This window comes from Brachyistius frenatus, unplaced genomic scaffold, assembly GCF_029030835.1.
Source record: "Brachyistius frenatus isolate BFR_SWC_R1_liver_20210118 unplaced genomic scaffold, ASM2903083v1 Contig_39, whole genome shotgun sequence".
In the NCBI taxonomy this organism is placed as follows: Eukaryota; Metazoa; Chordata; class Actinopteri; family Embiotocidae; genus Brachyistius; species Brachyistius frenatus.
In genome coordinates this window covers 882,788-1,171,145 of record NW_027210638.1, presented here as the reverse complement: position 1 = coordinate 1,171,145, position 288,358 = coordinate 882,788, and the positions used below count along the sequence as shown (strand labels likewise).

General features: G+C 40.6%; 7 protein-coding genes across 13 annotated transcripts; 5 read left to right on the top strand and 2 right to left on the bottom strand.

The window, feature by feature from the left end:
- The first annotated feature begins 67,677 nt into the window (after positions 1 to 67,677).
- ehf (ets homologous factor) lies at positions 67,678 to 79,096 on the top strand. Of its 3 annotated transcripts, none has more exons than XM_069701888.1 (9): positions 67,678 to 67,848; positions 73,992 to 74,126; positions 74,610 to 74,867; positions 75,898 to 75,942; positions 76,071 to 76,115; positions 76,263 to 76,325; positions 76,423 to 76,467; positions 76,555 to 76,750; positions 78,374 to 79,096. In XM_069701888.1, the coding sequence occupies exons 2-9, from the start codon at positions 74,054 to 74,056 to the stop codon at positions 78,471 to 78,473; spliced, it is 825 nt and encodes a 274-aa protein (XP_069557989.1). In that variant the 5' UTR covers positions 67,678 to 67,848; positions 73,992 to 74,053; the 3' UTR covers positions 78,474 to 79,096. The 3 variants fall into 3 exon arrangements, with proteins under 3 accessions (XP_069557989.1, XP_069557991.1, XP_069557990.1); XM_069701890.1 differs by lacking the exon at positions 67,678 to 67,848 and adding an exon at positions 71,882 to 72,452; XM_069701889.1 differs by lacking the exon at positions 67,678 to 67,848 and having other exon boundaries at positions 73,388 to 74,126.
- Positions 79,097 to 83,058: 3,962 nt separating this feature from the next.
- pdhx (pyruvate dehydrogenase complex component X) lies at positions 83,059 to 110,820 on the top strand. 2 transcript variants are annotated; one of them, XM_069701887.1, is made up of 11 exons: positions 83,059 to 83,225; positions 85,272 to 85,355; positions 87,791 to 87,891; positions 93,447 to 93,655; positions 93,925 to 94,023; positions 99,439 to 99,592; positions 99,767 to 99,914; positions 102,339 to 102,397; positions 104,668 to 104,826; positions 108,862 to 108,926; positions 109,823 to 110,820. In XM_069701887.1, the coding sequence occupies exons 1-11, from the start codon at positions 83,090 to 83,092 to the stop codon at positions 110,076 to 110,078; spliced, it is 1,470 nt and encodes a 489-aa protein (XP_069557988.1). In that variant the 5' UTR covers positions 83,059 to 83,089; the 3' UTR covers positions 110,079 to 110,820. The 2 variants fall into 2 exon arrangements, with proteins under 2 accessions (XP_069557988.1, XP_069557987.1); XM_069701886.1 differs by lacking the exon at positions 83,059 to 83,225 and adding an exon at positions 83,285 to 83,608.
- An 8,390-nt stretch (positions 110,821 to 119,210) lies between these two features.
- cd44b (CD44 molecule (IN blood group) b) lies at positions 119,211 to 132,779 on the top strand. The gene is made up of 8 exons (XM_069701916.1): positions 119,211 to 119,373; positions 127,049 to 127,214; positions 127,663 to 127,805; positions 127,945 to 128,010; positions 129,182 to 129,634; positions 130,395 to 130,478; positions 130,650 to 130,728; positions 130,843 to 132,779. The coding sequence occupies exons 1-8, from the start codon at positions 119,307 to 119,309 to the stop codon at positions 131,054 to 131,056; spliced, it is 1,272 nt and encodes a 423-aa protein (XP_069558017.1). The 5' UTR covers positions 119,211 to 119,306; the 3' UTR covers positions 131,057 to 132,779.
- Positions 132,780 to 134,233: 1,454 nt separating this feature from the next.
- LOC138622826 (excitatory amino acid transporter 2-like) lies at positions 134,234 to 164,079 on the bottom strand. Of its 3 annotated transcripts, none has more exons than XM_069701911.1 (11): positions 163,859 to 164,079; positions 145,916 to 146,055; positions 144,144 to 144,296; positions 143,484 to 143,734; positions 143,031 to 143,178; positions 142,615 to 142,741; positions 142,158 to 142,391; positions 141,853 to 142,047; positions 140,833 to 140,967; positions 140,434 to 140,698; positions 134,234 to 138,580 (listed from the first exon to the last, which is right to left on the bottom strand). In XM_069701911.1, the coding sequence occupies exons 2-11, from the start codon at positions 146,043 to 146,045 to the stop codon at positions 138,509 to 138,511; spliced, it is 1,710 nt and encodes a 569-aa protein (XP_069558012.1). In that variant the 5' UTR covers positions 146,046 to 146,055; positions 163,859 to 164,079; the 3' UTR covers positions 134,234 to 138,508. The 3 variants fall into 3 exon arrangements, with proteins under 3 accessions (XP_069558012.1, XP_069558011.1, XP_069558013.1); XM_069701910.1 differs by lacking the exon at positions 163,859 to 164,079 and adding an exon at positions 148,900 to 149,142; XM_069701912.1 differs by lacking the exon at positions 163,859 to 164,079 and adding an exon at positions 148,900 to 149,140 and having other exon boundaries at positions 140,510 to 140,698.
- Positions 164,080 to 172,145: 8,066 nt separating this feature from the next.
- On the bottom strand, positions 172,146 to 193,883 carry pamr1b (peptidase domain containing associated with muscle regeneration 1b). The gene is made up of 14 exons (XM_069701898.1): positions 193,659 to 193,883; positions 186,733 to 186,909; positions 185,519 to 185,644; positions 184,865 to 184,979; positions 181,328 to 181,545; positions 180,494 to 180,601; positions 177,767 to 177,937; positions 177,399 to 177,584; positions 176,284 to 177,177; positions 176,018 to 176,194; positions 175,132 to 175,198; positions 174,735 to 174,964; positions 173,226 to 173,584; positions 172,146 to 173,147 (listed from the first exon to the last, which is right to left on the bottom strand). Exons 1-14 carry the CDS (start codon positions 193,816 to 193,818, stop codon positions 172,560 to 172,562), a joined length of 3,576 nt encoding a protein of 1,191 aa, XP_069557999.1. The 5' UTR covers positions 193,819 to 193,883; the 3' UTR covers positions 172,146 to 172,559.
- Positions 193,884 to 209,792: 15,909 nt separating this feature from the next.
- fjx1 (four-jointed box kinase 1) lies at positions 209,793 to 212,556 on the top strand. Its single transcript, XM_069701884.1, has one exon. It carries the CDS (start codon positions 210,192 to 210,194, stop codon positions 211,473 to 211,475), a length of 1,284 nt encoding a protein of 427 aa, XP_069557985.1. The 5' UTR covers positions 209,793 to 210,191; the 3' UTR covers positions 211,476 to 212,556.
- Positions 212,557 to 233,246: 20,690 nt separating this feature from the next.
- On the top strand, positions 233,247 to 279,667 carry trim44 (tripartite motif containing 44). Of its 2 annotated transcripts, none has more exons than XM_069701918.1 (6): positions 233,247 to 233,509; positions 234,342 to 234,988; positions 237,209 to 237,286; positions 246,215 to 246,511; positions 251,562 to 251,584; positions 278,250 to 279,667. In XM_069701918.1, the coding sequence occupies exons 2-6, from the start codon at positions 234,347 to 234,349 to the stop codon at positions 278,332 to 278,334; spliced, it is 1,125 nt and encodes a 374-aa protein (XP_069558019.1). In that variant the 5' UTR covers positions 233,247 to 233,509; positions 234,342 to 234,346; the 3' UTR covers positions 278,335 to 279,667. The 2 variants fall into 2 exon arrangements, with proteins under 2 accessions (XP_069558019.1, XP_069558018.1); XM_069701917.1 differs by having other exon boundaries at positions 234,302 to 234,988.
- Positions 279,668 to 288,358: the final 8,691 nt, after the last annotated feature.

The window sequence follows — 288,358 nt, the reverse complement described above, 5'->3', positions numbered from 1 at the left end:
AAAGTTAAAGGGATCATTTAACTGTACATATGTAACAATGCCTCATGTTTCTATAGTGAGGCACCATATTTTTGTTCTAATGACTGTAATTATAAAATAGCACAACTTACTTTGTGTTTTCAGGTTTCAGTACTTCAGCTGTGACCCACTTCTTTCATTCAGTTCGAAGCAATTTAAAAAGAAATAATAATAAAACAAAAAGCAAAATACGGTTTTGCCAGATTGCTCCTTGTGCATTTCACTTTGCTCAGTTAGTGCATATTCTATAAATATTTCATAATTTCAAAAAGCACACAGACAAACAGAGCACGCTTCACCATGAGGAAGACCAGGTGTCTTGGCTTTTGCATTGTGTAGCTTGACACTGTTAATCACTTGGTATCTGACGACGTGAAATGTTTGGACATCAATTCAGTTGAAAGTCCACATTACTAACATTGCTTTCTGAAGTTGCTTTTTTGGAACCGTGGAGCTACTTTCAGCCATGCTTGTTGTTGCTGTGCATAAATTCAGTTTTTGTCATATGTCACAATGTAACGCAATGTTAAGGAATGGTGTCATTTTTGTCCAAATATTGGTATTTTCAATTTACAATTTAAAAACTTTTCCAACAATATTTTTGTTCAAATAGAATGTGCTACACCTCCATGGGACAGACCATGTTATAGCAAACCCAGAAAGATTTTAGTGGCTTTAGTATCTTGAGGTGCTCACACACAGCGCTCGCAAAAATAATAATTCAATTAAAATTAAAAAGATCTTTTATTTGACTGAGAAAGATTCTTACTTATAACATGAACTTTGTTGCAGGTTTTAAAAGACAGGCTACAGAAAATCCACCAGAAATAGGTGACAAAAGTCTGACATTTAATCTGCAGTGGATGAGTTTTGGCCCACAATATACAGTATATGGTGGACAATACAGATTGGGTAAATCAGGGGTCTTCACCTTCTTTTCTCTGAGAGCTACTTTGCCAAAATAAAAGTGTACAAGAGCTCTCTGACATTTTAACATTTATTCGCATAGCTGAGCTCCACCAAACCAACTAAATAAACTTCTTTAATGTGACCAATACCAAATTGATACTCAACACACACATACTCAACCTGTAGCTCACCCGGGACCTGGAACAGAGCCCCTATCAGAGCCAAAGCTTGAAATGTCTTGCAGAACCAGGAAGCATCTGCTGATGCCATGTGATACACAAACCATGAGACCAGGCAACCTGCTTTCAGCAGCATGACAGCATGATGTTGTGGCACCACAAAGCAGTTGGCACAGTGACAACATCCTTATAAACGAGCAAAGGGCTCCCTCTAGTTCCCCCTATTCCTCAGAAGAGTTATCTAACCTCCCTCCAGACACAGGAACCCTGCTTCGCTGTCTTCACTGTCGTCAACACAAACACACTCTTACATGACATCCAGCTGTTCAATGCCCATGTTTATCCATGTGGACATGATCCTCCACACCCTCTGATTCAAGTGAGAGTCATCACTCATCAATGTCCTCATGTAGGCGGAAACCCTCCCCAGTGTCCTCACTACAGTATCATCTACATGAGAGTTATTCAGTGAGCTGGAGTTCCTCATAAATGTCAGTATTTCAGCTTCATTAATTCTTTAAATTGGCCAGGGTCTAACAGTAAATCATATTCTATGGTGTTACACAGCTGTCCTCAGGATGAGATCCACGCAAACATCTGCAAAACATATATTTTTTTCTGTCATGTCTAAAGAATCATTAGATTGAGTTTTCCATTTTCTCACTTTTAGTCATGTTTGTAAATATTTTCACTGCACAGAAGTACATTGTACACAATATATATACAATACAAACAATAGGCTCATAGGTGCTGCTGGGGAGTGAAGATGATGGGTACAAGGATACTGCAATAAAAAAAAAAAGTGAAAACACATTCATAGTGTAGATTAAAGCTGTACTGATATTAGTGCATGAGACAGCTAAATGCTCTCAGCAGTGGCTTACTTTCTGATCTCAAACATTTGAGCACTGAAATAAGCGCATGGTAGTTCTTTTACTGCACTTTTCATGTCGAAAAAATATATTTCAGCTTCTGCTAAACTTAAATCTTTACATTTTTGAATTTGGGTGAATGGATACCTTATTTTCCCGAATATATTAGTATTATTATTAGTATTATTATCTATGTTTTAATTTGTTTCTGACAGTGTTTCTGAGCTGCCACATCTTTGGCTCAGTATTTTTCCCCCCCAAGAGAGAGTAACTTTTTGATTTTGTTGGTGATAACATGACCTTTCCCCTCCTGCCAACATCAGGCCAAACTCTTGCTCCCAGCTTTTTGTAGTTTTGCTTCATCTTAAAATCTCAGCATGGGTTTTCCAATCTGACAATGAAGTGATTTTAAAGTACTGTCACCCTAAAACCAAAACATCTTTGATCTTCTTCAACACTATCAACCCAACAGACCATGCAGACCAGCTGGCCCTGTTCCTCCTCTTATTGTTCCCAGAATGAAACCCAAACATGGTTGAGCTGCTGAGAGCTTCACACAGCTAGACCAAATTTGAGAAGATCTTATAAAATAACTACTGTTCATGAAAGGCTAAAAATGCCTTTTCTTGCTTTTGAAAAAAAACATTGCAGTGTTTTCCAATAGAGCTTCCATGGGTCGATCAAAAAGTTCTGAGACTGACGCAGTTGCATTTAAATGGTGCGCGGCACTCTGATGCATACAGAGAAGATAGAAGCTATAAACTCTGTGAGTAAGTATTCCAAGTTCCATTGTTTGATCAACACTGGCACCTGAGTTGCACACATTCTTGTGTGCACCGGTCCGGCACATCTGCGATTTCTTCCCGCACCTGACACTTGAGCAGAGAGCGCACATCAGAGTTTGTGACACATTTTTGGGAAACAGAAAGAAGTAACAGGGAGCCAAAATTCAGTGAGTATGGGTTTTGGGGACCAACAATGTTCAACTTCAGGTTAGGTTAGCGGGCTGACTGTCATGTTTGAGAACCGAATTGCCATTGTGCCATGGTCAAGGTTAAGGTCATTTGCACTAAATATTTTCCCTCAGACACCTCAGAATGTCCCAGCATAACTTGATTTTGACAATCTGACCCCGGGGGATGAATTCACAGCGCACCACCCCGCGAATGTCAAAGAAAACTGACCTGATTGTTCATCTGACCTGATTTGCATATTTTGGTTTTGGACAGGGACAATCCGCATCCCGGAAATGCCAATGTCGCTCAGCACACCTCTCCAAGCTCATTGCTTCCTTGCCAAAGGCTTCCTGAATCCTCTCAAGGGACTACATGGTTGATTTGCAGAGTTTTACACAAAATTTGATATTGAAATCACAGACGCAGCCGGACCACTGCTCCCAAAACCATGTGTAACTCAGGTAACTCTGCTCAGTGCACGTCACATTACTGTGCACTGTTCACGTGCAACAGGAACAGTCTCTGAGCTTTTTGATTCATCCTCATATTTTTGCTCCTTGCGTTCCTGGTCATTTATTTTCCTGCTTCCGTCTTCCATTTATTCTGGTATGATTTCAAAACTCATGATAGTTTGTATCTTGATAGGTAATTGTTTTCAGTGGTATGATAAGACTGTGATGATTATGTAATGCAACGAGAGTAAAAATTTACCCAGTTGCTTTATGGAGATAAAGTGGACAGTAGTTTGTGTGAACTGGCACAAATCAGTGTGTGTTTTCCTGCTGTTCAAAGCCTATGAACTTTTGATTTAAAAAAAGATAGTAGCACAGATTTGTGTGCCTGTTGAAATCTAGGATTGAATGGATTTGGCTGTATTGTCAACTAGAGTTTGAATTTGTTCTCCACGATCTCTTATTGAAAGAGAAAGGGATAAACAAGTGGAACGGCTGCCTGCAGGCACAATCTCTTCAGAAGTATCCATAGAATGACAAAGATAATACTAACAGGAGAGGGGAGAAAGAGGTTGAGTGACAATTCAAAGAAAGAACAAACAGTGCAAGGGGATGCAGGCAGGTGACTCTCAGTCCTTGAAAGTATGTCTCCTGTAAACATATTGAGCTGTGGCCATGCACCTAGGCATAGTAACAAGAGGCTTTTTTGCCTTTTAGATCTGGACAGCTGAGTTGAGAGCAAGGCTGAGGGCACAGAGGTGGCAGTTACCTTGTCTGGTTGTTTATACGTTTCCCATCAGCGCTTTCGAATAACAAGGGAAATACAAGAAAAGAGCCCAGTGTCAGAAGATATAGGGAAACACTGGCTGTTGAAGCAAACAACAATCAGTGATAAAGGCACTGTGCTTGTGCGCCAACTATTCAGGTTTATTCAGGCAATTATCTGCTTATTCCCACATGCTTGATGTGGAGGTAAAAGGCAGGCGGTTGAATGACAGCTGAGACTGTGCTTGACATCTTAGACAGTTACTTAACAGTTTATATCTCGTTAGATTTTCATTATTGCGTTTTTTGACCAAATACACATTTCATAGTTTCTATGTAAATGTGTGTACACATTATGACACTTCTTTAAAATGTGAATGTCAAAGAAAAGGTCCCCAAATGTAGGAAAAAGCAGTAAGAATATTGGAGGAGAAATGGCATGCAAATCATGATGAAAACAGTTTTGTTAGTCGTGCTAGATGCTGGCTAGTAATATATAAGGTAGTCTTGCATGAGTAGGCAGGTAGCGGAGATACAGCTAGTTATTCAGCCATTTAAGTCTCATGGAACCATGTGCAGTCATTGATAAAATTGTTTTGCATAAATGCCATTGCAATATTTATTTAAACAGGCACCTGGGACCTGTTCTGCATTTTCAAAATCTCTCCTGGGAAATGGCTATAAACAGCATACACATTTTGTGTATACCTACGGGCTTGTGTGTGTGTCTATAGACATTGTGATGGCGGCGGTTTGTATGGCAGTTGGTTTTGTATCTTTATAAGCACTGTTTTCATTTGCATCTGTAACTCAGAATCTGCATGTAATCCTGAGGTGTGCAAGCGCATGCTCAAGCTGCCCTTTTTATTTCCGGCCCTGCTGGTAATATGAGAATAAGGACAGCTCTGGGGCCTGATGAAACTGACCTTGGTGTTAATGAGCTTCTCGCGGAGAGGCAGCGGTCTTCTATGCACCTTAATTGACACAGCAACCCTGCTTGCACAGTACCACTTACCTGTGTCAATCTTAAGAAGACTTCTCAGCCCATATCTGCCATAGCCATTTGTTCCAGCTATCCTCTCAGGGGAAGCACCAGCATTCTCATCACCCTCTCTTAAGTGCCTTTCCATTTATTCCATCAATAGCTTCAGCCCTATTTTTAATTTCAACTTTTTTACACAGTTGTATGCCGTGGGTGAATAATGCACTTTGTGAATTGTGTTCAACAATAAGCACAACAATTGCAAGTAATTATTTGGAGCTGGTGAATTGCATAAAACTTTTGTATGCTTGATTAGCTCAGAAAGTATAGCTGTTTCGAATGATTAAGGCAACTATATACACAATGCTCATAGAAAAGAAACAACAACATTCTGTTCAGCCGAGTATATTCTTAAGTAAACTTTTTACTGACCTGGCCTGTCAGTGCCATCATGCTTCTTTAATTTTATACTTGACCTTTTATACATATTCTCCTTCATACAGGCAGTATACTGCATATTAGTGTGTTTCTCTGACTGCCATCGTAAAACATAATTTTGCAAGACCGCACAAACCTCACAATAAGACTATGTACTGTACATCTGTGGTCTGCATGCGTGTGAGCAGCCACATGTGCATGTAGATAAACAGGGTCTCGTGAAACCAGTGGGGAAATTCATATTTCATGGACAGAACAAGTCGTGTTTGTAAAGTTCAACAGAAACATCAAAGAAAATGAACAGAGGCAATGACATTTTAATCAAAACGACCATCCATGTAAAGCATTGTTGACGGAGGCATTTCATTTGTCCATAACATACTTTTTGTAACCTCAGCCACTCAATGTACCAGGGAAGACAAATGGATCTTTGTTTGTACAAGAAGGTCAACCATAAAAAGGAAAAAAGAGACCAAATGTGACACAAAAACAATTGAAAATCCTCCCTTTTATTTTTTTTATATTGAGCAAAGCATACGATGATAATTTATTTACTGTATATTAACATTTTCTGCTGATTACATGCTGCCATGTGAGTATTGATTGTACCTTGCTAGTTTATAGTTAAACAACATAGGACATCCTTGTCAATCATTCTGTGATATATCCCAAAACTCTTAATTAATTGCACTTCTAAATGTCTTCTTAAATGTCAAAATTATAATTCAAGATGAAATGCAATATATATGTGGGTTTTTTTCTCCATATTATTCAAATATAACCAGAGTATCATTGCACATCAGAGACGTATAATAAAATAATAATTATTTCATATCTCTGGAAATATCACTTTCATATGGGGAGGAGAGTCAGGTGCCCCTGGCTGCGAGACGAGTTGGTCATGGGTTTTTGGACTATTCTTTGAACATCAATCACTGCCTGACACTGGGGGGAGCATTGCAGCTCTCCACATCAGTCACCGACTCCCTTCTGCTCTTAACACTTTAGCACAGGACATGTTCATGCACTATCAAAGTCAGGAAGCTCCAGTGTGATGGCAGTCATGGCTGAAGATGGGAGGGTAAATGGTGGGAAAAAGACACATACTATTCCTACTCAAAACTTCCATGCACTGTATTTATTTTTAGTGAAGCAGGGCTGATGTGCAGTTAAACACATCACCGCAAACCAATTATCACACTGGAGTCCCAAGTTAGCTGTTCATTTTGACGGTCAGTAATCCAACCTCACAGAGTGGTTTGTTATCAGAGGAAACTGACATACATAAATGTAACTCTCGCAATGTTTTAAACAAAACAAACAATACTTTCTGAGGTTCTTGAGACTAATTGAAATGTTGCATTTGAAAATACCTTATACTTAATAATGAACCCGTGCTACAGTTTGTATGCTACTGTGCTACTAGAAGCCTTTCAGAGCCAAAATATAAAAATATCGTTAAGGTCCTCACGTGTTCAGGATCAGAGGTTACCCAGTCACTGAGACGTCAGCAGCCCTTTAATGCTCTGGGGTAGAGTACTAAATGTCGCATATGAGCTGTCACTGACAAAGGTGGATGGATGTCTGGATCATGCACCAGAGGTCTTCTGCTGTGAGACAAACGGTGTCAAAGTGTCATTGTGTGTGGCCAAATCAACTTTCCACCAACGCATGTTCACTGCAGAAAAACTCAATCATACTTGTTAAATAATGTCAGCATGTGTAGACATGCATGAAGGCTTTCAGTGGGTTGTGATGGCATAGTTTGATAATCCAGATAACCTTCAAAAGCTCATGCAATGTAACATTTTAGTTTTGTATGTTTTTACTTGAATGGCAAAGATAATTATTTTATTCACACAGCCACATGGTAATATTATTGTGATCTAATTTGGGCAGATGTTTTATTTCTTTACCTGAGGGTAAAGCCAGTTTTTAACCTCGGAAATTATACTGATATATGAATTTATCCATGGAATGACAAAAATAAATCACAAGTAATACATATAAGGTGCTATTCTTTCCTTGGTCGGTATATTGTAGAGCATTACTCTTGGAAAACATGAAATAACAAGGCTTTTAGAATCCTTTCAAGTAATTATTCTACGTGGGAAAAGACAGCCCACATTTCCTGCTCTATTTTGCGAGTTGTTTTTATTATTCACCGCTATGGCTGGCCTGGCTGTCAAAAGATATGAGATGAGAGATGAAACTTGCATGGAAATCAAATGAACAGGTCTTGCACACTTCTAATTTAAAGTATGTGCCAGTGCTCTAGATTGTACCTATTACATATAAACTTAAACAGCAAGTGCATGCGTCCTTGAAAATTTGACCTGCCATTTGGTGCTGATCTTTATGATTGCACCAATGAAATAGAACCCAAAGTCTTGACCCTCTACTGGATCAGCTGTCTGTCAAATACCCACACCAGCCCTTGCCCTAAAAGTGTCTCTATTGCTTTAATGAAGAATTTCTGGCCTCATCTTCCCAAAAAAAAACAAAAAAAAAAAAAAAACATTTTTCTCATAATGACACCAAGACTGGGCTAATGGACCTCACTGGAATCTGGAGCCTTGGCTAATTTTTGCAGATTTCATAAAAATTTCACCCTATTTTTTTTAATTTCACATCCATCCTCACCCACACCAATACTCTTTTTTTCAGGAAAAACTCAGCTTTAAGTCCAAATTATCATTCTGTCAATTTAAGTATAAAGTACCCAGAAACCCAATGTATTAAAAAATGCCGAGATAATATACAGATGACCATAAAAATGTACAAATCTGCTGAGACAATCACTTGAAATTGTATTATACGTACAACAGCTAAAGGATCAATGATACATTGTGTAATTATACACACAATAATAAAAGTACACACAAATACAGTAGAACAATATATTGGGACTTTGAACTGATTTTCTCAAGTTGCATCTATACAACAAATGAATGAAATTAAATATTGTTAGTTTATTCTGTGATTAATAGACATAGTCCAGACAATTTATTACATCTAAAATGTTGAATAAAGCTGGTGTGGACATCTCAAAATAACTGTTTTGCTGCATTAGAAAAATATTTGACTGAAGTGGGTCTTCTATGCAATTCCCACTGATTATGCACAGACCCAACACAATGGTAACAAGGCATTTGGCAGCAGCGTTAGTGATTTGTGGTTTTGTTGAACTGCTACAATTAAACACCATCTTATTATCTCACCCTTTGAAGGTGATTACTGTTCAAGTGTCACATTTGCAACAAAACAGTTTGAGGAGCCGCAACGGATCGATAATCTGCTCGTACCTGAGGAGAGTGCAATGGACTAAACACTCTCATTTGTAACCTTTCTATAATGCCCCTTAATATCGGCCTTGGAAGATCACCCTATTGATAAAAACAAAAACAAAAACAAAAAAAAAGTTCAGCAATTTCCGTCTAAATGGGAAAGGTCCTTGCTATCAAGGTACAACAGATTATATAAACACAAGGATAGAGAAAAAACTAAGGTAAAGTGACATATAGGCCATCCATTATGAGGCACAATGCGAGCCATTACAGGTGCAAATGAGCCATTGTTGTGCAAATAGTACCTGTAGACACTTGATATGCTCAAACAGTGCAAGTAGCAAATGTAACTCTCAGGTTCTGGCATATTTCCCCCTGTTTGTACAGCAACAGTAGTACTTCATAAAATTCTACATTTGTCCTTTCCTGTTTGTTTTTATCCCTCTATATTATTTTCACTTTTTCCCCCTCTTGCTCTGTGGCCCTCTCTCTGTAGGTATATTTATATAGGTGGAACAGCATTGGAGAAGTGATTGAAAAGCTGTCCTTTAGATCAGGGTGGTTTGTGGGGCCTGTCCATGCCCTAATCCATCCTGCCGCCCCACCACACAAGTAGAATATCAAACAGGCAATCCCTAAAGAAGGGAAGAAGGAAAGAGGAGAGAGAGGAGACACAGAGAAAAGAGATGAGAGGAACGTGAAAGTCTGGGAAAGGACTAACATCCGGATTAAAAAATGGGGAGCAAGAAAACAAATGAGTGGGGGGGACTAAAATAAAAGAGGTAGAAAAAGGGAGGGAGGTTGGAAAATCTTACTGTGGCCCTGTCAACAGTGCAAAGGAGGGGAAAAAGGCAATTCCTGTAGTCTCACTCCACTACTTTTCTTCATTTAGCTCTGATTATATATCTGTGCTATTATGCGGGTAATAATTTTTTTTATTTTTTTTAAAAAGGGGTGGGAAGCACAAAGTGAATGAGTCCTGATCCACCTTCTAAAATAAGGGTGTCATTAACTGGGTCAGAGGTCAGGACAGCCTACACCTTTGTATCTACTGGTTTTAATTGAATTGTTCTTAAAATAAAGATATTTCCAGAGTTTGGAATGAGACCATGTTCTAGACTCAGGCTCATGAGGTCACCTCAGTGAATAATATCTCTCCTTTCTGCACCTCATTGAAAATTGACCGCATGAAACTGGATATGAGTCGACCATTTTTGCTTGAAACCAAATGATGAAACAGTCAATGCGGTGATCCTTTGCACAGTTCCTCATCTTGTCCTGTCTCTGAGTTTAGAAACTTAAATAAGCACCAGTCCATTACTGTACCAGTTGCACACGTGGGTCAGGTCTCATCCAAACCTTCATCACACATCACTGCAGTGCAGCTAAGCTCTGCTCCGTTGCCCTGGGCTGCAGCAGGAAGTTTATAGAGGACCCTGCAAATACAGACTTGGGATGTTTCCACTATAAGTTCACACTTTTAACAGATGGGGTGATCCTGGGCTTATTTTGTGTAGCTGGCATAGTACAGCAAGAGGTCCCAGTAACAGTAGTAATGAAAGTCATGCTGAGGTTGGTCTGTGTACTGACAGGTTTATAAATGGTTTTCCAATGCAATGTATGTTCACTGAACTTTGGGGCAGCTTACAGCTTTGTGCTTTGCAGCAATATGTGATTTTTGTTTTCGGCTCTTTTGTTGTTCTCGAAGATATAGTGTCATTCCTGTGTGTAATTTAAAGACAGTGTACTTCACACTTCATCCAGTCCTCATTTTTCATAGGATGTGGCTCACAATGTGCACAAGTATCTGTAGGAATTGCAGTTTGCCTGCAGACCAGGATACTGAGTCAAAATCTTTATGTATAGAAGTAGCATTTTACTCATAATTATCACAGAACATCCATTTAATTTAGGTCACCACTGCATTCCTCTATCCTCTTTGTTTTGGAAAACATGCAAAAGTAAAATTTAGATGCAATATATAAGACTTTGATTCACTTATTTATAACCTGAATATTATAAACCCCCACCCCCAATATTCACTTTTTGACAGTCCTCTGTGAATGCTGGACAACAACACATCAGTATGAAGCCCCAAACTTCTTGTTTAAGGTGACCTGCAAACAGCAATGGTCAAGATAAGGAACCCTGTGTCTTCAGGATGGCCACTTAACCCTGACTCCACGGATCTTTCGCACTGCTTGGCCGTCAAGACACGGCAGCCTGGAATGAACATAAGCTCACCATCACAACTCACCTTGAGTTACCGGTCACTCACAGAGCCTAGCTGGCACCAACTTTTAATTTGGGTGAATTCAGATTTTTGGCACTGAAATATATATAAAAAAAAAAAAATATATATATATATATATATATATATATATAAAAAAACACATATAAACGTGGACATATTTTTATACCTTCCCACCTGGATCCAAACAAAGAACCACAACATTATGATTCAGCACTGCATCATAATTTTATGGAGTTGTTTTCTTATTTGGACCGAACTCTGCAACATTAAGAGGAAGACTCTCTTCCTTGAATAACTTGATGCTTTCATAATTAATAACTGTGATTGGAAAATTTTTAATTTAGCTTTTGTGCCATTGACTTGAGTGTCTACGGTCTTAACATCTGTCTACTAGGTCTTGCATTCCATCTCCAAAATAATCAGCCATCCACTCACCATAGTGTTCCTATTTCTCATCTTCCTTTTGTTTCTTCATTTTGTTCTAGTTGTCGTGTTTAGTACTTATTCGTCAATGTAGTGCTCGTAATAAATTGAAGCACGTCATAAACGTGAAGTTGTTTATGTCTTCTTGTGCTTGATATAAAATAAATGAGCTTTAAAAAAATAATCAAGTTTATTAGGAAGTCTTTAACATCGTAAAATAGCCGAATATTCATTTTTACAATACCTCTGACTGACCTCACAAGGAATATTGACATTATATTGATGAGTTATTTTGCTGGATTGATAATTCCATAGGTGAGTTATATACATTAACGTGTAATAAAAAACATAATATGGTCCATTCCTCCACTTGATAATAAAATTACCATCAAATATTATGATGTTGGATGTGTTTAGCCTTTAGCCTGCAGTCTGATGTGAGATTCCTCTCACCAGACCTTTGCTGGCATCACTAAGAACTGCTGGAGAAACAAGGCTATTTAAAGAGCTTTAGTAAAACACACACACACACTCTGTTCTGTGCTATTTTTACAAACTTCTGTAACAGACAAATGCATCTGCGACTGAAGTGTATTGATGTTACACTGCTCCCTGATGTGCCACCACGGTCAAAAAAGGCAACAGCAGCTTCTGAAGCTTTTGTATTTTATTTAACATTTACTGTACTTTTGGTTGTTGTTGTTTGATCACAAATTCCTCTGAACCTGCAGAAGGGTTCGTAGGAATTCATGCAGTTGCCGAGAATAAACGGTTGCTTGTGCCAAGGTCCAGTGCAATAGAAGAATTGTGTTCCTCGGCATCCATTTTCCTCTGTAAGTCATAAAGTACACAAACTTCCATCCTCGGGCCTCCAAAAAAAGCAAGCGTACTCCATGGGCTTGAATCAATACAACATATACTTCAGAACTCACAGAACAACCTTGTAGATGGCCGAGGGATTGGAAAAGCAAGTTAGTAAGGATATTTTATTTCAGGATGGTATCCACTTTGATTACTACCCTAAAGCCCATATGTCTAAAGGTTTTGTAAATGGAGATTCACTGGCATTTACAGTTGTATACAGGGTAGATTGTGACCACATTTTACATTTGGTTGGATACTGAATTGATGATACTAATCTTGGGTGTCCATCTTTGGAGTTTGCAGAAGTGTTAATCTATACTGCAAAGTTACTATCAGCCAGCAGATATGGTAACTCTTTTTACTCATATGTCTCTTTTTCGCTGGAGGTGCTATGCTCCCGACACCATTCATTTCCATAAACCACATTCAGAAACAGGACGAGCACCAACAGCTCCAACTGTCAATAATTCAAGCTGACGAGGACTTTCTTTCACTTACCAGTCAAATATGCAGTAATGCCACTTTAAGGCCTCCATCTCAAGTAGGTTTAGCATGCAAACAAAAAACCTGAACAGGCTGGAGCACAAAGAAGTTATTTCCTCCCACTTACACCTGGTGATGTGATGCCATACCAACAAGCCTTGCAATTTTTCCAAATCCACCAGAATGCAAAGGTGATTCTTTATTCTTCTGAAAGATGTTCTGCATGAATAGGCTTTTCAAAGGATGCGTCACCGACTGCGTGAGCTACACTTCAAGGCCAGTGATTCTGATGGTATTAAATAGAATAATGGCGTTAAATAGAGGAAAGACATGTAAATACATCATGTTACTCCAGCATCCAAGTGTTGAATACCTGTTGTGCAAGTTCACACTTCAGACAAGCTACAGAAGCTAAAAGTTCAGTTGACATGGATTAAGTTCAGAAAAATGAACGAGTTAATGCTTATTTCTGCTGTTTATTTTCGAGATAAGCTGCTCTGTGCTTTTCTTCTTCAGTACAATCATTGACACTTCCCAGTGGTGGCTGAATACTTGTACAATCTTAAGTTAAAAGTTATGTTTTATAAAAAAAAAAAAATGGGCATAGTCTGTGGGTCTAAAAAATTAAGCTAATTCAAAAGTACACCGACATACATATGCATGGTTACCAAAGAACAAATTCATTTACTTTGGGTCTTGAATTTTCTACTTTATTTGTTTTTTCACTTTCACTTGCAAATCAAGTGACAACCACAATGATACTACCCTTAAGTCTGCCATCACGGCCATCACCACCTTGGGTTTTTTTGGAGCCCAAACATATTTGGACGAGCTAGAGATGACTGAGGGGCAGATCTGAAGGAGAACCCGCGGACACTATGCCCACCTGTACCAGGAACGACTGCACCTTAGGCATGTCAATCAAACCAGGCAGGCACCAAAACATACCTCTCTTTGTGTCCTAATATGTAATTAACTATGGGATTATTTTCAGCAGAATACTGAGTAAACAACATACATATGTGTTACTACCAAAACTATTTCTACATGCTGGGGCAGTAACGAGAGACAGGAGATCAATAGATGTAAGTAGCCTTTTCCTGCTCTATGACAGCAGACAGACACATGTTCACACAAATAACTGATATGGTGACAAGTACAGAGGCTACCATAAAAAATAAAAAATAAATATTGTTGGCTATTGTAGATCAATAAATTCCTGTAGATATTCAGTGATGGGTGTAGCTAATATGTCATCATTCTGCATCTGATAGAAGCATCAGATGAGCGGCAGAAGAGGAGAGTAATGTATGTGCGAGTCATCAAGTGACAAGCAATAATGCTTCACTTACTTAATCCTGTCATACTATCACATCAATATCTCCATTGATCATAACATGAGTAAACAGTAATATAGTTCATTTCTTACCTTAACTATTTTGTCCAGGAACAATTTTGACCCAAATATACAAACTAAAAGGAGTTATTCTTTTATCTTGTCTCACATAAGTGTGATTAGCAACATAAAGGCATAAACCTTTAGTTTTAATGATGTTGTCATACTATTTAATATCCCTAACAGCCATCATACATTTCAGAGGATTGGGCCATTTCTGCTCAGTTGTGTTTCCATGTGAGAGTAACCTTCATCGTCACATTCAGTTTGACGTCTTTCCTTCTTGTGAGGCATGTTTTGCTGTGTCTTTGGGGTCAGACAGCCACTTGTCTGTCTTGTATTCATATTCCTTTCCACATGGCGATATAGTGTTTGAACTCAGATAAAGCACACTTCATATAATGTTTGAACATCAGGGCCATCTCACCTGTGTGCTTGGCTTATTTTTGTGAGAGATGTGGCAGTAAATGGTGAGCTAGTGTTTACTGGGACATTGTTGACTAAAGAGCCACCAGTAAGAGGTGAAGTGAATTGTTCTCAGTGGACTATGGATCAGTATTGGAGATTACTAGAGGAAAAGGTTGTTACCGTTTACATTAAAATAATCCACACAGCCCTGGTAATCAATCAAGAGCAGACACAACTTCTTCCACAATGGATTGGCAACTTTAACTCTCCAACTACATACTTTATATACAGCTATATTTGGTTACATGGTATCATAGGTGTTTTATGTTAATAAACAATCGGTATGTAAGTAACTTACCTGCGAAACCTTTTCTCATGGATTCAAACTCATGTGAGAATCTGTTTCTTTTTTCCATCGATCTAACCATTACTTCCTCCTTACATGGACTCTCTTACTTGCACTTTATCACATGACCTCCTTCGATCCTGTTCGTACATGCGTCCATTTCTCACACTGAGGCGAGGCAAAATGTGACATTGATACCAGTATCCCTTTATTGGACTGGCAAGTGTATTACACTTTTGGCACGATACTGTTTACAAGTAGATTTTTTCTTGAGGCTAGATAGATACTAGATACTGTACATCTACACCACAGTACATATTCATCCTGTTAGGGTTGAAGGGCTGAACAAGAGTCACCAGACTACATGTGGATTTAAATCAAGGATGACAATAGCATGTAGTCTGCTGGTCTTGCCATTGTCTGATAAAATGCAGCAAAACCCATTAGTGAAAACCAAACTGACCCTGTGTCACTTATTTTTTTCATCCAGGTACAGTGATAGAGTAGTTCAAGTCTGTATTTGAGTTTTCTTAGTGACCAAGCAACTACAGTTAATCCTTTGGGATTTCAATGTTATGAACCTCATTGATTTGTTCTTCGATTTTGTGTTGAGAGTTAGAAGCAAGATTGAATGGGGTGTTTTGACACTTGAAAAATGTGCATTATTTCAGAAGAGTGGCCTGTTGGCTGTAAATGCTTTGTCTGTGTGTGGTGTTGCATAGATAACAGGATTTCTTATCATCCCTTGGTATAGACTGTATTCAAGTGAAAAATATTGTGTAAACATTGCACACTTCAATCCAACAGATGGCTTCGATATACACCCTTAATTTAAAGGCATGAAACTAAAATATAAGGTCAGCTGTTGGAATTCGAAGCTAGAATAATTTACCAGGCTAAAGATATACACAGAGGATATTATGGATTATTTTATTTGTTAACATTTTATAATGTTGTCAGAGCACCTTGATCTGCTATAGTCAACCTGCTGAGAAAATAAAATAAATAGAGGCATCAGCTCAGGATGTCAAAGCTTTGGACAACCCGTAGCACTTCTAGCCGAGACAATAAGAGCAGTGCTCCTGAGGGACACAGAATGATGTAGCAAGTTTCACTTTACTGTTTTTGTTGGATTAATTTGCTTTTACCGATACAGCGGGAGGTGTGTGTGTGTGTGTGTGTGTGTGTGTGTGTGTGTGTGTGTGTGTGTGTGTGTGTGTGTGTGTGTGTGTGTGTGTGTGTGTGTGTGTGTGTGTGTGTGTGTGTGTGTGTGTGTCTGTCTGTCTGTGTGTGTGTGTGTGTGTGTGTGTCTGTGTCTGTGTTTGCCAAAGGGGAGCTAGAAACGGTCTCAAAAAGATCCACCAGAAGAAACAACCAATGCCAACAGGAACAAGAGGGCAGTTGCCCAATGAGTCAATATTTCTGCAGTGTAAATACTCTGACCTGCAATGAATATCACTGGCAGATGTTGTGGTTGCTCCAAGTGGAGCTGATGAAGAGAGGTTTCATTTTCTTTCTTCCTCAACTCTGCATAACTCCACATAAAAGGGTTTGGTCAGGAGAGTTTTACTTGCATTACCCAAAATCCCAGAGTCTCATTAGAGGTATTACAGGTCCACATTAGCGATGGCAGACTCCTAATTTTATTTGTACAGGCAAACAAAATTGTTATAGCTCACAGGTGGTACCAGTTTAAATGTTAATAGACACAAACACTTATTGCTTATAAGCAGTTTAAATGCTGAATCAGCAGCTGCTGTGACTTTCTTTGCAGTATGTGGCGACGTTGACACGTCCACATCTATTGCTGCTGGTACTTAACTGTTATACTTAACTTTCCTATAAAGGGAACAGGGTGTCAGATGTGCAACAATGCGTGGGTAGGTGAGCTGTACAGCAAGTCAAATATATGAATTGAATCCAAGCAATAAGAGCAGCCAACTGAATATAATGCAGAATATAATGTCATTAAATCTTTACAAAGCAATAATAAGTGTGCTCTGTCTTGCCTGCATGTCTGCAAATGTAGTTCCTGAATTCCCTCAACGTTGTTTTCAGACTTTCTTCCGGGGTGCTTTTTAATTAGATAACCCAGTGAAGCAGTGAAGGAAAATTAAGATATCATATAACATTAGTGTTAATGTGTAGAGCCTCATTCAAACCAATTATAATCAACTTGTGAGAATCTGTACCTTTCCTGTCAGTTATATGGGAGATGGTGAGAAGCGAGAGGAGGCAAAAGTTTAAACAACAAAGAAAAAACCTGTCGGAAATTTTGGTTGTCTTTTCAAGCTGGCAGGTTATTCCACCACCAGATATGTGATGGTAACAATTCAGAGTGGATCTACACATCACACTGTTTTTGGGATGAATGCATTAGAAGTGATCTGGTTGACCATGTAGCACTAATATCAAAGGTCCGTTTTAGTTGTGAATACAGACTCTTATATAAATCGCATTTCACGTTTCATCTTGAAGTCACAGTCAATAACCTGTAGAAAAAATACTTTTGTGGCTTTTTGGGACTTGCAAGAAAGTCCACCTTATGGCCCCATGTGGGTTATTTTATTTGAGTAGACTTAGTAGGAATCTAATTTATTCCTTAGATAATTGGTGGTTTGTTAAACAGACATTGCCCGGGCATAGCTTAGCAACCATAACTCAGCACAGCACTTATGTCTAGCTTTGGTCTTCCATACATGCCAAACTGTGTGTGTGTGGCTATGATGAAAGCAATATTGGCATTGAAAGTAAAAACTCCATCCAATGTTACCTAAAATATCAATTGTGTCAAATACATGGTCCTCTTAAAAGTATTTTCTCTTATAAAATATTAGTATACTAAAGGGACACAAAAAGGGTTAAAACTAAATAATTGTCTGTTTATATTCTTTATTATACTCTACACTGCAGTATAAGAAAAACAATTATATTACTTCATTTCCATATCTTCCATATCCAGAAGTGAGGATCCTGACTGTCTGGAACATATAGATCTAGCCACAGGTTGTATGCATCAAAAACAAAATACTTTGTTTTCATGATTTTAGGAGTTGAAACTCCAGAGATTCTGCCGTCTTCAGATGGTCTTGATGCAACTGCAACATTTCTCTGCAACAATCCATCCTGTTGAGTTGTCAAGAATCTTTCTTGCGAAATGCTCTTTTGGGGTAAATGAACAGCCTACTGATGAAAGAATTTTGCATAGGAAAAGGTGTTACGCATGAATGAACAAAACCATAAAAGACACACACCATCATCCAATATCTATCCAGCCACCATTAATAGTGGTAAATAATCTCTTTAAATCCTCAGTGCCATTGTGTGAGAGTGTTTTTTTGTGGGAATAAAATCAGCCTCAGAGAGAGGAATGCGGCAGCCAGGATCTTAAAGATGGAATCACTCAAAAGGAACAGTGGGCATAAGCACACAGCTCAGCGCGATGCAGGCTGACTGCAGCCGAAAATTGGCAAGTGACCCTTGAGACAGGTCAGTCCCAATTCACAGACAGCAAATTGTGTGGAAGGCATTGATTAATGGGGAAGACACAACTCGTTATGGCCTTGTGGTGTCATCCTTTCCCTCTTCCTCACTATGCTCAACACTCTCTTACTGCTGAAATCAGACTTGTGGCTAAAATAACATTTCAGCAATTGATCTCGGCCCATAATTAATAGCACCACTCTGGTCTAATTTGCGAACAAGCTTATAACGTAATAGAAGGAGGGCAGTTGAAGAGGAGATAAGAATAGGTCTGCCTCGTGGCGTCGTTGGGCCTGGGCGTCCAAGGACAGCCCCGAATGTTTAATGACTGTCACTCACATGAGAAACTAGATAGGTAGGAACTAAGCTGCTATTGTTCTCTTTCAAAAGGAAGCAGAAATACCAAGCTAGCAACAGGTCATTACGTGCTTATGTTTCCGTCAGCAGTCATTGTCACTTTTAATCATTTAGAAAAGAAAATCAACCAAAATTAAAAGTTATTTTAGTGTGTTCTGTTTTGTGTAATTCCCCCTACACATCCGTGTGCCATTCAAATATGTTTATACGTACTCAACGTCTAAACATGTAATGAGAAGGTTAAATGTTAAAGCAGCATTCATTATTGGGCTGCGGCTGGCATCCACACGTTGTTGTGTTGTGTGATTGTCGTGGAATAATTACTAACACTGTTTAGTCCCTATGTAATGGAATAGTTCATTATTGGTTTTCTTTTGCATATCTGTGGAGTTTGTTTGATCAAATTGTTTGTGTATAAAATAAATGACATGCGATGATGATCTCATGATCTAATGAAAAACTTTGAGACATTTGGTTTGATTTTTGGGTGGCAATATGCTGATTGCATTCTTTTTCTGACCAGGACGGGATAGAGAAGTAAAGGAGAGAAAAGGAGAAGTGAGCAGAGGAGATGACGAGTGTGGCAGACAGATGAAGACACCAAAAGAGCTGCTGAGGAGGTGAAGAGGAGAGCATCAGTTAGACAGGTAGGACACAAAGATGACAGTTTGTCACACTTGAAACTAAACTCTTTTCACACAATAGAAGCAGAAGCTATTCCACCAGGGTTGGTCAATTTTAAGAACTGAACAAAAGCACTGGCAACGTACAGTTTATGACTATGACTGCTTCATCAACGTAAGCACTGTAAGATGAGATTTAATATAATAAAAAAATGTTGTGCTTTGTAACTATGATATGTGGGTATGAGAATTGATGTAATTTAAGATTGATTACTTAAAATGAATATAATTCACAAGTGTCCACTTCACAATGCGTACATTAAATGACATCAAATGATTTATGAGAGCATTGTAATGAAAACAAAGAATTGCTTATCAGTTGCTGTCCTCTTATACGCACATTGTAGTGATAGATGACATATGATATTAGCTGTATCGTCTGTCTGGGACAGAGGAGGATGTGTTCACAAAGGAAATGTCAGTGGATGACAGAGTGTAGTGCCATCCATCATCATCCTTCTTCACTTAGTACTGATCCAAAAAAAGCAACCATAAGTCCACGAAAAGATGCTGGCTTCTTCTTTTTTTTTTACTCTGCTGGTGCTGTGAAGCACTTCATGCTTGTTTTTGCTGTTGTGCACTTCCCTCTGGTCTGGTATATGACATCTACAGTGTATGTTTTTGTCAAGTTGCAACTATAGGCAAAATGGCAAACATGACAATTAGCACAGACAATCCTTGTTGTCAGAGTAACTGATGTCGGTGTTTTCGTTTCTTTCTGCTTCTTCCTTCAGTGAATCCGGGATAGATAATAATAATAATAGCAAAGACTAACCTGGACAACATCATTTTTGCCTTATTACTGTTATTAGATTTTTATTTTTTTTTTTTTTTTAAGCATGGATTTCAGAGTGAACAAATTGAATTATCATGACAGAAACAGAAGATCATTCAAAATGAAATGTGTGATACATATCCTTTTTATTGTGGGAGACAAAAATGAATTCAGCTGCAAAAGACGTGCAACAAATATGAAATTGCAAGATAACACATTTTCTCTGGAAGGCCTCCAGCCTCAGATGTGATCTTATGGCTGTTTGCATTCCTACTGACATGATGATAGAGTCTTGTAATGTCCTGTAGTTTTAAGATTACTGGCACACTTCATGAAAGAAGCACATTTCACTCTTGAAACCAGAGCTGCAGATGTTTCTGAGCAAGGACAGTTACTTCTGAAATCCTAAGACTTAATTACTGAAATTACTTTCACATTTCTGTAAGCAACACATCAGTTTATTGGATGGCACTCACTTTCCTTTCATTTGAAATCAAGCTGTTATCTTTCAAAGGCTACAGTACCCGTTGCCATTGGGTTGGAACACTGGTATCAAAACACACCATTTTATTTCTGCCTTCTATAATTAGGTAACCATTGCCATGCTGCTTTCCAAATTGTTCACCACACACCACACTGATTTACTACTTCAAAGTGTTCAGCAAGTTTATTCGTTCACAATCTCATGTGCGAATGCCACTGTAAAAAGTTTCTGCCCTGCTGTCTACAAAGACATAAAGATAACTCTCTCTTGTTTATTAGGTTATTTTATTGGCCCTCTCAATAGCTGTGACAGCTCTGGCCGTTATTGAGTTTGGCTTGTTTTCACTACATCCTCTGCAAACCTTGACACCTGATTTCATTGAGGGAGATGGGATTTGAAAGGTGGGGGACACGGGTCGCCAAGCCCACTTCTCCACGATGTCTAATATACTGTACCTGAGCAGCTGGTGGTGAAAAATGCTGCTGTGTTTCCAGTCCTCTTCTCTGTAGCTGGTTTTCTCATTCTGTCTCTGGTTGACAAATATGAGCTTGTTTTATCTTCATCTCTTCACGTATCCCTTTGGTTGTATAGATTTATTATCACCTGCAGAATTCCACAAAAATATAAACACAACACCTATGCACTATAACTCTACTGTTATCATATAGTAAGCTCTTTTTTTTTTAGTTCTGGTTTTATCAGCTTCGGCTTTTGCATACTTCCCATTATTTTACATAAACGACCCCCTTTAAAAGTTGATAAATCTAAATAATTGGTGATGAGACTGCTGTGACACTAAATGAAGCCAACATCAACAGCATCCCCTTTCATTCTTTCCTTTTACTACCAGCTGTAATGCTTTTAAATTCTTCATCAGAATTAATCAGAACTGAATTTGAATGTGCTTTAATTTTCATTCCCTCTCGAGCTTATGTAAATAGATACAAAAGTGTTGATTATCAAGCATCAAACAAGCTATAGAATTGTAACCATTATTAATAGACATGTTCAGCGGTTCTGAGTGTTTGTTTATCAGTGAAATGATGTTGATTCTTAGGGGGCTAATCCAAGATGTATAAAACAAGATTAAGACCGAGAGCTACCGACCGAGGATACAAACAATGTGGATGCTATTGTTGGAAAGTACTGATGTGTATTATTGACGACCATCATAGTGAACATCAAAAGACAGGTTTGTAAGGAGATGACTGCCAAAAGTGCAGGCAGGCTGGAGACAGAGAGAATTTGTATACAGACAGCTCACTCTGGCATGCTGATTCATCCTGTTCTGTCGAGTTGAGTGCCAAACAACTTTCTTTTAATATCTACTGCTCGCTTCTCCTGCAGTATTTGAGCCGCTCAGTTAAGGGCACTGCATGTATCCACTGGGCTTACACTTTGTCTTCATTCACTGATCACAAAGAGACAAGGCTACACCCCAGACACTCTTTGCCCAGTGGGTTCCGGCTTCCAAGAGGTGTGGCTAACCTGCCATTCGCTTCTCTACAAGGAGGCAACAGAGTGCTGACAATGCCCTAAGGATCCATTCTCAGTGGGCACTTTCGTCACTCCACACTGAAGCCTGTTTGCCCCGTGCTATGTGGGGTCTGAAAGGGACAGTTTATCTGCTGCTCATTTGCGTCTTGGGGGTGAAAAGCTGACAAAGTGAGAAATTAGACTTTGAAGAGTAACCACATTCGGGCTGACAACCCTGCTGGCGCAGCCATATAATAGCCTCCTCCTTTTGCAATGCAGCACAATGTGCTATGAAGTCACAAGTTCAACAGATCACACCAGTCCTCACTTAGCTTTGATGTCAGACAGAATTTGGACAAGGCCTCAAAGGCAGATGCAGACTTTGAGGATGAAACATCTTTAATAATCCAGGTTATTATTTACAGTTGCCTACGGCTCCCTATTGTTTGTAGCGGAGTATATCATCAGTAACCTGATGGATGGTTTGTTACACAGAACCATCTGAGGAGTCATCCTTAGAAACGGTCTGGAAAAGGGCACTATCAAAAAGTCTTTGACAGATGATTGTATGAACCATCTTTTACAGGCTAACTTCAACCAATTTAATCATTTTTGCTTTCGAGTTTTAGTAAACAAAAGTTGTCCTGAACTAACCCTTCAAGGCTTCACAGGTTGTGGTTAATATGGTTTAATGGTGATGTGTTACTGACCTGCTCCTGGGGAGATACTAGCGGAAGCAGGAGTGGGTGTGACCAGGCATACAACTGCCATGGTTGTGAGCATATTGAAGCTTGTTGTGGATATGAAAAGAACTTCTTGAGATGCTGGGGTAGCAGTGCATCACAGAGATTGGTTTTAACAACAGATAAAAAAAAAAAAAGGAGACAGAGGACATCAAGAGCCTCTGGGGAATATTTAGTAAATTAAAGCAAAGATAAGAATCTATTCAATTCATCATAGAGCTGATAATCTACCAGATCAATAACTCGTGCTTTGCTGCTCCAATTTTCTACAACCCTGGTTTAGCTTTGCTGGCAGATCTCAGTTTGATATTACAACCCCATTTGACCCTACTCCAACCCTGCAGGCTTGCATTTTTCATATCTTACTTTTTTAACATAAGATCTCTATTTCTCTGTGACCCTCAAGAAATTATCAAATACAGATCAGTTTATCACAGATGAGGAATTAAAGAGGCAGTACCATCTGTACATAGGATTTTATGGTTCAGAACCAACAGTTGACAGTGAAAATGAATTCCATTTAGCCTGTCAAGAGAAAAATAATTACAAACAAGCTCATAGGCAATGATATATGTTATTATCATGTTGAGCTGTGTCTCTTTGTAGGCCAAGTCATTTGATGCAGCACAGCATTACTCTCCTTTCGGTCAAATAGCCCTTTTATGGCTCTGGCTCTATGTTTATGGATGTTGTCATGGTACCGATCAGATGTTTCCCTGTCGACATTGCATGATTAATAAGAATCCAAATGGTAAAGGACCTACGTCCTACAGTATTGTATATCTGCAGATACATGTATACAAATATCTTTATAATTTATGACAGATTTGGCTTCCACCCAATATAACATTATTTTGCTTTCTGTGGTACAAAACCTTCCAAATTCTGAATGCAAATGAACATTTTATTAATTTCTCTTCACCTCACTTATCCTTGGACTCAGCTTCACATAGAGTAAAACTGTGAAGTCAGCTCATCTTCAAAATGTATTGTTCTATCAAATCCATTTCACGACAAGTCTTATCTTGACTATTGCTATAAGTAAAAGAAAAATAATAAAGCCTTCTGTTGTTCAGTAATAAAATACAATTATGCTTTTAAAAGCATCACATTACCACTGGCGTACTACAGAAATCTGAGCATATCTCCTGATCTGTAAATTGGTACCTCCCTAGTCAATCTATCTATCCTCTGCTTTTTTTGTCTTTTGATTTATTTATCTTGAATATCGTTCAAAGTTTATTCTTGGAACAACAAGAATAGAACGAACAAAAACTGTGGCACGAGTTCCTGAGCCAGTGTCGTGTTCAATGTTACTGATTGACAAGTAAATCAGCAATAAGCAGATGGCATTCAGTGAATGATCCGTGTCCAGTATGATTCAGTAAGATATTAAAACTCAATATTAAGGGAAAAAAATATATTTTTTCTTTTTCCCTTTTTGGATGATTATATCTGATCACAGTAAGGATATTTCACACACTGGAGGGAATGATCCTCTTCTGTTCCTCTAAAAAAAATGCCTTGATGGAATATTTTGGCTGGCTGCTAACTAACTGACTGACAGATTATGTTGCAACATTGCACTCAAACAAATACTTATACTGTATTACTTTGTTTTGCATGACTTCCTGTTGAAGCACATACACAGTGCCCAATATGTTGATGCCTACGTTCGTAACAATGCTCTGTATTTCCTGAAATAGATGGTGGAAATATTTGCTTTTGCTTCCTCACACACAGAGAAAATGTGGGCCATTGTGCTGCTAGCCAATTACTCTCTCACAGCGCAATTATAAATATTCACAGAAAACATTAAATATTGATTGCTGTGTGTTAACTCAGAGCTTGATGGAAATTAAAACAAATATTAATCACATGCTGGCACATCAGCAAACTTTATTAGGCCTATAATAATTGCAAACAGAGAGCCCACCACTTTGGAAGACCCTCAACCCCATTTATCCACATCAATTTAAATTTTAAATGGTGTGCCATAAATGTCTTAATTTCATCAGTTCAGATTTTACATAAGCACATCACCTATTTGCTGTCTGAGGAAAGGGTATTTAGACTCACCACTAGCTGTGTAATTGTTGACCTTCCTTGCCCTTCAATGAAAATAGTTGGCTCTCTAACGTATAGCATTTAAAACTCATCTCAACTCTCTCTCTGGCCAGTGTTAATGGACCCCTTCACAGGCCATCTGTGAATCACAAGAGAGGAGAAAATACAAATGTGAGGAAATGTCATGGACTGTGAAACAGCAGTGCATTTTATGGAATCTGAGTAAAATGTAAATTCAATGGGCACAAACATGGTCAAAGTTCAAGATGTCCTTCAGGCCATGGGCTACTTTTCTTTAGAAATGGCCGACTCTGAGTTTTATCATTTAATTTTATTTTTTGGTCTTTTGATAGCCAGCCCATGAGTAGGCCAAGACTTCAATACAAAAGGGGCCTTTTCTTTACAATAATGGCCACCTCAATAGAAGGACATCGCAAAGCTAATTTTCTCATCAAGTTTATTGAGTCAGGCATTACATAGGGTGACCACGGATGACTCTTGTAAAGGCTGTCAGAGGTAATTTTGCCTTAATACTATGGAGTGTGTATTTAACCAATCCAGTTTATGTTCAATGAATTATTTCTATAACACATATTGTCCTGACTTTAGGAATAAAAGCACAGTTGAACATGCTTATTGCGCTGGCTAATTTCAGATCATGACCTACTGAGTTGTAGTAGTTTCTATGAAGGTACTTTTGTCTTTTTTTATGCAAGCATAAAACAACTATCTGGCTAACACCTTGTAAATGTTAAGAAAAAGTACAACATTTTGGGAAATATACTTTTTCTTTTTCAGTCCATTTTGCCAAAAAGGTCTGATATAAATCCCTTTTAGCACTATGGAGTGCCGAAGTTTTGTTCTTCAGCCAGAGTCTGTTCAGCCTTTTGGATAGTGTATCCTTCCAGTTAAAGAAGCGTGCCCACCTCTGCAGTTGGGCTTGAGGCTCAGGTTAGGTTAGCGAAATAACTGTTTAGGGTTAATTAGTAAGCCCTGGAGATGCTAGTAGCAGGATTGTGTTCGTGCTGGGCTTTCCATTTCCACCTCTTTTTTGTCTTTTAGACATAGCGGTGGTATCAGCTTATATCTTAGTAAATAACCTAATTTGTCAAAATGTTTTTTTTCTCCGAACATTATGTAAATCTGTTGCCCACAGAGTAACAAGCAGTTACTTCAAATGAATATGATCTTTCCACTGTGAGGACAAAAATGTAGAAATATTGTTTTGTTTTCTCCAGGACCCGAAGACCATGTTGCATTTCCGCAATTGTCTGAGCAAATCCTGGAGGGCAACTGTTTGTTTGGACTGTTAATCATCATCGAGCTGTAAATGTCCACTCTGTTGTGAGGGGAATCTCGGAGAGTAATCTCACCATGCAGGACATAATCAGACACAAGGTTAATGAGAGTTTGATGGAAGCATATGCCGCACACACGGCAGTGGTATTGCAGATAATAACAGGGACAATGAGTTAATGGTGCAGGTCCAAAGGCAAACATAAACAAAACACAATCAGGAAAAATGCTGGGACAATATCAATTTAGTTTAGCTTGCTCAGTTGTCAATAACATCAGCCTGAAATGCCTGACCAGCTGCCTGTTCCAGGCATACTACATCTGATGAGAGCAATACTTTAGGGCAAGCACATGCTACTGTGATGTCTCTGAGCAAGCCTTGATTAACATGTTTTGTCACCTGCTTTGATACGTGCATATTTGGCAGAATAAGTGGCACTACCTATTTCTACAACATGATGACAGACAATAGTAAATCAGGCTTGACAGGAAAGGGCCCGTCGGCTGAATGTGATGTGAGTCACTTCACTTCACTGGCTTCTAGTTATTCATCATTTGGTGGGCTGCAGCCTACCTGGAGCCCAGCTGCAAGGATGCTCTGCTCATCCAAGCATAAATTTAACAACATAAGGATCAAACACTCCAGATGGATTCCATACTACTGCATACGGATAGAAGCAACACACAGAGGCAAAAAAAAAACCAACATATATTTGTATTAGTTTTGACTGGAGCAGCAGTTCTGTTTGTTACATTGTTGCTACAACATTACAAATGGTTTTGAAAGTACGCCTCTCTTATCAGTGATGGAGGCCTTTAGGGAATAATACAGCAAGAAAGTCACCAAACCAGGCCACTAAGAAACTGAACCAAGTCTCAAAGCAAATAAGACAACTCCAGCTTGTTGTCCACCATACTTTGCTGTACTGCGAGTAGTACACTGGATTTAGTATTATCCAGCAGTGAGTTTGTAGATCGCAAGTTCCTGAATACTCCTCGTCTCACCCTCCTGTTTCAAGCGTGTGAGCAAACCTAGTCGTGAAACATGTGACGGGCCTTCTCCAGAACCAGTGTTCAGTTTGTCTGTTCAGGGCTACTGAAGATACATGTGTCTGGTGGTGGAGGGGATTGGGGAGGGAATCTCTGCCTTTGAGTGGTTGCCACGTTGCGGGAGGGTTATGGTAATGGTTAGAATTAAGGTTAGGTATGTTTTTGCTGACAGAAAAACAACCAATCACAACTTAGTAGACTTCAGTGTGTGCGTCCCCCCAGCAGACTCAATATAGCACCAATCAGAGCAGCATCTTTGGAAGAGCAGCCACTCCTTATGTACAGAAGCAGTAGTCTCAGGTGATTATACACTAATGAAAGCACAATTATGAATATTACAGTCAGTCTCTGCTAATAAATCCTCCTTCATCATACCACTGGTTCTTTACCATGATGACGTGTGCCGCTGGGAAACTGCAGCTCACACTGAACTCATGTTAAGAATTTAAAGTGACACTTTTTTAAATGCGGCAGAGTCAAAATCAACCATGCACACCTCAGAGCACGTATACTTAATTAAGGCATGTTTCAGGGTTCACTGAGAGTACATGCCTAACTAGAATTACTGCCTCAGGGTTGTAACCAGTCAAGATGCAGTTTACTATCCATTTCTGTTCAGACTTATATACGTAACATACTGTATGTAGGGACGGCTTTCAAGGAATCTTTGTGTGTTCATATGTTTGGCCAGTAAAGCAGGTTAACAGTAGACAATGCTTTAAATGTGGATGCTTCACACACATCTTTATTCACTACAGTTTCAAAGTGGATGCCGAAAGTTAGTGTCATCAAATCGGACATAATGTAAAACATGGTCACAATCTCTGATATTGTTCTAAGTTGTGGCATCATATTGATTAGAACGGGATGGACATGAGGTCACCTTCACTATTGTCGCCAAGAAGGGGATAGACTTGAGGTTACAGTGACCTTGACCTTTGACCACCAGTCTAATCAGTTCATGCTTGAGAGTGCAATTGCATGTTTGTGGGACAACATTTTCAAACATGACTTTATGAAAGTAGTGATGATTTAGAGCTTTGGTCATAATATGGTTTACTTTATATTTAGACTGTTACTATAGTGTACGAATTGTTAAATTTGGTAACCTTACACAGCAAATCCTCCGAGCAGCTCCGTCCACTGACACCTCTAATGCTGTTTCCACTGGGTTTGAACAATTTTCAAACCAGATGCTTCATTTGATCATTGAGTCTTTTTAGACTTAGACTTGGACTTTATTAATCCCACAGTTGGGAAATTTAGTCATCAGAGCAGCATAGAAACACAAAAAGGTGCACACAACAAGAAGAAAATTACAAATATGTATACATAAAATAAGATAGATACAAATAATTATTTTAGAAAAAAATACACACAATAAAGCTCTCAGGGTTCCATTTTTGTGAACCCAGTAGCATCGCACAGGTCAGAGTCAAATACACCTTGCTGTGTGCACCATCGCAGTGCAAGTGTACTTTGATATTTTTCATGTTCAGGTGCAACTGACCTGGTACACCTGTAGATCTGAGTAGGGATAAGAAAGAACTCTCCTTCCATATGTATGCTCTGTAGGACAAAATCTTTAGAAGTTCAGAACAAATGATTTATATATTAAATAGTCATTTTAGACACGTGTTTTCTGGAGAAATCTTATTTAATTTCATTTTAATTCCTGATGTACACATTTACCAACTGACAACTCTGTTAGGAATTTGTACTGACAACAGCATGACCAGAGTATAATGAAATATTTTCCGTAAATCTCTTTTAATGTGACTCTTGTTCTTGTTGCTTAACTGAAATTATCATATGTCTTTTGTTGTTTAATTGTTGGGGGAAAAAAGGAAGACCAATACCCTACAGGAACTCCTTCATGGATTACCATTAAAGCAATGTCAATAGTCATTACTGAGACGTCTTATCTTTAGCCACTGCTTCATTGTCCTTCACAGAAATCAGTGTCAGCTTCCCCTCTGCCAATTAATAGAAGCAAACACCAATATCAATTATTCAACAGGTACATCATGTGCAACAGTTCTGCTGCATTCATACTGCACCAAACTATAATCTTAATTCAGTTAAGAATATGTGTGCAACGTACATGCTCAGTGAATCACCACATATTCTTGAGATAATAAGTAACGTACGTCTGAGTTTGATTTTAGTAACTATTGTTAATTTCATGTTGAGAAATACAAATGTAAATAGCCCAGAAAGAAAAAAGATTGGATATAAAAAAAAAAAATGTAAGACTTAAAAAAGAAACACAGGAATTTGGCCAACTAAGGGCTCCAAGCATTTTTCAGCTTTTACCTAAAGAGGCAGCAAGTCACTGAGTGATGATGATGATGATGATGATGATGATGATGATGATTATGATTATGATTCTGTATTTTATGAGACAGCACTCTCCAAACCCCATGTCATGATCTGAAGCCACAGAGGGCCCCGTGCTCTGCACCGATTACAAACTCTTAGGAACTGATCTCTATATTCACACCGGAAAAATTCTGCATTATAATATTTGGCCTGCCAGAACCATCTCTTTGATCTGGCCACTTGCTGCTACAATGGGTAAGAAGTCATGTGCCTTAAATCCTTCAGGCTCTTGTTGGGAAATGATGGAGAGCATGACAAATGTATGTACTGATTCAGATAGGTCAAACTAAATAACACTCTGGAGAGTTTCAAAGTGAGCTTATCAATATATCAGCATCAATTTTGACAATAAAATAGTGATTGGGTGTTGCTGTCAGCGTAGTGCTGAGTTTTCACCTGGGATCATAAATTTGAAGTAGTTGCATACAACAAGATTACATAAATCTTTTGAAATATTTTATAGCACTGCATTTGTGAAGAATACAATGGTCATTTTCATTTGACAAATTAACATATTTGGGGACAAAAAACTGATTATTTTCCCACCTGAGTAGCTGTGCAACATGAAACTATCTGTGTCAGCACCTTTTTAGGTGCACCTTTTTAGCCCCATGTAAATGTATAATTACAAAACACTATTTGACTGCCATCAACTCCTCTGGGGGCAGCATTAATCCCAGAGATCAATGCTTCCAACCCCAGATATGCAGAGCACAGCAATCCATCTGTCAGCTCAGCCACCTTCTAAGTCTACAGGGACAGGAGCCATTGATAATTACCTCTAACCACTAACATAATACAGACATTTTCTGTGGAAATTCACTGTTATTGTGCCCATAGCTTGACAGCTGTTAGTGACTTGTCTGGGAAAGGAAATGCTGTTGTAATTAATTTCCTTATGTTAATGTCAAAGTGATCATTTTATTACTTCCGTAATAGTTCCGTCTTCTCCATTAGGACTCCAGTGAGGAGTCTTTGGTCTTACTTTTCACACCCTGACATCACCAGCAAAGCTTACTGGAAACATTGACTGGTCCACACGTGCTAACATGAGCTAATTTAGCTTGTGATAACAGGTCAGGTATGGTAATCAGGTGCAAACATGAAACATAGTTAATAAACAGTGCGTATTTCTTGCACCATAATACCTTAATATTGCATAATTATAGTCTAATCCTCAACCCCAAACACAGAAGAAGTGCATGTCTCGAGAAAATTCAGTTTATTGTCAACTGAAGCCCCAAAGGTGAGAAGGAGACGTGAGCATCTTCAATGAGAAATCTACAGGCTAACAGGCTAAGCAGTGAATCTATTGTCTGACTACTGTCTCTTCAGTATTCTGTGTGCATGCTGCAATTTGGCATGAATGGGAAGTGGCGAGAGCACCATGTGTGAGAGATTGTTTTTTGTTATGCCTTTTTTCTTTTTTTTCAGTGAATTTTCAGAGCCAAATGTTGCTGGGGCCTTGATAAGATAGGAAACAATGCTGGTTAACTAATAGGCAAGGGTGAACCAAAGCGTAAAGAAACACCATTCAGTGCTGATGGCTCTCTGACAAAATAACTCACTTTATATCCACTGCCATTGTGAAACCGATGAGCTGTGGTTGTAATCAGCTCTAGTGATTGGAGAAAACTGTATTGAATAAAAAAAAGTGCGGCCTTGATTTCAAAATGTAGCGACAGCTGGAATGAACTCAGCTTTTCTGCTGTTGTTAAGCGAGGAAAGGTGGTCTGCTCTTGGCAGCAATTCACTTTTTGTGTTGCGTTTACAGGGGTGGAACTGAGCCTCACACAGACATTAATGACCAAGCTGTAAGGACAGTAAAAAAGTGGGAAAATGTTCTTGTTCAGATGTCTCTTAGGGGAGAGATTACCATGGTTAAATCCAGACTCATTGCTCTGCAGAAACTGAGTACATGAAGACACAAATACAACTGGGGAAGGAGAAAATTATTTTCTCCCTTACAAGTAGCAGAAGCAAAGTGTGAAAATCTGTTAAATGAAACAGCTAATCATGTCAGCGACTCTGTGGATTCATGGTTAAATGGCAAAGAACAGCATTTAATGTGTAATACTCTAATCATGAGACCAAAACAGGACAGTAGATCGTATTTTATACTGAGGATAAAAAGACCCCTGTGTGTGCATGAAGAGTACCATCATAATGATGTTATCATACTCAGAGTTACCATGCTAAGCATTACTGACTAATTTAAAGATACACTAAAGAGATTTTGACCATTAGTGTCACTATTGAGCAATATTTTTAGGAGTCAATCGCCCTTGTCTCTGTTCAATGAGACTTGATACATTCATGCTGCTTGCAAATGACAGTAATGCAAATGTTAGAGCAAAATGCAATAAAAACCAAAAGAAGTCGAGAAAGAATGGAAACTTAGGTCAAATGGGAACATAGGCTTGTCTCTTTGTCATGTCTGACTGGCTAGAACAGCACACTGGTGTACCTTGTCCAGTTATTCACCAACAGGTGAGAATTCTCCTCTCCAGGCCCTGGGCAATAGTGTGTGGGAAATGCCATACCCAATTATGACACCTTGGCCGACATTCTGCCAAAGCGCTGAGAGGAAATAGACTTTGGTGCTGATCACAGTCAGGTGAAATTGGTTAATTTTGTTCCCATTGCACTCATGTGCATGCCTCTCTCCTCATAAAATCACCAGCTCTGCAACTTGGACAGACATTGGTTGAAGCAGACAGCCAATCCAGGGCCACCACATTTACTCCCTGAGGCCAAACCTCCACTTTAAACTGGAGAGTGAGTGTGTTTGGTCAGGGAGTACAAGTGGTCTATCACCCAGAAAACCTCATTGTCCCTGGCCTGGACTACAACGTGGCCCATGTTCTTTACAGTCTAGGTGATGCAACACCTGACCCTAGATCAGAGTGGCTATAAACAGAAAGAGCTGCATTTTCCATTGCTGCCAGCTGATGGTTTAGTCCAGAAGCCCAGCTACTATTCAGAGCCACATAGCTGTTGGAGGGTCTACTGACAGAGCAGAGCAAGTACATTTCTGTTGCACATATTTTATTAACATTTCCAAAATTGGGACAAGAGACAATAGCAATTAACATGCATTCCCATCAGCAGAGACAAGATTATTTAAGATGATGTAATGAAATAAGCACCAGAAACACATCTTTGTACTTTGCATGTGTTCCATCAAACACCACATTAATGATGTATGAGTTACAGAGCCAGCAGTGACTGTGGTGAGGTGTAGGGTACCTGGTGAATGCTGTTGTTTGCTGTCTCTGCACTGCCGGAAATCCCACCATTGCCTCATTTATTCAAGAAACTATTTCAATCTCACTTTAGCACATCTTGTCTTCATCACTATGCCAACTTTTGTATCGCAGTATGAACTTCTTATGAACCTGATGTTTACCTTCAGAATTTCCTTGGCTCAAATTCAAGAGGTGTATAAAAACAGTAAATGGGAACTCAGGCAGCTCTGACTATAATGCGCCTGCTGCCACTACAGATGCCTGCAGTGTTTAACAACTTTTGCTGTACTGACTTTACCTCTGATAGAAATGTGTAAAACAAGCCATTCTGAAGAGCTCTCCGCAGTCTGTACATTAGGATCAGAAAAGCTTTGATTGTAACAACCTTTGTCCATTCTGTTCCTTTATTTAAATGACACCAGATAGCAGCCATTTAGACTGCCCAAAGAACTATGTGGTGATTTCTCCAGAAGTTGGCCCTCTGTCTGAGCCTGACTCGGCCTTCAAATTGCTCACTGCTTCAGTCAGCGCGGATTATAGTCCGGAAACCCTGTTTACATGAAGGTTCACACAGGCATTCTGAAGGGCGGACCAATCAGTGACCAGTTGTTGTGACTAAGGACTGTAATATCGAAGTTAAGTGATTGCACCAATAGTTTCAAAATGAACACGAGGTTTACACCCATTAGAATGCAACAACTGGAAAAATCTACAATGGAGTGTAACACTTTGTTTTGAAATTAAACATGAATTTGATTCGAAATTTTAAATATGTGCTAAAACAAAACTGGTTAAATCATGCTGTTCCAAAGACACATGTTATTAAGGTCCTCACATGAATGGCAGCAGGGCAATTTGAATTGCACACAGCTTTATTTAATTCTGGAGGTGATGCACACCTACTATGTGTATAAGTGTGTTTCTGAGGCTGCCACGGTGCCGTGTGCCAGAGGGTCTCTCTCAGTGACCCAGTCCCTCCAGAGTGCACTGGCCTAGCCTCGTCCTCCTGTCCTTTATAACAATGGGAAGGGTAATGGCCTCCCCAAGGCCTCCTCATTCAGCCTGATTGCACTGCCAACATCAGGCCAGCCATGCCATAAAACAATTAGCTCAATTTATCAACCTTACATCCTCTATCTGTTGGAGGGGGAAGTGAAGGTAGGAAAAAGAGGTGGAGAGAGAGAGGGCGCCAGTTGGATGGAATACATGTGGGAGTGGAGGAGAGTTGAATGAGAAAGACAAACATCAGTTCACATTTTGTTTTTTTAATGTTTGCAGCAGCTTAATTTCTCCTCAAAGTGGCATTATGTCTCCTTTGATAAACATATCTTTAAATGTTTATGAGGACTTATTAAATCATCTTTATAAGTGACACATCAACAAGCTTTTGACAAATCCTGACTCAGTTGTAAAAGCATCTCTTTTCTCCGCCAAATAAAACATTTCAAAGTCATTAGCTCCACTGCTGAAGTGCCACAGAATAGAAATTGTACCCAAAAAACAATATATATTAATTGTATATCCACAAGTATCCACAAGCTGGTGTATCACTGATTCAACAGCCGGGAAAAATTCCAACCCTGTGTTACGCCAGAGTAGGTAATACACCAGTGAATACACTACAATATCGTGTCATTGTCACATTTTGACCAGAGACATGAAAGTAAGGTGCCTTAGGTTTAGGTACTAAAAACAACATGGCTAGATTTAGGAGATCATGGTTTGAGGAAAAATAAGTAACTTTATGGAAGTAATGTTATGTACGTCACATAAGTTTCTAACGTACTTTTTTAAATATAAGATACATTACGTTAGTATTTCTCTTATGCTGCGTAAAAAAAAAATCCACGCTGACTTTTGCTTTCTCGTGGACTCAAACACCAGTCTCCAAGAAAAAATCCGGTATGCAGACTTTATTACTCTCTGTACTTCGTCACCTGACCTCCTTCTTCGACATGGTTCAGGCAAGTCATACATGTGTGTACTTTTCATACGTAGGCGAGGCAAACAATGGGCGCTTGCATGGTAACCTCTAGTGGACAGATGGGTGTATTACATGCTTTTGCATGATACTGGGGTAAAAAATTCAGTACTCCATAAAACATATTCTTTCATATTTTCCTAATACTACTACTACAATTCACAATTAATGCAACGTTGTGTAGTACATACAATAAAGAATCGTGACAGCAATTGTCTTTACAATCCACAGTAAATATCGTTGAAATTCTTAGGCTTTGATTATTTTAGTCAGCATTTGTGGCAATACATACAAAAAAAGAAAGCAAATTCTCATATCTTCCAGCATCAGAATCATTTAGAGGTCAAATGCTGAAAATATTATAACACATCATAACATACAGGCTTGGCAACATGTGCGGTTGCAGATGAAATTATAGTCGGAGATAGCCAGAAATAAAGTGTAAATAAATATAAACTTGTCACCGGAGATGAATAGCAGTCGAGCCACCTTTTCATGGGCCCCCCAGAGAGATGTATGATGCAGCTGTTAAAAGCTGAGGGAGAATAGTAGAGTTTTTATTTCCCTTTTCCTTCATTTCTCCTGTGTAATAGATTGCACCTGTAGTTTCTCTGAGCGATTGTCTGGTTCACTGCAGCATCTGTCATGTGCAGCCCATCTCTATTAAAAAGCTACTGTACAACAAGAGGGATGTTCTACTAAGAAAGATGCTCGTACTTACTTTCACATAATTAAACGGTTGTAGATAAAACAAAAAAAACCTCAATGTCTCTTTGTTTTGCTCCTTTTAAGTGGTCCTGGGTTTTTTTTTTACCAACAGAGTTTAGAGTTTAGGTGAAATAAAGCTCATTGCTAACATGTGTATTATTAGAAAGCTGATTCTTCTCCAGACACCTACATCATGTTAACATGTGGAGGGTGGTAATTATCCCACAGCAGAAATAGCAACTCATTACGAGAGTCATAAGAGGGCACAACGTCTCTGAAAACACACCCAGTTGCTGCGCCCCATAATCCTGAGCTCATCTTTGATGTCAGCAACAAAGTAGTATATCTCTGGCCTTAAATCATGCCCTCTACTCTCAAAGTCTTTAATTAAGACCTGATCGTCCTGTCATCCATTCCCAGTATTAGTGTGTTTAATTTCCTGCTGTCATATCGCCTTCCCTTTTGGATATATTATTAATCAAGCCTCTCCAGTTCTCTGTGTTTCTAAGGGCAGCAAGTCTGCTGCTGTAGGATGACTGCTGATTTCGATCCATCGGTGCGACCATTAAGGACGGCTTAAAACTATAATTCCTCCAGATATTACTCTCGGGTTCAAATGTCAACATTTAGATAAGATCTCAGTTGATTCGGCTCCCTCTGCGGATGAGGAATGAAGTCCCAAATACCTGCTGTCCTGTGTTTGTGTTTTCATTAGTGGTGACTTAAGGTATTCCCAGTGCAAATAATGCCAGTGGACAGCAAGACGTGTTGTGCACGACTGGTGGGAGTTGTATATTAGCAAAATATGAAGCCATGGCTTCAACATGGATGACTCGGTAAAAATAGGGCCAATTCTTCATGTTAAGTCCTTGTGTCCAATAATCTGTCCACATTCGTCACTTTTGTGTTGAGGAGATGAGTCAATGTAGAACGAGAGCAGCCAATCAGCTGAAGTCCCTTTCTTACATAGAATTGCTGTTGGTGAATCTCAATGAATTTTCTTTTTCCATTTTCTTTTCGACAACACTGCACAAGTATCTCTGTCTGCTCAGAGAACCAATCAAGTGTGGCAACAGGCCACCCACTACAGTGACAAGCACAGAATGAAAAACACTCTAGACCATGACACATAGAGTTAGGTTCCACACGTCAACAGGTTGTCTTATCGCTGCGCTCTGGACCATGACCACCTGAGTGAAATGGGCAGAGAGCCTCTCTGCTGTGAGATGAGTGAAGGAGACAGTGTTGCTTCTGATCTGCTTGGGTGGCTGAATACTGAGGAACCAAGGCCAATGTGGAAGCTCATGGGTCAACATGCCCGCCCAATTTTACAGTTGAGGTGCGCTTGCTGCCATCGAGGCTGGTGGCCACTGCGATGCCCCAAATAGAGCGTTGTTTGAGTGGCAGTCAAAGCCATAGAATGTGGCGTAATGTGGGCACCGTAGTGCTTTTTTACTCTCATTTTGGTCCCTTTATCCTTTCCCGTTATCACCAAGGTATTTATTCAGCCATCAAAGCAACAGGTTTTGACACAATAATTCTACTATAATGTCTCACTGTGACAGGTTTATAGATAAAAAAAATAAAAAAAAAAAAAGAGTATGAAGAAAATGAGGTGTACCTAAACCCAAAGAGTAAAAAATCTGAAGAGAGGCAGGCGACTGGGAAAAATAAATGAATAAATGACATTTATTTTGCTTAAATGCTACTTTATTCATTTGGGCAAAAAACAAATGTAGTCTGGGATCTTTGTAGATTTACAACCAAGTTAAATGTATCTAATTAGAACAAACGCTCTTTTACAATACACAGAGTCTCTTTTAAGATGTTCATAAAAACAACTTTTTGGTAAGATCTGTCGGCGAGTATTGCATCATCACAATTTGTACCAGGGCTTGTACCAGGACAGTAGGATAAACTAAAAAAGAGCAACAGAAACCCATGACAAGTGTAAGTCACCTGATTAGAAGTCTATACTTCCCACAATACCTGCCATCTATATTTTCAAGGCCAAAATTATATGCAAAAAGTCCTTAAACATCTCAGAGTTTGTAAAATCTTTGGCACATTTTGAAAATAAGCCACTTGAGTGAACAGGGCAAGATCTTAGTGTTAAAGACATCAACCTTTTGTTTAATATTGTTTCCCTCTCTGCTGCAGGAAAAGATGGCAGATGTGACTCAAGATGGTACTGAAGGTGCTTTTTCTGTTGTTAATTCATTTTGATCTTGGAAAGTGACCCTTGTAATCATTTAATTATTGCCAATATTGTTAAACGTGTTGTGAGTGTGAATTTTGGATGGAATTCATCTGCTTCATAATGAATTACATTGGTTAAAATGTCAGACCGTAGCTGTTTCATTCAGTGGATATTATTTAGAATTGCAAATGTCATTCATGCTCCAGCCTGAAAAACATGCATAAATTACACTTCCACACTTTAACAGGTTTAATTTATGTCTGGTTGAATCTAAATGAAAATAATATTTACCAATTTATGAATCACTATTAATTATACAGGGACAACATTTTACCCTTAGATGATGAAATGAATTGGCAACTTGAAAAAGCAAGACTAAAGATTTTGATGGTGACAAACTTGCTTGTGAAAATCATCAAGTCCATTATTGCTGCATCTGCATTTATTTTTTGGGGTTTCAAGTCTCGACAGTGTCACCAGTGATTCTCATAAGTTGAGCTCGGTCATGGTGCATTCCCCCATTTACACACAAGATCAAAGCAGTCTGCATGCTGTTGTGAAACACCCGGTAACACCGAACCAAGCCAGCTAGGCACAAAGCCTAGAGGCTTTTGAATTTATTAAAATCCTCTGTAAACTATAATCTGGAATTTTGGAGCAATGCAGGAAACACTTCAAACTCAATTTTAAGGAGAAGAAGAAATATGATATATCATTTTCTCCAATTGGCTAAAATTCCTCATAGCACTCAAAGGAAGGAATTAAAGAACAAAACATGACAAGAAGCCAACATTAGTTCTGTTCAAATCTTTGATTTCAACCTGTGACATCAGCCAAAGCACTAAATTTTTAAGCAAAGAAGTTCCACATCTGGGAAATACGCATACTTGCCTTCTTGCAGAGGGTTTGATGAGAAGACCTAGCACTCTGGCTATCTGTACAGTAAGGCTACAGCCACAAAAACCCAAACTGTAGAAACAATAATTTGTTATGTTGTCAGGGGTAATGCACCAGACTGTTTCTTGACCTGAAACAGTAACTTCCTGGAAGCTCCATTAGTTGTCTGAGAACTTGTCTCTGCCAGACAGTAGTCTGATACATAAACCCCCTATACAAAGAAATAAACATTATTTTTACACATTAGTTTCTATATGGACTAAACAAAGTAAAAAAAAATTGAACAAAGCATGTTAATTAAAGCTATACAGAGGCTGCAGATGTATGAAGTTACTTTAATGTTTTCAGTCTTCCAGCGGTGGCTTCTTATTTAGAATCCGATCCATCTACTCAATTAACCTGCCACCAGCAAGCCAACATGTGGGCTACAGTTTCCTTATAAGTTTGACTTGAAATTAGACTGACAACAATATTATGCACTTCAAAAGCACATCAAATTACCAGAATGCAAAACAAAATACTTAAATTCAAACAATATGCAGCACATTTGTATCCATAAGTGTTAACGGATGTAGCAGCTAACTTATCTTGGGTAAGGATGATGGTATTATACCTTTGCTTAAGGTCAGTTGTGTGGGCTATTCACAACCTCTACTCAGTCAGCAATGCTCCCCCTTCGTAAGACAGCTCCCAGGAACTGTGCCCCGGACGCCTTGGCACCTGCCCCACAAGTGGCTTGTGCATGACAGCGAATGCTCGGAGAGGCCAGATAGAAATCACAGTTGCACAGTCCCAGGCCTACTTGGTGTATGGTCGACCCTGTATTGTAGTGCCAGCATATTATCACGCATCCAGGGGTCAGTGTCTTTTTTTTTTTTTTTTCCTGCTCCGGTCCCCAACCCCACGCCGCCTACTGAGGCTGCAGCTCTGTTAGTGGAAGCCTCGGTGACATCAGCTGGTATTTTTTGCCCACCCCGAGGCGCTCCCAGGTCGCCCTGCAATCCTTCACATTCCTGCAGCTTTGACACTTTCTTATATAAAGGCAATACATCAAGAGGAAGGCGTTTCTGTCCAATGAAAAGTTAGACAGAGTAGCAAAGTGAAATACACTGTGTGGAATGTAAAGAAAACTATTATGCTGATTTGCATGTAAGAAAATCTTTACACTTTGTATGAGTAGCTTTCTGAGTAGACAGAAAGGTCATAATGTTACATCAGTTATATTTGACTGAGTATAAATCAATGCCATATATAAAGTATATGTACAGAAGAAGAGGTAATTTCATCAAACAAACTCAAGGTATTTAATGAATCGCTCAAATAAGTGTTTTAAAACAGATCTTGCGTCGTGTTTCTGTAGTATTCACATCTTAACAGACAGAAAATATCTGCTCCATTCATGACTGAGAATCCAGAAATGAACTAAAACTGAAATTGCTCAAAACTTGGAAATGCTTGACAGTGATTGAGCTGGCTGAAATGGGCTTACACGGCACATTTGGTAATTTGCACACCTACCTGCTCTTCAGAGCAGTACAATTACAGAGTGTCTCGGGGGTCGTCAGTGCCCCGGCTGCACCCAAGCTGCTTCCCTCTCCCAGTGCCCTGCTCGGCCACCGAGGTGCTAGCGTGAAATGGCTGTTAATTCCTTCTGCTATCTGTCCCACACAGAGCCTGTTTTAAGCCTTCGTATAAATCTTTTTTTGCTGGCTGAAAAATATAAAGAATAAGGAAATCAGACAGTGAAAAAAATAGAAATAAAAACATCAAACTAGTATGAAATGCAAAATAGCATGATCCTTGCATTGTCCCCCCCATCAATGAGATTTAATGAGTATTCCACCTTCTGGCATCAGCCATACAGAAACAAATAGAATGAAAAAATGACAACTCGGAAATAACAGATAAAAGACAAGCAGGACTAAGTGTTTCAGTAATACTGAATGTTTGACTTATCGTGCTGCCAACGAGTAAACTGGTGTTGTTCCAAGCCTTCATCAAGATCCTTGAGCAATGCTTGTCAAGTTGTAAAGACTATCTAATTTGTGTATGTGTAGATTCTCTTATGAACAGTTCAGCCAGATCCACCTTGATCATAGGAACGCTGTCTTGAAACGTATGACACCGAAGACAACTTTGATGTTGCCAAGATCAGAGGACTTTTCCAGGTTTAACATTTTTTTTTTTGTAACCAAGACATACTGCTGAAAAAGCTGTTTTAATCTGTCATTGCTGAGTGATTGGCCAGCTGCAATGGAGGCCAGGGCCTGACATGTTGGCTCAAAACAACAGCATGGATATCAACACGGTGATATGATGGACAAAGGCACCTGTCGTAACATATTAGTCCACCTCCTGAAACTCTTTTCTACTCTGTCTGGGGTTTCAGGTGCAAATACTCTCCCTGAGATTCAGGTTTATTTGGTGTTACACATCCTGCTCCTCATGCTCCTGGATGTTCATCGGAAAGGATGAAAATCAAGTGAATAAAGCCGTGCGTATGCATGCTGGACAGAGTGCAGAAAGTAGCCCTGTTGTCGGCATTACTTTTAATAAACTTTCAGTGTTCCACTCTGCTTATTTTTTCAGGGTGCTGTTGTTCTGTATTGGATTCCATTAGATTGGCTTGCTGTTATTTTGTTCCTTGCCCCCACTTTCTTATCACCCATTACATTCTGTGGATCAACCTAATTGTTATTATTGTCACACTCTGCTCAGCTGGAAGTGAATGAAAACACGGTATCAAAATGAGCAAAGTAAAAATAGCCGTTCCCTTGATGACGTTACATAAAAGATGATTAGCAAGTTGATTGTATGAATAATGTATTCTTGTGATGTGCACTATTTAAATGAAGTCGGCGATGTGAGTGGCATAAACCAAGCTTCTTCTTATTCTTCCTCTGTTGCTACACAAAGCACAAGGTCGCAGGTCAAGACACTTAAAGCACACCACATTCTCCTTGACTTAACTTGCATGCAGCATGTTCAGAGGTGAATGAGAAATAAGAAATTGCACAGTAAAATGATAAGGGTGAAAGAATTTTTTTTTTTTTTTTTTTCTTCCCCCAGCATTGTGCAGATAACTATAATGAATGGCTCTCCATCTCACATTCTGGTCTGATTCATTTTAAATGCATTGCAGAATAAGCTTTTGGACTGGAGAATGATCACCTGAACCTCTATACTGCTTAGTGTGTAGGATTGAATGATGCGTAGCCTCTCCCCTCAACATAATCTGTAGTTTTAAACTGCTGAGCAGCATAATACACCTTCAATGACTTAGACCCCTTTACTATTGTCTGACAAAACTGTTATCAGATTTTATCCATAGGTAGAGCAAGATTTTCACTATCATGGCTGATATTTCTTGCATATACCTATCATTATGTTGACACTCTGTGCTGGTTGGAGGTCATTTCGCCTGAAATTTTTTGACAAGCTCCCAAAACATACCTCTGGGTGGAGGATGATGAGGGACTTTGAATAGAGCGAGACTACGGCAGATGAGGGGGCCACCATGACAGCAGCTGCAGTGAGGGAAATGACAGAGCTTTGTTTCCCTCTACTGGTTATTGGTGCAACCGCCATCTGCACCAGACAACATTACATTTGCACTTGTGCATCTCTGAACATGTTTGAGCCCACGCTTGATGTGTACGCGTCCATGTGTTTGTGTGGAGAGACAGAAATGCAAGAAAAGATAAAGCATTAAAAAGATTGAAAGTGAAAAGCAGTGGAGGAGGGAGGGATAGAGACAGCAGCAGAGGGAAAGAGCTAAATAGTTTGTAAATATTGTACTTACCAGCAGTTTATCTCTGCGAGTGATGGATGTATGGCATTTGCCTTAAATAGAGTTGTTGGCAGCAGAATGCAGGGGCTTGGCACAACGGATCAATTGTGACAGACATCTTCTGCTGCTCGCTCACATTATCCAGCAGCAGGTAAGCCACGTCGATAGAAAAAAAGAGCACAGGCTTCAGTCGTCTTGCCTGTTCTCCATCACACAACCGATTGTCAGCTTGTTTTCTCAGGGTAACACTACAGTGAGGCTTTGAAGGCTTGCTCTGGAGCTCCTGCTAGACTGTCAAGTTCCATGGGATCATTTTGATTTTAATTGATAGGTTGATAGAGACGGACCAAAAGATTTAATTCAACTTCCTGCTGAGCGCACTGAGATGAAATTCCCCATTTCTTATTGTCTCCCTTGAAATTCTGTCTTTTCCTGGGGAAAATGTTAGTGTCTCAGCGTGCAGTGAGGTGAGCTTTCACATCATTTTCAGATCTCAATTGTTTTGCTGTTTGACTTGTTGCCAAAGAGAGCACATAAGTCTCAGCGAATAGGTTATCAAGGGGCCCTTGAAGGAAGTGTTTATGTGTGAACCATTCGCTCTTGATTTTTTTTTTTCTTCTCAGTTCAGGGACGTGCAGCACATGCATTCCCAACATAAACACACACTAAGGGGACAGTATATACACACACACACACAAACAAACACACCTCATAGAACTGCAGATTCACACACAACCCCAGTGCGATGTGCTGCTGATGCTGGAGAGGCTGTTTGTTAGGCCAAGGTCACGCAGTATCATTCATTTATTCCCATAATCCCCTGTGTTGGCTGGGTGGGAGGCCTGCTAATGGCTAGCACTCTCCAAAAGCGAAGCACTGCCTTAACATAGACCCTGGAGAGTATCGCAGCCCACAGTCCACCACCCTGCGTAAAGAGCATAGCACATGGTCTATACAATCCATCAACATGGCTAATTAGGCCCCGGCAAAATCCCTGAGAGAAGCATTAAGAGGGGAACCAGAGATGTGGTAATAGAACCATAGTGGATATTAAGAATACAATAGCTTTATCTGGTTGTTTGAATCTGTTATAGAAAGAGTATGTAACAGACTTGATTCTCTGAAACTGCTGAAATAATTATGATTAACCAGGACTCCCAAGATGAGCTTCTGTGTGTTTTGCTAAAATTCCTTTTCAAGGTAGCGGAGGGGGATTAAGTTTCAGTAAAATACGTATACTAACATCCCATTAATCACTGCCACTTTTTTGCTATGAGGTATTTTCAGAATTATTCTGTTATTGCTTTTGAAAATGTTTACTGTGGTGAGTTCAAGAGAAATCTATAAATGAGGCAACAAGTCCTCCAAATTAAATCACGAAGTACTCATTAAAGCATCTGTCCACATATTGTCTGACTCTTGTTGGGAGGAGATGGTGGTTTGGCTTATACTAGGCACTTTGTAGCTTTCAGGAACAATCAGTGTTTGAGTTGAAATTAATGCATTGTTATGTTCGGATGTTCACTGTCAGGATTATGAGAACAAGAAAATAGTTAAGTTTAGGGTTGTGTTCATTCTTTAAGAAAAACATTTTTTTTAAATGTTGATTGTTGGTTGGAATCAGGAGCAAACAGAAAGGTCCCTTGTTAACGGTCCCATATTTTACACTTTTACTGTGTTTTATTTAAGATCCAAAAGAAGATATTTTTTATAGCTGGAAGTACCAAAAACATCTCAATATTGTTTTACCACTTCTCTCTTTAGCTTCTCTATCAAGAATAGGTTGTTTTGAGTCTTTAAGACGCAGTGAGATCAGTGACCTTCTCTTCTGATTGGCTGACTCTTGAGCTGGATTGGCTGAGTGATGTGCGCTTAGGCCAATACAGGTTAACTTTGATCTTTTCCCTTGCTGGCTCCACAGCAACAATGACCGCTCAGAATATTCTTCCACATGAAAAGCTGGTCAGTGAATCATGCTGTGGGCAGACACATGAGATGAACATGAGTTTGTGACATCACAAACTTACAGACGTCCAAATGGCACAGTTGCAGTGGCTGTGTGCACTTCTCAAAAGAGTGGATTGACACAACCTTTAAAGTCCAGAGTTTTGTTGATTCATCCATCACACACCTCTGGGCATATTAGGCAAACAACCACTTCCACAATTATCCACTTAGTAATTGACACACACTTGCCCACTTTCCTGCAAAATTACTCTTTAGTATACAATTTGTATGTATTTTTAAACATGTATAATTATTAGAGCACTTGCTGAAATGTCAACTTTAATCTTTGTATATTCTGAAAAAAGGACTTACTCAAAATGTGAGAAAGATATTTTCCCATGATAAAGAAAAGTTCAGAAGAAAGATTCAGTCATTAAACAGTGAAAAGTAGTTGTGGTCATGATGATTAGTGGGACTATTAATTTCCCTTTATCTCTGATGACCTCAACTCTCTATTTGACCTTAAAGTTTTCTTTTAAAAATCATTTTAAAATAAAAATAAGAACCACTCTCAGGGGAGTCTGAATGCAGCTCAACCTAACGATTTGCTGTCTTCTAAATTTGAAGGCTAACACTTTAGTATACATGTCAGTATTGATTACATTATCTGTCTTTGTTACCTTTAGAGGTTATTCATCTCTAATATCCATATCACAGAAATGCTGCCTTTTTGTGGAAAATGAATTGTACATTATTTCCCTTAGAATTTCTCATTTAAAAGTATATTTGTCACCCTGCAGAGTGTAACAGCATGCTGCGCTCTATTGTATTGAGCTCACAGTGGATTGATAAACAACAATAGCAAAGAAAAAAAAGTATACATGTTTCATTTGTCATTTGAGCAGTAACATGATTACCATCTACATCCTAATGATCAACACTGGAGCATTGTGAGCCAAGCTTGCAGATTATCATGTCACTGTGTGCTCATTGACACCTCATCTCCGAGATTTTGCTGCAGTTTTGATGAAAGACATGCTTCATTAGCTCATGATGGATGTCTTTAAATTGAGGTGAGAGTGGATTTTAAGACTCTGAAATAGCATTGTGTCTCTGTTCCCTATTCTGATCCCTGAGATCAACAATCTGTCTGCCAGGTAGACGAGAGCAGGCAGACGGCTGAGAAAGTGGTTCAGATTAAAAGAAGGTAATGGCACATTTGCGAGGACCTTTGTGTGAGACGTGCATGCAATTTAAGGGGCTGCCATACAGGACGAGTTAATATTTCATTGCACGCCAGGGAATGGGAATTGAGAGGAGAGAGGAAAAAAACGCATGTGTCTCATTTTGCAAGCGGATTCGTCTCAGCAAATCAGTCCGAGTCAATGTCATTCCATAATGAACTCTCCTCCACTATTCTGAGCATTCTGCTGCCTGCTTTCACCCACTGAACGTGGAATGTATTTTCAGCTACAGCCAGGGGTAAGGGTCTCTCTCTCTCTCTCTCTCTCTCTCTCTCTCTCTCTCTCTCTCTCTCTCTCTCTCTCTCTCTCTCTCTCTCTCCCTCTCTCCCTTGTCATGTTATAGACAACTGTTTTCTCTCCTCTTTTTCGTTCTTCCTTTTCTTCTCTTTCTCCATCACCACACTGAAAACCTGTTACTCCTCCACCACATCCTCCCCACCCTCTCTTTTGCCTCAACTCTCGCTGGTTTAGAGATCAAGATGAGGGAGGAATGGGAGGTTTTGATTGACTAAGATGCTGAGATGTAATCTTGTGCAAGCTGAAATGTGAAGTGTGTGGGGGTGTGGGTGTGTGTGGGTGTGTGTAAGCGGGAAAGGGTTGGAGCAATGTGTGATGCTGGGTTTATTGCATCGCAAGCTCATTTGTTTGTATTTTATACCTCATTTCGGCTCAGACGAGCTGGCTCCACATTCCAGCTTTGGGTGACCCAGTTTCACCACACAGTGTGACTCTCTCTCTCTCTAATAATGTAACACACCTCTTTTAATACATTACTTTTGGTAAATACGCTGCATTGTGGATATGATTCAATGCAATATAAATACAAACTGCTTCACTGAGCGGCAAATACAAATTCTAGCTATTGGACTGCGGTAGTTTCTCCTCTGTCCCCTCAGGCACAGCTGTGCAGTGCATTAGCATGTTAGTGCAGTGCGTGACACCACTCTGACAGTGCTCTAAACATCAGAAGGACTAAAGCTCATCTTGGCCGTCAGGGATATAAACATGGGGTACTTAAACTTAGAGATGGCCTGTTTATGGGCACAGAGAAGCATCTGCGTAAGATAACAAATGGTAGACAAAACATAAACATTAACTTGTCCTATTTCTGCAGTAGATAGCTCTTTTTTAGACTTGCTACATGGTGACATTGACATGATATTCATGTCTGAGTAAGATGAAATTCCCTATTCTAATTAGTGGGAAACTGAGGCTGGATCTAGAGAGATCATCTTGTCTAAGTTAAGGTCAGGTCAGGTAACGGCACGGTAACAAGGATCCCTCTCTGAGAGGAAGCCTCCGAAGGCACCTTTGATGAGACACTATCGGATATATTCCCTCACTCACTTCATTCTGGTATTATCTAGTGTGTCGGACAACATAACCCACGGTTCTGTATTACTTGCTGCGCTGCAGCTTTGTTAATTCTCCCACAGGAGGTCCTGAAGATTTCTCTTCGTCCAGGTGGACAGAGATAGTGTGCGTGTGTCGTTCCAGTCCAGGTGCATGAAGAGCAGGTGGACTGGGGCAGGACCGCCAGGGGACCGCGAGGGGCAGAGAGGCTTAGTGGGTCACAGTGTGAAGGGTGGTTCAACTCAATCACTCCCCTACCCTGAGGGCACCTCAGAGCTGCGCAGCTGTGAAAAGACTTGTCATCTGGGGAAATTCAGCCCTATATATGTACAGCAAGGCACAGTGATAAAGTGTGCAGTGCATGCTCATACACAAGACACACATACAGTATGCATAGGGGCAACCAGGATATGCTCATATGAACAAGAGCTGACATACTTTATAAAGCAAACACAAATCCTCACTCTCATGCTTGCTCTTCTGCACATCACTCGCTGTCCACAGTCCACACCCCTCACCCCCTCACATCCATTCATTTCTCCCCCACTCTAAGGTCTTGCAGCAGGACTGGGTAGTAGCTGGCCCGTGCCATCCATTATTTCCAGGCAGGAGTGCATTAAAGATTCATCTCTGCAGCTCAACCTCAAAGGAAAGACTATGACCCCTGGTATAGCTGCTGAATTATGGAGACCACCAATAAAGTTGTTTGCCTTTGATCTCATTCTTAGCTTTCTCCCTCCCAGGTGAATGTGGACAGGTGAACACATGGACACACGCAGACACACGCGCGTGCACACACACACACACACACACACACACACACACACACACACACACACCAAAGCGCAGTCATACTCTATATTCCATTTTTACTCGCTCTCGCCTGTCTCTTACAAACACAAATTTGTGCACGTGTTCTTTATATTCCCCTTTCAGGGTGTATTTTCCCTTATCTGTCACTTGCACTCTCTCTATGTCCCTCACAAAATCACACAAGAATACACAAAACAAAAAGAAGAAAAAGCACAAAAAGAAGAAAAAGCACAAGAACAAAAAAAAATAAACCATAAATAAATAGAAGCATATATCTGAGAATATTATGATGGAACAATTATGTGAAAACAGTCTTGTCTGTTCCCAGCCTGCATACCAAGTGAATGTCTGGTGCTATAAATTTTGCCCTTGCCATCAGCCACAATTTCTGCCTCCCTCTCCCAGGTTAAAAGTGGCTTGCAGCTCCAGTGGCAGTCATGGAAACACATTTGCTCACACATGTGCATTGTTTATATTTAATCGATGTCGAGTGGAGGGTCCCATTCAAAAAGGCTGTCATTTGTCAAGTATTAATAATTCAGTCACACAAACACAAATACGCAGAGAGGAACTGGCAGGAAAGCACACATGCTGGATGGTGTGAAGTGCCTCTTCACCTGAAGGTGAATACTCACACCCAGCTTTTATTTACTTCTTTGAGACAGCTCCTGTTGTTCGCAGCCTCGTGATTATGGTAGAGGCAGGAATACTGGACTGTGCAGCAAATTCAGGGAGACCAGGATACAAGATGCTTGTATGAACACCTTCGACAAACATGAACACAGAAGGAGCATTGGGTTAATTTTATCATGTGCTGCTTAAAAGGTGGTTGTACTGGTGAGTATAATGGAACATTTGCTTTCCTGGTAGGTTAGGTTAGGTTTATTAATCCCCAAGGGGACATTTTTTTAATAGTAGTAGTAGTAGTTTAATGGTAGTAGGTTCATGTGACACACACAGTTAAAGGTTGTGTGCAGCCTTGTTGAGAGAGAATGGATGATAGGTAAAGGTAGGGTTATAAGTGCTTGTGTGTGTGTTGTGGTGTCCCGTTATCTCGTGTTCCACCCTCGACCCAATTATAAATCTGGACTGACCTGAGCCGTAGTTACAAGGTGAACATGAGGAAGGAGAGAAATATGGAAGCTGGCAGTTAAATCAAATTTGTCTCACCTTGTTCCTACACACGTGTGTGTGTGTGTGTGTGTGTGTGTGTGTGTGTGTGTGTGTGTGTGTGTGTGTGTGTGTGTGTGTGTGTGTGTGTGTGTGTGTGTGTGTGTGTGTGTGTGTGTGTGTGTGTGTGTGTGTGTGTGTGTGTGTGTGTGTGTGTGTAAACACACCAGACAGTCAACTCCTCGTGTATTACTTGTGTTGATAAATTTGTGGAGGTTATAAAGGATACAGGTGTATGGAAGAAAAACAAAACAAGGATTCCTCGTTGATTAATGAGGTGTGTCCATCCCCCAGTGTTGTGTTCTTAGATAGAGTGCTTATTCCCAGGGGTATTACAAGGAATTAAAAAAATTTTTTACACACACACACACACATTTACACACACACACACACACACACACACACACATCAAGACTGGATAACCCCCTGCGGAGTTCCTTGCAAGGTTTCTGAAAGTGCACACGGTGACTGGAGACCACTAATGGTGCGTGTTTTTGGCATACCCAGGTGTTGCACCAGTGATTTGGAAGTGGAAAACGACATTCCTGACATAAGATGTGTTCTGAGTGGCGACTTCTAGGGGCAGGTGCATGTTTGAGTACACCAGGTAAACGAGGAAGGCATTAGGTGCATGCGGAGCGAGTGAGAAATAAGATGCAATAAAGAAGGAATGTAGACAGGGAAAAAGAAAAAGCGCACAGAAAGTGACGGCCACGTAAGGGTTGCTTTTGCACATCAGGTAAAACAAGGTGATAAAAAGGGTAGTGTTCCTAAAGGAGCGGTAACTTTCCAATGTCAGGGGAATCCAAAGTTGTTGTCACCGTTGTTGACTTCTTCCTCATGAAGGTCGTTGAAAATGTGCTTATTAGAAAAATCACACTCAAAGTTAGCACCTATAACCATATAATGAGTAACAGCATGGCCTTAAATAAAGTCTAGTATATTCAATGAAACGTGATTTATTCAATGTATTCCCCCAGAGAGTGCCACAAAGATGATGTGTTACAACCACTTATCTTGGCATAATTCACATTACCTATAAAAAGTGACACAGATGCATTTTCTTAGAGCACGTAGATGGGATGCCAGACTTAAAATGACATCCTCCATTCTTGATACCATAAGAGGTAAATTATATTTCATGTGCAGCCAGTTCTGTGCAGTGCTTTTGTCTTAGCATTATCATATATCAACGATCCAAAAAGCATTCACATCATGCCTTTAGTACTGAAGGGATAGAGACTGCTGATGTGTGAAATAAAAGGACAGGTTGACAGTGCTCAAGCAGTCCCGTACGACCCATGCACAATCGTCCACATTAGAAGACGATGGATTTCTCAGTGAGACTAAAATGCAATTCATCACACAGTCTTCAGTGCCACAATGAGAGCGAGACAAAAGATAATATATCATTCTGGATTTGTGTGACCCTCTTACATAATCCCATCCCATCTAAGTTTGTCATTGCATACCAGTGCTGCAACCCTAACATATTTTACCTGTGGAAGAAGCTCTGACTATTGCAGAAGAAATTTGTTAGCTTAGTAATTACGAATAACATAATCACAACTTGAACTTTCATCGCTGGCATATTGTGTTTTTAGCTGCTTGAATTTTTTTTTTTTTTTTTTTTTTTTTAAAACTTGACATGTATTAGATGCAAACTAATCACTCCGACATTAAATAATCATCAACAAGCAAACAAGAGCAGACACATGTCTTTATTTCATGATGTTACATCAGAAAGTTGTCATATCACATGAAAATATCATGCAGAAATCTTCTTGCAGTGTTTCTCTCGGAACAGGGTTATAACCGCAGCTGTTAATAGTCTGTTAAGAGTCTGTTGCTTGAATCAGCAGTTTACCTAATGTAATTGGGGTCACATCGGAGCACAGGTAAATAGAGACCAAAAGCTAGCCAAGCTGTGTTTGATGTTTCATATAAATGTACCCATGCAATGGTTTACAAGACGTCTGTTGTATATGGCTTGATGGATTGAGATTTTACAGAACGCCATGCTCGTGTGCGTGAATGGAATCAAGTGAGGTGAAGCAGCAATGTCACCGTCAAGGTCATAAACAAAGCTTCACATGCTAATTTTTTATTTTTATATTAGGCCATTTCTACCCCCCCCCTCCTCCCCCCCACACACACACATACGCGCGCACGCATACACTCCTGTAACCTTCTTGTGCTATACAGTATATTGGCTGTCTTTTTAATTGTATTTTTATGGTGTGAGCGAATATGTTGATGCACATGCAGGTGTTAAGATATATCAGTCTGTGTGTAGGTGTGTGTAAACTGTTTGTGTGTGTTGACTGTTTGTGCTTGCATCTGTGTGAAAGCAAGTGTGTGTGTGTGTGTGTGTGAGTTACCGGGGCTGGCAGGAGATGTTCCTCCAGGGTGTCGTTTTTATCTCACACCTGTTCGATCTCCTTCATAGTTATTTTCTTTATTCAACTACCTAATCTGCAGCGATGCCACTGAGCACACATATCTTATTGATTTCTGCAGAGCAAAGCTCCCTGATTGGTTCCTATGATAGAACCATCACCACGGAAATCAGTGTGTTGCCGTACAGTCAGCTGAGGCACACGTAGCCAGTCATCAACAACCTGCACTCTGCCTAATGAATACACTGAATGTCGAAACAGGTTGTGCAAAGCAAGTATCAGGATCCCTGCTAATGGTTTATGTTTTGTTAACATTCAAATATAATTGTTCTTGTTTCCAGGTCGTAATAGTGGCCAAGGTAATGGCGTACTGTTGGGCAAATAACAGGACAAAAAAAATAGAGCGTGTAATTAAGCTTTTTCATGTCAGTGAGCAAACAGTGCCCCATAATGCTTAGCTTCTGAACTCAGAAATGTATGGACCTCATCTCTGAGGCTGAGAGTTATTGCCCCGTCACTCTTAAATTCCATTGTATTCGTAATATATACCTTCTAACTGCTCTCTTAATTTAGATTTATATTATTTTTCTAGGTAACCTTTACCTATAACTACTTTTTCCTCTTCAGATGCAGACCGCTGCTCACAGGCAAGGAATTTAAAACACGACTAGGCAGATAGAGAGCTACTGTATGTATGTCTGCACACACACAGGCACACACCAAAAATCAATGCCATGAGGTCTGGTATTAGTGTGAAGAAAAATGAGAGTGGGAGATTGGTTGCAGTAAACAGAAAATCTACAAAGTAAAATAAAAGTAGATTAAAAAAAATTAAAAGATGCAAGATTTATCGTGTAGAAACACAAATTAGAAAAGCGTTACAACTACAGCCATCTACACATTAACACAATGTCTGGAGCTGATTTCTGATTCAATGAGCTGCATCCAGCAGTGACTGAACTGACAAAGAAGGCATGCAGGGCATCCTTTGTAATTTATATTCAAATTCCAGTTAGAATCTGTGGTCATAAGAAATTCAGCCGATCCTCAATGAACATGCTGTAATCACAAAACACTGGTGTGCTTCAGCCTTTGGTCCCCCCCCCCCCCCCCCCCCATAAAAAGAAGTGAATCGAAGGGATGAGAAGGAAATTGAAACACAAAGTTTTTTTTAACTGTGATTTACTGGGTGAATAGAGTAAACAATTTGCAGGCCTTGTGCATCAAAGTATTTAAATGTTTTGCCACTGAGACAAATATCAAATAGAAACTCTTTGTCGAGTTCTGCAGGAACATGAAGAAATGCTGACTGCTAAAACAAATATGTCTAAAAATGGCTACATCTTAAAATTAGTAACACTAACCCTTGTCCCCACAAAATTTAACAAAGCCACTAGATGAAAAAAAATAACATAAAAAAGGTCTCCTCTCTTAAATATTTCGGGGTTCTGGCACAAATTCACTTTTGTGCGTCAGTGGGACCCTCAAATCAATGAGACTGAACCAAATTACAACAGTCAGTCAACACTCATTTGAACACAGAGGGAACAGCACAAAGCAAAATGCTGTGTGCTTTGTGGTCTTAAAAAGACAGAACAGAGTGGCAGATTACCTGACTATAGAGAATGGCATTAAATAAAGAACCACTTTGACAAAACACAGAGTCAGCAGGCACAGCTTGTCTTGGCCCAGCTGATATAAGAAAATATGGCTCCCTCCAGCAGAGTAACCCAGCCAGCTGTAAAAGGAAAACAAAAGACTCAGCGACACTTCTGAACAGAATGTTCTCAATTTTAGACAGTTAGAACTAAATATTTTTGTTAATTCAAACACTAACCTGTAACATATGTTTGTTTTTTATTGTGAATTTACATCCATGCAACAAGTTTACATCTGCAAAATACATTTTGGGGGAAATAAGGCTTTTCCGATTACATTTCTAATCAACCTGTGAAGCAGAATGATGTTGCTGATAATAATTCATCTTCCCCGCAGACATTTATTACTGCAAAATGTACACAGGAAAACTAAAGCATGACTAAAGTGTGGTTAATTTAAGACACCAAAAACCACTTGGGCAAGAGGTATCATGGTCAATGTTTACATACCAGGTGCCTGATTTATTAAAGGGCTGCTCGTGTAAAGTCACGTGCAAACTTCACATCACCCACAAAAAAATGTCCAAGCTGATCTACCAACGACGTGCAGTGAGAATTGCATCTTTCAAATGTGCAATTCAACACGCATTGTTCATTTTGCATGCTTGCCTGAATGCATATGTAATATTGGGTGTTTCTACTCGAACGTGCAAAATACTGGGAAATGCAAATACATACATTTAGCACCCACAATGATATTTACTAAACCTGAAAGTAGAAATAGGAGAAATGATTGCGTGTGTATTTTAGTACGACTGAAAGGAAAGTGTTAATCAGCTGCACAAATCTGGAGAGACGGCTGCTCTTATTGTGGTGAGAAGGAGACGCAGGAAAGTTCCCATTATTCAGATGTGCAGAATTCGCAGGTGGCTTCATAAGGTTCCTGAGCACTCGCAAGGCACTGAATGACACTAATTCACCTGCTCATCACAGAAAGAGCTGGACCTGCTTGGTGTTTGTTAGAAGCATCTCATCCACCGGCCCTCCTGTTTTATTGCCAACGTTTTATTATTAAGCCGGTTTTTTTTCGCCTTTTGGTTTTTCCCACATTATTGACTTCCTTCCTGATAATCTCCTACAAAGCATTTTGTTCCTGTTATTTTTATATTTCTTTCTTTCTTTATATTTCAATGTGATCAGATTTCCTATTAATATAACATGCATAAATATACCTTTCACTTGCAGGGCAAAATGTGACACTGACATTTTATTCTCAAGTGAACTGATGAGTGTATTAAATGCTTTGGTGTGATACCAAGCTACTATATCTCATGTTAAGATTTTCTGCCAGCTACAATTTGAAAAGTTTTCAGAGTGTTGTAAAATAATTGTATTTCCAGCTATGAATTGAATTGTTCAGCCTGTCAAGGAACAATCCAATTCTCTCACCACATGAACAGATCTAGAAATCACTTCTTCGGCATTATTGATTGATTGAATATGTGATATCTTTTGAATGAAAATTACTGAAATACAAACTGGGCGGCAATCTATCCAACCTGGTTGTATCGGTTATCAGTGAAAATATACCCTTTACAATCAAAATTCCAGCCCATATTTGCTCTATTAATTAATCCCCCAAAAAATGTCCGTAACCAAAGCAAAGCCCGCTGATTCATACAAAGCAGACCATAAGCCAAATCGCAGCTTTCTGCCCCTTCACAATAGAAACGTCATATTAAAATGTCACGGACCGTGTGCCCTGTTAGGTGGCTTTCCTCTAAACCCCAGTGACCTGGATGTTATCTTGTACCCAACTGGTAGGCTGCCCTTCAAGGAGCACATCATATAAATAAATAAATAGTAAATATGTGGCTTCCCAGAAAAGAAAACATAATCCTTGAGTTTGATGCTGAAGAGGCTTGATTACTTTTGTTGCTCTGTGGATTCATTGCAAGAGTGGGGGCTGTGAGTCTTCCCCCTGGAGACATGAGGAGGACATCAGAAAGCACAGCGCCTGTCATCTTACATCCATCCTCTCCATCCTCCTCCCCTGTCATCGTCGATTGAATCAGGGATAATGACTCTCGCAGGGACCCTTTACCGGAAGATAGTCATTACGCAGATATGGTGGAAGAGCCACAAATACAACCATCCATGTGATGGTTAACAACACACCACAATACTGCAGCTGAAGAGAAACATGATCAGCCACCAGTTGGGTAATGCCGTGCATCATTTCGTCACCCTTTCACCCCTTGCCATCACTATTACACATGAAGAAGGAAGATTTGTAAGGGAAAATAACCACATCAGTCATCCCTCCTTTGCAGACTCACAGAACACATAGAACAGCTTGTTAAATTCCGACACTGGCCCTTTTTACAACATTTGCATTCATAAATCAGCTGGAAGACAGTGAATAGCCTCGGTTGTCTTATTTATTATTTTCCCAGCTACTTGAATGCTTCCATCTGGAATCTGAGGGTCAAGACATCAACAACATCATGCAAAAAAAAAACAAGTCAACATGTGTATAAAAGAACAGCTGCAGCATGATGTTCAGGTTTTGGCAGATGGCTCTCGGCCATTTTCCTCCCCGCATCGTACTGCTGTACCCACTTATAGCCACAGCAAAACAATTTTTTTTTTTTGTTTGTTTTGTTTTTTTAAGCCGAGGCTTGAGACAGATCATCTTTCCTTAACACTGTGAACAAAGAAAACATCACTACTGGGAAGACTGTGAAACTGCCAAGTTCTCTGACCTTAAATTAAGTAAACCTCAGAGAAAGAAAATAGCTCAGTGCTTTGAGACTCATGACCAAGAATTGACAGGTTTGAGGGGACAGAATCAATCAGCGGCATTCGATATGGAATTAAATTAAATTAATGTTTGTAAAAGTCTTTTAAAGACACACAATGCACTTACAAATATATCGTAATAATCTACCATTTAACAGTTTGCAAGTTGACAATATTGCAACGATGACAAAACACTACCATGCATTAAAAATGTGCAGAGAATGCATCTGTCTATATGTGGCTTTACTGCTGTCATTTCTAAATGTCATAAAGTCGCTCTTTCATTACGTGTCTCTTGTCCTTCCTCATTCTCTCTCCCTCTCTCATACAGCTCACGCAACTCACACAGCCTGCTTTCTGCTGCCGCCACTCAAAAGTTTCAGTGAGCCACAGGCACAGTCTGCCACTTACACTCAGGTTTATAGTCTTAGTTTTATTATGCACCTCCCCACAAGGCAGCCCTCTGAGACAATGACACCCCAGACACCTATTTAAAGGGCTTGGTGAGCTGTAGATGACGGAGCTCGGGCAGTGGCAGGTTGTCATCTGCAGGCCTTGTCTATGTTTATGGGCTGTTAGAGCATTTGAACCGCAGGGTCAGTCCTGCTGCGGAGGCACCGTATCATTCCATAAGCAGACCACAAAATGAACAAAAATAAACCCTAATGAACCTTTTAAGCCCTCTTGTCCATCTGTAGGGTAGGAGTGCCATGTGTAAACAGATAATGCGACAGGACAGGGGAGAAGTGGTCTGCCAGCATGGACAATGAGAACGGGCAGAGAACGGGCTGTCACTGCTTGGTAGGACCTGGTGATTATCCGCTGAGGTGACAGATGCTGAAGAGGTGATACTGGTGCACGTACAACGGGGCAATGCCTGTTTGTGTGTGTAAACATGAACATGTCCTCACGTCCAGTGATTATATGAACGCAATTAAATGGACTACAAAAGATTAATAAGCATGACAAAACAACAGATTTCTTTTTCTTTTTCTCGGGCTCAGACAGCCTCTTGAACTCTGGCTGTCAGCATAGAAACTTCAAATTAGCAAACTTCCTTTATCTAACCTCTTTGTGATCAGCTTTCAGACCTTAAATCCAGCCCTTTATCCACTTCTACTGCTCCAGTCTCTATGTGCTTTATTATTCCCCGCGCATCTGAAAGCCTCTGCTGTGAGGACAGAAAGCAACACATGGCATAAAGGAATGAGGAAACACATTACAAAGGAGGGAATAAGGAAGTAAAGATTTTCTGGAATTGCTGATATGACTGACACAATCTAGAAGAAATCCCCCAAATATTTTTTTTACTGTAAGCACGTAGGAGGTTGCTGACGCTACCTGGCAACAAACCCCGATTTAGGGAATTCACCAGGGTACAGGCTCAATTATTTCCCACCTGTCATCCTGCTACCACCTCTGGATATCCGACCCAGAGGAGGCTGTGATTCATTTTTAGCTCTGCACAGACAGACACAACACCCACACCCTAATTGAGTATTCAAGCCACTATAAGTCTACTGTGTTGTGTTTTATCATTGCATTAGGAGATGATGTAGATCACTGATCAAAGTAAATTCTGTAAACGATGTTGGTTTGAGAGGCTTTGCCACAACAGCCTCCACCATCCGGCCAACAAAGGAGAAAAAAATTGAATTATATAAAGTCTTAATCACCTTCTATTGTGGCTTTCATTTCGTTTCATTCTGACTTCATTGTATTAGAGAATCGTTTCTTCACCCTCTTAACTTTGGAGTGCAATAGTCCCAGCTCTATAAGTACACCTCAGCACCACCCCCCGCCCTCCCGCCACCATACTTTTCCTCCACCTTTATCCCTCTGCCTCTATCAGAAAACATGTGGACAGGGGCTCAGTGAAAGAGGGCACACAGGCAAGCTGAGGAGGGAGGTAATTTCTGCTGTCTCACCTCAGCGCTTTCCTCATTCGACTCTGATTAGCTCCAATAATGTATCTCAGACTTTTCAGCTGTTCAAAAAGGGATGGGGCCTGAAAGGAAGTGAGCGAGAGGGGCAAGATGGTGAAGAATACATCCCCTCCCTCACAGCTCTTCCACGCCATTAATCTTTCTCTTCTCACTGTCGACTTGAGAAAGTGATTATGCTGAATTAATTGTATTTGAGGAGTTTCTCTACCTTGTATATATTTTACCTTATAATAGGACTTGTCAAGGTGTGTAGTTGTAGATTGTCAGCTTTTGCCCTGGGCAACTTCAAACCTCAGGAATGATGTTTGAAATGGCAATGACTTGCATAAATCTGGTAGACAAACACCTGCATACCTGCATAGCTTGTCATATTATCACACGCTGACACAAAAGATCTTGCTATATGCAAGATCTTCTTTGTTTTTATTTTCCGGAAGGCTCTATACTATCTGTCATATGTTCACTAACTATGTTAACAGTATATTGAAACTTTACAAAGCCTTTCTCCTTTAAAATGACTATTTCAAAATTAGTTCCATAGTAATTTTCGGTTTTATAGTCCTTTAGTTTAGTTTTGGTTTTGTGTTCCTGTTTTATTTTGAAGTCCTCCCTTGTCTTGTCATTCCTGTTCCTACCCATGTATGTTTTCTACCCCTTGATCTTGCTCACCTGTTTCGCTGTCATTTCTTCCCTACTGCTTTCCCAACTCTCTATGCACCGTTTTACCATCAGCCTCCTCTGCTTACTCTTGTTTTCCTTCCTTTATGGTCAGTTCTTTCTTTCAGTTCCCTGTTGTGTTTGGAAATCAGTAAGTGCAGTGGACTAGAGTTCCCCATGGCTGTTTGGTTTATTCTGTTTGTTATTTTCAGTGTTATAACTTTTTGATTCTACCACTCTAGTTCTATTTGGATTTCGCACCTGTGGTCTCATTCAGTTTTATGGATAGTCTGCCTTTGTTATTAATGATTTTTGTTTCGTGCATTTGGGTTCTCAATCTTGCTGAAACACATGAAATGCAAATGCAGTCCTACTGTAACTACTTAAATCTAAGTGCATTAACTATTGACCAGATGATTTTATCTACTCTCTTGGTTGCCCCAGCCAACAACTCATTTTCTGTTTCTTTCAAGGTTGGACTGCCAAGGTCTGAAAACTCCTCCCTTTACAGACGGTCTGCTGTGAGCATCAGGGATGCAAGGTGGACAAGATGCCATAAGACTCCATCTTATGTGAATCTGTACCACAATACAGTATGAACAAGCATGGATTTAATGTCCCTTTTAGCCCAGGTAAGATACATTATAGGATAATTATGTTTATTTTGATCTAAAAAGCAAAAAGAACATAATATCAATAATAATAAAATACACAATAGACTAGATACAAATGGAAGGCAATGTAGAAAAACGCATACTCTTTGGGGAGTTGAATAAAAAAGAAAAGAAAAAATATATATTTTAAAAGAAAAATAAGTTAAACTAGAATAAGACAGATCAAACAGGAGAATGGCAAGTACAGTTCAGCTATACAGCAGTGCATTATATGAATATTTCCTTAAATTTAACGTGTGAAATAAGAAGATAACATGAGAATGTATAATAGGTTTTACAACAAATGGCCAACATTTCTCTTTAGTGCCATCAGCAGGTAAAGTAAAATCCTTGACCTGCTGATGCCACTAAACTAGCAGTCAGGGATTCTAAATGTCAGGAGGACTTGGGAAACAAACATGTTAGCCTGCCAAACCCAGGAATATTACCATGGCGACAGCCGTGGCATGAGCAGGACTTGTTAACCAAAAAACAGTTGTTTTCACCACTAAATACCATTAAGGAGAACTCAGAAACGAAAATAGTCTTACACAATGATATTATGCAAAATAGAGCCAGCAAGGGAGGACTTTTGGACAACACACTGATTAACAATCATTATTTATAAAGGTAAAATCTCTCAAGGCTTAAAAATTGAGATTTAAATACATACATAGTTTGTAACCTTCTGCTTTTGCTTTATATGTTTGTGTCACTGCCTCAGTAATGTGTATCTTACCTCATAATATTTTTTCACAGGTGATTCATTCTCATATAGCCAATACTATAAGAGTCCTAATGAGTACAAAATAGCTATGTAACTATGGAACACGTGTTGAATGTTAATAATGTCAATGAAAGAGAATTAATTTATAATCAACCCCACCCCACCCCACCCTCCGCCCCTCCTTCCCTGCCTACCTCCACCACTGTAGCAAATGTTGTCATCGGAATGCAGACACGCAAAGGGATGTAGTGTACACAACACATGCAACACACACACTGTCCACAGGATACCCAGTGGTCATCAAACACTGTCTCTTCCCTTCAGCTTGTGACATGTTCATTAAGCAGCAGGGATCCCATTACTGCACTCAACCGCCACCCTGTCACAATGCTCACACATAATTAGTTACACATGCAGCCTCAGGAATGATAATTGTTGCTCTCCTCCCCTCACTCGCTTATTTCTTTCTATTCTCACATCCTCCTTCTTTTTCCCTCATTTGTTCGCTCTGCAGGTGGCATCGTGTGCCACTTTTAGACTGTCAAAGTTGTTCAGAAAAGCTTTCAAATTACAGTTTAAATTTCCCTGCTGTGAACCTATTAACTTTATAATGGAGAGAGAGAGAGACAGACAGAGTGGGACAGGGAGAGGGAGACTCAAGCCAAGTTAAAGGTGAGAATAGCAGGCTGAAAGGCTTCAGTCACTTTTAGGATTCAAATACAAACATGTTGTTCACATGTCCTGGAACAAGACTCCTTTTATCCCGCCCTTCATCAATTTCTGTCTCTTCCTCACTCCATCATCTGATGCTGGATGCTCGTTCAGGTGCATAGTTCAGCAAAATGGGTTTACTGATGATCAGTGAGAGGGGTCACTGTATTGCTTAGCTTCCCCATTACTGACAGATATCCAGCCCAATCCTGTTTGGAATTGAGCCCTTTTTGTTTTTGCTTTTGAAACCAGAAAGCCAGGAGCTTCTGAATCATCATGAAGCAGCAGAGCCTGGAATCACACTGTTTGTTTGTGTCTGCAAAATCACACTCGGTGCTGTTTGCATCCACCATTCCCATCTGCTAACTGATCCTTAATGAAGCCTGATTATTCACAGCACTGTAACACAGATCAGGAACACTACTAAAAAAATACAAAGGACGTCAAATACTGCTACTACTGTCCTGTCTTTTATCTCCTGCCAACGTGACCTTTGTCACTCTTTACTCTTCTTCGCTCTGTATACTCCTGGTCACTGATGTTTGTATGTGATGCCATCAGCTTTGACAAAGCAGCAGTGACGCCCTGAGAATGAGAGCGGGTTGAGCAATGGTAGGAAGGGCCTATTGCTATAGAAGACGATAAGAAAACTATCATTATTATTATTATGTCGCTTGCTTACCTGTTCTCTGCTTTTCTGTCACTCTTCATAAGGCAACATAAACGTTCACTATTAACTCGTGAACATTAATGTTAGCCGCGATATAATGTACACCGAAAGTGTTATTGATCATGATAGTTACATTACATTTCATTTAGCTGATGCTTTTATCCAAAGCGACTTACAATAAGTGCATTTCAACCATGAGGGTACAAAACCCAGAACAACAAGAATCAAGAAAATACAATTTCTTCAAGAAAGCCAAACTACAAAGTTAGAAGTAGTTAGTTCATCTAGTTCACAATTGTAAAGAGATTCCTTTTTTACTTTTATCTGTGAGATGGCATTTCTTACTCTGTGCAAAACTGCAAATCAAATCTGAATTAAATAAAGCCACAAAATTCTGCACGGACTATGTTGTAGTCACATTAGGAAGGGAGCACTTCACAGCCAGATTTACAGTGATCAATAATTACAGTAACCAATATGTATTGCCGTAGATCTGGGCATAAGTAGTTTAACACAGACCTGGAAAAAAACTCTCAGCCTCTGCTTTAAACTTGTGGGGATATGCCTGCTGGTCCGCAGACTGGAGCTGAGTGCCCACAGGGCAAACAGTGTGAACAGATTCCACACAATGTGATAAAAAGCCTGCCTGTGCTGCTCTCATGGAAACTAAGTAATGATTCACACTTTTTTCTACCAATAAAATATGACAAACTACAAGTATTATACCTCATTATCATGGGAGCCTGCTGTTTTCTGATTTTTAATCCTTCCACCTATTCATTTTCACATCTAAAGTGTGTGAAAATGCAGAATATTATACTACGAACCAATTCTAGGTTGGACTCAGCAGGTGGGGTCCAAATTAATCAACTAATTAATCACTAATTTCAAAATGCAAATCCTACTCTTTGCAACAAAGTCTCTGTGCAGCTGACAGAATGAAACCCTAAAGGATCAAATCAAACTATAAAAATACAATTTAAAGAAATAGCATCTTGGCCATTACAAATAAAGACCAAAATATGTTTTTATTTTAGTAAGACACTGTACCTATATACTCTTATCAATCAACCATGAGTCAGTTAAATAATCAATCATACTAGCAAAGATAAAAATCAACCACATTTTATAGATGCTCATAATGTTGTTTAAAGCATATTTTATACTAAATTCAGCTGGTTGAAACAAAAATGTATAATATGTATAAAATGTATAATATAAATATAACCTAACCTAACCTAAACACCACTGGCATACAAATCAACTGTATGTAATTCTGTTTAGAAGTTAAAGATAACATGATTAAGTGTCTTATTAATGGATACTTGGGGATCACAGGGAAATCACTTACATTAAAGGAATTATTATTTAAAATTGCCACGTATGGAATCATTTGACATAATATCTTTTATTTTATTGAGGTATTAATTGGTTTACAACAAAATTTCAATTAAAGCACTTCAGGCAGTTTAGGACCCAACAGTGAAAAGCTCATTAAGGATGAGACCAAGTGCAGTAGTTATCAGCCACTTCCTAACAGATGTAAATTGTTTCTAAAACATGCAACAGTATGGTAGCATTTTGTTCCCTTTGCTCAGACACACAGGTTTAATCGTAAAAGGCAGATTTCTGAGCTTTGTGTAGGAGGGAGGTTAGGTAAGATTAAGATATTTTCATTTTTGAACCCTTCCACTGCTGTTCCTGCTTGTGTAAATACCAATGGATTCTTCCACAAAACCATATTGTGTCATTTAGACTTGGGTTTAAACAAACATGGTATGTGTTCAGTAGGGAAATTTAGAAATGATTGTAAATGGATTTACGTTAGTTACCTGACAGGCTATCTGTCTCCCACTGTTTCCATGCTAAGCTAATAGCCTTCTGGCTGTATCTCCTTATCAAATAGATATGAGAGTGGCATCAATCTTCTTATCTCACGCTCAGAAAGATAGCGAATAAACATATTTTTCCACTCTTTTAATCACATTTAAAACCAACGCAGTAACCAATCTTTTGGTAACTCAGTGGTAAAAACATTGATATATATATATATATAATACATGATATTCACTTTTTTAAAGTAAAAATGCCAAGTTTGTTACATTCCAACATTAGCGTTCAGTTGGAGTCATATAGATAGTTCATTGTTCACTAACCCTCTTTTTGCTGTTTTTCTCTCTACCAACTCCTGAGTGAAATATCTGGCTCTTTTGCTGCTAAATGGTCCAGTGTGTGCACCAGCTTGTTGCGACCTTTGCCTGCCTGCTTTTTGAGGCAGAGGAGGTAGTGTACAGTGAGTTTTTAGAGCGTGCATTTGGAAATGACACTGATTAAAGTGGTAAGGTGACAAAACAAAAAAATTATCTGGGTTGACGTCATGCACACCGCTTTCAATTTGAAGCATTGTTAATGTAGAAATATAACTTAGCAGCTTTAAGTATTCGTAATTGGAACTTACGGTGTAATAATCAATGTTAATAACGAGGATAATACGTTCTTAAATAATAGTTATGATCACAATCCTCTGTATGTGCATATAATATTACACTGTACTGTCATGTTATTGATGTACTGCAGCTTACACTTTGTGGTTTGCAGTGTCTTGTTTTAAATAACAGGCTGCTTTATTGATGTATTAATTAGAACATGGAGAAAAGCAGTTATTGATGGAAGAATGCTGTGTTGGTGGTCCATCTCAGAGGTGTTGGGGTTAGCAAACACAAGGGGCTGCCTCCTAGCTGTGGCAAAACCACATAATAATATAGCTATGTCACAACAACAAACTGGCCATGCACCCTTTGAAGTCTTCTTTGCCCGTCTTTCCCATCTCCAATCTTTCTTTCTCCCTCATGCAGCCTTCTCACACCCTCCGTATAAGAGCAGCTAATGCATGTAGGTTACTGTGAGAAGTAGCACCATCCATAGGCATCATAGTCAATAACTGTCAGGAAGCATGTTTCATCACCTCCGCTTTCTCATATCACATTTGTGTTGCTCACTCATCACATAACCTGAATTTCATCCCCAGCAGTACATGAGACAACAGTGTCACCTATGGGCGAAGGAGAGACCTACACCCCACCATGTCAAGTGCATTCAAGCTTCTGAACCCTGAACAGGTGAAAAGGTATATTTACATCATTCATGTCACGCTCAAGCCCTCTCACACATTTGCACCTTGAACATATCACTTGTGAGACATGTAGAACCTATGTTCTCTATGCTGAGTCCGTAATGCAGCCAGACTGATGCCAAGCAAATAGACATGGTGGGGTTCAAAAGAACAGGAGACGAAGGATTGTGAATAATTCATTTTTTTCTGTTGCACTTCTCATTACTGTAATTGCACAGCTATTGTTCTTTGACAGGGAGGAAACGTAAAATTACAATTTAGGCAGTGAAATTGTCATTTGTAGCAGTAATTGACACTAATAAAATGATTTTTTTTCTTCTTTCCCCATGGATCATATGCTAATCAAAATGTGAAGTATTAAAGATGACACTAACAGGCGTGATAAGCAGTTAATGAAAGAGGGGAGGCAAGTGGGACAGTAATAGACATACTGCAGCTAATAAGTTCCTGTTCATTAGAGCATAAAACTGTACCCTCCTCCTGTCTTGTCTGTTTCTTCTGACTGACAGCTTTGACAGCCTTTCCTGTCAAAGGGAAACTTTTGACCGCATCCTCAAATAAAGCATTCATATTTCACAGCACCACTAAGCAAGTTATACGCCTCTTTATAAATGGATCAGTAGTGTACTATTATTGGAGATTGACATAAGCCTCTACTTGACTCTGTTTAAAAATAGATGACACTGTCTATAATGCCAGCATTTTGATGACATTTTCTTGTGTCTGGGAGGATGTCTTCACCGCGTCTCACAATGTTGGTAGGCTGACTCACACAGAGTGGAGCTGATATGACAGATTTTGATCTCCCATTCTGTCGCTCTCTTTTGCTATTCCCCCCAGTGGACTTTTACATGTCGACCCACATCCACCCCCAAAAAAGCAGAACGAAGAGCCATGAAATGAAATGCCAAATACCAGGCTCTCCTTGTGACATGGCAAATGAAAACTGTGATAGAGAAGGAACAAAAAATAAAAAGCAGAGAAGCAAGCAAAACTGTTGGCCGTAATGACAAAAATTTTGACTTCTGTTCACTGCTGATGGTCGTATTAATTTTCACGCAATAAAATCTGGTCAGGCATTCACAGTGGGATGGCACCAAGCACAGCTTGGGTCCCAAATTACACCCTGGAGGCACTTTACCCTTTAAAAAGAGGATGGAAAGCTGCTGCAAAAGAAATCCAGAAAATAGCACCTGTGTTACAAATAGGCAGCAGAAGGGCCACAGGGACGGCTAGAGGCAACTTATCTATAACCCATGCATGTAGGACAGTGTCAGGGAGTTGCAGGGAGATCAGGAGTGGTGGGTTTTACCATTAGGACTGTTGCGATCTGGCGTGTATGGGGAGATGAGGGAAACTCTCAGAGATAATCATGCTAACACTGAATTCCCTCATTACCTCTGAGGCTGAGCTGTGGGCAAGAGTCCAAGTCACACACACAGACACGCTCAGACAGAGTGAGCGGTTTCAAAGTGAGCTGAGTATGAACTGGAGCGCACAGAAATGTTGATCATAAGGATGTGTGGAATGAAGAAAGTATATTAATGTCAGTCTATTGGGATACTAAAATATGCACTTTGGTAGTGGCATGCATGTTCTAATCTAGTTTACTTGAGATGATTTGATTTTGAGACTTGGAAGCGACTGTGTGTGATTACTTTACTTAACAGATCAATATTATATAAGACTAAATCAACTGAGTTTATTTGTTCAGCATCACCTCTTGTTTCCCTGCACACAACTCTGCTGAAGAAGCTCTGAGAGAAACCTGACATACTTTCCTCTTCAGCCTATTATACAATTCAACCCTGCTCAAAGTCACTTCAATTATCAACATGGTACTGTTAGTTCCTCTGGTCCCGAGAGGTATTGTAGTGGTACAATGCAACAGATCAGATTTAGATCTCAGATCAAAGATGTTACAATTTGCCCAAACCCTAATTGGTGTCAGGCAAAAATAGAATGTTTGAACTCCCTCTGATCGTTGTCAGTGTGGGGCAACAGCGGATGGCAAAGTTCACTGAAACTGCTTATTTGACACATTTGCTTCTGGAAGAATACTGGTTAATCTGCACAGTTTTCATTTGCCGATACATGCTCTGGCTTGACTGATGTGAATTTAAAAAAACAACAACTAAACAAGACAAACATATTTTGAGGAATTTCAAAAAAGTAATCACTTTAACATTTGCTGTCACACGGACTCGCAGTGCACAATGGCTGATTCAAACATAAACAAGACTCTTCCCAGTCTGAGTAATAGTTGTTGCACGGTCTCAGATCAGGATAACATGATATTTACAGAACTATCTGACACCCTCCTCAAAGACAGCGAGTCTTGTGAATGTTACAAAATGAAATACATACCAGACAGGAACATCGTTCAGCATTGGAACACTGGCAAAGATTTGGCACCTTGTAAAGCTACGTTTGTTTCTCCACGCCTGTCAATGTTGTATGATGCTCATTAGGAATTGTGTGACAAATTCCAAAGCTAATTGTCCTCTGCCGATCTTTACTCAGGCACCTGTGGCTCACTGCATGTCGTTAGAGGGTTATTTTAAGAGCTGATCCAAGTTGGATGTGATCGCATCGTGGTGAGGTTATCTATAGGTCTGTGTTACATTTGAAACAACCTCATCTTAAATGGAGATAATCACTCAGACAATGTGTGAATTTACTTTGCGATTTCACAGCTGAAAGGAGGCCACAGACAACGTAGAAGACATTTGTAACATCTGTAAATTCTCTCAGGTCCTCCGACCTAAACTGTCAGCCCCTCGTTCATCGTGATGAAATAGGGAAAACAAATGTGCTACATAATAACACAGGGGGACATTTCTCTATTTTAGGCAACCATGTGAACAGTAACTTAAAATGATTTAACTTCCCTTTGTGGGCTTTCGAGTGTGTTTGGATCCATGCCTGTGAATATGTTTCCTCATAAGTGTGTGCTTTTCTGCTTGAGTGAGTGTGTGTTTTTGTGTTTGAGAGCGTGAAAGGAAACTGTGCCAACAGGGAATATGAAAGTTATGTCGAGTGTGTGTGTGGATCTTTTTTTTATATCTCTCTGCGTGGGTGTGGATTATGCAAATACCTACCTGGTATAAGCCTGAGCAGGTAGCCAATTGGAGTGGGATAAGGAAGTTAGCAGGATAAAAGACCCACTGTGGTGAGGCAGCACCTGTAGTATCTACAACATCTGATAATTCATAGATTTGGAAAGCAAAAGGACTCGCCTTGTCCAGTCTTAAACACTGGTACGCTGCAGTATTGGAGTCTCCAGAAACTTTTTGGATCCTTTATGCCGTGTTGAGAGTGGATCTACGCAATACCTCTATCGGGTCTGGTTGGACATCTGTCTGCTGCTCTGGTAGGCTGCCATGCTGGTGCTGGGCAACCAGCAGTGCTTTTCAGAATGACTAAATGCAGTATAATTGAACTGAGGGTTGCTCTAATCAATGTGGGTCATTTCCTGCCCTCATTTGATCTGTTTTAGTGACGCCAGGGCTAATGTTAGATTATCTGTAGAGTTGTACAGAATAACATTTGTAATTTCTCATAACTGAACCTTGAATCGGGAAAAAAAAACTAAACAGACAAACTTGAATGAGTATATCACTTTTGTTGGGGAAATTTCAAAATCTCAAGAGCACATCTTTGATAAAACACTTTTAAAAAAATGCTGCACAACCGCATTAAGTTTAACACAGTTGTCTGTACTACTCAGTAATTTTTCTGAGAAATTTCAGTCATTGAACGCTTCCCCTCACTCTATTTCCGCTGTTACAGAAAGCCTGCATATTTAATGCAATGGCACCAGTTTTAAATATAGATTAGTTTCAAAAGCAATATTCACAGTAGATAAGTAAAATATATGATAAAACAAAAGTTAGAATTAAATCAGAAAGACCAGCTACTTACTTCGTTTTGATGCTACCATAAGGCTGTGACTAAAATGAAAGTGAAGTCTTGTCAACAGACTTGACACATTGCCCATATGAACTACTTCAGATAACTTGTCTGCTCACATGCTGCAGTGGAGTGATTTTTCACAATGACTCATCAAACAGGTTATTGATCCATAACTGTGACTTTTTTCTTTAGTACTGCTAGATTATTGTTGCGCTGGCAGAAGATACTCTCTGCCTTGCTGATAAGATATGTGCTTGGCAGAAGTCGACAGCGAGGGTTAACACACAGCATGAGACGTTTGAGCACACTTGGAGGATTGTCAGCGAAGGAGCTGATCTACCTTGGCATGATGCCACGTGACACCTATCTCCTGGGGAAATCTCATTCAGAGACCTTGACTGTAGGTTGTCATAAAACTGATTTCCAAGAAGATTCATTTGCCTGTCTGTGTGTCACAGATGTGTCAGCTTAGTAGCACAGTATTTACTGTTGAAATGTGTGCCACGGCTTGGTGTAATTTTGTTTATAACCCACCTTAAAAGTCTGAGCAAAATCTTCCAGGTCAAGTATGGGTCACTGAGTAAAGAATACATTTTATTGTGGAGTCATTTAAAACAGGTTACTCATCATGGTGACCTTTGACATTTTGATTGTGATACATAGCTCAATAACATTTACAAGAGCAGTGCTCACAAACACCTTTTCATTACATGTATTATCTTAGACAGATGCAGATTTAAAGTACAGCGTATGTTTCAAAACAAAACAAGTCCAACTTAATAACATGAAAACAAAACCATCAATGTAAATTGTGGGTCAGTAAATTATTTTAGCAGCACATATTAACTAACTGGAAAATATTCAGAATCCCTTTCCGTGTTACAGTAACATAAAACCAGGGAACCACGTGAGGTATGACTAAAGAAACAGTGTAGCGGCAGAAATTCTGACGAGCTCCATTTGCATGGCATGCAAATATATTCGTGGTAAGGTCTGACAGGTTTTTATTTACTTTTTTACTTGTATAGCACAGCAAACCCTTCAGCAGTCACTGCAGCTGTTGACCACAATTGTTCAGTGAGTTGATAATAAACACAATATTAACTCACCAGGAAATAAGATGCTTCAATTATGTAAAATCATTAGGCATGATAGGCGCGTTTCTGTGACTTAACTCATTTTGAGCACTTACTGAACTGAATACACGACAAGCAGTCCAAAACAAATGTGATTACAGAACTGACCAACAAATTAAATTGAAGTTTTACGCTCTGTAAACACAAATAATCCTCTATTAAAACATAAAACTGAACAGACCCATTCATTTGTGACTTGTATAATGCACAACCCATAAACTGTGGCGACATAGAATGACTTTGTGTTACAACTTTTTAGTGCCCTTAGATAGCTTATTAAGATAAACTTATTACATTTAATGAATCTACTTATTTATACATTCATTTAATGTAAGATTTCAGGCTTAGATGATTGGGCGACACCAGTGGTTACCACAGTAATAGCAAGAAGGGTGTAATAGTACAGAAAACACTCAGATACTTTCCAGATGGTAGTCAGCACTTTCTGTGGTGACAGACACTTTGCATCTCCTGTGGCTGTGACATAATAACTGTTGAATGCTGCTAATGTGAAGCAGCAGCATATTCTGTTTGCATTATCAGTCACTTAATACAGCTTTGAAGGCGGCAATGGATATATTGTTTTCATGCAAACCTGTTGTGCATAGGAGGGCGATTTGAATCCAGGACTGGCCCCTAGCAACCAAAACTGCGATAAAAAGAGACAATTCCTGAATGGAAATATACTGAATAGCTATTGCGAAAAAAAAGAAATTATAAAAATATTATATATGATAACTTGTGTTAGCCCAGTATCATGCCAAACTATGTAATACACCATTCAGTCCACTACATGATATCATGTCAGTGCCACGTGTTGCCTCGCCTAAGTGTGAAAAGTACCCGTGCGTAGAAGAAGGTGAAAGAGCGATAAAGTCTGCATGAGGATGAGGTGGTGGATGATAGGAAGGAACCAACACAGGACTTCTACCCAGACAACCAATGTTTGAGTCAGCGAGAAAGCAGAAATTTGTGTGGATTTCCTTTAAGTAACATACGTAATTTGCGTAAACCACATGTAGCCCACCTTCTCAATTTAAATTATAGTTCAGGGTCTTCATGCCATACCCTTTTGCATGGGAGGTGAATTGGAGAGGGTCTACGAAACTATATATTTTAGGATGTGTCTACAATAGCCCAATTTAACCATATGACTCTGACTTGGTTACGCAGAAAGATGTACAGTAGGTAACAGTCTTTGCAAACCCCTGTGCACAGCGATTGTGTGATGAGAGGATGAAGATTTTTTTTTTCCTCCATGTGTTTTACAGGAACTGAAGAGTCACCCAATTGTTGAGGTGTTTGAACCAACCAAAATAGAAGCCTCACCTTTAATGGCCGGATCTGGACACACAAGCACAAGTGTTTCTATGATCTCAACTGCTCCAACTACATAGTCATTGAATTCAAGTTTCAAGGACAGATAGCCGTCATATGGATAGTCATCCACACCGAAGCACTAAATCTCTAGGCAATCAATAGGGGTCAAAGGCAGGTCCTTCAGACACCTTTCATAGATGGAGCGGTAGAGTAGAGTAACTTGAGACCCATTATCATGTAATGCTTTGGCATAAATGCCCTCAAGTTGTACAGAGACAATAGAGCTAGTTCCAACCAAACCCTCTGGCAGATTAGCCCTTCCTTCCTGTAGCATGTCAAACTTTCTAGAACGTATCTTCTCCGGAGCGTCAGGCCGTTCCCATACTGAGCCCTTGGGAAGTTTCTTGCTGGCTGTTTTGTTATCAGGAGATGCTTGTTCACTTTTCTGAGGTTATCCGGGTTTTCACACTCTCTCTTGAAGTGACCGTCTTCCCCACATCTATAGCAAAAGACGTCAGCATGGTACTGGGATTTGGGAGATCTCTCCTTTCCACGTGCATATGAGTTTCCATTTGGTTTCTGGTTGTGGCTTTGAGCTGCATGCTGTGGTGCACTTTCTGACGCAGCAACAGAGGTGTAAAGCAGGCATGCAACATCATTCTTAAACCCTTGAAATTCTTTCCTGAGACTCTGTATTGCAGGATCTCTGTCTGGTGTGACAGATACTGGTGTAGGTCCTGGTGCTGGTTGTACTGGTACAACGGAGGCTGTAGAACACCCCACGCCAATAGCCAAAGAAGCAACCGTCTTTACGCTTCGTCTTTCAAGGATCACCTCCTCTTACATCACGAAGCAGCTCAGTGAAGCTCGGAGGAGGCTTCGGTTTGTAAGTCATCCTTATGCGTAGGGCAGCGAGGTCATTGGACGGAGTGCGTCTTGCAACTTGTTCAATGCGTACTTGGTTCATGTCAGCCACTTCAACTCCACCTTTACGATGGACTGCATGCAATAGCTTGTCTAGTCTGAGTAAGTATGCAGACAGTTTCTCACCTTCTTGCTGGAATGTGTTATGGAACTTCACCATGAGGTCAGCTGCACTGTCTGTGGTTCCAAAAGCTGTCTCCAGGGCCTTAAGATATTCATTCGCAGTGACATGAGGATTAGTGACTCTCAACCTCCAAACAATATCTGCTGCTGGCCCTTTAAGACTCTCTGTTTCTTGATGACATAGGAACACTGCCACTCATCTAGCATGTGGGTGGTTTGTTCTGCCCAGGAGTCATACTCTTCTTCTCCATGCGGAGTGGGTTTGATACCAGAGAACAAGCGAGGTTTGCGATAGCCTAGACCGTCTGCAGGTGTGTCTTGGCATTTGTCAACTAGTGAGGAGATGGCATTAACAAGCTGTGTTAAGGTCTGGGGCGGTTGTTGGAGCAGGAGTAGGGCTAAGCAAGCTTGTGACATCAGCTTTAGTTTCCCTTTCATTTGCTGTGAACGACGGTAGCTTGGACTGGAAACCTTCGTTTTCACCAGGTACATTAACTTTGAGTATCACTGACATTAACTACCCAAGGTCCCAACCCATCTTCAGCTCCTCACTGTTCAGGTATGTCGACCTTGGTCATGTCATCAGTAGTTTCAACTAACACAAATTGGCTTTTACCAATGGGTTCCAAACACTGTCCTCTAATTTTACAACGACCAAATACTTTAACTCCGCTTTGTAAGATTTCTTTGTAAATAGCCTCATCAGTTACTTCCAGAGAAACCTCACTAAGCACGATCGCTTTTCTTACATCAATACCTTTCTCTTCACACCATTTGAAAATCTGTTCTGACTCCATGTTACATTAGCTTCACACACATTACACAAAATACACATTCAAAACGTTTCAGTTGCTAGAGGTCAATGGGTACCTCATTTAGCATTAGCTATACTTTTTACATAAATAAATTCGCAGATATGAACAACAGTAGACAAAATCCTGGACGAGCCCCCACGTGTAGCCCGCCTTCTCAATTAACATTATAGTTCAGGGTCTTCATGCCATACCCCTTTGCATGGGAGGTGAATTGAATTGGAAAGGGTCTGCAAAACTATATATTTTAGGAATTGTCTAAAATAGCCCAATTTAACTATATGCAGAGAGGCCTGATTTTCTTAAGATACAGCGAAACTCTTACTGTGTGTTTAAAATGCCATGCATTCATATGTAGCCCAATTTTAGCCCTAAGTTTCCAAGTTGAAATAACATTACTTTAACACATGAATCTTTAAACTACACGCACTGAATGAAATAACAGTCAACATTTATTACCAAGCAATGTGGTGAATCACACCATTAAAGTGTCCTTGTGACCCACAGAAAATACAGGGAAAAAAAACAAAAAACTGAATGATACTTCTTAAAGTATAAACTTGAAAGAATAACAATAATATAACACTTTTTTGTAACTTACATCTAAATATCTCTATTTTCACCCATTTTTCCTCGGTCTCGTCTGTTTCTCTTTCTCCACTTTGCGCTCTCCTTTCGTTTTGTCCCGCCACCTCTGAGAACCCGGTAGGTTACAAAAACATTCTCTCTGCTTGTCCTGATTGGCTAGCAACAAATTGACACCTGACCAACCAATATACATATGGTAAGGACACGAGAGGTTCGAGGGCAACTCTAAACTGTAGGACACTTCTGAACTTTCCAAACTATATCTTTCTGCTTATGAATTCAAATGCAAATGCATTGGTTTACAGAATTACCAAGAAACAACATGTAAACAAATTGGCAGGGTGCGGCACGCGTAACATACATTGGGTAACTCATACATAACATTACTTGCGTAAAATAACCCAATAATAATTATAATAATAATGTCAATTTTAACCCAAACCGGTATCTCTTCCTAAACCCAACTACATCATTTTTGGTGCTTAAACTTATGGCGATTTACTTTTCACGACTAAGCGAGGCAAGATGTGACACTTCCACAATATCCTCTAGTGGACTGAAGGGTGTATTACATACTTTGATGTGATGAAATGTATATAGTTAATATATGCATTTTGGTGATGTTGAATAGTATATATATAAATATATATATATTACTTGAAAGCATAAAGACTGTTTCATTTTTCTTCTGTCCGTAGAGTAAATTACTCTTCTGCCTTCGCCGCTGGGCCATGGTACATTAGAGTGCTGAAGCTGCAGTATGAGTGTAACTTCATCCACCTCCCTGGACAGCCAGCTGACCACAGCCTGGGGCTCGAACTCCTACCCTGATGGTGATGCTTATAACCCACACTAACACAATCATAATACTCTGTGCTCTTCAGGCATTATGTATGCAATCTTTCCTGACATAATTCAGTTAATTAAATTGTCTGAATAATATCCTAAAATGCCTCAGGAAAATATGCTAAAATGTTCCACTCAAGGATTTTGATTGCTCCCTATTAAACAATCCAATTCACTCGCTGGTTATAAAATTGCAATGCAAAATGCAAATCATCCAATGACTAACAACTGATGTATTGCTTACCTGGTGAGCCCAGGGCTCTAAAACACAAGGCATGAATTAGGAATTCCCGGCAGAAATAGCTCAACAGCTCTTTGAGTAAACAACTCTGCAAATTAATTATTGACAAATACCTTCGCTAGTGAAATTCATGTTTCCTTCATCAGAGTCTTTACATTAAGATAAGATTAATTCACTGATGCAAATGAACATATTTTCATAACCGCTAAGCTTTGATCTTTGCCCTCAGGTCCATTGGTCATGTCTGGTTACACAAGTCGCCTTTGGCCTCATGACTCTCCGCCTCAGTTCTGGAGCAAGTACCAGGTGTGGGAGTGGCTGCAGCAGGTCATGGACATGCACCAGATTGATGCCTCCAGCATTCCCTTCCAAAACTTTGACATGGACGGCCATCAGCTCTGCAGCCTGAGCTACCAGGACTTCATCCGTGCTGCCGGCAGCGTGGGACCCATTCTCTTCCACAGCATCGCAGAGCTCAAGTGGAGCGGTGCGTCTGAGAGTCTGAGAGAAGGGTTGTGGGGGCACAGAAGAAAGATGATTAGTCTCAATAAAAGAGAAGCTGGGCAATTCGAGTCGTGTCTGCAACAGAGTCTTGATGAAGTGTTACTGAGACGGGATCACAGAACCGGTCAGGGGTCGCACTGCATGGTGCTGCAGCGAGGAGAAGGAGTGCTTAAAGCGAGGGAGATGATGGATTTGTTGTTTGCTCTTGCTAGACTGGGTCTCCTAACAAAGCAGAGAGGGGGTGTAAAGTTGAGAAACAAGCTGAGAATTGGCTCATCCACTGTTTTTTAATTGGAGTTTGTGATACCGGAGTTTTTAAGCCTGAGGCTAAAACAGTTTGATTTTATTGTAACTACTGTCAGCAGAATGTGGCTTATTGTACAACATAAAATCATACAAATTCATATCCTAAATTCGTAACATTATGGGGTAAATGACATCAGCTCATCATATTTTATAAAGCATCTGAAGTTAAGAGCATTTCAAAACAAGAGTAGCGCCAGGAGACCTGGCACGACGGGTTTAACCTCCAGGTTACACAGGAATTTCAGGTAAATCAAACTTCAGAGACCAAACCTACAGCACAGTCCTGCTATTGTTGTTTTTTTGGCTGGAAGAAACCAGCTCAGTTTCATGTGACATGGTGTTACATTTTAATGCATCAAATATCTTTCTGAAAATGATTGTGAGGGTGTTATTACCACAAAATAACCTGAAGTGGTTATCTGAATTTAGAATGGTTTTCCCATGTTGTTTCCAATTCAATAGATTTTGCTGGTACTTTTCTGTTTCTCTACTTTATTCTGAAGACCAAAAAAAGAAATAAGAGTGTAGAAAATAGGTGAACTGATCTTCCACTCCTTTTACCGTTCGTTATCATGAAGGTAGTAAATGTTCTGGCTCTGTTTGCTCTGGAAGTAGAGCACCATCCTTCTGTTTTGGGTTATAAAATGATGTCTGAATATACCATAAAGCAATAGCTGACCTTATTTTCCCTTCATATCCCGTGACAGGGCAGTACCATATGGAAATAGGACAACTGGAACTCAAGCCTGAATGTAAGAGTCTCTCAGACAAGTTATTAAAGTAAAAACAAATATGAATGCCAAAATGAATGCATTCGTCCATAGTTGTGTTATTTCTTAATAAACTCTGCTTCTGTTTACCTTTTTGTTTTCTTTTACAGTAGACTTCACCTGTCCATTTCCAGAGGTCAGCTATCCACCTGGAGGTATTGTATTTATGTATTTATTTATTTATTTATTTATTTATTTATTTATATCAATCTATGTATTAGCACTAATATGCCTTCATTCAAATTTCATTCATCAAATAAAGGACTTAATGACTTGAATTATTTATATCTCTGTTTACTTAGAAATCTATGATCCCTCAGTTCACTCCCTCGCACCTGTTGCCTCGCCAACACCTTCTAGTCCTGGTGAGGAATCTATATCCACACCTGCAACATAAATATTACAAAGGGAAAGAAAAGATTTACAAAATGGTCCAACAATACTTTAATGTCATTCTTTCAGATATCAAACGGTCTTTCAGTCGCCCTCATCAGGTCAAAAAACACAGTAAGTAAAAGAAACACACTATCACGTTACTTTTTAGAATGTTAAACATTCTGATATGTTTACTGCAATTCACTTTTTCACCAAAAGACCCAAGAGGAACCCATTTGTGGGAGTTCATCAGGGACATTTTACTTCACCCTGAGCGAAACCCAGGGCTGATCAAGTGGGAGGATCGGACAGAGGGGGTTTTCCGCTTCCTGAAGTCAGACGCAGTGGCACAGTTATGGGGCAAGAAGAAGAATAACAGCAGCATGACCTACGAGAAACTAAGTCGTGCAATGAGGTACACCCGCACAGCTATCACACATGTAGGTACACAAATATAAAATCTCATGTTTGCATAGTGTAAATACATACCACACACTCACACCTACATTACATAGTGCCTAAATTAGAAGATGTGGGGTAAAGTTTTCAACAAATTACTCATTAAATTATTCATAGAATTGCTGCAGATTAAAAAAATTAATCCGACACATTTACAGGAGCTTTCCCTAGTTTGGCCAAGGCTAAAATCAAATATGCCATGAGGAAACATTTCACACTGTATTGTTCCCAATCCAATTTACTTACAAAGCTTATAATGCACTTTCCAGTGAAAAGAGCCTACTGTAACAGCTAATAGATTCACTCTAATACACTTTAAAACACATATTCACCACTTCCCATCGCTGATTACCCAGAATGGACCCATTTTACTGAAATGGCCTTCTCCTCAGAAAATCTTCCAGGCTGAGTAGTCACAGCTTTACATTCAAATGAGCTAATCTAATAAACTTAATTTAATTGTGGTGCAATCCACTGGGAACTACAAAATGTGCCTGCAGGTGTTGTTAGTGTGACCACAAACTCGATTTTCTGTTTACTGTGGTGCCGCAGAAGAATTTGCAGCTTGATGGCATCACCAAACAGACTGGGGCTTACAGTTATCGATAACAAAAGCAAAGGAATAACAACCAAAAGAAGTTTGCTTCAAACTCTTTCTTTCAGTATAATTATTTTGATTAAATACAAAATCGGTATAATTTTCACAGACATTTTAACTGCATTATTTGATACATTATTTTTCTGCAAGTTTAGAACATATTTTTTGAGGGAAAATGGTCATTCTAACAACAAAGAAACTGATGTCAAATTCTTACCTCCTGATAAAACACAGTGAGTTTGATGAAAGAATTACAATAACATTTAATGGAATTACTTTTTTAAATTAACCCTGAAGCACTGATGTCTTACGCCTCATACTTTCCTTCCAAATATGATTGAGTACGCACCACAGGATCACAGTACTGCAGTGAAAGCAGTAACTATAATCTGGTAGATTTACTTCACCAAAATCACAATTATATCAGAAAAGTCAGAAGAAATAAACAAAGAAAATGTGTAAACATCAGAAACAGGTAAAATAGTATTAGCATAGGAGTTATATAAAGGACACTTTTAGTTTAAATATTTAAAGCAGTTATAGTGGCTGTTAAAATAAATGCATTGAAAGGGTTTGAAGATTAAGCACAACAGTTAAAAGAGCTGAAATATATATATATATAAAGCTAGGAAGTAGTTGAATTGTCAGCATGTATGTAAACCGAAAGTAAATGGATCAACAGTTGAAGAGCAACGGTAAACTGTCAGCTGATTAATAGGAAGTGGCAGCACCTGAAATGTCAGTGAGTGTGTTGGCAATGAAAGCGGCCGACAGATAAGAGCTTGCAGCAGTTAAACTGTCAGTGGAAACGTAAAAGATGGAAGCGGTTGAAAATCACTGTGGATTACATTGAACTGGAGGAAAATACTTGCAGTAAAACATTTTCTGGGTCCCTCCTACTAAACTTAAAAGGTTCAAGTTTTAGAATTTCAAACATTTCTAGATGATCTGGAATTAATTCATTTTATTTGTCTGTTGCAGATATTACTACAAAAGAGAAATCCTAGAGCGAGTAGATGGACGCAGGCTGGTTTACAAGTTTGGGAGGAACGCAAGAGGATGGAAAGAGTCAGACAAGTGACAATATCATTACTTTATCTTTTTTTGGTTGTTTTATGCAATTGTGTTGTTTTTATTGACTGTTTTTGATAATGTTATTTTTACACGTTCGTTTTTCTGCTGACTTTTTCTTTGAATTCATTTTTTTGTTGGGACACTGCAGATATTCTCTACTGTGCCTTATAGCAGTCAAACTGCACATGTTTACAATCTGGCTGAAGGAAAGGATAACAAAACTGCCAAATGAAGCTAACATATAGCATAGGGAATTATGTTTTTCCTGGATTTTTTTTTTTTCTGAATCAGATACTCTCTCAGAGTCCCAGAGGAGCACCATGTTGATATAGCATTCAAAACACATTTGACAAACAGAAGTATATTGAGTGGTTTGACATTGATACTGTGAAGTGTCCTTTGGGAAGGATGCTTAAACGCTGCAACAACAAAAAAAAATAATAATAATAATAAAATGAAATGCCATAGGCACAAAGCAGCAATGAAGTACAGGAACACACTAACAAGTCATAGACTATAAATATTTACTGCAAAATCTGTCTTACTTCATACTTTGCATTCACCGAGCTGTCAAGAAAGTGTGTAAGTTTGTTGATGTTACATACAAATAAAGCTTGTGATTTTTCAGAATTACATGTGTACAATTTGGGTGTACTGTATATCAAGAGAAGGACAATTCCTGAGATTTTTAATTGCTATGAAGGCGGATCAGTTCTATTAATGAGCAGTTTGGCTTCAGTCTAACATGTAAATTGCAGCCAATCTTGCCCAGACTTAAACAATATTGACTGTCAGCAGAGGGAGGTTTAGATCCACAGCTGTAAGGCTTGTTCCTACTAAATCTGTCTACAAACCTGACTTTGAAAAGCTATGCATATGGTCGTTCTGAAATGACAGTCTGAAATGCCACACACTTAATTGTTTGACAGTGCGTGCCAACGCCGGCAAGCTGGTTTCTGTGGGCAGAAGACAAACGACTGGTCCATGATGGCCAGCAAGATAAAAACAGTGTCAATAAAAGGCTCTCTTCTTCGGCCTATGTTCACAAGCAAATCCATATCTAATCTTCACTGATTTATCTGCCTTTCACAACCCTTCTTTACATAGTGTGGCATTGAGTGCCTCCACATTCTGTCATTATCTTTCCTGATGGCTTCCAAATTTGCCCGTGACACTATTGTATCTCCTTCACTTATGTCTTCTCTCTCACACATCAGTGTCAAAAACCAGTGATGTCACAACATGGACTGAAGGAAATTACATGTCATGTTGTTATTAAGGTCTAAACACAAATCCCATATGATCAGACCTGATAGAATTTCTAAAAGATAACGTTTCTCCCCATTAGCAGGAAACCATGTCTGATTACAAGAGTCTGATATAATTTTGTGTTTCATTGCTGATTGGATGAAATACAGAAAATTGGATAGAGACAATAAAGGCAGTGACTGCTTCTGATTGGATTGGAATTATAGCTACTGATTACCATATTGTTACATTACATGAAATAAGCAAGCAGTGACGTTCAAATTCAAGTGCATATCCATCACATTCTATTGTTTTGATTCATTGTTGTATATGGAGCAATCATATATGTTGCAGTCTCTCAAGAGCTGCACTTGTCATAAACCACACGCACTTTTAATTTGACTTGTATAGAAAATCACGCACAGCTGTGATTAAAGTTTCACTAATATAAAAGTTACAAGTTGTGCAAGTTTTAAGTCCTTAAATAATGACAGTTAATGATAGCTGTGAAGCAAAGCAGACAATAGCTAATGATGCATTGAGTACATATTATGAATTATTCAAACTTTACTTCAAATGCTTCATTGTATTTAATCACCATATCATTATGACTCTATGCATTGTACATGAACATGAATATGTTGTACGACAAATACATGAAATGGAAAATGCCAGCTCTCATCAGAAGCACAGAAAGACATGAACATTGTGAGCTTTGATATTGGAAAATGGTTGATGTGACTCACTGACGATAAATGAACAGTTAGGCAAATGATGTAGACAGATCTACTGTCTGCAGACAAAAGCTTCATTTTCCTAACAAACTACTGCCCAGTGAACGCAAACTTTACATACCCTCGGTGTGCGATGGCACATGTAGGCATCACATTCAAATCAGGATACTTTAACATGCAGAATGTTGTATGTGAGGAGATTTTTGTTTGATTCTCTGAGAAATAAATGGTTCTCAAAAAACGACTAATTGTACCTTTTGAAAGCACCACTAAACCAGCATAACAAGTATTTACAAGAGTTGGTCAGTTGTTGGGCATGAGCGGCAGGCAGGGATGGCACATGCAAGCATGCCCCCAAACCGGTTGTAATAGATCTGTGAAGGAAGAGAAACGCATTATTGCACGTGAGGGGAGATATTTAATCCACGTGTCTCACTTTAGCAGCGAGAACTTTCATTGCACACGAACTATTGTAAGACTACACTGGTACAGACAACAAGTAAAAGGTACAAGTAAACTTACCCATTGGCCTCCTGCACTGATGAAACAATAACTGCCTTTGTCAGGCCAAAAACAATATGCAATACCTGCCCACTCACAAGTGCCTTTATCTCTTATTGTCAAAAAAATATTTTCAGATTTGAATGAGCCACGCAAAGGCCATTTTATTATTTAAAAGGGAGAACATTAATTCAATCAGATAGATGCTGGAGGAAGAACAGGGAAGTGATAAAAGATAGGCACACCATGGGCATGAAGACAGCCAGATGAGATTTTGTGTCTTTGTCCCATGCCTACTCAATGGGGCTATTGTGTTCTCCGCAGCAGATACACTGTTCCAGCTTATCAGGGCTCCTTATCACTTTCTCTTCACACTCAAATGGACCTGTGAGGCATTCAGCCCAAATTGTGAGTTGGACAGATTGCGTCACTAATGAAACTTTAATTTTTGGAGGGGGTATGTCTTAGTTCATTGCCCACTACTAAACAACACACTAAACATATGAAAGAAAAAAGTAGTTTATGGTGTTGAAACAATAATTTCTTCATTTACTTTCATTTACATAAAATGAAAACCCTTCCCAGAGACGTGCTCACATTAACATGCTTCTGTATGCTGCTGTAGCGAAAAAAATTCCCCTCGGGGATTTATAAAGTAACTACCTAACCTAACCTAACCTAACAAAAATTAATAAAGTGTGATTTACAGCCAGGTCTTTTCTGCATTTTTTTTGATTCAATCAAAACATGAGGAAGTATTTGTGAAATTGCAGAGGTTTTGTTATGATAGTATATTATGAAACCAATTTCCTGGTCAGTTTTTTTTTTTTTAGCAATGTTTGTTTCCCTATTTATTTTTGACTATTTACCATTTATGTCATTTCCTTGTTGGCTTGGACACTACATATAATACATTCATGTTTTCATGTTGTCACACGTGCATTCTTTTCAGGTGAATTTTTAAAATGTGGTTCTGCTGGGAAACGTGCAAAAATTTCTGTCACAACATAAAGCCAAATAATTGTTTCCAGAGTACATGTGGATAAAATGGAAATGTAATTAGTGTGATTTTAAAACACTCAAAATCATTAATCATGTCCTTCTGTGTAAAAAAAATATTGCAAATGTTTTTATCAAGATAGTTTCAGATGGGCTGGAATTAAAAGTGTAGCATTATGCAATGCATCTACTTAGTGTGTTGAAAAAGGTCTCCTTTGTTTCATTGTTTGTTTTCATTGTTCTCGGATGACAGAGGCCGTTCCTCATGCACCCACACAGTTTTTCTTTTTCTTTTTTTCATCAAAATGGAATTTTCCATGATCAATAATTAAATCGATGGAAAGTTGATTCACACCCAGAAAAACAAATGTTAACATACCAGCACTACAGAACTGAGAAACCAAAGCAGCTAAACAGAATCCATCAATTGTTACTTGTATTATTTACACCTTTGCTTTTACTGGTATGACATGTTTAAATCTCTCCCGTGGAAAAAAAAAAAAAGGACAGTTGGGTCCAGTGGTTTGACTATTACACTTTCATCTAAAATATGAATGATACTGTGATGGACATTGTTCGCAATATGCAACATAACTGGGATGTATGGTGTTAATTCAAGACAGATGCTCATTGCTTTCTTTTGTGGTCTATTAGAGTTACACCAAAAAGACACAGCAACATAATGTGCACTGAGTAAGTCTCATACTAACAGCACTTGTACGGTTTAACTGAGAGCACCGACCTGTTTAATATATAATGGCCTAAAACTAATTTAATTTACATGTTTAAAACCACTCTTTACCGGAGCCGCACACTGTCACCAGCAGAGGGCAGTAGATCACTAAACCGTGGAGATTTCACCCGTTTAAATGTGACAGAACAACAGTACAGAGGACCTCGAAAGGACGATGGAGGTACTTCACTTCTGCCTGCTTGTTAATGTCTCAATAAATTCACAATATTTTTTCTTTAAAAATAAAATGTATCACCGCTCAGCTCATGTTAATGGGATATTTTACAGACTTCCTAATTTTAACAGGATGCATTTTGTTTCGGAAACGTTGCCCTTCCGCGTCCTCCCGGACAGTTTTATCGTCCGGCAGAAGTACAGACGCGTCTCGCAGACTTTGAGGACGACAACATGGCGGCATCCTTGCGTCTGGGTCGTCAAGGAATTTTATTTAGCCTAAGGTTGTCTCGTTTTAATAAATGTTTGCGGACCGCGCACCTCCGGCAGGACCGCGTCAGACACCTCTTTCAGTCCCCATGGATGCTCGGTGAGTACCGCGCGGTTTAACGCAGCTGTCGTGGCGTCTCGCATTTGCTTCGGTGGTGTTTATAGTGAACGAGTCTTATTTTCCCAACTTCAAAGTGTTAATAATGTAAATACTTGAAATGCTCGATTACTGCGTCTCTTTACTTGTATGCCACCGTTAAATCATAGTTTAATAATACACCATGTGAAGAAGAAGAAGACACCTGGTAGCACCTAACATCGGAAGACGTAAATTATCATGTTTGCCCTTCAGGCTTTGTAAATATAAATGATCACAGTGCAGATATGATGGAAATATCAACTTTATTTGCTTTATTTACTGAAGTACACACACCAAACAAAACAAAAAGACCGACTGACAGGTACCAACACGTAAAAAAAGAGGTGATTAATGTGATTTGAAAATGTAAATATATATATATATTTTTTTTACTGTTGTTTGACTCCATATTTCCGTCCCAGGCATGTTTGAACATATAAAGTACTCTTTGTTTCTGTCTGATTAGATGTTTTTTTTTTTTTTTTTTTTTTTTTTATACCCATTTAAAAAGGTAATTTACCCAGATAGAAAATAGACATTTTTAAAATGACACTTCCTGCCTATTTGAAAAATCCAGAATCTATAAATATGCAAGCATTTTACTTTTATGGAGTTTATTGCTTGATAGAAAATGTAAGATACACTAACAGCAAATTTACAATTTAAATGCCTTGCAGGCTTTCCGTTTCTCTGCTCCACCCGTGTAAAGCTGCCTATTGGACCACAATTGGTTTCCTAAACTAGCTGTAGTTTATGAGAATACAGTCAGACGTAGACGTATGAACAAGTTTAACAATTGATTATTTTTTTTTGAATTGTCAGATACTGAGGGACAACAGTAACAAGAAACGTGATACTGAAGGACTGTGTTCATCTTACTTCGTCAAGTTTTGTGACACCGCCAGATATCCAGCAGATGGCAGCAGCACACAGTCCGGCCACAGGCCTCACAGGCTTTGCACGTTTTAACAGAAGTTTGATTGATGGGCTTCAATGAAGCAAAGCTCTTAAAAGAATCAACTACAACAACAAAACTCTTTATCTTTTTCTTTGATGCATCATTGAGTCCATTTGTCCAGTTTTAATTGGATTTGTTTCATTTTATTTGGTTTCTGACACCTTGGATTTAAAAAAAAAAAAAAAAAAAAAAAAGTCTTAAAAATGGTTGTATGTATTTTTCCCAGTGCATATTGTCATGTGAAAAAACAATTTAAAAAAAAAAAAAAAGTGCGCATACTCCTCGCCTCTGCCTTATGCAGCTACTATTTCTGTCTTTTCTTCATCGTATATCATATGTATCATATATTCTATTTCAGTCTATTGTAAATGGGCTGCAATGTGAGTGCAGTTCGCTTGGGCGTAAGGAACACAAAAAAAGAAAGGGCTGTTCCCACTGAGTTGTGCCATGTCTGAGAAATAAACCCGACTGTTTTATGTATGTAGCACTGCAGGCTAAGTTGTAGTAAAGAAGGGACGCCTCTGCCGCTTGGATTTGTGCTTTGGTCCGACAGCCAGTGTCCAACACAATGCTGTGAGCCGCCTGTAATCTGGCCTTGTTGGTGACGGTAGCTGGTGACAGTGGGGTGCTTTGATGGCGGCTCAAAGGCCTGCACGGATATGAGTGCCTCTACAGCCTCTGGTGGAGTGTCAGCCAGGATTCCAATAACATAAGTGACCTGCCAGCATTCTTCTTTCATAGTGGCGCTGCCTCTTCCTGTGCTCTGCACATTGACCCCTCCCCCCTCTCCCCTCCCCCCACCGAGGGGCTTATTGCATCCAAGTGCAGCTACTTCTGGGTTTGTTACTTGATTTGTTTTGTTTTGACATTCATGTATCCTACTTGAAGTTAAAGACAGGGGCTGCAAGGGGGGTTCTGAATGGGAGTTTTTTTTTTTTTTTTTTTTTTTTTTATATGGATTCATTATGCTTTACTTTTAAGCAGGATGATCCCTGACTTTGCCGCATGCCTTCATGTAAATTGAATGTTATTCTCTCTCCATCCTACAGGTGTCAGCCCACTCAAAGTGCAAATGCCAGCTCTCTCCCCCACCATGGAGCAGGGAAACATAGTCAAATGGCTGAAGAAAGAAGGTAAAGGAAACACATGATGAAACAAGACTTTCAGAGGCAGCTCTGCTTGCCACACCTTCTACTTGATGTCTCTTTGCTAATTGCTGTTAAACTACTTTGTTTTCCAAAGGGACAGATTTCCTCAGTATTTTTTACACATTTTTTACCCCCTCCTTGCTGTAAATTTGAACACTCACGTGTTGTCCAAATTGATATAATTCTCAAAGTAACAGCCTCTACATGTAGATATCTGAATCAAAAGCTCAGCATTTCATTTTTCCCACTACAACAGACCGACAGCAGCACTAATCTTTACCTCCATGACATCCCATTGCTTTGTAAGACAAGAGGCCTGAGCAGTGGATCACCTGAGGGCCTCTGGTGGCTAATTGGCTCAAGGATCGCAGCAGTCACTATTCATCACTGCTTAGCAACTCTGCTCAGTCGCACTCATTTATCAAGAGGCAGCATGCTGAATTCTGATTGGCCGCTCTGCTGTGTTGCCATGTGCTTCTGTGACTTGGGCTGAGATATGTTCATGTATAAGTGAGAAAGGGAAGGCAAAAATAAATTCTCAGTGAGAAGAAAAACACTTTTAAAAGGCTACTTTCTTTCATTTGCACAAGATATTGTTGCCCATAAGTTCGTAGGATTTTATAAAAGAATATATTTAATCAGTCTCCAGTGAAATCTTGTGTGAAGAAATTATTTTTGCAATAAAGTACACTTAACAGTTATGTTCCAGCTTCTTGAATTAGGATTCAAGGGCCGGGAACATCAACCTGAAATTTTTTTAATTTCCTTTCTTTTTTAGAAGAAGATTGAAACAATATTGAAAAGTTTAGATTTCTGAGATTTATTTGTACAGCAAATATATTATGTTAACACAATCCGGGCCCTCTACTATAGAGTGTATTTTTGTTGTTGTTGCATTCTTATAGAGGGTGAAAAGGCCCAGGGTCGTCTGTTTAATCTTTAATATTGCACATCACACCTAACCCCTGGGGTCATTCAGTGTTAAAGCTTCATACAAATCCAATCTTTACTCACTCTCAGGGGCTTCCAATGTCAATACTTCCTCTGCTTGTTCTACCTTCGCCCTCCCATCCCCATCTACTCTTCCACCTGTTCTTCCTGTTTACTCCCTACACCTCACCGTACCCTAAACAAACTCCACAGACTCATCTCTTTTTTTAAATGTGGGTATTAATTTGAGGGTTTTTTTACCTTTGTCATTCCACTGTCCTTGATTTTCCTAGTCTTTGCTAAATGCGCAGCTGATACCGTCTTACAGCTTTTTATGCCAAATGAAATGTGACTAGATGTCATATCTGAATAACCCTTTATCTTGTATATCTTACCTCTTCTTTGCATCTTAACACATGGAGATATGTCATGAAGAGGGTTCACTCACACTGTGTCTGGTCTTAACTGACTCCATGAAACAGATTGACTGCAAGTGCTTTGGGCTACGATGTAACCAAAACCCTTTTTTAATTTAAACTATTGATTTCTAAAGCATTTCCTCCACAGATGATGTGTAAATGGTAATGGTAAATGGTCTGTACTTCTGTATCACCTTTTGGTCTCAAAGCGCTTTAACATGGTTTTCCCATTCACACACTAATGAGACAGATCACCATGCAAGGTGCTGCCATCAGGAGCACATTCACACACCAATGGTACACCCATCAGGAGCAACTTAGGGTTCAGTGTCTTGCTCAAGGGCACTTAGGCATGTGGACAGGAGGAGCTGGGGACTGAACCACCAACCTTCCGATTAGTGTTCAACCCACTCTACCGTCTGAGCCACAGCCTCCCTCCAAATGCTCAGTGTACGACTGATAACAGTAGTTTGCGTTTTCTCTGTTTCCCAAGAGCTGATTACATCCATGTATTTGTGTATTTCTCCATTTGAATGCCAGTGGTTTCTCCAAGTGTGTATATGAGCATGATAAACTAAACCACTGGGTCCTATTTGACATCCTCCTTTACTGCTAATCAGATGATAATATAGTCCAGCTCTTTCATGGAGTAGACTGGTGGGAATCTGCTAGGATTGTAAGGATAGGGAAAGATCTCTCCTAACAGACACGCTGCATTTCCGTATCTCACATTCTTTCCCATGAAACATTGATTAGGCTTCATTTGATATGCAAGGCAAAGCCAGAACGGATATTTTTTTGCTCCATAACCTTTTTGTCCTTTCAATGGAATTTCTCTAATTTATATGACATTTGATTTGTTCTATCTGTGTGCAAAGCCCCAGTGTAAGAGCAGATGACTCTGATCCTTCCATTTTCAATCACAGCTCAAATGAATCTTTGGCTTGCACTTTAACGAAGGTCCGAAACCCCTTGACAATCAAAACATTGTTTGGAAATTGGGTGCTTGAATGCCAAATACATGTTTATTTTAATTTAAAGGTTCTCGCATGTCTTTTTTTACTCCCACAGGTGAGGAAGTGGCAGCAGGCGATGCCCTTTGTGAGATTGAGACCGACAAGGCTGTGGTTACCATGGAGTCTAATGACGACGGTATCTTGGCAAAGATATTGGTGAGTGAAGAAAAACACACACACAAGCCTGTTCTGCAGGAGATGATAAAAAGGGAATTTGGAGGCAATTTACTTGCAAACAACAAGCACATTTAAACCTCGAGTGTGGTGTTGTTACATTTATAAAAAGGGGGAGGTTAAGGATATGTTAAGTTGCGGTGTATTTAAATGTGTGTGCAGTAGTTAGAAAATGGTTCACAGGATGTTCTCCTCTTAATATTTGTGAGTCTTTCCCTTGTTGCGTATGCTAATTGGCTATGCTTGTTAAATCTGTTTTCCCTATACAGTGACAGCAAAGCTTTGACGAGGTGCCTTCGCTGACAAATATTTCTTGCTTTCCATCCCCCCAGTGGGATGTTTGTTGTTTGAATTTTTAATAGGTTGCCAGAGACAGAATGATCACTTGTCTTTCATCAGTACTCCGCCACATGTTTGTCACACTGAACAGAAGTCATTATTACCTAGTAACTTAAGCAGGATAAGTTCACTTTCCTGGCCTCCCCTATTTCAAAAGCTGAGGGATGACATTGAGCTGTTATTGCATGTTCCTGCCCGATCCTCTGCACCATGTCACAGAGATTGCCTTATCTAATTATATGACGTGTAACGGCCGTGTAATTTTTGACATACTCATGTTGCGGTGATGCCTGAGTGGAGCAGGGTTCAATTAGGCAACGTGTCTGTTTGTAAAACCTTAACAAATAATAAATACACAGCCAGTCTGCATCAACAAATACGCATCACAAATGCACACCCAGATTCATAATCATTCACGAGTACACTGTGCACTCTATTGATAATTATTAAACCATCGGCCTCCATGTCATTTTTCATGTCTTTCACTTCACTTGGCTCCATTCGTTCACATTCCCTCACTTAGCTGCTGTGAGGATGAGGTAGTTTCCATAGCAACCAACCAAGAATTGGGGGGTAGGGGCTTTAGCTGGCAGAGAAAGATGGTCTGCTTCGATAAGCCCCCTACTCTCTCGCTCTCTGTCGCTCTCTCTCTCTCTCTCTTTCTTTCTTTCTTTCTTTCTGTGATACAGAGTATGTGTTTGGGTAAAATAAAAAACAGCCGACATGGCCAGTATTCCAGAGATTTGTTTTTCACTACCATTGCATTGCATGGCAAATGTGGCATCTACTTCGTCTGGGTCAGAGTACATTAGCCCTTAGTGGTGTAACTGTGGCTCTCCAAGCACCCAGCAGGTTTCCAATTTAGAGGCTGCCATAATTACCTGTCTGTGGCTAAATGCCTGGACAGATGTGGAACTGGTGCTCCACAGGGGTTATTTATGGGGGTCAAGTAACACTCTGGCCCCTTTACCAATTTCCAACCAGAGCTCTTTGGGGTAAGTGAACTGGGGGTAGATCCTGGTTATGTTGTGATATGGAGGTTGGATATAGGAACACCCACACCATGAACACAGATTACTGCATCTCATCATGCTTTTACTGCGTTGCCTACCCTGACCCGAGGACTTTAATCTGAAAATCAGCACCAAGTGCAGTCAATCATAGGCATGAGGAAATGACACGCACGTTTGCAGATACACAGATGCACGCTGGTCCTCTTTGTTCAATATGAATATGAATGTTACTGAGCATGAATTGAAGAACACCAGAAATGGCTTGATAGATATCAGTAGGTGAAAGTGGATTAGTTGGTGATTGAAATCATTAGCAAATAGCAGATAAGATTAATATGAATTAATGAAGATGTCCAACATGTTCTGTGGTTCTGTCTCTTTCCCGTGTATCTTTCCCTTTACCCCCACCTTCTCTTCATCTCCACATACTGTCATCCAGGGGATCAATTTAACCATCAGCAACTCCTCTAAATCAATTGATGTTATAAATCACTTTCTAACCTTGTAGAAGTCTTCGGTCAAAATGGCCAAAAAGCCTGTCTGTTTTGTTTGCTCCAGAACTTCTAACCAGATGAATTTTAATGTGGATTTTCTAGCCTGTAGGCTGTTGGCAAAAAGATCCATATTTTCCTTCAGGGAAGACAAGCAGTGCATTGGGGAAAAGAGGTTCGGACTGAGTTGGCACATTACTTCATGGCATCTACCCTTTAGAGAAAGTAAGAGCAATACAAAAATATTTCAAGGAAAAAAGTAAATGACTTGTGATTAAGATTACTTGACGGTATAAACGCAGAATGCCAAGGTTGTGGTTAGCGAGCTCAGGATGCCCAAAAGGAATAAGTTGACTGAGCTACAGTTTGAATTGTAAGTCTTTGTGATTTTATGTGAGCGATTTCATTGGAATGGCAGCCTGTTGGTGTTAAGACAAAGGATCTAGCTGCAATCCTCTTTGTGCATTATATGTCATGCTCTATTGATCAGAGACAAACCTTGTCCCATTAACTAAACAAGCTCGCTCTGTTTTTTTCCTAGTGTGTGTGTTCATGTTTAGTCTAAATCCATATTCCTTTTACAAGTAAGCCTTTTCATACACTGTACGATCAGAGATTGTTCTGTGCTGAGCTTTATTGGCACCGTCTCCAGTTCTGTGTACATTGGACATGATCTGTTGTCACAACTCAATGACAAACCTAAAATGTGCATGTTTTAGGGAATGTAAATCCAAAGCTTTACAGCTCTAACTTTCAAAACTGGTTAATGCTAAAAGGAGATTCAAAAGATGTCAAGGCTGAGCCTATTGTAGCTGAGCTGAGGAGACTCCCATGGGGTTTGTATGGCTGTGTGTTAACATTTTGGTGATGAGTAGGTTAAACCTCATAAATGGTCCACTCTGACTTGGTAATATCATTAGCCTTGCTGATGGGCTCGAGAGGTCTCTGAAGAGCTTTTTTCTGAGATGCGTTAAAGAATGTTGCCCCTCAGAAGACGATAGATCGTGCCAGCTTGTGTAAACACAACTTGAAGATGAGCGATCACACAATTGACCAATTACATTATACAAAAGTGGTCATCCATTAATGTAGAACCATTGAATGTGGATTTAATTACAAATTCCAATTTATTTATTTTTTACAGAACGCAAATTTTCCAACATTATAAAAGAAGAGCCAATTGATCCAAACTGTAACGAACCTAAAGTGTATGCTTCAGTGTTACATCACACTACATGTGATTGAAGAGACTCTCCAGATGTTTTTCATAGTTTATATAGTGTTTATAGACTTGAGTACATTAAGACTGTGAAGGTGAAATGTTCATTATTTGACATGCTCATATTGCGGATGGAATTACACTGCTAGCTGCTTCTGTCTGACAGCAGCATCTCTTTGGACATAAGGGAAACTAACTTTGTCAAAAATGGTGGCTATTTTGAGCCATTGCAAACACTGAGGTGTGAACATAAGTTACACGTCCTATACCTTTCTGTGTGTTCTATAACCATTTGATGGCAGTGTTGAGCCCCACACCACTGCAGCGTGCTATTCATCTTTTTATGCAACTCCCCATGATGCATACTGGCTACTGTGCATGTGATTTTACTGTGAGAATCCACCCAGGTGTTCTGTCTGTGTCTGTGTGTGCGTGCGCAGAGATTTATATGCTTTAACACAGTGGAAAATATAAATCACAATTGTTTTGATATATATAAAACTAATCAGACTGGCTACATTTAGACTGATCTTAAATACAACAGGGGTAGGATAAATATTTGACAGCATTTGGCACAAATGAAGAAATGACTTCTGTTGGTTGACGCTGGGAGGTAGCGAGGAGGAGTGGCTACTAACAGTACTGAGATTCAGCTGGAAAACGATGTTAAATTCGAACTAACAGTTGGACATAACGCCACTTTGAGTGCTGGCAAAAAAGTATTTTCTAACAGATTTTCAAACAAAATAGGCAAATAACATGGTTCGATGGGTGCAAATCTATTTTGGGTGGATTATGCAGATACATTTATGATACATTATTTTTAATGGGTTGTAATAATTAACATACGAATAAGCATAAGAATTATAATACTGTCTTTTGTGATCATTATCTATACACATGAACTGTTCTGCTGTCTGACACTTCACCAAAAGCTGGGATTTGCACTCGTCGTCATTTAAAATGTCTGTTTGGTCTCATGTTTTCCTCGAGTTACACGCAGATATCCTAATCACATATCACTACGTTGGTTGTGTCGCGATACCACAGTTATTGTGGGAAGCATATTGGGTCTCCATTTTCTACCGTGGAAAAATTGTTTTGGGACTGAAGAGAGGGATCTCTGTGGAAATTTACAGATCTCTGGGTTTCCCCGAGAGGCGCTTACGCTTACCCTCATCTATCACCTCCCACTGGCCAAGACATTAAACATGAAGAACAAGACAGACGACAAGCTTAACACGCACGCACACACACACACACACACACACACACACACACACACACACACACACACACACACACACACACACACACACACACACACACACCTGACTTATTTATCCTTTGAGAAAAAAGTGTAAGTTAGAGAGAAAATAGCAATTGACTTTGTTAGTCATACATTAAACATATTGTTATAGTTTTCACTTCATCTGAAAGCTGTGTCACGGATCTATTTCACCATCTGGTGTGTTGTGCTCTTGTGCGCCAATATATTGCACCTTTTGGTTAGTCTAGATTTGCTCTTACATCATCATTTCGTTTTTCAATACATGGCAGATTTACTTTTATAACAAAGTTCACTGAGCTGCCAGTGTTTTATCAGACGCAGTTATTTTATTATTCTATAAATTGACTGGGTGTATTTCAAATGTTAGCACTGTACAGCAGTGCTGTGAACTGCAGAGCTAATACTGAATACAAATTGTGCTCGTCGTGTTCATCTGTGTGTTTATCTCCATAACCTCGCTGCTGGACAGTTTGGTAGAGTATGTTCACAACTTCACTTTCACAATTGTCCCATTAAAACTGCATCATGTAATTGATAAATATTTTTGGAATATTTATTCAGTTGTTTTCTCTCGACTGATCAGTGGTGTGTTGGATGGTTGAGTACAACAGCACATCTGCCTCCTGCTGCTCTGTCATATTGAGCTACACATTTAGAGGAGGCAGCTCACTCAGGAGATGCCTTTTGAAAAGTGATGAAGTGCTGCAGTTTAACCCCTCTGTGTCGTGCTTGGCCTTTCATTTAGGCTGATCAATATGTGAGGCTTGAACAGCTTGGGGAGAGTAGCTAAAGGCTTGCAGTGGATTTGGAATACTCCGTAAAAAGATAGTGAATAAATGGTAACAGCTTTGAACAGCATAAAAACTCATCCAGGGCACTGCAAGAAGCTAGTCAAGCACTGTTCAGCTTTTTCAAGACGGGTAATGAAATCACTGACGAGGAAGTGCCATTTTTCAAGAGGTGCCCTTATAATGGCTGTCAAACTGTTTATCTGTGAAATGAACGCCGTGTTAACCTCAGTCTCACTTTCCCTTCATCTACTTTTTATCTTTTGCTTAAAAATCGTACATCAGGAGTCCTTCACCTTAATTCTAGCGGTCTCAGTTACAGTTATGAAGTGATGGAACCAGTTTTGTTAATGCTCCCCACTCACTGTATAAGTGTCTCTCTCGCCCTCTTCACAGATGGAAGAGGGCAGTCACAACGTGCCCCTTGGCACTCTCATAGCCCTCATGGTGGAGGAAGGGCAGGACTGGAAGCAGGTTGAGATCCCCCCTCCAGATGCTGCACCTCCATCTGTAGCTCCTCCTGCTGAACAAACAGCCTCTGCCTCGGTTGTGGCCCCTGCAGCTCCCTCTCCACCTCCTCCACCAAAACCTGTCGCATCAGGACCGTAAGTGTCACTTTCCTCTTTTTTTTTTTGGTTGCTCAAATCAGAGCTGTCAAATAAATAGGTTAATTAGTGTATAGTGGTTTCTCTAAAACCTCAAATTTAAAAATGCTTATAAAAAAGCTTTTAGTTATCTATTCTTGCTTTTAAGAAATAAAGATAGCATTAAACAGATTGTTGTTGTTTTGTTTTTTTATCAGAACATCAAGATTAAAGTCAAGTCTTTAAAGCAAAAGCATAACATTTTGCCACACTCTCTTTCTCTTGTTCAGGTTGCGTCTGAGTCCAGCAGCAAGACACATTCTGAACACCAATGGCATAGACCCAAGACTGGCCACACCTACTGGACCAAGAGGATTGATCACCAAAGAGTACGTGTTTGAATGAGTTAGCTGAGGTTAAAAAGAGCAAAAGATAACTATTTCACTAATTAATGATGGAAACGTTTTGACAAAATATATATATTTATTTTTTTACGTGAAAGAAAATTAATTTTTTTTGTGGAAGCTGTAACAATTTGTAAAAATCATTACACCCTACAGATAATTTATAATATGACCTATCACACTTAATATTCATATTAATGATAAAACTAATACTGACTGAAAAAAGCATTGTTAACAAGATTTTTTTTGAAACTTCATATTTTTATCTTTGACTTGCTCTTTTGCTTTGCTTTTTGCTGCATTGTTTGTTTGCACTCGATTTAAGTTGAGCGTTATCACAAAAAGATCTTGAGTGAGGGATGACGATTCTGTTGACTAATGTCTGTTACTGTCAATGTAGAGCTGAAGATGAAGTGTGCAGGTCAGTTTAACAGATCAAGAGTATAGGCTGTGTGAACAGAAATGTGGAGGAGGCTCGGCGAATGAAAAAGATGTGGTTAAGATTTTAGGTGTTTTAATCCTGCTAAGTGGTGAATTCACACAACGGAAAGCTGTGAACACACAAAAACACACACAACTCTAATGGCTACCTGCTGTAGGGACCTGATTGAATGCACTTGTTACCCACCTAACTCCCTGCTGGGGAATCTCATCAAGACATTTCTGTTGCCATAGCAACCCAGTCTCTGGGACCCACTGGTGACCATAGAAACAAAGAACATATGCTTGTGTGTGTGTGTGTGTGTGTGTGTGTGTGTGTGTGTGTGTGTGTGTGTGTGTGTGTGTGTGTGTGTGTGTGTGTGTGTGTGTGTGTGTGTGTGTGTGTGTGCAGTGAAGGAGAAATATGCTGTATATGATGTGTCACCTTAAAGACTTAGGATTCCTCGGAATTCAGCAAAGTCGTTCCTCTTAATGCATAATTCGTAAACTTAACTGGATTTAAAACATCACTTCTATGCTTTATGTTTAAAAACATTAAAAACTCTTCTCGGTAGTATCATTAAAAAGTGCATCAACTGCTGCTTGCAGGCCTCATATGCACATTGATTTAGCCAATTTAACATTGAGTGTTTTACTCATTAGACTTTTAGACTAATGACTAAAACAAAAGGGTCCATTTTAATTGCAACAGAAAATTACAAATCAAAATTCTAATTTCAAAGTTTCTTAAATGGCAAACGGGGAACATTCTTGTTCTAGACAAGAGAGTTAATGTATTGATATGTTCTGTGTATGAAGTATAAAGCTGTAATTAATCCTCTCGGTTCATAAACATGAGCGTGCTGTGTGCTTTATGGGAGTCCGATGGATTTCCAGGTTTTGAAGTTTTAATTGTGTAATTCATAATGCGGTTTTAATTATATCCCCATGATTTGACAGGGTTGCTTAGATGCCTCTCTTTAAACCCTCGGTTGGACTTGAGATTTGCATGAATGGTTTGCCAGCCAATTCACTTACTGACACTTAAGCTGGCTAATTAACTCAGAAACAAAGGCTGACGCTGAAAGAAAACCAATGAAAGTTCCAGATGAGAGAGAGAGAGATGAGCCTCTGGTTGCAAAGAGGTCTTCCTGAACTGAATGATGTGCTGTTGAAACAGTTTGCTAGCCAGATAAAAAGCCAATACACCTTTTAAAGCACTACTAATCTGGGGAGTAAAAGGTGTAGTTTTGTCTTTTTTTTATGTGGATAGTGTTTTCTTTGAAAAAGGGGGATTTCAGGATGACAAATAAACAATTCGGCAAATGTACAGCTACAAGTCAGGATCTTGTTAGTAAAACATGCTGATCAACCAGTAATATATATGATGTCTAATGTAAATACAAAAAAACCTGCTCGGTCCAGCCACAAACCTAAGTGACTTTTGAACTCGCAGGATGTACTACAGATCTGCAGACTAGGCTGCCAAATGCACATACTAGAGACAGTCATGAGAGAAGTATCTCAAATGTGAGGTAAAACGTTCATAATTACTATATATACTCAATAACTGATGGAATCAAAATATGTTATATTTTTGTGTTTTAGCAATTACCTTTTAGTCAGTATCTTTTGGATATGTTAAGTTTGATATTACAGAATGGCTTATAATAGTGTATTAGTATAGGCTTAGCATAAATATATGGTGAGACTGAACAGTTCTTCTCTTGTCAGAAACCAATCTCAAATTCACATAGGCTTAGCTCCTTCGTGAAAGGGCATAATAACAGACCCAATTCCCTTTTCTTTGTCCTTTTGGCACATCAGATAAGCCTGAATCTAGGGAAAGGTACCCCTCCCATTTCACCCTCTGCTCCAGCAAGGCCCCTCTGTATTGGACATGAATAACGGCGGTCACGCAACCCAGGGATGAGATCATTGCATATTACATAAGCCACAGGGGGAGGGAGGGGGAGGGGTTAAAACAGTATACAAACAAATACATTTCGACCTCTACCTTTCTCTCCTTATCTTTTACCAAATAGGCTGTGTTAGCCAAGAGGCAACACAGTGAGGATTAATGTTTGTCATAAATGTTACCTTAAGCCATACTCCTCGTGTTTATTTGTATTGTCCTATAGGTAAAAAGAGCACGTTATTATAAACTTGTTTGTTTTTTTAACCACATATATATTTATCAGTGTATATTTATTATAACCCTCTTGATTGCACTTGTCAAGCATGCAGTGCAAGTATCGCAGTAGTTCAGAAGGATACACTGTAATACATTGGAAAAAAAAAACTGCTGTGCTGATATTTGAAAGTTATAATTTATAACATAGTTGTTAAATGTCACTTGGTTGCTATTCTGTGGCACTGAATGAATTGTAAAATCTTTTGTTTGAACTTTTTGCTTCCTACAGTTTAGTTATGTTTATGGAAAAACTCACAAAATGGGTTAAATAGCCATGTGGGTTGGTCCAAAAGCTCGGCTGTTTTTGTTTGTTTAATGATTAATGATTGACCTTGACCAACACAGGTACTCTTTAACAGTGAGAGGCTTGCTTGTTCCCTGGCTCTCTGGCATGTAAAGCATCAGACCTGTGCTTTAGCTGAAGTAATACCTTTCTATTATCAGTATAATCAGAATATACATGAACCCACTTTAAGACAATACAATGTCTTGGGTAAAATTCAAAGTCATTAAAAAGTATGAAAATACAGTACAGTACAGGTTTTTGTTTTTTTAAAGAGATGTTGTTAGAAACAGTTGTTAATGCCTTTTATCACCATGTTACCATCAGCCATACAGTACTATTTATATTGTTAAGTCATCGGTTGTTTCAAAAGCACATTTTCTTACTGAAACACTTGACTATAAAACTTTTTTGGGACAACTTCCTCAAGGAGTGAATTTATGATTTTGACATATTTTTTTATTAGGGCCCGAGCACCAGAGGTGCGAAAGCCCTATTGTTATTTAGTTTGCTCTTGTTTTGCCATCTAAATGTGATGTAAGTGTACTTGATTTGAATTTGCAACGCTTCTTTTTTTTCTTTTTTCTTTTTTTTTTTTTTTACTAAAGTCAGCATCTTCTAGTTTGCTTTAACACTAGACTCAATTTCAGTAATTCGTTATTTGTATTAGAATCTACTAATCCAGTAGAGTGGGTTTCATCACTTCAACACCCTTTCTCTCATTTTAGTCTGTCCTAGGTGGCAGCAGAAGACAAAGTTTTCATGTGTGTCTATTCACAGTTGGTTCTTCCTTTCTGTCTATGTGCATGTGAGTGTTGCCTCGGTCCCTTTTTAATATTCTAGTCACCTTCTCCCACTCTTTCAGAGGCTGGTTTGCCTTGGTTGTCAACAGAGGTGTAAACGGTTGGTTTGAAAACCACATGCAGTTGACCTGCATTCATTTCACAACAGAAACATTTGGTCAATTTATATACGGGATATTCCTATTCGTTTTTTGTGGTGGAATTTGTGTCAGTCTGTAATTTATAAACACTCGGTGTAGTCCCTCAGGTTTGTTGGGGGATTTCCAAGTTGCCTTAGCCACTCCACAAACAAATACCCCTATCAGTAAGAGAAAAGGAAGAACTGTGTGCCAGAGGGAATTAAAAAAGAAAAAAAAAAAAAAAAAAGAAGCAGCTCACAGACAAGGAAGGAAGACATAGCTGTGGGGCTCAGACTGTTCCTTGCTGCATGGTACGGTCAGAGGCAGCTGGTCCAGACAAAAGACTGGATGCATGTTAGTAGGTAGACTGCAGTGCACTGAACTGGAACCAGAGAGCACAGAACAGTCACACCTGATACCTGCCCCTCCCAGCCCTGTCGCTGCAAAGACCAAAATTATGGGTGAAAAACATCGAGGGCGGATTTCTCAGTATACTGTCATCCGGTCTGTCGTATCCTTTACCAGCTCATGTTGTCACTTTCTTCACAATATTATGAAATAGTAGCCTGTAGTCATATCAAATTTTTACTGTCTGTTCGAGGTAATAATAATAGGTCAAGTTAAAAGTGGGATAAGTTGCAAGAGGGGAATTCTTTAAAGTATGCAACTTAACATGAAGTCCAAAAAAAAATAATCAGTCTGCTATATTTAGTTTTGGTGTCTTCGGAGGAAAGTAGAGATGTCCATGTCTCACCCTGCCAGTAGGAAGGATTATGAAACCAAGGTTTTGAATAGGCTTGTCCCCTGCTGCACCTGACACCTGATCCTGCCTGCCCTGATGGTGTTTGGGATGAGCATATGATTCTCATGACACCCATCCATTTACAGATAACCGAAAGTTTCCTCTCAACAAGCATGACGCAAACAATAAAACGGATGAAACCAGCAGAGTGCCACTGGACTCCGAGAGGGAGCATCTGGGTGAACAAAGCATTATTCTACTGTCATTAGCTGTGGGATTGCTGCTTCACACAGTTGTAATTTAATTTATAATGGTCAAAGAAAAATCAATTACAGCACTTTTCATCCAGCAGAAATAATTTTGTATTTGATTTCATACAAAGAGAGGCATGAAATAGCAAAGTTCATCTCGGGTTTGATGTGTTAAATCAGCCGGTGTACAAGTGCAGTTCAACAAACATGGACACAAATAAAATTCAGAACATTATGTGAATGTTTTGGAAGAAACTGCGAAGCCTTGTATCTCGTGTAAATGTTCGACTGAATGTATGATAACATCTTGAATGTTTCATTTTATCCAGATATGATATTTGCCTACGTTCTGAGCCAATGCTCTGATGTGGTGGTATCGAAGCATGTGTGGTCATGGTACCAAAGGTTTAAGGGAATTTGCATCTTTTTGCCCCTTTCCACAATAACAATACATTATTTGATGTGTTCTGTTTTACAAGAAATATTTAACTAGGAATATAACATTGTTAAAATGTATCAGTGTTTCTTCTCCTACCAGAGTTTGTCTCATATTTAATTTCCCGTTGGTTTGTTTGTTTTTTACTTTAGAGATGCACTGAATCTTTTGAAGACATCTCCGCCCAAAGCAACGCCAGACCCGGTTGCCCTGAGTCCTGTCCCCACCCCGGCTGCTACTCCTCCAGCCCCAGGCAGCAGACCCAACATACCTCCTCTCTCCATACCAGGAAAACCAGGAGCCCCGGTGAGCACTTCTCACACTCTCTCAGCACTAAGAAACAGCAAAATATCATTCAGAATTTAAAAAAAGAAAACCCCTCCCCTCACCTCTCACTGTTGCTCTCTCTAAACGCCCTTTTTTTTTTTTTTTTCCTCATTTGGTGATTTACCTTCGTTTCCCTCCACTTGTCCTCCTCAGGGAACTTTCACCGAGATCCCAGCCACAAATGTGCGGCGTGTAATTGCTCAAAGACTAACCCAATCGAAGACCACCATCCCCCATGCGTATGCCTCTGTTGACTGTGACATGGCTGCCGTCATGCAGCTCCGCAAAGATCTGGCCAAAGGTAAAAACACAAGACTGGAAGTGAGCTTGTTTGCATTAAAACAGTTTTTTACATACACATGTTAGCATCATGTCCTTCAGTTAATGTCTGACTCTTAAGAGGGTCAAGGCAACTTTTCCATAAAGATTTGAATTTCAGGGTTTTCACATGACTGACACTCGTGTTCAGAAAACGTGTCGTACTCTGTCAGGGTAGTCATGTTCCTCGGGTTCAAATCGACACACACACACACACACACACACATACATCTCCATCCCACGGAGATGTTGGCTTTTATTCCTCATACAGGGAAATTGATGTTTGTTTACAGTACTTTGGAGATTTTAGGCAATCTAGATGTTTAGATTTATATCTATCAAGTGATACAATCAGGGATGCCGGCAACATCATTCTTTCCGTCATAGTCAGTTTGGAATTACATAAAGAGACAAAAACAACCGAGACGGCCTAAATCCATGAGGAACTGTGGCTCGTTCCCCAATATGCTTTGAACAACCTACCTGCCAAGTCCCTTACAGAATTGTTGCTGTTTTAAAAGCAATGGCTGATCACATCAAATATTGACCCCAATTTCATTTAGATTTTTTTTTTTTCTGGTTATTGCATTATGTGTGAAGTTAATTTAGATTTGTTTTATTTTTTTTTTTTTTTTTAAACCATCCATCACATTTGACTGTTTCCAAGACTTACTCAACAAGGGTACGGGTGGGAGAGAGCTCATATGTTCTTTGGGTCATGAAGTGGGTATAAATGACACATTAGACTAAACTGGTGGCTGCCTCAGCTAACTTGAAATGGCTCAATACATTTCAGAAAACAAATGGTAACAACAAACAAGTTCAGTGACAAAATTCAGTAAAAATGTTGGGATGACTATTGGTGCATTCGCAAAATATTTACCAAATTAATTTTTTGATAAATAATCGCAAGTAATGTGAATATAATGACTGAGTGGCAAATAATATAATGGCTCGATGTGTTTGGCGAGTGCCATAAATGACATCACTTTACTGTAAGGTAGCCTTTAAAAGCAGGCAAAGACAACATGTCACGACAGTATGAGATCCAAAATCGAAGGCGATATCTAGACTCTTTTCACAATATTGATGTCAAATTTATATATTGCCCAGCCCTATTTATAGGACACTAAAGTACACTACAAGAGTATACATTTCTCTCTGGTTCAAAGTGTTTCAAGTAGATTCCTTTGAGTGTTTGCTCTTTTGTTGAGCACTATGTAATAAATGAGAGAATTCAAGACGAAGAAAAGCGTTAAAGGCCTGTGAAGCAAAATATATGAGTGAGGGCAATGTGTACGAAAGGAAAGTAGATCAGCCCTTTCGTAAGAGTTATTATCAGAGGTATTATGTGGATGGAGCTTGATTAGTCAACCGCCAGCAGTGTTTTTCCCACATTTTTGGTGAACCACCCTTTTACTTTATCTGCCTCGCAGCCTTCTCAAACTACGGTTATTGAGCAAACCGCAGCCTCTTGTGCAACGGACATCCAGATGTATGCGTTCTTGTAAAAGGAAGTGTATACCACAACCAGAGAAAGGGAACGTTTTTCATGTGTAACAACAGTCACTTTTCAGACACATTTACTGCAAAACCTATTTATCTTTAATGACTGGAATGTTGTCTGTGCTTACTTCAGGCTATTTTTCATGTTGTTATAGCAAGAGTGCTTTTCAGTTTACTGTTTTAAAACAAGCTTTATTTAGCCTAACCTTGCCTCGGTGTCAAACAACCAGTGAATCTCTCTGGGCCCTGTGTCTGTGATGGAGGAAACGGGACGGCCATTCCAGAGCTATTAGCGAAGTTGTGTGTGTACTGAGGGTGTGATTCTGTGTCCGGTTGTTTTTGCGGACTCTCATTGTTCAGGAGCAGAGCGATTTCACGGTTAGCTCATTAATCATCCTGCTCACAGCGTTCATAACTGTCTGGTACCGCACTATCGGGCAAGTAGGAGTTGGCAGTGATGCCAGTCCAAGCCCGCCTGGCCCGCTGGTATCACACATTGAGTGGAGCCAATGCTAATGATTGCTGGAGTGCAGGTCAATAATATATAGCTTTTTTTTTCTTTTTTTTTTTAACCTGATTGTATGAATAGTATCACTCATTGGCGAAAGTTTAAAATGGAGGCTAATGTCAAAAACAATATTTTGTATTTAATAGTTTAACCCTCAACAGACTGCTTTGTGCAGTATGACTCTTTGCAGGTCTTTTACAGAGTAGATGTCCTCTGCCTCTGTGTTGATGGTTTGTCATAGCTGTCTTTGACTGTGCTTAGATATTTACCAAACCCTTTCTTTTAGCTGTCCAGCCACTTCCTTCCATTAATTATGGTAAAAAGCAGATATTACAGATGTTGATTCTTGTAAGAGCTTGAATCAAGTTCATAGATTATTCTTTGTCTTTTCAGAACAGATCAAAGTGTCTGTTAATGACTTCATTATCAAGGCAGCCGCTGTTACACTCAGGGTAAGTATTATTTAGAATATTTTCATTTCTTATAATTGGTTCTTTGAAAAATTTAAGCAAGTGCTTTCATTTCTTCATCCTGTAATCTTCTGTATTTTTATTATATCATGTTTAATTTACAATTTGCCAACAGGTAGCTGAACTTTAATTTCTGTCAGTCCTTAACAAAGCCTGTGCACATACAGACATAACAGAAAAACATAACAGAAAACAAACTGAGGGATGATGATCTCCAAAATGCCTGTTTACAGAAGTTGTTTTTTTTTGTTTTTTTTTACACAAACACTGTAAAGAAAGACGCTGTTGTTCAATTAGAGGAATGTGTGGAAGGCATTGGGATGGGGGGTGGGGGGGGATAAAAATAGATGCATCCATCTTGTAATTTAGTTATTCCAGACAGGAATGTCCCAGCAGCATCTCATAAGAACATCAGTTCCAATCACTCACTTATTTGTTTAAGAATACTTGTCAGCACTAAGCATTCGCATGTATCTAAGACTGTGGGAGCCTCAGCATTGTGTTAAACAGACCACGGCTAGATGTGCATGTTGCATGAAGACCAAGCAACAGCAGACAAAACTGGCTATTTGATGCCTGTGTTACAGTAAATATGAGGAATGTGGAACATAAATGTACATTTCCCACGTGATGGCAGTGGTATAAAACGCTAAAGAAACCACAAGGCTCTCTCATAGTCCAGACACAGGGGCTGATTTATCTGCGTGCGTAAAGTCACGTGCAAACTTCACATCACCCGCAAAAAAAATGTCCAAGCTGATCTACTGACGACGTGCAGTGAGGATTGCGTCTTTCAAATGTGCAATTCAACACGCGTTGTCCATTTTGCATGTTCGCCTGAATGCATATGTAATATTGGGTGTTTCTACTCGAGCGTGCAAAATACTGGGAAATGCAAATACATACATTTTGCACCCACAATGATATTTACTAAACCTGAAAGTAGAAATAGGAGAACGACTGAAAGGAACGTGTTAATCAGTTGCACAAATCTGGAGAGACGGCTGCTCTTATTGTGGTGAGAAGAACGTGGTTTTACACCCGTTTAAACATTTTTGAGATGACGGAGGCAAACAAATATTTAGACATATAGTTTGTCCAACGATGACATTTCTGAGTTATTGAATGAACTGAATTGTGATTTACAGCCAACAACAAGGAGAAGCAACATAATACCAGCAATTAAAAAAATAAAAATGATTGCTACTCAGCATTTTCCTGCCTCTGGGTCATTCCAGCGTATCGCTGCGGTTATATCCCAGCCAGTCCCGTTATTCAGGTGTGCAGAATTCACAGGTAACTTCATAAGGTTCCCGAGCAGTCACGACGCACTGAATGACACTAATTCACCTGCTCATCACAGAAAGAGCTGAACCTGCTGATCGAAGCATCTTACCGTCCCTCCTGTTTCATTGCCAACTTTTTATTATTAAGTAGTTTTTTTCCGCCTTTTTGTTCTTCCCACAGTATTGACTTCCTTCTTGACAATCTCTTATAAAGCATTTTGTTCTTGTTATTTTTATAATTCTTAATTTCAATGCGATCAGATTTCCTTTTCCTTTTGAAGTCGTTCTGTTAGAACGGCTGCAATCACTTTAACAAACGCAAACCCGTCATTTAAATACAGTGATTTGCATGTGATATCAGTGATGCAAATACTCTTAGTAAATCAACCGGAAAATGGGTGCAAAATAAATGTGCAAACTTTTGGAGAAAACAAACAATTTAATGCCCTTTATTTGAGATCTTAGTAAAGCAGGCCCACAATGTTTTACTGTTAGTACAACGTGAGCAAAACACTTCTTTTTATTGGTTCGTCCGCTCGACTAAGATATGTCATTTGCTTGTGTAACACTGTAGCATCACAGAATTGGCAGAAGTACTGTATTTTTTCCCCCAAGTTGACCTTAGTACATCAGGAAGTGGTCAATTTAATGTCACCATTTTCATTGGTGTTTGTAGGTCACGCCCCAAAAAAATAATAAAGAGGATTTCCTGTGAAAAAGTAAAACATCTGTTTTGCTTTTTCACTATGTATTTATCTATTTTATTATAGAAGCTCCACCACAGCAGAGATCAAATCCTCATTTTATCTGTGCAGTAATATTACACATTACTGCATGAAAGCACTCTGGAATCAATTTGGGGACACATAATTCTTCATGCTTTTCACTTTATGTCTTTTTGTCTTGTCAGTTTTACATTTTAAACTCGGGTAGGACCTGGGGTTGACCTCTGACTCTTTGTTGTAGGAAATGCCAGACGTAAATGTGACCTGGTCTGGTGATGGACCCCGTGTGCTCGATTCCATCCATATCTCAATTGCCGTGGCAACTAACAAAGGCCTCATTACTCCAATCATCAAGGATGCTGCAAACAAAGGAGTGCAGGAGATCTCAGCTAATGCTAAGGTAAAGATCACATGGATAAAACCATTTAAAGACAATAGAACATTTTCAATACATTATAAGATGCTATAAATGAGATCCTCAACCCCTTGTACAAAAGCATTTTCTCTGGATGTCTTCCCTGGTTGGTAGATTATAACTTGAAGCTGTGGGGGTGTCTAGTGTTTCACTTCACAGGTGAAGACATGGAGTTTTCTGGTCATTTGTACATGGAAAGAGATATGGGAATTGAGACTGGACTGCAGTCCAACTGTATAAAAAAAAAAAATAGCTGGAGACATCTGTAGAGTTGGGCTTGCTTTCAGGCTTGAACTTTATTTTATTCAAAGTAGTCCCCCCTCCGGTCATTATATCAGAGTATGTGGAGCAGGAGTTGCTTCCTTCAGCTGTAAAAGGTCTGTAGATTTGGCATAGTTTGATTTAGAGGGGTTTTTTTGGGAGCAGGTTTAAGCTGCCACTGGCCACAGCTGGAGTATAAAGCAGCAATGGGCAGCTCTTTCTAACTGCTCATTGATTCGTGATGGTTTCTACACAACGTTAGGCAGTATTGTTCGAATGCTTTTTACCCGAATTAATGCCGGTACATTTTTGACATCCCATTTTTATGTCGGCAGCAGTAATAGTGGCGGTGACCACAGCCGAAGTACCTGCATTAGTACTGGCAGTGACAGCGGCTGAGGTAGTACGAGTGGAGGAGTTCTTCTTCTACTCGTACTACCAAGTTGGACAGCGATGAGAATAGGTGTGGTCGTTGTTGGGCATGACACCCAGTATGTGTCCCGAGTGTCAGTGAGAGTTGCTGATGGTTCAGTTGAGAGGGTGTGTAATTCGATTTTAGACGTCCTATTACTCAGATTCCAGCATTCATGACTGCGCTGTAATGGCTTTAATCCATGCGATCCGCTCTTGCAATTTATGCGATTACTTCAACCCGAGTGCCGTCTGTTTCTCTCGATAGACATCTTGTCACACTGATGCTATTGACGTAAGTGAGGCGTTGTGAAATATTCCGTAGCACTGGAAATGATGTGTCACCTCAACATGTGATTGTAGAGATAAGTAGTGTCGCAGTATTTCATTACAGTTTGACTCACCTTTTCAAATTTACAATTTACGCGTTTGATTCGCCGCCCTGTTGACTACACATAGCTGCTACCTTTAACCTATACATTGTATACAGTATATTAGAAGCATATATTTTATACATGAGCGTTGGCATACATGGCATACAACGTCTACGTATTATTCTGCATACAAAAATGTTAAAGACGTTTAGTTCACAGTCCATCATAAATAATACGACAACACAAAGCACTGCAAGGATTATAATAACACAATGCTATTCTATGCCAGTCATAGTGTTTCAGGATGGAGCTACACTACAATATAGCACAAAATATTGTATAAATCTATTGTAACATACAACATATTTGTTTTTTGTTAGTGTTAAATGCAATATTTGATGAAAGTGAAAGGTTTACATGAAGTCCAAAAAAATAATAATTATTTTTAATATGTTGTGGAAAATCCTCCGCCCATACACATCAGCAGACACTTTGTATCCTCTCGGAGACGCTTTCCCGGCCCTCAATGTCGCCGCCGACCACATCAGCTCGTGTCTGTTGTGACATCTTTCTGCCTAACTAAAGTTTGTTCTTCAGCAAGCGGAATGCGGCTCGAATGGACTGACATCAGGTGACCGACTCGGCCGCTTGAGGATATGAGTGGAGCTCTTTACTCACTTTGGCCGTAGGTTTAGGATCGTTGAACCATTGAATGAGGAAATGTTACCCAATGAGTTTTGATGCATCTGGATGAGTCTGAGCACACGTGATGCTTGTGTACACCTCAGCATTGTATGTTGTCGTTTCCATCAGCAATGAAATGATGTGCGTGTTTGATTGAGCTGCACACGCCCAACAGACAAAGGCGGTGGTATCCTTTGGATCATGAGCTATTCCTCTTTTGCTTCACCATTTCCTCTTTCCATTAATTTTGAAAAGAAATTGGTTTTTTTTGGAGAACTGAAATTCTTCTCGTCAGATCTTTGTCTGCCATTCTTAAACTGCATTGTTATTAATATCAGTTTGCCCCTATTTTGACCCCCCATTTGGAAAATATAGTCGGTGTGCTGCATTTTTTGTTTTTTTTTATTACTTCAAGTCAAATAAAACATTGTCCATTTAGTGTTTTGATATCAAATCAATTTATTAAATGTTACATCACCAACATGCACCTATACACATAGGCAATAACACATTTCCATCCACTTAAGCTTTCAAAATGTTCTTTGCCTCCCGCTGCTATTTACTGCTTCTGCCCTGAGTTAAATCTACATTTGCTGATCCTTATCGGTCTCAAATTAAAATCAACATGTGGTTTGAATGAGGGCATGAGTTCTTGTCTCAAACGTACCCACCACCACCACCACCGCCGCCGCCGCCCCCTCCCACCACTGTATCTCATGACCATGTGAGTCATTCTCAACTTTCTGTGTTGGTTGTGTCCCCGCATTAACCTTTTAAGAACGATTCCAGTATAACAAAGTTCATTTTGTACAAAGACGTGGTGCCGATGCAGCTCAGAGCTTAGAGTAGGACGAAAGGTCCATTTTCAACAAGAGCCTATTTGTTACTTCATCACTGTGTGTAGCTTACTGTTGAACCTGTATTTTCACAAAGTGAAACGTTGATCTTTGATGTGACTGAAATTAAAGAGTCATCCCTAGTGAAGGTGAAGTGGATCAAGTGCATGCATGAGAAACAATACGATTATCAAACTTTGTTCCTATCTGACAGTTACATTGTGCTTTCTTCAAGCTTGTCACTTTCATTCATGCAGCTATAGAACGATGATCCACAGAACCTGGCTGGCGTAATGTGTCTGTTTTTTGTCGCCAGATGTCTCATCTTCCCTTCTGGGTGTTGTCAACTCCCTTTCTTCATTTTGGCAATGCACAGTCTGATAGTTTCCACTTATATCACTGTGTGCCAGTGGACATTTAATCATTTTCTTGAACGTGATATTTGAAAAATGTATCTCTGTAAGCCTTTCACCAAAAGGTCTGACTGCTATAAAACTTTGACTGACAGGCTTTTCACTTTTGTTGAATTGCGCTGTGTGAAAAAAGTTTGTCTGAAATAAGTCTGTTGCATGCACCAGCTATTTGATGTATATCAATGTGCGGCTCCCAATTAATTATTATCACTTTGCTGCTACTAACGATCACCAATATGCTCAGAACAGCCAAATTCCTTTGTTACATTCTATCAAAATGGAAACATCATTCAGTGCCAAGTTTTGATACCCAGGCATAACTTTGGTCGCATTTATGCGTGACTGAATCTCATCAGCATCAGTGAACGGCTTATTTTATTCATTTCAAACACATTTTTGTCCACATACCTGTCTGATTTGCATCTGCCACATTAACTGGAGGCTTCTCGGTGCGCAGCCGGGTGGGGAGCGACTAAGTAATGCTACATGAGCCGAGGCGTTTAGGGAACATTAGTAAAATGTAGTGTCTGTAAGGCATTTAGGGGACGTTGATTAATGTAGCCACAGAAAACAATTTGGGTTCCACTTTCCCCTCTCCAAACTGCATGAAAAATTAAGATTTGTATCGCACGTAATTTTCTTTTATTTTTCTTTGAAATGGAGTTCATAAAATTGGTATCAAAAACGGAAATCGTTTAGGAGCCTGTATCCGCATCAGATTTTTCTATTGATACCCAGCCTTACACAGGGCTGCATGGCTGTAGATGGCTTGTTTGGTTTAGTGGCCTACTGTAAATAAAATAACAAAACACACTGTGGTTCAGTGCCACACTCAGTCAATCAAAACTGTGCAGGGTTATTCCTTTATTCGCTTTGACAAATCAGGAGCTCTGACGTATTTCACATTCTCGCATGTACATCAAGTTTTGTATGTCACGTATCATTTGTGTATTTGTTTAAGATGATATGTATCTGGCATCAACGCTTCTTCCATTTCTTCTCTGACGCAAAGCTTGACAGTAACTTGTGATGTTTTCGAAGGCTCTGTCCCAGAAGGCTCGAGATGGGAAACTTCTACCCGAGGAGTACCAGGGAGGCTCATTCAGGTAAATCTAAGACGTGCATCATTTCATGGGTGAAGAATATGCATATCAAAAGGGACGGAATTATGAAACCGAATGTTATTTTCAAGACTTTTCGATCTTTATTGAAATGAGAAAATTGACAGTTATACTCAACTATTTGTCTTGTGTGGGAGGAGCGGCCCTTTCACCTCTAAATGTAATTTTATCTCATAACTTTCCTTTGCAACTCAGTAACAAGATAACCGTCATAAATTTCCGCTATGATGACTTGCGTCCGGTTTCGCAGATAGTGAATATATTATGCATATTCTACATTTCATGTGAGCCCCAACTGAATGTGGTCTTGGGCGACAGGGACCATCAGTTACTGCGCTATCCACTGCGTGGCTTTTTTAACTCATTAGAATTAATGATGTCATTTAGACATAAATGGGGTTTCTGTGTCAGGCAGAAGTGATGAATTCCTATAGAAATGCAGCCCCCTTTGTCCTCTGCAGGATATATGTGTATTCCCTTCCTCTATTTGTTTTATCCTCCCCCTGAGCTACAACTCTCATTAAGACCAACAGGAAACTGCCCTCGGGTCAGTCTTGCCTATCATACGCAACACTTAGGGGGAGTTTCAGAAGCTGGCGCTGCTGTATTAATATTTACTTCTCAGTGTTCTCTTTTATAAAATAAGATGTTGACTGAAAATTATATTTAAGTGCTTAATTCACCATCTCTTTTTTTTTTTTGTATGCAATCACTACAAGTGATAATGTCCCTTTTGGCATCAAGGAGTTGGTTTGACAGCCACCATTATGTCCGCTTAGTTCATTCTTATGCGTTATCTCCCCCTGCCGAGCTTAACTATGTGCGTACTGTCTCCTCTCATCCCATCCCTTCCTCTCTCCTACATTCCCCCCCGGTGGCAGTATATCTAACCTGGGGATGTTCGGAATCAGCGGCTTCAGTGCCGTGATCAACCCTCCTCAGGCGTGTATCCTTGCCGTCGGGACCTCCAGGGCTGAGCTGCGACTGTGCGAGGATGACCAGACGCTGCGCACTCAGCAGCTGATGACAGTTACGTTGTCCAGTGACGGACGGCTAGTGGATGATGAATTAGCCTCACGGTTTCTTGATAAATTCCGTGCCAACCTGGAACGACCTCAACGCATGGCCCTCGCCTGAAAAACACAGAGAGAGAGAGAGAGAGAGAGAGATCTTTATGAAACTGATTGGTAAGAAAAAGCAAGAAACACGCAAATGACCAAGCCTGGCTCGTGCTCTAACAGACAGAGAGCTCTTAAATAGTTGATACCCATTCTTGCCTAGATTAAGGCTTACAATAGTAACTTTGCACATAATGTAAACTCCAGTTTGTGGCTTGCTTCTGAAAGAAAATCACCAGGTTTTGAGTTGAAGGAGGAGTTGAAGTGGACTTCAGCCAGAGTAGCCGAGGATTCTAGCTCTGGTGCCAACTATCCCCAAGATAGAAGTCGCATTGCAAAGTGTGTCCCATATTCTGGAAAATGGATGGTAGGTCTAACATTATAGTGTTGTATATAAAGTGCTTATTCCGGTTCAAGTCCTATTTTTCAGTCCCGGTGTATCGGCTCTCTTGTCACCATAAGTACACATGCAAACGGTACTATAAACGACTCCATCCCCCGTGTGCATTCGTCAAAGGGATTTATTACTGAGCATCTGTGGCAATGCGGTTTCCAAAAAGGTTTAACCCGTATGAACCATCCCCAGTTGTAACAAATTTCAAGAATCTAACTCATTCATTATTAATTGTTCATGTTAACATTTTATTTAACTTATTTAAAACATACATCACTGATAACAAATCATTCAAGTCCACGTGTACCCATTATGTTCAGGTTACGGTATCTTTAGATGCCAATAAAAACACACTGTTCAACCTTCAGATCTTTGTGTGTCTTATTAAAACTCATTTTCCACAGTTTTCATGTAGCAGCTACCAAGGAAACCACAGCTGTGTGCGTGTGTGTGTGTGTGTGTGTGTGTGTGTGTGTGTGTGTGTGTGTTTTATTTAATTAGAATCTAAAGAGATTACATAATAATCACTTCATAGAAGCCAATTAAGATAATTTGCCTGGTTTAGTGTACAGGTCAGACTCTGCTGGCAGATGCTTATCTTTTGCTGTAAGCATGGACAGAACAGCTGTTTACATGCACAGGTCGGAAAGAGCTTATCTGAGATATGCAAAAACAGACTGACGTCGTCTCTTCTTGAGATTAAAGCAGAAGTGCGGAAGGTTTTGATTTTAGCCTTTCTCAAGTCTCCAGTTTAGATTTCCATTTTACACACTGCATATTGCTACAGGCTTATACAATCAGATTATGGGAGCAGTTGCAGTAGTGCAGTTTTACAAGGCAAAAAGACATCGTGGCCGAATCCCTGGCTCTTCTTAGGTGCAGCATTGACTAATTTGCAAGATGGGTTTTCTCCATTTAAATTTAGAATATAAATGACCTGAGGTCAGGCGTGGATTTTGCAGGTAGCAGTGGAACAGAGGTACAGGAACTGCGTTAATTCTTAATGTGATCCTGGCCAGGACCGCAGAGGAAAAACACTGCCTGATACTGACTCCAATAACTGCCTTCCCCCGACTATCCTGCTTTTACTGCAACTCTTCACTCACTTAACAACCACTTTCCAATGACTGTGGAGCGAGGACATTTTGTTCTATGGTTGCTGTGGCATCAGATTGAGATTCAACTTTAAAGAGAGGGAGACATGGACACAGACACGAGTACTTTGGAGATGGGGGGGGGGGGGCTGGTGATAGAGTGGGTGGGTGGTGGGGGGGAAGATGGGGATGGCAAAGGCAATTGGCACAGGCCAGCTGTTCTCTACAGTATGCTCACTGTTCTGCTAGCCATTTGCAGACACACACACACAGACAGTTTCCGCAGTGCTGGTTACCAAGGCAAAGTGCACTCAAATACAAAGTGACAAGACAAAAATGATGCCATTTAACATTTCAACCGGAGCCATAATCACCACACAACATTTGGATAAAAATATATATATATATATGTGATAATGCTATTTTGTTTAACTGTCATGTTGTTCTTCTTGTTTGTAAATAAATAAAACACGAGATGTCACCATAAACGAGGATCTCCGACCCGTAGCTCAGTAGATCGCAGAAGGTTCGAACAATATGCGATGTTTCCCACGCGTAGACTTACCTGGGTCGGCCGCCGAGGTATAATTTAAGCTGTTGTTAGGCAAAATGTGAGAAGAGTCTCGAGTTGTTATTGTTCACATAAAAGGTGCTCATTCACCTGGTTTGGGTGGAGCTCAGCTATGTGAATAAATGTTACTAAACATGAGTAGGTCTTGGACACTTTCATTTTGTCAAAGTAGCTCTGAGAAGAAAACACGGTTGGAGACCCCTGCTAGAAACATTACTTTTGTAATCACTCATACTTCTTTCAGTTGATTTTTTTTTTTTTTTTTTCCCAGATTAGAAAGTCATTGCATTTTGTAAATTATATTCAATTTGTTAACACATTAGAGGCCATATCCCATCATCCGACATCACCTCTTCTCAGCCTGCGTCTATCTAATCCTTTTCGTCATATCTAGTTGTCTCCTCCCCATTGACTATAAATGTGTTATTTCTCTGTGAGATGTTCATAATCCAGCCGCTGTTTTGTATTCAGTATTTATCTCCGTTTTCCAACTTCACCATCTGTTGGGAAGAGATAGACGGCCTTCACAGATGGAACCGAGATCAAGTCAAATTCAGAAACTGACATAGCTGCTTGAGAAGGTAAAACCAATGTGTGCTGCTGCTGTCAAAAGCACATAAAAAATGTTTTTTTAAAAACCAGCAGGGATAGAACACAAACGTTTGTGTATGCGCACCATGTGTTGGCATTTTTTTTATTATTTTTTTTTTTTAGTAAGGATTGCAGATCCGCTACTTTACAGTACAGTACAGGCGAACTGTGTCAAAGTGCTCAGAGCTGCTGCTGACCACGTGTCAATGTTCTTAGAAACGCTGTCTTGTGTTCCTGCGCCGACGTACGTCCTGCCCTGACGTGACGTTTGCGTTGGGACAGAGCCTCCTGATGTTGTTGGCATGCAATATCCTAACGAGTGCGAAGCAGACCATTCTTGTCGAAGCGATATTATTTTGCTGTTCACTTTCTCTGCACTTTGTTGGTACCCATGTCAAGATGGTGAAATCGTGCTCTCTTATTACGCCTCCCTGCTTCGTAACATTTCGCTAACGGCTCGACAGCTGCTGGAGCTGTTAAGTAAAGCGGTTGGACGACGCCTTTTCAAATATCAGCTCTGCAAACGCAGCAAAACAGATTCTGACATTTCCTTGGCTTTCGTGTCACAGGCTGACATTTACTCCTCTGATGGCCGCCCGCCAATCTCTGCCCAGCGTTCTTGTTTCGTGCAACAGCTGGACAGGAGACCTGCCCACAGACAATCAGATTTGTTCCCGGCAAGTTTTTTTTGATGAACTGTGTCTGCAGGGTCTCGAAGATAATGCAGGGGCCCGGGCGGGCGTGTAGGTCAGACTCATGGACGCACAGCATGGTTTCCGAGTGATGGAGGCAGTTGCTATGGAGACCAAAAAGGGCGAGTGTGTACCTCTGTTGTGCTGATACTTGGATGTCCTTCAGATACATAATCTGACGAATGTGTTGGTCCAAATAGCAGAAGTGGCACTAATGACTGAATTTCATGTCTGAGGGTTTTCGACTGCACATCCAGTGAGGGATGGGAACGCGTCTTGACTGGCCAACAACGAGCATGGGATGGGCTCGTGTGGTGCAGTCCCTCTGTTTGCACCCCACCCTTTCCCAAATCCAGCATCCAGCCCTCCTGGCCTATATATTATAGCTTTGAACCACGTGTGTACTAGCAGTCCTTTCAACTCAAGTGAAATCAGTTGGATTTTTACTGAATCTCTACATCTTCTCAAGGAAGGCAGCATTTTGAAGGATGAAATAAGAATCAATTTGAACCATCTGAGATTTTTTACTAAATCTCTACATCTTCTCAAAGAAGGCAGCATTTTGAAGGATGAAATAAGAATCAATTTGAACCATCTGCTCACTTCTAAAAGGAACATAAATCTTTGTATTGATCTCTTTTAGTCTGTTTTATCTCTCAGAAGTTCCTACTTTTCCCCGGTCTCGCACTCACAGGGACACATGCTGTACAGTATTTCCCTGTGTGAACAGGCTTTGCGAATAATCACCAGCATTGGTGAGAGGCTCGCTCTCATCCACATTATCTCACGCTCAAGTTTGTTCAACCATTGTTGACAGGATTTCCTCTGGTCTCCCCTTTTCCCTTACTACCAGCACTTCTCCATTCAGCTGCTGTTTAATTGAAATGCGTACTTTGTTCGTGCTCAGAAACACAGCTGTGAAATTACCACTGCGTACTTCTACTTCCTCTTTCTGTCTGAGTCTAAGCCTTGATGTTATTTCTTTAAAAAATATATATATATAAAAAAAAGCTTCCTTTGCAGCTCAACTTAAGGCTTCCTATTAAACTCTTCGGAAAAGAAACTCATCTAAATGTCCCATAAATCAATGCAGCATCAGCAAACATTTCACCTGTGAGATTACTGAGGTTTGTCACTGTGCAAACTGAATGTGCGGATGCCACACGACATTCCATTTGGCTATACAGCACGCTGAAACACTCACTGTCCTAACACTCACTCTGCTGCCCCAGCACCCAAACAGAAATGAGGCCCTTGCTTTGTTGTTGTTGCAAAGCCCGGCCTTTTGAAGCAGTCCAGTCATGCTCCCATGACGCCGGGATAGCTCATTCAGCCCGCGACACTGCAGGGTGAGGCAGAGCTCGGCCAAAGATACACAACAAGGGCGCAGTCCTAATAACCTGTCTCACCTACTCAGAGGCCTCCAGCCGAGCAGCAGCAGCACAAACCTTAAAGTTCAGATAACAGGAAGTAGTAACAACAAGATTCTTATTCAAATGAAGACAAACATCTGTCTCATAAAACCCAAAAGATCACATCTTTTCATCCTCACTTCCTTCACAAAATCTACTCGTAACTCGCTATCTTTGAAACAACGATTCTGCACTGCTAAAGGAACGACTAAAGAAAAGAAGAAGAAAAAAAATACTAACAAATTAGACTGACATGAACTTAGATAACCTTAAATAAACTACACAGCAAATTCAGAGCTCTAACCGGGCAAAAAGAGAAGCCAGTAAAGAGGGAACCTCCAGACTACCAAATTGAGGTGGGCGTTATATAACCCGGAGACAGTGGCCAGCTGCCTTTAATTCTTTGACGAAGTTCAGCTCCAGCCAACCAGAGAAGCTGCGACACTAAAGAGACAACACACACCCACCACAACAACAACACAATGCACAGAAGCCCTGGAAGAGAGGCCCTTGGGCAACCACTCTGTACACCACATCTGCGCAAACACTTATTTTCACTGCATGTTTCGACTGTGAATTGCGCATTTCATCTCGCTACTCTATATGGACATCTTGCAAACTCTTCTACTCACATTCCAGTGCGCTGGTCGGAGGGAAAAAGGCACGTTGCTTAATCGGAATGCTGATGTGGTGCCATTAGTCAGCCACTACCACAAGGATTCCCGACCACATGGACGTCTGATGAGAGTGTATGTGTGTGTTCTCACTGCTTTACCATCATGGAAATTCTTTTTTTTTTTTTTTTTTTTTTTTTTTTTTTTCCTTTCCCCTTCCCGGTTTTGCCTGTTGGCTGACTCAGCAGTCTGATGCTTAATTCAGGGTTTAGTCATGTGGAGTATACAGCTGTTCACCTCCACTGTAAAGTGACACAAGCTCTGATAATAACCCCGGAGCCTTGGTTAACTCTTGATTTTTTTTTCAAACCACTAGTCAGGCTTATGTGGCTACAAATTCACTTTATCCGTCTTGACTTTTTAAAAAAAAAAACACCTAATACTTGAATGAGAAACATGACCTACTTCCTCGTTGGGCCATTTTCATGTCCACACGAGCTCTCAAAGCAAGATGATTTCAACTCCGGTGAACAAGTTTATTTTACTTGTGTAGACTGACCGTGATTGATTGAGAGTTCTGTGCATTCCGTTGTGCTGGAGTGTTGACCATGTTAGAGTCTCCTTGATTCAGTCTGGCCTGTGTGGGACTGTGTGTATGTTCAGCTGTTTAAAAAGGGATTTGTCAGTCACAGCAAATGTTACACACCGACCCGACTACCCGTTAAAGGATTGGATCATCTTAGCAGTTTGCGTCAATGTTGTTTCTCCAGAGAGAAACTGGGGTAGACATTGGTCTGAGAGGGGAACACACTCTAAAACTCTCTCTAACTAGATCATTTTTATACACTTTATTAATCCCCGAGGGGAAATTTCTTATTGATATTGATATTGAAGATAATGATTTGTCTTCAGAGTCTCTCTGTCACACTGTTTCTTACTGTTGCACTTTCTTTTTCTTTCCATTCTTGTCTCCCTGGATTTTAATTGTCAGTGTTTTATTTTCAGTAGTTCCATATTAGATTGGACCGTACGTCATTTAAATTGTTAACATGTTTACATTAGTCTTCGTATCACAGAGAATGTATTAATGGCACCACGGAAGAATGATGAGAAAACCTCACTGAGGTTAACGTGAAGAAGAAGAAAAAAAGCGGTGAACCAAACCGTTTTTCCTGTATGGTGTAAACATGCTTGTTTGATTTTATTGCTTCAACGTCACTATGGCAACAGGAAGTGGTTAGTATCTGTAGGGTAGGAAGTGTGAATTGCGTTGATGCCCTGTTTTCTTTTTTTGCCTCGACCTGTGAAATCATAGGTGAGTTTGAATTCAATCATTGGACTGTATTTACATTTGGATTTAAAATCATTGGCTAAATATGTAGTATGTTTTGTGATCATCAAGTGAACATGGTTTCGACCCTCAGTTGATGTACTGTAGAGGTCAGCAGTTCGATTCTTTCAGACTAAAAGTAAGCATCTCCAATTAAATACGTATCTTTGCTTTTTACCCACAGGCCACCAATCTGACTGTTTTTCCATGACCACTTATGAAACTGCTTGACCTCATCAGTGGTTGGAAAGGTTATTTATAGTGCTGCATTGTTCTCAGGGTCTTCAGCACTGTTCTGAAATTAGTTCACCTATTTATTTTTTTCTGCATGTTTTGTACTGATCAGTATCAGCGGTGTGATTCAGATTGTGTTAGTGACTCTGATTCCAGTATTTGTGTTTTTGGTGTATTCAGTATTTTAACATATGCTAGCATTGTAGCTTTTAGGATGCCCAGTAGCACCCACTGGTTTGTGAACTTCTGCATTGACTTCACTTTTCAGATCCAGAATCTGCGTCCATTTTTACGTACAGCCTGCGCTATAGACACTTTTGTGCTTAAGTATAGCCTCACTTACCCCCTTGCATGGTTGTAGACTCTTACTTAGCCTTGTTCATTTAAACTTTCTGTTTTTGACTGGTAAAGCATCTACGTTTTTTGATTGAATGGCATATCTGTAAGGGTCTGGAAGTCGCCTGCGTTCATGTGACTTCCAGTCTGAGAACAATCACTTTCTCATAAGATGAGGCTAATGAATGTGGTCTTTAAAACAATGTTTAAAATAAAATTTTAAAAAAATAAAACAGAACTGAATTTTTTTTTTTTATCATTGTGATCGAGGAGCTCTATTGGTGCTATGTCACTGAATTAAAACTGCTAGCAGCAGTGGGTGAGTCGGGGCGGCATTCCCCCCCCCCCCCCAAAAAAAATATAGAAAACAGTAAAGTCACAAAACTGTATAGTTTGATGATGTTGCACACAGTCAGGAAAATGCTTAAAATACCAATTCAATTATTAACCATCTAAAAGTAGCCCCAACTCTCAGTCCAGTACCTCAAATCTCTCTGTATGACAACCCCTCTTAAAAATGAGTTGAAAATACTATGATGTAAGTGTCCTGAACTTGAGTGTAATAATAACTGTGTTCAACTAAAGGACCAGGTCATTCATTGTTTGAGTGCCGTTCCCATGACTACGAAGTTACTAGCCATGCTGAGCCATTAGACATTGTTTATGGTTGGTTGGTAGGGAAGTCACAGAATTACAGACAACGTCATGCTTTCTTATGACAGTTTGTTTGTTTGAGCTATTAGACAATCGTATACAAACAGCATGAGATACGTTGTCACCGGGGAGATTCCGAAAACCTTAGATGACTCGATCGATCACCTGACGAAGGGAAATGTTAAACCTGAGGTAAGACTACAGATAAGTTTCTTTATGATAGAGGTGAATACTCTGGTTGTATTGATATTTTGATGTAGCATAGTTCAATATTAGAGGGCTCCTTACTTAGATTAGTATCTATAATAGATTTTCATGAGCATAATTTTGGTCATTTCTTTCCGTGCGGTTGCGCAAGGCAGGTAAAGGCGTTTTCTATTCCGGTTTTGGATCTATGAAAACTTTGAGATGAGGTATGTGTCTGGGGAAATGGATGTGACCTCTTTCAATTGGTGGCAGAAGATCGCACTGAGACATTGAGAGGATAGCAGGGAGCAAAGACAAGAAAATCGGTTGAATTGACAATGGAGTGAGGATTGAACAAAAGACCAGATGGAGCTGAAACTGTTGCTGTCAGGAACATGAAAAGAGGAAGTGGGAGGGGGGGGTGGTGGTGGCAGGAGACAGAGGGGAAGGAGGGAGACAAGGATAAGCAGCCCAGACAGAAGGAGAGATCACCTACTTGTTATCCATTACAAAGTGTAGCAGGAAGAGGGGAGAGAAAGAGCCAGGGAGAAAAAAGAGAGAGAGTGTGTGTGTGTGTGTGTGTGTGTGTGTGTGTGTGTGTGTGTGTGTGTGTGTGTGTGTGTGTGTGTGTGTGTGTGTGTGTGTGTGTGTGTGTGTGTGTGTGTGTGTGTGGTGGGGCGGGAGGGGAGGTGGGGCAAGTGTGGGAGAGGCAGAAGGGTGTGTGCTCACATGAACAGCTCTTCCACTTCTGCACGTGTCCCACTCGCCTCTGTGTCTCTCCGACAGAGAATAGAAAAGTTGGGGCAAAATCTGAGTCAGCTCCAGCAGCTACCAGACACTCACAGCAACAGCAACTCCCTCCACAACTACCCCGGGTTTCTTCTCTCTGCCTGTCTCTGCCTGTCTCTCTCTCTCTCTCTCTCTCTCTCTCTTGCTTTTTTTTTTCTTTACTGCTCCCTCACTCATTTACTCTCTTTCACACACACACACACACACACACACACACACACACACACACACACACACACACACACACAGCAGTCCCTCCTGGCAGAAGGAAGAGGAGCACCACAGGAGAACTCTTGCACACCTTTACGCCCAGCTGCACGGCCAGCCATCACCAGGACGCTTTGCCCAGGATGTGGACTCTTCTCTTGGGGGTCATCTTTGGATTACTGGCCTCCTCCAGGTCGGAACCACTTCAAGGTGAGGAGACTTGTGCCTTTGCTCAGCAACTGGCTCTTTTGTTTGGTGGATTTTTCTTTTTCTTATTGTGCCTAAATCTTGCCGGTCTGGGTGGCAACACTCCTTTGTTACCAGATTTTAGGACCAGACAGTATTTTTTTTTTTTTTTTTTCCCCTCTTGAGCCTTGTTGAGCATTTGAGTGAGAGCTCGTGTAAAAGAGAAGCCAGTGAAAGAAAGAGGCTGTGCTCTGTTGCTGCTGCTGCTGCTGCTGCTTGTAGAATGGATGAGTGGATGCCGGCAAGAGAGCATGTGCTACACCAGCACAGACAGCCTTAAGTCTGGCAGTCTGAGACTCCTGATAGACACAAAGGAGACAGGCGCTCTGGCTCTGTCTCATACATTCACACACTGAACCTTATTTATCAGAGTTTTGGATGATCAGTATAGCTTTTAGAAGCAGACTTTATTTTAAGGTAGAGGCAGAAATAGAGATTCGTTTTCTCTTTTTTTTTTTTTTTTTTTTGCAAGGCTGTCACGCTTAATGCTTTATTGTCTGACACAAAGGATGCTCAGAAATCCCCCCCCCGCCCTCACCTTCCTTAATGTCTCCGCATTCTCTTTTCTACATGTGATTTCTGTGTTAGGTTTTGATAGGATTTGTTGCTCGGAGCGATACAGCTCTGGAGGTGAAGTTGTTGTTGAATCAAACAGGTCTGGGTTTTGTCTGGCTTGTTCCCTGAGGAACTGGTGGTGGGGTTGTTCTCAAAGACTCCTTCTGGCAATGTTCCAAGGAACAATCAGCATCAAGCTATAAATTTGACCGGATTTTAAAGGCAAATGAGGGACTACCGAGCCAGCTTATATGTGCAGTGCATGTGAAAGGAAAGACATCTCTGGGTCCCTCTGGGTCCACTCTCCCCCTACTGCTTCGACATGTGTTTTCCCCTCAGGCTCCTTAAACTATTGAGGAGTTGTGAGCTCTGTGTGTGAGTTTGTGCCTGTATCTCTATGTCTGAGGGTTAAGAGTAATTGGTGTCTGGCAACTGAAGTGTCCTGCAGTGGTTACTGCCCATCCTGGCCCAGACGTTGTCTTTGAACTTTAGACCTTTAGCTGCATTTTGCCTGAAGCACATCATTAGGACTGGGGCTTGTGGACTTGTGGACTTGTGGACTTGTGGCCAGGCCAGACTTCCATGTAAACCGAGATGAGATTTATGGAAGCTTTTAATGATGCTGTGTGCATGCCCACCAATGGAGGGTTTTGTCTGGGGAGAATAAAAAGAAGGTAATTTGACATAAAAATGGTATCTCTAATGAAGCAGTGTCTGAAAATGCCCTCAAGGCTTTTTTTTATTTTTTTATCCAGCAGTTAATTGAATCCATTTTAATTCATATGTAGTTGTATGACCTCTGCAATAATTGCAGCAATAATTCAAAGTAATAAATGCATTTAAATAATCCATTTGATTGGAAGACTATAAAATGTCTGTGAAACTTTCGCTCTTTAATAATTTGCCTATTTCTCACACGTATCACTAAGTAGGAGATTTAACTATTGATCTCATTGAAGAGATAAGCAGCACTTGCAACACACCCAAAACTCCCTGTAACTTCAACTTGTGCGCTTGGATCTTTGGAGTTTCCTGTATGGATGACACTTATAGCTTGAATAGTCTGACCATAATTATTGCTGGACAGGAATTCTGTCCACAGAGGACCGACCTTTTCTTTGGACAGGAGTCTTCTCCTCTCCCTCTCCCATGTACATGCACTCAGGTTATTGGCCTCCTTGGTTTAGCGACCCCTCCTGCGAGAGTCCGTGTCATGTTTCAAGGTGAGGGGTGGTCAGAGGCCCCGTGGACTGGGCCCTGACAAAGAGGGCTTGTGCCTGTATGAGCTCTGAGTACTTCCAGACACTTGTTGGCCTCCTCTACCAACGTACCCACTGCTGGAAACCAACCACCCTGAAGCTGAATGGCCCTGCACCAATATCTTGTATAATTCCTCACCTCTCTTTAATTTCCGTCCTTCATCGTCTATCTTCAACTTGAAGTGGTCCTAAATGGTGCAGGAATTCTCCTACCACAGGTTTTGTCAATCTTTTTGTATGCTGTCACACCTATAAATTACTTTTTAAAACCATTTTGTGAAGTTCAGCCTCCCTGTCCATACTCCCTCTGTCTTCCTTTCCTCTTTATATACACCAAACTACTCAAAAATGTGACTGTAAAGTAAACACATCCTCTTGCATGAGGCTTTAGTTTCCAAACTCACTATCATAAAGCATAAAAGTAGACTCTGATCTATACATTGGATTTGAAGCACAAAGAAAATAAAAAGGTATTCTCTATATTCCATAATTTTGCTAGCAAGATACTGTATAGGCTAAGTATAATCGATTAAAAACAGCGCTACTGTTACTTTAGAAGAGTAGTTTGACATTTTGAGAAATAAAGTAATTTGGATTGTTTCTGATAATTAGATGAGAAGATCAGTATGACTCTTTTTTTTTTATTATTAAGTATGAAGCTAAGTGAGACGGAATTTTCTCAGCCATTGAAGAAAGACTGGAAACAGAGGGGAACAATGAATTAGCAATGTGTCTCTTATATATTTCTGTTTTTCTATGAATTAACAATTTATAACTTCAGATGTGTTTGGTTAGTTTATTTTTTAACTTTGGAGAAAGTTGGAATAGGTGTTTCCCCCAGTAGGTTAAGTCGGCTATGCTAAGCAGCGGTTCCAAAATCAGCCACCAAAAAAAAAAATCAATTTAGACATTACTCATGCGAACAAAAACAAACAGTCAAAGGACTCCTGTGTTTAAGTGTTCCACTCCATACAGCTTTATTTTTTAAATTTAAATGTTTAAAAGGAATGTTGGAGGTCAAGTTTCTTAACACAGATCATCTGTTTGAATTAATTGAAAGTTTATTTTTAATCAAGAGGGAAGCTTTAAGACTGCAAAAGGAAAAAAAACAAAAACATTTGCCTGTTCTGTTTAATAGAAGCTTTTCAGTTTTCAAAAGTGAACACAGTGGGTGGAGGTGTAGGAAGACAGAAAGTGAGAGAGGAAATGTCGCTTTATAGAGAAAATCACATGGTGAGAGTGCTTTTGGTGACCTCCAGGGTGTGTGTGTGTGTGTGTGTGTGTGTGTGTGTGTGTGTGTGTGTGTGTGTGTGTGTGTGCGCGCGCGCGCGCGCTCGCACAGACATATTTTCCCCTGATCTCATGTTTCACCTGTCCCACCGGCCCGGTGGACCTTTTGTTGTGACCAGTGGAGAGCAACTTCCCTCAAGTGTGATATTGCAGGACACTGGAGCATTGTGGCAGTGAAGGAAACAAGGTTTCTCTCCAAACCAGCTGATGAACTGTGGGTAAAAGGATGTCACAGCTGTAGAAGGACATGTACAGTAGAGTCTCCGTTCAAGCATGACGTTCTTCATCTCAGGGTGTTTTCAGAAACCTTGTGTGAGAACATTTTCAGCGAAGAGCGTTTAGAGAAAACGTAGATGAGAAGATAAAGATAAGCCAGAGCTGTGTGTGTGTGTTATTCATTTTGACATCACTGGTTCTCCTGCTGTGCTCCGCGCTGTGTCGTGGCTCTACAAAGCCATGAAGAAACCTTTAAGTGTGTTTGTGTGCCCGTGCATCTGTGATCTGCCTGTCTGTCTGTGCACCTGTGCGCGGGGGGTAAATTGTACTTTATTGCTGGCATAGAAAAGACAAACAGAGAGTGATGAGAGGAAAACAAGACAAAATGAGAGCGGGAGGGGGAGGGAGAGGGGGGGCTGGAGTGAGAGTGGAGAGTGGAGAGTCGGGCTTGTCAATTACTTCTGGAGCAGCTGGAGGTTTTTGGCAAGGTGCTGCGTTAAAGCTCTCTTTCTCTCCGGCTCTGTACATCCAGACTCTGCAGTCTCCTTGGTTTCAACTCAATCAGGTGACAATAGAGCCTTTGGGAGAGTCAATGTCCTGGCATAACAGGCCTCTGGACTGTATAAAGACACCCATGACCATTCCCTCTGCATACTAATGATTAGTCCTCAGATTCATGTCAGCCTCCTTTTCAGCTCACTGATGGTAAACTGTGCTCACTTTGATCTCTCCGGGCAGGTTTGCAAGGCCAGGGCTGTTGTCTGTGTTTTTTTTACGCCGTGAAGGACACAGTCCCATGTGGCAGCATGTGATGAGGTTCTTTCAGGTGTGTGCGTGCGCATGTGCGTGTGCGTGTGCGTGTGCTCGTTTCGCGTGCACGTCTGCAAAGAACTGAAACTACTTTACAATACAAGTGTTGGCCTTTGCTCTTGTTGCTCAACTGCCACTAACAGCAGAGAGCTCAGCTTCCTGCTGCTTTGAGTACTCTGTTTACTCATAACAGCAAGTGGAAAAGTGGGTGGGCTGTTTTTCTTATCATATTGAGTGTTTTAGAAGTCAGCTTTCTCCAAAAGGAGATAAACAAGGCTCCGAAAATACAAAAAACAACTTTGCAAAGGTCTTAATATTTGGGGTGATATACTTTAAAGTTTGGGTACATTCAGTTAAGATGGCTGTGGTTGGATAAGTGCAACACAAAGAAATTTTCATTAGGCAAAATTATGGTTTGTTTTTTTTTTTTTTTCTGGCCCGAGTATTTCATTATCCGCCAATGCAATAAATGTGTCATGGTCGGGCTGCTACAGGCTGAGAAAGCTGTACAGTTGGTTGATAAACAGTGCACTTCCCTTTTCATTGAGACTAAGGGAAGAATGAGTCTGTTATTATCCGGTAAACTGCTGTAAAATCTACAATAGAGCTGACTTAATTGCTGCAGGACAATTGTATTAGAGTATATTACAGTGTGAAGGCATTACTTTATATTAGTATGTTGTTATATTATTGTGAAGGAGCATGTTTTACTGTTTTTAAGTTCAGCTTAAAAGGAAAGAAAATGTTTTTAGTGTAAGTTTTGTGGACGAGTTGCATTAAGTTTCTTACAAATTGTGCATTTGTCCTCTCAGAGGTCTATTTGTTCAGAATCTGTGTACTATGGGTGTGACTAAATGTTAGATTTTATACCAAGTGCCCTGACTTCCCTGCAGGAAGCTATCAAAAACTCTGCTCCATGTTATGTGCTCTCTCTCTTCCTGTGTGATGTTGCTGCATGCTTAAGACATCTTTCACAAGTCGTGTATTTGTCACTATAGTAGCACATTTAAACAACACATACCAAACAGACAAACGGCTTCTTTTTTTCTTTTTTTTTCATTTCTTACGCACGAACACTGCAGATTTCAATGCATTTTTACATCTGTGAGATTTATCGTACAGGATCCTCCATTTATCAGCTGCCTGTTTTCAGTCAGAATGATATGTTAAGCTTCCACAGATATAACCCATCCGTTTGCTGATCAAATTTTCAGGGTTTTGATAATAATTTTTTTTACTTTATGATTTCCCATGAAATTTGAAACCACCAGAAATTAGGAATGAAATGCTTTTGAAAAGGCTTTCAATGGACTTCCACAAAAATTCTCATGCACTAAACTTATTTTATTTTTTGGGACGTGGGAGGGGTAATTGTACAATGATCACTATGTCAAGAGTAAATATCCTGCATGAGAGCTGCGTGTCCCCAGTTACTACATTGCAGACACTTACCAGGTGGTATCTGTCTTTTATTCTCAAAGCAAATGTTAAACTGCTTATTACAGAAAAATCCTCAGGTGTTTAAACTCTAAAATTGATTCCTTGTCAGTTCCAACCGTTTTTTTTTGGCTTTTATTGTGAAGTCCATGTGTGAGCTGAACATGTGGCTTTTTTGAAAGGAGTGGTAACCATGTGTACACAAGCTGTTGCTTGCTCATCTGCTCATTTGCTCAGCCTAGTTTGCATTTTGTCGTCATTTCCATTTCAGAGAGTCATTTTCTTGAAAGATCTCAACCAAACGTATATGCAAATGTGCTCACGTGACACAAATGGGCATGAGGCATTCTGTGGCAAGGGTGACCAGATTTTATTGTTCAGCTTTTCACTGATCTAAACTGATCAATGTTGCTTTGAAGATCATGTTTGGCCACCAAAATCCGATAAATTCATAGGCTGTTTTTGTAGTCTCGAGTTAATAATAACTATTGCATGCTTGCATGAAAACCAAATATAGTGAAAGTCCCTGCTCCGCCTTCCAGAAAGGCAAAGAGCCAGTTAAAAAATAAGAATAAATCAAGGAGGATATGTCACAAAACCAAATGCTTCCCTTATTATTGGCATACAACTGAGATTAAGCATTTCTGAATTATATCAAAACATGAATAGGGCTGTTTGTTGCAACTTGAAACTAATAAGAGAGCGATAGTAAAGTTTCCCATTAGCATAGTTTACTTTGTTTGCTTTTTACTGTTGACAAACAGGGCCACAGCTCATCCTTTGCACAACAGTCTAGACAGGAATCTGGCATTTGTTTACCTCAGTATGAACACTGGTGATTTCAACCAGCAGCAGCTCTTTAGAGGTCTGGATCACCTACAAACTGTGACTTCAACAGACACAAAACAAGACTCTGCTCATCATTCACGGTCTCTGTTATATAATCAACTAAAAATGAATATTTTGTGGCAATAATTAGTAATAATTGATGATTTAAATTGGGGCTGTACAGTTCATACTTATTATTAATTATGGGCAGTCTAATGTTAAACTTACTGTCCTTTTGAGAATCCAGGTAATGTGACAAATCCTGGTGTGGATCACATAATGATGTTTGCATGGAAAAAGTAAAATAGTTATTCATCTTTTAAATTAACCAAATAAGCAGCCAGGTGTTTACAAATTGGATACTTTTACAATTTTTAGCCGTATTAGTAGCATATCAAGACTGAAGAATCTCTACAACAACTAGATAGATTGAGATGAAATTGGTTCAGACATTCATAGTACCCAGAGGATGAACCCTAATGACTTTGGTAGATAATGAATGGTTAATTCTAATTGAACAAAGATTATAAACAATAATTCTTAGTTTCGGGTAATAATACACTAATGAAAACATAGTTATGAATATTATATCCCATTTCTGCCAACAGTTCCTCTTAAATCCTACACACTGTTCCTTTAATAAAAGAACAACAATCTCTACACTTGCAAAGACTGTATAATTTCCTTTTAGACAGTCTGTGGTGTTTTGGCAATTCTTATTTCTTAATTTCTTAAGTATCAGTATTGTTTAATTCTGTACAATTTCTTCCACACTTTGTTTGGAACAAAAAAAAAAATCTGCGGAAATCCTCAAAGCCCGAAGGCAAAGCATTGCTGCCTGTCTTATGATGTACTCTCAGAAAATAACATGGAATAATTCATCCATCTCGTGACACTTGTATACTGGCACAGACACATTACATATGTAAAAATCAAGATTTTACTGATTATATATCTTATTGTTGTAGAAGTGTTCATGTGCACCATCATGGTTTTGTACAAATAGTTTGTTTTCCTCAGTCAGAAAAAAAAAAAAGGTGAAAAAGACAAACCCTGGATCCCCCAAATATTCTGCAAACAAAATATCAATGAACAATAAAGAAAATCTCCTAATTATTGAGTTAATTCTGTCATGTCAAAAGCAACATGGGTAGTAAACCTATGCTGAGTTTTTAAGACACAAACAACAATGGAGATGAATCCTGTAAAATAATGCATATTCTTCTGTATATGTTTCCCCTTAGTGAACTCCCGCTCCTGCAGCCATGCTGGGGTATTTCTGGTTGAAGGAAAAAGCCGTCACTCCCTGGACTTCAACATGTCTGTGAAAGTGTGTGAGCAGCTGAACAGCACCTTGGCAAGTCCAGAACAAGTCCAGGAGGCCTATGCTAAAAGCATGGAAACCTGCAGGTGAAACTTTGTCTAACAAAGTATTTGTGTTAATTGTTGCTAAGAATACTTTTTTAACTGAACAGTTGAACACAATGTTTGTGAATTGTTATCTGTAAGTCATTAAAACTGTAGATTTGAACATTCATGATGAAACATTTACAGTATGGACACTACATTTTAAAGATCTTGCAATGAATTGGATTAGCTCACATCTTTAATTCCTTCAGTTCGAAAAAAGTCACGAGAAATGATGTCACTCATCATAATGAAACCCCATAATAGAGCTTTAAATACACTCGATCACCATCATTGCACTTCCAATGAATGAAACCACCATCTGTTCCTCAACTGTATTTGTCTCTACTTCTCTACACCACATAAGTGACTTCTGTTTCCAGTGCGATGTTCTGTGATTGGAGGCCAACTGAATTCTGTATCAACAAATATTCATGGTTTGTCCTTTCAGGAACGGCTGGATCAACAATGCGAGCATCGTCATTCTCAGACGCACGCATCATGAAAACTGTGCAAAGAACATGACTGGGTTAATAATTAATTCACGTGTAAAAGCTGGAGATCCCTATGATGCCTACTGCTATGATGAAAGAGGTGACTTTACCAACAGGAAATAGTCAGTTACATTTTGTCTGTGAAGCTCATACACAAAATGTCATATATTTACAGCATAGACCTTCTTATTTGCTTCTCCGTTTTATTAATGTCTTCTTCCTGCTCTCTCATGTCCCAGATGGGCCCGAGGTGAACTGTAATAATGCCTTTACAGTGCATGTCAACTTACCCTCAGATGAACCAGGTTAGTACTGCATTCCCCTTACTCTAATACATTTAGCATCCCAAGTTCACACATTGAAATACAGTTAAATGACACCAAAGCTAAAAAAAAATATTAAAAGTAGTGTAATATGTAACTATCCAGTATGTATTCATATTTGGCGTCTAACACAGAAGGATCCTATTGCAGGATTGCATAATTCTCTGAACAACTGTAAGCATAGAGGGCAAAATAAAACCTCCGGGAACACCTCGGTCTAGTTACCAAATGACCTCATCTCCATAGTCAACAAGACATCCTCTCAGCTCCCAACTATTTTACCTGAGGTAGGACATGCGGTTAACCCAAATCATCTCCTGGTGAACAAGAAGACTGCAGGGTGAGGGTCATTTTTTTTATAGACATGAGTGCTCATAAAAGATCACTTTACCAACCACTGACCGTTCATAGGCAGCATTTCAAATGGCCTCATTATAGGTTGTTAAGTTGTGTATTATCCGACAAAGAAATAGAAGAATTATATAATAATGCTTTGTGAATGCACAATGATAGAAAAAAATGGTTCGAACATTTGACAGTATGTACTTACTTGGGATGTGGCAGTGATACCAAAATGAAAATATAAATAAAAAAGTGCACTAGAATAAGTACTGATACAATTTGGGTCACGCTTTCACAAAACATAGATGCCCTGTCAATTATCAGTAATTTTAAAAAGCATAATGAAACCTGTTTAAAATCCAGAGAGAAGAAAGCTGAATAACACTTGTTTTGTATTTTATATGTAAATACCGGCCAGGGCAATTTTTTTAATTTTATTTTTTAATTTTATTTTTTTATTGTTGTCTATGTTTCTACTGTCTGACAAGGCATCATTCAATAATTTTGCTTTACCTATTTAATACACTGTGGTTATAACATTTTATAAAGGGTTGCTGAGTATAAGACTGTCAGAAACTCAACTTTACTGCTAAAGTCTTCCATGCAAGCTGTGTAAGTGTAAGCAAGTGGTGGAATGATGATAAGAAATGAAAAAAATAAAGACAAGTTCGAATCCCAAAAGAGAATGTAGTTCAAATGTGTAACACTATTAAATGGGATCTAGATAGATTTTGACACTGTTTTATGACAGAACATATCACAAGTTTTGTGTGACTGTAATCATTCACAATCCTTTCTATTCTTCAATCAGATGAGTCCTCACCGGTGCCTCAGGTCCCAACACCACCAGAAGGCAAAGAAGACCCAGAGACAACTCCAAAGTCACAACCTGAGGATGCTGCTAATAGTGAGGGTGATCCCTCCACAGCAGCCCCCGGGGAAGATGTTTTTGGGGACGAGACAGGTGTGAATCCACTAGTCACTACCATTTCAACAGAACTGAGTACGGAGGAGCCGGAGGCCACCACAGAGAACGCTGCTGCGAAAGAAAATGCCTTTGGAGGGAATGGGAACAGCAGCGTGGGGCCCACTTTCACTCCTGGAGAGTTCGACCAGACTGCCGGATCAGGGATGCAGCCATTTCTCCCTGAGAACGAAGGAGCCTCTCCAACGGCCCCTGTTGGGGTGACAGAGGAAACACGACGTCCCAACGAGCAACCCGATGAGAAGCTAGGGGGGGAAGGAGAGGATGCTCGAACAAAGTGTAAGAAAAACACGAAGCAAGGCAACCTACAATCAAAGCACATGTAGAGTTGTGTGTATGATTCAAGCTCACTACATTCAGGATTTGGATCAAATAACACATGCATTCCTTTACCATGCAATAAAAAAAAAAATCACTGCTTTGCAATGAAATAAAAAGACGGTATGTAAGAGAATGAGTGCTCATTCAGCTCTTTAGTAATTTTTCGAATGCATTTTATTGCAAGCTTCCTGTTATATTATCTACCCCCTGTATAACCATGAATATAAAATGGCAATGCTTAACTTAATTTGTATTCAAAGTGCATGAAACTATGCTTTAAAACCAGCACATCATGACATCAGATTCAACAGGTTTTGGAAGGACTGTAGTAACTTTTAGAATTTAGGACGCCCCCTTGTGTCAGTTTAAGCTGCAGAGTGGTTTTGTTAATTTTGCTAACACACTAAATGAAAAAAAGCTGAAGACACTGAAACATATGTAGAGTTCAAGTAAATTCAGGCCCAAACTTGAATATAATTAGTTTTGTTTTCAGACAAATAACAGTACTAGACATAGCAGTTTTAGACAGATCCAGTAAAGGTAAAAGGAATTTTCTTATTATATATCTTGCAGTAAGTACACTATTTGGTGCCAAAGAGGAAAATAAAAATATTATTTAAGGTAATTTAATTTGGAAAGCAATGTTTGCATTTATTTTTTGAGAAAGAAATGTCAGTAAATGACTATTTATGTATAATTTTGTTTTATTGCACTGCAGCTCCACCATCACCTAATGACCGGGGACGGGTCATGGGTCCTTCTGTGCCTAAGGATGATGTACAGGATGACAGTGGATCATCAAGTGAGCAATAATTCTACTTCACGTATACTTCTAACACCCTGAAGTCCACCGCAGTCAAATAAGTTCATGTTGGGAAAAGTACACTCCACTTTGAATTCACTCTTTACGGACAGTGATTTTTTTATTTGTTTTGATACTGTTGAAACACGGCTTGTTTTTTTCTTTCTCCAGACTGGCTGGTAATTATTGGAGTGATTGTGGCAGTTGCTGCTATTCTTCTTGTATGTGCAGCTGTTGCCAAAAGAAAAAGGTAGGGCTTGAGTTATTTATTTATTCAACACCTAGGTGTTCCAAATTTGTACATATTTTGCTGCAGATGGCAAAAATCAAACATAAATTTGTGTGTCTGATTGTGCTTTTGCAGCTGGTGTGGCCGGAAACAAACCCTGATGATCACATCCAAAGATGGAGGCGAGGGCAACGGGGCAGCAGCATCAGCATCCGGCTCCCACAACCAGGACAGAGAGCAGGAAATGGTGACCCTCATGAACAAGGAGAAGATCCAGGAGAACGGCAACACGGAGGAGTTCACGGTTATCACGCTAGAGGAGTCGCCAGATAAAGAGCAGCTGGCGTGAGAAGAGACGAGTGTAGAGACAGACAGGAAGGAGTTGGTGAGGGGAGGAGAGTCAGAGTGAGGAGGTGGGTGGGAGAGTAGGGAGGTGGGGTTTGGGGGCTCCGAACACTGGGGTTTTAAAACTGCTTTTGGTGGCCAGCACTGAATGGACGCTGAGTAAAATTGGATGAGTGTGATATGAGTGTGATAGAGAGATTGTACTGCAGCTGAGGCCTCTCAGTGGGACCACGTCTTTCAAACCAACACGTGCACCATTTTGTTTCTGTCAGGTTAGTTAGGACTGAAAGGCGTTCAGAAGGGCGTGGGAATGTGTTTTTGTGTCCGTTCTTGTGTTTGTGAATTTGTATGCTTTGTTTTTGATGGGGCTGGACAGGCTTGGGTGTAAAGGGTGGGTGGGTGGGTGGGGGGAGGGGTGATTTGTGAAGAACATATTGGTTAGAAACGGATCTCCTTTTTATAGATTTGGTGGATCCTAAAACGTTGGGCTGTTCAGCCTAAATGAGAAATAATAAATCATTGATGATAAATGAGTTATTTAATTTGAGATACAAGAAAAAAATGATTTTCATGTATTTAATTTTGTTTGTTTCATCAGCTTATTGTTGTAGGCTTGTGTATATTTCAAAAATTGCCTGTGGACTGAAATTTGGTTTTTCCATTTTCAAGAAAACTGAGGGTCTCACTTACCTTAATTTATGCAGCTTTGATTCCCTTTCCCTTGATTTATGTATATAAAGTACATGTTTTGAAATTGACTTAGCAATAGCTGCCAGTGCTTTTTGTTTTGTTTTTGTTTTTGGTTGGGAGGGGCTTCATATCCCTTTTGAGTAAAGGAATGTCTCCGTTTTTGAGAGTTATTTAATTAGAAACTGTACCTTTGAGGAAAACAGTTGTAAATGGATTTTGCAATAGTCAAAGTGGAGTGGATATTGTATGAATCAACTTGAAGTATATCACAGAAAACTGTGCAATTTATGCCCTACTGAAGTCAGTTAATATGATATACATTTATACTGATTTGGGGAGATGATGATACCCTAAAGTTATCCTGAGGATAAGAAGAGTTATAATGATGATGTAGATGTGAAGAAAGAGAAAATGTAAGAATCGGATAGTATCTCTTGTATAACAATCATTTTTAATGCAAATTTAATGCAAATTTAAGCTAAATTTTGACAAGTATGTGACAGAGTCTTAGCTGTATAATACTGAACTCAATCACATCTGATAATGGGGAGCTTATGTGCTGTAAACACAGCAATGTAAAAGGTTTCTTCCTAAGAAAGAGACTGTGTCAACACTGTCTCTTTAACCCAGAGGGAAGGGGGTGTCCTGAATGAAGCTTGTGTGCTTGCTCAAGCCTCGTGTGCCAGCCGCTCTTGTACATCCACACATGTAAACAAAATGCTGCAGTTTTTCTACTGACCTTCTCATTGGTAAAATATATCACAATTGTGTCATATCAATATCATTCCTAGTGTGACAGCTGATTTATTTTTTTTGCCTGGTTTTCAGTATAAAGCTGAATAATATACAGTGATTGCAAATAGATTTATGTTTCTGACTTGTTCCGGGTTTTTTTCTTTATTTTTGCTCCTATATGATTTGTTTGGAGGAGAAGTAGCAAATGTATTAGAGTAGGCAAGTTTTATGAAATATTAACAAAATATGTCGCTGAAAAGATTTGTAAAGTCATGAATGAAATAAATGTGTATAGAAATAGATATGCTGCAATGTGGCGTTCGCTCACTGATTACTCTGTGTGTGTGAATACAAAGGGGAGCGGATGAATGGCATGACAGGAAAGGCAAGTGGTTACATCGCTACCACATAAGAGGAAGTGAGGTTTCCATGACACCAGGGTCGTCATGCGAGAACATGTTAACACAGAAAACAAAGAGTGACACAGTCATTTAGAAAAATGGAGATGGCATCTCTCCAGTATTAAAATGCATGCAATGTAGTCAAACTGACAAGAGGGAACAATAACTGTTTTTTTTCAGCATGCATTTATTATACACTGCACTAAGTCATTAAATACTTTCATGAAGCTGCTCAGGTGGAATGCTGCAATAATTTTGGGCATTGAGAACAACATGCATTCTCTTTCCTACTCAACCATAATTTGTGTAGTAACATTTAGTGAATTTTTGTGAATATATTGCACTAGTTTTGCTCGTGCTTGTTAAAGCTTTATAAGCAGTGATGCAGTGGAGAGTAATGGCTATATATCAGCCAGCAAATAGCAACAAAAGTCAAATGTTTTAGCTTGTATGTAGCTAAAAGTATGCTGGAGAAGTGAACTTTTATTCAAATATTACATGTAATATACTTTATGTAAGACACTTTTCAGACAGTTAACAGTAGAGTTACGGCAAAAATTTTCTATGATAACGGTGCGGTGTCATACTACCTCTTGCATACATTCACCTGGGCCATCACCTCTAGAGAGCAATTTTCAAACTTAACATTCCTCAAACTCAGTGTCTTGCACTTGGCATGGGACACCTATTGGATTGCTGGTGCCAGATTGGATCACAGGGAGGGAACTCTGGTTGGTTGTTGTTAGGTTGTGGGAGGGTCAAGTTTAGGGCTTAGATTATAGGGTTGGGGATGAAATGACAGACAGAGAAACAACCAATAGTAGCAGTGTAGAGTTTAGGGGGTGCATCTCTACAGCTGAACCAATCTAGCACCAACCATCCTGGATCTGAGTGTTTGGTCTGGAGTTCATTCACATTGCATCAGCTATCCTAAAAGTTCACATTTGACCTCTTTTCACAAGCTTGTGTTCAGCAAAGCTTTTTTTCTTTAGTGTGGGTCCCCCTGGAAAATTGTCGATATTACTTATTACCTTAATCTTTAAATATATCGATGACAAAGCAGGCTAGATGTGCTTAATAATTGCCATTGAACAATTTATTGTCCATTTCAGCTTTTTTAGCCCTTAAGTAAATAGATAATAGTCAATGTAATCCACTTATTTTACAATATTTCACCTTTTGGAGTAATGCTTTGGTAAAAATTAGATTTTCTACAGTCTGGGTGTCATAATTAGATCAACTGAAATGAACATAAATAATGTATTTCTGTGCGTGGGCATGTGTGGGATTGTATACTTATGTAACAAGAAAAAAAATTCATACCTTCTGAAAAAAATCTCCAAAGATCAGCCAAGTTTAGTTATGAATCAACATTTATTAGTTATATTTGTATATGTACACCAAAGGTACAACACTTATTGATATGTAGAAACAGATTTTTATGTATACCATAGACTGAGGAAAGAATTCATGATTTATTTTTTTGTCTTTTTTTTTTCTCAATAGTGTATTTCCCCCACACATACTCTCTGCCTTTACATCAAGATTACAACAGCTTTACAAAGAGGGAAGGCCTCGAAAAGTAAGATCAGGAAAGCACATTGTAGGCAGGAGTGAGACAGGTTATCAGCTCTTTTTAGGAGTTTCTTCAAAAAGACACATTTCGGTGGAAAAGGACAAGCTTGAAGAAATACTGAATCTTATGTCGTGTCAATCGGTTTCCATGTAATCAGTACCACTTAGCTGAGCAGGTTCCAGGTGTTTGTGCATATAGTTTCTGTGTAGAAAGCAAAAAGGCAAGTGGAGTAAAGGCAGTTTACTGAGTGGGATTTCTATAAACCTCCGTGATGTTGATGAGATGACGGAGGTCGAACGTGAGAAGATGTGGAATGTAGAAAGGCTAACACAGAGTCTAAGAGATCTAGATATCCATGTCTTGCAGCTTTGAATGCACATACACCAGGTAAACAAAGACGCCTGAGACTAAAGCCAGTTTACTCCTTTGAAAATATTTCAGATGAGCCACCTGAGGAATGTTGCTCTAAACTGGAACAGGCATTTAAATACAATTGATGTTGTTTGTTCCTTCACTCATTACAACCGATAAGCTGTGTTTGATTCCCCGCTCTATCCTACATACAGGGAAAATTTGACCTTTTCCTTTATTTGTCTCTCTTTTCAAGAACCTTTATCACAGTAATTTCCACCAAAATAACTCATGTTGGCCCCCTTGTCAAACCAGAAACTTCCCCTTACTCTTTTTTCTTTTTTAAATTTCGCTCTTCCTCGCTGTCTTTCTTTCTCCTTTTCATGCAAACAGTGTTCGTTCCAGGATCACTGTAATTTCTGGAATATTCTGCATTGTCGCTGAACAGAACAATTATATATTTATGTATGTACAATGAAAATGAATTCACACTGCTTATATCTTCATGGAACAAACATTCAAAATGCTTACATTAGATACAAAAAAAAAAAAGATATTTATATATTGGTGTGTAACGCGTAAGTAAAACAACTAGTTAACAGCTATTAGAGAATAAAAAAAACAAGCAATTTATTATACGAGCTCCTCTATACATTTTGTCTAGTCTAATTTTACTCAGGACATAGATGATTTTTTTTTTCTAGAGGATTACATTAAAAATGTCACAGCAATGAAACTATATTCCTACATACCATTTCAATGCCCCCCAAAAGAAAAAAAGGAACAAAACAAAACAAAAAAACATCTGTTACCTACAATATATACACAAAGTGCAAGGAGGCACTTCAAAATATCATGCTTTTTAAGATAGTGGTGCAAAAAATAATTATAATTTTTCTTTTAATTCATGCTTCTAAGACTGTGAGTTTGAACATAATAGTGGTCAAACACTCAATCCCCATCGGTAACACTGGTCTGCATCATCTCCTTGCTGGAGAGATTTTGTTTTTTTTCCTGAAGATCACAAGGTCAAAAGATGAAGCTCAAAGAGCCTAATAGGGTGTCAGTGCAGTGGTTACACTTATAGATGTCATGACCTTCAAGGTTTAAAATAGTTTGCATGTGCGCTTATATGTGTGCATGTGGAAAAAAACAACAACAGGTGTGTGTGTGTGTGTATATGCGTCAGTCTATAAGGTGTGTTGAGCAGAACACCAAGTGCACACCATGTTGTATCAAAGCACACTTCTGTTAGCCGAGTTTAAAAAGAAAAGAAAAGAAAAGATGTCTTCTGAGAGTGTGTTTTCAGGAACTAAAGCACAGAGTGCTGCACTACATCTTGTGTTAAGGTTCCTACTTCTACTTTAATTGGCATTTGTTTGAAGTGAACACCTTCAAGGCAAGGTCATCATTTAGAACAAATGGAAAAAAAAAAACAAGAAGGATACAATGCTGATAAAGAAATCAAATCCACACCCACATCGCAGACATCTCACCTCTCACTCACACAGGCTAAAAAAGATTAACAGCCAGTAGTCCTGCTTTGTTTTTGTGTTTGCCACCTTTTTAAGTCATTTGGTTCTATGAGATGATTATACTTTTATTACCTGATAGTTGGCAACATTCTGTCATTATGCGTATATATGAGTCCATTGCTCTGTTCTCGGTTTCCTAAAATGCCTTGTTATGGACACACAGCTGCAGCATCTAGGGTTTGTAGAAACAGTCTTGAGCTCTGGTGGCAAAAATATATTGTTGTTTACCTTTTTAGGTCTGGCTAAACAAGAAGCTGGCAAGTGTACCCGAAGAGTGTTATATCAATGATCTGTCTCTGTTTGTGCAAACCAAGAATCCATCTAACAGCCGAGTGCTGCACTGTTTTCTTTTTTTTTTTTTAATGTTTCTGGTGACGTGTGCTCTGGCAGTGTTCAATCTGTCTGTGCTTTCAGATACTACACTGGTTCACAGCAGCGTTCAACCACTGGAATGTAGTTGGAAAAAATGTGCGTGTGCTTTATTATATGTGCTAGGAAACGTCCCTTCCTGTCATATAATCATCTTATAATATTACTTTCTTTTAACAAAGACCTTTGCAATAAACTGTTAACATTTCTTATAGTCAAAGCTTTCAAAAGTTGTGCTGTTAAGAGGCCATTTCCTTGAGGTGAAAAAGCTTCAGAGAGCCAGTAAACATTCTAGGATTATAAGATTTTTTTTTTTTTTCCTGTAAAAGAGTAAACATACAAGCCTGAGTACCTTACTTTCATTGTGTTTATAGTGGGTTTTTTTTTTTTTTTTTTACTCGTGTCGACATGGAGCAATAATATGCATGACTTTGATTATGCCACTGACTGAAAATCAACCTAATTGGCATTTTGGTTTCGTTTGTGCTCTTTTACTTTATTTGTGCTCTTTATATAATATTTTACTTGTGCTACAATTTATTAAGGAATGTCATATTTTACAGGTTTATTTTGAACCTTTTTAATTTCATTGGCATCATAAAGTTTTTTTGGGGGGGTTTAAGAGAAGTTTCTGTATAAAGTTTTATATTTAGGGCAGTGATTTTCTAAGCATTAAGTTTTGAGTTTTCATCAGAAAAAGTAATAACATCAAACTGCTGCGCCAGCCAGTTCTAAATGGACGACTTAAGAAAATGTAAGAATGTGTTGCGGATGACGTCATAGAGGCAGTTCAAAGGCCTCTGTGAGTTGATTGATTTTCTGTCTGTTTGGTCCCTATAATTGACTTGGTCATGTTTTTAACCCTAGCTTTCTCTCTCTCTCTCTTTCTATCACAAACACAAATTAGTTTTAAATCTCACTCAACAGGTGACACAAAGAAAAACAAGTCCCATTTCTTTACAGTAGACATAAAAAGGAAAACAAAGAGGGGGATATAAACGGGCTCCATGGTATGATTTGTGCTTTATAATTTTACTTTTAATAGTGCTTGTAGGTTATGAGGCTCAGTGTGGTTTTTCCTCTTATCTATTGTTCTCCCTGACTGCTACCCTTTCATCAGTTTGCTAGTCCTCTGGGATAGTGGCTAATATTGGGCAAACATAATTGCAGTCAGATGCACTTTAAAGACTGACTGTTATCTTCTAAGAGACTAAGCTGAAAAGTAAAAGCAGTGGGCTTCTGCTCACATTGTGATGGTACTGACAGGGATGTAAAGCAGGGAAATTCAGTACAAATTACATTGGTTGTCATGATTAATGCTCTAACTCCCACTCATCCTCTGACATTAGAATAATGAATCACCTTCATGAAACTTGGAAGATGGTCTCAGTGCATCCCCATGTCATACAGCCACTTCTTCTCTCTTTATATAAATGTAGAACCAGGTTGTATTGCTAAGAATATCTTATCTAACTTTATTTTTCTCCTTTCTTTCCTTCCTCAAGCCTTGAAGTATGTTGTGCAAGTATTTGCTATACAGGACATAACTGCGCTCTAACAGGTGAGGTATACCTATGTTATCATTTCACGGTTAAGTGAATTAGTATTATATATCAGTCAGATAGACAGTTACAAAAACTCTTAAAGGGACTAATAAAAAAAAGAAAAGAAAGAAAAGAAATCTAAACTACATTAAAAAAAATTAGTAGTTCTGTTCGTGTGACTTTTCATTCACTCTTTTTTTATCACCAGATAGGAAAGCTTGTGGAGCCCAGGAGCAGGGGATCTCTGTGCTGCCATTATTCATGTTTCCATGGTTCCTCCTCAACAAGCGTGCACTCCGCAGCAGAGCCGTTAGTGGCTGAGGTTACCTGCAAGCAGTTAGCAGGGAGATCTAAACAGTGGATCCAAGGCACAGATTAAAAAAAAAAACACAGTTCATTTGCTATCAATCTTTGGATAAAATAATGTACAGTAACATTGCATTAATGAGTCTCACTTGTGAGATAATATGATCAAATTTCAGCTAAAAAAAAATCTGATTGGTCAGTCAGGCTTATAAAACTTATAAACTGTGACTGACCACGATTTATTCTTATGTCATCAGAAAAGCACCTTTACTGATCTATTCTGATACATCCCGTTTTTAAAGGCCAGGTGTTGAGGTAAATGTTTTAGATAATACACATGACTGTAAACATTCAATTACTTGCCAGATTATCCCTTACAACATTCTTAATTATTTTGGTCATCGTAATTGTGGTACTTTGGCAATTAAAACACAGCCTCTTAGGTAACATTGCTATTTTGCAACATGCAAAAACTATGGACGAATACTGGAACTCCTGGACAACCACTGGTGATCATGCTTATGGTAGTCCTAACTGGGGAGTTTCTTTAACTGAATTGGGAACAGACCACAAATGGATGATGACCACAGACTCAACAGGCAGTAAAAAATATATATAAATGAATCAATTATGAATACAAAATATACACACTGCATGAAAACAAGGTACAAACACTACAGAATGAATGCATTGTTATGTTTTAGCTATTTCGCAAGCACTCTACAGTGGTTTGCATATCTGGAATGGGGTTAGAAATGTGAGTTAAAATATTTACAGGTAAAATGAAACAGAAAAGAGAAAAATAATGTCACGGTAGATACCGGAAATAGCAAGCTTTTGTGTCACATTTATATGTAAATTTCTATGGAGATTCAGAAGGGAGGACATAACTTTTGACTATGGACAGATTGCTGGTGTGACAGGTTACCGCCGTTGCTAGGCAACACCCTTCATCCTTTAATAAATGAATAGGCTCATCAGTAGACCTTTCCCACCTGGGTGTGAGTGGGCAAGTGTGTCAGGGAACAAGTAGCCTGAACTCCCAGATATTATTCTAAAAAGCCCGGAATACATTCAGCCATGGGATTCAGACTGCATCATGTTTTACATAATGGGAGCTACTTCGCAGTTCTCCATTTCACAGCACAGTTCTCACAATGGGCAGAAATAGATGGTGTCAAAATGCAGAAGCCCTGGCAGGGAGTGACTCATAACAGCGTGGTAGATGGGTGTATGTAGGGAATATATGAACTGCTAATTATCTGTAACACTTTCCTCTCACTACCTTTAATCCTACAGCAAATGGTGACCCTTTGGAAACAGTAAAATAATTCAAATAAGAAACATTGAATGGCTCTAAGCTGCTCAAAAATAAAATAAGAGCTAAAATTATTACGGAGACTCTCAATGGAAACATTATTTCATCAGGACATTTTTTGGAAAGCAAATGTATTATGAACTTTTGATAGAGGGGGGGCTGTTAAATAATTCCTCAGAGTCATAATGAGGATTATCTGGCTCTGCTTTTTGATTTAGAGCCAATACCCACCAGGTTACAGTGATCAAATAAAGCTAACTATAGAGGGAGAGCTGATGTACCCTAAATATGTATGCACTGATATTTTATAATTACAGTTTTGGATGTATTTATAACACAAAAGCTGCTATTCCAGAAGAAAGAAATACATATGTACACATGCATCTGTTGCTCTTTTGCTCTGCTACTGAGGTAAAATAACAGTGGTTGTATTTACATTGTTGTGTACAAAGATGCAATGAATGAAACAAACAGAATCAAGCAGAGGTGCAGGGTGAGCATGCAACAACAGAGAGGGTTATATACAAGTCTCTACGTCTGTAAGCATTAATTGTACCTTGCATTCATCTACTACGACAGGATTGTTAGCAGTGGCACTAGCAGTTGTGGTAGCGGTAGCGGTTAAGACGCACTGGTTGGAATTGTTTTCGTGGTGGTTCTTCATGTCATCGTAATAAGACTGGGTCTTCGTCATCATTTCGATGTCGTCGGATTTAGCCGCGTGTGCGTCCAGCTCTTCCAGCTCTGCCTTCGACATGTGGTACACGATGCCTGCACCGTAGGAGTCACCCACCACATTCACTGAGGTCCTGAATCGATCCCTGAGGAGAGAGAAAAAAGTAAGAAAGATAGATTTGGATGATTTCATTAAGAAAAATACTGGGAGGGATTTGTACAGGCAAAGAGAAGACTCGGTGTGTAACCACAATACACATTTTTCTTTTGTCGAACTTACAACAGCCAGTCGACAGCAACCAGCAGACTGATGTCTTGGGTCGGCAGGCCTACGGCAGTCAGGATCAACAGCATAGTCACGAGGCCGGCGCTGGGAATGCTGGCAGCTCCAACACTGGCCAATGTGGCTGTCAGACTGGATGAAAAACACAGGAAAGCAGCACTCCATCACATTCTTCAAAGCCACTACACCTAACCACATCCACCAAAACCCCACTCTACACCGCGCCATAACTCCTCAGACACCGATGACCGTGACATCGCTACATCCCACAGCCACAGATGAGAACATTTATTCTCTATGGTGCTTGTGTAAAGAGCAGAGGAGTGGGTCCTCCGTCGTTCATAGAGAGAGGTTGAAATGTGAGCGATAGGATGTTTAATTTGAGGGTTCATCGATTTATATGCCATAAAAATGTCAGAATGAAGGTCATCCATCCTCAACTCACTCTATTATGAGAAGTAGTGTTTGGGGAAAGATTGTTCCAGATAAAAGAAAAAAAAAAAAAAAAAAAAAAAAAAAAGAGCAAGTGGTTGTTGTTTCTCTTCCTGCCTGTGCATGTGACACGACACTGGGACATGCAGCTGCCACCTCCTGGTGGTCTATTTGATGCACTATGAATTTATTTTCTAAATTTGCTGCTTTTAGCCATGCAGGCTTCCCTGCTCACTGTTAAATGTCTCTACACTACCGCTGAGTTTGTCCTCATTTATTCAGAGCTTACTGTGTTTGCTGAAGTGCATTTAAGACTCCATTTAAAGCCTCTTTGAATAGTGAAAATCCTTACTCTTATGACTAAAAGTACTTTTGTCTGCAGTCAAATTCATCTTTAAGGGAAGATGGGGTCCATTTAATAAACCTTTTCTTTCACAAAGTTATTTCTGAACTAAATCTTTCAACTTACAATAACTATAACCATGGATTTATTTTTATTTTGTTCTGTACAAAGTATATGGTTTTAACTGTGAACCCAGTGAAATTAAATGGCTCTCGTGTGCAAAGCATAAGTGTTTTTCTGACCTGACGGTGACAATCTGTCCAGGGTCAAGGTGGATACCGTTCATTTGGGCAATAAAGATGGCAGCCACGGCTTCATACAGAGCAGTTCCATCCATGTTGATGGTGGCACCGACTGGGAGCACAAAACGAGTGACTCTTTTGTCAATACCCAGATTCTCCTCCAGACAACGGAAGGTGACAGGCAGTGTACCAGCACTGGAGGGAAAATGAGGAAGCAGATTATACTTGTGTAAATATTTGTACAAATATTAAGACACATTCATCCATTAACCCAGCTGTTCATCCATCGATCCATTGATGCTGACCTGGAAGCTGTCCCCAGAGCAGTGATCCAGGCCTGGAAGATGCCCAGGAAGAAGGTGAAGGGGTTTTTCCTGACGATAACAAAGTAAATGCTAGGCAGGAAGATCGCTCCGTGGATGATGAGGCCGATAATCACAGTCACCATGTACATGCCCAGCTGCCTGGCCACCACCTCCAGGTCCTTGATGGAGATGATCTTGCCACAAATCAGACAGGCAATACCGAAGGGAGAGTACCTGATGACATAAAAAAAACAAAAACCAAACATGTTATCAACTTAATTTTAGCTTTAGACACAGAAAAGATGTTTGTCAAATTCTGTTTTACATAGATATGATATTTTTATATGTTCGAATAACTAGTTAAATACCTTGTCATAAACAAAAAAATAATTTTGACTTTCAAAATGAATTTCAAAATACAACTGTAAGTCGAATGACAATCTGAACTGATACTAACCACATGATCATGATGACGAGCTTCATCACAATCTCATTGAGGATACTGAAGAACTCAATCATGAGTCTGGCCCTCTCTCCCATCTTACCCATGCAGATGCCGAATGCGATGAAGAAACCAATCAGACCTGTGACGGAAAATCACAAATGTATCAAACTTTGAAGTCCAGTCTCCAACATCAGGGAATTATTATGAGAAGATGGTAGGAATTTCAGTGAAAAAAACATTAGACTTTTCTATTTATTTGCTCCTGTTAAACCTGTAAATGCAATACTAAAAATGCAATATTTTTTTTCGCCATGCTGGTATTAAGCTCAAAGCACCGTGCCTACAGGGTTTTACACTCTTAGACTTGTTAAATGTTGATTGTCCCCATACAATGCTGTGAGTCTTCAGTTAAAATAAGTGTTACATACCCAAAACATTCATGCCACTTTTGAATTGCAGTGACTTTTTGATGAGGAACTGAGGCTCCTTGGTGATATTCGCGACTAGGCCCTCCACAGTGGTGGCATTGACATCCTCCTCAACAATCACCTCCACCTTCTTGGTGACTGTCTGGATCTGAAATAAAAAAAAGAGTAAAATATATTTGTGATTGTCTGGATCATGAATCTTGGGCCAGTTTAATAAACTGCTTATGACACATGCATCTAAACTGAGAAATTGCATTTGTGTTTCTCTGTTAATAAATCCACCTGCTAGACTGTCCAAAAACACCCAAGCCTGACCATTTCCAAACACAGGTTTTTAATTTCTCTGACTAGTCCATATTAAGTGATACCACTCATCAAAGACTAAAAGTGCCCTTTGTATCTCACATACAGTCCTTTTTTTGGCGTTTATCATAAATCCATTGCATCCATTACCTGCTCGAAACAAGCCTGCACCAGGTTCTCTGGGAACAGGTTCCTGATCAGATCAAAGAAGGCATCCAAGCTGGACACGTCATCGTTCTTCTCGCCCTGGCCCAGATTCTCCTTCAGTTTAGGGTTGCCAGGGTGGATGACTAACACTAGGATGACTCCCAGGATAGCAGCAATAATAGTGGTGGTCATGTAGTAGACCATAGCTCTGGTGCCCAGGCGACCGCTAGATTTGGCGTCCAGACCGGCCAGACCTGCACCCAAAACAAGCAAGATCATGTTTACCTGGTCATTACTTTGGTCTTATTGAATGGAAATGTTGACTCAATGCTGAGTCATGAGGGGTGGGACATGAGGGTTAAATGCAAAGACCATTAGGGGATTATGTAAGGGTGTTTGATCAAGTGCATGACAAATTAAATCATAACTACCAAATTATGACTTCAGAATCAGGAGTGCAGTATCTAACACAATTTTAATTGTGTTACTGCAGAGAAAGGTGTAGATGGAAAATGTATTTGCTCTTGTAATCAGTCGACTCAAATGTACGTTGAGTTGTTCACTGCTATCAGGTGTTGATATATAAATTGCAAAGACACCGGTGTAGTATGTAAAATATCCATTCTTCTTAATGTATTCGATTTGTGATCTGTCACACTGCACCTGTGATTAAACTGGAGATGATGAGTGGCAGGATCAACATCTTCAGCATCCTCATCAGGATATCTCCAGGAAACGCAATTACCATGACAATATCTGGATGAATCGGGGAAGCAACACGAAGCAACATTCCTGATACAGCTCCCAAGATCACACCTTAAGCGCAAAGAGAAGTGGGAAAGAGTGAAAGGGTGTTTTATTGCAAAATAGAAACACATCTAAACTCAGTCAGATAATTAGGATTTCAGGGAAATAGAAGTGACATATGTCAGTAAAACTTTAAAAAATGGCTGTTTTCTGTGGCACTCGAGTTTAAACTCAAACCATGAAAAAACAAATGACTGATGCTTTGTTCCCAAATATATCTTAATAACTGCCCCCCACCTTATCAGTTCAGTCGTTCTGTACAAGAGGCTGTCTGATACATGCATAGGGAGGACAGTGGGTTGTAGAGATTAAACGGAAACCTGCTAAGGGAGAGTAAAGCTCATGAAGGATTAGGATCAGATTTCTTTGAAGCAGGAAGGGGAGGCAGCATGTCAGATTCCCTGGTGGAGCATCTCTAATCTCTGCAAACCCAAAATGTTTTCAAGGATTTCTTTTTTCACTTTCTGGTCAGGAAAATGAAAAAGGCAAATATTCAATAAATGACAGAAAAAGAAAAATAATAATTTTTGACCCTTAGAGACATAATGCCTCTTCTAACTAACAGTCATTTTCCTGCCACACACTGTTCCTGCCAGAAAGTGAAGTTGACCTCTGGGTGCTCTGACACCCCCCCCCCCCTAGCCCCCCCACTGCTCACCAGGCCTGGTCGTTGGCCTCTGAGTCTGTCTGTCTTAAGCCAGACAAAACTCAAAAATTCCCCTGGGGCTCTACTTCCTCTGCCAAAAATAACACAGCCTGATATGTTGTTTAATAACACACACTGGAATCAAAAGCCCTCCAGGTTTTTTTTTTTCTTTTTAACTAAGTTGTCTTCTGTGCTTCAATCTATCCTCCAGTCTAGCAGCATCCTGTGGTTTCTGCACACCCAATGATTTTGGATGGCGCTTAATTTCCTGTGCCTTCTCTTTGGCCCATTTGCAAGTTCCCATTCAGCCTCTTATCTGCCAAGTGACAGATAATCAATGATCAGGCTAGCTCGCTTGCTTTGCAAGAGTTCTGCCAAGTGGCATGGGATGTACACACCACACACGCTCAGACAAGCACACATCCATTTAAGCAGGATACAGATAGAAATTAAACAAGTTAAATAAGCACACTGATGTGCATTTAGACAGTTTTAAGGTTCACAGCCAGTGATTTTAAAATGGTAAACCTGATAGGGACCACATAGCTTGTCAGATACAAAAAGTATAAAAAAATATGTGCTGCTTAAACAAATCTAATTTAAGATTTAAACAGAAATTGGATCACTGCTTTCATGCCCTTTCTTTTTTTCCACAAAATCTTCCCCTGCAGTGCAAAGAGCCACTGCTATAATCACAATACTTCCCATGCACCACCAGAGGCTGTTTGGGTGTCCACAGCTTTTGATAGCAACAGGTGGCACAGAGCTGGGGAAGGTCAGAACACCCAATCATCTTACTGTCTGGTACACTGAGAACAGATGGCATCTCCTCCTCATATTGCAAGCAAACTACATAATCGAGCTCTGAGTTAACAGAAGACTGAGCTCAGTCGTTGTCAGTGTCCATCTTTAGCGTGCCATGTTTTTTTTTTTTAGGTCCTTAATGTAAGAAAGAAAAACAGGTGATGATGTGGTGACTTACCGAGGACGGTGAGTGTGAGCAGAAGGTTCTTGAACAGTTTGGAGCACATTTTGGCACATTTTGACTGAGGCCTGGCCTCGATGGGCTCCAGGTGACTCTCATGCATCCTCACCTCCACTTGTTTAGGCATACTGTTGGCACTGTGAGAAAAGAGAAAAAGAAAGAACCAAATGAGAGGGGCTATTTACGAAATGCAAAACCACTGACTCTATTGAGTATACATTGCATGGTCATATATATGTTATGTTTGGCTCTGAGGTGACATGTAGAAAACACATCATTTGGATTTGTATAATGTCCCTGAAAACTGTATAAAGTTAAAAAGAAAACTGTGCATAATTAAAAATGTTAAGCATTCAAGTGTTGCCAAGCTGTCACTCCAACGCTGTTCATGGTTACTATAGCATCCAACAGATGGAAGCTGACTACAAGCTGCTGCTTGTAAAATTGCAGCCCTTTGGGGCTATACAGCATCTCAAGTCTGTTTTATTAAAAGCGTATTGTGTATATCTCTTTAGAACAGAATTTTGTTCAGACTCATGTGAAGAAGTTGCTTTATATTTTCATAAAACTATAACTGTTTAGTTTTGGTTAACTTTATAGACATCTGTGCACTGATTAAGCAGAATTCTATTTAGAAAAATGCACAAAAAAAAAATGCTGTTATACATCAGACATTTAGTGAACAGTAACGAAGCAAGAAAATCTGAATACAAATTTTAAACTAAGCAGACAAATATCAGAATAGTCTTATTGGAATTTATTATGTATGTTTTTAATTAATTTCTATATGTGGTGGTTCACACTATAAACAAACACCAACATAAGTCCTTTGGAGAGTGTTTCTGCAAATCCCTGCAGACAGCGAAGAAAAAGAGAAACAGATGGCGAGAAAGAAAAATTACCAAGAGCACCAAACAGACTAAATTTGCATGAAAAAAAAAAAGTTCACTATTGAAGACTTATACACCCTCTTATATTGTTTAGCTCTCTCTGTGTTATGACTACATGGGAGTTATTTTTAGAATGACTAGAAACCTCACATTCAACAGCAGGAAGAAGGGGCTAAGCAGGATTAATTGAATGAAAAGTGATTTCCCATACAAGACAGCACAGAGACTTTTTCGTCTCTCATCGAGGTGTGAATGAGTTTATTAGTGAGATGTGAGCCAGCTGTATATGTCACCAATTAGCCAGGTGTCCAATAACTCCATCAGACAATATATCAAAATATCAATATATCAATCAATAGATCATATTGTCTTGCTTGGTTTGACATCTTTTTTTGTCTAGGAGGAAATTAAAATATCTGTGTTGCTATTCATCTCCAATAAGCCCATGAAAATGTCTGCTGTGACGGATTACAAATAACAGCAAAGAGGATATAATGTGACTTTGACCTTCACCTCACCCCTGGGGTTCATGTCCAAAAACGCACAAATGGAAGCTTCAATGGTGAAGCAAAATTCTTTTGGTCCTCAAACCCTCCCCACATAGTTCACGATGAAGTCCAAACACTTCAGAGATATTAATCATGCTGGCTGTCAAGTTGTTGCTTTTTCTTTCAAAGCTGAACTTGATCAAAGGCAGGACATGGAGCTCAAATCAATAGGCCACATTTGGAGAAGTTCATCCCAAACAAAGGCTCTTCACTGTGTTATTGTTGTTGTGTAAGCCATCACTGATAATTCTACATGAAAACACACACACACACACACACACACACACACACACACACACACACACACACACACACACACACACACACACACACACACACACACACACAGCCTCACACACTTACACACACCTCCTCCAGCTTTGTGTATTGTTGCGGTGAAAGCTTGGCTATAGGAAGACCACCTGGTCAACTTCCAGGCACACAGATGGACCCGTCCTATCTCCTCTTTTTAATATCAAAGTGAAGTGTGAAATACAGAAAGTACACGCAAACAGCAGGCAAATAGCAGCCTCTTTAAATTCTACCTTTGTGTTATTTCTTAATAAACTGGAGGAATCTGTAAAGAAAACCAGAAATAAAATGCTGAAAAATTGGTACTACTGAGTAACCCCATTCCAGAAGAATGATGAGTTCTGTTAATTAATTTTTTCCCCCTTTTCTCTCCCTTTTGATATTTTTAGCACTAAGGGAAGAAGCAGGCGATATTCTGTCATGATCCTCTCATTAGCACTCCTCTCACCAGGTCAGCGACAGATAAGAGAGCAGGTTTGTGGGACCCAGTAATAGATGAATATGATAATATATAGCCGAGAGTCATCAGAGAATTATATATTTCACACCAGTGAAAAATAGCAAAGTGGTTTTTTTTTTTTTATGTTATGGAGTCATTTTTCTGGATGGAAAATTCTTCTCAAACATAATTTTAGATTTGATTAACATTGCATGAGCTCTGAATTATTTCTCTGGGCCCTAACAAATAATTCTGAGATATTAAGCTTCAAAGTTTTCAGCGTCCATTGAGTTAAATGAGCTGCTTCTTTTAGAAACTGAATGCAAAACATATCACTGAGTTGTTAAATAGCCAAACATAAAGTAGGATTCTTTGACTATAATCGGATTTCACAAAAAACTGTTCAGCAGAAAATCAGAATTCAGATGAGCACAAGAATGCACACAAATGTACAGTTTCTGCTTCTCAGTCTGTAATGGGATCATCTTTTAAACCGGTTAATCGTGGCCCAAGGGTTTAGTCAGATTAATTGCATTACAGGCCAGTAAAGCCATGAAGAATTAATGAAGGACTTAACACCTATCCAGGTTACATACAATCTAAACTGACATATTCAAATTCTTTTAAGTTATAATTCTCTTTTCACCTGTGCACTTCATACAAAAACTTGTATATTTTACATATAGACATATTGTTTAAGTTAGTTCATCTTAAAGTGACTGAAGCAAAAGACTTCAAATTAAAAGGAGTTAGAGGACATAGTGCCTAAAACCATAAAAGCACAGTACTTACTTCATTTCGTTGAGGTAAGTACTATATACATTGACCAGGGTCAAATCTCCAGCCTTTGGTATTTAAGAGCGAGCCAGCACAAGAAAGTGTTAGTAGGATCACAACTTCTCCATTCAAAAAAATGTGGTCAGATCTCAGCTGATGAGGTCCGAGGAACAGCCGGCGGCTGAAAACAACAGAGCTTTTCTGACAGCTCGCCGCTCTCAGCTGTCCTCCAACTCCGGGTCCAGAGCATCCAGAGAGGAGCAAGTCAGCACAGTCCAGACGACAGACCCAGGCACAGCCACAGTAACCTAAAATGCCCCATCCTGATGTCTGCAAAAAAAAAACTCAGCCCCCACCCCCCTGACTCCACCACCACCACCACCACCACCACCCACATAACCAGCTACACACCGAGGTGCACACGCACACATGCATCCAACAAACCTACAAGTAAATAAATAACTAAAAAGAAGAAATGGAGGGAGGATTCAATATCTGAGTTTAAGAGTCAAATCCCTCAGAGTCGGTCCATTCCCAAGACACTGTAATCCTCCGAGAGAGCACCCTTCCAGACTCATCCAGCCACCATGGATAGCATGAGAGAGGTCAGGCTACTGGAGATGAGCATGATGATGCCTGCTAATGGCACAATTGCTAAGAAGGGAATAAATGACAAAGGAATGATGGATGAAAGATTTAATGTATTTGAGGTCATCCTGATGGAGAGTAGATAAGAGGTTCATGTTTACTGCTCTTTACAGTAGTTAAGAGGACATATATAATGAGGTGGACATTTTTATTTCTTTCTATTTAAATATTTATATATACTCCACTACATGCCCATTTGAAAAGGAAGGATAGCCACAAAATCAGGTCCACACATTTAAGTCACACACACTCCAACATATAGATTCACGTATTCTCACTATTCAATTAAACTCCAAAGCGCTGAAGTCCTACGCACAAATGATCTGTGTGATTCATGTGAGGACGGTGTCACGCTGATCTCCTTCTAGTCTCCCAGCAGCATGGGATTTCACATCGTATTGAGCAGTATCACATTATTCTAATTAGGGAAATGTGTTGGAAAGCTATTTCCTCTTCAAACAAATGACCAACTGCACAACAAAAGCCAGAGGAATGCCATCTGTTTGCAAAGGTTGTGTCATGAGAAATCACTCATCCTAAATCCCTTGATATGTCATAGTCATTCAAAGGGCTCGCTCAGGGAAAAGGGTGCGTTTTCGGGATGAGAGCAAGGGACCAGGACAGAGAAGAAGGGGTTACAGGGGGGAGTAAGAGGGACACTGAGGGAGAAAGGGGTACTGGGGTCACACCAGCACCTCTCAGCCAAGAGAGGGGCCTGTGAGGGGAAGGCTGAGGCAGCCATCCCTGCTCTTGGCTGGTACCATGTGAAGCTCTCTGCTTCCTCTCTCTTCCTTCTTAGGGGCTTTGTTTCACACGCAAACAGTGGCAGTGGCCCCAACTCACCCGGCCAAGGGCTGCATCCAAACTGGCAGGGGCGAGAAAATAAAGGAGGGGGTTCGAATGGGAGGGGGTGCAAGGGTATAGCGATGGGGGGAGGGCAGTGGGCATGTCCAGAATGCCGGTTCTTTCAGGCCACTGATGTCATGCCTGTGCCCACCGTGGGAGAGCAGCGGAGGGACCAAGGCGCCCCTTTCTCTTTGCCCCTCCACAGTCTCTTTTTCCAGGATGAATGAATCTTTCAGAAGCGGCAGCCCATTGTGTCCCATAATCGACGGCGATTATCCCGATTTTATGCAGCCTTCCCAGTGCGAGGAGGTTCCCTGAGTGCTGGCATTGAGGGCCGCTGCGATGCAGCAGGGACCACGAGGGGTTGTCGTAGCAACACTCTGTGGCTTAGAGAGAAGGGGATGAAGGGGAAAGAGGAAGCTCGCAGCCACACACATACCCAACACACAAACACATAGCCTGAAAACACACACCACATACAGATGATGCATGGCTTGAAAGATTAACAGATAGACTCATTTTATCTTTACCTCACTAAAGAACATTTTATGTCTATTTTAAGTAGAGCTTTTTGTTGTTGTGCTGCAATTTTACTAAACTACTGTCACATGCTTTGCCATAGCTGAGGTTTATACTGTGCCACCATGTGCTCAATAATCAATGAGTTATGTGTATATAATTCGAGTTGTTGTGGTCCTCGCGATAGCACTGAGGTAGATGTAAATGAGAATAAGTTTCCCACTGGTCTCTTAAGGAGCCCAAAGCCTGTTCTCTTGATTGGGGCATGACAATATACTGTGAGGTAAAAGACAACTGGAGCTGGGCCGGCCTCCGGATATATCTGGCCCCTCTGGGCCTCACAGCCACTTCCATTACAGTGGGAAAAAATGGGCTCACACATACTGGCTGCCTAGGAGCTGTGAATCCCCCGACCATACCCCCCAAAAGGAAGCTCTCAGCAAACACTTCAGGTTGTGCTGTGCATAGGAAGTGGGAAATAAATTCCAACATCCAAAGAAAGGGAAGCTTTGTCACTTAACACCTCTCAATTATGTATCCCTTGATGGCTGTTGGGATGAATATATTGACTGATCAAAAGGGAGATGCAAGGGAGATGTCCTGAGCAGAAAAAAAAATTCCCATCAGGAGAAGTTGCCTTTAAAAAAACATTTGTAGGGACAACCAATCAACCACTGAGACTTTGCTATTCCTTTATCCTCAGAATACTTTTCTCCAGTGACTGCCCACATTAAGACAGTGTTTTCAGTTGGTTTATTCCTTGGAGACTAATAAATAAAGATGGAAAACTTGTTTTTTTTCTGTTTCAGCAACATCTAACAAGGGTTTCATATCCTAACCTGATCTACAAAATAATAATTTACTGGGTATTTGGGTGAGTCCATTGTCTGCATTTATTTATGTCTCATTTAGCTCTCAATCTACTCATCCAGAGCACACAACACACTTTACTGATGATCCTTTATGTTCCCATACTGAATATTGCAGAGTACTGTGTTGGTGAAACCAAACCTTTATCCTCTACATTTGGTTAATTTAAGAGAGTAGGTGCTCATTTGTTAACTTCAAAGCTGAGGTTCACTTCCAAGTGAACCCTGCAATGATAATACATTCTGATCAAAGACTGGCACGGAGTCAAGGGAACTGCACAGTGAATGAAGCAGATCTTTTATGATATTCACTCAAGTCAGTTCCACGGTGCCACTCACTGTTGTTGCACTGAATTAAATATCTAATCACATTCTAAAGAACAAGAACCTAGAACACCAAGCAATAGTGTCAATTTATCGTCCCACTTTACTACATTTGTAAAGTTGCATTAGTACTAGTTTAGATCAGACCTTTACCATTATGTGTTAAAACAAAGCAAATATTAAAAGTGTGCTTTTGGTAATATAGTGTAGAGTTTGGTTATTCTGTGGAAAACACTCTTTTTTTGGTGGTATATGTTTACAAGGACAGTATTTTTAATTGATAGTTTAATCAATGCTTAGATGGGTAAAGATGCTCACCAAACATATCTTACAAGCAAATTGCGCCTTTAAATTCTACATGTGGGCATTTTTATTGCTCTAACAGCTGTAATACTTCATTCTGACCATCTACTATAGTCCCATTTAATACATGATCTTTAGTGACTGTGACAGTAAAGGGCCATCCTTGAAAACATGTGGGCAGTCTGTTCTTGAAAGGCTAAGCCTTCCAGATAGACATGGGTGCAAGGCAGGTATTCAGTACCATGGTCAGTGACTATAAACTCTGAAGGAGCTGCTTTTATTAGCTTGTAATGCTATTCTACAAACTGCAGACAGATAAAGTAAAAGTTTTCACATCAATCCTTACACTAGGAGAAAGCCCAAACTTTCTTGTTTGCTCAACTTTTTGTGTTTTTCTATAAGTCTAATGACCCCCAATCTCCTCTGCAGTTACTGCTGTTGATAAGCACTAATTTGCAAAATTCTTCATGCCTTGAATGCAATCGCTGTTAACCTCAGTTTTTCACATTTTCCCTTTTTACCATTATATTTTACTATTAGAGTGGATCAGCATTCTGATAATGCATAAATGAACCATACTGTACGTACGTGCCTGTCTGTCAGCATCCTCTCAGGTTTCCCTTTGTTTGGCAGGATGCTTTGTGTCCATAATGAGGCGGTCATTAGAGAGTCTCTGTGAATCCTGAGGCTACTGTTGTATCTGCATAAGTCTCTCAGATGTGACCAGTCACACTGCAATTATGTTCTGACAGCCCATTATGCCGGGGCGTGGTTTTGTCACATGACTGAATAAGGTGATTCAAATTCTTCTGGATAGTATCTAAGAAACTTTCGTTTGATGGCATCTAATTTAACCATTACTTCCGAAAACTTAAAATCTCCTCTTTTTTTTCTTTGCTGCGAATAAAAAAGGAAGACATCTCAACAAAAGCTTATCTCAAACCTCTGACATATTCCATATCTCTGCTTCTTGAACCCTTTTCCTTTCCTCTGTCATGTTTTTAAGAGTCTTAACTGTAATGCATTGTTTTCAGCTAGGTCCTTCTAAGCTGCTGCTAAAGGATTTTGTTACTGCTTGTCCAGTATGCCCCATCCCCAGCCCCCATCACTTGCCTACAGCTGCATAGATGAAAGGTCAGTAGAGAAAAGAAGATCATCCATAGTAATGTGAGATTTCCCCACTGTACCTCTCTGAACCTCCTCTATCAGATGATGGGTTACAAACCTATTGCAGACACACTGATCTCTCATCTGTGTCTTCCTATAGTCGCTCTTGTGTTCATGCTGGCTGCATATGAAGCAATGCTACAGTACTATCATTAGCAGAGGCACATCTGTTTAACTGCATTTACTATATAGCAGCTCACAGCTTTTGATGGCTTTGGTCCGATCCCCATAGGAGCTCATTAAATCAGCCCGTAAGGCAGGACCACCCCCACCCCCTACTATAACTACCACTATGGTATACCCGCTACATTGGTGAGAGGGGGATGACAGGGAAGGTGGGAGTGGTGAAACGGCAACAATGCAATAGAAAGATAGATGAGTAATTACGTATGGGGGAAGGGTGTAACATAAAAAGGGGGAGGGCGGAAAAGAGAAGGTGTGGCTGATGAAGGTAAAGATGGAGACAAAGGAATTGAATCGCAAACAGATGAGAAAATAAGGGAGGGTGGAGAGAGAGGGTTGGATGAAGGTTTGATTAAAGCAATCAGCTGAAGTGGAGAATGAGCATGTATGTACATTTACTGTAAATGATGAGCTTCTAATTTATCAGGTTATCTGTGGCTACATGAAGAGCAGACATCTGTGTAGGGCAGCTGTCCCTGTGAAATGGGATTACGGCACAAATCACATTTCATACATCACTAGACTCACCTGAGACACTCAAATTTAAATACGAGATACAATGCACTTCGTGTCACAGTGCACCCACCCCTCCTCATGTTTGAGCAGTCGGAAATACAAAAGCCAGACACGTGTACACATAAAATATTGCACTGTCATCTGTGATCATAAATCTCTGCTGGTTCAGTCCCATGGTATGCGTGTTGAGGTGATAGGGGGTTACAGTCTCTTTCAGGATTTGCCAATAAGAGGACAAAGTAGGATGGATGTTCTCTCACTATTAAACACTGAAGTCTGTAGGGACTGAGCACAGCCTGAAGCAGTAGCCATGCCCTGCTCTCCTCACACCACCCTGCAGTGTTGACAGAAAGGGCATTCCAGCTCACACACACACACACACGCACACGCACACACACACACACACACACACACACACACACACACACACACACACACACACACACACACACACACACACACACACACACACACACACACACACACACACACACACACACACTCACTCACTCACACACACTCACACAGCTCATTACACTAGCCATCAAAGCCTGACCAACACATATACCTATAATAGTACATTACTCACCCACTCTTGATGAGGGCTAATAGTGAGAGTACATTTTTCAGTGATTATAAGGTATGTTCAATAATTTCTAGAAAAATACAAGTCAATATGAAAATAGGCTTTAAATATAGTAATGCCATAATTTGCAAATTTTGAAGTGAGAACATGTTGACCACAGACAAAAGTGCTAAAAGTATACCTGCTATATACTTTAGATGTTCCAGCTAGTGTTGCAAACTACACTGGCTATAATCTACACAGCCAACAGAAATTCCTCTGACATCCAGAACAACTCATGTATGTACTATTGCTTGGTTTGATATAGTCCTGTGCTTCTTGGATATGTGCCATATGGTATCTACTGGCTGGATGACATGCTATGCTTATTTCTGTAAATATAGCCTGAGACATATGTAGACATGGCCTATATGCTGATGTTAGTGCACACACATTTCTATAAGGTGTGATTATTAGTTGAACATGCAGTGTTCTCTGCATTCATTGTGTTTTTCTTTTTTAATTAGAACACTCTTTGTCTGTGTATCTGTACTGAGGAAAACACACATCATCAAGGATAACTAGAATACAATGTGGAAGCATATCAGGAAAGCAGGGAAGTGTGACCGGGCTGTCAGTCTCTCACTTTCGTTGTCTCGTTGTGTGTACAGTATGCATCTCTCCTGCTCATTACACACACTCTCTCACACACAATTTCTCTCCATCCTTTTCTTTCTGCCTGTTCTTTAGCCTTTCTCAAACACATACCCAACATTATCGTTGCTATCACAACAAGCCGTATCACCGGGTGTTGTTGTACATGTCTGACAGACAAAACATTTTGAGCAGAGGCAGGTATCTTGAACTGTGTTTGGACCTGTTTTCATGCACTGGAGCATTTTGGATCCCAACAAAACCTGTGAAGTATAGAAACCTGGCATGAACATGCTTGTTGGCTGACTTTTAATTGACAAAATCAATCAGTCAATGACGTGAAAATATTAAATACATCTCCAATGATAAAGATAGAATAGAAAATAGAAATATGCCTGGATTCCATTTGGAAAAGCCAAACTGCAGGCTGTCAGCTTAAGTATGACTTGTCTTGAGGCCCCTGCACTGTGCAAGCCTGCTTTCCTTTCAGGACCACTTCACTAACACTGTTCTTTCAGAACCACATCTACGCACACAAACCAGGAGTCCTTTTTCTCATAACCCTGAAATACTGGGAAAATAAAAAGTTAACTACTGCCTACTAATTGTTGTTACAGGTGACACACCACAGGGAGACCCTTGCGGCTGCTCACTTCATTGTTTTTCTTTCCACGTGATTATTCGCTGCACACTTTGTTAAACTACGTAAATATTTCTACAGTCCCAGGAATGCCATAGAGAGTGAGCACGCTAGCACAGGCTTTTTTCAACGCCTAATTATGACAGCCTGCGTATGGTCACAGTCGATCATAATCAGAAGCCCTGGTCAAAAGCATTTTCAACACATTTCTGCTGTTTCATCCCAGTCGCAGCCAAATCCCCAGAGCGCACACATCTTAGACTGCTCAGAGGATAGAAAACCCCCTCAGTCGACATTTAAGGCATACAAATTCCACAAAATCCTGGTTTCACTGTAATCCTCGTACTGTAAGAGAAAGCTCAGGATTTCCAGTGATGTCAATGTAGAACTGATTTTAATACACCAGATAAATCTTAATTAATTTAATTTGAGTACATAATATTGATCATGATTATTTTTTGTCTTTTTTAGATGCACAGCCATAGTTCATTTTAAGGTATCTATCTGTCTACATGTCTAGATAGATAGATATATAGATAGATAGAGTTCCTAATTAACCAGTGCATAATGTGGTGAGCCAAAACCCTCTAACAAAACCCTCTCTGTGTTCATCAGCAATTGAGGCAAGCCGCTCTTGGAACACGCCATCCCCACGAGAATAATGGGCCACTTTACAGGCCTCCAAGTTAGTTCACAGAATCTGGAGCTGGGAAACCGCTAGTACAGGGTTCATGGGGAGGAGGGGCAACTTAATTGTTTCCTCCGTTTTTGTTTTTGTAACCCCCCCCCCCACCCTGCCACCCCCCCCCCCCCTTTCTCCTTTTTAGCTCTGAAAAGCGGGCTGACAAACAGGCGATGAACGAGATTGTTGTGTGTTCCGCTGGACAAGTGGGTGAGGTAAACAAAACTAGACTGCAGGGTCCATCAACTGGAGCTCCTCAGGATGGGATAGGCTGAGCAGTGGGGAGCAGCACACATGCAGAGGGAGGATTGGTCAGGGATCTGTGTGAGTAGGAGGGGTGAGGGCCACTGCCAGTGTTGGGGGAGAAGAGGGTAGAAAAGGGTGAGGGTAACGGGTCCTGAGGGGATCAGAAGAGAGAGAGAGAGAGAGAGAGAGAGAGAGAGAGAGAGAGAGAGAGAGAGGAAAAAAAAAAGGGCTTATTCCGGAAGAAGTGGGAGGTGGACATGGGTGCTGAGGTTACTCCTCCAAGTGTGGGCATTGTATTTGGCGCTGAAGTTCTCATGCATGTCCTGATTTGGCTCCCGAGAATGTCTGAAAGTGATGGAGCTCTCTGCGATTAAGCGGACAAGTGGCAGCTCTACTTTGCGCTCCCACAGCTCAGGCTATTTACATACTCAAGAGGAACATTAACGCCGGCCGATCCCCCCAATGCTGAACAAAGAAGCACACAAACCTGCCTCTGAGGCCCATTACGCACTTAATTGAGGATTTGTGGAATAGTAAAAAGGGGCAAAGGAAGAGGAAGGTGGGTGACACTGGGAAGGGTAGTGGGTGAAGTGGGCAATAACACTAGTTTTATTTAAATTGTAACTTTTTTGCATAATTTCTTTCTGTGTTCCCAGTCAATTTAGACTTCCTCTGATGGCAGGAGGTTCAAATGTGGAAATGATATCTAGCCACATTATAGTCACCAAATGGAAACTCTGGGCCTCATTAATCCCTTTCTTCTATTCACCTTGTTCTCCTTATTTCCATTTCACTGATCCTGCCATTATCTTCATTATTAAACTGCTATAAAAGCTTAACTCCGGAAAAGAAGGACATGAGGAGAAAAGCAATTAAAGAATCTCTTTCAGGATACATTGAAATTTGCAAAAAGTTCACAAGAAGTTTAAAAAAACGTTTGTTTGTTAATGACGTATTTTTAATTATTATGAATGTCCTTTTGTCCCTTTTCTCTGTGAAGTCACGTGGACCTCTTTCTGAAGTGACAAACAGTTTCATTGAATATTTTTATTACTGGGAGTGAATGTGAAGTATTTATGTTTTATGTTAAGATACTTCTGCTTGTGAGACATAAAGACATCAGAGATAAAGTTCGCAGAGCCCTGGCGTAAACCAAAGGTAGCTCCATCTGATAATCAGTGTGAATCTGTCAGACTGAATCTTGTGACAGTTGTTCAGATGAACTCTTTTATTTGTTTTGAACAAATCACTTAATGTGCTTTAATTATGATTCCTTTGTTGCTACTCAATGGGCTGGTTGTTCAGAGTGGCATGGTCTTTGGTGCCAGGGGAAAAGACAAAAAGAATTAGACCCCCCCTGTCCTGCCTCCTCTTCCCTTTACCAATCCCTCCCAGAGCAATTTCGTGACTCCCCCTGCTGACCTGAATTCCAATGTAACAGGTGCCAATGGGATGTGGGTGGTTTGGGGTTTTCAGGGAGGAGGAGGAAGAGGAGGAGGAGGAGGAGGAGCATGACCGTAACAGTGGTGAAGGGATGGGTGGGATGATGCCCTCACTGTAACAGTTAACACTGACTCAATCCCCTCTGGGCACCCCTAGCTAGTATGATAATGTCCCTTATTAATTCTGAGAATCTGAAAATAGATTTACTCATATAAATTGGAGCAGATAAGGTGACTATCAGACAGATGAAGTTTTGTATATTTCTGTGAATATCAGGGTGTGTTGGCCGACAGGTGGGTATTCTCTCAGCTTCCTGAACTGGCAGGCTATCAGTACATGACTTTTGACCTGTGTGCACCAGATGGTCTGTGTGTTTGATTCACAAGGCCACGTGTAGTCACAGGCTGTGCTCATAAATATTATAATAAAGTTCTACAAATGATACACTAAAACTAGTGGAAGGCTGAAATTACATCGGATGACATCAAGATTTAAGATTGTATTGTTGACTTTGTCATTATTTATCGTCGCATATATTTAGGTTTCATGGCATTTTGTCTGCTCTGTCCTGCTCTTTGATCTCATCAAGGCAAGTTCCCAATAACATTTGCTGTAACGGCAGTACAATTAATGAAATGTGCACCTGTTTTCACTGTATTGTTGTATGACAGATCTAAGGTGGCTTTCTTTACCTGCACTGTGAGAGCAATAGGGTCAATTTCCACTGTACACGATAACTATCAGACCAATTCGAAGTTGAACGGAAATGAAAACGGAGATAATCTTTTCTACATACATGGTTTTACAAATAAACTGCTTCTAAAAGGCCACTAATACTTCATAAATTGCTCATCACACATGGCTCCACTTTGGTGGTTATGTTTCTTCCTTGATACATCAGCACCATTTGTATGGGCAGTTTATACTGCTGTCTCATAGCGAAACTGAAGAAGTCCCCTCAACCATGGTCAGCAGAGATCTATCGTTTTGCCGCCCAGCAGCAGTCTCACTAGTGAATGCCTGTGTTTCTGTTCCTGTGCAGTCATACAGAAGGGAAGGGAGCCAGGCTCTTTGTTTGGTCAACCCATGGGAAAGGCCTCACTCTGTTCAGCTCTCTGAAAAACGAAACACTGATTCTATAGGCAGGACTACAAGAGCAAAAACAAAAAAAGGGAGCATGGATCCCTTCCTCCCCATATTGGGAAGATTCACAACCTGAATCCAGGGATGAAAAGGAGACCAATCACAATTCAAGGCCCAGGATGGAAAGAGTGGGTAAATTAATACAGGAATACTCCAGTACAGAAACAAATGAAATTGAATGATATGAAGTTAATTAGGTAGGACTGAAATGAAAGGAACGGCTAAGTGTAGAAAAAGAGGAGTATGGAGAAAAAGAGACAGAGATAGACAAGCATGAGGGTGGTAACGAGTGAAAAGAGGAGCTGGATGGCACTTTGGCAGCTTCAGCGTGTTCCCAGGAGGATTACTCAAGCACTAGATGCCACAGACTGCCAGCAAGACCCCAGAGAAGCTCCATGAATGGAGACACACAACCACACGCACATAAACACACATCTCTGTAGATGTCCCCCTGCTCTGGTCTAGTGTCCATTTCACCTGTTTCCTCTCCTTCCTTTTTTTTTTTTTTTTTTTTTCTAGTTTTACTCTCGTGTTCCGTTTTCTTTCATTCCTTCACTTTTCCCAGTTTCTTTTCCCACATCCTTTTTTTCCCACATCCTTTTTTTTTTTTATCACACTTTCTCTCACTCCTTCTGCCGCCTCGGCAGAAGTGGGGAGGACAGGTCTGACTTGGCCAACCACAGACAGGTAGCAGCTTGTGCTGCTCTTTTATTTCCTCATGTATGGGCAGAGCTGTGTCTCCAGGAGGAGAAAAAAACAACCACCCTCTCCCTTCCTCACTCACACCATCCTCTCATCATTTATCTATTTACAACAACAAAAAAGACTTCTATATTTTACTGTCTGTCCTCCCCATTTCTTTCTCTCTCTGTCACTCCCACATAATCACTCTCTCCCACTCTATCTCACACTTCTGGTAGTGTACAATTTCAGTTTGTCTGGCAGTAACTAAAGTGTTTCCACATTCTTCTTGGATTTTATTGTTTTTCTAAGCAAAAAAACTGCATTAAAGAACATTATGCAGCAGTGTATAGAAAATGAAGACACTGAAAAACAGCGTTAACCATAATTGTCAGGTGTACAATTAAACAACATATATATGACAAGTTCTTACAGGACCATATTATCACATTCATTTCATCACATGTGAACATATGAACATCCCATAGGAGTCAATTAATCTTCCATCTTACTGCGCAGTGAAAATGCAATTTTCTTTTAATCAGCTAATGCCTGCTTACTGGTGATGGCTCATTTGCCATCTGGTCTACCGTTCCCAGTCATATATACTTATCCCAGACAAACCCATGCAGTGGATTTTTCGTCTAATAACTCTCAAACACAACAGATCAATACAATCAATCCATATAACTGTTGAAATCAATTGGTAATATTACATTTCCACTGAAGAGCACAGTGAAGAAGATATCAGTTATCAGCATATCGATTTTTGACAGACGACAATTAATTCCTTTTCCTCTCCATATTTTTCACCCCTGGCATGCATATCCACGACTACCCTCCCCCTGTGTGTGTGTGTCTTCATTTAAACATTTACCCTGCCGTGAGTACCCTGATGGTTGTCTACCCTAATTAAAGTAACATCCTCACAGATGGTTACAATAACAAATTCTGAAAATAATATTTTGACTCGTTTCACTTCCAGGGATGTTGCAGTGTCTTGTCTTTCCTGTGTGTGTGTATATCTCTGTATGTTGTCTCTGTGTGTGTATGCGTACGTGACTCAGATACATTAATGCTCAGAAGGGTTGTTACTTCCAATATTCTACATTGAACTCACACTTTGCTATGATTATTATAATAAAGACAGTCAAAGATTAATGTAATTTAGACATTTGACATTTGATTTATGGCCTGTTTAAACAGGCATTTCATTATTGACAGACTTGAAAGTTATGACTAATTATATTTGAAAATGCATTTAAAGTGGTCCAGGAAAAATACTCTATAATGCTGTATTTATTTTTGATACATTCAGTCTATTCAGACAGCACTCAATAATTCTGAGTTGATAACTACATAAAATAGAAAAGAAAATGTATTTCCTATGACATGGTGTAAGAAATCATAAATACCCAAGAAAAAAATTGGTTTTCTTTTCAATTTTTTTTCTAACAAATGCAGGTAAAATGGATTAATCTGGGGAGCAATCCCAGATAAAAGTCCCTTACACTAATGATCCTCCATGTGAATGGTTGCTAAATGTCTTCATATGAGCCCAAACAGACTCCTATTGATGTGAATGTGTATTGTCATTTATGTGAATGGGTTGTTATGGCTGTATTTCACAACATGCCCTTACATGATAAACACAAATGCTTGTACGTTTAAAAAAAAAAACCACTCCCATACAGATTCTGAACATGAATCTACATGATTATATATAAAATGAAGCATCCTGCCTTTCAGCATGTGAGCTTGCCTTGAATGTCTGTTATACTCATTCATGTAAGGCAGCAAATGCCACAGTGCAGTAGTTTGGAGAGCAGCCTCTGGCAAAAGGACAAAATGCATTAGCTGCATGGACACTTTCCTTTACAGATTCTCCCAGCAATTACACTGAAGGCCAAGGCCTCTTCAGATCCCATCCCTGCGACACACCGCACATGCTACAGGCAGTTGCTCACACTAAGACCACCAGTGGATGATGAAATTCCCATTAAAATCCAACATACACATCATCTCTGTGTGTGCACCAGGTTTCATCCATCAACATCCTGTTGACAGAAGCATCCACAAACACACCGTGTACACGTTTTCAAGACAAGCCAAGAGTAATGCAGAAGGCGATCAACTGAGGGAGCCAAGAGAGTTGGTTTCCATGGTGACATTGATGGTGCTATTGGAAAACTGTGTTTCTGTTTGTGTGAGCCCCTGCGCCCGCGTGCATGCGTTTTAATATGAAAGAGGGAAAGGCCTGCGACGATTGGCTCAAGAGATGGGTGGCGTTAGTAAGGTAAAACGCATTCTATGTCTCTTTTCAGTAGCTTTGACTCGTTCTGTGTAAAAATAAAACGCTTCCCAAGCTATCTTCGTACAGCAACAAAAACATAGAATTCCAAAATGGTCATTTTGTAAAGGCAAAATGCAAGCAAACAACTCCTAAGGGTAGATTACAGATAAGAAATAGGCTTCTGCAAATCACAACACATGTTACCTTCACAGGGCAAATAAATTTACACAGCCTGCGTAAACACTCTACACTCTATATTTGAGATCTCTGAGAGAGCTCTATCATCTAGAGCTGCAATTTAAGATACAACTTGTTGACTAACTCCTCATCAAAGTCACCTGTAAATGTTAACCAATTAACATAAACGTGCAGTCACACCTGGTGTCCGACAAGATTTTAGCCTATTTATATAAAATTTCCAAGCTACAACTTTGAAATGAATTCAGTTGTTCCATGAATTCAGCTCAAAACAACTTTCTTTTCAAACAGCACAGGACTTGATCTGACTAAGAAGGCAAACCTTGCACAAACCTTGCCGGAAGCAAGACAAGCGTAAGTCTTTTGGTTTATTTCAGAGAAATCAGCTTTTGGCATGATTAAAATCTCCAGCGAATAAAGACAAGGGTTTGTCTCAGTCGTTATATCTCCAGCATGTGTTGGTGTTGGCCGAGGTGCAATCTCATCAAATGTGGACAAATATGCTTTACAAAAAAAAAATTTTACTTTGGTTTTGACTGACAAGAAATAAAGGATCATTTATCCAAAGCACATGCAGTCGATTATTACTCAGCGCCTGCACGCCTATGTGTGCAATTTGCGAAATCCGAATTGGAGTGAGAATAAATTCAGCCCTTTTGTTCATTCGTGTAGCGTAATGTGCAGCTCATATTGTTGACGGTCGGCGCACCGGGACTTTTCACTGCAGGTTGTCAGTATGACTATCGAGTGTCTGGTTTTCTTAAAAAGAAAAAGAAAAAGTAATCGGAGGTTTATTTAAAAGGAAAGCTGCAAACCGGTGCTCCAACTTGGCGCCTATTTTTAAATGGTTTACCTACAAACACGAAACTCGTGCACACGCACTATTTCTCAATTAAATCAGTTATTTCGGTTTCCCTGTAACTTGTGATAATAAAGAACAAATGAATCATTAAGTCACGAATAAAACAAGCCAGACATTCCTTCATCATATCCACCACTGAGCCTTTGCGTGTCCCGTTTACAGGCTAAAAATCAATGCCAAACAGCATCTTACCTTTGTTGCAAATCACGATGAAAAAAGTTTTTGGTGCTGTCCCCTTGCAGGGTCTTGTCGCATCCGCTTCAGAAGAAGGTCAGCCTCAGAGCTGCAGAGCGCACAGCGGTCCAGGACAGGAGCGCTTCACGGACCAAACAGAGGGATTTTCTGTCAGTAAAATCCGAGGAGCTCCGCAGCTCAACGATCCCACTGAATGAGCTCTGCCTCACCTCACTCTTCGGCGCTTTACTCCCCCACCCACCTCCGCCCGTTTCCCCCCTCTTTGTCTCTTCTCCATGGGAATGCCCGCTCCCGTTGGCTGAAGATGCAGCCTATGCCGTACCAATTTCTTTCTCTCTCTGTGACCCTCTCCATCGCTCTCTCTGTTTCTCACACACACACACACACACACACACACACACACACACACACACACACACACACACACACACACACACACACACACACACACACACACACACACACACACACACGACGATTTACCGTCAAAGCTCATACAAAACCTAGATCTGCCTTATTTCGCTTAATATAAAATCCTCAAAAAAAAGTATTGTAATTAATTCAATTCAATTCAATTCAATTTTATTTATATAGCGCCAAATCACAACAGAGGTTATTTCATGGCACTTAACACATCAAAGTACTTACAGCAGAACTTTACAACATTATGCAGAGAAACCCAACAATTCAACAATTCCCACATAAGCTAGGAGGGGGGAAAAAAACCTCCTCTTTAAGGAAGAAACCTCCAACAGAACCAGGCTCAGAGGTGGGTGGCCATATGCCTCCACCGGTTGGGGTGAGAGGAGAGCAGAGAGAGAAAAGGTCAGCATAGAGATACAAGAGACATCGGGACATCTGGAAAAGAAAGAATAGAAACTACGCGAGCGAGGGAACTGAATGGGGAGACAACAGATAATAAGCAAAAGCTATGGGAGAGAAAAAGATGGTGAGGTATGAGTCTATAGAGAGTTAAAGAGTAGGAGGAAAGAAAAGAAGCTCAGCGTGTAACGAGGTCCCCCAGCAGCCTCGGCCTATAACAGCATAACTAAGGGTTGGTTCAGGTCTACCTGAGCCAGCCCTAACTATAGGCTTTATCAAAAAGGAAAGTTTTGAGTCTAATCTTAAAGCTTGAGAGGGTTTCTGCCCCATGAACACAAACTGGGAGCTGGTTCCACAGGAGATGAGCCTGAAAACTAAAGGCTCTGCCTCCCATTCTACTTCTGTAAACTCTAGGAACCACAAGCAGACCAGCGTACTGAGAGCGAAGTGCTCTGCTAGGATTATATGGTTCTATAAGATCTCTAAGATATGATGGAGCCTGGTCCTGTAGGGCTTTGTAAGTCATCAAGAGAATTTTAAATTCTATTCTTGATTTAACAGGAAGCCAATGAAGAGAAGCTAAAACTGGAGAAATATGATCTCTTGCTAAATCCCGTCAAAACTCTTGCTGCAGCATTTTGGATCAGCTGCAGGATTTTTAATGAGTAATTTGGACATCTTAACAACAAGGAATTACAATAACAAACGCATGAATTAGTTTTTCTGCGTCACGCTGAGGAAGGAGTTTCCTGATTTTATTAATATTACGTAGATGAAATAGGGCAGTCCTGGAGACTTGCTTTATATGGTGTCTAAAGGACAAATCCTCATCAAAGATGACTCCAAAGTTCCTCACAGTTTTGCTGGAGGCCAAGACAATGTCATCTAGGGTAACTAAGTGATTAGAGAAAGAGTTTCTGAGGTGTTTAGGACCAAGTACAATAACTTCCGTTTTGTCTGAATTTAGAAGCAGGAAGTTTTTGGTCATCCAGACCTATATGTCATTTAGACAAGGCTTCAAGTTTTACTAACTGATTAGTTTCATCTGGTTTTATAGAAAGATATAGCTGAGTGTCATCTGCATAACAATGGAATTTTATGCAGTGCTTCTTGATGACATCTCCTAATGGAAGCATGTACAAAGTAAAAAGTATTGGGCCTAACAATTAAAACATGCATTACCAAGGAAAGACAGGTTAACAAACCAGGAGAACACCCACCCCAGTTGCAGTCACTTGTTCATCACCTTAACAAGTATATATACTAACTTTTTTAAAGACTCATTGCCAGATTGTTAAGTCAAGTGTGCTGATGCCCCTCTACTTCCTGTGTCAGTATCAAGTGCCCGGCTGTTTGGCGCCAGCCTTGACCTCCAGTCTTCTGCATTCCCTTTGCCAAAGGTGGTGGGGCAGAACCAAAAGTGGTTCTGCCTTTGCTGCCAGCCTCCAGCCCATCTTTCAGTGAGTGTGGGTGCTGAATGCTTTGACCTTATGTTTTTTTCCCATTACTGTATTAAATTTGTAAGTAAAGTCTGCAATTTTTGTGGCATTTTATCGTGCATTTGGGTCTTTCCTCCTGCCCAGTTGTGACAGATCAACCATTAGTCCAATAATCAGTTTAATATTATGTATGACAAAAAAAAAGTAGAAAATTGTCCGAGTGGAAAACATGAACCCTGAAAACATGCTATCGTATCTGCTGCAATGATTGATTCTCAAAACAGTGGTCAATTCATTTTTTTGTTGCCTGACATGTTTGATATTTGCATTCCAGACAGTAAATATTGGACAGTCCTGAATTTTTTGTTCTTTAGGCTTTGTGCTTCAGCAAATACAAATTCAAATAAGATAATGAATACAAAGGGACAGCTTTAATTTGAGTTGATCAACACAGAAAAAAACTTCTGTGGCTATGACTATGCAACTAGGGTTAGGTCTTTAAAACTTAGTGAGTAGGAAATTAGGGTATGTAAGTCAGAACTGCTCCAAACGAGAGCCAAACGCTGACTAAACCATGAGAGTGAGTGCTGGAATAACTTTTCAACTGAACTGATATTCCACTTCTGCACACATGGCTAAGTACAAAGTTTGCATTAGACTTGAATGGTTTACAACTGGGGGAGCCTCTCTGTATGCATCCAAGCAGCCTACTGGCTTGAATACAGAAAGGCATTTGTGTGGATAGCACTAATTGGAGCCTTTACTGATTCTATTTGCAGCTTTGCCACCATGGATGAGAAAAAGGAGAAAGTAAGAATTATAATCGCAGATAGAATATAATTTATTTCTTCACAAGGAAACTGCTTGTTGAATGGATCAGTTCTGGCTGCTTAAAATTTGTAATGGAAAACTCCTTAACATAATGTAGATTCTCCAGTGCTACTGGTTTTCGACTATTGTCTGTAGTTTATTTTATTGGTAAGTGTCTTGTCCTTGCCAAGTATAGAAAATATTTTATTTGCTGTATAGATGTATTATAAGTCCATGCTCTCTAATTGGTTATGGGTGCTCCTTAAGGAATCCTTTTGTCTTCAGACAAAAAGCAAGTTTTAAGGTTAAAAACAAGCTTACTTTATCCTGTTGTTTGAGAGAAGAAACTGCCTTACAAGGTAAGACTAAGGAGTGGGGAGATAAGGGGAAAAACCTAAACCTATATAAAAGTGCACAAAAAAAAAATGAAAACATTAAACGCATGTTCTGTCCAGTAAATATTTTGTGCTTTGTGAACCTAAAAGGAATATCAACTGGAATTTCTGATTAAATAAAAATGAAATGGATAAAACCTTTCAAAGTGGATAGTACAACTGTTGACAACTAACAATGCCAGAGTATAATTCATTAGGGACACGACACGTGCGACAAGCGCTTTCTTGGAATGCAGATTCAAGGTTGGAGACAGATAGGTAGAAAACAGGAACAACCAGATACGCCATTTAATAATAATAATAATAATAACAACAATGATAATAATAACAACCCCAAGTTTTGTTTATACATTTGTCTGAAAACATTCAAATTCAATTGTAAGGTTAGCATTGCAGTTTTCAAAATAGCCTGTTGGGTGCTGTAAGCGGCTGCAGTCCCTACTCTGAGGTCAAGTGGGAAAAAAGAGGAGAGAAATACGGAAGAAAACAAAGCAAATACTGGTACTCAAACACTGTTCTTTTACTATTTAAAAGTTGATAAAAAAAAATAATAATAAAAAAAACGTATTAAAGACAGATGTATTTTGCCATTCACAAAAAGGATACGGAGGACCAGAATTTTATGTTTTGAGGTTATTCTCTGGTCAGTATATTTTCTTACTGAACATTGCTTGTGGTCTTTATTACGCAAGTAACTTTTGCGTTCAACTTTTGCAAGCATGCTTAAATTCTGGCGTTAATGAACTCTCTCTTCTGTAGTTTGACGGATCGCAACCAACTTGAATAGGTGCATACCGCCACCTCCCGTACCGGAGTGTGAGGTTTCAGGGTTAAAGTTTCATTACTGTTTTAAAAGGTAATAATAATTATAATTATGGTAATAAATTAAAAAAAAAAAATCCTACGGTCTAATCCTGTTTATTTTTTATTTTTATTTTTTTTTAAAGAAATCGCACGAGCGCCTCTTCTTTAATTAACTCATAGTTAGGGAGATCATTTCAGCGTTGCCTGCATACCTGCATTTCCGGTCTGCTGGCCCTTCGCCCAACATCGGTCTCCCCTCGGCCTCCCTGCGGGTTTCCCGAGTGTCACGAAGTCTACCGCCGCCTTGCCCTCTCGTTGCCCCCGCCAGCGCCTGCAGACCTGCTCCGGTGGAGACGCGGCCTGACTTTTCTGAGTACAATACTGCCTTGCCGCCAAAATTGCGTGCACGTCGCGGATTCCTTCCCCTGGTTTTATTTGAGGTCTCCTTTTCTGGTGGTGCTGATTGTAGGTCTTAGTTTGATGTCTTAAATTCAAACTGTTGACAAGATGGTCCAAAATACAACGTCAATGCATTTTTTTTTTTTTCCCCCGTTACAACTGATCCTTCACTCCGAAGACCGGGTGAGAGTACAATGTTTGAAATTCACATAGCCAAACCAAATCGACAAAACCATGTGCTCATTACAGCATTTGATTGAGGATGCGTTGTTTGACAACATCGTGGGAGTAGGCTGTCTGCTCGCATTAATTGTAAGTGCTTTTATTATTAATTTTTTTTTTTAATTATTATTAATTGCCAAAGGTACTGGAATACCAGCAACGCATTAATTTGTTGCTCATTTGTTACTCCCGACACTGGTAATGAGAGTTATAAAGAACTGTAAGATAATTGCAAGCTACATGCATATTTCAAAGAATTTGACATGAATTGAAATTCAAACTGTACATTATGCAGGTTGGTGTTTTGTATGGTCGAACCTTGAGAGAGGACGACTGAGGATTTTCAAGCGTAACGATGACCACAGCTGCTGCGTGTTGACGAGAAGCCGCTCCATGGGTTTTGGACGTTGGATTCTTCAGTTGAGTTGCAGGTAAGCCTCAATAAGAAAATGGGATGCCTCCATAAATTGAGCTGAAACAGCAACTTTACCTGGAAAAAAAAAAAAAAAACTTCTTGACTGAACTAAATTATTTAAAGTAAAGCATCTAAACAGGATGTGAACAAAAACATGGCTTCAGTTATGATCTTTTAGATGAGGACCGTTGTTTACTTTGTGTGGTGACAAAGTTTGCCATTGATTTTTGTTTTGCGGATGAACCATCTGCTCGATGCTTCGCTCTGGTATGACTTCACATAACTGTGGTAGACTTATGATATGGCAGCTTTACTGCATCTCATTCTCGTATATTTTATTTGAAGGAGTTTCACACAGAACTATTTGATGGCTGTTGTCGTCTTTGCGTGTTTCTCCTGTTTATACAGTGGCATGTTATTTCAGAGTTTTAGTAGCACCTGATAGGAACATATTTGTCTTTTCATGGTTTTGATGCTTAATGGAAGTTGGCCAACAGCTTTTGGGTGCATTACAGACACCATCAGTAGTAAGACATTACTTCCAGGTGCCGGTACACACACACATACGGGACAAACTATTTAATTAATGCTGAATTTAGACTGTTGTTGGACCATGACTTGTTAAAAAGTGGTTGAACCTGGCATGACTACATTTTTGGCAACTCTTACATGATCAGTTATGTTGCAGCTGCCATTTACACCTGCTCCAGTATGAAGGGTACATTGCCCTTAAAGTTCTTAAACCAGTGTGGAAGAGCAATCAGAGAACCAAGTAACCTTTAACAAGGATGTTCAAGGATAATAAACCCGGCAGGTGTTCAAAAATACCTCTGGGAGCAGGGTTTCTCAGAGGATGAGGTTAATGCAAGTATTGAACTGTGTGCTCAGCCTTGTATTTGTGAATTATTGACTTCTGTGCTGCTGAATGAATCACATGTTTACAAGAACAGCTAAATCAAGAGTATGTTACTGGCCCCCTAAACAAAGGCACCCACATGTACACAGTAGGCATATTTTCTACATTATCTTTCATTCAGTCCCTCTCCACTTCGCTATATCTGTGCAGCTCCTCTCTGGTTTCCTTTCTCTCTGCTCTCAGTTCAGTTGCAGCTCCCAGATTTTGTGCGGGGTTTTTGCAGCTGCTGTGTGAGTGAAACAGTCAAAGCTATAACAAATAATACTGCCACTCCTGGTTGCCCAATTCAGTGACACACCTGCATAAGTATGAGAACACAACTGGAGATTTATATCAGTGCAGCAAAATTGCTTTGCGTGTTGAAACATGTGTTAGGTATTTAGGTACTGTATATATACTGTATGTACTGTGCATTTTTATTTTATATTTATATTTTTTATTTTATTGCTTTTCTATTATATTATTCTATTCTATTATTATTTTATTCTATTGTTTCTATTACTGCTCCTGTATGTATGCTGTTGTGGCGAAAAAATTTCCCCTCGGGGATTAATAAAGTATATACCTACCTACCTACCTACCTACCTACCTAGAGGTGTATGAAAGTCATCTTTATTAGCAACAAATGGGCTGGTTGGGCTGAGAGCCACAGAGTTGGGAAGTGTACAAGAAAGTATTGAGAACAATTATACAGAATAAAGCTAGACCTATGCTTTAAATGCGGATACAATTTTGGATGTTACAGAAGCAGTCCTATTTAATTATGTCAGACCAGAATACTAACAATGGATGTGTGTAAATCTTTTGTGTTAAAATATTTTAGCTCAAACGGTTCTTCTTCTCACACTGAGAACAAAGCACAGAGGGCCTGACTAGGAAACTGGACAGAAACCTAAACATTTTGTGTAAGTCTGGTGTTAAGTATTTTGCCCCTCCGCCTCTCCAGTGTTAACTACGTTCTCATGGTCGCATTTTCTCATCATTATCCTGGTACTTTGCTAAGGGTTACACCTCTGTTCCCAGGCCAGTCAGCTTATGGTTAAGTGTTGCCTGTGTCTCTATTGATGATGCCCTGTGAGCTAACTAGGGCCTGTGAACAGACAGTCTCCCAGCCCAAGTGGATAGGACTGTCCTCTGGGAAACATGTGACTATGCTAAACTGTTGTTCAACTTTAGTAAATGGCTGAAGGAAATACAGAAGGTCTTTGATAGATGGTGTTCCTGTGAAGTGAAAAAGAGGAAGGTAGCGGTTTTGCATTCCAGTTGTGACGTTGCATTATTAACATTAGTTGCTGAAAAGTGGATACTTTTTGATTGTAACAATAACAGGAAGATGAAGAGAAAGCAGCAGGTGAAAATGGGCAAAAGTTTGTCCGTGTTGTGATGTCAGTGTTTTGTTTTTTTTAAAGATTTTACCAAAGCAATTTTAAAGTATTTCCTGAGCCGTCTTATAGTTTTATTTCTAATTTACTTTTTCCTTGTTAGCCAGTGTAGCCTCAGATGGTCAAGGAAGGGTTTTGTTTTAGTGGTTCATGAATATCAGTTAAAAACTAAGTGACCAGGCTTTCACAGTCGGAGTACCTAAACGTGGGCATTTCTGCCTGAAAGTTGCAGAATCACTAACATCCTGAATCACTTAATTTTCCTCGAGCTCTAATTTCTTATGTAGTTTTTTGGGTTTCATTTTTTTTTTGCCAGTTTTGACCTCAGTCATAGTTATGGTTTCTTGTGCTGTATTGAACTGGAATGCTCAAGAACTTTGAATAATAATGCATTTTTTTATTGCCTCCTGGAAGTCAATATACACTGCAGGTCCTCTATCTATGTAAATTTACTTCTGAATAATGGAGGAAAGTCAGAATGGAAATAATTTATTTAATTTGAGCACAGAAGAGATGAATTGATCTGTTAATAACATGCGCTGTTTATGGTTGTGAAAATGGTGCTGCACTGACCTGGATTAATTAATGTCAATTATATGATTTAATTCTAAATGTAGTCAATAAAATATATTGGTACATGCGTAGACTAAGAGGATAATAATTAGAGTCTGACAAGTCTCAACCACACCATAATTTTCTTTAATTAAAAACATTATGATTTTTCTGTCTTTCAATACAATATGTACATCTCTTGAGTCATATAAACTGATATAATAATTCAGAGCATTACAACTTACAGTATATACATCACAATGAATACAATCAAAACCATCATCAGCCAGATGGTCAGCTGAATGGTTAGCTGGTCATTTTCAAGTCTGTAACTTCAGGTCGAGGGAACACTGACGTCTTCAGTTGAAAGGCCGATGCTCAGCACATCTAATGTGTTAGCACCCCCTTCAGTTAGAGCACTGTGTTGTCCAGTGTTGGTTCTGCATTTAGTAAGAAAAATGCCCTTGTGCATAACACCCAAACAAAAAGATTAGACAGAATGAATACACTGAAAAACAGACAAAGAGAAGACCGTAAGATTTTTATTTCATATTGCTCTCAATCCAGTCTTTGAAATTTGCTACACGTGTGTAGACTGTGTAGAGGTCAGGATTGCACTCCCCTTGGTCATAGCCAAAGCTAACCAGTCCCAGGAGCCTCCACAGCCCTTTGCTCTCCCTTTGCCTCTGTGTAAAACTGAGAGAGGGGTTCTGGTTGTTGCTGGCTTGATTCTCAGAGAGGGCAGGGAGGACAAGGATTCCCCCAGTATGAGAGGGACATATGTTAGATGGTCCATAGTCAGCCTTTCGGCTGGCGCAAAGCATGTTGTCTGTAACACTGACTGGCACCCCGTTACGAGCATACTGCTGCTCACATGGGATGATATCAGCAAGGTGAACCATCCCCACCCTTGCCATCTCATCAGGGCCTAAACTGGAATCGGGCAGTGGGGACCAGCCTGTCACAAGCCCTTGACCAGGACTCGAGATCGCCTCTTCTTCCTGGGTCTCTGGCAGGCAGAGAGGCAGGACTTTTTCTCCAATCCTTGCTTTGTCCAGTAACTTTATCACAGCCATGTCAGAGTCAAGAATAAATGGGTCATAGTTTGGATGAACGACAATGGAGGCCACCTGAAAAACAAAGACACTGGCTTACTCTGCAGGTTTGGTTAAAAAGGATCATCAGAAACAAGAGCTTCAATAGCTTACCCTCAGATGTTGAAGACCTTTATTTTCTCTGTGGTCATCACGATAGTGCTTCCCCACCACCACCTTGATCTTGGCTGTATCCAGAGGATACAGCTTGCCCAACTCTGTCACACAGTGAGCTGCAACCAGTAGGCTCCTTTGGTTAACCAGAGCCCCACTGCAAACTAGCTGCCAGTCAGAAGCATGATTGTGGTTGCCAGTCCCTGCTCCACCATCCTTCTTCAGGGATCCTGCCTGGCTGTCTGCCTTGGTCACCTTGGTCTCTGTACCCTTAGTGGAGCGGCGGTAGATGGCTGCCAGCCAAGGCCAATGAGCCTCTTCCGGCCTCTCTGGGTCAAAGGTTGGATGCTTCCCACACACTGCCAAAGAGTAGGTGACAGGATGAGATCTGACACCGTAATCAAGGGGAGCACAAGGAAAACATCACAGTAAAAATTGGATTTATATTGAGACTGTGTCAACATTTAGAGCTGAGGCAGTCTTTGAACTGCCTTACACTTCTGAAAGCTTTTATTTCAAACTATTTTAAAGATTGTTTGAGAAAATGCAAAGTAGTGGCATAGATGGGGCAGCATATAAAACACGCTAAACCCACACAGCCGTGTGAAAAGAGAGTGTCCCGTACTGAAGAAAAGAGTAAACGAAATCTTTAAATGCATATTTCGGAACATAGTTCCTCAACATAAACTCCACCTACCTTCTGCAAAATTATCACCGGACAAATAATAAATTATCAGACTTGAGACACTCTGTTCACGAGTTTTAACACCTCTGAACTGCTTTTGATTCTTTGCCTTACAATACCATTGTCAGCACCCTAAATGCAAATTCATCCAGTGTTTGTTGACAGTGGGTAAACTTGTTGTGATAATGTTGAACAGAGCTCACAGAACCAACATCTTTCCAGGTTGACATTATGGCAGGTTGCTCATGAGGGGCAGACCTTTTTGTGATTGCTACAAATGTTCTGTCCCACAGAGAATGAAGCTCCAGTCAAACAGCATTTATTCAAGATGTTGTTGCTGATGATAATGAGAGGAAAGAGGAGACGTGGCTGTTATAATTTTAATATTTGATTACAGCCTGGAGGAAGGCTTCTTTCAAATATGCTGAAGTTTTCTGTCATTGCTCCATCTGACAGTTAAAGCTGCATGTCAGCTAATAATTCTTAGTTTCTTAGGGAACTTTCACTGAGTAGTAAAAAAAAATAAAAAGCCCCAGAGCACATAGACATGCCTAAGAGATGTGTGAAGAAGCTGACAAGGTATTGCTCAATGTCAGTAATTAGAAGCAGTGTTTATATTTTTAAAAGTGCTGCTGCATGCTGAACTTCGTTAATATTGCTTCACTAAATAAATGGTTATCAAGACACCACGTCTGAGTGATCACATAATCACTTTTGTCTACATCTGATTATTGATATGTGGGTGTAAATCCCTGTATGTGATGCAAAATGTGTTAAATGAATATCCAGTCGTTTTACAGCTTGTGGTCCTCTGCTGCCCTCACCTGGTGTACAGGAGACATGGCGCCCGCTCCATTTCCCTGTCTTCAGGCAAGTGCGCCGATGACTGCCAGAGTGGTGGTAGAACTGAGATGCACACTCGTACTCTATATGTGTGTAAAGATGGTGGAAGCCCTGGGGCAGCTGGGGAAGCACTGGGGGGGCTTTAGTGGGGCTGTCAGACTGGACTTGTTGGCCCAGCGCAGAGGAGTAGAGCTTGTGGACAGGTGTCTTTCTGAGGGTAAAAAAAAAGAATAAGACCAGGGTGGTAGCAGCCATAACCCCAGGGTTGAGTAAATGCTTTTTAATGTGAGAATGGATTTTTTTTTTTTTTTTTTTTTTTCCAGACAGTTACTACTTTCAATTCTGCTAATAACCATGTTTGTTTTATTGCAAACATACCTGGATGGTGCCTGAGGTGGCAGAACCCTTTGTTTAACCAGCTCTGATACTTTGGGCTCTCGGCATGCTGCAAATACACACGTGTATATGATTACACACCCAACACATAAAATGAACATAGAAAAGCCCCATTAACGTCCGCTGTGATTTGAACGGAGGAGCTGGAACTGGAACCGTGACCTGATTTACCCTAACTCAGTCTTCATGTTGAGTTACATGTAAGCCAATTGGCTGCTGGCTGTAGTTTTATATCAACAAAGAGACATTCGTGATATTGATCTGCCCATTAACCCCTTGGACTAAAATATGAATAGGACCATTTGCCAAAATGTTAAGCTGTCCTCTAGGAAATAGTGTATGCATACGTTTTACTTAAAAACTGTAAAAGAAAAAAAAAAAAAAAAAACATTAACCAAGACAACTTTCCTGTTCTTTAATTGATCAAAAAAAGTGGGGCCAGTGGACAGTTTTACCACTTAACTCTTGGCAAAGATGCAGAGCATCCAGGCCAAAAGCCATAAAAAAACAAATTGATATTTACAGCTTTAGACTTGATGGATTATTTTACTGTAAAAATCCTGTTCTTACTAATATTTAGCAGTAGCATTTATCTAAGATTTAAGAATGATTTACTTACTACCCAGCCTTGATGCCTTTATGAATTGCTCATTGTCTAATAAACACATAATATGCAGTACTGTCTGCCAATAATTTAGTCTGTCTGAAAGTATACCTTATTAGACCTGTACCCACTAAAAATGCTTTATGTACATGCTTACTGAAATGAAAACCTTTCACAAGTTACCAAACCAGCAAATCCTCATCAATATGTGAATAAATAAAAAAGAAAGAAAAGGAAAAACAGTAACCAAACAGATGGCAGTACCTCTGACACAGAGGGGTTGTTGGCCACCCCAGGTACCATCTGGCTGGCAGGTTCGTCGGGTATCACCACTAAGCGCATAAGAGTGGTTACACATAAACTCCACTGTTTCAGGCTCCACCCCGGGCACCACCTGGTGGTAGCCATGGTAGAGGCGAGGCAGAGATGGGCAGCTTTTTTCTGGAGGAGGGGAATAAACAGTGGATGAGGGTTTTGGCCAAAGAGAAGAAGAAACGTTTCATTTATATTTTTCTAAATGGGTCCCTTACCAGTGAAGCTTTGATTAACTTCTCTCTCCTTTTCTTTTTCTTTCTGCCCCCTCTCCTTTTCCAACTCTTCCTCGGTTTTCTCAGAAGAATCCCTCTCGGTCTTGTCCTTATTAACTGTTGATTCTTCCTTCGGTTTCTCACTTTCTGCACCCGCTCTGTACATGGTGTACTGTGTGACGTTGACTCTGCTGGGCATGATTTTCCTCCCAGCCGTTGGAGATCCAATGGTATTATTTTCTTCCTTGGTATCCGTGATATCATATGTAACTGTTGTGTTGATCTTTGTCATTCCTAGTTCAAATATCTCCACTATGTTTTCCTCCTCAGATATGACTGTCCTTAGCTTGGTGTCATTAGGGCCGACTTTGTCCGGATCTCTTTTGCCATTGACCTGCTCCTCTTTTCTTTCCTTGTCTCCTTGCCCTTTGTCTTTTATCAGAACTATTTCTGTGATATCTGTCTTCCCTGTCTCGAGGTCTGCGTCTGAACTGTCTTCTTTTTTCTCAGGTGGCTTTGCTACCTCCGGTTCTTTCTTTTCAACTGTATTCAGGTTGTTATCTGGGCCTTTACTATCCTCTTTATCTTCTCTGCCTCCAGTAGGTTTCTCTGACCCAGTATTTCTTTCCTCTAGCTCTCCTTCATTCCCACCCTCAGCCACAGTTTTCTCTGGAGTGATCCCAGTATATTTATCTTCTCTGTCGACTGCTGTTGTATTCTCCTGCCCGGTGTTTATGTCTTTACCTCCAGCACTTTCCTTTTCTCCAGCCGTGTTCTCTTGAACATTCTCCTTAGTTTTGCTGATATCTTTGTCACTATTTATGTCTATTTCCTTGCCTTTTTCTGTCTCTTTTACTTTGTCTTTGTTCTTTTCTGCTTCATTAAGTGTGTTATTCACTGTAGATAAGAAAACATGACAAAATTCATTACTGAATTATCTTTTAGCAGGCGATTGGAAAGTGCTCAGTTCAAAGTTGTCTCATTATGCTGACTAGCTCTCGGCACTGACTCATTTTCTCTTAGCTTTTATCGTTATAAAAATAATGGCAAAATCAACTCTTAGAAATGACCCTTCCATTTTATCGCTAATCTCCATTATTGTGGACATTTTGTCTGACCTTTAGTGCAAACAGGAGGAGTCCCACTCCAGGTGTTGTTAGGGAGGCAGGTTCTCTGGGAGATCCCACTGAGTTCATGAGGCTGGTGGCACAAGTACTGTAGCGCAATGAGGACATCATTGGGTCCATAAACCAAGAAGTGGTCCCCATGTGTTGGCTTGGGTGGCAGAGCACAGACTCTTTCCACTGGAAAAAACAGGGAAAAAAATCAGGCTTTAAGAAGCTGCAAATAGGCCTTTTTCCATGGTTTGTACCATCTCTCAAGCGGTGTGCATGCATCCAGAGACAAGCAAATGACACGTATGACTTTCCCCACATCCCAATTTGTAATTGTTTGAGAGAAAAAGCAATTCACAATATTATCTTACCACACTCTGGGGCAGGCATACTCCAGGTGCCATCACTCAGGCAGATGGCTGTATGAAACCCCTTCAGCTCAAACCCAGGGTCACAACGGAAAGTGATGTGTGCACCAGAATGGCGAAAGAGACCCTCTGTAGATCCATGGGTGGGCACCGGAGGCCTGCGGCATCCCACCACTGAGCGGAAATATAGGCATGCATAGTTCAATAATGGACACTGGCTGTCTTTTTTTCCTTTTACTTGACTGAATGCTTGATCATTAGAATTACGACGCACAGCGGGTTTAAGAGGCATCCCTAGCATACCTTAGAAATCAGTTTATTGCACCTCCATGCTGTAAAAGACCACACAAATAGAGCTTCAGTGAATTCATTGCTGTCTGGTGTTTGCAGGTCACACAGGTACTCAACAAAACAAAGTCTCGAAGGAATCAAGACTCACTGCTCTTAATTACAAAAGGTCCAGAGATTTATAAGCCTAGCCAGCTTCCTTAGAGGCTCATTTAACAAATAATTTCACCCATCATAGTAAAGTGTAAGATGTTAACACATGGCTTGTAAATGAGGAAGAAATAGATGTAATAAAAGCGCTTTAATCCAACTGTTCAATTTTCCAGTGTTGTAAATGAGGATTTTATAAAGTGCGGTAGCAAAGATTGTGATACTTTTGTGTAACTCTCGTATATAACAACCTAATGCAAAATAAAACTATCCCTGTCACACATGGGAAAATGATTGTGAATATGTAACATGCTGTGAATACAGTATCTGTTTTTATCTTCAACTGCAAACTGTAAATGTGCACACAAGTGTTGTGATAAGGTCTTGCACCACCCACAACTGAGCTCATGAAGCACGCATGTTAACACAGCCGTTATCATACCATTACAGCACTCTCTGTAGGATGATCCCTCAGGAGATTTTCTGTGTTGCTAACTTTAAGTGGGATCAGATCCATGAAATGCACTGTCTGTGGTTTTATAACTTCAAACCAAGGAACCCTCCCTGTAATTAGGGCGTTTTTGTCTTACGGCATTTCCAACCTTCAGCTCCTTAGGGGCTAGATGTTGGCCAACCAAAAGTGGAAAAGTAAACTGTAGTTGACCTCCTTTGAATATTTATTTTTTTCCTAAATGATCGATCTTTCATGTTAGAATGTGCACACAGGCATATTTTGATTAATTTGGAGCTATTGAGGTGAGGTGGAATTTTAACATTTGAGGCATAATGACACATACTGTGAGTAAATCATCATTACTTCCACTAATGTTTTGGAAACTGTTAAAAACTTCCCTCAAAAACCAATTAGACTCAAGAATACATTCAGCTGTGCCAGAAAGACACAAGAAAGGGGACAGAATGTATTTTCTATCATGAGTTTCTACAATAATGTGTCATATCATGTCACACAAAATGAGTTTTAGCTCAGGCTTATAACAGATGACAGGCTGATTATTGGAGGCATAAAATATGGTTGATGTCAGGTTCATATTTAAAATTCTCCATCTGACTCTAGGGCAGAATTGTAGACTATATTTCCTCTACAAAATGTGAGACATTAGCGTTCCAGCTCTTTTTCCATTAAAATTAACAGCTGAGGATTCCTCATGGGAATATAGATGAATGCACACTGTGGAATGAAACTACTGCCTCTTTTATGAGAGTCTCATCCAATGGAAAAGCTGGCTCCTGTTATAGAAGTAGAATTGTTTCACCATTCGTTTTATAGACTTGAATTTAGCCCTGAAAAATAACACCACAAGAAAAAAAAAGTAAGTTGAGTTTGAGAAGTCTGTTTTTGCAGGCTCTTAAGGGAGGTAAAAGCCACAAAAACACAAGGTACGGTCCAGACATCCATAAATAAAAGACCTTGTAGGCCAAAGTGGCTCTAACCACAACCTGAGGGAGCAGTACCCCACATGGCCAAGTGGCCATAGCGATTGAAAGGTGGTAGACTAGGTATGTTCAGATGGTTTGCCATTTTTGTCTTCTGCTTGTTCCATTTCTTTCCTCCCTCAGTCAGGTTCTTTGCCGTTCACCTCCTTTATCACTCAAACGCAGTATGAATTCATCCATTTGTTGGCTCAATTAATAGCTCTTTATTTCATGCAAACATATTTGTCAGGTGGTCATTTGGAAATGCAGCCCATCCATTAAACTTTTTTTTAAAGCCACAGATGGGGCCGACCTCGGCTGGGGAAGGCAGCTGGCCTGAAATCAGTCCAAACCACAAACCGATCCCTCGTCGCAGTGAATTCACTGACTCAGCATAGCAACAACAAGGCTTTAAGGAATAAATCAATTCCTGTTAAATGTGTTGGAACTAGGTGTGCCTCTTTTCAGATTAAAAACAAAACAAAATACTGAAATAGTTGTGGTATTTTGTAAGCATAAGTACAGCCAGATACAGGTCAGATGCCTCATGAGATGGGGAATTCCTGTCCCACAGTATGTCATAAAGACTTGCTTATTCTTCCATGTGATTAGAACCTGCATGTATTTCTTTAATTGTACACATTCATGTTTTCCCGAAAACCTAAAATATCAGGATTTCAGATAGACAGATAGACACACAGACAGACAGGTACTTTATTGTTCCCGCAAGGGGACATTTTTCCGTTACCGCAGCATGGAAGATACAGTAATACCAATTACAGAATAAAATAACTTTAAATAATTAAAATGTACTTGCATGATCATGCTGTAAAGACTTAAGTTACATTACAGACTCACCATTTTCACACCTCTTGCCTGTGTAGCCCGCCAGACAGGCACAGTGGTAAGTGTAAGAACTGTCCAGGATACAAGTCCCGTCATGCAGGCAAGGGGAGGAGCTGCAAGCTGTAAACATACCAGTGTAAGATGTCAGTGTTCAAACAGAAATACTAACTTAATTAGCAATATAATACACAGTCTCTACGCTAAAAGGAATGGCTATCCACATCAGGCTACATCAGCAAATTCATATTCAAAGCTGAAGTCATTTAAATGTCAATTTTGTTTACATTTCTAAATGTGTGCTGCCATTTCTACACAGACGGCCTCCGTTTACTTTTACTAGATCTAACTTAACTGCAGTGTGTGTGTTTGTGTGTATGCTTTTGAGCTGTAGACCTTGAGAATTAGGACATTTCTGGAAAGTGAGGGCATTTTGGTTTCTCAACAAGCCATTAGCAGGCTCAACACCCTGATGAAGGCTTTTGCCTTAACATGTAGGTGCCAATCATGTGCTATTAAAGGCTTCTTATTATGCACTGGACTGAGTGCCATGGAAACTTCTTTCTTGTTTGCATCTGTTTTGGCCATGACTTCAAAGAGCTCCTTTGTTCATTGAGTATGACTTCACAAATGACTTTTTATTTATTGAAAATAGAACAAGGACACACACCCATTCACTGCTATGGAGTGAACACTTGATTTTAGGTTTTAGGGTAAATAAGTCTATTAGGCAAGAGTCAAGCAAAAGGTTAGTATGCTAAGTTACCAGTGGTCCTCACAAGTATACAAGTAAATCATTAGTAGCAGTAGTAGTATTAGTATTCTTGTTTTTCTTGTTAATTTACATACCTGAGCTCTCCTGGAAAGTGGCAAAGAATCCATCAAAATTCTTGTAACCATCAGACACAAAGAGAATGTGCAAACTGTTGCCAGAGCTGTGAACTGGGACAGGTTTGTTGTTCCCACAGAATCTACCGATAACACGCGAGTTAATGCTGTCTCCATCTCGGACCTCCACGTAGTCATAATGACAAGAATGGTGAAACTCCAGACTCAGCATCATAAACCTGCAAGTACAACAATCTGTATATAAATAAACCGGGAAAAAAACACACAGGTCTCAAGGTAGTTTTTCAAAATCTTCTGATTCCTGGGTATGATGATATTATGATACAAAATAACTAGTTACTTTCGTGTAAAAAAAGATTTTGGTGGTTGATGAGGTAAATGTAGTTGTTTTTCCAGGATTATGAGAACACCTGTGTTCCCTGGCAATGCCACACCAGCTGGCATCATTATAATGACTCTTTAAAATCTTCAGCCAGCAAACAAGTAATTTACAGCAATGGTACACAAGTACAAACAGCTGAAACAGTGATTTGCCCCATTACAAGATCATACTGTTCTTAATTATGTGCTATTAGATTTACCAGGTAGGAAAACATTTAAAAATTTTGATTTTGTTGTTTGCAGCAGAAAAGAAAAGACTGAGAATTTTTTTTTTTTTGTAGGTGGAAGAGGGATTAATGAAAAGATTGATGCAGCATTGCAGCAAGGGCTCACCAGATATTGTGGCTAAGACAGGTATACGCAATTAACACCCCATAATTACTGTGTATTACAACTTTGCTCCTATATTATACAAGCAAAGGTGTAATATTGAGAAATTAGATAAAGCACAGTCACTACTGACACCTGGCATCAGCAAAGCACAAAAACATATGCCCATCATTGTCTTTGAGGACTGGGCAAGTTTTAGGAATATTTTAAGAATTTTCTCACCCTTTTTAATAGATTATGTATCATTAAGACTCATTATGTGCCCATTAAACAGCTGAAGTGCACATATAGTTGCCATTACATTGTTGTATTTGCCAGTAAATACTGCTAATAAACAGCATCCAACTAAACATCCAGTTATTTCAGATCAACAGCTGTTAAATATCTATAAAATAGATGTATGAATGCTGACTAAACATATTGATTGCACTACATTATTTCCAAATCAAATTGTACGACTGGAGATTTCTGGTTCCAAAATGACAAGGTAATGTATTACGGAATTTCCAAAAGCGTCTTTGTGTGCTCTATAGACAGAAGAGTGGGTCCGTTTAAGTGACTGCATATAATATTGATGAGAACTTTACATCCACTTCCAATTCATGAGCTGTTTGGTTCAGTTCAAGTCAGAGTGTGACATTGAGAGGGCTGCCAGCTGGATTAGGAAAAACACAAAAGAATCATTCCTCTTTTCAGTGATTTCAGCTGTAATCTTTTTAGCCTCACATTGGAACGGACATGAAAGACTGATAAACTGGAATGCTCCCAAATCTTTTAATGTAAACCTTTGTCACAGACCCCTGGGCCACGGAAGCTTAGACTAATGAGATATACGATAATGCTAAATGTTACCCTGCAGCAGCTCCCAAGAATGAATGCCAATTGCAATTCAGTAAATATGTTACCTGTAATGTGAATGCACTACAAGCCACCATCATTAAAGAAGGAAATTCATGAAAACCCTGCCAGTTCGTTCCAGGCACAAATGTATAACTTTCCATTAGTCTGTCTCCATGTACAACGCTATTTCATTCAGAGGTTTTGCTGGATTTGTGTCACAAATTAACGACATAAAAATGTGACATTGGGTAGGACCTATCATGGTTGTAAAGTTTAATGAAGAGCTGTATATGTCCAAAAAAAAACAACCTAAAATTAGAAGTTTTTAATATCCTTCATGAACACAACAAACCCGGACCGCATGCACTGTATCCTTAGCCTGTATCTAGCTGCATGGAACGTTTGTTCTGCTAAAACGCTGCGCAAATGCTTGCCTGTAAAATGCTGTATGTGTAATGGAAAAAAATGACAAAAATAGAAAGTTATCACGGAACTGAAAAGTAATAACTTTGCTGAAAAAAGGAGGGGTGTTATGTTTTCCCAACTCTGCTGTAAACTTGCCATTATTCCATGACATACATCACACAGAAATATACTAACTCAGTGGAAAACTTACTTTAGCAGGTCAGTCATTAATAACTATCACAGATGGACAATGAATGAAGAGCCCAACATGCAAGGGTTCAGAGTCTGACAAAACTGTCACAATGTGAACTCTGTTGAATCAAAAGTTGGTCGTTATAATCACATCTAATATTATTTGAGCATGTATTGGCTGGTGTGCAACCTAAAAGATTTATGTTTATAACCCTTGGTTTAGAGAGATTTTTTTAGGTGTAACATTGTTCAAATGAAGTTAAATGTAAATAGCCAAGTCTAGGGCTCAATCAGAATAACTAAGTCACGGCTTTTAAATGTCTTTCAAATGTAAATTTTAGCCATGGTAGCACAGTGACTGTCGGACCTGCCAGTCGGTCAGTCCACCAATTTAATCCAAACTAAAATATCTCAACAACTTTTTAATAGATTGCCCTGAAATTATATAGACGAACGGTCGTTAATTTCAAGTTGTCCAATACATTCGGTTGTGATAAAATACTGATATTGCAATCGACTGCAACATGTTTCTGTCCAGCCTTTCTCTCAGAACTACAACTGACTGAAGTGCTCACTTAAGGATAAACTCCCTTTTGTAGCACAAGTGGGTAACAGGTCTTGTCCTCAAATACCCCTGAGTGCAGGAAACTGGAGCACAGATACTATTTGTTAACTACACAAGAAATATACGTCATATCTAATGTTTTGTTGCTCTAAATACGTCTTTCTCGACTGTCTGTAGTGGCATGTCCTTGCATTGGTATATTTTTATTTTAATAGTAATGTTGCTCCACAGCTTGCTTTTTCTGTCATGTAGAGTGATGTCCAACCCTTTGGCTGTTTCACCGAAGCCACTGGGTGACGGCCTTGAATCTGTCGACCATATTTGAATACACTTTTAGTACTCCAACGTGTTTTCTGCTGAGGTGATGTGCTGTAGTCGGCTGCTACATTGTAAATGTAGAATTACTTTTGTTACAAATTGTTTATGTGTCACAAATTGTTATGGCCGTGGTGTTCTGTCCTGTTAAAGAGAGTTAATTGTGGGTTATTAATTGTTGTGTTACAAACTTGGAACATGACGAACTGCAGTACTCAATGCAGTGAAATGGTGAATCCTTGATCGTAATTATAGTTCAATGAACGTGTATAGTCCTGTATAGTCCACACTCAGTGTGCAGTCACGGCAACCGTTTCAATGCTGCACTCATGTGGTGTTACATTTTAAAAACCTATTGTACAAGAATTAAAAATCAAGATACTGAATGAACCAGCTCAGCACTAAACTTACTTGTATAACATGACTGATAATATTTCTTTCAAAATTGCTCAGATGACACAGGAGATAAATAACAATCAGTAAACCAACAGAGGAAGTACCTTTATTACCTGAGTTCTATGGTAAACTGCCTGTCCACCTGTATGGTCCACTCACACCTAGCATTGTTGGGGTAGCTCTCCAGCACCAAATGGCCTTGCCGTTTATGAATCACTCCGCCACACTCTGAAACACAGAAATTCCGTTATGGAAAGTTGAAATGGGGTTTGGTGCTTAAATTACAGTTTAATTATTATTTTGAGGGTCTACATTAAGCTGCTTTGGTTACAAACCAACAGTAATTGCAATTAGGTTTCCAAAGTCACTGCAGAAGCTCTGCTTTGCTCAGCAATGTAAAGAAGCATAAACACAATACACACACGGGCAATAAAGGCATTTTAAGGGTTCTGCTTTCAATTAAATATATGCTCGCTGTGCCCTTTGGTAGAATATTTGCGTTTAAAAGCTAGAGTCAATGTCCAAATGTTACATATTAAATTGTTTTATGGGATTTGTGGTTGTTGACTCTGACTTGTCATTCAGCTCCTCATGGAAACTCTCCTGGGCATATGGCAGCCCTCCAAGTTGGCACAGTTGTCCCAGATAAAGATAAATCAGCAGGGAAGGGAAGACCATGAAGTCCATGGTCTTCATTTTCCTAATAGAAAAATCATTTATACTGAAACCATGCATGATCTTCTGATTGGGAGGATGAAAAGACATACTCAGGCAATCTCCACCAGACCAACCGGGCCGACACTCAGCGCAGTATTGGCCAGTAATGAAGAAGTCATCCCTGGGACCCCACGTCCCATTGTTACAGCGCTTACAGTTCTCAAATATGCTGCAGCCTGAAAGAAAGAGAGACAGAAACAATAATAGGAGTCAGACTGCGGGGCCGGAATACGAAGGATTTAAACAAAATTACATGAAATCCTTCAAAGGAGTTGTCTTTGTTTGGTACAGCAGGGCACATTTTATCTGACAAGTTTGAGCTTTGTTGGCACTAAAATGTGTTCCTTTGTATCAACTCTGCTAAACTCATTAAGCTCATCTTTCACTACAACAAAGTGCAAAAACCCATTGCTGCTTCCTGAAATAGAAATTTGGAGAAAACCTGTTGAACTAGCTTCCTGAGAGGATGGATTTTCACTTAAGAGGCTCCTCTCTCCGTAGGGAGAAGACCAACATCTGATCTGAGGGCAGGTATGAAGTTTTAACAACAAAAGGGCTGGGGATGTACACGCAGATTTATGATCATACACAGAAGTTAAGAGTGCATTTTTTAGTGTAAAAACAGTCAAACGTGATCTACAAGTATTCATTTAATTCTGAACAGCTGTTTTTTTTTTTTCCCCATAAAGTAAAACGAGCACATTCAAGCTGTGAGGAAAACGTGACATACTTCTATAGGCAGAAAACACGAGTTTTGATGTGTCAGCAGCAGCACATGTTTTCTGAGAACCCCTGGTGAGTGTGTTTTAATGCTCATTTACATGCTTGTGCTTCTTACACATAAAATAAAATGCTCATCTCTTGAGACGGAACACTGATTTACTCCCATTTCATTCACAAAATCAAAGTTCCAAGTGTGATCATTCACTCCTGCCAATTGTAGAGGATTCTGCCAGTAAGTCAAGAGAGGGAGCCAATGTGAAGTTGGCCTGGAAACAAATTAGATCAAACACAGAAGTTATTTTCAGTCTTTCTATCACACTGTTGTTCATGCTACAATGCAAACAGCTGTGCCGTCGACAGACGGCACTGCGTCTTGTACAAACAGCGTGGTAGATATTCAAGATGGACCCAATTCTCATTGGCTGAATTAACGGATGCATACTTTTTAAAGATGTGCCTCTAATGTTTTATTTTGTTGAAGGACATGAATATCAAGAGAGCATTAAATAGAAGTAATTAGATCAATTTGTAGTAGCTGTACCTGGATGGATAATGCAGGGGTCGCACTCATTGATGGCGTTGCGGCAGCAGGGCACTGCGTAGCCCACTTTTGTCCCCTGGAGTGGGCACTTACAGCGTATCACGTCATACTCGCAGCAGCCTCTGCACATAACGTTCCATTCTGGACCTGGACAATGGTTGTATAAGTACCTGTAATCTAAAAAGGATGATACATCAGGAACTGTCAGCAACTCAAACAATAAAAGCAAGATTCACTTTGTTTATGTAACCATCATTTCATACATGGCGAAAAACTGAGCTGAAGGTGAGTCAAACATGAGGAACTATGTCAAACATAATGACTGGCCTTGTGTGAAACTGTGAGCTGACATGGGTTATGGTCAGCCGTGAAAGAGCAGTGGAAGGGTTCTGGCGAGTTTGGTGTTTATTTGAGCCGCTGCTTTGCACTGCCTCTTTATTTCCACTGCCATATGTTTGCAAGCTCTTACATAGGAAACCACAGAACTCTCTGTAGTTTACCTCCTCTGTGTTATTACGTCAGAAAACATGCCAAAATGGTAAAGTCACTGTCGAGAGGGAGGAGGGGGGGCAGAATCAATTCATAAATCAGAAAGTGCTTTATGTGTAAACAAAAGTCTGCTTTTTCATGAAGGTTTTGCTCAAGAATTCTGATGTTTAATTGGATTGGAAACCAGTGATTAAAAGACCTTTGAGCCTGAGTGGTCATGGTTATGTAACAGCGATTTTAAAAACAGAAACAGACAACTGGAAATTCTCTTGTGGCAGATGTGGACGGAGAAATAACAGAAGCTGCACTTTAATCTTGGCACGGTGTCAGTGCAACATATTTTATCTCCGCCCAGTCCTGTAGTCACGATAACTTGTTTGCCCTTACAATAGACTCATTTATTTGTAAAGTTGTCATTGTACTCTCGATCTATTTGATGATTGAGCTTTGTGAAACCAGGACTCGAGTACACAGACACACAAATGCACTGACGCACAAAACCAACAAGTACAGGTGATTAAACTGTTGTTGGTTGACGGTCAACTAGAAAGGAGAAGCGCAGGTGTCTTGGAATTCTTTGAGTTGTCCCCACTGCCCTTCCACATTAATGACATTATAAATTGTGTCTCAGTCTAGCTACAGTCTGGCCTTCTCTTTAGCTATTTCTCAGAGAAGAGTTATGGCATACGTACTGACATCAATCAAACAGAAAGTAGGTTGTTCAATGCCACTAGGTCTTAATCTAAGTTTTTTAAGGACAGGGTGTGTGTGCTTCACGGAGTGGTTGCAGTATTTTGACTGTTTTAGGATTCCTGTCAGTTTCTTTGGTCATCTGATGTTTTGATAACATTGGCTCAGCTGGATTTGTGTAAAACCTCGAAAGCATGTTCAGCAAGCTTGTGACGGCATGTGGTGTCTTTTTGGCATAGCTGTAATAGATTTTGGGACAGAGATAATGTCAGTCAGATTTTGTGGACCCCTGGGGCGCACATGCACTAGTCCCTTATACAAAACTCATACTGCCACCAATAAAAGTTTTTGTGGTAAAAATGAATGCAAACTGACAGCCCTTCAACTTTGTTTTTGAAACAAAGCTGACGGCCTTGCATTGTCTTTTTTGTTTTGTTTGGTGTCTCTGAGAAAAGCTCATAGTTTCTGTCCAGGCTGTCATTTTTGTGGATTGTGTGAGAACCACAAACATCCACGGTATGGACATGGCCTGCGTGTTTAGAGAGATGAGTGTAGAGACAAAAACACAGATTATGCACACACAAGTACCACGAGTACAATACAAGTATGCATTTTGACAGTGGCAAAGACATTGTTTCATCCACAACAAGTAAAAGACTTTTAATTCAAGCTGTTATTCTCCTTCATATATTTCTGTACACCTAATTCAAATCATAAAACAGAAAGTCTGCTTCATGTTTTTAAGAGATAACCCCACTGATCTATTCAAGTCCAAAAGTAGAAGCATAGATATCGTTTTTTATTCCATACATTTTTTTTTTTTTTTTCACTAAACACTTTACCCACATAAAACTTGATCACTAGCAGTTCAGTCAGAAACTGGGCTGCTAGTAGCAGCTAACGTAGCCTGTGGGTGGTAGCCTCAATCAGAGATGAGGAGCAGACTGCAGCGGTTTGGTGAGATAATTTCTTTCTAACTTCTCACTCCCACGGTATTGAAATGAATAATACTTAAGACGCTATTGGTGTTGACTCAAGTGACATCAATTATCAGAGTTTAGACGGCTCCCACTGGAACTACAAAAGGCTTTCTTCAAGATATTTTCACTTGTAAAGGAGTACTCAACAACACGACCTGTAAATAGACTTTGGTGTTCCCCTTTAATCTGGCACTTGAGCAAAATTAGAAATCACAACGGAAAGAAAAAAAACCTCCAAGATTGGGAACAATTCTGTATTGAAGCTGCTTTGAGTGAAGTAGCCTGTGAAAGTTGATTTATTGGACATAAGCATGAAAAGATCAAAAGACTTTATGAGCTGGTCTGGTAATCTCATTATATAGATCACTGCTGTGTGTCTTGTCCTTCCGTAGAAATTAAATCCTGTGGTTATACCTGCCCTTAGTATAAGAAGATTGAAATGTATAGTTGATCAGAGTAGAAGTTTGGCAATTCGTCTGTCTGACCTCAGACTGTTGACTTACATCAAATGGGATTTATTTATAATGGGATTAGTTTCCAGATTTCGATAAGGTGTTTTTGTATGTTCCTACTTGAGGTAAATAAGCTCAGGCAGCAGCATTTTGCATGTTTATACACTGTGACTGGATTCAGTTTGCTGACCTCCAGCTCTGTTGATAAGGCTGTTATGTTTTTCCCTGAAGCCTGACTGTGAGGTTTCTCCCCTGGAGCTAGACACATGCTGGAATGCATCTTGATTTTCCTGGATGTCTCTCCTTTTTTTTTAATAAGTGTTTACTAAGGATAGCTTTTACACTGCTGTGCTTTGGCCTGCACCCGGCCGATTTGATTTTACTCATTTCAGCATTAAGCTTACTGCCTTGTAAAGATCCATCTGTAAGGCTGTCAACATCTGCAGGTAACTACAGACTGAACAGTAACAGTTGGAATATGTGGATTTTTTTACAGCAGATTAGGACGGTCTGAACAGGTGTGCAAAGCGCAATGTGTACGAGCAAGTAGGAGTTTGTGTTTGTATGATTTGCTCTCAATGTTTAAGTCTATAAAACGTGATATCATTTCTTCGGATGTTATTCTTAAACACAATGTTGTGTGCTTGTGTTTTATGCAAATACAGACACTGAAAACTTGCACAGACCTGTTAACCCCTATAATTTAACCCATGTTTGTGTTTATGCTATGTGCCCCTGGCAAACATGTATTTAATCACAAACTGGAAGTGTTGACAGTTTTCAGACAGGTACTGTAATCAGGAGGAAATTCATCTGCAAGCAAAGTTTGCTCCTCTGTCGTGTCTCATGGCTGTTTTGCACCCTCTCCATCCGATCTGTCAGACATTTATGTGCTTTGGTGTGAAATGCTGCCATCAAGCTATAGAAAAACTCTTTAACAGCAGGTTGTTTTTCCCCTCAGTCTTGTAGCTTGTAGATATTTGTGTGGGTGGTTTGGTTTTCCTGGTCTTATGTAAGTTGTGTCTGATTTTTTTCCATTCCAGATGTGGAGCTCCTAAATGTACTCCCCAACATTCATGCCGAGAAGCCATTGAAATGAAAACGACAGAGGCATCATAACACATGTCCTGTCTCCTCATGGAAACCCTTGCGTGTCACAAAGTGCATCCTAACGGGTCCAGATTTTTAAGCAGCCTCTCTCAGCTGCGCACCTTTGAAGTGGATCTCCAGACGGACATAATTATTACCAAGGGCATAAATTCATGTGAGTCCTGTGACCTTGTGTTTGACCTTTCTGCCCTGCTGGCCTACTAACCTGAACGAGACCCGCAGCAAAACTCAGACTTCTCTTTTAAATGTAAAAAAATATTCTGTGCAAATACAAGGCCCACAGATACACACAACTGTTCCACAAACTCTGGAAAATCAGCCCCTTTGGTTAATACACCGCATTAAAAATGTGTTGCAGGTGCCGAATTTGACCTCACAAGTGACTCAAAAGCCCACATCTGCACCAAAACTGTGACCTCATTTTCTGGATGAAATCTCTTTCAAACTGAGCTACAGATGCAACCCAAAGTCAGGATCTGCCTTTTTTTTATTTGTTCTAATTCTGCAACAGCATTGTCTTTGTCCTTTAGTTCACATTTACAATCAAGTGCTGCATTCAGAGTCTCAGATAACTAACTCTAATTTGATATCCAAACATTATCAGAATTGGAGCCAGCCACATTGCTGTGTGCGCCATTTAAGCCAGTCATTGTCCAGTTGGTCCTTGTCTCATGACTGCATGAGTCTTGTCTTGCTTCACTCTGCCAAGTTATTTTTAGCTTCTAACAAAGCTGAAGAGCCAGCAAGAACTTGTTTGACATGCTTAGCAATACCATAGCACAATGTTGTGGCTCTGTAACCCCTAATACACGTGGCATTTCATTATTCAGTGGTTTGGTCAAATTTGTCTTAAAAGAATAGTTTAACATTTTGGAAAATATCTGCCCAATATTTTAAACTTTTTTTGACAAGTGTTATAAGAAGTAAATAAGAATCTATTGTCATCAGCCATCAACAGCCAGGAGTTTAATTTAGGACAGCCAAGACATAGTCCTGTACTCATACCCATGTAAAGCCCCACTTTTCTATTAGATAGACAAACAACACATAACTTGCTGATTAGCTTTCCTGGTGCTGGTAGGTGGATTTTGTTACTTCTGAACAGAGCCAGGCTTCCTGTTTCCACCTTGTTTTTAGGCAGTGTGCTTAGTTAATCAAATTGGTTACTGGCTGTAGCTTCACATTTAGAAGATCATCTACATCTCTGCAAGGAAACAAATGATCGTATTTTCAAAAATTTCAAACTACTGCTTTAATCTTCAGTTTGCCCAAATTACAAAAAGCCAAATTTCTGCCTTGCTCCTTGTCATCACTTTCCTTTTTATGCTGTTTTGCACAATCCTGTTCATAACAGTTGAAGTCCTACTTGCTCCCTTCAGTGATTAAGTGAGAATTTTTGTCAGAAACTTTTCCCTAAGGCAAATGACAAGTTACAGTATTTATACACTAAATAAATAGTTTCCTCCTGAGAAATATAGCTTATTTAACACTGATGTATCCTGGAATTTTTTTTGTTTTTACAGCAGCTGTGGGTGCATGTGCTGTATGGGCGAGTGTATAATTCCTTTTGCCTACTGCTGACAACAGCTGTCTGGTATTTTGAGGTCTGAGTGATTTAGCTATCATGGAACAGGGAAACTCCCAGGACAGCTCTGTGGACATCATGTATCTGAACATATCCCGTTTCCTGAAGCACTGTTCCCAGTGGTCATCCTGCAGATTTAAACAAACTTCCCTCAAATTGGCAACCACAACCCCAGAGAAGTACCTTATCACTCTATTATCTGCTGTGGTAAAATGGTATGTACACGTATACATGTATGTATCTACAATATGTAGGACAAGCAGGAGTCACGTTTGTTTTCGGTGTCTAGCTCCTAAACTTGAGTGTGACATGACTCTATTTTTTCCAAAATCACAGGCCATGCTTTTCATCATGTAACTAAAGCTCTGTGCCCAGATAAATTTGACATCTACTACCCTAAGCCTTTGTTTCCTACTGCCCACTACCCAGAAGCTCTAAAAATTTTCCTGTGGTCTTTAGCTAATCACACCAAGAGCCCAGTGTGTCAGGAAAAAGGAGTCAGGTGGGCAGGAAATCCTAAACAGGATGCATTACACAGATCAAGAACTCCTCAGTGGGACACAAAAACATGCAGAAATGTACATAAACGCACACACACACATGTCTCAACAGTCACAAAGATATGATTTGCATATAAACACGTCTGCTCTTTTGAAAAAAACAAATGGAAACAATTTTAAGTTGCTCAATAGAAAACATCTATCATCAGCTGATTATATACGATGATGAAACAAGCTGTGCTTAGAGTGACTCAGCTGACAACAATACAAGTAGGCAAATCTGTCAAAGGAAACTCTCTTAATCACTGCAACTAAACACAGCTGCGCTCCCGGCCCTTTGCCACACTCACCAACATTACAAATTGAAGGTATTATTTTACTTTGTGGGAACCGTGCAAGGAGGAACTGGACAGAGGGCAGAGGTTTGGCTGAGGAGTCTTGGAGATGGTGTATGGTATGCACGTTACCACAGCCAGAGTTTGACTCAAACATGACTCATGTCTCCCTGCTGCAGTTCAAGTGGCCACCCGGGGTAAACAAGCAAGCAGAGTCCATCTGAATCTCAGGGAGCACTCACTCAAAACACACTTCAGCATTTAAAGGGAGGCTCCAGCACAAAAGGGAACATGTGCCAAGATTCAACAGCCCTATTAGGACTCCAAGCCCTTCAGTTCACCTGAAGGAGTGTATGGTTCCATCCAACTGTTGTTTTTTTAAAAAAAAATTTTTTATTAAGAGCAAAACAAACAATTTCACTTTTATTTCAGACAAAAAAACAACTGCAGTTAGTAGCAGTGAGTGTAACAGGGCCCCTATTAATAGAACAAATAAACAAACCTGCACAGGACAATCCCTCACTCTGTATTTCATAACAAAAGTTGGAAAGACAAAGATTGCACAAACTTGACTGATGTTTTTGTCTCCTGCCTCTGCCAGAAAAAAAAAAAAAAAGATTTTCGTGTCTGTCTGCGAATCTTCCTCTACAAGTGTTGCTGAGTACTATTGTGCTCTTAAAGGATTGAAGACAAGAAGGGATGGCAAGAGTCCCTTTTTGAGAACAAAGAACCAAGAGGCTGTTCCAAACCGTAGAGTAAAGGTAAAGTCATTGTAGTGCTCTTACCATAAGGCCAGGCTGTCCCTTGGGGTAAGAGGATGAAAATAAAGAGGGAGATGAAAAGGAGCCAGCCATCCTTCCCTGAGATGAAGGTGTTTGTCCAGGGGATCGTGCCGGTGCCCGGATGGGTTGGCCTCAGATGCAGTCCCTGTCCCACAGACAGCATGCTGCAGTCTGGAACTCTGTTTACTTTCTGAACTCAGCTGACATCACCTTCTCCTGGCCCTTCAATCCTCCCCTCCCCCTCCCTCCATTTCTCTCTCTCTCTCTCTCTCTCTTTTTCTCTCTAACTCTCTTCTCTCTCTCTCTCTCTCTCTCTCTCTCTCTCTCTCTCTCACATCTCTTTGGCTTCAGGTTACAGCCCAGCAAGGAGTTTCACTTGCAGTGGTCTCCCAAATAACTCCCCTCCCTCCACTCAGAGGACTATGTCACTGCTTGTGAATGAAAAGCAAGTTCCAATGTTTTATGCTTAACTCATTATGGTGACACACACACACACACACACACACACACACACACACACACACACACACACACACACACACACACACACACACACACACACACACACACACACACACACACACACACACACACACACACACACACACACACACACACAATGAAAGGAAGCACATAACAGCCAGATTATGTTCACCACTGAGTGCCTGCCACCAGACATAATCAATGATGTGTTGCTCGAATTTACGTCAACTTCGCTGCTCATGGGTTCATGTCTGAAATGAGGACTTGAGATCAGTTTTTGTTCAAGTTCACACCTAGCTAAGTGTGAAAACAGCAGCTGTGTGTCGACTCAGAGAAAGTGTGCGTTTAACAATAACGTTCAGTCAGAAAATAATTGGAAGATTAAAGGAACGGTTTGATTTTACAAAATACACCGTGTTTATTTCTGCCATGACTTAGATAACACTCTCATGTCCGTAAGGTAAATATGAAGCTACGTGAAACTCTTAGTTAAGCCTGGCTTGGCTTAATTCAGTGTACAGACTGGAAACTGAGGGAAACACGCTAGTCAGCTCTGTCTTAAGGTAACCAATTCTACCAGCACTTCTAAAGCGCACTAATTTATACATCATATCTCTTTTATTTATGTCATTAAATGTAAAAACATCAGTTAGGCTTTTTATGTTAACCTAACTGGCTGCTGATTTCAGCTTCCTATTTTTCGCAGATATAATAGTGGTATTTCCATAGTTCCCATACCATACTGTCTTTTTTAAATTAATTTTTTTAACTCTCATTACATTGATTCCATGTACTATTATATATTAATACACATTATGTACACATAAATATAGTTGAAATAGTCAAATTTCTCATAACTCTGAAAATGTAGGTAATGTCCAGACTGCACCCCTTAAAAAAAAAAAAACAGTATATGTTGTCTGTGCAAGGAGCTTTGTGAAAACCATATTTACTGTAGAGCAGTAGTTATTATGATGGGAGGAAAAAAGGATGTCAGGTGACGTAGAGTAAAGTGTCAGAAAGTCTGCGTAGAGATGAGAGATGACGCCGGAGGTGGTTGGAGGTCCCAGGTCTTTTCACCCATGCGACCACTGTTTGTCTCCCGTGTATGTAACTTATGTACAGACGTTAATTTGAGTAATGTGATTACCGTAACTTTTTAAAAATTTGACCCAAATCATGATTTTTTTTTTTCCTAAACCAAACCAGGTACTTTTGGTGCCTTAATCTAACCGGACTGCAATCATTTCACAACATTAATTGTGTGTTTATCATTGCTACCATGGTGATGAAAGTCTGTTGTAGGTGCTTTCACCATATGTATTGTCAAATATAATATGTTGCTTTGGCAAATGAGCTATTTTGTCTTTTAGGTATGAAGACATGTTAGTCCTATAGAGGATGCTGAAAACACTCATATGACTTGATTTAGGAGTCATTAGAAATTGAACAACTCTGGTTTCAGTATGAGGACATGTTTTCTGTATCACTCTGCACATCACACGGTGGAACAAACTACTTTGAGATAGTTTTAGCTTTGGATAAAATCTGCTTGTAAGCTCAAAGACAACAACAGAAACAGAGCCAGTGAAAACACAGTTGCTCAATTTAAGTTGTTTTCATTGGTTGTTATTTTGAATGATCTAATGGGTGTGTTTTATTTCAGTTGGATGTAACACTGGTATTTTTTTCATTTGTTGTTCTTTGCCTTCTTGGACTTCAAGCTGCTTGCAGGAGCTAACGGGGAATACAGATCAAACGATTCAGAGCAGGAGAATCCAATATCCCCGGCGGTTTTCTAAAACAGCAGGATTTAGAGCACATGAGCGGTGCTGCAGTCTATGTATGCATTTGGTCGAGAAACTGAAAAACAGACAAAATCTTAAGAAAAAACAAGAATGAAGACAGCGGGATAGAGAGGGGAAAAGCAGGGGAAAAGGAAATATCGTCTGCCTCACTGTGCTTCATATCACCCTTTCACCACCTCTCTACTGTTTGTCCAGATGCCCAATAGTTTATTATGTGAAACTCAAGTCTTTTAGGTTAGTGTGGACACTAACCACAGCTGCAGTCTGCGCTGTCTGTAAAGAATACAAAGTGGACATTTTGTGTTTTCACTCCAATTTTTGATGTGTCAGTATTGGATTTAAATATATGCTTTACAACATTTTAGTCAACTGTTGTTGATACAACACTTTCATTTGTTCCTAAATAATCATCTATCAAAGTAATATAAGGTGTACTGTATATCACTTAAATACAAATTCCAGGAGGCAAACATTACTGTCCTGTCCAAAACTTTTCCAAAAGAAAAATACTCTTCCCCTACTTACAGGACTGAAAAGACAAGTGACACTGTGAAGAGCCATATCGTTATTCCTAATGACAGAAAACCGCTAAACTAAACTGAACTTTGTCACTAAATAGGCTTACCTCTCTCCACAACATGTGTCCAGGGGAATTCCATCATTGATGGGAGCCAGAAGTCACGGCAGTAATCATTTGACAGTAGAGACGATAGTGGAGACGCTTTATGTATATCTGCAGTACCACACGTAAATCTACAATCCAATACTGTGACTTGGTAAAGAAAATCTCAAGCATTGCAGAGCTGGGTTAGAAAATTGATTTTGTGTTTGTGACTCCATTCTTTTGTAAATCTAATAGCATCCGAGCTGATTTGTATGATTATGTGCAGCTATTCTTTCTGTGCCAAATCTTGCACTAAATATTGGAACTAGTGTGTTTGGTCTGAAACTACGTTACGCTGTCAGTTTTTGAAAAAAAAATACAGACAGAATTTGGTCCTTCCTGTTTCTCACTGGGCAGTGACAAATATAATGTCTGACAATGGCTGTCATATGGTAACTTATGTAATTCTGCCGTTGTTAGTATCTGTTTTGCTCAGACTGTCCTCACCTAAAACATTGCCATTTAGGTCATTGATGCAAGCAGCTTAACATCACCCATAGTTACATTTAATATGATCTCTAGTGGCAGTAGTGATGGTGTGTAAGGAGAGGTTCAGGGGTAGTTAAATAGATTAAACCCAGGGTTTTTACCTAATAGACCGCTCTTCGTGTCCCGTGTGAAAACTAGGCCAACACTGATTTATTGTTACTTACGTGCATAAATTGAATTACGTAATGTGTTTAACTTAAATCTAGTATTTAATGTAACTTGCATGATGTAACTTCCAGGAGTCACTAGAAATAGACCTATTTTGTCACCCTGGTAAGAGGACGTGTCGGTTTTGCCTTCTTGACTATGGAAGACTATAATTTTGGTCACCTTGCCAGACAAACAGAAGCCTGCTGATTTTCTCATGACCTACAGATCATGTTGATTCTGAGCTGCATTGTAAAGGCTTCTCAGGTGCCACCACAGTGGACTGTGGCTGGTCAAAATGAATGGGCCCCCTGCCAACAGCACATGGTAAAATCTCATTACCAAGTACATGAAAAAAAAATGGTGCAGTGGGAGCACAACACATTACCTAGGAGCCATTACACTTAATGACAGGGAGAGAAAAATCCACTGTTGGCTGCACATTTGTTACAGAGGTTTTTTTAGTGGCTACTTGTAAAAGTCGTCTTAAAATGATGTCCGATCAGTTCATTACCTGTAGCTTTAACTTGTTTGTGTTGTGTTTGAGGTCCCAGGGCTCTCACAGGATCAGTGAAAATGAAGGTGTCTGACTTTGGAGCCATGTGGTTTTAATATAAAAGAATCTAATTGTGGCATTACATTCCTATTTCTATGGTAACACGGTGGACACAGAGTAAACAGCTACCTTTTTTTTCCAACAGTTAGCCATCTCACTCTATCATGGCATGACCTGCTGTCTCCATTAGATGTGGTGTGTGGAAACTACGCCGTCTGCTTCACAGGTAAGACAGAAGCCTGCAGCAGCTTTTTAGCAAAGCCGGTGGCAACTGTTGCCATGCAGGAGCAGAGTGCTATGACGAGGTGCAGTTTAGTAACTTAATAGGGTAGAACAGTCCTAAACTGGACGCCAAATATGCTCTCATTTATGTGCCGCACTCTAAAGGGAACACTTCACTTCTGAAGAGAGCTTGTTTTTATGAAACTCTTCGGAGGTTAACTGCTGCACTCTGCAGAGCCACTGTGTTTATGCAGAATTATCTATCCCTAAAGAGGAGCAGGGCGGCAACGGATCTTTTAACTCAGCCATTTTCCCATTATGCACATGCAGTTAAAGAGGAAGTGGCAAGAAATATAGTTAAGTTAGACCTGGTAATAATGACATGAAAATAAGTGACACAATATTAGAAATAATGATAGAAATAATAGAAAAATGAGGCCAAAATCAGTCTGTATTCTGAAAGAAGAGGGGAATCCACGTTTGTATGCTTTAGAATATTTGCGTGAACTCACTGTCCCTGCTCACATGAAGCCCCTGCATGCTTGAAAGCCATTTGGATTCTTCATATATGCCTATTGGTATGTCATGCTAGATTAGTTTAGATACAATGCCTCAAGAATTGCATTTCCCATTATTGTTGCTGCCCATCTGATTACAGATACTTCAAAGCCTTCTCGGTGATTGAAATGCATATTATATTCAAGTCATCTAGCCAGAGACATATAATGTAGTTTTGGCTCACATATCCTCCCTCTTTGCGTTTAAGTCACATTCCAAATTGTACCCGCCTGTCTTTGATTTACCTCAATCCGTAAATCAGGTCAAATACATTTATATGTTAGTATGTATGAATCTCTAAATCTGTCCTGCTGGGCCTCCACCCACTCAAGCTATGCGGCTATGGCTGCTCTGGCTGGAAATGACAAAGACTTGGATTTCACATTCCCTGATAATCCCACAGCAAAAGGTCCATGTGCAGGGGATTGCAACAGCAGGGTACCACATTAAAATTGAGATTATTATAGCACACCCAGGGGCATCTAGGCGGCGCAGGTTCTGGTCCAGGCTCTGGTCCAGGCTCTGGTCATCTCACGCCTAGACTATTGTAACTCCCTCCTGGCAGGTCTACCTGTTAGTGCCATCCGACCTCTGCAGCTCATCCAGAATGCAGCAGCTCGACTTGTCTTTAACCTCCCGAAATTCACTCGCACTACTCCGCTCCTCCAGTAGCTGCCCGCATCCGTTTCAAAACATTGGTACTTGCGTACCGCGCTGCGAACAGATCGGGTCCAGTGTACATCCAGGACATGGTCCAACCTTACACCCCAGCCCGCTCACGCCGCTCTGAATCTGCCAATCGGCTGGTCGCTCCCTCACTGCGAGCTAAACACACTACAAAATCACGACTGTTTGCTGTCCTGGCTCCTAAATGGTGGAATGAGCTCCCCAATGACATCAGGACAGCAGAAACTCTGTACATCTTCCGCCGCAAACTAAAAACACACCTCTTCTGACTTTACCTTGAACAGTAGAACTTTAGTAGCACTTAAAATGGCACTTACTGATAGCACTTTGTAGTTTGGCTTTCTTGAAGAAATTGTATTTTCTTGATTCTTGTTGTTCTGGGTTTTGTACCCTCATGGGTGTAAATGCACTTTTGTAAATCGCTTTGGATAAAAGCGTCAGCTAAATGTAATGTAATGTAATCTATATATAGGATGTTAGAGATATGGTGTGCACATCTGAGCATATGCACATGCATTTATGATCTGGTGAGTTCCACGCCCATATAATATCCAGCATGCAGCTGGAACTCTTCCAAGAATATCCTATAGAATCCAGTGAGTCTCCATTCGTCTTTGTTGCATTAAGCTACACTTTGAATGTAATGTAAACCTTCTGAACAAATGAAATCAGGAACTTTGAAGTGAAACGTGAGCTTTTTCTCTGAATCAGAACCTTGCTGATCTTTGCTAGTAAAGCTTTAATTGGAAACAACTTCTTTTAATAATGAACAACTTCTTCCAAATTACAGCACATGCGAAATATCTGCAGGCGTCAGCTTTTCATGCTAACTCGTGCGCAACCAAATGTAAAATCAGCCAGTATTTACAAACTTCAGAAAACATTACACATATTAATTTGATCTTTAACTATTTAATTTACGATGTAAAAGCTTTGACCCAGATGAATATCATTGTTGTGTTTTTGTTGAAGGCTGTTGATGTGATACGTTAGTTTTACATTATGTAGCAGTATGTGTACAACACTGCAGGCTGTACATCTATGCACTTTTTTTATTTTTTTCATTATTCTTGACTTTTAAAAATATAACTTGTGGACCAAAACAAATCAATCAGGTAACCTTATCACTTATTTTAAATACTGTCCAATAAAGCAAAGCCTTCCCTTTTGAAAATAAATGAAAGACTGACTGTTTCCACAAGGTCACCTTCTCTTGCAATACTGTGAGTGGGATATGTCTCAAAATAGTCTTACACCATCAACCAAAAGCCTTCCGAGATCATAAATTGTGTCCTGTCCGTCCCGGTTTATAGGATGACTGTAGATACAGTCGTTTGAGCAGAGCTACAAAGTCTGACAATTACATTTTTGGATTTGAAAGAACAACTGGAACTGGTAGCAGAAGCAATGGAAGCTTCTGAATTAATTGCTGACCAAGCTTACTGCTTGGAACGCTGGGGTTTATAAGACAAAAAAATGTCACTGTTATAATGAAAACCTCAGAAGGACATGGAAGGAGACAGAGAAGGAAAGTGTGGTATGCAGGCGGAAGGAATGAGTTCAAGCAGGGCTTCATGAAGTCTCTGATGTGAAACACACCATCCTACAAGCCCATCTAGACAATTGCATTTCCTTCCCCTCATCTGTGTTTTCATAAAGTGACCCTTGTCGTGTCATTGCCTCTAAATAAAAGCCAGATGGGCAACGATCCAGAGAACCGTCTGACGCAGAGAGTTTGTTTTGGTGTACCATGGAAACAAGCTTTCTGTTTTGGACATCTTTTTTCTTTATCCCCTTCGTGTCACTGTACTCAGTGGAGCCCCAAAGCTGTGTCATTGTGGTGGAAATAATGTGGTCAGAGAGATACAGGGGAGGTGAGAGGGAGAGAAAAAAAAAGAGTGAGAAAGTTGGGCTGAGTGAGGTCAGTTTGAGGGACCACAATTGGAACCACTAAACCACTTTAAAGCGGACCACAGCCTCCCAAAGCCCATTAATAGGACCCAACATTTTACAGCCCATCGTTCTCCTGCTCCTCTCCAACTTTGCTGCTCGAAGAGCAGTTTTTCCTCTCTGATCTCACTGTGTTTTGTTATTCGTTTCTATTGGTTATAGTTCATGAGGAGCCTCCAGACAGGAGCCAGGGATCTTGACATTGTCTCAGTGACATAAGTGGCATTTTGTGTGAGGAATGGAACACTTGACTGGAGGAATTCACTGTTTTATAGAGCAGAACCTCCTAATGAGGCTCAGCATGGAAAACAAACAGGATAGAGATCACGGTCTTTGTGCTGGCTGTCAGGGTGCAGGGTGTGGATGTGGAGCTCCAGACTTGCAACACTTGATCTGTTGTGCGTATTTATAGTCACATTAATTCTGGATTTAGTTTTATGGGAGGGTCTGTTGCTCCGCAGCCATCACAATAACATTGGTCCAGGTGGATGTCCTTTTCTGCTGTGCCAAATACAGTAATAGCATTGCCATGTGGCACGCTCAAGCACAATTAAATGGGACATGGTCCTGGAAAACAAATATTGAGATCATGTTTACAATATAAATAACACAGAATGTGTATCAGTAAATGGAACTATCAGATAGGAAGGTTGGAACAAAGGAAGGTAAGTAGGTAATTAGAAAAACAGATATTTGAAGTTCTTTGGTGCAACTGTGAGAGCAGATAAAAAGATAATAATTTGACTACCTTATAATTTAGAACATGATTTACAGTAGATTGTGCACAAATAAACATGCTCACTGTCACTTTTTCCAATTTTTGTCCTCTTCCTTCCCTCCTTTGTTTTCACACCATATTTTAGCTTTGTTGTTATAATTGCAGAAAACAGCATCAGACAATAAACAACAGGATACATGAAACAGCTCAATAGGTTGTTTTAAAAACAACAACATAGTTCTAGGAGAGATTATATGTGTGCAGCAGCCTCTTGTGGCCAAACATGGAATTGCACAAGTGTTTTAAGAATGTCTGGCAAATGTCTGTTGGCCCAGTAAACCACATAGCAATGTACTGTGTAGATCAGGAGAGTCTGGGTCGCACTGCGACTGTTTGTGTTGGAAAAAGAAAGTCTTTCTTCCTTCTATGTAATCTAACAGTTATTCTTTTCAGTTTGTATCCTCCATATGACCCATTCAGCCATTTAGATATCACGCTACAGATAAAAGGTATCTATTAAAGCAGTATATTTAGTTTATGCTGACTTTGGAGCAAATCAAACACTTAACATGTAATATTTTGTGTGGGTGTGTCCTATGAAATAAAAGGCAGAGGCAGCATGAACAGAAAGCGTCTAAATAAGCAATTCCTAAAAAAAAAAAAACTATCATCATTCTTAGGTCTGCGCTTGTAATTTTAGATGACATTACGCTGCTTCATCAAAGACAAAGTTAATTTCAAAAAGCTTTTGATCTTCACAGTTTCATGGCTTTCACTACAAACACTAAAACTAAAACCCACGATGCTGAAAGGTCTGAACTACATGTCTAAGAGCAGATCCCTTACAGTATCAAGCCGGTAAAAATGCTATTCCAAGATCTTTAAAACATTTGCCAGAAATATGATCTTGATAATTGATAAATCCTCCTGATAGCTGAGGATGTGATTCTGTCTCTAATAAAGTTGCCCTTACAGAACTGTTACATCATGCATTGCTCATACTGATGTGTAAGCTCCTTCTACGTAGGCAGCTGAAGGACAAAGCGTACCGCAGCATGAAACATCGGCTGTGGTGACTGTGCCTGTGGATGGAAATGCAAATGTATTACCCTCCCATCAGTTAGGCAGTTGTGCTTGTGAGAGTAAGTGGACAGTTTTGCCACAAAGATTCTCAAAGCATGACAATGACAAAAGGATATTTCAGATGACGTGAATTCCTGCTGTATCAATCCTGCAAGCTGAATCGCAAATGTGGATGTAGATGTACTTATTGTTGAAATATATCATGTATATAGTTAACCAATATATCAGTGAACACATCAATAAAAACTGGCATTCACACAGAAGCAGTTGCAAAATTACAAAGTGAGCCAAAAACCTAATTTGGAACATGATGCCAAATCTGGACATCAGCAGTCAAGCTGCCAACTAATATTAAACAGTACTTTTGGTTGGAAATTTGGTATAAGTCAGGAAGTCAAATGTGTTTTATGAGCGAGTTAGTGTGCTTATAAGAAAAGGCATCTTATTGTTTATCCTCCGTTGTTGATCCTCACTCCCTCTAGAGGGAGTCGGAGCCTACAAATCTATGAAATGCTTTACAAAAGAGACATGACATGAATCTAAAGCAGCTCATGAAGACTGATAAGCAGGCCTGATGAGGAAAAAATGATATGCCTATTTTTTTTTCTTTCTTAGAACTTCTGCAGCAGAGTCACAAAAACCTGTGCAGATTAAGTTGTAAAGAAGAAAGAAGCCCTGTACTGCAGCACATCACCTTTTAGATTACACACATCCCCTTATTGCTGCTTCCATCTGCTATGGAACATATTGATTTGCCATTGCAAGCAGCAAAGAGGAATCAAGATGTGTCCACAGCTAGAATCTCAGTGGGAGAGGAATGTAAGGAGAATGCACCGGACTGGAGCAGGGCACCATAACTAATCACTCTCATCTTATTTTATTATTTATATTCCCACAGCTGGGTGAGGGTTGTTTGATAAATTCACTACTTCTTTTATCAGCAACAAGCCACCGCCACTACTCACAACACTAAATTATTCAATTGGTCCTGCTTTGTCGTTAATAGCAGTGATCATTCTTGCTTAAACGGTATAATGTATGCACTGACAGCCAACAGTGATACAAACCTGTCCCGAGGGACACAAATCTATCAGTGGTGAGCGTCTATCCGCTACATTAGGGATTCCAGGCACCAGTGAAGCATAGGAAAGTAAAATACACTCAACATCAAGGTCTGTGGAAAAGACTCGCTCCACAAGGCTACAGCCATAAATGATGATACTTTCACGCCGACCTCCAGTGAAATAAAGCCAATAGGAAATGGCCAGAATGTTGAAGCTGCTCTGAGGTTTGAAATGAGGGAAAAGCCTCTTTCACATGTTAACTCGGTTGTACCGATTTCAGGCACAGACAGTCGAGCCGGATGTTGTTATTTATGCAGCGCCGTTCAGAGAAAAGAACAAAGATTAAAAGTTAACAGTAAACGGATTATTCCTGAATTAGACACGCTGTGCCAAGACCACGAAAACGTTTACAAAACCAGCCATTCTTTTGTGTCAAGTTGCACTGTGTTTATATTCAACAAGATTCTGCTAATTCAAACAGTCTATATTGCATGCTAATTTGGAGCAAAAGCCTGCGCTGGCTTTGAGTACGAATTTTCTTTCTTTCTTTTTTTTTTTTCTTTTTTTTTGTGGGTCCTGCAGCATTTTTGCCTTGAAGTCTTTTCAATGTGGCTTGTTTGCTTACCCTCCCCCCCCCACCAGGGTCCTGTCAACAATACCAGCCTCATGGGTAGAAAAAGGTCACGATGGCCACGGGGTCACTCCTATGTCCAGGACTCTGACCTTTTCCCTTCCTTAACGCCCCAACAGCATTATAACTACTACTGAGGGGGTGTCATTGGGAAGCATAAATCTGAGGGTTGAAATAAGAAACGCTTTCAGAGGCTACTGAGATTACAAGATTTAACCATAAAGGAAGGACTGGTGCTCCAGTTTATTGCCAACTAGCTTTTGTTTACAGTATGCCCCATATAGCAAATAAATATTAATACAGCACTGCAAATCTGACTCCAGACTGATCAATTTTGCCATTTGAGATATGGACTGTTTTTCTTTTATCTTTATTCCTCCCATGAAATCTACAGAGTAATTTAGCCACTTTGTTAAATTGTACTCTATCTGCACATGGTGCAGAAGAAGGAATGGCTTATCAGAAGATATTTTTAAAAAGCATAAAATAAATCATGCTGGTATGCATGTCTTCATACATCTGTTCAAAGGAAAGTGACTGAATTCCCTGTTCTCTCTAAGCTGGTGCCATATGCCAAAAAAAAAAAAAAAAAAAAAAGGCTACATGTTTTTCATTAGTGGTTGCTTTAACTGGTTTGAAATCTGGAGCGAGGGCAGGGAGGAGCTGAGAAAGAAGATGCATGCAAACCGCAGCACTCTTCTCTTACACATCCAGAAGATTCATTCCGATGTGATATGAGAGCGAGCGCTTCACGCTGTTCGCCCATTAAATCCGAAGCTGCCAAATGTTTTGCTGAAATGCTAGGAGGACATTCAAACTCCATCCCTAATCTTAACTGACCACCCCTTAAAAGAGCTGGGCCAAAACCATCACATGGTGTATTTCACCTGAAAAAACACAGCAAGGCTTTCAAAGTCCTGACTTTCCAAATAATGATCAACTGTTCTTAAGCTCCCCCTTTAGCCAATTTGAAAGGCGAACCTCACCACAAAGCACCGAGCACACTTGAGTCAATAAGCCAGTTAGCAGAAAGGAAAGAGAAACAATTCAATTCTTGACTTATTAAATAGGGGATTTGGCGTGGCATGTCAGAGGGTGTAATCCAGGAGATTGGACACTGATTCTTTAATCAAGTGGCTTCACAGTACATCTCCGAACCTCCCCTCCCGATTTCACTCTTGTAAGAGGGTCTCCCTTGTGTAGCACTGAATTTCAATGGCCCACTCCTCTGCTGGATCTACCCCCCCCCCCCCACTCTAACTTATGCTGCATGGAAACCAGATGGGTACTGAGGAGTATAGTACATAAGTAAGCCAAGCCTTCTGCTTTTCCTCCATGGCTACAGGAGAAATTCAGCATTCCTTAACAATAACCTGTTCATTAGCAAATAGCAACCGGCCACTCTTCTAAAAAACCTTGAGCCTGCGTGTCAGGAAATTGGCAAAGGCAAACTAGTGAAACCGCAGTGAATGGTGGCAAGAAAAAGCAGCAGTTTGGTGGCCGGGTGCCACGCTCGGGTACCAGCAGTGCAGTGGATCTCTTGTTATAGCAACAGCTTCAGTTTGATTCTGCACAGGCTGCTTGTTTCTGCCTCCATTTCTATCTCGATAAAACCAGGAGCCAAACTGCTTTTAAGTACTGCATCGTCCTGGGAGCTCTGTGGTTGAGAATTAAACTGCCTGACCTCTACACATTCAACACCAGCAACATCTGCCTGCTAATTGAAGCCAACACAAGAGTGTGCTGACGACAAGGTCCATTTTTTGTTTTGTTTTTTTTGCAATTTATGCATTATTCCAGAGCTTTACTTGCGATAAGTGCTGACAAGACCGTGTCTCTGTCACCAGCGGTTAAAAGAAATGTCTTATCTGTCGCTGGAGTATTTATTGTAATGGTGCGTCATCAACTGCAAGACTACCACAACCAAATTCTGTTGCTGTGAAGAGAGAGAAGCGCATGCTGGGTTTCCTGAACAGATGGTAATATCCCAGTTCCTGTATTCTAGGCAGGTATTGACAGTTCATTCAGCATCCATACATACTCACGGTGAGAATACTGAATCAGACCGCGATATCTCCTTACCTGCTCCTCCAACTTTTGTAGAACAAACCCAAATGCGAGCACACGCATGTCCCAAAAACATACATTCCCACACCAATATTTTCATCTTTAACATAAGCCAGGAGACACTAATTCATCTCCATGGATCTCTCCCACCCCATCCCTGAATCCCAGAGCATGAGTAATTGTCAGGCCCTGCGAAATAATCGTAGCTTTCAACGCTAATGGAAGCCCTGCACATTCATTATTCAGTCCAGGAAACAGAGTGCTGCAAAGTGTCAAGGGACCTATGAGTTATTACTCAGCATGAACTAACCTTAGAGTCGAAGGGAAGTGACAGAAAGCCCGCTGCACTTTCGCCTCCTCTGTCTCCATCCCTTTTTGTCTCCTTCCCCCGCCCGCGTCCATCTGCGCTGGCAGCCAGGCACCACACAGAGAACACGAGATCGTATCACAGCTGTGGCGTCGTCAGACGGCTGGTGATGGGTGTACTGTGTCGCTGCGGACAGAATGACAGACGGTCGGGGGCTCTCTCGTGTCACTGCGGCGCTTGACCAGCCATGACCGCTGGAGAAAAAGCGTTCCCCGTGTGTTATGGCCCTCTCGGGACCGCTGCGGGAGGAATGCAGCGCGGGGGAGGGGGGGGGGGGAGAGGAGGATGGGGAGGGGGGGCTGACCTGCAGATAACACATAGCAAGAAACAGATAGGTTTGATATGTGAACGTGCCCACACTTGTGCTCAAGGAAAGGCACACCGAGGGCCATGCTGCCGCAGACTAAGCCAGTCAGTGGAGTTGCTCTACGCTCCTAAAAAGCAGCACACATCAGACAGAATTCCAGCAATGCACTTAAGCCTTCTTCATTTCCCCTGTCTAGACCTTGGAAGTCTTAAGTCTTGCTCTTACTCGGCTTTCAAGTGAAAGTGAAGGGAAGAAGCAGTTTGACCCAAGTGAGGCAGGAGTTTTATATCAAGACTAAAGACCACGCATTGAGATGATTTTCTAACTCGCTTAAATATCATTCCATATTCGTTTATACTTGTATGTGTTTAAGCCTGTCTAGCACCCTACCTATCTGCATTTCGGGGGAAGTATTCGCAGTGTGCAATTAACAAAGGCTAATTTGTTTTAACAGCTGATGGGGGGAAAAAAGCACCTCAAGATTAAAACATTTAAAAAAAAACGTGCTCAGCCATGCACCAAACCATTTCTTGACATTCTAGCAATTGCACCTGCCTCTCTGCTTGCGCACAACCCATACGTTTTGCTTTCCCGATACACTACCACTGCTCTCAATCTGCAGTGCAGAACCAACACCAGCTAGGAATAAGACAAATTAAAACTGAAATTATACCACTGATGGCAGAAAAAACCCAAACCATGGCAAACTTAACTTGGCAAAGCAGACAGGATCCACGAGCAACGCGCCCACGTCAAAATAATTTCACCTGCCTGTCGAAAAGCATCTGTCTTCCTGTGTTCCTACATTTTATTGTGCTAAAAAGAATAAACTAGGGTTTTGTGCAGTTGAGTATGTCTGTCTTCAAGCTACAAAGTAACACAGCATGGAGATAAGAGTTCCAGAGCTGCAGGCATTTAGAGCATACATTAGTGGACCTCTAGTTTACTGGGTGTAATTGAGTATTCCTGTCTGTGCCGTCTTTTCGACTCAGGCAATTTAGCATGCCAGCATGTTGCTATAAAAATGACCCAATTAATTTGATTAGGAAACTACGGTTCAAGATACAGAGTGTGAAAACACGAGTCGAATGGTAAAGGGTTGGGAGGGAGGGGGATTGCTAATGAGAGATAATTTAATGAGGGAAATTTGTATAAAGGAGTTTGTGTGCATGCGTGTTACATTTGGTTTAACAAAAGCCTCAGACAAGGATGAAACAAGCAGGAGTTGACTTTATTGTGCCCCGGGTGTTCATAGGAAAGTGTTCAAATACTTAGCAGCTCAAATTAAAATAATGTGGTCTTTATGAATATAAATCAGGAGTGTGAACTATTAAAGATAATGAAACAGGGCGTTCAAGTATTCATGACAGAGCAGTCTTCATCGGATGGTGAAATATGGCTGAAAGCTCTATTTCAAGCCCGTAAGATAAGTTTCACGTAGAGTAAAACTGAAGCTAGAAATGGAGGGAAATGTCTTTACACATGTATCTGGTCTTGATGATAAAAAAAAAAAGAGAGAATTGTAATCAAACTATCCAAATAAACGTAAATTATTATTGATTGTATTGCGCTCAGGGAAAGAGAGCTATTTAGTTTCAATCATTTCCACTCATTGAGTTGGCGGGGTCTGCACCTCACAGGCCTCCGTTACGTTAGTTTTTAACTGCAACTATCTTCACGATCTGGTTCTCAGCTGTAAAACATGATCAGCTATAAAGATCCAGTCAGACTTGCACGGTTTAATATTCAACTGTTTGTCCTTAAATGGTTGCCATGTCTGTATTTCTCTAGCTCTATGTCCAACTAATGTGGATGTGGCCATGAGCATACAGCCCTAAAGCTGAAAATCAACAACATTCATTTAAAATAAGCTGGAGCACAGAGCTTACACAACTAAAGAAAATGTGGCGAAACTACTTTGTTCATTCTGTTTTATAATGACCTCAGTGGACCAAAATTAGAAATAGAGCAGAAAGAAAGTGCGGAATATTTTGCACAAATTTGGACAAAGTCAGTTCAGAAAGTCTCAGCCTCCACTCCATCCCTGTCTGTCTCATTGACATGGCTTCAAATATCATGTTTAAAATTGTGACATTATTTCTAAAGTATTTTTTGCTCTGGGTATCAATTATCATAATGGCTGCCACACAATCATCTCATATCTCTCTCTCTCTCACACACACACACACACACACACACACACACACACACACACACACACGCAACGCGGTGCGGTGCACTTGCTCCGCTCCTCTCTGAACACTCCTTCCCACGATCCGCCCACCATCTCGGAACTGAAGTCACGTGTCTCACCGCCTAGTGTCTCTGCGAGTCGACAGCACCACAAATCAAACTCACCCAGCTGCCGGTGGAGAGAGAAAGGAAAGATGCGAGACAGAAAGCCCATACGACGCTCCTGGGCTCGAACGGAGACTCCTCAGTAGCTGGTACCCGCTGTGCTATATCCGAAATGCTCTCTCTGTTTCCCGCAGAGGAGGAATATGACAAGGACGGGACATGAGATTCACGCAGTTTTGGAGACCCTCTTCTTCCTGTGATCTCAAACAGACCGCCTGTGAGCCGCGGGGCTTGGGGGGGTAAACGGGACACGGGGCGCACGACTGCGAGCTGCTCCAACTCAACCCTGGATTGAAGAAATTGTGCTCTTTCCGTATTTCATAAAAAAAAAATCGACTGGAGTTCTGTGGGCTAAAGGGGAAAAGGGGGTCTTCACCATGCGGGCTCTCTCGGCAAACTTGTTCGCTCTGCTCTTCCTGTGCGCTCTCGCAAGTGTTTTCTACGTCTGGAGCGCACTGGAGAACCGTTTGGAGCGGCACAAACGGAGGTTCTTAATGCCGGGCGGAGGGTCCCTTTACCAAGGTCTGCCTGTGGACCTCTCCGCCAAAACTTTCCGGGCATTGCTTGCTGTCCCGGCGGCACAAAGACCGCACTTGGGGGGCAGACTTGAAGCTCACAACCTCACTGATCAACCTGTCTCTGCGGGAAATCGAGATTACCATGTGAATAGGGATAACAAGAGGTCAGCGCGGCGAGAGGGCCCGGTCAAGTTAGGCTCCCCAGTGGACGACGGGATATTCTGGAGCGAATGGCTGGAAGATCTCTTCCCTGTGGGCTTCACGGAGGAATATGCTCGGGCTTGGCGAAAGAAAGGACGGACACACCGGGTGGTGAAGCTGGAGCCTGGATGCGGCAGGATATCCAATCAACTCGCCACTTTTGCAGACGGGACCAAAGCGTGTGTGCGTTACGGGATAAATGCGGACCAGGTGCAAGGAGAAACTTTAACTTATTATCTTGCCAGTTTACTGGGCATCACGAATCTGCCTCCTCTGATACTGTCCCAGCTGAGTGGTGACAGTGAGCAATGGGCGGCTGTGAGGACTCGGATAGGTGGTTTACAGTGGAGTGACCGAGCCGTGGTTTCTCTCACTGAGTGGATCTCCAACCTCACCGGGGTCGTCACACCTGCGCCGCTCCGGCAGGAGAGCAGCGGGCTGCATCCTGTGCTGGAGGAGCTCCGGAACAAGACGACGGCGGAGCTGGTGGAGCTGATGCAGTGGACCGACCTGATCATCTTCGACTACCTGACTGCGAACTTCGACAGACTCGTCAGCAATTTGTTCAGCCTGCAGTGGGACTCGCGTGTGATGGAGAGGGACACCAACAACCTCCTGAGAACACCTCACGGTGACCTTGTGTTCATAGACAATGAGGCGGGACTCGTGCACGGCTTTCGCGTGCTAAACATGTGGGAAAAATACCACAACACGGTACTGAGTTCCGTGTGTGTGTTCAGAAAAAGGACCACGCAGCGAGTGGCCGAGCTGCACAGGCGCAAAGACTCCCGGCAAAGGCTGCTGGAGCTCTACCGAGACAGCGAGCCTTTGTCTCAGGAATTAGGATTTCTCTCAGATGAGCACGCCGGTGTTCTCCAGGACAGAATTGACAGATTACACGAACACATTTTGCATTGCAAAGGAAAGTACAGCCAGCTGTGAACGATCAGTACGCACAGGTGATGGATTTGTTGTCTGCACAGTGTAATGAGCTTTGCAAACGCGATTGGCACACCTGTGCTAAACTGATGCGCATTACACAAAACTGTCTTGAATATCCAGCTGAACTACCTCTTGTGAATAGAATGTGTTGCCTACTTTATAAATAAGTAAATTTGACACGTGTTTATAAGCTCCCTGCTGAGATTTCCACTGTATGCCTCACTGAGGAAAAATGAAGGCCAGTCGGTCCTGTCTCACTTCACTCTACTGATGTTCACCTGAATAGTTAATATAAAAGAGTAGGTTATATTTGTGACTGTAGGGTATCGTAATGCAGCCCTTTATGCGTGTTTGGATTCTTGCCTTGTGTTCAATAATCCCAATGATAAACTCCTAAGCCTTAACATAAATTGACTTTGAAAACCGTATTTCTGTTGACATCTGGCTCGCTTTTTATATGAAATCTTTTGCACACATTGTCATAGCCAGCACCTGCTCTCTTGTAATTGTGTTTGAATTTGCATATTCAGCCTTAAAGTCACACGTGTGTCCATAGTGCATTTTGTAAATCTGTTGTAAATATTGTCTGCAACCCGTTTTGCAAATTTGATGCGCAACTACTTTAATGTGCATTGTAACATTCCAAAATCTCTTGTCCTTTTTGATAAAAAAAAAAAAAAAAAAAACTGTAATTTAAACAAACTGTTGTCTTTTTTTTTTTTTTTGGTACAGTTTACAAGTCACTGCTTGATTACAGTGCATCAAATATTCAGTTTGTGTGGAGTGCTGGGGTTTTCTGAAGCCTCCGTAGCCTCTGTACATGCCCATACAGTGCTCTCATTGTGCTGTAGGAATATCTTGTACAGGCACAGTGTTCCCCAGGAGCCATTCTGTCAGCCACAGGCGAGCTATAACAGGAATCTCTAATCCCTTTTATAATCTCGCCCAAAATGATGAACGAAAGGAGATAACTGACATGATTTGACATCGTTTGAAAGAGGTTTTACTGTTCCCTGTCCATAGTATAGCTTTCACTTTTTCATAACAGGAAGACGTTGCATAAAATTTGTTCCACAATATAAATGGCCAAGTCTGGGTGTCTTATTGGTTCAAGCTGTTCGGCTAAAAAGTAAGAAAAACTCCCAGTGGATGGATGTGCTGCCGAGAGGCCAAACCCACAATTAATGAGAGATTTTCGCTCAAAGGAGGGCCTTATGCATAGTTTCTTACAGGTTGAATTTGTAACTGTTAAAGCTTTTTAAGAGAACAAAATGACATGTATAATGCGTCATTGTCAGATGTATTATTTGCCTTACAGTTCATGCTTTCACTTCACATCACCACATCAGTTTTTAATTTGACCCTTATGGGAGCATCCTTTCCTTATTCGTTCCAGTACATCAGAGGGAAAGTCAATGATCAAACTTTTGAAGGCCTAATTCTTTCCAGTCTTTTGCTATCCTACACCTCATCTGGTTCCTGTTACTACTTTTTATATATATATATATATATATGGCCAACTCCAGGGCATACCACTAACCGTTTGTACTGCTCCATAAAGAGAGATGAGTGCATCTTGTTCAAATGGTGGCTCGATTTCTGTACTTGTACTGGCTTAGAGCACCTGTGTCAGTAATTTATGTTTCTAGCCTGCTAGGTCGCAGCATAATGGCAGAGAAGCGGCAGAGGTGTAAGTTTGTGGAACTGGAGGCCTTTTCCACACTCTCTGCTTCAGCTGTAATAGGGACTTGGGGATCAATATGTGTACTGACTGTTGTATAGGCAAAAGCAGGTCATGTTAATGTGCTGGCTGTAGGGTTAGCATGTGAACATGTGTGTTTCAGGGGAGGGGTTGCAAAGTCTGCACTTGCAGCTGGGCATGGTGCTCTGAGCCTGTCTGTTAATGCCAGACACTGCAAAGAGATTTACAACAGCCTGCAGACACCAGGGATTAAAAACAATGCTAAACTGAGGTCTGCATGTCTGAGCCAGACTCCCAACCTTTCTTCCTGTCCTGCCTTGCACAATCTACCCCCTCTGTATTTCATCCATATTTTATCTCGCCCTTCCTGTCGTGCATCCGTCTTAAATGTTAACATCAGTCAACTTTATTTATTACCTAAATGAAAGATGAAAGTTTAATTTCCCTAATTATTTTTTTTTGTGGATTCCTTCACACAAGAAAGCCCATTTTTAACCAGGGACCATGCCAGCTATAATCACACTAATGGTGGATTTCAAAGAGGTTGTAGAAACCTGCCTTTAACTGTTCACATGTGTTCCTCCTTCATTCTTCCTGCCTGGATTATTTCAGATCACGACACAAATCGTTCAAACTACTCTTTTTTTTTTTTTTTTTACACCCAAAGGCAACAAAAACTTTAAGCAGTTAACTTTGCAGCGCCGTCTAATAATTAGAACTTGTCCTAGCACGGGGCACCAGTGCAGCGGGTCGTTACACATGAAATAGTTCTGCTTTTATACCAGTCAGCGTTCTGCTGTTCTTCCCACATGTGCTTGTTTTCTGTGTCAGTCGGAGGCTCAGACAGTCACACAGCCAGGGGCCCACAGCAGGCCCCAGCACAGACCCCAGGTACTCAAGCTGATCTTCTTCTGCTTTGTGCACATTGCAAACATTCCAGAGGAGCCAAGGGAGGATCATCTCCATGGACACACAAACTCACACAGACACTTTGCAGGCAGGCAAGCGAAAAGAGTCCCAGCTGTGTACATAAACCATTGGCTGAGATCCTTTTTCATCACTTTCAAAAAAAAAAAAAAAAAAAAGTAACAAATAATAATCAGGATTATTAGTCAATCATATTAAAAGAAAGCTCCGTAGGTTGAAACAGTTTCTTGCTGTAAATTAAGTGAGACCATAGTGTATCTCCAATCAACACAGAGCTACAGATAGCAGCTGCGTTAGATTAGCTTAGTTTAAAGATGGGAAACACCTAGCTTTCTAAATGTGCACACCAACACCTCTAAAGCTCACTAATTAACATCTTCTCCTGTATCTTCTTTTGCTGAGCCTGTATTAAAACTGAAGAGTAAAAAGAGCGCACTGTGGCTGTACAGGTTTTCGGAGCAGTTATTTCATGGCCACATGAGCAGTGACTCCCTAAACTCTCTGCCCACTGCCTGGCAAACTTAACTCTGCAACAACACTGTGACTACGCCAGCCAAGAAATAGTCTGGCACACACAACTCTCTAAAATTGCTTGTTGTTTTTGCACTTAGTCTTTAGTATCTGCATTTAAAAATGAGTTATAATGTATTCATTATTGATGTTTGGAGGTGTTAGTTGACAGATTTTTACTTATGTTTGCACATACCTGGTCTTGCTGTTTCTTCCTGTGTGCAGTCTCGGTGCTAAGCCGAGCTAACAAGCTGCAGGATATTGCCTTATATTGATCCAAGATGCACAAATGGTGCCGGTCTCCTTATCTGACTCTCATTAGGGAAGTGAATGAGCGTATTTCCCCAAAATACAAAAATCATGAACTATAATTAGGAAATCCAAACATTATTATTGAAAACAAAGTATTAAAAATGTTCTATATTGTGTAAAAAAATACTTTTATTACATGATTGAGTTAACAAGACTGAGTGCTTTTGCCAAAACACAGTGAAAAATGGTTGTTTTGCCAGACACCAGGTGACAAACTGACTTCAACGGTCCCTTTCCCGGGGTGCCTGCCATGTGTGAGTGGATGGGCATAACTAGCATTCTTTCATGGCTACACAGAGCAAGGAACTTCCTGCGCATGACTGAATGAATGATTTCATTATGAAACACGGGGAGAGTCACTTAGTCACAGCTGAGTGGATACTGGCCATGATGGGCGAACTGGGGGGCTGCAGCAATGACTGGAGGGGATAAGCAGTGGACATCCAGGCTGTGGTGTGCCTGGAGGGCTGACACAAAGCAGGCCTTTGTCCAGACCAGGGTTGTAAGCATCAGGTCAGAGTCATTTGTACATTCTTTCTCAAGACAAAGTGTAAGGTAAGGAGTTACAAAGAAAGGCGAGAGGGGGGTTGCACATACCTCCCCTGTTAAACAAAAAAGAAAAGTGTTAAACATAATGACATCCTCTGTTCTCATCTGAAAAGGCATGTCTCCAAATGAACCTGAGGAAAATCGACAAATATCTTTTATTTGATTGTCCTTGTTTCTAAATTATGCTCGTTTTATCTGAAGGTGGGAGTTTTGGATTTCATCACAAGCTTTGAGTTTAACATCTGGAAACATCCGACTGAATATCCAGCTTTGTTAGTCTGTGTTATATAGATATACAGGACATTCAAAGTCAGAAGTGATGGTCCACTATAAAACTGCTTGTTTTTGCACTGGAATCTTTCAAAGGAAGTTAGAACCTGTTAATTATTGAGCTTTAGGCTACCCGATGCTATAGATTATTTCCCCAAGTTTCCAGTTTTAGTGCTAAACTAAATCTGTTGGGTGGCATTAATCTTATCATCTAGCTCTCTTTAGTGAAAGCAAATGAGCACAAATAAAAACGTCCTTTCTTGAACAAGAGATTTCCCGAAACTCTGATGGCCATGTCTTCAGCCCGTAAACTTGCATCCTTGAGTGTGGAATTGTTTTTTGCACAGCTCTGTCATCATAAAAGGAGAACAAACCAACACATCTCTCCAGCTGTTGTTCACTGTCACTGGTCTGCAATGCTTGCAGATTATAGAAAATATTACATCCTACTTGTTCTTTCCATCACAGAAGTCTGTTACTTCACTGTGACGGTTTATTTTTTTTTCATTCTGTCATGATTACCACTGAGTTCAATCTTTGTTCATATTGACAGAAATATTCAATAACACTGACAAATGACGTTTTTATATTCCTCATTACATGTTACATGGTAATATCAGGCTCAAAGCAATGATGTAGCCCGGAGTATGTATACAAACTGGAAATAGAGATCTGCATATAATCCATTAAACTGTTTTAGAAACAAGAACTGTTTAACCCCAATTTGGATTCCCTCTATTTTCCCTTAATACGATTTGCCATGCTAGTCATAGCATACATAAAAATAAATCCTGATTAATTTCACCACTTAATTCCATCCTATTTGTCATGCTTCATCCCTCAAGCCCAATCTCCAACATGTCAGACCATAGCTTGCAGAAAGACATAAGCATAAACATTTAAATTTCATGACATAAAGAGAATAGAGCTGCTGCCATATCCAAGAGTGTGCAAGACAAGTGGGAAACGATGGCCATCCACATATCAAGGGAAATTTTAAGATTTTACCAGTGCTGTCAGTAAGAGTGCCAAACGTGAAGTTAGTAAACTAAATGGGAAAAATTCAGCATGTGCTTCACGCATATCTTAAAATTCGGTTTTCTTCATTTAATCTAGGATTATGCAGGCGTGACATTAGCTCCCTTGTCAGAGCTTTGTGTTGAAATGTTTTGCTTTTCCCCTCCTCACTTTAACTGAAATGTTGCAGAGCATTTGATTGACATGCTTGATGGATTTTGATATTCCTTGGAGTGATGCCTGTTGATGCCTCAGTACAGCCAGGGGACCTGTTTCAAGTACATGCTGTATCGCTCATTTGCATCTGGGTTCATCTCTATGTAAATGTGAATTAGTATGCTCATGGAAATGACTTCTTTTTTTTTTTTCTTCGTTTTTTGCCGGAAAGAATAACTGATCATATTCATGGGGAGATAATCTATCATTTTGCTCCTGAATGCGTTTTTCTCATGGCCACCTGCACCTTCACTCGGATCGTGGCCCGTAATTAAGATATTTCTATGCAAATTCTTTAGAATGGGGAAGTTATGAATCAACCCCAGTGCTCGGCAAAGACTTGATTGGTCCAAATTATCTGTCTGGACATATAGTTATGTCTGCTTTACAAGGATGTGTGTGTGTGTGTGTGTGTGTGTGTGTGTGTGTGTGTGTGTGTGTGTGTGTGTGTGTGTGTGTGTGTGTGTGTGTGTGTGTGTGTGTGTGTGTGTGTTTCACACAGTGAAAGTGTATGCAGACGCTGCACCATTTAGCAAACCCAATCTCTATCTCTGTTGTTTAGATTCTAAATTAGCATGTATGAAACTCTACTCCTTCTCAACAGTATGGAAATATCTGTTCTTTTTTTTGGTGTACTTGTTTGTCAGGGGATTTTTGTTCTTTTTTTTTTTTTTTTTTTTTTGGCACTGTCATGAGGGCTTTATCCTCTTCATGCCTAAAGTGCAGAGAGAATCGATACACAGAAGGGCAAGAGGACGTGTGATACTTGACGACAAAATACCTACAACCTGCTGAGACAGCACATTCCTTCCGGCTAGCTGACCACTTGCTCCCTGAATGTTAGTGTTGGCTGGAGGCTGTACCCTATCGGAGACCCGCGCGTGGTTACTCACAGTAGTCATTTTGAATTATAGCACCCTATGGCTGTGCCAGTGCTCAGTAATTTGGTCATTTCTATGTAAATTGCGCTTTGTGCCGCCATCGTAAGCTGTTGTACCGCGCAAATGCTCCCGGCTTGCCTCATCCCATAATGGTACAGTGTTACACTGAAAATGATTAAAGCTAACCGTGAGAAAATGTTCGCGACAGTCAATCAGTAAAGTAGGTAGGTCGACAGGAGTATAGACAGAAGAGGAAGGCGCTCAGGCATGTAGAGATGAAGGCAGGTATAAGAGGCAGGCGGTTGTTCTGGGTTGCGTCCAGGTGATGGCCTCTCTCACTACGGCTCACTACAGACAAACATTAGGGACGTCTTTATGGCTGACTCTGCGCTATTACTGTCATATGCACAAAATTGGACATGCCTTAGTGAAGGTGAGATGGGACTCCCTGGCATCGGATACATAAGAATTGGGGAATGTAAAAAAAAAAAAAATTATTGACACAATTAGATCAATATAACCTAATGAAGCTGATGTAATTTCATGGCTGTTCCACTTCAAGGTATATAAACTTGGGCTTGGGGTCAAATCTTGGCAGCATTGCAAGCCTTCACAGACTTTATTATGTCTTCTTTGTCCTTGACAACAGTATCACCTGATGGTATTGCCACTTTGAATTACCCTCAGAAAATCTGTCTCCTGTATATTTGATCTAATTTTAAAGAAAAAGTGTAGTGTAGACACTATTTTTTGTTGTTGTTGTCATTTCTGAAAATAACATTTCACTCCCCTTTAGTGACTTTACAAAACTTTACTTTCAGCAAATTATATTTTCAACCCTCAGTTGTTTTTTTTTTAACAATGTTTCATGAGAAGTAGAGGAACTGCCTCAGAACCTGATAGATTCCTATTGAAGATGGTACATCAATGTGTTTTTAGATCATGAAGTAGATTGTGTGACTTAAATAGTTAAATGTTAAAAATGGAGGGTCAGATTTGCTGATCCTTGTACTGCAGAAAGAATAATTTAAAAGCTCCCCTGACCTACAACAGCGTATTGATGCCATTTCAGGTATAAAAAAAAAAAAAAAAAGAAAGAAAGAAAATAGACATGGGGGCCGGTGAAGGATAATATTTCAATAAAAACAAATTATTTCCAAGATTAAAGTTGTAAATTTACAAGAAATAAAACACGAAAAACTATTCTATATTATGAGGTCCAAAATTTGCTATGCTTTTTTTGTCAAGAAAATTATTCAAGTTAGGATCAGCCTCATCTCACCACAGACACTACTGAAATTATACTTTGCAATCGTCTTTAGCAACAGGGCAATATCGATTTTAGCTGAGACTCATGATATTATCAGAAACATCTGGACTTTGAAGAGACATTGTCATACATTTTTTTCTCGCAAATTCTTGACTTTATAATCTCAGAGACTATTGTAAACTATTTTTTAACTGAAACTGGTGATTTTGTTTCTTATAAATTTACCACAGAATATCAAAAGTTTTTTTTTTATTTATTTTTTTTTATTGTTGGAATTATTGTTACCCCTTCCCCGGGTCCATCATTTATTTATTTATTTTTTCTTACCTACAATGGCCCACATTCAATGTCGTACTGACCACAAGTAGTGCTATTGTGCAACGTTTTTAGGAGTAGGCCACTGTTTTGAGGTTAACGCACTCACTAGCAAGCACGAGGGTAAATTAATATTCCTGGTGCCAGTCCCACACTGTTCCCCTGACTCACCATCGGTGGCATGCGCAAAAACAGCATAGCAACGTGCCAACAAGAGAAGTGATGAATATGTCTGCAAGCTACCAAACAAATATCACCATATTAGGCTTGGAGACTCACGATACTGTGCTATATGGGACTGTTGAGCAACTTTTATTTGCAATGAATGGGGTTCCAGCTTAAAAAAGTCCTATAATCATCATCTTTCATCAACTCCAGGTGGCTGATAATGACAGGCACTCTGGGAATCGTGCGGTGACTGGTCAGAAAAATATAAAATGGCTGATAAGAAATGCAGGTATACTGTGTTGTCCTTGATGGTTATAGGAGATTTTTTAATTACATTATTTTGTGTAGACTTTAAAAAGATTGCCTAACCCAAAGACATTCCTTCCCTCTAACACCTGTAACCTGACTCACCTCAAATAACAAGTCTGAGGCATCCAGGCCTCCCACACCAGCAGCAGTAGCAATTATACTCTGACACGACTGCAGGGTGAGGCTTAGTGTCTAGCACTTCATGAGACCATCAAATTACCCCAACCAAAGGGGAGACAATGCAGGGTGTAGTGTCTCACTTCCTTCCACACTCACAGGCAATTCAGGCAGCAAACCTTTGTGTTTTAACCTTACGCCCTGCATAACATGCATCCTTTGGCAATGGAACTGAAATGCTGAATCTGGGAAGTTTCAATATCCTCTAAGTAAAAAAAATAAAAAAAAAAAAAAAAAGGACTTGATTGACAAGGTGGGGTTACAGGAAATTCAAACAGCCATAGCATCCTGTGAATCAGCAAGGCTGACTTTAAAACAAAACAGCTTTGATACAAGAATGTTGCTTCTGTCCTTGTTTTAGTTTTATAAGGTCTCCATTTTTCTTTGTCATGTTTTTCCATTGACTCCTCTCCACTCTTTCTCAATTTACTTTTTCACATCCATTTGGCCTATGAAAATATTGCCATAGTGAGATCCCGTGAGCATCGATTAATATTGTGTGTGGGCTAATCATCTGGGCGAGTTACAAAGACATCTTCCACATAATCAATGCCACTGAAAGAGAAACTAAATCTTCTTAGGGTACCACGATCCTTTGTAATAAAGCGCTGTCTACCACAAGGGGAATATTTATTTTCTCAAATTTTGACTCCGATAATTTATTTCCCCACTCCTTCGATTTTTTTTTTAACCATCTCATTTATTCTAAATGATTTATCCTTAAAAGTTGGGTGTGGCGGGGGGGGGGGGGGGGGTTATTGAAACATTTGGGTTTGAAATATATCAGTGAGCCGCAGTATATGAGTCTATTTTGATGGCAAAATTAATGGCCTCTAATCAGGAAATGGAAAGGTACAGAGATTAGCTGCAAGGTGCAGCATCACAAAAACTGCATCTCCGGAGAGGGCAGAGACAGTCCAGCACAGTGATTTATTCATTTGTCTGTTGACTTTCATGTTCTTCCTGTTTGGTCTCCTTCTGTGAAGGTAACAGAGAACAATCGGGTCATGTGATCTTCAAGTTGTCATTCCAGACCCAACAAGGACACACTTTGTAAAATGATTATTAGATCAACTGACTTGTTTACGAACAACAAACGAGAGTGAGTGGACCAGTCATTTCAGTGGTGGGCTGTGATCTTCCAGAACCCCAGTTTATAAGAGAGGCCAGTCAGCCATTCTCTTCTTTTCTATATTTTTTTGGGGATTTGGGCCATTTGGAATGCAAATGTTAGATCACACAGCAGCGTTCTTGTTTACCACCAGGGGTACACGTACGCCAGTTTGGGAATCACTGTGTTGATCATCAGCTGGTGAAAAACATGGAGCCTCAATCTTTCAGCATGCTGTCAAGTGCATAATTGGCTCATTTCAAAACGAGAATCCTTTAATTTGTGTTTTCTACCAATTCATCATGTAATGTTAGCTTACTTTGATCTTACCTGAAAGCAACAGTTGCTATTTTCACTGGAAAAACTGAAAATTACCAGGTAAAAACAACAAGACTGTTTTTGTTCCCCTGAAATCTTGGCAGCATTATAATTCTAGACTGCATGTTTGCCACGGCAGAATAGAAATTTGACAGGTGTTATGACAGCAACTAAAAAGGGAGGGCTTAGCAAATAGTCAATTGTGAGAAGCATTGTCTTTCCTGTTTTCGGACCTTTCATTGATTTGTTAAAGAAAACCAATTGACAGATTCATCAAGAATGAAAGTAATAGCAGCTCTGCACTCAAGACACACAGCATGGGACGGGAAGAGCTGAAGACAACATACCCGGTACACAGATTCAAACCGCTCACTGCTCTCACTGACACCAATGGAAGGTGTTGTAGTGACTGTGTTAGGACAGGGACGGCCCAGCGGGCGACTGTGAGGGTGCAGGCTCGAAAGAATGTGAGCTTGCGGCACAAGAACGACAGTCAAGCCAGGTACCGCGACCCCGGCCATGTTCTGTTTTTATAACCCTCAGCCTTTTCACAAACACCCCTCGCTCTCTGTCATCCTTTAGTTCTATGCAACTTATTTCCCTGTGAAGTTGCCGTCGGACCCCCTAAACCTGCATTACACACTTATCTAATAAAAAAAACAGTGGGGGTTTGTGGGTACTCGCATGCAGTCGGCTGGCTTGTATTTCATGCTTATTCCATGATTCAAAGGCACACGCACCTTAGATAGTTGTACACCAGAACTAATCCGTCAGCCTTGTTGGCTGTCAGCATGCTGCCCTTCATAGGTATAAGCATGAACTCTCCCTCCCTCTCTCGGCCTGCTCCCCCACGCCCCCTCCTCCCTCCACCCATCCCAGGTGTTCCCATAACTCACCGAGCCTCAAATCCCACACGGGCATTCCTGAACTTCAGAGGCTCGTCGGCAGATGAGAGCCTGGATTTATGGCTTGCTGATGGACAGTGGAGGGGCGAGCGCAGCGAGGGAGGGGGATGGGGGGGGGTGATAGGGTCCACTTCAAAGAGGAGGAAGCGTTTGTTGTTGTTCCCTCCTATGCTCAGTGGTGCACACATATGCAAAGCTCCGTCTACCCCTCTGTACCTCTGACAGCTGGAGCGCTCGCTCGCTGGTTTACACGCAGTTATATTGCACAGTTGTCTTAGCTTTCATTTAATTTTTCATATCCTGCGTGACCAGATAGGTGGTTGGCACCTTTGAAGTTTCTCCCTCTCGCTCTCTCGACAGTCCCGCAGGACTATTACAGATGTGATTTAGGCCTAATATTTTTCATCATATCAAAGGTGACCCTTCATAAATTGCCTCCGAGCTTCTGTTTTTTTTTTTTTTTTTTTTTTTTGCATTGCACCTGCATAAAATATTCCTCTTTCATTTAAAAGCCACATCCTTCTGCACTATTAGAATTTATTTGTGCGACTTTGCATGAAACACGATAGGTCACAGACTGATGTGCGAGTGTGTTTGTGTTTGCGTGTGAGCACACTCGCCGTTCCCAACCAGCTAGTGTTACATGGCAGCGGTGTGTGAAGTTGATGGATGTGTGGAGTTGTGTCGCTTCTCCGAGCGGATGTGTAATGAACCCAGCTTTGCCTCCGTAACATTTGGGCTGATTGATTACAAACAAAGGCCATTTAACATGCAGGGGGGCCGCCTCTTAACAATGCAACATAGCTTCACAGATGAGAGTACACATATAGCCTGAGTAAAGACACCCTGCTTTTATCCACAGCGTGCTGCTCTTTGAATTAAAGTCGTGCTGTTATCAAGCGTTCCCTTCACCCACGTGAGACCAACCACCCAAGATGAGAATGAAGCCGCGTGATGATTCATGTACAATTTTCTCATCTTTATATTGTAGTTCTTAAACTCCACTTTTATGGAAGACAACATATCAAAGTGTATTTATTGTTTAACTTGTCTCTTTTATTTTATTTTCTCATTCCCTCCGCCTTTTCTTGTTTATTTCGATGCTCACTAAGATTTCCCTCTTTGAGTTGCCCTACTCTACTCATTGTTAAGGTGGAAAGCTGAATGTAACTTGCGGCTGCTATTCCCAGTAACCAGGGCGATTTAAAAGGCGCCGGTCCTCCCGCTGCTTAATCAGACTACTGCTTGTTCACTCTCCTTTTTTCTCATGGTCTGCCCTGCCAGCTAAACCCAGCCAGGATTTAATAAAAAGCTAAATCTGCATCTTGAACTCCTCTCACATCCGGAGTTCAGAGGAACTTTGAAACAGAAACTTCAACACTTTTACAGACACAAAGGTATCCATTCTTATATATATATATATATATATATATATATATATATATATATATATATATATATATATATATATATCCGTTCCCATTTTGTGTGTCTGTGTACGCATTGTTTTCCATCTCTACCCCATGCCGGGAGCCTCTCTAACCTGCTTCATATCAGTCAGGCAGGGGAGCTGCGAAGTCCCAATGCTGGATGTGTGTGCATTGTGAGTGTCATGCTGGCCCTGAAGTGACACAGTGAGGGTATAAATAGAGCAGGCCCACAGATCACTGTGCCAGACAGAATGTGGCATCTGCTGTGCTGGGAGTGCAAAGTGTTTGAGAGCCTCTAAACTCCCCTCCATTTCTTTTCCCTCCCCTCCTCTCTCATCTCTCGTCCTCTTCTATACTCCTGTCTGTGGATCCCCTTCCCCTCTCTCTCTCTCTCTCTCTCTGTTTACACTTGTCATCTTCCTTTTTCCTCTTCCTGCTATTCCCCCCCCTCTCTCTCTGGCTTCTTCTCTCTCCTTCAGCCTCTCCCTCGGTCTCATTTTCCTTTTGCCCTCCTCTCCCTTCCTCACATATTGCCACACATCTGCTGCCATGTGTTGAGCGTCATGAAGCAGTCCCATTTTCAATTTAGGCTATAAGATCCTATTTCTAAACACTCAGGGGGAACCGGAGAGGAGGGGGAACGAGAGAAAGAAACAGAGGAAGAACAGGGAGAGGAAAAAAAAAAAAAAAAAAAAAGCAGTGGCCCTGCAGTGGTTAAGATCAAAGCGTTGATTTCATATTTACCATGGTTTAAAGATTCCTCTACTGCAATGCTACACATGTTCCACGTAAAAAAAACAGTTTAATCCCATGGGATTATGGCGGGTACTTGTGAGGCAATCTTGAGCAAGACAGGCAACTGTAAGCTCAGGAGATAAAGGCAAAGTCATTGTGATTCTCTGCAGGTTGCTTCCCACCCAGAGTTGATTATCAATCTAACCGATTTTAGTGATTCATTTCCCCTCTCTCATGAACCCATTACAAAGCGAAAGTAACCCCTCTGCCCTCCTCTTTGTCACATAATGTAACATACTGTAGGATATTATACAGGACAGGCATTTATCTCATTCATACTTTACTGACACATTCTTCCTATAGGTGCACACCACACAGAAATTAAATTATGAATAATGTACTTGTTGTGCCATTGTCCTTGCTATATTCATTCATATAGCAGAATTCTTTTTTTAAATAAATTCCCCCAGAAGCACACCACTTAATCTCATAATCTGCTTTTGCTGTGACTAGTGTTGTATTCCCTCAAAGACAGGGGACAAACGGACCGCACAAGCTCGCACACATGTGCACACATACATATTTGCTGTCAGCCAAATTAATAAGCAGCTTAACTGTCTTTAGATTTCCATTTTTAAATTTATTCAACCTCGCTTCCTTTCTTTTCATACCATATCCTTCTCCTCAGCCGTCTTCATAGCCTGTGACAGGTATGTTCCACGTTTGTTTGCTGACTCAGCACTCTGTCAGCCCTCTGGCAGTCCAGTAATTGTTTTAAGAGTTGATATTGGACAGTGGCAGGATGAGGACTCACAGCCAGAAAGGGAGTTAAAGGAAGGAGCTGCCATCAGGAAGATGGGGGACTGTTCAACCGTCAGTCAGAAAACAGCAGCAGGTCATCTTTTCATCCTTTTGTTTGCTCGCAGGCAGTGTTCTTGCCTGTGAAGACAAAATTCAATCTTCATCCTTTCACTCACTGTTTCTCTCTCCCCCTTCACATCTCCCCCACCCTTTTTGCTAAAACTATTCTCTGCTTCCTACTCTTCCCTTTTTTTTTTTTTTTCTCCTCACTCTTGTTCCCCGTCTCTTTTCTTTTTCTTTCTCACAGTTCTGTCAGTCACGTCAGCAACACGCACACAGAAAAAGGCTCTCCTTCATTTCGTTGGCCTCGGGCGTAGTTGTTTGAGAGTGAATCTCTTCCGCCTCTAAATCTATAATTACCTCGGTGATTGAGCCAAATGCAGCCTCACTCCCTCAGCCCTCTCCCACCCCCTAATTTCTCCCTCTGTCAGGGAAAGGAATGAGGTTTACGTTTCCACCTTTTGACTGGCAGGTGGAGTGTTGCTGTACTTTGAGATCAATGCTAGACTCTGATTAGAGGGCACAAATTGAATTACTCGAAGGCCAGCTTCAACATGGAAATATAATGAGAGGTCTGTGATGTGAAAGGCTTTGCTTCAAAGACCGGTTGTCAGGTTTCTTTGGGAAATGAGATTCGTTTTCCAAACAATAAGTGTGTGTAAAACCTTTAAATCATCATCAGCGCAATTCATCAGCAACATTGTGAATGTCTGATTAGTTTGGCAGCCAGTTCAAGTATCTTTCCCATTAGAACAAGCCATTTTTTAAATTATTCATAGGTGTCTCTTTCTTTTTCTGTCATGCTCAGCCTATCTCACCAAAACAGACTCACCTTTGAGCCGTCTCTCTTTCAGCATTTTGTAAGCTGAGCCCTGGACAATCAAGCAGGAGCCCCGAGGACGGCATCCTGGGATTTGGAAGGTTCGAATGCTTTTGGCATGGGAATTCATCCTGAGAAGCTTCCAGGGCTACATTGGTGCCAGGATGCCATACGTCAGGGGGCACAGAGGAGCATTGTGACCCGGCGCCCACGTTCCGAGGCCTGCTGCGAGGGACGACAGAGGAATACACTGAATGTCATTGTTATATAGCGGCAGTGATCTGTTCCGTGTCCTCGGCTATGATGTCATGGCATACAGCTGCCCAGCTGTGGCCAAGCATGCCTGACTGTTTAAACAGGTCATTAATCTCAGCAATGTAAACTCGCTTACTTTAATGCATGCAAACTGCATCTGATATTAATTTCACTTTGCAGCTATATATATATTTATTTACACACAGCTCCTCCTTGGTTTCAAAGTGTTGGATGCCAGTGATCTAAAAATACAAGTGGTGCGCTCTCTACTCTGAAGAGTGTGACTCAGTGGCAAGTACACACTTGTTTGCCATTGATGAAACACAGATGTAACGAGAAAATGAGCATGTTGTGAGCAAAAACCCAGACACAATGACCTAAAGACAAACCACCCTTTGTGTTTGAGTCACTTGTCTCTTTCCGTCTTGGTTTGAGAGAAGAGACACTGTATTAAATTGTATCCAAAAGACCTTAATTAGATTAGGGCTGGGCGACTTTACTAAACAGAGAATCTTCTATTAACCAGACCTTGAAAAAAGTCCTGATGTATTAAACCTATTTTTTTTTTTTTTTAAACTTCAGGTTTTGAATTCTAACAGTTACTAAACAAACACAAAACATGGCTGTACAACACATGTTATTGTGATCATTATGATCATGTTTATTATTCAAAATAAAATGACCAAAACACTTCCTGCAGTGGGAAATGTTTTCTCTCCATTGCAGGGGTCTGCCAGCTTCGAGCAACTTAACAGTACACTGAGCACCTGTGCTTTGTACTATTTCTGTAGGCAGCTGGTGGTGGAGGCCAAATCGTACATCATTATGCATACAAAACAAGCCCCAGAATTTCCCTCCAGAAACATGAATCATATTAAATAGAGACATCACCTGACCGTAGTCAGTTATTTGTGCTGCCATATATTCCTATCTTGACGGCCCTACTGTATATTCACACTTGTGACTTCTTGACAAGAACATTTTCTTATTACATGCAGCTCTGCTCTCACAGTCCATTACCAAAATCTCTCTTTTGGGCATAAATCCAACAATAAGTTCAAGGATGGTCAGCTCCTAAGATAACAACCACATTCTATACACAGATCACTGTTTTGGCTTTGCAGATTAAGTTTCTCTCTCTCTCTCCATCTTCAGCCAGCAGACCTTTCCATCTGAGGAGTGGAGCACAGAGAGGCTTAATTCCAATTTCTGTCAACAAATACATATCTATAAATCTATATACTGTGTTGTTGAGTTGATGGCACAAGAACTGAATCGTCCTAAAAACAAGTACTACTGAAGAACAGCAAGAATATGGGCGTGCATATCTCACAAACAAGCAGTCTACTTGTTTGTCTCATGATGTCACAATTATGACTTCTGAGAATGTTTTCAGGGGAACAGTCTGACAAAATGAAGCTAAAATGAGCTGCTGGAGGCCTCTGCAACATAAAATAAACATTTAAATGCAACAAAATCTTACTTGTCGTTTGGTATTTTGAGGTCGGACTGTCGCAGCCCAGCATTTAAGCTCAGCACACGAATGACGTTAGCCGACGGCTGAGGTTTCAGTGCTTTGATGACACCGCGGATACATGAGAACTGGACCCGATGCAATATGCGGTTATGTTGGCTAAGAGAAATGGATCATGAGACCAACTTGGCTATATAGTTTTCTTATTAATTCATTCTATTAAGAGAGAGTAATCAATTGCAGGTGTGTCTTGTTGGCTGGCTCTTTACAGCTCCAAACTGTTGTTCAAAACGAGCTATATGTTCAAAACAAATTAAAAGAAAAGCTAATCCCCCGATACTGCCTGAGATATTCTCCCATGCGGAACCAATGAATGAAAGTACCTCTGTCTTATGATACATTTCACATTGCTTCGGGGGTACAAGCCTAAGCTTAATTGCTTCCACATATTGAACTGTGCAGTCAGAATTCAAAATAATCAGATCATATTAGCTGAGCTGAATGTTTGATTCCGAAGAACGTTATTACCGTCACCCCGAGCAAAAGTGGACCAATAGAAAACTGCTGGTTGCACATCACCGCTCTACAACTTGTGCTGTAAGACAGTTACTGTGGTCACAGAATGTGTGTAAGAGGATGATAAGAGCTGTATCTGCAGCGAATGGAGAGGGGTGTGTGTGTGTGTGGGGGGGGGGAGTATGCCAAGGCAATGACTGCTTTACTGGTTCATCTGCTTTGTTTGTTTTAGTTCCATTGGATTTTTTTTGCACATGTGCACGCGAGATACATGTACATCAAGAGATACAAAGGCAAAGCAAAAAGAACGTGAAATGCTGCTCACTTTAATGTCTGCAAAATTATTTTCTTACTTTTTAATAAAGTATAAAAACATGCATGTTGTTCTTTCTGCATTATCTGAGCACAAAAAAAACATCCCCACTGATGCATTTATGATTAAGGTTGTTTCGTGGCTGCACAGAGAGTCATACTTCAGATTACCTACTGACCTTTTTTTTTTTTAAAGAACAGAGGAGAGAGCCATGAAGACATGTACATCACAGCAAAAGAAGCTTGTGATTAATGTGGTACCTGTGAACTGTGAAGGGCTACATAGCTCATAATGGTAAATGATTAAAAAAAACTACACTTTTGATCCATATGGGGACTGACTCATTATTTTACAACTATACTGCACATCCACAATCCCAGCTGTAGCGCCTTGGAGAAGCAAAGACAAGAAAAATTGCCTTAATGAAGAAAAAACAAAAGTGTCCTCATCCCAAAGGTGAAAACTTCACCAAGATAAGTGTGAAATGCTTGCAAGTACACATTTCAATTTCTTAAAACAACAGAATAACATGAAGTGGCACACTTCTTAGCCTTTCTCACTAACATGAGGGAGTGCTCAAAATATGTTTTCACCTAGAGAAGGAGGATGAGGAGGAGGGGAAGAATTAAAAGGAGACAGAGGGATTAGTCGAGATAACCTTTTGCCAGGAGACAGTAATGATTTGGTGCTCTGGATGAAACGTGATAATGCATTCTGGGCGTATTTATGATAGCAGGTCCATTCAAAAGATTGTGAAATAGAGTTTGCAATGCGGAAATTTGAAAATTAGTATAAAACAGTAAATGAATTGAAATTCTGTGAGAGTAGATTGTATCAAACATACTGTTTCTCTCAGAATAAACAATACAATGCAGCAGCACCAAAGCGGCCAAATTGATCCCAAAATTGAATTAATATCTATATAAAACATGTTTCAACAAAAAACAAACATTAGAGCTTTATTGGAAGATTGGCATATCCGACTGAATTAGTTTAGGTAATGCTGTCTTTATCCCAGCAAATGTATTTTGATTGGCAATAGAGAATGTGGTAATTATAGTACTGCAAATAATAATTATGATGGTAATGTAGGTTTTTATTTGCAAATTTCACAAGTTGAATGTTCTCTGAGGGCATATTTGTTCACCGGAGAATGTTTTAAGATCTTGATCGCAGAGCGTCTTGGATGACAAGATTTTTAAAAAGCACTGCTCTTCGTCTTTGCCCTTCGTATGTGCTCTCCTTGCACAAGCTGTACTTTTTTTTCCCTCTTCACTTACCTGTATCTCACCGCTCACGGCCTCTGATCAGTCTTGACAGCTGTTGTTCCCCTGACTTGCCCTACAAATGCACACGCAAAACAAACAATTACTGAGCGAGTGCACCAGGAGGCATAACTCCTAAAGCAGCATCACTCATTTAGCTGGATACCACCTGAGTAAAACCCCAATACATCTCTGTTCACTTTACTTCATTTTCTGGAGCAGGTTTAAAGGGCTTAAAAGGTTTCATTTGTTTAGTTATCCTGCTTCTTGTGACTGGTTCCAGGAATTTACAAACAACCTCATAAAACAGCATAATTGATTCTGTTTTATGTTCCTGGTTTTGACAGATTGAAAGAGTTGTGGGGAAGTCAAAAGCATCCAGGGAATGATCCAGAGGGTAAATGAGGAGCTGGGAGACAATGAAATACCAACAGATAAGGAGGGCGGGAGAGAGAGGGAGAGATGTTAACTCACTTGAAAAAGTGCTCTTCTGACAGACCGCTGCTGTTGCACTGGAGAGCATATCATCTCGAGACCGACGATTGACCTCGTGCCAATAAAACAATGTTAAAACTGAGGCATTAGGTAAGTGTTTTCTGTCTGCTCTGCTCGTCTGCCAAAGCTGCCGCCTTTCACTCTTGGCTGGCATTTTCCAAGAGCTTTTTGCTCTTTGTGTTGCCAGCATCCATGCAGAGGCTTTTTCTGAGCTGCAGAAACACAATTTAAGTAAATAAATGTAGCTGCTATTGCTTGTCACATTTTGTTTCACTACAATTCCTTGGTAGAGAAACAGCACATCACCATACTAGTGGCCACATATTGAGTGCTTATTTTAATGAATTGCAAGTCAATGAGCCTTTTAATTGTTTTCAGTCTTATGCAGAATGCAAAATGAGGCATTATTTTACTGTGTAGCCAAATTTAATGCAGTGAGAGATTTCAAAATAAGTCAGACGGCCCTAAACTTTACACTGTATCATGTAGCATGGTTCAGTTGTATGAGACAACATAGGGCTGCATCTGATCTTGCTGTGACATGTGTGGCAAAACCACATGTGCTCTAAATCACAATCGTACTTTACTGTTACGGTTAAACGCCCTCTGGAAACAATTTCAGTTTCAATCATTATATCAGCATAGCAAAAGCAAGTCTCCTGGCAAGGCAAATTTCATTTTGCCAGTTAAATATGTTTTCATAGAGTCAATCTTTCTGTTAATGGTCTTGTAAAAAAAAAAACTTCTGTGGTGGCAATCTTTCTATAAGAGCAATCCTCTTCAGAACAGCTCAAAAACTTTGGCAAAAGCAGCATCATCATCCATATCAAGTGGATGCTGGAGGCTTTCTTGGAACATGGTTTATGGTTATTTACGGCGTGCCATTCAAATCAGACTAACAGTCAACAATTATTTGCCAAATACTGCCTGTGTGAAGCCCAGCTCAATAGCTGTTTTAGATCTCTCTACAGAGAACAGCTTGTTTTTCCTCATCTCTCCATATCTCTCTCCAGACCTCTAATCCTGCTCCATTGTCTCTCAGTGCTGCTTTATGGAGGGTAGAAGGATATGAACAGAAGGGGAGAGCGCACATCATAATTAGAAACTCCCCATTAGCACTAGTGTTAAAATTCACAGTTTGTTTACTCTTCCAGCAGAACCTGTTCCTGTTTTCAAATGATACATATATTTGGCTTTGTATTGTATCTGTCACTCACTCTGCTATAATTTCATACAAATGTATGCACGAGCAACATACACTTGATTTCCTGCCATTTAAATGCACACTGGGAAAATGTGATTGCATTTTGTGGTACAAACGCATATTGCTTCTGCAAATTTTTGCTGATCCACCCAGGAAACAATCCGTTTTTTCTCATCGTCAAGCCCTAGTTAGAGTCATTGTTGTTTCTTCCAATTTTTTGATCATTACCAATAATAACAACACCGCTTTGTAAAAATACCCTATTACAGGTGAAAGTGTGCAAGTATTAGCAAATTGTTCTAAAATCAAAAGTACTCTGATGTATTAATGTGTCATTTTAGCATATTATGTTGTAGTTTTGCTTAAACGAGTAGTTTGCAGAATTTAGTGGCATCTAGTGGTGAGGTTAGAGATTGCAACCAACTGAACACCCCTTCCCTTCCAAGCGTGTAAGAGAATCTATGATGCCTACAAAACTCGAGATAATCGTCTTTCTCTAGAGGCAGTGTTGGATTTGTCCAGTCTGGGCTACTGTACAAACATGGCGGTACGACATGGTGGGCACCACGGAAGAGGACCTGCTCCCTATGTAGATAAGAGTTGTAGTGCAACTACAGTCCACCGTTTAAAAAAAAAATATATATATATATTTCTTGGTAACAAGACATAAATTGCAGTTTAACAGCTTTTTTGTTTTTGTTTTTTTTTGCTCTCATTTGTTATGAAATATATACTGGCAAACCAGAAAAAACTATTTGCTGGCATTGTTGGCTTCAAAGCTTGAACCAATGGGTTATGTAGCTACAATGAAGTATTAGCACAGGACAAATAAATTAGAGGGTGGGGGGGGGGGGCGATTTTTAATTTTTAAATTTGCGTTTCAACAATAAAGCTGAAATGTTGAGAATAAGGTCAAAATCTCAAATAGGCTTACTTTCAGTGTCAGCGCCGGGCCTACAACATTTCAACCTCTCAATATTGTGTTTCAACTTTTTTTTCCTGACAAGTTGACTGAAATTTACTCTCGAAATGGTTTTGGAACTTTTTGACTTTTAATAGACATTAAGACATAAACATTTTGACTTTGTTCTCAACATTTCTTCTTCAAAATGGGAGCCCATTTCACCTGTATTCTTTACAATTTGACTTTATTCTCAACATCTGACTTTCGACAAACTTATCGACAACTTTATTCTCCAGATGCAAAATAAATTTAAAAAAAAAAAAAACTTTAACCCACATCTACACTTTTTTTTTTTTTTTTAAATGTATTTAATAATTTTATCAATATGACCCTAATGCACTAATGCCACATTTACGTGTGTTGTAACCTTACAACTGTGAGAGTGCTTTCTCGTCTTTGTTGGTGCCCGTCAAGACTTTTCTCTCTCCAACCTCTGCGTGTCTCTGCCGCGCTCACGAGCGCGAGAGACTACAAGCAGGAAGTAGAAAAAAAAAAAAAAAAAAGCAGCTAATGAAAATAAGGAAGTAAACGCTTGTAGGACTGGAGCTGGAGTCTCTCTGCTGCTCGAAAGTTAAAAAAAAAAAAAAAAAGAAAGAAAGAAAGAAGAGCAGTCCTGTTCTGTAACAGCTCTGTTAACAGAATTGAAGGCACGGCGGCCGTGCTAAGGAAGTTAGCCGTCGAGCTAATTCTTCCAACAGACTCCACATGATCTCAAAACAGTGGCAGAGGAAGACACGCGAGTGAAGTAAGTACACGCTGCAGTCAGCTGCAACCTGCCCCGCAGGATGAGGGAGGAAAGATGCCTGTGTGTGTGTGTGTGTGTGTGTGTGTGTGTGTCAGAGACAAGAGACAGAAAAAGCAGAGCAGGGGCGGTGGGAGAGGGGGACGAGAGGGGGGACGAAGGGGGGGGGAGATTTCTCTGCAGTACTGCACTTTTTCTATCAGTTGTTGGTGTCAGCAGTGGGAGAGAGAAAACACAAACAGAGCTCAAGAGAGAAGGGCTTCGAGGACAAAGAGGAAGTGAGGAGTGTGTGTGTGTGTGTGTGTGTGTGTACACACACACCGGGCACGCAGCAGTACAAAGACCAAATCGAATAAAATGTGAAAAGGCCTGACGGCATCGTCGGGGAGGTGAGCTCAGGAGAATGTTTGGTCATGCTCAGGGTAACATGCGTACACTCTCAGCACTTTCTATGTGCGAGTCGGTAAACAAAGCGTTTGTGCGTTTGCTCACAGAGGTGGTTCAGTGACAGCAGATGGGGGTCTTCCTGTTTATTGAACTTGCAGAATGATGATGCTATTTTTGTGTAGCTTGTGTTGTGGTGTGACTCTGGGCGTTGTTTCCCGTGGGCTTTACCCTCCTCCCCCCCCCACCACCACCCCCACCACAACATCATCTGTTGTGAGAACATTATATCAGAGGGGATTAGTCCTGAGAATCTTGGACTTTCCCTTGTTCAGATAGTAGATGTGTTCACAGAAGGTCACAGCTATTTATAACCTGTCCTCTACTCTCTGTGTGTCTGTCTCCTTTAAGACTTACTTGTCTGATCCCCAGACTTTTTTTTTTAAATCAGTCACCATGGACCCCAAAGGGGACCCGGAGGAAGGAGCCACGGGGCTGGAAGAAGAGGAGTTGCCTCAGATGGACGGGTCGTGCGACGCGTGCGAGCCCGATGAGGCCCAGCCGGCGACGCATGTGTGCCGCACCTGCAGCTTCGCCTTCTGCCCCGTCCACGGTGACAAACATGCCAGCAGCACGCGTCACACTCTAACGCCCTACGACTGCGAGGAGACACGGGCTAATGGTCTCGGCACAAGTACGGACTCCGCAGTTGGAGACGAGGACGGGGCTGGAGCAAAGAAGGCAGCGGGACCGGACGCAAGCCAGGGGATGGCGCCGCTCGGAGTGGTAATGGCTCATGGAGATGATGAGAGCGGTGACGCCGAGGCGAGAAAAGGGGCACAGAGTTGTCCACCTCCGGAAGCTGAGCTGGGTGAAAGAGCTGAGGGTGCGGGGGCAGAACCAGAGGCCGTGGCTGCTGCAGAGCCTGGGAAGAGGGACACTGTGACTGTGGAGAGGCTGCGCTGCAAGGAGCATGGACAGGAGGGCTCCCTGTACTGTAAACCTGATGAGAAGATAATCTGCGTGGTGTGTGCTGTGCAGGGTGAGCACAGGGAACACGAGATCATCACTCTGCACGAGGCCTACATGTGGCAGAAGGTGAGAACACAGCGGCAATGTACAATCAACAATTTTTTTTTTTTTTAAGTTTATTTTCTCTCAAATCTCGTTCACAAACGCGTTCAAATCAACGTAAGTGAGCGCTTCACCTTTACCAAGATAATCCATCACGGCACATCGAGATGCCGTTCTGACAGCTTGCTTATTGCGCAGGTCTGCCTCGGACCGACCACAATATGGGGCCACTCTAAAATGTGCAGTTTTGTTTTTTTTTTTTTTTAATTTTTATTTTTTTTTTTACAGTATTTGGCAAAACCAGTCCGTATCAAGCGTGACCACCAGATCACACCAGCCTGCCACACGTAGTGCAACACACCTCCTTCACATACAGCTGATCAGGTTGTTGATTATGACCTGTGGACTGCTGGTCCACTCCTCCAGAAGTAGCTTACAATGACAAACTGCAGTCAGGTCGAGACCCCGGCGAGGACGTCGAGAACTCAAATGAGCTTCCCTGAAACAATTTCTTGACAGCGTACAGAAATTCTTTGGTTGTTCAAACCAACTGTTGCGTTATCTTTCTGAGTGGCTGGCCTCAGACGATGTTGCAGGTGAAACCGGTCCAGGGCTGGCGTGGTTCCACGTGATCTGGGCGTGTGAGGCTGGTTACTGCCAAATCCTCAGAAAATGACATTGGATGCCGGCTCACGGTGGTGAGATAAACATTCAGCTCGCTTGGAACAGCTCTGGTCACATTCCTGTTGTCAACATACCAACTGTACACTCTCTCAAAATGTGGGACGTCTGTGGCATTGTGTTGTATAATAAAACTGCACATTTTAGAGTGGCCTTTTATTGCACCAAAGGCAAAGTGCTCACTAACAGATTTCAACTAATGTTTGAAAATAAAATTGGCAAATCAGCTTTTTACGTGCATAACGGAAGCCTTGGATATTTTTAGTCAACTCTTATAAGATTGGGAGCGAAACAAACAAAAAAAAAGGTTAATTTTGTTGACTATATATGGCACATAATCAGTCTGTCATCTACCACATGCTCGACGGTATATTGTACATAATCACCACGGCGTGTCCACAACGCGTGGAGCTTCACAGCACAACGTATTCAGAGCGTCACCTATCTGGTTTGCATTTCTAATTCAGTATTAAGTAGTATGCCAATAGCTGTAGGCCCTGTAGTCTTTAAGTCAATTCACCAGTGTAAGTGCTCTGTGTAATATTTTAAACATAACAATGTCTCACGATCACCCACATGACTTCATTAATAAATGAAGTCAATTATACTGCCACATGAATAATTTCTTTGAAAACTGTGAAATGGAGATGAAACATTATGATGGCCGTTTGGCTTCGTGCCAATTATGGTTTCGACCTTCTTCCATTTTCCAGGATGGCTATTTTTTTTCCCCAAGCAAATGTAATATGTCCAGTGAGTCCAGTTGGTCTGCGCAGAATTGCATTTGGTCCACTAAACTGGGTTAATGTGGTGGATTTAAAGAATAACTCATCAATATTGTGGGCTCAGTTCAGAGGACAGTGCTCGGGATGATTATAGTACCATTTTGAGCCAGATGTTCAGCACAATGAACACATTCGGACTGCGCTGTCATCAGGGGTGTGATATGAGCACAAAGCAGGGCTTAGTTTTGGATTAATATTTTGAACAGCCAAGGTCTTTGTTTGTGAACATTAGAAATAAATTGAATCAGAAAATCCTCGCGCAAAGTCGGTGCGTTTAGCCGTTGTGTTGTCCTCTGCCCAGCGGCTGTAAATCTGAAAAACAAAAGTTAGAGCAGCACACTTCACTGGCTTTACTCTTACATCACAGCCACATATGGATTGACGAGAGACAAAGAGGGTCACACGTACAGCCCGAGGCCACATTATTTACTCGAAATCTTCCTGTGTTAGTGCATCCATGTGAAAAAAAAACCCCTTTATCTGCAGAAGTAGGAATATGTTTTCCCTCGTCTTTACAGGTAAAAGTACAGCCTGTCGTTGACTGTTGAGCCGTCATGGATGGACGATGCCTTTTCTTTTTAAAGCACCACCTCAGACATATTGTCATGTTATCTGAGATGTGAAGTCAGTTTAGTGCTCTTCCAAATGATTAATAGCTTAATACTAACAAATAAGTAGCTGACTGTGTATTACTGTTTGAGTGGTGCAGTGTGTTTTTTTGTTGTTGTAATGGCGCACTCTGTGGTGTTTACTACTTGTTTGTCTGCTTTATCTGCAGAGCAGGCAGGGTTACGACCTACTGGGCTGCACACAACAGATGGCTGAGAAGATCAAGACTAAATGGACCAACCCTGAGGTGAGTGTGAAATCCTGTGTACAGAACACTGAGCCGAATCCAAACACGAGTTGCACAGGAAGGACCATTTTTAAACATCCTCGGCCAAAACATGTGTGCTTACAGAAAGTGTTCTCATTTAGTGAAGAGTTCCCACCAACTTTTGACATTTAAAATGAAAATGAGTGTGCTGTGTTAAAAGGTGGATTTGACACCCTTGCGAAGAATGATGCCGTAAACAACATTTGCTTTTCATTTTGTGCATTGGATCTGCTGGAGATTTTCTTTCAAATATATCTCTCAGTGGATGGTCCAGACCTCTAACTCACTCTGTATAAGCAAGCAAACTCGTAGTTACAGTGGTAAATAGAAGGGTTTTGCTTTTGGACAGAATTTTTATGTATTGATCCATAGTCTAGTTATACAATATACCGGTAGCTCGAAGGTTTGCTGCTATGGATTCCCGGGCTGCCTCCAAATAAGGAAAATGTCAGTCAAACTGGACATAATTAGGCCAATTAGTCTCAGTCACCCTGACAAATTGACACTGCAGCCCCTGCAGGTCCATTTTTACATTCTAAATGCAAATGCATATCTCAGTGGACCCAGCTGGGATGTCTCACCATTTCATACAAAGGCCTCTTATGTGTGATTATTATATTTTTTCCGTATGATGTTATTCATAAAAAGCTAAATGAGGATTTTTGTCAAGTAGGCGATAAGATTACACTGCAGCAGGTTATTAGTATTTGTACGTTTCCGGTAAGGTTTTTAAAAAGTTTTTGGGTGAACCTACTTTCAAGCCTTTAAACCTGAGCCATTACTCATATCTAATTTAGTGGGTACCGCCGTAAGCAGTGCAGCAGGGACACAGAGGTCTAGAACGACATAAAGAGGGATCAGAAAAAGATGATGTAATAGAGGCAATCTCTAGAAAACATGATAGCTAATTATTTCAGTGCGTATATTTATCATACCGCCTCGTTCACAGATCACAAATCTTGCCTATTGGGTCGGGTTTTAGCAGACATAATTCTACTTGAAGTCATTGTGTGATTAACCGAGTCATGACATTTTCGGGCTTCAGTTGATTTCACTGTTTTGACTCAGAACCTCTGTTCTAAGTCCGAGGTTGTCTTTTCAAAGTGACTTCAATTTACGCATTGTCATGTATAAAATAAAGGGGAGTCCTGAACACTGAATAGCCCCTAGCTGGTTTTAAACCCTTGTTGAACTTGGGCCGTTGAAAAAAAAAAAATCCTTGTACTCAGTCAAGGTCTTAGAGCGTGGATATGGTGTATTATACACTTGGTTAAATTGTAATGGGGCTCTAATATTTTTGCACCCTCTCTAAAAGTAAATGAGGTCGACAAAATATCAAAAATACCTTTTATTTTAATGTCCAACTCGAATATTCATCATACCCTCAAAAATTGCCATTGTGAATAATCAGTAGTAACATTCAGGTTCGATTTTATGCAGGACTGCTGTATTTGACCTCATTATAATGTACAGATGTGTCACTTTTTCTTTTGACTTCTTAAATTCACTCACGCACTCCGCTATGCTCGTACTTACGAGGTTGAACTTCATTTGATACTGCTGACATTTGTGTAGTGGCATCTTATTGGTGGTGCTGCTGTGTGCAAAAGCCCATTCCAGAGTAGTTATTGAGGGACGGGGAACTGATATTGATGTGTTTGTCCCACTCAGATTGTCTCAGTCATCCTCTCATGATAGTAACCTTATTACATCACTTTTGTTGAGGCTTCTCCATGTTGCTGTCTGGAAAAAAAAATAAAAAACAGGGTACAGAGTCCTTTTCGCACCCAGTCACGTTTCTCTTTTTGTCAACCAAAACAAAAGCTACTCAAACTGAATTTTCCCGACAAGTCAACCTTGAAAACAGTTGCTGTATTTCCATTACGGATGTCATGGTGGGGGCATGTTCTGCCACTGAAAATAAAACCTGACCACGCAGAGTTATGGGTTGTGCAGTCAGAGCTGTAACAGTGAAAAGCAGGACCGGGAATGGTCTTGGCTATTTACCCTTGGAAAGCGGCAGCAACGGCTTTCTCTCAACCACCCCTTACAGCCCCCTGTTCTGCCCTGTGCTCTGCTTTTATAAGTGTGTCAGAAGCCATCACAGAGAGCGGTGGCACACAGGAGCGTCGCTGAATACCTGCAGAGATGTGACCCAAGCACAGTGGCATAATGTAGAAGGTTAATTTGACTGGCCTGTGAGAGATAACACTTTCTCTGGCAGCCGGCACCCCACCCGAGTTCACGTCTATTATCATACTGAAATATCAATGCTGCCCCAAGGACTTCCTGAACATTTAGTTTTGTGCTGGTCCACTGTAGAGTTGCAGCACGCCGAGCGAAAACCACTTACCTGCTCCCTCGCAAGTTGCTGTGTTCGAGACCATTACATGGATTTGTCGGCATGTTCTCTCTGCACCTTCAAATGTCAGCGTTTGTTCTTATGCCTGACAGGCAGCCATCAGAGCGTCGACTCCACGCGAGGGCAAATTCCGTGAGTGTGTGTGCGTGCAAGACGGAGGTGAAGAGGAGCTGGAGGAGGTTAAATTGCATGTTATTGACATCCTAAAGGACTCCGGAGAGACTGAGGTCTGAGCAGCTATCTGTGTGGAGGTGATGGGTGGAGGAAAAGAGTTAACCCTTCGCTGGTGTTTGCTTATTAAATCTAGTCTGCTTAATCATGTAGTTTGCTGCGGGCGTGAGGATTTTAATCTCTCGAATGTCGAATTGTCATGCTAACCAGAGGAATGGAATATAATGCGAAAAGCTGTGATGAGGCTGTATGCATATTAATGGTGGACCAGAGGCATAATGTATCACGAGGGAATCTTGAAGTCTGTCTGTCACTCTGCTAGTGTTACCTATCAGCGGAGAGCCAGAAATGATATGTGAAGCATGTTGTGGCTTCAGACCAGGACGGGAGATAGTCATCATAGTTACCTCATGTTTTATTTACTCTTCACTTATTTCTGCCACACCCGCCGTCATTACGGGTGGAGTCGCTCTCTGCAGCGCCAGAGAAAGGAGTGCTGTACCCAGCAGCAGCATCAGCCCAGTCACTACCGTGTATGTGTGTGCAGTGGCTACATCAATTTTCCCTGCCTCATAAAGTCTACAAGAGCAGCAGGCATATTAAAGCTGTCTTATGGAGACTTGGCTGCTTCAGTTACAGTTTATTCGTCCTGCTTTTTCTGGTCCCTTTCAACCTCAACCTTTTCTTTCTCCTCTTCCTCTTTGCCTCCCATTCACCCATTGTTCTTTAAGGTTGCCTTTCTATCGCCGCATTTTAACTGAATTACTTTGTACAGTTCCCCAGAAAGTTTCTTGGCTGACATTGCTTTACTCAAAACCAATAAAAAGGTGCTGGGTGCTGACTATTATAATAAAACCAAAGACCTTCTGTCTCATTTTTCTCCTCTTTTTTGACTTCTACTACATGCTCTTTTTATATTGCTTTAGATGACTATTACAGAGCCGGTGTTTTCAAATTAATTTTCTGTGTACTGCTGTGTTGTGTTAGAGGCTAAATTGGAAAATCTCATTTCTGGGAGAGATAAAAGAGAGCGTGAGAAAAAGGGAGAGTAGCGTTCACTTGGAACAGGGCCACTATTGCCAAAGGCAAGGACAGTTCAAATCCATTTACTCCTAATGTTCCATTAATGCTTTTTAGGCTTTTTTTTTTTTTTTTAAAAAGCATCACACACAACAGAGATCTGAATAAGCAGCAGGGACGACTGTGACTCAGAAGGACATTCAAAGTAAGCTAACCATTTGAAAGTTCAAACCTCGTTACAGTTGGATAAAACATTTTTGTCTCTCTAATTAATATCTGTATCTGCATTTTTCATCACTTCATAAAAACTTTGTGATGTCTGATCTCTTGGGTGGTGGTGATTTCTTTTATTTATTTATTTTAATCTAAAAACCACCATTTCCTACTTCAAACCTTTTGAACAGTTATCAGAGTTTACTTATTTCGAGACTGCATCGAGCTTATTTTAAGATTTTCTTTTCACGTAAACTTAAAAAGCTGCATGGGCTGATAGTTTCACCAGTATTACGTCATTATCTCCTCAAATGAGTGTTTTTTTGTTAGTTGTTTTTTGTAATTTGGCCAAGCTTTTTTTGCGGTGCACTAAAACACTTGCTTATATTAACGTAATATGAAGGCAACAGATCACTGAAATAAGTCTTATTTGAATCCTCATTTAAGTGTGAATGAGGCTTCTTGATTACCGTAGCAGCAACTTGGCACTCACTGACAATATTGCACATTTTTTTCGTCTTCTTCTTCAGCTAACATTGTTTCAAAATGGCTTGTGTACTAACACTCACTATTCTGAGTGCATAAGTGCCTTCACACTGTCAAGTACAGAAAGATGCAGTGGGCTACAATTACCTGGATGATGCCCTCAAACTGTCCAAAAAAGAAATGTGAAACCCTGGACACTTTAAACTGTCGCCATCTTGGCTATGTAAGAAAGGCGCGGGACCACTGATGTAAACAATTTTCTAAATTGTCAGCATTTGAGTATAAATAAGACCTGTGCTTGAGAATTCTTTAACCACCACACTTCCTGAGGGGAGACGCGGAGAGTTCCGATGACCACATGGTAGCCAGGGCAAGGGCTGTCGCTCTTTGACAGCGACGCTGGCCGGAGATGAGGCTCCAACAACGGCGTGCCAGTTGATCGGCTGTCTCTCTTTAACAGCCGACATTATTAACTGGCACACCGATGTAGGTTGGAGCCTCATTTCCTGTCTGAAGCCAGTTGGTACAGCTGGTTTATGATGGCAGGAGAGGCTCTGAGCATCTGCAGCTTTCAAATGTCCCTGTAGGAACAGGTTGTTGTTCTTTCTTTCTTTCTGTCTTTCGATAAAATTATAAAATAATTTTTTTTTAAATCCAGAAAACAAGTGAAACATTCAGATTTTGCTATAATTCAAAGTGAATCCATACGTCCATTTACTTAATTTGTACTCAGTATTAATTACCATTTCGACTAATGCAGTTGTCATTACATTACAGCTTTAATTTTGTAAGTTTTTAATTTTGAAGAAAACTGGCTATTGGTATACAATATTTGTCATGTTTCAGATTTCATTTCATATACTTGATTCCATAACTAAGTAAGTTCAGATCAGTGCAAGTGTGAAAGTCCTCAGCTCCTAGATAACAATGACGTCTGAAACTGCCGTGTAAAAAAAACCAAAAACATCTGGTGGCTGAAAAAACACCCTAAATTACAAGGAGATGGGCAGAAGATTCTTTCAAAATTGGGACAAACAAGGACAACAGAAGGAGGAAGAAGTTGTAGAAGGTAAATGATTAAGTGATAAGGAAGGTACTGATTTCTCTGACTGAGACCGAACATGGGGAGTGTCTGCTGTTTTCCCTGAGAGTAAAGGTCATTGTAGTTAGTGGTGTCACAGAAGCCAGGTTTTATGTGTTGTGCAGGAGAAACAGTTTGTTTGTTTCCTTTTCAAAAATTGTGGTCCAGTTTTGCATTAAACATTTTGCCGTGTTCTGTAAAGATTAAGGTCTTCAGGAGTTTTGGCCTACCTATTTAAAGATAAGCCAACTTATTTGAAAGAACTACTCCAGCAGTATTATGTAATTTCACTTCTTGTTATATAAATTTGGGGAAATATTCAAATCTCAGATGTAGTATTTCTTCTGTACCATTTTCTGCACTGGTGGATTTTGGATGTGCTTTGTGTTCAGACAGAATTACTCTCTGTGGAAACTTTTGGAGTTAACCAGGACATTTAAATGCTTTAGTCCACAGAAATGCTTTTATTATGATGAACCCACTGAAGTGTCTGTGTGGTTGCAAAGGTTAAGATAAAAAGCTGAGGATACTTTGATTTTATTGTGAGCAATTTGCCGTTTGTTTTTTTATTTTTTTATTTTAGTGTGTCCTGATGTCTCACCAAAGCAATGTTGCACCCCGTTCTTGTTTTTACACGGATTTATTATCGCTCCCAGGGGCTTTACTTTTTTTTTTTTATCAGCACTAATGAGTAACACAACCTTTTTTATAGCCAGGCACAAATTACATTAGTAGTATAAAGTCAAATCTGGTGGCTGTCTAGGTACATTGTGATCACGTGAGGCGTTAGTTTAAAGTCCAAGTCTGTTTTTAGTAACAGATGCCAGCTTTCTTTTCTGCAGAGACATTTTCAGTCACAAGGACTTGATTACTCCTGAATTTCTCAGATGGGTAATAACACAGTAATAACACAAATCATGTTAGAAACACTTGACTGAGAAAGAATTATGCTTTCATAATCTGCTTGACTAATGTCCCACCTTCACTTGAAAATGAAATTGGCTTTCTCAATCTGCTAGCTTGATGCCCTCCCTTCTTTCCTCTCTCCCTCGTCATGTGTCCTTACTCCAACTCTGCTCTTTTTAAGCAGTGTGCTGTTGTCTCTCCTGAGGCCTCATTTTGTGGCCTCCGCTTGCAGCAATGCAAATGAAGATTAGCACGCATGAATGCCCCTTCCTTGCGATCCAGGCAAGTTCCCAGAGAAGATCCATTGGCAGAGGGGTCCTGCGCCACAAACACAAAACCCACTGATCCGGTATCAAGGCCTCCATCTGCCACGTAGGCCACGGGGACTCGGTCAGAGGGCAAGGGGGCTTTGTGGAGGTCCTGGAGATTGGGAGATGTGGTGATGGAATGTGTCAGACTGATGACAGATATGACACTAAAGATACAAAGTTTTATGGTAGAAATCTGTCTGCCCTATTCATGTCGCAGCTTTGCTTTTGGGGAGCATTTTCTCCACGCTTTTCTGATTTTCTGTCTGTTCTTTGACACTATAGATAGATCTGAAACTGAAGAAGAAAATATGCAGACAGTTTTCTTTTGTGGTTGTTTTTGTTGTTGTTGTTGCACTGAATTTACTTGTGTATGCAAAATTCTGCCATGTGATGTGAAATTAAGTCAGCACATTTATTAGCTCTAATCGGTTGTTGCAAATGTTGTTTCTCTCTCTTTGGTGCCACCTGTGGTGATAAGCTGTAATTGCAGCTTTGTTTTTAGACTTGGAGATACAAACGGTGTCACCAGTGTGCGACATTACTTTGCCTTCGGATTTATATGTGGTTTTAAAGTTAAATGATCTGTAGTCATCTATTTTCTTTTGTTGTTGTGGTTTGGCCATAGTTACTTGCAACGCTAGTAGAGACCGGAAAAAAACAGTATATCGCTTCTTCTCAGTACGCTAGTCCACAGCATTAGGCCCGCCTACTCTTTCTGCAGAGCAACTACTGCTGGGGGAAGTTTAAAACAAGAGCTGCCTAACTGTGCGCTAGAGGATCACCACAGACACCCTGCTTGTTCACTTTGTAATACTGTAAATGCTAAGGCTTTTATCAGTGGGCCACAGGCTCAGTCACCACCGTGTTAGCTTATTCAGCGATAGAAAGCGACTTAACTGACATTTATTTGAATGAAAATCATTGCAGTTAATACTTTAAACATTAGATTCCACTCCCAGCACAAGAAGAAGTGGTAAATGCCTTTTCATTTCTCAACATGTATTAAAAGTGCTCGCTGCTCATGTTTAAAATGAAGAGGCTTCTTGGAAGATTTAGTCTGCCTACATTGCAATTTTGTGGGATTTATTATCATTTCAGTGTTTCCAAGTAGAAGAACTTAATTATAAAGGCGTAGAAATATAGAAAAAGCCACCTGTTTCTCTGCAATGATCCACATTTACGGTTACATTTCACATGAGCACATCTGGACAAAGAATAGAACATGTTGCTTGTCTATCCCAGTTGAAGTGTTTTGTTCCTCATCTAGCATACATACATTCACAGCATTGGTTTTAGTGAAACAAAATGAGAAAACAACTCTTTGCTTTCCAGTTAGGTGTTAACTAAGCCCCTCTGTCTTATTCAGAATGAATGATGTGGATGTTTTTCTTTGCTCATACAAAGAGAAAGTAAATTCAAATTGTTAGTTTTTGCGCTTGGTTTAATGGGCAATTTGGAGAATGTGATCGCTTGTGCAGAAATGGCAAATGCACAATAAAACTTTGGGCCCCCAGGGGCCATGGCTCTGCCAACCTTAGTAATGACTGATGATTCCTTGCTTCACTGGAGAGTGGGAGGCTGAGGGGAAACAAGATGAAATAGATGGAAAGGATGAGAGTGAAGTTCTGCTCAAGCGGAGAGTGGAGACACAGCAGCTGATGTTCATAGATTAAAGCAATTATAACATATTCAGGTGCACAGATCATGACAAGAGACTTTGGGTTGTTTTTTACTGTCCACAGTATCTGCATTGGAGGCGGAGCCTTTTCAGTGGGGAGGACTGCAGGGAGGAGTCTGTTTATTGAGATGTTTTAACGTAATGAGTCATAGCTAAAGAGATCCTCAATGGGGAACAGGGAGAGGAATTAAAACGGTATCTCAGTGAGATGTTCAGCTGCCTTGAAAACCAAACAGATGGCTGGCTGTGGTAGAAGGAGCCTCTGAGGTCTCTATCTACAGATGGGATGCATGGAGTTTGCCTCCAGGGAATCTGCTTCCCGCCATCAATTAGCTACTGCATGACAGAGACCTTTGGGCTTTTTGAGATCATATTCACGTCAATGTACAAGACAGAAGTCTTTTTTCTGATACTGTGCTTATTTCATATGCGTATTTATATATATATTTTATTTTATTTTTTATTTTTTTTAGATGTTCAAGTCATCTTGAAAATGATGATGTCCATAGCTGCTTCCCTGTTGTATTTGTTTATCCCCAGGATTCATACCTACACTGAAGTAGTTAATTCAGGTTGCTTCTTTCTGTTTGGTTACTTGTGGATTTCTTTACTTTAATTTCCCGAGCTCCTCCATTCACTCTTTCCCTCTCGTCTCCTCTGTCTCATCTACATATCTTAGATGTCTACAGACGAACTAGAGGCCTACGTGAACGATCAGTTTGATGAGCTCCGCAAGCTGGTGCGTCTGGAGGAGAAGAGGACTCTTCACCTGGTAGACCTGAAGGAAGCGTTCCTCACTGCGTCCGCCGCGGAAAAAATCGCAGAGATCACTCTCGAAACAGAAAAACTCCAGGAAGAGATGGCCAACATCACACACCAGCTGTGCCTGCTGGAACAGGCTGAGGCGCTGGAAATTGGGCCTGCGGTGGCCGCAGAGGCCCTTGCAGCACGGCCTGGACCAGCCCACAGACCGCTGGTGAGAAGAATCTTTTTTTTAATTTTTTTTTTTTATCCTTGTTATGCGTCTTAATCTGTTTGAAAAACTGCACATTCAGCCGTTTTGAATCTCACTTACTGCAAAGTGAAGTACAGAGAGAAAGGTAATGTCACAGACTCCCGGTGCGACTTGCATTCAGCATGCCAGAACATGTTTAGTGTGGTGTTTTACTCTCGTTAGTTTTGGCTACCTAGAACCTCTCCATTTCTGCTTCATATCATTTATTTGCTTTACATAAGCTACAGCATGGGTCTCTAACCCCTTTCCCTCCGAGAGCTACTTTTGACAAAATTAAAGTGTCCGGGAGCTACTCATGTAGCTCTTGAACATTTATTCACATAGGTGAGCTCCTCCAAAACGGCTGAATAAGCTACTTTTATGTGACAGTAACACATTGATACTCAACACACATACTCAGCCAGTAGCTTGTGAGCTACCCAGCAGCAAATTGGATGTAGCTAAAAGTGTTAGCCTGGCTGAAATTTGGCTGACTGAATCCAAGGTGTTTACTTTGTAAAAAAAAAAAAAAAAAAAAAAAAAAAGATTGGGATGTTTCATCCCATTTACAGTGTATGTTCAGGTCTGTGGGAGGCTCTTAAGCCAGAAGGGTTTTTATCCTAGGTCTTTCATTCAAAGGATTATCATCCTAATGATTGTGGAACTTACTTCAAACAGCACAATTAATATGGAGAAAAGGTGCCACCATACACAGCTTTGTTCCAAGTGAAAGGAGAAACTGGCTCTACTGTATTTATCCTGGCATACATTATGTTCATGTGTAGAAATGCAGTTTTCATTTCATACACTCAGCTACATTACGATAAGACAGGTAGTGAGATGAAAATAAATCCTGAGCTGTTGGCCAAATCATAAGTGTAAGTATGTTTGTCCTCTGGCTGTGATATTGACCTTTATTAACACACCAGATGGGTTCACTGTTCCTTCTAGTTTTACATGAGCTCTATGGTAAAAGGTTCCCTCTCATACCAAAGGACTGTTCACACCTGAGTATAAGTGCAGCTACAGTATGAAAAGTAATCCAGAAGTGTGTATGTTTGAGAACACTGCCAGAAGTGCAAGTCATGTCCTTGCACTTACATCAAAATCTGCAGCACTTCACTCCTGCATATTTCATTTGTGCATTAAATGAAGGCCTCTACTGCTTTTAGGCTCCCAAATTCAAATATCCCATTGGTCCATTTGTCTCTTGCTTTATTTTAGTCTCCACAGTCAAGAGAGGATGCTGGAGTGTTCCCTGGAGATGCTATTCACAACCAGAGAGGCTGCAGTGATGGTGGTAGCTGATGTGCAAATTGCTTTTCTTGCTTATAAATTAATTGACAGTGGGCCAGGTTCATTAAGGCTCTTATTGAATGCCAAAGTTTACCCTGTTTGTTCTCATTCGTTAGTTATTACTGAAGTAAATCATTTGCAGATATGTGCTCGCTGGGGAAGGGTGCTTTGGTAAAGAGAAGGAACTTTGCAGCAAAGACTCAAGGTTCCAATCTGGGAGAGCTCCGTTTTCATGTCTTTCGCGGCCCTTGTGGCGATAAGCGGTAATTGCAGCTCTGCTTTTGGACGTCACTTTCCAGAGATCCAAACAGTCGCCTGTGTAAAGTCAGTGAGTCAGCAGTTAAAAACCAAGCTTGTGATATTAGCTTCGCCTACCCTCTATGGCTGAACACCTAGTGCTGGGTCATGGAAAAAGTGCCACTAACTGTGTGTTGCTTGTGGGTTTTTTCTCGGGAATATCGCCACTGACTTCCAACTCGTTCAATTCGTAGAAGTGTACATTCAAGGACTTCCATCAGTGGGCCACAGACTGTATCATTCAGCAATATATAGAGACTGAACAGACATTTATTCAGATGAAAATCTTAGAGCTTATTATTTTAACAATGTATCTACTGTGTATGTGGCTACAAACAATTGAAAATTGAATATGTTATCTGAGAATGTGTAAAACTGTAAGATTTGAAGGGAATGAGAACAGGAGGAGGAATTGCATCAAGTTTCCCTTTATTTGACAATACTTGCAGCAATTGCATTTATTTTATTCTTAAATGCGGTGTAAATTCTCCTACCAGCTCAACCACACTATCTCTGTTCTTCAGTCTGCATTCTATTGGTACGACAATGGCATATTGAACGACAGTCCTTCATTTGCCTCTTGACTGCATTGTGTAGGGTACTCCATGTCTATGTTGTCAGGGTTGAAGCTATACCTTTTTGACTAATCTTCCGATGAGGCTTTTGAGGAATTAGTTGTTTTTTTTTAGTTCCCATTTCCATGGAAATTGGGGATTAGTCATTTCTGACATTTTAAAATGCCACTCTTAAATTGCCAGAGCTCATTGCTGTTTTTTTTTTTTTTTTTGCCGACAGTAAAAAAAAAAAAATAATAATAATATTACACAATATACGGTGTATGAAAGGATAAGTTGTGTGTTGGTCTTTGGACTAATCTGGTAGGAAAAGATGCAGTAGAATAATCTGCTGAAGAAGTAATGATGTAAAGTCGTGTTTGGGGTCTGAAATCCATGAATGAAACAATGATGTAAGTTGATTTGACATAGAAAAGCAATAAACAGACCATTACCTTCAGGCCAAGAATACGAATCAAATATGTTGACCCTGGTTGCTGTTTTGGTTTGTGTTTAATTATCTTCCTGTAGAGCACAATCTAATCCTATCTGAGAGCTAAAGTTATACACGCCAACCCTCATGGAAGTAGTGCCTTGGTTCAGATGGTGTAAAATATTTCTCACCTGCACCAACTCATACTTTTAACAGCTTCTCAAAGAATGAATCTAATACATGAGGCAATAATTATTGCTTTCGGTCAAACAAACAAATTACTCCTCGCTCTGTTACTAATGAAGGCACAGGAACGTACTGATGGAGACAAACAAGAAAGAGAGGCAGCAAGGATGAAAATGACATTCTGAAAATTGACCAATCAGTGGGAGCTGGAGGGAGAGTTTATTACCAGACTTGGTCTCAGTCTCAATCTATTTATCATCAAAACTCTCAGTCTCTACATTTCCATTAGAAGTGTCAGTAGGTTGTTATTTGTACAAGAATTCAGTGTGTTTACTTGAGAATTCGCTGATGAATGTAGAGAAATTTATAAAATGTCAGTATGCCACAGGGCTGGAAATAGAGCCTGACTGATGAAAGCACAGAAAATGTATCATCTAAAACATCCATACAAGTACTCGGAGAGCCCCCTTTGTAAAGGGAGGACAGGATTGTACAGAAAACAAAGGTAAAATTAGATACTGGTGGTAGAATTCATAAATATAAATAGGATAATTTAAAGCCTTAAATATTGCTGTTCATAGATAAATGTATGAAATTCACGTATATCTTACTTTAAGCTGGTATTGGTGCACGTGTGTTTGTGTCCAAGCCAACCCACCTGTGTCTGTATCTCCCATTTTATTATCCAAATGTGTCAGGCCACATTTGCACATGTATGATCGGAGATGTTTTGCAATGTTCCCTCAATCTCTGATTATGTTTAGAAAATCTGACTCCCAACACTGTCTAAGCCACAAAAGATGGCCAGCATGAAAACAAAGCCTCACTACTGCGGCATCGTGAGTCTGGACTAGTGACCCAACCCTGACTCGGCTCTGGCCCAAGTTTGCTTTGCACATTCGGACCCGAGCACCGATGCACCTACATCAAAAGAGAAATAGAAGGACGTTTTTAGATTAGTCTACAAGCAGCCTTAAAGCAACTAGTCAAGAGCTTCTTTCGTAAATGTCTGTTTACCTTGATTTCACAAATTGATTTTTGCGTCTGTTGAAGTGTTTGACAAGGTAAACCAGGAAAATATGAGACTTCCCATATTTGAAAGTATGTATTCGTCCAGATCTGAAGCTAATTAAATGTAGAGCCAAATCTTAGTCAGTGAGGCAGACAGCCAGCTGGTGCTACGCAACCTCCACTCATCAGCTCTTCTCTCATCATGTGTGCTGCCAAGCAGCCTTATGATGCTGTTCGTAACACAGTGTCAAAATCCCTTTCTGGTGCAGCCCTACTGGTTGTCAAGCTCCGGTACTACAGTACAATCAGCGCTGAGCAGTATTTAAGTCTCGAGTCTCTCCACTGGGTGTTTTGGTCAAAGATACTTCGAATGGATGAACATTGTTTTCAGATTAATCTGCGGTAAGGGGAAAGTTTCTCCGAGCTCATCTGAAATCCGAGTTTAATTTGTGAACCTGCGAGCAGGATTTGTGACATCACAAATAGTCAGTCCTGGACCAATAGGCAACTTCCTTAAGTGTGATGTGAAACTCTTGAGCCTGTATTGCATATACATTTGATAATAGACCTCTGAGGTAATAAATCTTCTATCAAATGGTTGAACTTTACATTATTTCTGGATTTCTATCCAGATAATGTAACTTTTTATTGGGAAAAAACTGACACAAAATATTATTCAAAGTTTTGTTTTATACAATACCAGGAAGCAATCTTTAAAGCTAATAAAAGGGGCTGCCCTGTGCTCAAGGTTATTTTCACAGACAATAGACCAATTGAGATCAGAAACAGTATAACGTGGTTTGGCTGTAAAGCATGACAGCAGTTTTACATTTGGTGCATCCATACTAAACCTGCATGTATGGCGTGCTGAGCATACAGATTGTACAAATATATATATAATTTAAGTGCAACAGTTAAACTGTGAATAATTCATTTGCATCATCTCACATTTGACAACATTGTTATGAATGTCTTTATTTAGTACATAAATAAACCTTTTGCTTTGCAGTGTTTATGAGTGTTGTTTACATACAGTCAACAAATGATGTTCACCAATTTGACATTGAAATATCTTATAAGGTCCAGTCAGAAGGAAATAGAAAAGGCGGCAGATGTTTGCCTTTTATTTGTCATCCACAACACCTGCGCCGAAATTTTAAATATGTTTTCTTTTGTCTCTTACCCTCTGTCTAAATCCCCCCACCCCCACCTCCTCCTACTGCTCCCTCCTCCCCGTCTTTGTTATTATTTTCAGCACAACGTTGAGGCCAGGCCAAGGTAAGCTTGATTCATGTTCCCCTTTTTGTAACAGGATACTTTAGCTGCGACTAAGGGCCCTTCAGTCACTCCTCACTCAGGTTCTGGTGGTATCATCCACCATGAGTCTGACGAATACTCATCTTGCATTATTACACACACATAAACACATCCCCTTCGAGGGTTTAGCTGGGCCGATGAGGCCAGCCTTAAAAACACTGTGTGAGTGAGTTGGTGGGTGCGGGTGGTTGGGTTGATCGGTGTTTGTTAATCTAAAGGATGTGTGCTTGGTAGACTATATTTCCAGAATGCTCGGATCCTTAAAAGGTCTACTAAGGACTAAGATCATTTTCAGGGATGCTTCAGGTGTATTCTCGAGGTTCTTTAAAGCACCCACAATCCTTTTCAATAGCACACACCTTGAGTGTTACGAAACACAGAAGTAGTTGGTGATAATGCTCTCCCTTGGTTGCAATCTGCCTATATTTGACTTAATATAGCCAACATAAAGACTATATTTCTAAGATGCTATGTCTAGGATCCTTCAAAGTTCCACCAAAGACAGAGTCCTTCGTTCAGATCATTTTCAAGGATGCTTCTGGTGTGTTCTCGAGATCCTTAAAGCACCTACAATCCTCTTTCAATGGCACACACTTAAAGTGTTACGAAACACAGAAGTAGTTGATTGCAATTCACCATTAAAACAATGAAGAAGAATGACGCCAGACTGTTCAATTATGTGTCCTCCAAATGCAAGAATAGAAACCCTCCTGTCTGAAGGACCTGTCTTGGAAGGATCCGTCCTACTAAGGTCGCACCCTTGAAATTGAGAAACACCCAGTGACTGCAAGAAGAAGTTACACCATTTGTCAACTGAGTGCAGCGTGCCTAAGTTTTCAAATTTAAAACTATCATTTCAAATTCAAATCCCTCTAGTGTTTCACACACGGCCCGGCCTTATACTTGGTTTTGACCCAGTCATTTTTTTCCTCCTTTTCCCTCTTAACAATTCCACCTGTCTGTTCTTCGCTCAAACATCTCATAAGCTCAGTACCGACACATCAGACCTGCCGTGCCTCCAAACCTATTCGGTCACATGCGAGTCACATCAGTACCCCAGCAAAGCAATTAGTGGCTCTCATCTAAGTGTCCTCGATGGAATCAGAAGAGGTGACAGCGTGCCAGGTCCAATAAACACGCTGCAAGCAGTGGCTGACAGGCTGAGGCTTTCTGTGTGCATGTGTGCGTGTGCTTGACGTGTGTGTGTGTGTGTGTGTGTGTGTGTGTGTGTGTGTGTGTGTGTGTGTGTGTGTGTGTGTGTGTGTGTGTGTGTGTGTGTGTGTGTGTGTGTGTGTGTGTGTGCACGCGCATAGAACTGTGTTGTGTCATTATTTGGGTCAAGCCTCACCTTCTAATACAGTATGCAGAGTAGTTGCATTTCTGCTGCCACGGCTGTGCTTGCTGGCGTGTGAATTGGGAGACTGAGAAACTGGACTGGACAGACGCAGCCGTATTTTTTTTCAGATGCTTTGTGTTTAATTGTGCCGTTTTATGCCCAGACTACATCTTTCACCTTTATCTCTGTCTGTGTCAGACAATCTGAAATGGATAGCGCTCTCCTAGTGTCCCACTTATTGATCTGTTGACATGAGAACCTCTCTGCCTTCTTCACCCAGAGCAGGAGCGCTCCTAGCACCACCTGGTGTCTCAGCCCTACGTCCTTAGCTGTCTCTACGGGCTTTCATCTCCAAGCACTCATCCCCTCTACAGACGCAGACACACAGCACAGACTCAGACACCATCAGCAAATGCCAGTACATCTGTCCTCTGAGAAAAGTCCCTAATTTTCTGAGACTTTATTTAAAGTGAAGGCTGAAAACAAAAATAGTCTTGTGTGCCATATAGTACACTTTTGATGGACAGCATCCTTGTTTTCTGCAAATAGAGATTACATTTTAATTTAACTTTTTTACAATTGATATTGCAGTGTTGCTGGCTTGTTGGAAAACCTACTGTATTTCCTCTCTGGAGTGTAATGTACCTTGCTTTTAATAACCAAAGAAAGTCATGACCAGGGCTGGTGCTTGGTGCCAACATGTAATATGTTATTGATTGGTCAGCCAGTATTATGACCCCTAAGCTCTGGAGCAGATGCCAGAAAACTTGGACTCAAGGGTGAGATGAAGCTAATAGTTTGCCCTTGGTCAAGGTTAACCTCTACGTCCCTACACACACACACACACACACACACGAACACACACACACACTGATATAATTACTCCCTGAGTCCCTCATATTGCCCTGAAATGCAGTGTGTGCAGAATCCATTGGGCTTGTGTAACATGACACACACTTTGGAGAGAAAGGCTTGGAGGTAGGGAAGGTCTGCAGAAGTTAAAAAGAAACAAGAAAAGTGTATTTTGGACTGTGAAGAGTTTTTCATGTTGGTTGAGCGATCGAGATGAGACATCTTAAGGTTTGAAGCAAACAAAAGGGGATCACAGGAAAAAGAGAAACAAAGTGACAGTGGAGGAGGAAGAAAATAAAGAGAAGGAGAATAGAGATTTTGGAGGATCAAGTGAGGAGTGGATGTTTAGGGTTATGTGCAATGGGATCCAGACAGCAAATTGATTATGGAGCAGAAACACTAATCCGCTGTCTGAGCCCCATATCGCTGCAGTAGACAGAGCATCCCCACAGGACCACAATCCTGCACCCACACGCATCTTTCCTGGACTTGCTCGTCAATACGAACCCCGCCTCTCCCCAAGCCTCTTAACATAGGTACTCCATGCCTGCCAAGATTTGTCCTCCTCCGAATATAAATCTTGCTTTACTCCCCTCCGCCCAAGCGTTTCACTGCTGCCTCTAATGGGATGCATTGCAAATTTCACTTTCATTCCTCGGCTTTAATCTGCACCCCTCCCGAGCAACCCTCGTCCCTGACTTTTGGATTTTTGCATATTTGTGTATGTGTTTGTGCATTTGAAGTACACCATACAAGTGCTTAGCTCTTTGTTTGTGTTTGTGTGTATTATGTGACAACACTCCTAATTGGCAAACCAGAACAATATTTATCATCTGGATCTCATCAAGCTGCTTTAATCTCTTTGTAAATCATTTTTTGTGCGTATACTGTATGTGCGTACACTGCGTGTGCACGTAATGATGCGCCCTGAGGTGTGATATCTTACGCTTGCAGGCATATTTTGACAGTCACTGTATCTTTTATGTAAATTTCATTTCAAGAGAAGTAATTAAATGTAGAAATTAAATTCATAGCTAGAAATTTGTCTTTCTCTCATAGCTTATACATACGTATTCACGTTTTGTCTTCTTGTCGAGCGAGTGGAAGTCCTCATTTTACGGTCTGAATCCTCAGTAATCACACAAAGCCGTTGTTCATGAGGAGTCACCATGTCATTGATCAATAGAGGTAGAGGAGAGTCTCTCAGACTGCCTACACATATAAACACTAACACAGCGAAGGATGGGGTGAAAAAGTTTACTGCTACAGTAACGCTTTAATTTCTAAAAGCCACTTTTATGTTTTCTACTGAGGTACTGTGCTGAAAAGAGAAAAAGTGCAAATACGGTAAAACAGACAGTGACAGAAAAAGAGATGCACACTAAGGAGTTCCAGTCGGGAGACGTAAAGTCGTTGTTCTATTGGGACTTTGGAAGATTTATTTTTGGCAAACATGTCGAAGTTTTTCTCTGCCTTTTGGGTTCTACAACTAAATGTTTTTAGCTTGGGAGTTTTAGACATCTAGTCACCAAGAAGGAGTCATTGAGGCCCTCCCCAAAGGATTGTTTTACTGTTTTTATCCTCATCGCTTTGAATTTAATTATATAGGTATAAGTAGTGGTTCAAAGTCAGTCACTGTTTTTACCAATTCACAAAGATAGCCAATACAGATCTCCTTCAGATTGTCTCTTCAATGACATATTCACACACACTTATAACCTTTTAGCCCTTCTGCCCTGTCACGTAATTGAGCCACCACCCAGGGCTGGAAGTCAAACCTAGTTTAACTATCGCCCACTCCTACCTGTGATGGATTGGTTTGAACTTATAAAGATTGATGTTTCAGTTTGCCTCTTTCAGTCTTTGATAAAACATCAATCTTGTTGAAGCTAAAGTTAACTGGAGTCATCAGTAAGCAGCTTTCCAATCTCTTTTTTTTTTTAAATGTCTGACAGCAAGCCTGCTCAAAGATGAGCCGTTTCCCTGTTTTTCAAAGCACGATTGTCAATAGCGAAGGAGCGTTATGGCTAAGATGTCAACAGTTGTGTCAGAGATGTGCACACCTGAGAAATATGCAATGTATACAGCACATGTAGTAGGCTACAAAAAACTGTGTCTGCAGCCTACTACATATTTTTTCTCATGTTGTTGGTATTAAATTCAGCACACACACACACACATATAAATGGCGCATTATGGTAATTAGCTAGAACTAACATCTGTGAGTTTAGTGCGTTGGATGTCTGTTGGATGACCTGCTCTCAAACACACACCAAAAATACCCAGCAGAAATGACCAATTACTTCACAAATGCATTCACTGTATCTATTCAGTGTTAGTTAATAATGTAAAGTTGCTCATTGATCTGATCCTTCCCAATACCAAATGAAAGAAGCCATTGTTTGATTGCTGTGCATCATAATGTTACACAACTGTACAGTCAGACACGTGTTCCTTAATTTTTGTTCCAATTTGAATTCTAGCATATCAGGATATTAACTATGAGGGTAAAGCTGCCCTCTGAACCACAAATCGAAATACTGGTGCTCACATTTACCACTGAGTACAGTAGCAGTCAAAAATATTAAACTCTGACTATGAGATGTTTTGGCCTTTTCCTCTGCTGAGGAAAATTTAATTATTTGTATAAGTGTCAGTAAGAATCAGCACTGCTATGGCCTAAAGCCAACAACAGTGATTCTAAGTATTTTTGGAAGCGGTGTCATCTTTAAATTAGGTCTTGTCAGAGATTCAATCGTTGTTTTCTTTGCCTCCAACAGTGAGCTTTCCCTCGTGCCTTCCTATCACGTCTTTCTGATCATATAAATAGCATATGAAGAATCTGAAATGCCTTAAAGAGAAGTTTCCTGGGAAAACAGCAAAAAGTTCATTACTTGTTAGTTGTCATTGAATGCCAACTTAGCTCTAAGCTGTTCAGTCATCATACAACTCGACTTAGCATAAAAAAAAGGATGAAAACCACGTATCTGCAGCAGTAAAAACTCAATCTTCTGCTGTTTGTGCCATGGACACTGTCTTGTGAGCAGTTTTTAAAGTGGAAATTATTGACTATATATGTACAGTGGTTTGAATGATTTGTATACCTGGTAGTCCATTCACCACCATCATCCAAGAAATAGTCATCATGTTTTTTTAAACACCATCCAAAGAAAGGTGTTAAGAAAATGTCTTAAAGTGTAGTCATATGCAAGGTGCGTGAAACTATACGATGAATGCATGGCATAGCGGAGTGTAATATTAAATAGAGTTTCCTCTTTGATTTTAAGGGGCACTTCTGTGTGGAATATCACACTTGCTCACTACGTATTTCGATCCTGCTTAATATTTTTTGGAAACAAATCTGCCTGTTAAGCTTTAAGAGGGATATTTTATTTGCAGACAGAAATGTTATTAACACAGAAGAGGGAAGAAATAGGAACTGGGAATCTGTGAAACCTCAGGGCTTAGAGTGTGAAAACATGTCAGCCCCAAGGATGAAAAACAGAATGACGCAACGGTATAGGGGAGAACGGCGGAAAACACATACATAAAAAAATGGGTAAAAATGACTGCGATGCCAGGAAAGCGAGAGCTTTAGTTGACAGTAATCATATCTGATCTCATAACCAAAACAAAGACAAAAAAACAACAGCATTAATATCTTAAGCTAATACCGTAGTTTGTCTCTCAGCTCAGCTTCAGTCAAAAACCACATCATGACGAACAAATTCATAAGAAGAAAAAAACAACAAAATCCAGACGAGTTAAATTTGTGCAATGTGTGGCAAGTTTACTCAGCAAGAGCGATGGAGGCCTGCAGAGTGTATAAATCACACAGTGTAATCACACAAAAGGTAAAGCTCGCTGGGGAGCGTAGCACTTCTAATTACAATATGAGGTCCCCCTATTCATTGCTCCGATCACTCACGTCCCGACTGTATCTCAGGAGCTCTTGTCCCCTGACTCACTTTATCATGCATGCATGGCCCAGAATACACACACACACACACACACACACACACACACACACACACACACACACACACACACACACACACACACACACACACACACACACACACACACACACACACACACACACACACACACACACACACACACACACACACACACACACACACACAGCTGGAAAGTGGTTTGTATTCCTGTGTTTACTTCCCTTATGCTTTCATTTCTACAGTTTGTGTCTTACGTAAACACAGACATCATACAGTATAGCCTGCATTCATTTACACCAGTATCTCAACAATGTGTTTCACACTGGCTCCATTCTGTATTCTGACATTGTTATTTGTCTTATGTTCTCTGTAACTTTAGACAGTAACTTTATAATACTGTTACACTAAATATTATTGAACCGAAGGGTAACACACAAAGGTCTAAAAATTTACTTAAATATAATCAGAGTCAAATTATATGCAATAACCTTCAAGGCTCTGCACACCCACACAGGTGTCAATTCTTCTGACTGATTAGATCTCGACTCACATTCAAGGTGGGCAGATCTATGTTGGGAATGCTGTCACCAAAATTTGTCTACCAATAAGAATAATAAAGGTGTAATTTGTCCCGTCCAGGAAATCGGACATTAGAGGCAATCAAGCACAGTCTGTATATACCCACTCAGTCCGGAGAAGAGGTTTAATCAACCAAAATAATTGGAACCATGTTAGTTTACCACGGTTGTGCAGGGCTGTTTAAGAATGATATATGATGGTGTTATTAGTGTTAATCTAACGACCTATCTACACTGAAGGTTTTCATTTACTCTTGCTGCTCTCATCAGCGTTACTTTCAGTGACAACAGGCAGCTGTTTTTCTGTTCGAAAGTTCTAGCACCCTAGACGACCTACAGTCTGCCCAAATGGTGTACAAAATGGGTGACAAGCCGGTGATCATCCCGGAGCATCTACATTGGGTAGTCGCTTATAGTCACACCTATTATATCTTCATTACACCGTGGTACCACTGGATAATGCTCTGGCTGCACTCGTATATCATTCTGGTACACGGGGGAAAATGCTCTGGATTGTTCTTTAAACCAGTCGCAGTTGTCCTTGGTGGCGCTAGCCCGGGATGCAGTGACGATGCCCTTACAAAATACTGTCATGGGGGGGAGAGGGAGGGGGGGGGCGGGCGGGCGTGATTTGGTGAAACATTTGCATGTGAGGAGGTGAACCCTGGCAGTAAAACAGCTAAATCCCTGCAAAAGATGAAAAAAAACCAAGCAGGATCAAAATTTGTATCCAAACTTTCCATTCTCATCATGTAGGTTGCTACTCAGAGGTTGTTGTTGTTGTTGTTGTTGTTGTTTCCCATTGCGACAAGGATTTTTATCTGTGACACAGATAGCAGAGAAGGAAGAAAATGTTGCCTGAAATGGTCGACCAACGGCTGGTTAAACCAACACTCGACATTCGATGATTCAGAATGCGATTAGGAAACTAAAGCACCTGATTTCTGGATAGAATGCGTTCCTCAGTCATCCAATACAGCTGAAAACACTTGAAAAATCGAGGCTGGCAGTCAGAACAGCTGGTTTTCTGTCAAGGATTCTCAGGTTATGCAGTGCATGCTTTTTGAAGTGCTGATCCCTATTTACAGTGTTTACCCAGTTGAAAATATGTTTTTAAAATATTTTGGACATGTTTTGAAATTGTGTAGTACACTCCTATAGTTACCGCTTTAGGATTTGGGGGGAAATTGTTCACTCTTTCACCGAGTAAACGCTGCAGACCACCCACAAATGCTTTCACATGAACACACAAACCCAGAAAAAGGGGGCTGACAGGGAGGCAAGGGCGGGTACTTTGGGACACAGCTTATCTGTCTGAGCTTCTGCCCTTCACTGGGTCAAATAGATGTGTTGAGTGAAGCAGGGAGGTGTCAGGGGAGCGTGGCCAGAGGACACAGGGCAGGGCCCACAGATGGAGGCATGGAGGGAGAGAGCTGCATTTTCTCTAATGAAAAATTTACACCGCCGCCTACAAAAGGAGCCCGTACAGGTCCCCTCGACTTTGTGCCATTCTGTTTGTGTTTGTGTGTGTGTGTGTGTGTGTGTGTGTGTGTGTGTGTGTGTGTGTGTGTGTGTGTGTGTGTGTGTGTGTGTGTGTGTGTGTGTCTCAACATGCCCTCATTTAATAATTTAAGATGTTTCAGCGAGATGCATCTGTATCTATTTTCCAGTGTGAGTGTGTGTGTGTGTGTGTGTGTGTGTGTGTGTGTGTGTGTGTGTGTAGCTGCTTGACCGTACTAAACCCCTTCTTTCTTTTATGCATCCTTTCTCTCTAGTCTTCTCGTACCGTCTGTCTCTGTCCGTCTCTCTTTCTGTGTCTTTTTGTCCTCTCCTTCTCTTCAGGCCATCACCATTCTACCGGGTGGATCCGAGGTCCCAAATGAATGCAGGGCACACACAAACCAAACTGACAAATAGAGAGACATGCATTTAGATGATAAGAGACTATAAGCATGCATAATTTATGTCACAAGCACAATGTGCCTCCAATTTTTGAAATGTCATTCATTTGTGTTTGAGTTTGTGGGCACATGTGCACGCGTGTTTCATGAGTACTGTCAGCACTGGCATGACTCAAACAGCATCGGGAGTACAGGGCAAAAACACTACTAGATATTTACTAGGAACTATTGAACGAAGAACCCCACCCCTTTCTGGCCACACACACACACACACACACACACACACACACACACACACACACACACACACACACACACACACACACACACACACACACACACACACACACACACACACACACACACACACACACACACACACTTTTGACGGTTGTAGTTTCTGCTGTTTTTACTGCGGCATCTAATCTGTCAAATAAATATATTTTAAGAAATTAATCGCATGAGTTATTCGATTTTTTTGTGTATTAATGATTATTCCAAAACGTTAAGCTCTTGCCCCATCCCTAGCAGGGAGGGGGTTGTGTGCAGAGTTGTGAGAGCGAGAAAATAAATCAAACCTTTTTGTATTTGTGATGACTAATGGCAGTTATTTGTTTCTCCTGAATCTTTTCTTGAATATAAATGAGGCAATTTACCAACTAAAAGCGCCTTTGATTTAGAATTTGGGTTGCTTCATCACTACTCATCTATTAAACTTTGTGCAAGCTTCGAGGTTGCATTCAGACCTTCTAGAGCAGTATGGTAGCTCAAAAACAAGAAAGGAAATGGAAGCTGTGGAATTGAATAGTCTGTTTTAATGGCAGGAATCGTGACTGTACACTGCCTGTCAAAATTCAAAAGAGACCAGACAGGTGGGAATGTATTTTCAGGAAACAGACCTGACAGCTACGAATGTATTTTCAAACCGAAACTCCTTCTTTAGATATTTGATTTGACTGCGGTGGGGACAGCATCCTCGTAAATTTAATGTACTTCCGGATTAAAAGATTGTACCTGAGCAGTATGGAGCACTGCTGGGTTTGTGTAGCTGTTCATTTGCAGTAGTATAGCCCTGTAAGGGTCAGGGGCACAATGTGTTTAAGAGGACTTCTAGTATTGATCTCTTGTGTCGATATAAGAGCTCTGCACCGAGTGCTGTGCCTGTTGTCTGTGATCCCAGAGAGTAAAGAGTGTGTATTAACTGATGCATCCAAGGCTATATAGTACACCAGGATCAGGTTACTGCTGTGTTTGTTTTGACGCTCTGTGCCTGTGGTGCTTATGAATAATGAATCATTAATCCATGGATGTAAACTACATCTCTCCCACATACCTTTTCTTTCTTTCCCTCTGATGGTTTTGTTGTATGTGTGCAACGTTGCGTTTGTACTCTCTTTATATTTTTGGAATTGTGCTTTCCTGAAGAGATCTGTCAGCATATTGATTTTGAGAAAAGGAGTGATTGTCAGTTTTGTTCTACTGACTTTGAAAAGCTGATAAGAAAGAAAGACTTAACAACTTAACAAGGAGCGCCATGGGACCCTTTAAATATTCATATTTGTTGAACTTTGCCTTCAAGTATGAAAAGGTTCTACATTTACAAGGAAGGAAGTAATGGGTTGGGATCCTTTGCGGTTTATATTTTACAAATCAACCTCACACTCTTATCCAGAGGGAACATCATGAAATTTGCATATCAAAATCAGTCTATGATGTCCAATAAATAAGATATGGAAGGAACGAAATTGCGTTGAGGGAAAAATGTCGAGTTATGTTTTGTATTGGTGAATTTGGGAAATGAAATTGAGGAGACAGTGGTGGAACCAGGCTGCGACGAGATGAGCACAAGGTGCAGCCTGTGGAGATGTGTTTCCACTCCATCAAGGAAGATGTGAGGTGACTACTGAAGAGGAAAGAGAAAAAAATAAGGGGGGGGTTCAAATCAGGGAAACTATAGTAAGCTTGCTGGGCGTATTGGTAACACAGAAGGCAAAAGCATGAGAAATGAAAGAAAGCGTGGCAAATAATATTTCAGATGGCTCCAGTGCTCATGACAGCGACAATAGGTTAGTCCAGGAAACTTCTCCAAGCTGGTATGAGCATTTTATCTCTCCCAGTGGCCCATATTTTGCTGTATCTGCGTCAACATATACCCTCCCTGATAACCTTGTACTATCTAGCCCAGTGTTGAGCATCATATTAAGTCAGGAGGACTGAGAAACCGCACTCATTTATTCAGGTCTCGGCTTCCTTTGCTGTCACTGTGACTGTAAATTGAGGCTGAAGATTTCATCATTATGTCACATCGTAAAATGTGTTGATGTGTTATTATCATTTTTGTAATTTATGAATGCAGAACAATGTTTCTCTGCGACACTCCTTCCTCTCAGCCTGTCTTGTTAATTTTTTCATCCCTGCACCTGCTCATTAAATTACCCATCCAGACATCTCCAGGTGTCCCATCTAATAATCCCATAGTCATAGAAGTCTCTGCAGTCTGTGTGTTCTGTTAAGAGAAAGGAGCTGAGGAATTGGTATCAAAAATAAATAAATAAATCCACATGCGTTAATTAGAGCTTACTCTCCCACCCTGAAAACACATTCTGCTGGAGTGAGTGTGTGTCAAAGTGTGTGTTGGTCTGTGGTTTTGCACACATGCAATTATTTGGCAAGAAGAAAGTGAGAATACAAAAAGAAAAGAGAGGAAAGGGATCGAGAGTTGGTAGACGGTGGAAGCTGCATTGAAAATTCACATCTGCTCATTTCTTTTCGAATGTCCATGACATGTTAAAGCACATCTGGTGAGATGCAGCTCTGCGGCAGCTGTAACCAAATGACCTTGTACTTGGGATTCTGTTATTAATGAGCAATATTTTACAGTTAGTCTGAGGCTACGTTTGCAGCATGGTAAGATGGCAGTAACACACAACTGTAAAATTAAAAAAAAGGGATATTTAAGATTTAAATTGTTTTTATTTTTATTTTTTTAAAGTTAGTCATTTTGAAAACAATACTCGGGGTCTCTGTGAGGCTGTTCTTAGAAGCTGGTTTGGACGCAAAGTGCTTTGAGGTCGATGTTCAAATTCTCACAGGATATTTATTAACTGTGTGTTTATCAGGTATAAAGCTCACCATATTCACAATTTCACTACAGCATTTTATTGTGCTGACATCTACTAATTTACACCGTTAAAGTGAAGCTGATGGGAATCTTAGGAATATTCCAAATAAATATGACTTTTCCAAGTTTTGGACATATGAAAGATTTGACCTGATTATCTTCAGAGATTGTAGAGAACAAATCTGTAGGGGATGCTGAATGAACCAATTTTTGTTGAAATTCATTTAATAGACATTTCACTCAAAAACAGCTGATACAAGCTTTATGGTGGCCGCAGACAAAATGTCAGTGGATGACTGAAGTCATTAGGACGGGTCATCTGGAAACCGTCGATGGCTGTTTCAGGATTTCTTTTTTAGCAGTGTATCCAAGAATTGTTGAGACATTTCCTTAAAACCACAAAACTCTCTCTGACATGAAAAGTCAGGGGATCACCAACGTCAGGAGTCTTCATCCTGTGGAAACCATGAATACATAGTTTCAACAAAAACTATCTAGAACGTTTGGAGATATTTCAGTCTGAACCAAAGAGGTAACCGCCAGACTCACAGACTTCGCCGTCATTACAGAAACACTGCTTGTGTGCCTAAAAATAGTTGAAGCAATACCGTGAATTGTGATCTTTTTAGAGAGCCAAAACATCATTAAAACTATCTGTGCATGCTGGCATCATTTCGTCTGGTACTTTTGTGCAGTCCATCCAATCTGACCATTCAACATCTGGACTGTAAGGATCAGAAAATGTCAGGGTTGTCATCTAAAATCGCCACCTTGAGAAAGTGGCAGTCAGCAAGTCGATAATTGGTCTTCTGGGCATGTTACATGCTGTAGGAAGTCTTCTGGTGTTTGTGAGTTTTGTTCGCTTTTGAAAATAACATTATTTGTCCTGTTTAAGGCTGAAATGACACACAGGAAGTGGATTAGGTGATTCAAGCACCCACATCTCCTGCCTTGTTCTCAGAGAATTATACTCATTCAGAAACAAGGAAAATAGCCTCTCTAGAATCTCTGTGCATCGCTCTCACCCACTTACACACAAGCGCGCACACGCACATTCTTCCTCTCACTGTTCTATCCACAAGGAAGATTGTCATATTAGATCTGTTGAGTCTTTGCCTCATATCCTATCATGCATGCAGTGCTCACGCACACACAGTAAAAGCTCTCAAAAGATATCACAGTGTGTATAAACATTCAGTATTCATTATAAAAACACAGCACACACACACACACACACACACACACACGGTTTGGTTAATTAGTGGAAAGTCTAAAAGAACAAGGAAACAACCTATCTGCACAGACAGAGAGATGCGTTCACGCACAGATGCCTTCCTCGGACCGTCTGACCTACGCCCCCTTTAACCACACACGCATCATACTCACATCACACGCACGCACGCACGCACATGAATCTCACAGTGTGTTAGCCTTCAGGTGGAATTACAGGTCTGATTTCAGCTTGGTGGAGATGTAGGAGGACGATAGTGGCAGACTGAACCATGGGGCAATGAATCAGTGCCTTATCAAACCTCTTGCTCTAGGTATGAACTGTCAACACAGAAACAGCACACACACACACACACACACACACACACACACACACACACACACACACACACACACACACACACACACACACACACACACACACACACACACACACACACTGGAAACCATCTCCCCTCCGTCACAGCCCATGCACGGCCCCGTGCCTCTTCCTGTCTCCACTTTGTCCCCTTGATCAGTTATTTCCGCGGTGAGGGGAAGGAGGAGCGTGCGAAGGTTGGCATGTTTAATTCAGCAGCCTCTCGCCGACAAGCGCTGTCACCGCGTAGATTTATAGTACTGGGGAGAGAGGAACGAGGAGATGGTCGGGATTTAACTACCCCAGGACTCTAATGGGAGATTTAGCACGCACTTTACAAAATCACCTTAATCCAGTGTTGTTCTGTGGAGGGAGGGATGTGAATGAAAAATGTATAGCTTTTTCTCAGGTTGGTCCTATTTCCACATCTGTATTTCCCCTTTGAACAAGACATTTGGTCACTGGTTGTTTGTGTAAACCATCACTGCTTTTTGGGTTGGGGAATTTAATATAAAGCTACGCATGTTTTGTACAGAAATTGTGTCTTATTCACTTGTGATTACAGCTAAAGATCTAGTCCCCATGTATTAATATGCCTCTCAATTATTTTTATTTTTTTTAACAATGGAATTGCTTTTAGTTCTCTGATGATGCAATATCCGATAGTGTCATATCACCTTCAGGAAAAGGCTTTTATGACTGATGTTTTACAGGATGCATTAGCACACATAAAAGTTTATTAGTCAGGCAGCGCTGGGGAGCCTTTAAGGCCCATGACTGTATTTCACTGTGTTGCAATGATTCATCTAACTGTGCTGCTTATGCAGGAGCAAAACAACAAATTTCAGCTCAGGCTAATAAAGCCCAAACTGGTCTCGGTTGGTGGAGCGCCAGCTGTAAAGTCTGCTGTTGATGCATTTGCATTATAGCACAGAATTTGCATTTGGAACTTTAAATGGAGTTTTGTGGTCGAGATCATAACTCTTGAATCTTTGCATTTGTTGCAATCGAAAGATTGTTTGTGCTGCAAGGAAGTCCTTTAATTCCTCAGTGTGTTTAACATTCTGGGGAGGAAAAAGCAGGGAGGGATGGATGAGGCATATGAGACTTTTATCAGGCGAGATGAGAGCAGTGACAGTCTGGAGCCCAGGCTTTCTGGACTCTGTGTCTGGGTGTCCTTCACACTGAGGGCTTGGATGACAGGGCTTGGATGCAGGGGAGGGGGAGTTTTCATGTGACAGAAGGCTTTGCCTAATAACCAGTCTGTTCTCCAACTTTGCCTGTTTTTCTCTGCCTCACAGGCACACACGTTGTTTTTCTCTCCTCCTACTCCTCTCTGGCCCCATGACATCCCTCCGTCTCTGACAGATGAGAGTGCAAACGGAGGCGGAGTCGGTATCATTGCTCCGAGCGTGGTGTAAGCAGGCTTTTAATTTTGAAGTCTCTCCAGAGCAATCTGGATTCTGTGACAGCTCATCGGGGCACCTGAGCAGCGCGCTGATTGAGGAGGCGTCAGCGATCTGCTGCTGGAGATGGGGGTTGTTTGAAACGAGGCAACAGGGGGCAGCTGTGCCAGCCTGCCAAATGTGTGGCCGCTGCTGTGACCAGTCAGTCTTCATAATGGCTGTCTGCCGCTGGGGCCGAGCCAGCTCAGTGGTCACATGACAGACTGCAGATCAGGCGAGGGAGGGCTTCCTTCAGGACCCCTGGATCGATGGTGCCTATGGAGACCACAAAGGGCAGACAGGGACAGAGAGTGGAGGGCATTAGGAACATGAATGAAGGGAGAAACTGGACGAGGAAACAAACAAAACTGTTAAATGGCTGATACAAGACATTATGATGTACAGAGACAGGACCAAGAAATGAAATTACAGCCCAGTTAGAGTCATAAAGGAGGAAATATGAAAAGAAAGACTGCAGAAAGTGTTGCGTAAAAGGGAAAGAAGGGACAGCGTATCCTCTCACTATTCATTACCTGGAAGCTGATGCTGCGTGCTTTCGGTAGGACAGATAAAAGTTTATCTCTCCAATATGTTTTCCTCTCCCTTTCTCACTCTTGTGAGCTTGAGATTCAAACTTCAAAGGAGTATTAGATACTACAGAAATTTCAATTTAAGCCAAAGGAAGTAGTCTGCATTCAAAGTTTGCATGTTTTTATGAAACATGAAAAGGAAGTTTTGCTCTGCTTGGCAAGTATCAGTTATCCCCAGACCTGGGACCTGTCTTATTAATCAAGTTTCATCTAGATTAGATCTTTTCTGAGGCACACATGAAAAGGTACGCATTGCAGAGGAGTTTTAAATTAAATTCACTCAATAACATTTACTGATATTTGATGAGATAAATATACTTTCCATTAGGAAATTATGTAATCACAAGAGAAACAAACATACAATATATAGTAATATAAGTACAGTCATAATCAGGCAATATAAATGTTGTATTAAAAAGAACTGCAGTAAATCAAGAAACAAAACGTCGGAACAAAAGTATAAAAACCAGACCGAACTTCAACAGCTTCCCTTTGAGGCTTTAATGCTCTGCAAAGACTCAGTGTGATGTCATGTAAACAAAGAAACAGCAGATGCTGGTGTCGTTACAGTTAAAACTGTAACTGGTTACTGTATACCATATACAGGCAGGCGTTAATCATGTGTTGTTTACTGCCTGTGTTGAGTGCCTCAGGCCAAACACTTTCTGATTCTCAGCTGACTCGTCTGATTGTCTTCAAAGTTAAGCTTCAGCTTCACATACACATTACCACATCAATCAGATCTAATGTATTCAATTCCCACACACCAGAAAATAAATTTGTTGTGGAGATGCAAAACGGAAGAGACAACTTTGTCTCTGTGTGTCAGCAGAGTGTTTTCTAGAGAGTTAATTGGAAATGTCCCATTTACTCATTTTGACCTGGTCATCTGAGCTCAGATTTATCTGAACCTGAGCAATTAAGTAAACAAAGGTTACCATGGTGGGACATGATCAAAGACATCTTTGCAGATGGTTCATAATTTGTGTGCATTTCAGTTATTGACCCATCAGCTAGGCTTGTAGAGGTATTGTAAAACCCTGCTGACCTTTTGGTTTGACCAAGCTCTAAGCAGATGACACCCTTTTGTTAATAACTGAGCTAAAGTTGTCATCAGTTAAATTTTGAGGAGCTCTGCTCCAGAATATTTCACATTAAAACACCGAACAATACCATCTCCCTTGAATCACCAGAATAAGTGGGCTAATCTTACTTGACCACAGCAGCCAATTATAATAATCACCCCCCCCCCCCCCCTCCAGGGTCTCTTTGTGGAACTGAGCTTTTTTTGGTGTCTTAAAATGAAATGGTTGCGTATTTGTGATGGTGTCAAATAATAGAAAATGAAAGTCTACCATCCTGAAGCTCAAACCCCTTGTTAGTGGACTACATCCACCATAGCTGTCCTCCCTCCCCTCTCTCTTTGTTATACAATGGGCAACCATTAAAGTAATTCCATTATCGCTTCTTCCCTCGCCTCTGAGGGATCTTCTTAACGTCATTCATGGCTATTAAATTTGGAACCAAGAGTATAATGGCTGTAGAAAATTGGAAGGAAGAGTCTTGTGCCTATAAGGGTGGGCTATTCAGGGTAATTGTTGATTGTTGTTTGATTAATAGCCCCTCGGTGGAGAGGTGCTTTTAAGAAGGTCGCCCTCGTCCACACACATATTCCTAAAGCAAGTGACGATAAGGACGCTCGTCTTCATGTTCACATTACGTTTATATCTAATGAGCGGTTTTATTTTTGTTGGCTACGTGAATAGGATTGCTGCAGTTCTCCTCAATTAATTCCTGAATTGCCCTCGTGGCCACAGACATTGTAAAATCACTAAATGAGCCTCTGTAAGACGGAGTCTTTACAGTGGTTTAACGCTCTTATCTGAATAGCTCGGCTTTAATTTCTCCATGATTAACGGCAGGTACCCGAGTGGAAGCGAGCAAGAATTTAGTTGATAGAGTAATAACAGTGTTCATCCAGCTCCTTACACCTGCTGCAGCACAGACAAACCTGTGTGATTATTCTGATTGGCTAGGCATCGGCACACTATTTTATTCTGCATCACCGACCTTTTCCGCCTCACTGTGCACAGGCTGTACACAGGAGAAGGCATCCTTTCGCATAACACATGCATCATGTAGCGAGTTGCCTGCACGCAATCCTCGGTTGGAGTGGTACGCACCACACTTCCTGATGTACATTTTAAAATAATCGCATGCATGAACATGAGTTTGAATGGGGTCTACTTGAGGCAATGCATCTGGTGGATGATGAGATGGCTGTATCCTCGCCTCCCCCTTTTTGTTCTGATGAATAAGCCGTGGTGCAGACAGAGGGTCATATTAAACAGCCCCTAGCTCTCTGTCCCCCCCGTACCATCCATGATGCATGGCCTGTTGTTGTGCTTTGTCTCTTCACTTCCTCTGTAAACTGATTAAGTCTTTGGAACAGCATGGAAACACCACAGGGTGTCGCATTGTTTTGCAGGGCAAAGACAGTCCCAGTGAACAGTACGGATACACCAATGAGTCTGAAAGAGGCAGATTGTCACTGTTTGTAGTGATTAATCAGTCAGTTCAGAACAGGCATCATATGGTGGTTCTGTATTTGTGGTGGGCTCTCTCTCTTTGCTCAGGAAGTTTGTTTCACTCTCTTCCACCGATCTTCAATCAGTAATTAATTCCATGTGAATGGGACTGCATACCACACTTCAAGACTTTTATGGCACCTTCCAAATTGCTTCAATTCAATACAATATCAAATATGGCCTTGTCGTTCGGCACCGGTTTTTGTTACCAAGGCTACAACCGCACTAATACGTTTTCATTTTAACATGTGTAACTTGCTCCGTTTGCACAGAAGTAAATGTCACCAGCGTCGGTGAGGCACAGTATTTGTTTTACGTTGACTCTACTTGGGAGCTGCGCCCACGTAGATGAAATCACTTGGTAAATGTTATGTTAAGGACGCCTTATTTCATTCCTCAAACAACATTTTGGCCACAAACCTGTCTGACTTGCGTGTGCTGCTGTGACTGGAGGCTTCTCCGTGAGCAGCCAGCTAGCTGGCATCTACGGATAGCATGGGAGACATCTGAAGAACATCCGTAAATTGCAGCGTCTAGTCATAACTTGCATGTGAGGCGTTTAGGGGACATCTGTTAATTGGAAGCAAAAGAAAACAACCTGAGTTACACTCTCCCCCTCTAAAGTGCAATGTAGCTAAAGATGTATACCGCAATGTGTAACCAGTAGGTATCAGGATTGGTTTCAAACATTTTTGAGCAATACCCATTGAATGCCGGCATAATTTGTCCGTTAATGAATATTTGTCGTTCAGTTTAATCTAAAAATGAACTGTTATTACAGAGGCTCGTGTGCTTATAATTCATAATAAAGAAGATAAAAGATAACACTTTTCTCGGCTTGATTTTAGATATGAAACTATTACAGTATTTTCTTTCAGTGCATGCCGTTTGCTGTGGTCAGTCTTGATATCATGTGTGTAGACGGTTTTATTTCCTGGGGGAAAGGATCTCCTCAATTCAATAAATACCCCTGAAAGTCTGGCTCAACAGGGGTTGCTGTACACATGCAGGCTGTGTAGAAATGAATGGATTCGTCATTACAATGACCGGTGTAGACTATTCTCCTACTTCATAGAGAACAGTGCTGTGCTTGTTTTTATTTTTGTCTCAAAGCAAATCACTAACATGATGTGTGTATGTATGACTACATCAGAAAACCTTCCACACGATGGCTGCAGGAGGGAAGTTTCTGAACAGCCCTCTAGTTTGTTTTTTTTTTAGGCGTATGAAATTAGGAAACATAAATCTGAGCAAAGCTTTTATGGCAAATACAAATTGAATGCATTCCAGCCTCCTACAGCATGTCACCTATTCAGGTGTCATCATGTTTAACTGACTGTCCAATTGCAGGGCATATTTACGCACTTCAGGATAGTGTATATTAGATATAAATCCCGTGTGTCCGTGGTTTATGAAGGGAAACAGTTAAATGGTGATGAAATCCAGGCTGTGACTCATCAACCTCCAACAACCGGGCAGCTGGTAGCACCTGTGCCCGCACAGCAGCCTCTCACCATGCAATCTTAATAAGATTGCACTCCTCAATAACTGTTGTCACACTCGTTTAAGGTTGTCTCTGTCAGCCACCACAGCACCAAAACTCAACTGTAGAAAAGGAATTAAAAGCCAAGATCATTGCAAACACCAACAAACTGAAAAAAACCCACCTGAATACAAAATGAATCGTTAAAGACAATGGTGGGTCATTCTCAGGCCCACAGAGCACAGTTATCTTTTTTTTTTTCTATTTTGTAAAAAATCAGACAGGCTTCATCTTAAGATGACAGTCTGTGCAACTCAAATGTTTTTTTAAAAGGTCTGTTATTTAGCTTGAGGCAGATACAGTTGTTCTTTGAAACCAATCCCTTTTGTTTTAAGATGGTCAATTCTAAAAATAGAAGGTACACGTGACAGAGGAATCAGGGCAAAGTGCTTCTGTATCTATCAGGTAAAATCTTATGAGCTGCATTTTAAATACGTCATTTGAGAAATAGCCATGAATCCACCACGTGCTGGTTTATGGCGTTATATCTATTTAACGTTTTGACAAGTATTAATAATTTAGATAAGTGCTTTGGAGAGAGAGTCATTGTCAGTCTTGATGATAAAGGTCATACTCACTGAAGCTCCAATAGAAATGTTATCATATATCTGCATCTAGCTGTAACAAACAACATGTTGAAGGTTGTAGGAGACAGAAAACATCGTATTCAGGTCTTATTATTTTATTGTGTATATGTGTTATTCATGCTTTGGACAGTGGAGGAGTGAGGGACCCAGAACAAATCCCTGGGCTACTCTCTATTGTCCAATATTAACGCTTGAAGTCGCGTCTTGAAGATACAATTCAAACCAGTTGAGAACAGTGCAGACCCATCTTTAATGTCAGTAAAGAAGGAGAGCACAATTAGCTGTGCAAAATGCACCTGGAGGAATAAAACTTAGATATTATTATTATTATTATTTTGGGCAATGTTCTTAACCCCAACTGAAAGAGCTAAAATGGCAGTTTATTTTTGTGTTCATCTGTAACAGCCGGAAAGAAGAAAATTGTCATGCTCTGTTGAGTTTGTTTTGTTTCCCACCAAAAATCTTCTGTTGTTTGGCTTCTTCTTGTGCAAATATATTCATACGTTTGTGAAATTGTTTTTTGATTAAGATTTTTTTATTTTTTTTATACTGTTTCATTTGAGGTAGCTACACCTAATATGAGAAATTTTGTATGGACGGGCCACATATTAACAAATTGTTGATGGTTGGGTTCGTGGCAGTGTTCGCAAATGCTCTTGGTATCTGAGCAAGAGAAAAACGCAGTGTGTCTCATCACAGTCTGAATAACCAGTAACAATGGAAGTTTAATAGAAATTGCACACTTAGACAAACACCTCCTTTTCTCGTGCCTCAGCAACACGTTTCGATCAAGATGGTTTCAGCTCCTGCCGTCACTTCGGCTCTCCTCCTTTTGTTCTGTTCTCTTCACCTTCCCAAGACTCGGCTAAATGGTCTTTTCCTTCTTTTTAAGTCGTCCTCCACCTGTCCGTGTCACTCCTTTGCCCCCCTCGTTTTCTTTTCCCTTCACATTTCTCCTCATTAGGAGACATCTATATCTCAAATTCTAGCCAGCAGGATCATCGCCGTGCAAAGTGTCGGGAAGATCACAGGGGTGCTCTTAATGAAAGTTTTGTGCAGGGGCTATTTCTAAATTACACGTCCCTCGACAAGGCTATCAGATAAAAGGAAAAAAAAACATAAATTCATAGAGAGAGGAGGGGAGTTGGCAGACTCGATGCCATTAGAGAGAGGAGGGGAGTTGGCAGACTAGATGCCATTAGACAGAGGAGGATGTACACCTATCCAGAACAATGACCAATTAGAGCTAGCATCACTGCAAAGATGATACATTTCTCGAAACCTACAATATGGCTTTCCTTTTTTTTTTTTTTTTTTTTTTTTTTTTTTACATTAAGTTGCATTTACAGATCAATAACTTTTTTTGATGCACTCTCCTTCGCGTCATTAAAGCTTTAAACTCCTTTCTTTCCCCAAGTCACTATTTTATTTTATTTATTTTTCCATATCCCAGTCATCTCTCGTCAAAAAGATGTTTGCAGTGTTAAATCGTCCCACAGAAGTGACACGTTTTTACTTCATTAAGTAGTGTCAGAGTGCGCCGCTTCACTGGAGAGTAAGGGTAAGAGTCTGTCCTCGTGGGCTCTATCAATAACCATTAAGGATCCTCTCTCATTAGACCAAACCTCATAGGCCCCCTGGGCTTGAGAAATGGGCTCAGCCATCTTATGTGATGGAGTATGCTTAGATGGCATCACCGCTGTTTGGAAATGCAAATTGCAATAGTTATTTTCCCCTCCGGCTGATTGCCATGAGGGCTATGTACACAGCCTTATTCTCATTCAACCTCTTTGCTTAATCAAGAAGAACCTCACTCCCCTATCAGCAACCCCCAGTTTGCTCTTCAGCTCCTCCCTTTTTTTTTTTTCTTCCTCTCTCCATCTTTTTACACACCTCTGAGGCCCATTCAGCATATCGGAGCTACTGCAGTACGATTATTCATACGGCAATGAGGCTGGATCAAGCAGGCAGGGCTGCCACAGCGTGATGGGAGTGTTTCCGGATGATGACTTAGGAGTCCTGCAGCTTCTCTGCCAAGAGCAGGGAATTCAAACTTAATCAGGGCAAGGACCCCTCCCTCCTCTATCTCCCAGAGAGCTCCACGGGGTCGAGACCAAAAGAGAAATAGAATGAGAGAGACAAAAGTCAAAGCCTAGGCAACATCAGGCACGCTCCCTCCCTCTGTTTTCTACTCGGGAAGTCAGAGGTTTTCTTTCATGAACGATGGGTTCGTTTAAGGTCTGCCGGAGAAACTTTTCTGCTTCACTCAGTGAGAGGAGACATTAGTAAGATGTACCTCTGTTCTACTCGATCAGCTCTGTCTAAACTCTTATCTTTCTCTGCCTCACATACTCACAACATGCCAAATTTTCACATGCTGTGGTTGACGGTCCATCCGTCACCCCGAAGAACAGCCACTATGTTTCACGGAAGTCCAGTCCAGCTCTGTATCAGGCCTCAGCTCTCTTCTTTTCTGAAGGCCATGGTCATATCAAGGGGAGGAGGCAATGATCAGTCCTGATCAATAAAACATCGACTGCATTAAAGCTTATGAATAAATCATGGTTAAAAGAACCCAGTCATCAGGACACACACACACACACACACACACACACATGCGCGCGCGCGCGCACACACCAAAGTGATCTTTTACTTAGGCCAGGAAAGATGAACAGACAGAAAAAAAAAGAACGAAGCAAAGGATTTAACTTGTAGGGAATTTATCACCTACCGTCTGACATTTCATTGTATGTTGAAGCTCCACTCTGCCATTCTCTCGCTCCCTCTCTCTCTCCCTCCCTCCCTTCTTCAAGTAATGGCCTTTTTCCTGCGGGTGGAATAAATAAGTTATTACATCCACGTGTCCTAAGGCTTTGCGAAGACCGTCTGAACATAAATAGTTCATTTGCCTCCGTGGTGTAGGCCTCACTTTGTGCCATATGAATATATTTGTAATTACATTTTTTTTTGTTGTTGTTGTTGTTGCTTTTCTTCTCTTTCCGAAGAGCAGGGTGACTGTTTTGGTTGACTGAAGATGCGAGATGAAATTGCCTTACACAAATAAGCCTGCCAACGTTTTACTCCAAATAACATCTCGGACGGGAAGGCGCTGGGTGAGGGGCCGCGTGGGCTCCGGCTCGGTGCAGTCTCTTGTGTGCCGTCCCGACAACAAAGGGGCGAACGGCTGTAGGCAATTTCAATACTGAGGAAAACTGGTGTCGTGGGGGAAAGTGCATGTGCTAACTTCTCCCAAGAATTTCAAACAACGAAAAGCACTGCTGAATAATTAATGTCTTGATTGTATACTTCCGAGATGGCATAACTATACAGCAACTAACCCTCCGTGTGTGTGTGTGTGTGTGTGTGTGTGGTGGGCGGGGGGGGGGGGGGGGTATACACTCTGTCCAACATCATTATTTCTTTTGGCAGTCAGTCAGTTGGCTCTTGATGCCGAGGGGCGTGCGTGTGTTTGTTTGTACGCAGTTGCTTCTTTGTGAACACCTCGAAGTATTGATTACAGCTCGACCGCTCACCGTTTGGGAGTGACCCCGCTCACAGGCGCGCGCCACCGGGTATTCAGGTGTGCGTCAGGTGTGCGTCACGCGCGCCGTTCTTCGATGAGACGCCCCGTTTGAGTTTGCATTGTGACGATGTGCTCCTTGAGGAGATGCAGAAAGGGAAAGGAAGCGTCTTTTTGTCTCTGCCAACAGAAGTGTGTCAGACAGGAATACCCAGGGAGCCGCGCTCGGGAAGATTTTTCTGCTTATTAACAGACGTGGAGATTTTTCTTTCCTTTTCTTTCTTTTTTTTTTTTTTTTTTTTTCCTCGAAGATGGTGCGGCATATGGCACGGGCAGGAAGGTGCGGACGGCGGAGACGAAGAGGAATCTTTATTTTTCGTCGATATGGCGCATAGTTACTATTTGACCTCTGCATTTAACCCAACCACAAGCAGTGCGCACGCACACACGCACGCACGCACGCACGCACGCACGCACACACACACACACACACACACACACCGAGCACTGGGCAGCCGCAACTGTGACGCCTGGGAGGCAGTTGGAGGGTTAGGCACCTTCCTCAAGGGCACATCAACCGTGGCTATCTAGGGAATCAAACTGCCAATTCCCCCCTCGACCCCCCCATGGCGGCCCTGAGGTGGAACAGTGTTGAGCCGAGAGGTGGCAGAGAATCTGCAGAGAAGCAGAGATGGACGGAAATCACAGAATACCATTAAACGCACACAAAATCAAGTTCATATGGCGTTTATTAATGAGCTGCTTGTTTGAAAATCTTTCTCATAAAATGAAAAATAAGTTGTTGTCCTGGAACACATTCAGTTCTCGTGATTTCCGAGGTCAGACGTTGCATTATAGATTACCAAACTGTTTGCTTGCTCATATTTTTGGCAAGTAAATTGTCTTTCAGCCAATAATGGTGTTGTGTTATTGTGCTCCATCCATAAACCTTCTAAGGCAGGTTGAAACTCCATGGGAGGCTTCCGGTGTTCGCGAATCCAAACGTGTTATTTCATAGTTTTGATGTCTTCAGCATAATGGGGGGGTTTTTTTTTCGGGTTTTTTTTTTACAAAGTAGAAAACTTCAAAAGTGAAAGAAAAGAAAAACTTGAATGAGCAGGCTCGTCCAAACGTTTGATAGGCACTGCATATTTTTGACATCTGAAATCACGAGTATCTGCAGGTATTTTCTGCAAAACATAAAGAGTTCATTGAAAACCAAGCATTGTTACACATAAACGAGCCAATTCTATATGAAATAGTGAAAACCAACTCTACCGTGAATACTGCTGACAGTCAAACATAAGGAGTAGTAATTCGGTCTTATAATATATCGTTGTATCACTCAGCATTCTGACTGCTTACACTTTTGGTGCTTTAAGTGCATTTTTCTGATAATACCTGTGTATTTGTACTTGCGCGGTGTGACGTACTTTTATTAGTAATTGGATATTTTCTGTCTTGTATCGATACTTTTTTACCAAAGTAAAGGATCTGCCGATAACATTTTCTATGATTTTGTGTTGACCCCCGACCCGTGGCACAACAAACACGTCGAACGCAGCTCGACAGGCAGTCCCCTGTCTCTCACTTGATTACAATTATTCACGTGTTCTGTCATCATTTTTGAACCACACCGTCGCTTTAACCACTGCCTGGTTGTGTCTGTTAAGGAGAAAAGAAATCACACGCGCGTGTGATTGAGACCAAATGTCATGGCTTCGTACATTTCACTTCATTTGCATTTAACTGCTGCTTGATGAAACGGCCGCGTTGCGTCCACATCACACTAAATCTACTCTACAACGACCTGCTTTCAACTCTTTGTAGAAGCTTTCCAGTGACACTCGGCGCATTTGTGTGTGTTTTCTTATTGTCACTGTGCTTGTCTGGGAAATTATTCATTTGTTTTACTAACCGTGCCGTGTGACAGTTCGTATGAGACCTAATATTGCTGGATATTCAAATTACCTGGCGCTTTATTGGTTGCCGTGATCCACTGTCCCTGCAAGTGCAATACCCAGACAACAAAAGCATCTGTGCTGTCGCAGCACACTGATGCTTAAATTTCGGCGAGGAAACAAATGACCTCCGTGGCTTTTATTTTGTAACAATTACATCAGTTCTGACCTTGAGCCAGAAGTCTCAGTGATATCAGTATTAATTCAGAGAAAGCGTACAGGCAGTTTACTTGTCCTCCTCCTGCAGTTTGTGCCCTATAAAGCTGTACATCAGTATGGCATCAGAGGTTTATTTGGAATAATCTCCTCTTGCTCTGATAGACGAGTTTAAATTCACGTATATAAATGCAAATCTGGCTGTCCAAGGTCGTAAGAAGTGATTGTTTAAAAAAAAAATATATATATACATTTGAATGGTGGGATTAAATGGCATCAGTCAGTAGGCCGTGGAATCTCATTGAATTAAACAGTATTCCCATACAGTGTGTGTGTTTATAGAAAAAAAATAACATGCTGACATGTAGTCTTTTCAAAATGGATGTGGCACTGTCAATTTAGGGTGGAAAATCTTCATAAGAAAGATGGAGGGATCGGGGGAATGAGAGAAGTTACAGGAGAGTCGCCGCTCGGGGAGCAGCAGTGCTCTGTCACCCGTCCAACATTGTCCAATTAGAGCATATGATAAGTGTAGACTGTCTCCAGTGAAATTGAATCTATCAGCCGGGCTCGGATTACTACAGGTCCCCGCAAATTTAGCGATCACTTTGTCTCTGTCGCGGCAGCGCTGCTAATATAAAACCGACAGAATGGATGATTTCTACTTAAGGCGTAGCTTGATTGAAGCTGATTACATTTCACAAAGGTTTATTATATTTCCATAATATGTGTGCATGGTGGAGGGTGTGTGTGTGTGTGTGTGTGTGTGTGTGTGTGTGTGTGTGTGTGTGTGTGTGTGTGTGTGTGTGTGTGTGTGTGTGTGTTTGTGTGGCTGCACGCAGGTGTGATGAGACTGGAGAAGACTGCCGACACGATATATTTACGTTTTCCTCTCTTCCAGGCTGCCAGAGCCGAGGGCCAACCCCATGAACCCGCGGGACTTCGAGGACAATGACTCGGGACCATCCATGGATCACGCTCCCTGATGCAAGCAGACCACATTCTTACTCCATCCACCTGTCCTTCACTGTCTGCCTCGGCCAGCTGTCAGCCCCGTTGAGCAGTCAGGCTGTGGCCCTCTTCCTGTCAGTCGTCTCCCCCTGCAAACCCCCTTCCCACCCCAACCCCTCCCCAACCCCTCCCCCTCCCAGTGCCTGTCAGCAGTGAACTGACCTTGAAGGAGGCTGCTGTGACAAATATGGATGGCCACATCTCCCCCCCCCCCCCCGCCCACTCTCAAGCTTTTTTAATTCCCCACTCGCTACAAAAACTTTCTTTAATTGAAGCACGCAAGTTATGCGCAATCAATTACCATCAGGCTCAATTTCCACAGCCAGTCAGATCCTTGGCTTTTTTTTTTTTTCTGGTGAGCCTGGCCGACTCGGAAGAGGAGCCCGGGTAGGCGGCCGAGACGAGCACCTGTTGAGATGTCAGAAATGGGAAATTCTGCGACACGGTGCGCTTTCACTCTTCGTTTATTCGCAATATCGCTTCGGATCTGCCGGGACACTCTGGACACTCTCAGACACACACAGGGAACATTTCTCAGACGCCACAGTGCCTTACGTCTTCAAGAGAATAATATTACAAAGGTGTTCTGGTTGTTGTAGTTTTGATTGTAAAAAAAAAAAAAAAAAAAAAGAGGGAAACCTACTGATGCTTCCCCACCGTTCTGTGGCCTTCAGCCTTCCTTTATCGCCTGCCCTAGCCACCGATTCTTAACGCTTGCAGATACGTTCGCACTTCCTCGTGCGCTTGTCAGATCTATTACCAGAAGCGGGGGACATTTTGACACCTATTGATCCGGGAATGTTGCCGAGTTTTTGTTTGGTGAAAATCGAACTGTAATTTGACTGTGCAAAATAGCACTCCTGCAGCAGCAGCAGCAGCAGCTTTGTATGTAATATAATGCAAAGGCTCATTACTCCGGGCCAATCTGCAGCGTATGACGGATTACAGTCCAGACAAGTGTACGCACTTTCTACCTTGACCCGCTCAGCCGCGGCTCTCAGTCATGATGCGCCGCTTGCAGGTCTGTCTATATCAGCAGTTTGTTTTTAGCGTGATTGATTCTGTTGCCTTAAATTCCCGAATTGAAAGCAGTGTCATAATATGTGGGACAAGTTTGACAACAACATGACTTTACTACTGTAGCACTGCACTCGGATGCGAGTTTGTACACCGACCCGAGGGAAATCGAAAAGACTGCAAAAGCTTATTCTTTATTGTGGTGTAACAACAGACACGAGTCTGGCTTTCTTCCTGTTTTTATTTGTCTATTTTTGTCTTAAATCTATAAATAAACAACCTTCTTTTTTTTTTCTCAGATTGGATGTAGAGGACGACATTCATGTCTCCACTTTAAGAACCGTTCTCGTATTATTTGTCTCTCACAAGACTCCCGCAACACCCGAAAAACCATCAGTCAACCGAGTCACCATCATCAGGAAACCTCGCAGGCGCGGAGGGTTGTTTTTTTGTTTTTTTTACTCCGATGGATAGAGACAGGTAGCGAGATGAAGTGCCTTAAAGAGGGAATTCAGGGAAGAGAGAATTTCTAGTTTTCCTTCATTCAAATTCAAAGCGGCAACTCATCCAGATAGGACTGGGTATAGGAGGTTTTGGGGAAGGGAGGAGGGGGAGGAGGAGGAGGAGGGGGGAGAGGGTCTCTGCTGCTCCACAGTTGCATTTAAATGCGGGCCGGTTTCATGCCTACAGACACAGACGAGCCACAACCCACTTTGATAAACTCGCAACCTCAATCGGAGAGCCTCTTGTCCCTCCGCCGCTCATTCTCCTTTCTCGCGTTGCTTCTCGGAGACTCGCCATTGGCTCCGCACCGGCTTTCTACCTGAGCTGCCTCATCGAGCCCCCCCCCGAGTGCCTTCTCAGTTTTGGGATCGAGATATCGACGCCGAGCAACTCATTTATCCGCTGGTCATGGCTGGTAACATCTGGTTTAGCACTCTCCAGTGAGTTTCACTTTTTGATCTTCAGCATTCGGCAAGCCGCTGCCCACTTAACAGGCCACAGATCACTTAAACTCCTTTAGAGGTTTTATTTTCCTGCAAGCGTGTGTGTGTGTGTGTGTGTGTGTGTGTGTGTGTGTGTGTGTGCGTGCGTGCGTGTGTGTCTGTCTCTGTGCGTCTGCGGCTAAATGGATTTCAAGCTATCCGGCCAGATGCGGGCTCCTGTGCTATCTGGGAAGGCTGGTTTCAGCGAATAATTATTATCCCTTCATGTGCGTTGCGTATGTCATGGAGCAATAATAACGAACTGGAGCGGAGGGGACGACGACGACGACAATGTGCCCGTTGTCAGGGGAGGAAATGGAGAGGAGAAGATTGTCTGATCTCATTTATTAGCCAGGGAGACCACGAGATTCCCTTTTTCCTACACCCAATTACACCTGCTCTTCCAGGTTCACTCCGCTGAGCATGTTCACACAGAGACACAAAGAATGCGTGCAAATTAAGCACAAGCCACCGGCTGCAACACCCCCCCCCCCCTCCACCTCCTGCTTTCCTGATTTATTTATTTATTTTTTTTGGGGGGAGGGGGGGGTCTATTTGTGTATTTGTATTGACATGAATTAATTGCTTCATGGCTTGTGAGATTGAATTAGCTGCGTGACGTGCCTGCTGGTGCTGATGCGGCTTTGATCGCCGCCTTTAACGGAGCCCGTTTCTCCCGCCGTCATTTTGAAAAGACAGCTGGAGTCTTTGGTTTCGCCGTAATGGAGCGGCTCCGCCACCCACCGACCCGCCACGACATGCCTTAATGGTTCTGTTTATTAGCATGCAAGGGGGCTGGAAGAGAAATGGGAAATGTCTCTTAATAACAGACCTACTGCACGTTGCCCCTCAGGTGTGTGTGCGTGCGTGTGCGTGCGTGTGCGTGTGCGCGTGCGTGTGTGTGTGTGTGTCCTTTTAAGTATTTGTGAAAGCGTGCGTTAGCCTGTGAAAAATGACAGTTTATTTGCAGAGACCCACACCTCCGCCCTCGCTCCAATTGCATGTTCTTGTACCATTCAAAAGAATGCATTGCTTGTCTCACAGTAAATGCACTTTGTTATTCATCTTTCCCCTCGGCCCTCCTCACACACACACACACACACACACACACACACACACACACACGCGCACACACACACACACACACATAAAAACAAGGAAATAGGCATCAGTCTGGGGATGCTAGCCTCGATTTTTTTACATCTCCCACTGTCTTCGCTGGGTTCACCCACCCACTACAACCAGAGATGACTGTTACTACACCTGACATCATTCAGGACGATGTTCAAATGCAACATTTTCTTCCCCCCACCGAGGCGAGAAAGGGATTCTGATCCGTGTTGTGCATTTCTCATTAATAAAATTGGAAGTACGGAGCGGTCGACAAAATTAGCAGTAGATTATTGGTAAAATGGCGTGTGTAATAAAAAAAAAAGAAGAAAAAAAGAGTGGTTTGTTTTTTCTTTTCAGTTCTTGATGCCAGGAGGTTCCCCCCCCCCCTACATTTATTGTTAGTATTTTTTAGTCACAACCTTCACCTCACACCTTCAGCTTGTCTCCGTTTCATTTCACGTGTTCGACAAAAGGCTAAAGTACCTCTGAGAAATAGTAACAGGGAATGAATCAATCCCACCCCCCCCCACCCCCCGCAGTCGTCGATTTCTTGGCTCATATGAGATCCAGCCAGCGAGGCGATGCAGATTGTGGATCGTCCCAGACTGACTGACAGCAGGCATCTGTCAGAGGTGGCAGGTACAGACAGCTGTCTGGCAGCCCCAGCTCATGAACAATGACCGGGTGGAGACGAGACGGGCCGGGGAATCCATCTCCCCCAGCTCGACAGCGTCCATCACTCTTGCATTTCCAATTCAGCAAAGACACCTTAAGCCCTCTGTCTGTAACCTCCGTGCAATCTTTTCCCTTCTAAAACATCCCACTTGGACAAGTGAGGGAATTATAGAGTCGGAAGGGGAAAGGGGGTGATTTAGGGGACATTATGATCAAAAGACCGGCATGAGATGAGAAGGGGTCATGTCGAGGTTTAGAATGAGGATTAAAAAAAAAAAAAAAAACCTTGACTTAAACTTGCAGTGGGGAGACATAAAACGGGTCACTTGCACGGTCATAGACATGGTGATGATGGTGATGGTGATGATGGTGGTGGTGATGGTGATGGCTGCAGTGGAGAGGAGCCGGGATGCTTGATTTCTCTCAGCTGATAATGGAACGTGGCTCTGAATAAAATGAACATCCCACCTACAGCCTTTCCTTCTGGGAGCAGGAAGACATTATACTCTCTGTCACAGTTGTGATGAATCATCCTCGCAACAAGGTTGAATGCAAAATGTAGACAAGTGGGAGGAAAAATATTGCATTGGCAGGACTGCTCTCCACACTTTCAGCCCGTACGTATAGAGATAATATACGGTAACTATCTATTTTAACATTAAAAACAGACGACTAAATATAATCTACATGTGCATGACTCATTAATTAATTATAATATATATTTTTCTATATATATCTATAGAGAGAGAGAGAGATGGTATGTATGTATATATCTATATCTATAGATATATATATATATATATATCTATATCTATATATATATCTATATATTTCCGTTAATTATAAGTTGAGATGCAACGTTTTTCTTATCAAAGAAAAGTCCCGACATCGTCCCACACTAACTGTTCACTGAAACCTGGCAACCTGGCTTGATCCACTCATGTTTCCCCCTCCATCTCTTCGTCGTTCCCCAGCCTTCCCTCGTCCCTCTCATCATTCATGCTGTGTACACAGTCTGTGTCCCTTTCTGGTCGCCCAGGCTCCTCCGGAGCTTGTTAATTGCGTCGGTGACACAGGTCTGTGTGTGAAGCAGCGGTAGTAATTGCTCTAGCCTGGCCCCGAGGGGAGGAAGGGTGCGGCCATCTGGCCTCCAGGTCTGCCCCGAGGCTTTGAGATTAGTTGCATGCTTCCATGTTTGATGAGATGGACGGCATTAGCAGTTTTATCAGGGACAGAGTCGACCATCAAACTTTGCGCTGCTGTCCTCACCGGGTTTGTTAAACTACGCCGCGTGGCGCGTAGTGGACGAGCCGAGGCTAAACGATGGTCTGATCCTCCCAATTTATGCTTCACACACACACACACACACACACACACACACACACACACACACACACACACACACACACACACACACACACACACCGCGATGAGCAAAATAGACTTTACTGTATCTTAATAAATGCCATGAGCGCACCCTTTTATATTTGAACTTTACAGCGCTGTAGCCTCACATCGGTATTGGCGCAATAATACATACATTTTATAATATTGGAGATGTATTGGTATTTGTATTTCAAACATGAATTAGCACCTTCACCTAAAATAGAATATTTAAATTGTTTTCTTTTATTTGCGTTCACCATTCGACACAGGAAAATAGTCATCATATTATGATCACACAAAATATAATCTGTTTATTTCAAGCGTTCTTCAAATTACATATCGCTGGTACTGCAAACCTTTAATAACTACCATTAAGTATTATAATGTGAAATGAGGTGTTGACAAATCTTGTTCCATTATAATTCAGGTTCTAAAAGTACATTTTCCTCCATTTGGAAGTGAAAGCCTTTAAAATAGGACCAACGGCACAAATAATAAAACAGGGGGAGGGAAATTTTACAATATTTTGTTGACCTTTGGATTACAGCCGGAGCCCTGAGTTATCCATTTATTTATTTGTCTCTTCACTTTAATACATCGAGATCAAATACCATCACTTTGCCAAATACGTACATCCACTTGCATGAGTGGCTGATTTTAATGCCTGCTTTTGTACAAATTGCTCTCTCATAATTAGTTTTAGCTTAGTGTCAGTGGCCTCCCTTCATCAAGCGATGATAGAAAAGACGGGATTGTACCATAGAAATGATTCTGAGAAAATCAAAGCCAGCATTTGGAGGAAAACTAGTGACCACTGATATCTGAAAAATACAAAAATAATTCGATTTTTTTTATTTATTTTTTTAAAAGTAAGGCTTTTGCCAGACTGTTGAATGTTTAAAAGTTAACTCATTTATTCTAAAATAACAATATCGATGCCAGTGCCAGGCAGAACGTTAAAGTTAGCAAGATAACGCTCACAGTCCACTGATGCCAAATGAAGAGCAGGAAGAAAGAGTGTGGAAGAGCACCACTGACTCCAGCGGAGAGCGGAGGAGGAGGAGGAGGAGGAGGAGGAGGTCGCTGCCGAGGAGAGACTTGACAACCGCGCAGGTGAGGCTGCGTGTCGTGACAGTTCTAATGGAGTTTGACTTGAGAAATCAGCTATCGCATCTTTTCAGTGAGTGTTGAGGCTGGGGTTTTACAGATTTGTTGAGAGTAGCGATATTCAGCCACAGATTGTGTGCACCACTGAAAGATAACCTGTGCATTGATTTCAAACGTATCCATCCATCCACCCCCGGTTTATCCTGGCAGAGTCACGGGGGGCCTGGAGCCTATTTCGGCTGACTTTGGGGCAAAGGCAGGGTACATCCTGCACACAGATCGGCAGTCTGTCGGAGGGCCGCCACCGGACAGGCAGCTTCATTACATTTACAGCGCAGACTATGCGTCCTACAGAACTTTTCTACGCATTCTACACCATGTTTTTTTTTTTTTTTTTATCTTTAAATTATATTCATGGCTAAATTGCCGGAGAGCAATTTATTTTTGATGAAATACATTTCAATGATTTAACCACGCGATAACCTCAGTGCGGTGAAATGACTACAAAATAAGTTGTTTTCAAAATTCAGGTATACATTTCTTAATCAGACAATAAGAAACATTTCTGTATGTTGCTTAAGCTTCTATATTATGAATAGTCTGATATTCATAATGCATATGCTAGCGGAAAATGGGGCAGTCCAGATGAAAATTGCAGGTGTGAATTTTGTTCCTAGTCTGACTCTGGTCTTGGCAATGTAAAATATGCATACCTTGCTGAAATTGACTAAAACAGAACTTAATATTTTCATTTCAGGGCCCTACTATCAAATTGGGGTTCTGGCAAGATTTCACGCACATGAAAGGTAGGGGGAAACGGGGGCGATCCTAAACATTAAAGAGCAACACTTGTAGTACTGAGGATAATTCAAACCGATGAAGACACTGGAATTTAATCTGATCAAGGCAACGTGCCTAAACCTGGGAAAGGTGGCTCAGTTTAGAGCAGCCATCTTACAGCACCAGGTTCTGGGTTTGAACCCAACCTGGGAGCCTTGAACAGTACCAGTGAGTACACACTGGCTTGGTACAATGGAACTGTAGCACAACTGACACTAAAGACTGAGACTAGCTCGGTGAATGGGGTGAAATACAGCGATTAATGAAGTATGACGTAAGAGGTGTTTGCTTAAGTTTGGCATGAGGGCTGCATGAGTTGCTGCCAAGAGTGGCGATCATTGGCAGTTTCCAAAGTGGTCTTAAACAAAGTCATAAAAATTATGATCTGTGACTTAATACAAGATACTACTGTGGTTTCAATCCGTCTTAATTTCTCCCAAGTAACTCCAGCATGTCTCCCAGCAAAATTACAAATTCCCCACGTGAGCCATTTTCAAGAAGCAATCTATTCTATTTCACAGTCTGCTGTTCAGTTTTTGCCACCCTCTGATGTGGAGTAGCACATTTCAATTTATATGTACTTGTACGGCATCCGCCAAACCCCCACCTGGTATAAAATATGGGAAGTCTTTCATTTCTTGAGGGTAGACTGCATGCCGTCGACTCCTGTATCCAGAGTTGTTCTGCTTCTCCTGCTCCTGGTTTTGTGTGAAAATCAGTCAGTCATGCATTTCTAGGCCTTGTATCACGACGATGGCACAATTTCCAGCGGTTATCTCTGCAACGATCAGCTACTTTACTGTTTGATTTGAGTGTGAAGAATTGGCAAGCAAATGTGACTGTGACTTCAAAGCAATGATAAAGCTTTTGTTGTGAAATCACAATATGCACATCCTGAGATCAAACCGGATTGCACAGAATAACTAAGCAGCCGAGAAATAAGAATGCACTCTAATACTTCTGTAATGCTAATATAAATGTTAATTTCTGGACAGGTGTACAACCCGCTTACTGCTGTTAGAGCACACATTTTGCTACGCTATCTACACTATCATCACTCCAACCTAAGGATTAATTCACAGTTTCTACAAGGAAATGGAAAGATGTACAGAAAATACCGAAACAGGAATGTCAATATCAGAAAGATTTTGTACAGTCAACATGATTTGATCCATTTAGTTCTTTACTGACATGTTGTGTCAACGTCCGTACTTGTACTTCCCGCCCACACGAAATGTTTCTCCAGCAGACTCCCCGTGGTGACTGCTTAATCAAGATGACAAGCGGCTTAAAAAAAAAACAGATCCTAATTGGATGCAGCGATGATAAGACATTAACTAAACATGGGCTCGTTTAGGAAGTCTCAAAAAAATTCCCTCTGTCAACAAGAGTAATTCCCTGCTCTCAAACAAAACTTGTGCAAAAGAGGAATTACAAGATTAATATATTTGAAATTATTCATCCTCGCCTCTGTTGCAGACGCACACTCCGATGCCTCTCAACTTCCTGTTTTCTGTTGGTATGTCAGTCACTGCTTGGCTGCTTGTTGCATTTATACTCCAAGGCAGCTGCACATATAAAAAAATAAAAAAATAAATAAAAAAACACTTGACGGTATACGGCAGATGTGCTAATGACCTCTTTATAGAAAAGGGAAAGAACTGAACTTTCCATCTCTGCAGCATCACCAACACTTGACCACTTCCTCTGCACAGAAATCCAGCCGTTGCTCGTGATACTGCTGCTAAGAGACTGCAATCAATACACCATAATGGCAGATAGTATTTCTGGGTGGCTCGTACTGTAGGCCACAAACTTCCAGAAGATATCTGTTCTCTAAATTTGAAAATCATGAGCAGAGAAATGAAAGAGAAATGGAGATTTTTTTCTTTTTTTTTTTTTTTTCTTCTTCTTTTTTCTCCTGTACCTCAAGAGTCTTGGAATCTTTAATGGATTTCTAAACTGGAGCGGCAAATTGGCAGAAGAGATATTTCAGTCAGTTATGTGAGAGAGTTTGCCTCTTTTTAAGGGATAGGATATGTGATCTCAAAGGGTGCATTTTTTTTTTTTTTTTTTCTACAGAACCACATTACAGTCAGAGAGAAACATAACAAATAGTGTGTGAACGGAGGTGCATTTTCTAAAAGGCGTGAAATTTAGAGAGACAAAAACAGTAAACAAGGCTTGTGGCAGATTGTGCACCTGGATCTGAATGCTACTGCAGATAGAAAAACGTCTCGTGGTGTTTAGATAAAGCTCAAAGTACACATCCGGATGTTCCTGCAACAGCTTTCGAATCCAGTTCATTTATTGTACCTTTTCAGTATGGCAGCTACATGTCTGCAGTTAGCCTCTGTGTGTTCAATCATCCTCCAGCATTACTGATGTATCTCTTAGCTGTAGTGGAGGAAATGGGATGTCGGACTTATTTAAAAAAAAAAAAAAAAGAGCAGACAATGTGGCGATGGAGCAGAATGAAAAATAATGCTATTCTCCAAAGTGATTTTAGTAAACTGACGCGTTAAAGTTACTGCAACAACGGTGAGAAAATTAAAAAATTAAAAAAAGATTTGCTTTTAAGGCTAAGAAGAGGCTGTTGTTGAATTCAAATCATGTATAATACACACGGTAGCACAAAGGGACTGAATGTGTTTGTGTTTTTCACTCGTGTCCACGGGAGCCTTAAATCCCGTCTTTCTTCGATTTCGTTGTCTCTCCAAAACAGGCTGACACCCATTAGTGCTGGCAGGCAGGGGATTGAGATGAATGTGTTCCAATTTGAACCACCCCTCTGAGTGCTCTGCAGGGTCTCGCGGTGTACAGGCCGACTGTGAAGTGAGAGCTGGAGCCGTCCCAAGGTACCTCGGACTGTTTT

Bases quoted from the DNA above. Each gene is read 5' to 3' on its own strand.
- ehf (XM_069701888.1), top strand. From the start codon at position 74,054: ATGAGTGTAACTTCATCCACCTCCCTGGACAGCCAGCTGACCACAGCC. The intron at 76,468-76,554 runs GTAAGTAAAAGA...TTTCACCAAAAG, and splicing joins TCATCAGGTCAAAAAACACA to ACCCAAGAGGAACCCATTTG. The intron at 76,751-78,373 runs GTACACCCGCAC...TGTCTGTTGCAG, and splicing joins AAACTAAGTCGTGCAATGAG to ATATTACTACAAAAGAGAAA.
- pdhx (XM_069701887.1), top strand. From the start codon at position 83,090: ATGGCGGCATCCTTGCGTCTGGGTCGTCAAGGAATTTTATTTAGCCTA. The intron at 93,656-93,924 runs GTAAGTGTCACT...TCTCTTGTTCAG, and splicing joins AAACCTGTCGCATCAGGACC to GTTGCGTCTGAGTCCAGCAG. The intron at 108,927-109,822 runs GTAAATCTAAGA...CCCCGGTGGCAG, and splicing joins TACCAGGGAGGCTCATTCAG to TATATCTAACCTGGGGATGT.
- cd44b (XM_069701916.1), top strand. From the start codon at position 119,307: ATGTGGACTCTTCTCTTGGGGGTCATCTTTGGATTACTGGCCTCCTCC. The intron at 129,635-130,394 runs GTAAGAAAAACA...ATTGCACTGCAG, and splicing joins AGAGGATGCTCGAACAAAGT to CTCCACCATCACCTAATGAC. The intron at 130,729-130,842 runs GTAGGGCTTGAG...GTGCTTTTGCAG, and splicing joins GCTGTTGCCAAAAGAAAAAG to CTGGTGTGGCCGGAAACAAA.
- LOC138622826 (XM_069701910.1), bottom strand. The intron at 140,968-141,852 runs GTCAGAAAAACA...TTTTTCATCCAG, and splicing joins GGACAGATTGTCACCGTCAG to TCTGACAGCCACATTGGCCA. The intron at 138,581-140,433 runs GTACAATTAATG...AACTGCTTGCAG, and splicing joins TCGTAGTAGATGAATGCAAG to GTAACCTCAGCCACTAACGG.
- pamr1b (XM_069701898.1), bottom strand. From the start codon at position 193,818: ATGCTGTCTGTGGGACAGGGACTGCATCTGAGGCCAACCCATCCGGGC. The intron at 177,938-180,493 runs GTGAGTCTGTAA...ATTTCCGCTCAG, and splicing joins AGGCAAGAGGTGTGAAAATG to TGGTGGGATGCCGCAGGCCT. The intron at 177,178-177,398 runs GTCAGACAAAAT...TCTTATCTACAG, and splicing joins TCCTCCTGTTTGCACTAAAG to TGAATAACACACTTAATGAA.
- fjx1 (XM_069701884.1), top strand. From the start codon at position 210,192: ATGCGGGCTCTCTCGGCAAACTTGTTCGCTCTGCTCTTCCTGTGCGCT.
- trim44 (XM_069701918.1), top strand. From the start codon at position 234,347: ATGGACCCCAAAGGGGACCCGGAGGAAGGAGCCACGGGGCTGGAAGAA. The intron at 234,989-237,208 runs GTGAGAACACAG...CTTTATCTGCAG, and splicing joins AGGCCTACATGTGGCAGAAG to AGCAGGCAGGGTTACGACCT. The intron at 251,585-278,249 runs GTAAGCTTGATT...CCTCTCTTCCAG, and splicing joins AACGTTGAGGCCAGGCCAAG to GCTGCCAGAGCCGAGGGCCA.